The sequence below is a fragment of the Lepisosteus oculatus genome, chromosome 22 (assembly GCF_040954835.1).
Source record: "Lepisosteus oculatus isolate fLepOcu1 chromosome 22, fLepOcu1.hap2, whole genome shotgun sequence".
NCBI lineage: Eukaryota > Metazoa > Chordata > Actinopteri > Semionotiformes > Lepisosteidae > Lepisosteus > Lepisosteus oculatus.
The window spans coordinates 6521111-6809468 of NC_090717.1; the positions used below are offsets into that span (position 1 = coordinate 6521111).

General features: G+C 40.8%; 13 protein-coding genes and 1 non-coding gene across 32 annotated transcripts in view; 9 read left to right on the top strand and 5 right to left on the bottom strand.

The window, feature by feature from the left end:
• Positions 1-36432: 36432 nt before the first annotated feature.
• On the bottom strand, positions 36433-66919 carry LOC102696934 (sodium- and chloride-dependent GABA transporter ine). 7 transcript variants are annotated; one of them, XM_069181986.1, is made up of 15 exons: positions 65135-65158; positions 62643-62752; positions 55751-55885; positions 51640-51736; positions 47450-47660; positions 46797-46929; positions 45392-45526; positions 44752-44855; positions 43330-43454; positions 42817-42929; positions 41753-41893; positions 41201-41300; positions 40910-41010; positions 40298-40468; positions 36433-38838 (listed from the first exon to the last, which is right to left on the bottom strand). In XM_069181986.1, exons 5-15 carry the CDS (start codon positions 47599-47601, stop codon positions 38656-38658), a joined length of 1458 nt encoding a protein of 485 aa, XP_069038087.1. In that variant the 5' UTR covers positions 47602-47660; positions 51640-51736; positions 55751-55885; positions 62643-62752; positions 65135-65158; the 3' UTR covers positions 36433-38655. The 7 variants fall into 7 exon arrangements, with proteins under 7 accessions (XP_069038087.1, XP_069038086.1, XP_069038083.1 ...); XM_069181985.1 differs by having other exon boundaries at positions 51640-51760; XM_069181982.1 differs by lacking the exons at positions 51640-51736; positions 62643-62752 and adding an exon at positions 65800-66919 and having other exon boundaries at positions 65135-65419.
• A 2950-nt stretch (positions 66920-69869) lies between these two features.
• On the top strand, positions 69870-69978 carry trnal-caa (transfer RNA leucine (anticodon CAA)). Its single transcript has 2 exons — positions 69870-69907; positions 69933-69978. It is a non-coding gene; the product is annotated as a tRNA-Leu (tRNA).
• A 344-nt stretch (positions 69979-70322) lies between these two features.
• rnf185 (ring finger protein 185) lies at positions 70323-79299 on the top strand. 5 transcript variants are annotated; one of them, XM_069182116.1, is made up of 8 exons: positions 70323-70707; positions 71263-71361; positions 72282-72497; positions 73318-73336; positions 73997-74109; positions 74264-74318; positions 76037-76154; positions 76552-79299. In XM_069182116.1, exons 3-8 carry the CDS (start codon positions 72340-72342, stop codon positions 76647-76649), a joined length of 561 nt encoding a protein of 186 aa, XP_069038217.1. In that variant the 5' UTR covers positions 70323-70707; positions 71263-71361; positions 72282-72339; the 3' UTR covers positions 76650-79299. The 5 variants fall into 5 exon arrangements, with proteins under 5 accessions (XP_069038217.1, XP_015221866.1, XP_015221867.1 ...); XM_015366380.2 differs by lacking the exon at positions 71263-71361; XM_015366381.2 differs by lacking the exons at positions 70323-70707; positions 71263-71361 and adding an exon at positions 70735-70944.
• A 2848-nt stretch (positions 79300-82147) lies between these two features.
• Positions 82148-107936, top strand: limk2 (LIM domain kinase 2). The gene is made up of 16 exons (XM_006640348.3): positions 82148-82625; positions 83726-83822; positions 93272-93407; positions 96476-96585; positions 97440-97628; positions 98080-98185; positions 99258-99472; positions 100654-100840; positions 100936-101022; positions 101313-101444; positions 102249-102305; positions 103458-103523; positions 104438-104612; positions 104793-104848; positions 105487-105644; positions 106294-107936. Exons 1-16 carry the CDS (start codon positions 82610-82612, stop codon positions 106490-106492), a joined length of 1986 nt encoding a protein of 661 aa, XP_006640411.1. The 5' UTR covers positions 82148-82609; the 3' UTR covers positions 106493-107936.
• Positions 107937-110315: 2379 nt separating this feature from the next.
• On the bottom strand, positions 110316-120532 carry pik3ip1 (phosphoinositide-3-kinase interacting protein 1). The gene is made up of 6 exons (XM_006640349.3): positions 120167-120532; positions 119063-119191; positions 117826-117942; positions 115680-115856; positions 114821-114899; positions 110316-112487 (listed from the first exon to the last, which is right to left on the bottom strand). The coding sequence occupies exons 1-6, from the start codon at positions 120375-120377 to the stop codon at positions 112280-112282; spliced, it is 921 nt and encodes a 306-aa protein (XP_006640412.2). The 5' UTR covers positions 120378-120532; the 3' UTR covers positions 110316-112279.
• Positions 120533-125944: 5412 nt separating this feature from the next.
• On the bottom strand, positions 125945-151628 carry LOC107079791 (tRNA (32-2'-O)-methyltransferase regulator THADA). 3 transcript variants are annotated; one of them, XM_015366453.2, is made up of 31 exons: positions 151392-151628; positions 150696-150876; positions 150071-150157; positions 149869-149896; positions 149376-149524; positions 149073-149195; positions 148048-148168; positions 147533-147675; positions 146970-147054; positions 146559-146695; positions 145954-146151; positions 144969-145695; positions 143365-143517; positions 142915-143024; positions 142286-142446; positions 141722-141897; positions 141257-141442; positions 140448-140584; positions 140039-140182; positions 139769-139873; positions 139107-139307; positions 138619-138769; positions 137757-138003; positions 136871-137107; positions 136265-136469; positions 135563-135769; positions 133862-134100; positions 133393-133563; positions 132240-132518; positions 130694-130899; positions 125945-129764 (listed from the first exon to the last, which is right to left on the bottom strand). In XM_015366453.2, the coding sequence occupies exons 1-31, from the start codon at positions 151523-151525 to the stop codon at positions 129511-129513; spliced, it is 5682 nt and encodes a 1893-aa protein (XP_015221939.2). In that variant the 5' UTR covers positions 151526-151628; the 3' UTR covers positions 125945-129510. The 3 variants fall into 3 exon arrangements, with proteins under 3 accessions (XP_015221939.2, XP_015221940.2, XP_015221941.2); XM_015366454.2 differs by lacking the exons at positions 125945-129764; positions 130694-130899 and having other exon boundaries at positions 132385-132518; positions 133443-133563; XM_015366455.2 differs by lacking the exons at positions 125945-129764; positions 130694-130899; positions 132240-132518; positions 133393-133563 and having other exon boundaries at positions 133916-134155.
• A 4334-nt stretch (positions 151629-155962) lies between these two features.
• Positions 155963-157363, top strand: LOC102697519 (homeobox protein goosecoid-2; the record flags this gene model as incomplete). Its single annotated transcript, XM_015366002.2, has 2 exons — positions 155963-156124; positions 156943-157363. Coding segments are annotated over 2 exons (264 nt in total), but the record flags the coding sequence as incomplete, so codon positions are not given.
• A 755-nt stretch (positions 157364-158118) lies between these two features.
• ess2 (ess-2 splicing factor homolog) lies at positions 158119-163702 on the top strand. The gene is made up of 10 exons (XM_006640351.3): positions 158119-158507; positions 158708-158876; positions 159729-159827; positions 160153-160325; positions 160660-160777; positions 160995-161128; positions 161537-161639; positions 161918-162027; positions 162335-162450; positions 162850-163702. Exons 1-10 carry the CDS (start codon positions 158367-158369, stop codon positions 163130-163132), a joined length of 1446 nt encoding a protein of 481 aa, XP_006640414.2. The 5' UTR covers positions 158119-158366; the 3' UTR covers positions 163133-163702.
• Positions 163703-164287: 585 nt separating this feature from the next.
• LOC102697912 (testis-specific serine/threonine-protein kinase 2) lies at positions 164288-165548 on the bottom strand. The gene has a single exon (XM_006640352.3). It carries the CDS (start codon positions 165445-165447, stop codon positions 164323-164325), a length of 1125 nt encoding a protein of 374 aa, XP_006640415.1. The 5' UTR covers positions 165448-165548; the 3' UTR covers positions 164288-164322.
• Positions 165549-167018: 1470 nt separating this feature from the next.
• On the top strand, positions 167019-184871 carry dgcr2 (DiGeorge syndrome critical region gene 2). 3 transcript variants are annotated; one of them, XM_015366372.2, is made up of 11 exons: positions 167019-167449; positions 171602-171634; positions 173816-173938; positions 176973-177062; positions 177568-177778; positions 178033-178109; positions 178259-178453; positions 179250-179453; positions 180104-180256; positions 181192-181428; positions 181736-184871. In XM_015366372.2, exons 1-11 carry the CDS (start codon positions 167362-167364, stop codon positions 181969-181971), a joined length of 1647 nt encoding a protein of 548 aa, XP_015221858.1. In that variant the 5' UTR covers positions 167019-167361; the 3' UTR covers positions 181972-184871. The 3 variants fall into 3 exon arrangements, with proteins under 3 accessions (XP_015221858.1, XP_069038208.1, XP_006640416.1); XM_069182107.1 differs by having other exon boundaries at positions 181754-184871; XM_006640353.3 differs by having other exon boundaries at positions 178259-178441.
• Positions 184872-192945: 8074 nt separating this feature from the next.
• car15 (carbonic anhydrase 15) lies at positions 192946-200777 on the top strand. Its single transcript, XM_015365992.2, has 9 exons — positions 192946-193049; positions 194295-194451; positions 195198-195230; positions 195866-196036; positions 196873-197018; positions 197652-197744; positions 198224-198290; positions 199427-199593; positions 200221-200777. The coding sequence occupies exons 2-9, from the start codon at positions 194388-194390 to the stop codon at positions 200425-200427; spliced, it is 948 nt and encodes a 315-aa protein (XP_015221478.2). The 5' UTR covers positions 192946-193049; positions 194295-194387; the 3' UTR covers positions 200428-200777.
• Positions 200778-219432: 18655 nt separating this feature from the next.
• Positions 219433-239737, top strand: ggt5b (gamma-glutamyltransferase 5b). Its single transcript, XM_006640222.3, has 12 exons — positions 219433-219638; positions 227895-228022; positions 229043-229138; positions 231342-231531; positions 232022-232179; positions 232816-232962; positions 233217-233347; positions 234919-235100; positions 235543-235634; positions 236088-236200; positions 236331-236441; positions 236685-239737. Exons 1-12 carry the CDS (start codon positions 219475-219477, stop codon positions 236829-236831), a joined length of 1659 nt encoding a protein of 552 aa, XP_006640285.2. The 5' UTR covers positions 219433-219474; the 3' UTR covers positions 236832-239737.
• Positions 239738-240098: 361 nt separating this feature from the next.
• Positions 240099-288358, bottom strand: part of LOC102689952 (glutathione hydrolase 1 proenzyme) — a 68866-nt gene continuing 20606 nt past the window's right edge. Inside the window, exons 1-13 of one of the 5 annotated variants that reach the window (XM_015366166.2) lie at positions 259237-259311; positions 256089-256259; positions 254265-254395; positions 254082-254171; positions 253142-253334; positions 252022-252182; positions 251149-251298; positions 248771-248907; positions 246380-246567; positions 246141-246268; positions 245746-245858; positions 244865-244978; positions 240099-242895 (exon numbers count right to left, since the gene is read on the bottom strand). In XM_015366166.2, coding sequence (XP_015221652.1) covers positions 242749-242895; positions 244865-244978; positions 245746-245858; positions 246141-246268; positions 246380-246567; positions 248771-248907; positions 251149-251298; positions 252022-252182; positions 253142-253334; positions 254082-254171; positions 254265-254395; positions 256089-256255 — 1719 coding nt within the window. In that variant the 5' untranslated portion in view covers positions 256256-256259; positions 259237-259311 and the 3' untranslated portion in view covers positions 240099-242748. Of the gene's footprint in view, positions 242896-244864; positions 244979-245745; positions 245859-246140; positions 246269-246379; positions 246568-248770; positions 248908-251148; positions 251299-252021; positions 252183-253141; positions 253335-254081; positions 254172-254264; positions 254396-256088; positions 256260-256565; positions 256943-257019; positions 257103-258459; positions 258568-259236; positions 259312-288358 lie in introns of those variants that run through there. The other 4 variants (XM_006640223.3, XM_015366165.2, XM_015366167.2 and 1 more) reach the window with 4 other exon arrangements.
• Positions 264906-288358, top strand: part of lrrc75bb (leucine rich repeat containing 75Bb) — a 46828-nt gene continuing 23375 nt past the window's right edge. The window contains exons 1-4 of the mRNA XM_006640224.3: positions 264906-265229; positions 265327-265639; positions 275693-275821; positions 280869-280981. Coding sequence (XP_006640287.2) covers positions 265349-265639; positions 275693-275821; positions 280869-280981 — 533 coding nt within the window. The 5' untranslated portion in view covers positions 264906-265229; positions 265327-265348. The remainder of the gene's footprint in view (positions 265230-265326; positions 265640-275692; positions 275822-280868; positions 280982-288358) is intronic.

A 288358-nucleotide genomic window follows, 5' to 3' on the forward strand; every position in this document is an offset into this window, starting at 1 on the left:
TAATTGCCAATTATTTTTATGTTGTACCCATTCAATTTGGCATAACCAGTTGTGTTTTTATCATGTCTCAGCTATCAGCTACAAACCTCGTGACCACACACGGGCTAGAATTAGGAAGTGAAGAGTAGGCAGACTCTTCTAACATCTAACCCCAACCTTAAACCACCTTCAAGCACTTGTGACTTGTACTGTATGTCACGGCCAGCACAGCCTCATACCTGAAGTTCAGCGCCAGTTAGAGGAGAGGCACGTCCCAAACCAGCAACCCAAGTGAGCGCCAAGGACTACGTGGGTCTCTGTGTCACCCCGTCTCGCTCTGTCAGTTTTGCACCTCCATGTGGGGATCCCCAGTCACTGTCAGCTATTGACATGGCCCGGTCTCCAAACTGTTATCATTGAGCTTTACCAGTCCAGTCACTTATTGGCCCATGATTGCTTTTAAGTAAGCGATATCAAATGAAGCTTAAAAGTACTGTAAAGTTCATTTATACTGCAGGAAGGGAGTGCTCACTGCAGTTACAGTACTGGCAGACATCCACAAGCCCCAGTTGCTTCCTTCTTTGTTAGCTGGAGGGACAGTATACATAAAACATTTCTTATTCTGCAGTAGTCATTGGCAAGCAGCATACTGTAGGACAGAAATGTGGTAATGCAAATTAAGAGGGAATATTGTCAAAAGATTCTTTACAATGCTGACGCAACCAAAATATAACTCTAACACAGTACTTCAGCAATTTTCACTTGTCACCTCAAGATTTTGTAACATTCTGACACCTCGCCTAATCAGACATCTTACTGGCAATGTACAAAACAATGCCAAATGATGTCTCCTGACATAATAATTCTAAATATTGTAAATCCGTCTGTAACATGTCTCTTACAACAATAAACATGAAAGTTCAGTACCAACACCCAGTGAACCTTCAGCACCATTTGGAAATGCTGTTATAACATATTGTGATAATTTGCAAGACACCTCAGTTTTGCATCCTTTCACAGCACATTGTGTTTAATATGAAGAGCAGAGAGTGCCATGCAGTACAGCAGTGAAAATCTTAAAAAGAAATCGCTGGAGCAAATCACCCATTAACGTTGATGTCAGAAAGGGAAAAAACTGATGGCGCACATAGAGGTAATGTTCTTGATACAGGAGACAGATTCTAAACTTCAGCATTCTGAGCAAATTCCCCTCAAGGCATCAAGTTTTCTTATGTATTCCCTAATGTTGCACTGTGCCTCCTTTTAGAAGCGTTGTTGAACAGCAATGTTATGGCTTTGAGATCATAAAATAAAAATGCCTCAATCTATTACACACTGAAAGCCAAAAACATTACAGCTTTCTTTCTACAGCTTCATAACAGAGAAGTAGTAAGAAGTAATGTAGATAAAATTTCACTGATTTGGCTGATAAGTTATCTTTTATAGATAGCTGTCGTAATGTGTAATGATAGAATGGTATAACAAAAAAAAATCAGATATATTAATAAAGTTTCCCAAACATCTACTATACAAAGAAGAAAATAAAAAATGGCTCCAAGTGTGTCCTAGCTCACCTCGACTGTCTTTAAAGATTTATTGGGCCTGATTTATCAATGGCATTAAGCTGTAAAAAAAAAAACAGCTAAAACAAAGAAAAAAATCCTTTAATGTGAAATTTTTGAGTGAAAATCAGAGTAGAAACAGAGTAAAAAAATACGTTGTGGTATGTGCTTTTCCTTTTCAATATGAAATGCTGAAAGAACCGGATAATTCATGGCCTAAATATTAGAACATAAGAAAGATACAAATGAGAGTTGGCCATCTACGGTGTTTAGTTGCTAGTACTGATCCAAGGATCTCATCCAGCTGTTTCTTGAAAGAGGCCAAGGTCAGAGCTTCCACAACATGGCTCGGTAGCTTGTTCCAGACTCCCACAGCCCTTTGCATAAAAACCTGATTGCTGTTCTCAAATTCCACATGGGCTCCCCTGTAGATTTCATGTATCATGTTTCCTTGGTACTTCTGATGATATCGCCAAAAATCTAGATTAGTGATAGAAATAAGGAAGAGATCTGGACCTAACACAGGTCCATGTGATATTCCATGAATGACTGGACCCACGTTTGAGAAGCTGACAGTTAATTCAGCTCTGGTTCCCATCTTTTAAACAGGTCTTAGTCCAAACACATATAATACCTAAATGCCTACTGCCTCCTCCTCAAGAACTAATCTTTAATAAGAAAGTCTGATTACAAACCTTCTATAAATCTAAATATCATATGGCATGTTCTGTTTGTATCCATTACAGTTGATGCTTGCTCAAAGAACAAATTAGTTAGAAACCTACCTTTTTTATCTATGCTGACTATCCCCTGGAATTATGATAACATACAGATAATAACTCCATCTACCATTATCATTTCCATAACCTTACACAGAGCACAGAGTAAGACTTATCAGTCTATAATTACCTTTCCTGAATGAGTGGCAGAAGAATTGTTCTTATTTCCTTAAGTGCGAATTGTAGAATATCAATACCTTCAGGCCCAAGAGATTTGTTTATTTTAATTGCTTCTAATACCCATAACACTTCTGCCTCTTCTGTGCTAATGCAATTTAATACAGAACTTTGTTTTGCTCAGCCTTGAGCATGTTGTTAATTTCTTCCTCAGTAAACATCCGAGTGACATATTCATTGGATATACAGGTATCAGATCCCTCAATTTCATTGCCTAAATGTTGTCCATTATTATCTTCAATAATATTCCACAACATAATACCTATTTCTCTAATACAACTCACAGAAAATCCCTTGAAAGCCAAGTCATCGATAATGTCCAAGTGTAAGATTCTCCATAGAACCGTTTTCTCTGCATGCTGATCTTGTTTCTTGGATAGTTCCCTCAACTACCCTTACTCCAGTCTCCAACAGCTCTTGTTAATGGAGAGGGGACCCTTCAAGAGCCACTTGCTCTGCTGGCTTTTCATTTATTACTTTTCAGTCTTTCATCATTTTTTCTTTGCTGTCCAGATGATTTCACTTGGACAGCTGAAGCGATAGAACAGTGTGTTCCAAAGGACAAAGCTTCAGGCTCAGATACAGTACGCTGTCATTAGAGATGCATTATTGATCTGGCACTCTGTTTTTGGCAGTGGAGTGGGGGCTGTTCACCAAGTACGAGAAAGCCTGTAATAATGCTGCAATTATGTTTCATTACATATAAATGTATTTCACATTCAACCAGAAAACTTCTGATTATTGGTTTTTGTCTGGGCTGAGTTGATCTCAATATTTTATCAGAAGGTCTGACCAGAACTACAGGAACAAATTGAACAATCTTCAAAATGCCCCCTATTATCTGATCATAAAATACAGTATTTTATAGTATGTTTGCGTAAATACTACTCTTATCTCCAGTTTGGAGGACTACAAGTCTATTGCACTGTACAAATTAAGAGTGTGTTTTAGACCTGCAGAAGTAATGCTTTATAACACTAGTGCTAAACTCTAAGATAAAGGGCATACAAAAGCATAATGAACCATATAGCATGAGTGGAAAAGGAAATCATTCATTTCTCTCCAGGTATGCAAGAATCTTATGCATTCAAAAGATGATTTGCCCTCGATTACTCTTTCTCCTTTTTTTCCAACTAACCTTTGCAGACACTGAAAGATAGACACTGCTACTGTTCACACCTCCTACAGAGATCCCATCTCCTGAAAATGCCATTTTGAACCTGGCCCCGAATCTTGTTCAACAGGCAGAGCTCACCAGTAAGTGTTCACTTTTACATTTTTTTTTCTGATTGGAAGAAAGGAAGCTTTATGCAGAAGGCCTTAACCTCAAGCACTGTTCCAATCGAAACTGCATTGGTTTGTTCCTGAGCTGTGCTGGCTTTCGAATCCCAGGCCCAGATCAATCACTGTGCAGAGAGGAAGAGACATGCTGCGTCTTCATGAATGGAGCTCTATCTTGACATGATGGATGGCACAAGCTGCAGAGATGAGTACATCTCCTGTCTTCTCACAATGTGCACTCTCTCTCCTCAGGCACCAAGAGGCAAAGACAGTTTTGTTTTTGCCCATTCACCATCGCTGCAATTGCAGAATATTTTCCAGCATCGCTGCTGTGGCTCGTGAATGCCCTGTTTGTATTAAATATGCCTTGTTTATACACTTAAGAGCAGGGAGCAGCTTTTTCCCCCCTACGCAATGGAGACATTTTGTACCCACATCATTATGAAACTGGAAAACATGTTGACCTTCCACTAGATGTAAGTAAACAAATTACACACATATCCAAAAAACTCAAATGAGCAGGGAAGAGGCACTCTGATGTATATTAATTGCTAAAGGCTTTGGCAGTCTTTCAGAAGAGTTCATTTTTTTTTTAGTTTTAAATTCACTCTGCCCAAAATCCTGGAATATTTACAAAAAGTTTGTCTGTGTTGTCCATGAAGAGCAACTCTTTGCCACTGTTTTCGTGGCTACCCTCTTTTCAGCTGTAATCGAAACTGTCTGCAAAGCAAAAGGCACAGCACCAAAATATTCTAGATCTCCTTCTCCTTCCAGTTGCTATACCTCTTAGTACATCATTCCTGTAAAATGCCAGAAAGCTTATGTTTATGAGGCCAGTGAAAATAACATCACTCCTATTGGAGCTGTGAGACCTGCAGTGTGTAAAATTGGGACTGGCTCTGACAAGGCTTGTTTCAGAGGAACATGTGCTGGTGTGCCAGTAAAAACGTTGTGGGAAGCAAACGTTTTTATAAATACAAATTATAGAGTAGCACCGGAAAAATAATTGCTATTTCCAAATTTTAGGGGAAAAGATAATACAAAAAATTACAGACATCGCTCTCTAGATACCACGCACCCTAGTAGCTAAAGCATGGGAATATGTAAGAGTTTATTTTCTTTCTCAGGCATTCTCAGATGGTGCTACACTACAACTACAGTGGAGAATGTCATCAATCGTTTTTTCTGGAAATGAGATTTAATTAGAATTGTTTCTGTTATTCCCTGAGCATGGCAATGAAAATATCACTTGTCTCAACCAATTAACACAGAGCCCGTTAATAACAGGAACAGTATGTTCATATTCCAGAAAGGAGAATGCAGACAATCATTTACTATACAAAACCCATTTCAATTTAATATTCTCCGACATTGTGATAAATACTATCTATGACACAAAACAAGCAATTTATTTTTATGTTTGTATACTTTTGAGATATTACCTAGACATTTGAATTTCAGATTTCCATTTCTTCGTTTTAAAACAAACCTGTACAGTACATTGCCCAAATCGTCACTAACTCATCTTTCAATGAGCAGAATTCCCAAATATCTGAACCAGTGATTGATGAAACCATGATGCCGATCTGCTTGTTTGCATCACTACGGCTTCAGAAAATAAATAACACAAATGGTGGATTGGGAAAGGCAGAGCTCTAAGCTTGCAGGTTATGTTTTCATTTAATATGTGCTGTTTCCATCTAATGAAAACATTCCATCATTCCACTCAGTGAGATTTCTCACTGCAAACTCTGGGCTATCAGCAGTGTGAGACTGACAGGGATTATTTATAACAGCTCTTCTCTGGCTCTGGGGACAATTTCTTAATGGATTCTAAAAAGACAGGAGATTTGATGGTGCTGGCCCAGTCTTGATTTGGAAGAATGGAAATATAAAGTTGAAATTTGCCATCTCACAGTTGTCACCTCTTAGTGTGACTCTGTTTGAATCTGGGATGACTATGAAATACTCTGAACACTCACTCTGGTGTTATTTTGTGTAATCTGGAAGTAAAATAAAGATCAAGAGTAGGTTCAGGATGCTCCTAATCCAACTGTTTAGTTTCTGAAGGCCAGATAAATGCAAATATTTCTAAATCTATCATGTTAGCCTACACAGATGTTGGGCTCAGCTTCATTAGCAATAGGGTTACAGCTATGAGCCAGTGTTACATTCCTCATTGGAATTACTTTGACCCAAGTGCATTGATCCAGCACTATCAGATAACCATGAACATTAATTAAAATCCAGGCAATATTAAACTGGCATTTGCCCAGAGCTATTGTCTTACAGGACATACAGCCTATTATGATTGTACTCTAACACAAAGTCTGTCTGCCAGCGTGAAACAGATTTTATTCCTAATGCTGGCCACCAGCTACAATCAACCACAAACAATACTGATAATATTATTCCAGTGATCACCGTCTTCCTGAGCTTGGCTTTGTGGTGGCCTTTGATATTTAACACACCATTAAATGTGTCCATAATTTTTGTACTGAGGATATATCGTATAGGGTTCCTCTCTTTTTATATTAAGTGAGCAACATTGTAATACTTCTGCCCTTTTCATACTGACCTTTTGTCTCAGTTTTCTATTATGGATATCCATGGATTTCTTTAGATAAGACAAACTACACTGTATCTTTATCTTAAATGACTTAATATCCCTCCAACAGCAAACTGCCTGAATGTAATCATACAACTAACTCTGGATCCTACAATTACTGATTATCTTATACACAATTAAAGGGAACATTTGACTTTTTGTAATTGTTTAATACTAGTGTGTCTGAGACTATAGTCATATACACAATTAATTCACCATCTCTAACCATGAAAACACTTCAAGCTCTCATAGAGTTATGCTACTCAGTGATCTATTTAGATTCTGGCATGTAAAATCTGTCTTGCGCACAAGTAATTAGAAGGCCGTCTTATAGGAAACACTGCTGCTTGTTCCAAAGGTTCTCCCTCTGAGTAAGCTTTGTGCAAACCTTTTTTGGAATACACAGTGCCTGGCTGAGCCTCCTCTCATGACAAAACATCATATTTAACGTTTGAAAGAAGTGGGCAGCAAACCTAAATTTAGCCAGCCCTTGGAGAATGACAAAGGACAGAGCATCGGTTTACATCATAGATGGAGAATAGCCATGGAAACTGAGCTTGATAAGATAAAACAGTCCCACAGGGCTCAGGGATTTGCCTGCAGCCATCCTATTTTGGTTCCCGATCGTTTCAGATACCAGAAACTACACAAAGTTGGACATAACCTGTACTTGGAAGGTACATTTCATGCACATAGCGGCAGAGCCAGGAGTAGCTCTGTCAGAGTATAAGCTGTGATACAATTTGAAGTATTCTGCTTCTCTGCTCTCAAATTACAAAGCTAATACCTGGATGTATCCAATAGTCTTTAAGGTATACTGTAGGCATTGTTCGGCGGTTGTGCCTTATTGGTTTCGCTGGAATCAAAGCAAAAGCAAGACTCTTTTTTTCCCCTCTATGTTTTCAAATAAAAATAATCATCATGTACTATCGTTCCCACTTGAGAAAGTCAGTGTTTTACACTTGAGCTTTTGGTGAGGGGAAAAAGAACTCTTTCTGTACAATTCAAACATAGGAAAACTGAGAGAAAGTCTGGGGCATCCGGAGAATACGTCCATTGACAGCAGCACCTGGAGGCTTATGTCTTATATTTTTTCAATTATATTATATTTTTTCTCATTTTCAATTAAAACAAAATTCATAAAGGCTTCATAAGTCCTTTTTACGTCTATTTATTAACAGCTGGATGACAAAAATAAATTTCCTGTTCTGGAAAAGCAGTTGCTTGGTTCACCATCTTGAGATTAAAGTTTAACTCACCCTAATGACAAAGCCCAGAAATTATGTTGCCAGAGTTTCCACATCACCATCATTTCCAGCCTGCTTAATCTGTGTTGCTTTAGTAATCATGATTCATTCATTTATACATCACATCTGTGTTCTAGGCTATAGATGTACAACTCTCATTCCTTTCTTTGCACTTTGCAAAACATGATGAGTACACCTCGTTTATATGTAGTACAAAGTAATGACATTTGCACTGCCTTTATCGCTGTTCAATTTCCCAATACATAAACAGTGTGCTGTTTGACATCAATGCACTACTGTATGTTTATGTATCATGTAAAGTTGTGGCATGGCAGTTTTGTATTATTCTCGTTAATATTAGGATTCGTTTTTTTCTCACCATTTCCCTTGTTATTGGGTCAAAACCTCTGTAACATCAAGTTTGAGGTGAGAGTAATTATCTCTGTTAGATTGTTAAATGTAGACTCCCTGTGTTGTGGTTAAAATGTCACAGAAATCCAATAGAGAGATGTCAGATAGTCAGTTGAAAGCATTCTAAAAAGATAAGAGAGAGAAGGAATCTGGCCTTAAGAACCTCTGAATAATTGGCCAGAAATGGCCAAAACTCATAAAATTGGAACAGAAGCTTTCTCGATTATACCGTACATACAGAACCACACAGTATTATTTTTGGATTACTCCTTCTTGTTATTTTATTATCTATCTTCTGTCCTTAATGCGCAAAATAATTCAAACATTGCATTTCAGTTTTCTCTGCGATCTGAACCAAAAGCCATGCAGGCATGGCTCCTGGCTTTAATTTGATTCTGTGTGGATTAGCTCTGCTCAAGGCATTGCTATAGAGTCAAGCTTCTGGCTTCACGCGGTGCAGGTAAATAAAAATCAATCATACTAATTAAGCTAACCTTATCAGAAGGGGGTATGCTCACTTGAGCTACAGCTGAGTTAATGACTGTTAAGAGGAACTCCTAATGTCTGAGGACAATTAGTTATTTTGGGGTGTTATTTCGTCTCACACTGATCAAATATACTGTATTCTGCATTTACAGTATGCACTGCAATGCTATTCCTTTTTTTTATATATGAATAAAGTACAGTGACTATCAAAAATATTTACCTCCCATTGAACTTTGTCACATTTTATTGGTTTACAATATGGAATCATAATGTATTTAATTGGGATTTCAAATAGATATCAAATCCTGAATATCAAATAGATAAATATGTATTTCTTCAGTATTCAGTGTATTTATATAGTACTGTTGCCTATTGTTATTTAATATAAATTGGAAATATCTTGGACAGATAAAGGTACAGGGAGGCCATAAGAAATATTACAAATAAAAATGAGGAGACCATTTGCTGTAGTCTGTCCCATGCTTCCACAACATGGTATAAGGAAACATCACTCATTCTTAGTATTAGATTCACTTTCACATAGTTTCCATTTGTGTCCTTTTTTCTCATGGTTCAACATGTGAATCAATATCTGCTCAATCAAAAAAAGAGTCATGGTGCTCTTCTGGTTTCCTAAACCCTCCATATCAGCATGAAAACTCAATTTCAAGAGTACTTTAAATACACCCCCACTGCAATGTCATGGAATACTAGTTTCTGTGATTTTATTTTAATTAATATATTTTTCACCCTTAAAGTCATTATCACAGATTATCACAGATTCTATTGTTGTTTAAGTTTACTTCAAGTAGGAGTTACATGTTATGTAGCAATGGGTGTATTGTTAATTATCTGGCTGCAAAAGAGAAAATCATATATATTGGAATCACAGCAGAGCGCATATGTTCAAAATGCTTATTTTGGATTCTGGTCTTAATGTCTCTGGAGAGCAGTATTAGCTCTTTACTGTATATCTACAAATTGGAGTGTTGTTTTAAAATTTCTTCACACTGTACAGTATTCCTGGCAGCTCAAACACAAATTAGAATGTCTTTGAATATTTCCACATTGTTTCATTCTAGTTGCAAAACTGCATTTTAATAACTGGCGCAGGCTCTTGATTGTAAGGCCTTTTGAAAGCTGGGTTCTGTCTAACATAAAAAAGGTTTTCAGCAAGAGTCACTGCAAGGCCTGATTTCCAGGCATACTTTGAAAGGCATTTGAGGCAAATTTGCAAAATGACATTAAGCTTTCTCATCCTCACTTCCAGTTCGTTTGACAGCACGCAGGAGTGGTATCTAAACATAGAGTAAAATCGGCATTTGTGTCTTTATGGAATCGGTGAAACTTTTTCACTCACTGCTGATTCCCTTTTCCAGCACATTCCTTACTAACATTCCTATAGATCCTGATACCTTAGGTCTATATTCACTGAGTACTTACAGCCAAAGGCAACATCTAACCTTCGTCTTGTTATATACAGCGCCTGCTGTTTTCTTTTAATTCTCTGACAGTCCAATCTTGCCTTACCTATACGTGCTTTTGGAACACATATAGTCTTCCCTTTTAATATCTAAGTGCCTAGCTTTGGCTTGTCCCAAGGGAGCAATCATACTGTGTGTCCTGAAATGAATAAATAAAATAAGAAGCACTACAAAACAGACTGAAAGGAAAGCCTCCTGGTAGAGGGACAATCAGATCTTTCTGAGAAGGTTAACCTTGACAAGGCATTGTCACCCTGCCTGCACGTCGCCTTTAACTTTGCGCATGGGAATCCACATGAGACAGGTCCCGGCGAGCAACGCTGTGGTCTGCCTGGAGAGATGCTGCTTGACAGCAGCTGTCACTTTGTACAGCACTCTGCCCCGCGAGTCCAGTGGAATTCACAGCTAATGAAACAGAACTAAGAGAGGTGGAGCTGCAGCAGCATCTTCATCTGAAGGGCACGGGGGGAAAGGGCCCAGGCAACCGATACTGCCATCATATTGCGATCACACCAGCTTCGCACGCACGTGTGAGAAGGGAAATTGTGCTCAGATTGGAGCGAGGCTGAGGAATGAGTAGATCACAAGCAGGAAGAGATTGAAAATGAACTGCAGGTGAGAATGGGGAGAGGAATGACGGGACAGTTCAGAATTTGGCTCATCTGCACTTTTATTCAATCGAGTGAGATGGAGCCAGCGCTCAACATTTTTTGCGGCTTCAGCTTTTGAAATAACAATAATTTTGCAACAGGTACTTGAAGAAACGGATATGCCACGAGATTCTTCTTGAAACTTCTTTAAGGATTTTAAATTGCTTAAAGTTGTCTCACCAGAATTGTTTCTGTGAGTCACCCGTGTCTGAGAGCAATAAAGCTGCTTTTCAATCACATCTACTGAGTTCACTCTCTCTGCTCATTGAGATCCATTGGCAGGGCATGATCAGTGGAATATTTAGGTTATAAGGGATCAAGAGAACAGGAACGGTGACAAAAATTGGAGCCATCAGAGCAGTAAAGATTATTTTAAATTGCTCCTGTAGCTCTCAGTTGAAAATCGCAATGTCATGTCTATTGATTAGAGGGTGATTTATTGCATGTCTGGGGGACACAAGCCTCCAGGGACTCGATTTGTTTCTGTCAGGGAAACGTCCCGGACGACTGCTCAGCCCCGTTCTTTTCCTCCACTCCATACACTGTGAGCTCCAGCCTCTCTTGATCGATATCACGTTACACAATATTTTTTTATTGATGTCCTCTGCTACAGGGGAGGCATGCTAAGGCTGAGTGGCAACGTGCCACTGGAGATTAGCAGCCGGTGAGTCCACTTCCGGTTCTGTGTGCCAGCCCGACATTTATGGCCATATTTTGGGCTGCTGCGTGAGAAATGGCCTGGATATTCAGAGCATACACGGACTTAAAAAAGGAAATATACCCAAAGACAAAGAAAGCTTTCACTTCAATTGCTAGAATTCCATATTGAAATGGTAATGCTGTTAAAAAATAATAATAATGATCATCATCATTATCATCATCATCATCCTAACACATATGTAGGGTGTTCCTGAGCACTACAATCAAAGTGTTTTACAGGTAGTTGGGGACTCCCCTCCACCCCTCCTGGATGACACTCACCACATATCTGCTATCGGTGGGTAGAAATCACTGCACCTGTAGAAATCATTGCACCTGTGGAATTCACTGCACCAATAGAATTCATTGCACCTGTAGAATCCACTGCTCCTATAGAATCCACTTCACCTGTAGAATTCACTGCATCTATAGAACGCATTGCACCTGTAGAATTCACTGCACCTATACAATTCATTGCACCTGTGCTGGCCAACCAGGGAGCTAGTGACTGATGCAATCATGTTTTGTGAGGTAAATAATGTTTATTATTGGTTTTATCTGCATTGATGGCTATTGGAACTGAAGCCCATCATCACTGCAGAGAGGTGGAAGAAACAAGCCCAAGGCCTTATCGCACGTTTTCATGTTAATTGCTCTGTAGTGACCTTTAAGCTTTTTTGCCTACCCTGTGTCCAACTTCAGCTTGATTTTTTTCCATACATAAATTTGTCAAAACATGGGTGCCTCTGTTTTTCTTCTTCAAGCACCATTTAACCACCACTGAATCATAATGAAGTGGACCTCCTAAAAATAAAACAGTTTTTCCTTCCTCGTTCAGTGGCCTGAAATTCTTCTAAATGACGCAGTTCCCCCTCAAGAGGAAGCAGCATGGGCCAACAGCATAACATGCCCCTGTTTCGGTTCATTTTGAAAACAATAGCTTTAATGGACTGATAGCAAAAAGTCAAGTTAATGATTATATATATTATCCTGTTGTACAATACTTCAGAGTTTCTCAGACTGAGCTCTTAAATCCTGCTGACAGAAGTGAAAGTAAAGTTTTAAATTGAGCATTTCAAAATACACCACCAGGATGCATTTCAGTAAAACTGGAATTTTTTACTCATCGACTATATAGTTCTTTAACCCTGTGTCACTGAGAGTCTGGAAACACCAGAAACGGGCTCACACGTACTAAATAGAGAAGATATTCTTGTTTAATTATCTGATGTGGCATTCCTTCATGATTTATCAAGGAGAACACGCATTTCTAAACATTACATTAAACATCTTATTTAATCCGAGTGCTGTTCAGTGTAAATGCATTACCTCACAGACCATTTGCTGAAACCATTTGGATTAGGTCCAATACATCAGTCTTACCAAACTTCAAAGCCAGAGCTACTGTGTATATTACTGTGTATGTTGTGTCAACAAATCATTAACCAAGGTTATTATTTTTGTCAGTATTCTGAGTAAAGAAAGTATTACAGAGATCCCTTCCCAAAATTATTTTCTGTCTTTATGAACCATATAGTATGCATGAATTAAATAAATAAATTACAAAACATGTGCCCCGGAACAAAAATGAAAAGATTAAAAATTGGACCCACGGCTCTCTCGCTGCCTTACTGTACATCTTTGGCTTTATTTTTATGTGATATTCATTTTATGCAGACTTTTAAATTAAGGGGCTAGGGAATAAGGACAACCTTGGCAAAATGTTTGTTAAACATCAGTCTCCAGGAAGGTTTGTGAAAGAGTGCTGAAAAGCTCAACAGCCCAAGCAATGACCTTGCTCTTATGATTGACAGACTTGCACATAACTCCTAAAGGTGCACAGAGCACGCCGGAGCAAGCTCTGGTCTGGCAGCTCTCCCTCACGGCTGGCAATATTAGCTTCACAGCACACAGGAGTTTAAAGTCATTACTTCACTGTCTCGGGTACACAAATCCTAAAGCCGTTCGTTTCCGCTCCAACATGCATCTTCTTGGAATGGGCTTTTTAAGTTTTATTTCTCAAGAGCTTCATTAGAAATTGCAATTTCCCGGTCTCCAGCTCAGTATTATAAATCGCTATCATGAAAAGGATGACATTTTTAAAGTTGTTTACAGTGTACTTGCATGCCGTGTTCTTGCGTGTTTTTATAGGTTTATATATCCAGTATACAGAGTACACAGACCAATTCTTCTGGTTCAAAGGTGCCTGAGTGGTATGACGTGGCCAGCCAATGTTTGCCTGGAGTCCTGTCACTTCCTATCAGAGTGCAAGTTGTGCTGTAGTTGGGTTCTGCCTTGCAGGCCAGCATTAGAGACGGCAATATGACCTTTTGGTTCTGTCACTTAGGCTCATACATGGAAATTGTGATTTTCAAGTATTTTGCGGTGGTCTTCTTTCCTTAAAGTGAGGAAATAGACTTTGAAATAGCATTGCCAGATACAGTACGAAGGCTGGGCTTCTAATGCTCTGAGTCACATTAATGCTTATAATGTCAGGTGCAGCAAAAGTGAAGGTGAAAGGAGAAAAGCCCTAATTCAACTGATAAAAAAACAATAACTGAATTGTTTTTCAGCCACTGCATAAAATTACTTATTCTGTAAATTTCAAGACAGTTCTCATTTTCCTTTTTATTTTAAAAGTAACAGCTTTCTCTGTAGGGCTGTCTTTATTTGCCACTGCAAGAGATTTGTGCTAATTAATTAAGGAACTATATTCTCTTATATTGTAATACTGAAAATTAAAACATTTATTACTTCAAAAAAACTTTTAAACTTTGTATTACCATGATAATATGGTAGTAAAAAGTTAAAAGTGCAATGAGAGGAAATAACCAGGATTTTCTAGCAACAGAAATATGCTGTCTATGCCTTTTGAGAAGCCAGGTTTCATGAGAAAATTAAAAACAGGTATACTGAAATGTATGGTTTTATTGTCCATTGATTTTAACAAATAATCACAGGCTATGTACAACATTTAGAAAGGTTTCCATTATCTAATTATAAAAACATTTTCCTTTAACATTTATTTGCAAGTTTTGAAACTTTGGCTCTGAAAATCCAAAAGAAGTGACTTTTACTTTATTTCTTCCTCAGAGTTAGGGCAAAGAGTTTTGAGAAGCCCAAACTTGTCAGCTATTTTTGTAGTTTTGGTCTGGCCCGTTTTCAGGAGAAGACGACATTTCCAGGTGGGCAAAGAGAGCGCTGATGAGTTTGTTTCCTAGGTGACAAGGCTCAGCTGTTAATGGTTAGCTTGCCCCTCAGGGTATAAAAGGTGAATAGCAAACACCTGCCTCTGGTGGTTGTTTGGAAGATCTGGTTGATGGTGTGTTTCTGTAGATGGCATGAAGAGTGAAAGGAAGGAAATGCATAGCAAAGAAATTTTGTGAGAGAGCAAGATAGAGGTATAGTGTACTGTGCTAAAAAGTGAAAAACCAAAGACTTATCCAGGGTTCTAAAGATAGAGCTGTTTTGTTTAGATTTGAGTCTGGTATTAGTCTGGAACATGACACATGTGCTGGATGTGCATGGTAAAGTCAATCATAGAGAATCCATTCTTTTATTGGGGCTAGTTTTCCTGCCTTGCAGCTAAAAGAGTGGGAGATCAGAGGACTGTGCTGAAGCTGTTGTAGCACTGTTGATTCACCTACCTTTCACAGAAATTAAATGAACAAGTAAAGAGCCTCTTGTCCTTGCACTGATTTGCTTCATGTTGGTGCTTCCTCAGCTAAATTGAATTGCTAAAAATGTGCAAAAAGGGGAAATTGGTTTGTCAAATCCACTGCAGAGATGATAAAAAAAACCTAACTTAAAAATGAGTGAGAGAATTAAAATTTCAGCAATGGGGAGTAAAAAAAAAATATATGCCTGCCTGTGTGCTCTTAATAAGCTGCTGAGTCTACCTTGATGACAAGTCTACAGTGAAATTTGTGAAAGCTTGATGAGTCATCACAGCCTTTCTGCTGTGAGGCAAATAATTAAATCCCTCTTACAAAAATCCCTTTTCTTCCTTTCCCTAATACCACTGCTTTAACCAAACAGACGGAGAGGCTATTATTGAGACATGCTTAGGACTCGCAGAACACAGAGGTGCCTCAGACATTAAAGGGTTGTCCTAATTACTTGGTCATTAAAGATCCTGTGGCAATGTCGGTAAGAGCAGGGCATTAACCCAGGTGTCCAAGCTGAATTCCATTCTGGTTTGTTCAGTCAGGAATTTCCACCTTAATGCGAAAGTAATTTATTTTGTCTGCAATCTGGTTCTTTAGGGTGAAAAGTTCTATGCACAAATGCAAAGGATTATTACAGGTATTAATTATCATCATTATCATCCATCCATCCATCTATTCCATCATCCATTTTGCAGAGCCCTGTGGTTTCTCTTTTTGTATGAGTCCTGGGGATTCTGATGCTGAATATTAAAAAACAGATCTGAGAAACTCTGTATAGTAGATGTAATATGGATAAGTAAATGGTAGCATTGGATTTATCAGAAAATGAGATTCTTAATCATGTTGGAGGGAATAAAAAGGAGGATTCACCCTTCTTGTTTTTTTTCTACAAGTACTTCCAAACACAGATACTGATGCCTAACAAAGCCTGACCTAATAAATGAAGATGGTTAATGTTCTTATTGCTTTTAAACAGTCCAAACACATCTTTTAAGAGCAGCAAATGAAATGCATCAGAAATTCACACCCTTTTTTAAACATCTTGAGTTCTGCAATTAATCATTGCCTCTGACAGTGGCACTTGGTTGCTTTTCTGCATCTTCTGTGCATGTCCTGACAACTCTGATTAACATCCAAAGTAAAGCAAGATCAGAATTTAAAATTGTGTAGCATGACATCTCATTAAAGTGATTTAATCAACCTAATACATTTTATACTCTTCACTGTTCAGATTAGAGCTGTGAAAAAAATCACAGCCCAAGTGCCTCTCAGCAAAGCTAAAGGGAGAACTGAAAGTCAGATTTCTACAGTTGTACTGATTTGGGCTTGATTTGGAGGTTTTGGTAAATCCCACATTCATGGAGGTCTATACCCCTCGTCTTCACAGCAACGCAGAGAACTGATCCCAGATTGTCAACAGAAGAAAAATACTGCAGCCTTTCCTGACTGCCCATCTATGACATGTCATCACCAAACAGAACCTGGACACAGCCAAAATATGGAATATGGAAGCTCAAGACTCCAGTTCACAGCACAGCATCATCAGAGACAGTGAAGAACACACTACATGTAAATAATGGGCACTTTGAAACCACGGTATGTTCTGGACATATGAAATCATTAAACAAAGAGCCAGTGATTAGGAATGATTGTAGTGATTAGAATGAATCCTAGCAGAATGCAAAAAGATTAAAGGTGTGCCTTTCAGATTCTACAGTTTTTAATATTATACACCGACAACAATGGCTTCTTGAAAGCATTTTTCTGTTTTTTGTTTTTCCTGGATTGTGTAGAATTTTAACTGTTGACAGGGTCTCATGGAGATTATGGTGGATTACAGCCTAGTTTTACTCATCTGCAGTTTTTAGTGCCACACAATAGTATAATAAATAATGCATTATGATATCAACTCATTTTGTACAGGAAATCTGACCATCTGTGCATTCTGTTTTTTTCCAACAGTCATTTAGGACTTCTGTCAGTGGATAATTGTTTTTGTTTAATTTAGGTCGGGATATTCATGTGACTCTTTTAAAAACACCCTCTTGATGTGAAGTCAGAAAACGGTTTTATAGAATGAGCTGTTAGCGGCAGCAGACATGCTTTCTACTTCTCCTGCATCTTGATTTTGGTAAAGCTGAATTTGTATATATCATTTATAAAAAAACGAGAGCATTAAGGAGCGGGGGGAGCTCGATTCTTCATGTTACAAAGTTAAAGCTAGTTACTGTGATAAGCCCTGAGAGAAATTAAGAGCCTTAATATCTGAAAAATCAAAATGCCAGAATGAGAAGTCACAAATCAGTTCTGTTTCTCCTAGTTTTGCGATTGTAAATGATCAATTAATATTCATACCCGTAAGTCAGTGCATGAGCCTGCACTGTGTGTGCTGCATAGACTGCAAAGGAACAAGTTGAGTTTATTCCGTGCTGAAAAAAAGAGAAGAAAAGAAACACAACAGTTCGGCTGTGGAGCCTTCTTCTGGTGCAGTTTAGGGGTTGACTGCTATGAGAAATCATTACGTCGAGAGCCTACTGTTTTTTTTTTTTTGTCCGTGATCATCACCAGGGCAAGCTGTCTGAAACGGATGGATGTTTGTTCTTTTGAAAGGAAAACCCAAATCAGTTTTAATTCATGCAAAGTCTGTGACCCCACTGTAAATGGTCCTTGGCCCAGCAGAAGTACAACTTACAGTAGGTGAAATGAAGAGGAAGCAGAATAGGATGTGTATTCTGTTAAAAAACATTAACATTTAGGATGTCCAATCCCTGACCTTAATAACATGTGTTTGCCTTATTACTGTCTATTCCCTTGTGAAATTATTTTGTCCTTTTCTGCCTCAATGTCAAACAGATTGCTTCTTCTCTCGTGGTGTCTTTGCTGTCCCAGCCACGTTGCTGAAACCGATACTCTTTCAAGAAAGGACTGAATGATCAATTAGCTACTTCTAGCAAAGGAGCTACAGTATATGGGATAAATAGCCTCCTTTTTGTCTGTAACTGCTCCTTTGTTCTTATGAAAGTGGCCAGGGCCCCTGTGATCAGGATGCAGTCTGGCTCTGGAGTGGTCATCTTCCATCCATCCATTTTCTATCCGCTTCATCCAATTCAGGGTCATGGGGGAGCTGGAGCCTCTTCTGGCCAACACCAGGGTGCAGGGTCCACGCTGGGCAAGCCTCCATTGCAAGGCACACACACACTCACACCAGGGCCAATTGTCCCAGAAGCCGAACCTACCAGTTTGTCTGGACTGTGAGAGAAAACCCCAGCTCCCGGAGGAAACCTACAAGAACACAGGGAGAACATACGAACTCCACACAGATAGCACCCCAGGGCCCCAATGCTGTGCAATGCCAGCGCTGTGCCACTGTGCTGCCCATGCATTGTCATTTTGTCCCTTTAAACTTGACATGCAATTTCAGAGAGTGCAGTGCTACTGTCATTCTCACTTTCATTGACCCTCTCCTAGTCCTTCAGGTGGAAGCTGCCTGCTCAAAGTGTTTTTTTCCAATATGCAAGGCTCAAGCCAGCGAGGTACAGCTTATTGAAGTTCTAGCGCAAGTGAAAGAGCCTGTCCCATGCTCGAACCCAGAAATCACATATGACCTATATGCTATATGACCATTAAACATAGCACAAATATATCTAATTGTATTTCACACCCCTCAAAATAAAATCTTTGGCATAATAAAAGTTTGTGGCCAAGAAAATAGAAGGAGAAATCATTTCCAGACTCCAGTCTACTGAGCTACAGTAAAAGAAAGTACTGTGGGGACATTTGATCTGGTCTTTTTTCATGTGTGGGTGATAAATGAATTCTAAAATCTTCAGAAAAAGCACTTTGTTCTTGCAATGTGCTGTGTTAGAATATCAATTTTAAAATGTGGTTTAGATAAGAAGAATGAGGCTATATAAGAAAACAGGTTTACAAAAATCCTTTTGCAGGTTATGATGTTAAAAAGAGCTATATTTATTTAGCATTTATTAGCCTCAATGAAAGCTGTTTGGATATATAATTCATTGCCCTCACTCAGAGAGCTACAAAAATAAGCTATGAATTATAAAACGTGCATGCAGATTTAATTAGCAGGAAAATGAATTAATAATTAGATTATCTTAAATGCTTGACTGTTATCAGTACTAGGGTTTCACTGTTCAGAAGACAGGTTAGTACCCTTAATGGCTAAGCCAAAATGAAATGTAAATTAAAGTCAATGATTTCCAATCAGAAAATGACACTTTGCAGACTCAAATGGACATTACATCTTTTGACTTTCAATTGGATCATGGTGAAAGGACCTAATTACTATTGTGTAAGCTATCTGAACATGTTTCTTTACTCAACACGAATCTCTGACTTTAAAGTATTATGCTAAGTAACCTTTTTATTATTTCTTTTACTTTCCCTGCTGAAATTACCAGGCCATTCACAGAATAAAATGTTGCCATTCAAAGGTTAGCTTGCTTAAATCTAGCTTTGCATTCTGTTCTATTGAATATATGTTAATTAAATACCCATGATCACGGGTTGTATGTACTGGAAGTGGTTTAAGCCAGATACATCCTGTCATGTTCCCCTCTGATTTATGTATTTAATTGCAGACACTTTATCCCAATTGCATTACAGTTTCATGTATTTACAAAGTTTGGAATTTTATGAGACAATTTAGGTGACGTTACTTGCTTAGGGACACAACAGCAGTGTCTCACTTAACATCTGAACTCACAACTTTCCAATCACAAGTCCAGAATCCTAAACACTTGCTCCCTCCAAAAAATGGTTCATCATTTCAGAAAATATGTCAAACATTTAAAGCAAAATCATTTCATCTAACCCCGACAAAGAAATGTATTCATAAGTCCATCCATCCATTTTCCGACCACTTTATCCAATACAGGGTCACGGTGCTGCCAGAGCCATTTTTTAACAACAAATAAAGCTTACTCCATTGCTGACAAAGATAAACGATTTCTCATCATAAAAAGTAAGAACTGTTCTCTTCCCCCATCTATTCCGATATAAGCCTTCACCTCTCATCCATGTTGTAGTGAGGACTGGTTGAGTGTCGTGTATGATCTCTCCAGCAGCTGTAGCACTCAGTGTTCAACAAACTGCCACTTAATTAGATTGATTTTCAATCACCCTTGCGAGACATCAAAGAACAACAACACCGCCCCCCCCTTTCAGCACCATTGACTATTAACAAAGACTTGGACTTCACAATAAAGGCTTGACTGAACCAGCAACCGAAGTGCACTTCAGCCACCTGCGAGATGGACATTATAAAGCTATTTTATGCCAGTCCAAGGCACAAATAGGAACAGTCAGAAAGGGGGGCAGTGACTTTGTTCTGAATTAATCATCATCCTGCTCCTTCACTCTTTGCTGCTTTGAATAGTTAACAGGACAGTTCAATAACATGGAATTATATGCAAGTTAATACGTTTCCTAACATCATTTTTAATGTGCCTGCTGTTGTTGTTTTCATTGTTTTATCTACATTTACCACTTTCCCAAAGCTCATTTGGTGACCTGCTTTGAGATTTTCATTTATCCGTGTGGTTGCCTCTCTCTCCCTTTAATGAAACTCACTGGGCATTGTATTGATTTGTCTAGCAATATTTTGAATAAATAACTGTGGGAAATCAATAGTTTAGAGAGAAGCTCTTTTACTGTACGATATCCACATCTTGTGCCTTTTAATCATGAAATCGTAAGTTGTTTTAAAAAACCATTCCCCCTACCTCTGTTTCCTAATCACCATAAAGTTTCAATTGGCCTTTAGAAGGAATATTCATTCTCCTCAGAGACCACTCTAAGGCCTGACCTTTTCAAATCTAAGTAAATTCATGAACCTGCATTACTAACTGCTAACGCCCAGGAAGGAATATTATTGCTCACACAGAACATCAGCTTCCTGTCACGGAGTAGTCAGGATAGGAAGTTATTAATTATAGCCAAAGACTGCAAGCCAGAAAGCCAATTACAGTCCTTTCAGGAGCCTTGTTAAAAAGCAAGCCTTTCATCTGAGATTGCCATGCCACGCAGAACAATACAGTGGTACTGATGTTTTGCAAAAGTCTCCAAGGTTTAAAGAAAACTATCATAAAAAGACATAATGGAGTCAGATATGTCTTGTTCAATACAATTAATTAATTTTACTTAGCGTGACCATATTAGATTTGTTTATGTGTCTGAGACCAGTCCAAATAAACAAACATAAAAAAGAATTGAAATGAAACAACAAAAAATTGTTTCGGGTTAATATGGGCCATAGTGTGCATGAACACTTCCTGTTATAGTAATATACAGGAAAGAATTAATAATGCAGCAAATAAGTATTGGAATCAATTGCAGCTGTTATATTTTTAATGTCTCTCAGTATAAGTATACTGATCTGTTAAATGTGTGAATACACAGTAAAAACTGAAGCGTAGTTCAGGACCCTATGCAGACGGTATAACCCGGAAGTGGAGAAGGGCATCAGGGGAAGGTACGGCAGAATGGGATGGGTTGACAGACAGGGGGCGTGACGACGGTGGTCTGGTGCTCGGGGGGCGTGGAGCTGGCAACCAAGTTCAGACAGTCCAAAAGGGGGAATCCGGGGAGCAGTCCAAAGTCCAAAACCAGGGGATCCATCTAGACGATACAAACAAGGTTAAAATCCGGAACGAGATACGGAACAGGAACAGGGAATAAAACCAAGGTAACAAGGCCAGGAGCTCCAACCCCGGACTCAGATGGTTAGGACACCGGGTCTCTCCTGGACCCGCTGGTAGGCGGGCTTCCGGACGTCCATCTTCCAATGCTTAAGAGGAGGGATCCCAATCGTGACAGGGTCTTTCTCTCCTATTCATTAAACAGATTTAAGCTTGCCAGTTAACTTTGTGCCTCTCCTGTTGTTCTGTATTGTAACGTTCTCTTCCGATTCGTTTTTTGCCATTCGTAGGGTCTTAAAGGATTTTTTATAACCACCATGGACAACGATGAAATCTTCACATTTCTGCTTGTGCATGCCAGTATACATGTAGGCATGCGTAAGAGCAGTTTAAGTCAATAAAACAGAATAAGGAAACATCAATTCAAGCCAGAAGGATGGACAAGAGCAATAGGAAATGTCAAAAACAGAATACAGTACGTGCCCTAGTCTGATCCACTAATGATTAAAGAGCAGCTGTAAGTGTCAGTACTGCTGTCTTTTGCGAGCATTGGCTTGCTGATCATCTAATTAGGATCGCTTAATACAGGTTAATAAGCATAAAGAGGTTAAGAGGTCTTTGCAGGTCAGCCAAGGAATAGAGTGAGGAGACTGACTGTTCATAAGCTCATTAACACAATCCTGCTGGATCTGTTTCTCTGTTGTCAATTTCTTTTTAAAGAAATCAAAGAAGTAAAAGACTATTGGCAGCGTGAAATGGGCTACATTTTATGCTACTGGGAATGGCAGGAACACAGCACATTCTATGGCCTTAGCAAAATACTACAGGATTCTCTGTGCCTTCACAAAGTGCCTAGTGTGGGGCAGTGCATCAGGAGTTCATGTAGAGAAATCAACATTGCAACTCTAGCTTTGCATGAATGCTTGTCCTCATTTAGATTTTCCCTAAATGGATTTGCTCAGTCAAATACTACTGAGCACATACTACTTACCAGGATTGCTATCCCAGTAGGATCATTAGGAATGAACAAATGATTTAATTACCTACAACTAAATGAGAAAATACAGAAAACCATCTTATAAAAATTATAACTAAGCCATACAGTGTGATAATCTATTTAAGTCTCACATTACCCAAGGAGTGCCAACTGGAGCAGAGAAATGGCTACACAAAGAAATTTGTTGTTTTGCTTTTCAAAAATTCTTAAAAACAACAAAAAATGTTTTTCACTGACAGTTGTCAGTCACTTGGGTTCTGAGTTCTACTTTGAAGTGGGGGTCTTATTTTTCCCGTTATGAGCTGTATAAAATTAATAAAGAAGAGCTTTAAACTGAAAGAAAAGGACAGTTTATTTTAAACATTTATGTAGACAATTCAAATAGCAAAGTGTTCATATGGATTATTTTTTAGATTTATCTTTAGTTCAAGTGGCTGGGTCCCTGTTGAGTGATGCCGGAGGCCTGGGTTTGAGTCCTGATGGTGGGGGGCCATACCCACATGAATCTGAGAGTGCTACATTGGTGTCAGAGTGGGGTGGGATAGCCCTTTGCAGAGGATGGTGAATTAAGTGGGGGAGAGTGTAACACATATGGCCACCATTGGTTGTGAGAGCTGGCTTACCAGTGAGGTGATGTCACTATCCTTCCCTGTGAATAGCAGGGACCGCAGCTGATGGGACATTTCCCTTTAGCTCAACTGGCTGGGTCCCTGTTGAGTGACGCCGGAGACCTGGGTTCAAGTCCCCGACGGTGGGGGGGCGACCGGAGGCGGCAGAGGCGAGGGCGTATACCCTTGTGAACCCGAGAGCACTACAATATATTATCTGAGTTCATTCGAAAAGATCTCATCTATGATTAATGCCTTTTCAAATTAATGTAAAAATTTCCATATTTTAAATTCCACAGGGATTTCGTATAAGAATATATTAGTTCTGTCAAGTAATTTTAATAGATTTTATACTTTGCATTTTCTCACATAAGAATATGAACTCCCCAAACACATCAGAATGAAAATTTCAAAATGTTTTATTTAACCGGGCTGAACCCTTAATATTCAGAACCAGAGAAAGCTTGAGTCCTGTTCAATCCGAATGAATCTTTTTAAAGTGCAATTACACAAGCAGTACTCTTTAGTAATCCTAAGTTACTTACAGTCCCCATAAGCCTATATTCCAGTCATCTGAGGCAATCTTTGCACAGAAATCCAGCTTATTTGAAGCTTAGATAATTTGCTGTCATTGGCAAAGACCTGTGTCTTCTATTTCTTTTTCTGTCCCCATTCAGAACTTAGTAATAATCTAGAAACTCCTCTTTAAAAACACCTCAACTGTATTTGTTTTACTGGAAATTTATACTAAGAATATCTATCCATATAATGATACGCTTCCATTTGTGACTGTTTTCCAGACATTTGACGTGACCTGAATGGAAAATGATTTACTTCTTTTGAATTGTGCTTGATGGATTCATCTTGCTTCCAAACTAAAAATGCAGGTAACTCTTGAATCAGAATCAGGAAATCATTATTGTTGTTCCAGTCAATTCCTGTTAACACCAGGCTTGAGATTTTTTTTAAACTTCTGCTTCTAAATTCTCATTATTTTTGAATGCACCAATGCTGAATATACTTGAAATATTTGGTACAGGGACCCAGAACTGAGAACACATGACTGTATACAACATATTGCTCAGGCCTGTAGCTAAAACAATAACGATAAAGAAAAAAAACAAATAAATCAAAAGGGCCATTCTTGAAACATCAAACATTTTTGACATGATAAATGCTTCAAAGAAGGCTTCCGTATGTTTCTCATGTACCTTTTTAACATGCTACCATAACGCACTATAGTAGTTTTCACTATTATCATTTGTATTAAAAGTCTGCTAGGTATCATTTTCTGATTTACAAAAACGCTTGAATGAATTTCAGGAAACAGAAGTAAAAATATCTATCTTGACATAAACATTTGACTCATCTGAAACTAACTCCCTCTAAATGTTGAAAACTGATTGGAAAATGTTGAATTAATAAATGATAATTCATTCACCTGTTTGTGATTTGGGATCGTTGGACTGTATTACAATGGGTATTGAAGATGTACCATCTTCTTTTTCTTTGTTAATTTGGATGTCAAATGTCAAAATCACTTATGTTACACTGGCTTCCTGTTCTGTTTCACACAGATGTTATGGTATTATCCATGACTTTGAGGACAGTGAAAGGAATCACCCCCTTAATGATTTTATCAACATATGTTGAGAGCATACTGATATATTTTGTTTGATTCTTTTGTTCAGATTTTGTTTTCACTGTAAAGATCTTTGAGATAATGCATCATGAAAGGTGTAAATAAAATGTATTACTGAGCATTACTGACACGAGAGCATTCTGGCAAAAGGAAAGCCAGCTGTACCTCACTGTTGTTGTAGATCTTCTGATCACATTTGTATCTTTGAGTGAGATGACACTGAAGCAACGCTCCCAACTGGTGTGAATGATCATGTCAGATCAGAAGGTGGAGAAAGTGGCAGGAGAATTAAATAATCCAACAAAAGCAAAAAAGCATTACAGGTACATTGCCATTAATTAGTCTGTCAAACCGATAAAAAGATTACACGTCAATAACCAAAGCATTGATTGCTATTAAAAATGTAAATGTATTCTAGTGGGTGCTTTTGTGTTCATTGCATTAGTTCCAAAGTTAACAAGGCAATTTGTTAATTTAACAGCATGATGCATTACAGAGGGCCTAAATAGAAGTCACTGGGGAAACAACTAATCCGGCTTGTTATGGGTTGAAAAGGAGAAGGAGGAGGCACATGATAATACCCATCCAGTATTTATTTGATTCTACGTAAACTCATATTAGGATTACGAGATGTTATTTCATCCAAAGGCTGGAAAAAGACTTAGTTGGTAGCAGCAAGAGATAGTTAAATTTGCCATTCCGGTGTTTTTGGCATAATGTGCTTCAGAAATTAAGGTGGAATAATATCAACAAAGCAAACCACACGAAGGCCATCACACTTCATCCAGAATTATTGACGTCAGTCTTTCAATGACCTACCAATGAGAGAAGTGAGGTCAGAGTCTATTGAATGGACTGAGGGATCTGTATCTCAATATTAAAACCCTACTGCCTCTGTATTTCAGTATGATTAACCCTAGTGCCTTGAGGTATTAGTTTCAATCTAAACATTGTTAATTGTAGACTTTAACTGGAAGGCCACAGGGGGCAATGAGTTGGCTACAGGGCTGGAGTTGGATCATTGATTTAAAACAACAGCAGGTCCCTGTTGGAATTGTCTGTGCAGGCACTAGTCGGGTGTGCCCTCCTGTTGGCACGTGGATGCTGCTACTATGCTGGTACACACAGAGGAAAAAGGACACATAGATTATGAGCACACATGGCGCCAGTTTTGTGCGAACTATAAAAGGCCCAGGCTCAGTTCTTTTTTCCGCAATGAAAAAAACGACATCAAGACGATGCAAAGCCTGCCATTGCTTGTATAATTGTAGCTGCTAATGCATTCATTTCCTGAAGGCATATATGCATACAAGACAAATACATGTGTGAAATAATTGCTGAATGATAAAAATCAGACAACATAATCTCTAAGTTTCTTTACCTGATCAGGAAGCCAAAGGACTGCCTTGAAAAGATTAAAAAAATGGTGGAATTCTTTCACACCTCCAGCTATGTTCTAATTATCCACTAGAAATCTTGTTCAGCCTGTCTCACACCCTCTCTGTCAGTTCTTCCAAGACCCTGGTAAATTTGGGAAGGCCCCCTGTTGATCACCTCTCTCCACTGTCCTTGACACAAGCGAGCAATCTGATCCCAGTATTCCTCCAAAAAGGAAATGAACCCTCATTAATTTAAAAAAAATCGAAAAAGAAAGAGCACCGAGAACTGAGCTATCAAAAGCATACATCTACATATGAATAGATGTCTGCCCACCCTTATTAGCATTTTAATAGCAGTCTGAGAAAAAAAAAACAGCTGGGCTCGTCTCAAATGTGTAGGAGCGAGACATTTATATTTCATCTGATGGACCGCTTCAGTCTTTCTCAGATTGTTTGAAACTACCCACGGTAACGACGATGTAGACTGGTATCAAAAGTGCAGCATGCAGAAACACACAGAGACCCCTCTCTGCACACCTTAACCCTGGGGTTACTTTCTCTTAATGGAGTCTGAGAGTGCCAGTGCCTCAACTACATTGTGTTTAACATCTTGCACTGATTATGAAGATGAAGTATTGAATCGTGTTTTGTCAGCTTATCTTTCTGACACTTTAAAGCATTTCTGAAAGTATTATTAATGTAACCATACCCATATCCTTGTTATTTTTATTCTCTTTTATCACTACATGGCTTAGAGGTTAGAATGGTTGGGGACTGGAGATGATGCAAGTAACTGAGATGCACTTTAGTACTTTATTTATGAATAGAGTTTTTATTTCACATAACGTACCAAATATCCTATTTATATTTTACCAATGATTTTCAGAAGAGTATAAGTCTGCCTGCTACAAGATGTTTGCAAGAAAGACCTTGAGGGCCAATATCTGTATATAGGAACAAATGGAGGTTAATTCCAATTGTCATCTTTTCCTCAAACTTTTGAACATTGAATTAAATTGTACTTGTTCCTTTGCACTTTATGTCAACTCAGCTCTTCACATGAAGATATACAGTATATTCATTTTCTATTAATTATGGAATATATTAATATTAGCTGTGTCTCTTAATAGCTCTGACTGTATTCAAGAAAGAGTTGAACTGTCTAAAGAGTCTATAGAAGCTTCTGAATTACAGCATTTTATAACGAATGAGATGCTCTCACAGGACATGGTGGGATTATAGACTGCATTGGAATTGTAATAAATGAAAATGATCCAGTACTGTACTTTCAACAGATATTCTGTCAACAGATAAGAGCATGAGAAAAAGCTCTTTATTTCAACATCACTTTCCTAACGCTGTCCATTTCAAAACATTGGCCTGAGACCAGCGTGAACCTTAACAGCCTCCAATTAAAGCCATTCCAGAATGAATTAAGAGCCTGTATAAGATGACTAGCTGAATAATGTCCTTGCCAAAGAGTTATAAAAGCAGGTGTTTGAAAGCTGACTGCCTAGCCTTCCTATTACATGTGCGTATCTCCTGCAGGGAATCTGTTTTGAACAGTAAATACATACAGAAACCTATTGATTCCTGCCCTTGAACATCAGGTGTAAATGAAGCACAGATTCTAGGTGACAAACACATTAACAAAATGCCACATTTCAGTAGCTTGGATAAATCCTAATTCAAGCACAGCAGCGTCAGAACACATTAAACGTTTACTAGGCATGACTTGCCCAGTCTGAGGGAACGATAAGCCTCACTGGACTCCTCATCTCGTCACAAGGAATGAGCCAGGGAGCTGCTGCAGGAGTGAGGGTGGGATGAGGTGGGGTGGGGATATGGTCCAAAAAGAATCATGAAGGGGGTGTTCAGCAGGAGATATATTTATACAGAAGAGAGCAGAAAGGGTGATATTAGGAGTCTCAACATCTCCCAAACTTCTGTTTTTACATAAACATATTTGTAAAATGGGGGAAGGGCAGCATGCAAATCAAGTGCATCAAATTCATTACCACAGTAATTGGCTGGAAGACTTTATAAATAAAGAGTTCAATATCGTGCGGTTTCCATTCTCTAATTGCAATCTGTTCTAATTTGCCCAAATTCTGATTCAGTACACGGGAGGCAACCATAAAGTAAATTAAAAGCTTTGAGTGCTGAGAATTTGCCTCCAATCAAGATCAAGTGGGACAGAGGCGGTGTATAAAAACAGCTCCTTTACATTCATCAACAATCACCGTAAAAGGATTAATCAAGCTGAATTACACCAAGGATTATTAAAGAAAACATCTTAAGCAACTATAAATCCTTTAGGTATTTCGCCGTTCCTTGAGGAAGTCACAAGAGAAGCAATTCAGTTGCCATTAATGTTGTTAATGTTTTTTGTGCATTTGGTATATACAGTACCGTTAGTGATCGAGACCACGGGTCAAAAACAGCATGCGCATGGCTGACCGGAAGTTATTTTATTTTGTAGCATCCTAAAGCACTTAGCAAAATTGTATGCTGCGTTGTAGCAATTTGGTCTTTAGAATGCATTTTCATATCTCTCGCTTTGATTCATCTGTACTTTGTTTCTATGGAAGAATATTTGGGAAACTTAAAAAGCATTACGCTGTCTTTGTATCAGCTATTTTAGGAAACATGGCAAGCATCGCTGAGCTCTGTCGTACAGCTGTCGGTGGCTTTGATAAAATAGGGAATAAAAACTCTTTCTGCACTAGCTTGTCGAGAGGCTGCTGGTTTTTGGGTGACAGCCCAAGCACCTTTTGGTGAGCCATCCCAACAGCACAGCTCCTGGTCACCATTAAATTTGTGACACCGTCTTGAGAGCACTAAAAAAAAAAAAAAAAAAATTGGAGGAAAACTAAAACGGGATGGATTTCAATACACGACAACAAAAACGAGAAAAAACATTTCCAGGATCACAACAGATCAGAACGCCTAAAGACATGAAGTCCTAACAGAATCCTGGAGAAGTGCAGAGAGTAAAGATGATGCCTGATTGATTCACAGCCATTAATCTTTATCTGGGGATGACCTGCAAGATATAAGGGGCAATTCAGAGGAGCAGGAATGTGTGCAAAGTGTTTTAAAGGAAAAATGGGTCATACAGCCTTCTCCAGATAGATAGACCATGAGAATAAAAATATATATCCTATGGTAGGAGTCTCTAATTGCCATTAGCTGTATCCCAGAAAAACTAGTTCCTGTCAAATCAAGACAGATCCCAGAAATGTGCTCAGAAGGTGGAATGTCAGGTTACCAAGCTACAATGCTATGTATGGAAGCACTCCTGTGTTTTGACACCGCAGATATTGAAAGGCATTCTTTAACAAAAAAAGTTGTTGGATTCAAACCCTGAATCCAACAGGGGGGTAAATATCAGAGCCAGAAAACTGAGAAACCTGTTCCCTCATACATTCTTTACAGAAATTATTTCTTCAGAATTATTATATTTCATAAGTATGATTATTATATATTAAATTAATATTTTATATTATTATCATCATCTTTGCACTTATATAGAGCTTTAATGCATGCTCCACTCAAAGCCCTTTACAGTAATGGGGGCTCCCCTCCACCACCACCATTATATAGCCCTCACCTGTAAGATGTGATGGCAGCCTTAGAATACCAGTACACTCACATAACACCAGCTCTCAGTGGGGAGGAGATCAGAGTCGTGGAGTCAGTTCATGGTTGGGGATTACTAGGAGGCCATGATTAGTAAAGGCCGGGGGAAGTTGGGCCAGGACACCTGTTCTTTCAAGACACGCCCTGGAAGTCCATAGCATGACCACAGATAGTCAGGAACTCAAGTGTTTGACAAGGTTATGGGACCAACACTGATGTTTTATATGAAAATGTAATGTAGATTTGAGCAAGCACTATTTTACTCATGTTCCTGTTTCATGTCATTGCACCTGACTATCTTTGTAGAAATTGTGCTTGTTTTTTATGTGTACGTTTTGGCATTGTAACTTATCATTCTGTTGCACGTACACAGGTCTACATTTTGTGGATAAATTCCAAGAGGATAGGCTTTTTATTGTATTGCATAGATTTTGATCACACTGTAAGTATACATTTTGTTCTGTAAAATTACATCCATTTATTGAAATAACAGTGTTTCTTAAACTTCTTTTACTGAGTTTTTTTCTATCTTATCTCAGATTCCTTTTGTTTGGTTATTTTAGGACCTAATACTCAAAAGTGATTTTGAGAGTGTTTGTTTTAAAGATCTGTTTTCAGAGCAGGTTAGTTTAGCAGCCTTTAAGAGAGGAGCTCTCAAAGCCTGATAAGTTTAAATTAATTATGTGTTCAAAATGGTTGCTTAAGCCAGGTCTAGGGATTTTCTAAACACTATGTCGGTAAATGTTTCCGTGACTAAACTGCCTGACAGAAATTTCAGGGCTGTTCACAACAGTCGTACAAATATAGGCAGGACACAAAAATAATGTGTAAAACCAGTGGCTAGTTATTTTTTGTTCTTCTGCCAGGAAAAATAGAAGAAGACAAAACATGTAGCAAAAGTTACAAAATTGCAATTTCAAACAAACCAAGCTGTGTTGTAGCACATAGACCAGGTTACAGTCAAAGACTCACAATGCTTTGAATGCTCAGATACATACCCTACACTCCACCCCTGGCAATACTGTGGAGCCACAAAAGATAATTCTAAATAAAAAATAATAATAATCCGTGAAAATCATAAATACTTACACAATAACAATAAAGAAAATCCAAATATTGTATGTCCTTCCTCTACATATCCCGGAATGACAGTCAGGCAGAAACAGATAAGTGAATAGAGATTATGATCTCATGAGAGGTCAGGGTGTTCTATAGCCTTTCATTAACAGTTTCTCATTATCTTTATATATTTTGATTACCAGTCTATTCCTGTGTAAGTGTTCATGATTATTGAGCCAAATTTATTTCAATGTAATTTTTAAAGCTCTGCAGAATCACAAGGAACATTAAAAAACACTTAAATCTTGAGCTTAGGAAATTAGTTTGTAGATGTATGACAGCTTAACAATCAATTAACAATCAACTCAAGCAACTATGTGTTTCAGTTACCTTACTGTACCTCTGCTGATAACCGTGCAGCTAATCATTGGTGGAGACCAGTTATACTCTGTTGAGTGTGGTTTATGGTTAGAAAGATTTAATTTTCAGCTCCAGTTCTGAATTGTTACCAAAAACTAGTCACTCTTTTGCTGTTGACCTTCTTTGGAAAGTGACTTTGTACTCTGACCTGTAACTGTAGACTTCGCAATAGAAACTAGCTTTACTGTGCAGTAAACACCAGGATGTGTTCTTTGCAGCTCCTGGAGTTTAAAATTGATTTCCCAGCTCTTTTGTTCACTTTCCAAGTCCTTGGGCCTTAGCTTTGTCCACCCTAAAGAGTTGCGGTTTCTGTGTGCTGTTTTTAGACATGGCAAAACAGCTGATTACACTGGGGCTTCTGAAATGTCCATTCGGACAACAGCTGTGTTTCTCCATCGTTGCCTGAGTTGTGGAACTCAACCACAGTAAAAGATCAGATTGTTTCTTGGACGTTATTTCACGGCAAACTTGTTCAAATGGGGCATTTCACAGTGATGCGTGCAACTGGTCCCAACACATGTTCTGCGTTGTGTGCATAACCCTGTGGAAGAGTCTGTTGCATTGTATTAAAATGTTTTCTTCCTGCTGACATGACAGAATTCTAATTGGTTAAAGATAGGGAGGAAGTACACAATGAGCTTCATCCCTGAAATGACCTCCCTGTTTCCTTCATTGAGCACAAGGCAAGCGCTATTTCACTTGTCTGATTCCTTGCAGCGAACGACTGATTTAGCTGCCCGGTGTTAAACTCATCTGGGCCGTGCCCTGCAGCTTTTGTTTTTGTCTCCCTGTGCTGTTGATCTCCCATCCTTCATAAACGGCAAATCTCATCCGCAAAATAACAGAAGGAAAAAAAGGGAATTTGACTGGTATCAAAGACCACTTCTGAGGGATGTCAGCATCGGATGTAATAATAGAGGAAGCAAGTGGCTACTTGTAATTTCCTTGATATAACCTCTCCACCAACTGACTGTGTGTGCTTATTTAAAGCAACACTTGAGAGAGCAACAGCACCAGAGTGAATTCCAGAAGTCATTTGGAAACTACAGTACTTCCACCTCCCAAGTCATATAAACTGAATGGATGGGGAGATGACATCTCCCAGCATAATACATAACGGGTCATCATGGAAGCCACATCAAGGCAGTGTCATAAACCCCAGCTTTTCATCGGCACCCAAAGATTCTAATTGTACAAAGATGTGGTTGTTTGGGGCTGGCTGACATTGCACTGTAGCCACATGTTACAGCATCTTGATATTTACAACGCCAAGTGTCTTTCACTGTATTGTCCTATAGGTGGCTGGTCAATATCATGGAATTGTCCTCTGGGCACCCAGGAACAGGAGCTCTGAAGAACTGAATCACGGTCCCAGACTGCCCTGCACTGGCCCACTCGGTTCAAAAGCGGAAGGAATGCCAGAGATCTATACTTCAAAATGAATGGATCACATGCCATCCAAGCAGTATACTGGCTTAGGAATCAATTGAAATTGAGCTCCAGAACATAGAAAATGTAAAGGAATCACTGTATGTGAGAAAAACAAGGGAACTGAGGCATCATGAACGAAGTGTTTTGTGTTGTTGTAGTTGTTTTTAGTGGTGGCGAAAAAGCTATAAAACTTTAACATAATGCAGGTGGAGAAGACACCATGGGTTTTATTATTACGATAGTAAACATTTAGCTCGGCAGAGTTCAACTGTGTGACGTGCATAATCTAGTGTACAGTAACCTAAGGTTTTGCAGAAAGTGTTTTTCATTGTCTGGAATTTTAGAAGTCATTCTGTTGCTGTTTTATTGCTTTACCCTCAACAGCTGAGGCTCAGAGCAGAATGACACTGGCCAGCTCATTACAGAACATCACTGTCACTCCTTCAGCTGGAGCTCATCACAGAGGTCCCAGCCCCTTGTGTTCTCAGCTGACGTCTAACACAGATGAAAAGAAAGAGATGGTTTTTCATGGTGGCCTGTTCTGATTCTGCTTGTCTATGTTGTTTTACTGGCCTCACTGTGAAGAGTAAATCTCTATTGATTTTAAAGCAATGCTAGCTGTAAATTACTGCCCATGACACACTTTGTCATATTGGAACAGGGAAGTGTATTGATCTGAATACAGCCCTACTCGGGGGATCCAAAATCTAATTAGTGAACCAGGGGGGAAAAATCCATACAAAGCACAGGAGTAAAAAAGCAAAGACTATAGCTTAATACAAAGGGATTTTAACATTAGTAGGTTTATTTTTAGCATCTATTTCATTTCATTTTAGTATTTTACAATAAAACATTCCAGATAAAAAGTACAACATAAGTGGTATAGAAACTATAAAATAATCAGCAAGCTAGAAAAATAGATGAGAAGATTTAAAAAATGAATTAAGAACTCAACACTTTAATTCATAGGTAAAATGGACTTGATTGTGTGTTAATCACCATACTGTTGTGTAACCTGTGCATTTCAATGTTTTTGATAATGCAGTTGTTCTGAACAGACTAGCTCTTTTGAGAGCTCTGTCAATTTGAAAGCCTTTGCAACAGTGAGTCCATTTAAGCAGTGTCTCAGTCCCGAACATATAGCACTCAATCATTCTGTAATTGTATCATCTTATTATGTGCTGCACAGAATCATTATTGTGTGGTTAGTTAAATTATTGCTTGATGGATCGTCTGAATGGTACATTTTGTATCACACAACTGTTAATTGGCTGCAGTCCCCCGGGAATCACTCTGAATAAGAATGTAACGGGCTCTCTCATCGAGTGAGGTTATGAAATACTGAGTCACTGATATTTCACATGGCCAGAGACCACGTTGATAGAATTCACAAGACAGTGGCAGAGTCCTGTTATTCTTCATACTGTTATTTTTTCTTAAAACAGTTAAGGATCTCCAGTTATTATGGTATATATAGTATGATACTCCCTATCCGCATACATACCTCTGATAGTCTGGAATTGGTCATTGTAAAACAGTGCAGATTTCCTATTACAGTCCAGCTTGAGATGGATAATATCCATACCTACAGTACTTTCCTCTGAAACATGTACTGAGCCATCTCACGTTTATCTTATTGTAAGACCTTACACTCAAGAGAGGGTTCTCACTAACAGCATTGCCATCTCACTGGCAGGTTACAGGGCTCAGTGTTGAGCTAACACATCTGTCTGAATCAGGGGGTCTCCAATCCAGATAATCCTGTTATTCTTATAGGTCAAAATAAAGCTGTTTGTGTTCCTTCAAACTCATTTAAGCAATTGAACAATTAATCAATTAATCAAATTGGACACTGGTTTTTAAGGGCTGAAGGATATCTTCATTTTCATTCCAGCTGAAATCCTGAAAACCTAATTGAACCCACCACCTGTTCCTGTGATCAATCAAATTGTTCCAGGCTTTTAAATACTGATGATTATGAAGCCCGTCTGGACTATGGCCCCAAATGAAGTCCATTCAGCTCCATGGGTACTTCACCAGCTGTGCTCCATTCCTTAAGATATTGTAGGTCTTACTCAGGCACCACTGCAAGGTTACATTCCTGCACAGATTGTAATTGAACAGAAAACCAACTTCAGACACAAGATAGGACTGGAGGACCTTAGCATACCTCTTCCACAGCAAAGAAAAGTCTCAATGAGGGACCTCCAACCCCCTAGCAGGCCACGATATAGTTAATATTATAGGTTGCCTGAAATTACCTCTTAATGATTGTGAGCACCTGCAAGTTATTGTTCCATTAAACAAGTAATTTATTTAATCAAGAAAACTCTGGTTCTTGACGGAAGGAGAGTGATAAGGTTTTTGTTCTAAATAGTCTGTACGTACTTAATTTAACAAATCGCCTGCATAACTGGTCGAACACAAATAAATTGTTCCAAGTCTTAATTGATGATTCAAAGGCTTCCCATTAAATCTGCTGGATAAGAAGGCAGAGTTTTACGCTGCACGTCTGAAGGTTTTATTTTGCCCTCATTTTGCTGTAAAAGAGCAATTTTCTCTGAAGGTATGGGATTACATAGGGGGTATTATTTCAGAGTTCATATATACAAATTTTGCATGGGAAACCATGAATGAGGAGAGAGACAAAGGGACATGTAGCCATGTTTGCAGTATGGGGGGCTGGTGGCTTTAAGATCTGGGTTTTCTGTAGCAGTTCCTCTATGTAGCCCTGTCCCCCCGGATCACTATTTGGTGTGCTACACATGAAAAAGCAGCTTTCGGAATCCCACCGGTCTCATATTAATGAGCCTTCAATCTTAAACAGCTTTCTCAGCTGAAAGCTCCAAATTTAAATAATAAATCATCTGGGGCTGAGTGACCGGTGGAAAAGTGATTGTGACTCATTCTAAAGTCATTTCCTTCACATTAAAGCTGATGCTATTAAAATAAAAAGCCTATTTGCAGCCTTTGTAAGCATGAAGGTATATATTAAAAAACTAGCCTCTACACTTTGTCATTTAAAACATTCTGTAGAGATTTCGATGCATAAAGGCCTCTGTGTTTTTCAGTACTTCAACAGACAATACAGTGTTTTCTTGTTTGCTTTTGTTAGGCGCCTGGACTGGTAGAAACATATCCAATTCCAAATGTACTGTGTTATCTCTGAAGTCAGTTCAATTATATAATTTAAAGTGCAGCGCCTACCTTCTCCTAAATGTGTATTTGACTCTTAAGGTCTACCAGTGTAACAATGGTGAACCACTGCCCTCAAGTGTGAGAAACTGGTGTTGCATAGTTTGAGATACTACACATCTCATGCCTATTCAATCATTATAACTAAAGCATTACTACAAAAGTAGCTTTGTAGTCAGTCCACTTATGTTGACAAGCACTCCAAAAAGGTGTTCCAGATAAATAAACAATAAAAACAGTGTTTTATGGCCATCTACTATCTACCCACTTGAGATTTAATGCTAACCCAAAACAAAATATTAATAATAATTATTGAAAAAGAAAAAATATTCTCCTGGAAGACGTACAAAATATTCATTTTCAGATATATTTCAATAAAGGTATTTATTTTATTCCAGTTTCAATAAAACTATTTTATTATTGGAATGGAAAAAACAGATTAGAAAACGATTACAGATCTGAATATTAAATATAGCTAACTGAAGGGCAAAAGGAGATTAAAAATAGTTGGACTATTTTGAATATTTGCCATCTAACATTTCAGTGTAGGTGTGAAATATGAGTTTCAAACAAACTTTGCCAAGACTAAATACTAATTCATGGTGGTTCAGAGCTACTTTTGCTCTTGAAGAAAAAAGCTTAAAGCTATTCTGTCTTTATAAAGTTCGAAGCTATTGCTTGCCGCAGTCAACATAATGGTAGCTGTGGCCACGTAAAACTGTACTATTCTGTAAGATCATATTAAACTTTATTATCCATAATATTAATCTATAGGATTCTTTTCAGCATTGCTAAAATAGTCATTCTCATGAACTTACGTCTTGTTTTTCTGTGTTAAATTAAAGAATACAACACTGTCTAGAGGAGATCAATTTAAAGATAAACACCTAAAACATGCTGCACTTATTAATGACCTCTTCTTCCACTGTTTCCTACTTAATGCTGGGATATAACAAGGCTTTCAGGCAAATGTGACACTTAAAACGTATTACCTTATACTGTCTCTCCTAATCTTTTCCAACTGCATATTCGTTTGACCACAGCAATTTAGTTCACAGGTTTATTCTAGCTTGTCCCTTCCACAGCTCACCTTTGATCTGCAGACACCTTCATTTTAATGTTTGATGTATGATGAGTAAGATGTTTCTGTCTGGAACACCTGGTAGTGCGCTATGGACAAATATCAATGAGCGCTGAATTCTTCCAAAAAAACTAACAACATTGGACACTGGAAGCCCCAGAGTTATACGAACACTGCAACAGTCTACTACAACAATGAAATGCAGAATATAAGAGGAGTAATATCAAGCCATTATCAGAAAACAGCTTGTTACTAGAAAGGGTCACAGGAATACAGGGACTTTCCCCAGAACAAGGTGGAAATACATCCTGGATGGGATGCAAGTACACTCCACAAACACAGGCACAGTTTAGTATTAACTAACAACTGGCCAGCGTGTCTGTGGTACAGTAAGTAGGTGGGAGGACAAAGCACCAACTGAAAACCCACACAAAATATCCAAACTCCCAATGTAAATTACAACACACAAAACATCTGAACAACCAAAGCATATTATGTAGTACTATCTGAACATTTAATATGAAAGTATCAAATGTGGACACTTGATAATAAGGTTCAATAAGAAACACAAACTCACAGTTGATTAATGGTTGATATCATAGTGGTAAATATGTATACAAATAAGTGTTACTGACAAAACTGAGTGTATGTGAAATGTTACAGAGATTAGACAACAAAGCCGAGGGCTTGATGTTCAAGCACATCAATCCTAAAATAAACAGTGGTTAAATATGACAACATATGTTATATGAAGAGAACATGAGTAGATATTAATAACTACTCTACTGACAGTTAATATACTATGTATTCATTATGTACAAAGTTTTAATAAAGTATTAATAAATGGTTTATTATTGAACCTTATTATAAAGCAGAGAGTAGAAACTAATCTGATGATAACTAAACACAGTATGGACTAGTAAATGATAATCATTTAGAATGTAAAATTGAAATGTAGTTGTCTCCCTGTCAGCCTGACTAGTTCCTCTTTTATTTCTTTACTTTTGAAACTTGCACAGAAGATCATACAAGATCGTGCATCTCCAGATTCACCATGTAGAAACTCTGTAACTACTGCAGAGTTCCAGGTGTTCAAAATCACTGTCGGAAAATGGAATCACTGCAGTATATGGGTTATGTCTCCAAAAATGTTTCAATCCTGTACATAGATTCTGAAACAAAAATATCATTTTACAATAATCACTCACTGTTTTTACATAGTGTGGTCATTAAATAGTCATGACAACATATCCTTTCTTCTTTATAGAATTTGATGCTTTGGTTTCAGTCACGAAGTTCAAATATCTGAACATTGTATTAAATGTATAATTTTCAAGTGATGATTTAACCAACTTTTTGACCGGATTTGGTCAATGTCTATATTCCAAAACTTTATTCAAGGTAAAAGCTTTTCAAATAATTAAATCTTCAGGAAATGAGTAGCGGGTTTTGAATGCTATGCTTGCTTGAAGCAGCCTGTCATATTGTTTTCAGAAGTGAACCCTTCATAATCATAAGGCGAAATCATGCTTGTCCCTTTCTTGCTGATTAAAGGGTGTATTTTGCCCAGTGAGGGAAGCTTTTTCAGGAATCTTGGAAAGAGAGAGTGACTGAGTGGAACTGGGTTGGCTTTCTCCAGACAGGTCGTCCACTGTGGCCAGTTCATCACGTGGTAACAATGACGTCTTCAGCCGCTGAGAAAAGACAAGTTATGAGAAATTGTTACACCCTAAAATGACTCAAAAAATTACTCATCTCTTAACAGCTAGGCTCTATGATCAGCTAGTCTCTTGGAGTTTCTAAAATCCTTCTTGTTATTCATCATCATCCTTTAACCAACCACATGGAAATATTATTTATTATAGCACTTAAATACATATATATGCTAGACACTCCAGATGCTGAGGATCGATTTCAAAGCTGCTGTCAGATTTGAAATTTATCATGGCCCATTTGATGATGTACTGTAAGGTTGGGAAATTAACATTTGCACTTTGAAAGACAAGATGAACAGGATAAATACAAAATAGGTCATAAAGGCCTACAACTGAGCAAGGCAGTTGTATTGCAATGCTGTGTATTAAAGTTCTTATACTGAGCATCAGAAGAAATTTAGCACTAATACTATTTCATAAAGTTCTTCTCAAGATAATGTCAAAATCACCTGTAGGGGGTGCACTGACATTTTATGAAAGACATGGCATACAGTATGTAACTTTATTGCGCTGATTAGCGTTTCTTATTAAGATAAGCTCTGTGCTCCAGGTTGCAGATATTATCTTGTAGGATTCTCTTCCATTCCTATCAGAAACTCTGAACAAGCATGTGCCTGTTCACTAGTCTCTGAGCCCTGGGTGCAACACATTGCCCCAGCTCATCCCACAGATGTTCAATGGGGCTCAATACTGGCAAGTATGGCATAGTATGGCATTTTGTATCACAAGATAGCTGTAGTCACATGGGCAGTTTGTGGACATGCATTTTCCTGCTGGAATGTTGTCACGTCAGGATGAGCCTGCAGGAAAGACCTAATGTGAGTTACCAGGACTTAATGAAGAACCATGCAGTCAGGTAACCATCAATCACTACAAGAGGAGTTCTGTAGTGACTAGACACTCCTGCTCGAACCATCACACTTAGACCTCCCCTTCAATTGATTTGTTATTGTATCATTCTCTGCATTTGGGCTGCTCTTGCTGGCATCCATTGAAGTGATCCACCCAAAACCTTCATTTGTCTCAAAGGGGGACTTGGCTTCACTGGTGAGTTTTTCTCTTGGTAAGTGGGGAATATTGGTTCCTTGCTGCATTTTTTTTTCTTGATGTTCACCAGTATTGACATTCAACAGTTTAAATCAACTTGTCCCCTGTGACCACTCAGCTCTCTTGCTAATCAGGTAGATTAGTACTGACACCTCAGTCAAAATCGTTCGAGAGTAACGTGGTCGATTATGGATAATCAGTTAATCCAGATGACACCGAAACTATTGCAAAATCCATATACTTTATATTTCTAAAAATATACATGAATGAAAAAGAGTGCTAGGATTCTGCTGAGGCTCAGCATATGAAAGGGACATGTTATCCATTTCCACTCATTCTTGGATACTCTAGGCACTGCTGCTACATGTATTAATTGTGTTGCCTGTCGCACCTGTAGGAGTGTTCCCTCGCTGTAATAGATTGTGTGCAAAGCTCCAAGCGGAATCCACACAATGGAGATTAGAGAAATAAACCAGCCCAGAACTTCAGCCCACACGGGGTAGGTGTAGGTCTTCCCATAGCGAGCTGGAGTGTACTGGACAACACTGGAGATAAAAATACACTGCAAGGCAAAAAAGATCACGTCAGCAATGTTCAGCCACTTGTCTGTAAGCATGAGGCTGCAGAGGACTCCCAGAGAGATGAATTTCTGATCATTAATAGGAAAGAAAATATACTATACATCTGATAACATGAAAAATCAGAGAGGAGGCAAATACTTTTTCACAGCATTGTAGGCTGTATAAAATGAAAAACACAAACTAAATATACAGACCCAATGGTAGTGTATTTTAGGATCATTCATTTAATAACAGTTACAAAAGCAGAATGGGTGAATGATCCCTTTGTGAAATAATTTGTGACCTGCTTTCTGCATTTGCTTCAATTGGCAGTTCCCAACCCCGTCCCTAGGGGACTTCTCATGCTGAGTTCTTAACCTCCACCTCGTTTTCTAGCTAAGAAAAAAAGAATAACAAAATGCTTCAGAAGAGACGATACACACCATGACCAGCAAGGGAGAGAACACCAGCCAGCACACCTTGAAGAAGACACTGGGAGGCCTGCCTATCATTCTTGTCACCATCTTGGAAATTCTTCCTGCTCCTGCAATGCAGACCAACAAGTGTCAGGCCCCTACAGAGGAAGCAGTTAATTAGGCAAATGAGCGTAAGTTCAGGTGAAGAAGAGAACAGGCTGTTTAACCTGTCCAAGCTCTCAGCATAAAACAAAGTCCTAATGAACAAGTTAGTGAACAACACTATTTTTCTGAAGAGAGGATACGACCGCTATTTACCGAAGACCCAGCACACGGCCACCACCTCAAAGAAAGCCATGAACATGAGTGACACCACAGCAGTGTAGTGATCCATCAGCTGGAAGACGAATATTCCTCCCTGCAGAAAAACGGACAACGCTGTCAGCAGGCCAGGCCTCCAGAGCCTCCATTTCATCACACTGTCCTTGTTCAAATCAGAACTTAACCTCTTAGCACAGACACTGATTCAATCACTGATTATAAACACGGAGCCTGATGCTGAAGTTCTGGATTTCGGAAGATTCCAATTCAGCTGGCGGGTTAATGTTTTGATAGGCGTAATATTAGCCACAGATTAACACCAGGTACAATGTGTTAATATGCATTTGCATTCCATAAACAAACTTGTGTCATTTCTTAGAAGAAAAATAAGTATTCCATCAGATATGGTACTCAAGGAAGCAAATTAGTTGTAGTTTCTACAGGAGAACAGCTGAATTTGGGTAAGGCAGGTATGAGACTTGGATTAAAGGCAAACAACTTGATACAGTACCGTAGAAGAGGTTAAAGCTTTTAATCCTTCCAACTCACCTGAGTAATATTAGGAATTCCAACAATGAAGCCAACAGCACACACTGCTAATACAACAATTTCCTTTCTTTTCAAGTATTTGAGAAGCTTCAGGCCAAAACCATCCATAATGCATGTCACGATGACTTCCACCATCCCAAACTATAAAGAATGAAATGTGAATGAGTTTCACAAGGAATGAAACACTTCTGTTGGCATTTCTTGTTGAGGCCTGTACAGGCCCTCTAAGGGCCACGTCTCATTGTGTTAAATTTATGCTTTGTTGGATGTCTGCATTTGATATCTACATTAAGCTCTGTTTTCTTTGCATGGCCTCACGCCTCAGGTGTTTTCACAAGAAGACAGCGGCGTGTAAATGACTCCCATCCCCAAGCTCAGAGACCGAGCCACAGTCTGTGCAGCTGTGCAGCTTTCATACTGGATGGGGCAGCTCCTCAACACAGCATTCACTGAATTGACTGAGAATCTAATCTTGGTTTATTTCTCAGCTCACTTGATAAGTAATTATATGCTTCCTCTTCCTGACGGAAATATAATAAGATGATTATCGGTGTTGTTTTTTTACGTTTTCCCACAATCTTTGAAGCCGTAGTAAGATGTAAATTAGTCAAAGAGCCAAAATTCTGTTTAGGAGGAAGGGTGATCTTAAATCTTTCACTTTCTGTTGGTCACATTATGCTCAATTCAGAAATACAATCTAGTGCAATTAGTTATATTCATGTGTACCTATTAATTATGCTCAGAGTGAAAAAGAAACTAAGGCTGCATTAATTAAAATCCTGGAATATTGTTGCAAAGCCATCCACCATTCTAAAATGATGGAAATCTCCAACCTGATATAAAGAAATAATGCTGTTTGGAGTAAATGGTGCTTGGAACACTTCAATGAAGTTCATAGTCAGATGCTGTGTTTGAATCTTGTACAATGAACTGAATGTCCCCCTTCCAGACCAGTGAATGTATGGTAATTGAGCAGTGACTAATTAGTCTCATTCCCAAAGCCTTGCTGGTTTTTACAGTGGCGGAAACAAAGACCAGGCGCAACTCTAACTCCTTCCTCTTACCTGGCTGTCCAGACCCAGGCAGAGCAGCATGAGAAAAAACAGACAGGCCCACAGCTGAGCCACAGGCATGGTGGAGAGGATCTCTGGATACACAACAAACACTAAGCCAGGGCCTAGGACAGGAAGGACAATGGTACCACACACTCAGCACACCAGGAAAGATCCAGGATTGTTTCATACTCAAAATCTAAAAAAAAAACACACCAGCAGAATACTATCCCAACTGCTAAATGTATTTGAGAGCCCTCACTGAAAGTGCACCATTTAATATCTTTGCAAACAATAGCAGGAAAATAAAATGGCTGGGTAAACTTTAATTAGTATAGAATTATAAATCTAATAAAAACCACAGACCCAATTTCCTGTGACATATGAAAATCAATAAAGGGTGATCTGTGTGCAGAATCATATTAAATAAGTAATTTAAAAGCCTGGTGCTTCTTCCACTGCAAACTCCTGTTTGTGTCCACTGAAGAGTATTGTTCATTTCCCGCCTCACAGCAGTATAGTTACCATCTGTGGCTATGTCGTCCACAGGCAGGTTGTGTACATGAGCCATGTAGCCGATAGCTGAAAAAACCACAAACCCAGCAAAGATACTGGTAGCAGAATTGGCCATTGAGACAATTAACGTGTCCCTGAAATGGAGAAAATCAAAATAGGTTAAAGGGCAAGGCACAACAAATACGATTAGAAAGTAGTTTCTGGGAGAATTGTTGAAATGAAACATTTACAAGTCCACAAACATCAATACAGAATGTCTGCTAATGTATTTGTGTAGCTCTTGTATGTACATTACCCTAGATAAGGACATTGGTTAATAATTAATATATAAATTGTGAGAGAATAATACAGATTCATGTCGAAACTACTTGTGCTGTATCCTTACATAAGAGCATAAACTTTTCATCCATTAACCACTTCTTCCACTTCAGGGTCTTAGGGGGTGCAAGACAGGGTACCCCCTGGGCAGGACACCAGTCAGCCACAATGCAGACACAAAAACAGAGATGCACACACTGACACCAAGGCCAATTTTTCCAGAAGCCAATTTAACCTACCAGTATGTCTTTGGATAGTGGGAGGAAACCGGAGCACCTAGAGCAAACCCACACAAACACAGGGAAAACAAACACCACACAGATAGTACCCCCAGTGCAGAATTGAACCCAGGGCCACAGTTTTACAAGGCAGAAAATGCTAACCACCATGCACCCCACTTGTAGCTTTATTCCTGAAACAGCCATAAAAATCCAATCATATTTTATTATTATTTTTTATCATTATTTAGTTATTTTTTCTGGAATTCATAACTATGAAAAACAAAGGGCATTATCCTTCCAATTGCGATCCACTTTATCCAATACATGCTCAGAGGGTATTATGGTTTCAATTAAAACAAAATTGTTAGATTTTTCTGAATTGGTGATGTACAGTAATAACACATCCATACAGGACTACATGATAATCAGGTCACTGATGGCTTGGATGTACACACACTGTTTCAGAATCTACCAACTCTACAAAACGGTTGTGTAGAAGAAAGTCAAAACTAATTGAACAAGGCAAAAGAGGGCAACACAGAGATCATATAATCAATCAATAAAAACCATTATATCTCTGAAAGAGAGAATTTTCCATCAAGAGCACCCAAAAGCCCTTTATATATAAGTAAATATGTAGCTGGGAAAAGCAAAATTTTCTTTTTAGTAACATTTTTCCAGAATTATACCAATAAGTACTTTGAAACTAGATTTCATATACTGTTTTCACTGTAGAAATTGCTTTCTATGAGGAAAAAAGGTTTGTTTTTTTAATTAAAAGGGCAGAACGTATAGTAGCTGTTTTAAGACTGAACTACCACTGAGTATAATATGAATTAAACCCATTGGATATTCATTTGACATTCAGATCAGACTCAGAAGTCTATCTTACCTGAGAATGTTGTTGTTAAATTTGTTGTAGCTTGCCAAGGATATCATTGAACCGTAGCCAATGCCAATGGAGTTGAAGATCTGAGCTGCAGCATTCACCCACACCTGTGGAAAGGTCAATCAACACTGCTTGGTTCTGTAATCTACGCCAAGAGTAGGTATGACTGCCACGCTGCATCATGGAATACCAATGTTATTTTACTTTCTAATGTTACCACAATACCACACAAGGCCATTAAAGATCTTTTCTATTGGTTGCTAATGAAAAAATACTACTGCGAGACCAGACAGTTTTGTTTTCTACACACAAAAAACTGGTGCTTCTCCTCTAACAGCCAATAGGAATTTCAGGTGTTGTCACTTTATGCCCCCAAATGGAGAAAACAAAGTTTCATCAATATTATGGAAGCTTGCATTGGACGGTGTTTTCAAACCCGAAGTCATAGCGGGTCCTCTAACTAGCAAGTGCTCTCCCTTGCACAGGGGTAAATTCAAAATGACATCATGCAAATCTCAGGCTATTGCTTATGATGCCATATAATTCCTGTGCTTTTCCATTAATCATTAATCAGGATCTTTTCAGCCATTGTTATGACACATTGCCATTGTACTGTGTTTAACCTCACTGTCCTTATCCTCACCTGTACTTCCAGCAGCTTGCTCCAGACAGGAGTGACAAAGTACAGGATTCCAGTCTTGGCTCCAGGCAGCTGCACGTTGTTGATGAGTAAGGCCAAGAGTATGACATAAGGGAACGTGACAGTGAAGTACACCACCTGGAGAAAGAGACGAGCAAAAGAAAGCCATTTATTTATCCATCCGTAACTACATGTTTCAACCACAAGCTTAACCTCTGGCAGGGTGGAAAAAAAAAACAATGCCACTCGCATTCACACAGGACTGAGGCTTTGACAAGCTTTCCTGAGAGCAGAGTGCCACACCATCTCCAACACTGATTGGGGTTAAAAAAAAGATGTAATTTAGGTCCAACTGAATCACATAGCAATGCCGAATGTTTGATACAAACAAGGCTGGCTCTAACCCCTGTGAATGAGAGAACTGTAATGTGTTATGAAGTAATGTCATCCGTCTACATACAAAGCTCCATGCAGAAACCCTATTTGTTTTAGGTATTGACATAGTAATGTGCTATGCCATTTGCCATTAGTGAGCGTAACCATTCATAATGTTTAAAAATGGCACAGGCAGCATATCCATCCATATACCTTGACATTTAGAGAAAGTATATGACACAATACAATGTGTGCCTAGATGCCAAGTCCAGCTTTCAAATTTGAAGGGTTGTAGAAAGGTCATGATGTTTCACCTTAATGCTGTTTAAAATTTCTCAGCAAGGATGACTCCTCTAACAATACAATTAGCATGTGTTACATGTCCAGTTTAATATCTAACTCTACATTATTTTTCATATGTAGATAAAAAATAAAATCAAAGGTTAACTTGGTCTGTGCTGAATTTCAGATAAATCATTCTTCTTAGTCCTAACAAAGATAAGTTACTGTACTCTGTCAGTCTTCAAACGGCAAGAACTCATCTTGCATTTACAGTATAACCAACTTAACTATTTATGTTGCCAGTTTCCTGAAAGTGGAAAAAGTTATTATGCAACCTGTACACAAATATCAGATCACTTATATTTCAGCATGGATCCCCAAAGATACTTAAAAGTGTTTCTACAAAACCTACAAATGCTGTGAAAACAAATCTCAGCGTGTAGAGTGAGGGTGTTAAATGTTTCCCACAGGGGAATTTTTCTAGTATCATAAAAAAAATCTTTAAAAACAACAGATTGTCTTGAAATCTCACTGTCATCAAGAACTTCCAAAGCAATCAAACCTAATGCAGAAATACCAAGTGTTTTTCGGAAGAACAGCAAAAGAATACAGCTATTGTTTACATAGTTTTTTCCTGTTTTATTCTTGATCGAAGGAGGCGAAGCTGGGAAATGTTCCCTTTCTTTCCCACACCACTCCTCACAGCTCAAAGCAGGTCAAAGGTCACTGAAATGGACGCCCTTTTACTCACCTTCCCGGTGGATTTGACCCCTTTGAAGATGCACAGGTAAACTATGGCCCAGGCCAGAAGGAGGATGCCAAACAGCTCCCAGCGCATGTTCCCTGGCTTCTCAATGCCCCCAGTCTTCTCCAGTAGCCTGTAACTGAGAAGAGGCAGAGGAAAGATGAGAACTTCTCCAGCCTTGACAAACTGTGCTAAAAACGGGCAGAGTGTCTCCAGCAAGAGCTCTCCCTGGCTGGGCAGTGTACCAGTCTGCTGCTGCACCAGGGGCTCAAGTTACCTCCAGAAAAGATTGGGGTTCTGTTATTGGTTATTAAGAGTTTTGATTTTTCTTCTTCCATGTACATGCTTACACCTGTAATGAAGGTTGTGAGATAAAGAGGGCTAAAATTTTAGATTGACAAGACTTGTCCACAGCAATTTCATCACTGACCGTATCTTGCGTTTGTGTTTTTTTTTCCTGGACTATTTCACACTGAAGGGAAAAGGTGCTCAGTTCAACATTTCTCCATCAACATAGGAAGAATCTCGTGCAGCTGTTTCTTGAAGGAAACCAGGATATCCGCCTCAGCGACAAGACAGGATAGCTCATCCCAAACTCAATTCTGTCAATTCTGCTGCTGAGAAGCAAACCAGGCGCAGTGTGGAAGAGAAATACTCACTCAAAGAACTGCTGGCTGGCAGACTGGAGATGGGTAGCATTCCCTGGAAAGCCACAGGAGCAATTCTCCTGAATGTTCCAAGTATTGTTACAAGTCTGCCAAGGCAGAGGGGACTGGAAGGAGTTGAAGAGGTAATAGAGGGCCCAGGCCATGAGAACATTGTAGTAGGTGCAGAGCACAAAGGAGATGACAACTGTAGACAGTCCTACACCTGTAGAGTAACAAAGAAAAAATCAGAGACTGCTTTTTTATTATGTCTTTCCTGTGTTTTCTTCCTTCTGTTTCTAATTGTGGCTTCTGTTCAAGGACAACGATCCCTCTCTCCAATATACAAGGAGTAAAGGGCTTCCAATGTAATTTGACTTTATTTTCTGTTTTTCAGGTTTCTATAACGACTCCGAGTGATTAAATATGCCCTCCAAACTTAAAGTGGACACCTGTGGCAGCCTACTGAGATGTGAATGTGCCAGCACCTGGATAACTGTGCAGTGCCGAACATTTTCAGCAGCCCCCAAACAGAACAGAGAGCACAAAAAACAACATAATACTTGACATATGGCACAGCCCTGCAATATTCCTCACAACATTCAAAATTCCCATTGAAATAATAGGGTACTGTATCTCTTCATTGAGAATGGTAAAACAGAAACAAAGTACCTGCCTAACAAGGGGCAGCAATTATTTTATCCATAAGCTCATACCTTTATCAGAAATCAGAGAATGTGTTTTAAAGCATCAAATTTGTGAAGCTTCCAGCAACTATTTTTCAACACAAAGCCTCTTATGGGCCACTATGGAGTGACTTTGGGCTACAAAAGTCCTATGTGGGCCACATGGGAAAGATTCCTGACCTGTACTATACAAATTAATGAAAGCTAAACAGCTTCTGCAATTATTTTGTCCTACAGAAAGTCAAAGGACATTGTATCCATCACATCTTAACGTTGTACATTACCTTTGCGATATATAACAAAACCCAGAAGATCTGGATCTATATCTATATAGCTACACACATCAGCACAGGCTATAAACAACACAAACTCTGACTTAGCTAACAAAAACGTGTAGCTCCCAATAAGTCATCACAACTAAATATCAGAGACTAGTGGTCAAGTATGTGTCATAACTACAGCATTAAATTAGTAGCATGAAAAAATGACAAGCAGGAAGAACAAGTTATTTGGCAAAATCACTATGGCATTACAAAATGCCAATTAGCTGTGATTTAATAAGCGCATTTAGGAAGAACATAATGAGGTAGAAAACTAGTCTGCTTTTTACTCTTAAATATTTGTAGATGGGACTTCCAGAAATTAAAGGCAACAGTCATTTGGTCCTCAAAGTCCATTTGCTGAAATGAGACAGGCTTTTTGGACTCGCCCCTACATAAGTAGTTGTAAAGTAAGTCACTCAGGATGCAAAATGGGACTGCAGTCCAAATTGCAGCCTATACTTTAAGATTTATTCCTAGGAACACTGCGGCTTTGGGCATTTGGACTGAAAATGCCCATGATAATTCACTAACAGGACCTAGACCACAGGGTGAAGAGATATAGAACAAGCTGGCTATATTTAGATTCCTTTGTGCATTTCTGCCCAGGACCTTCATATAATGTTAGGAATGTGACAATCTTTCTACTCATAAAGCATCTGTGAGAAATGCAAATTGTAGCAAACACCCACAAACGTACATTAACATGAAGTCAGGATTGGATTTTCAGTTATTTGACATGCTTAAGCCCGATGGTTGTCCAGCAATGACAAAGCAGGACAGGACAATAAACACGTGGATTCCTTTACTTTTCTCCAGGAGTTTTCCCACTTTTATCATTGTATTTCTTAAAGACTGAAAGCTCTATTCCATTGTTTTATTCCCTCACATCATTCATAGTTCTACCGAGATGAGATTGTAATCTTAACTTTTCATAAGTTTTCCACAAAAGCAAAGACAGGGAATACAGAAAAAGATCTGGCTGTCAGTATCAAGGAATTTCCATATAATCTGAACTAAAGCATGAGTAATAGTACAAAGGCAAATCCGCAAACTAGTATCTGCTGCTATCCTTTTCTTGCTTCTTCTGTGTTTTCCATGAAGCTTGCCATTAAGAACTGGGACAGGGCTTTGTGCTTGCAAAACTGGGAGGAATAGGTAGGCTGAGGACACTGATGATATCCTGTCTGCTCCCAGGGATTCTTTCCACTCCCTGCGTGGGAGCAACAGAGTCCACTACATTAGACCGCCAATAAAAACAGTGGACTTATTTCTTTACAATCTGAACTGGTAACGGGGCTGCAAACACAGTGTATTTTAAAACAGTGACTGTGATGAATTGATAGACAGTAACTTCTAAATTGCATTTAGATGTTTTTAGCAAAGGGATATAAATGCCCTTGATAAATTACTGGATTCTTTTTTTTTTACCAGTTCCTGATGCACAAAGTTCTGACAGACGGCCAAGTGATTCTGTGGAATGAAGTGTGTGGTTCCAGCTCCCTTTATAAGCACAGGAGATAGACTCTGGGAAGTAGATTAGCAGATTAATAGAAGCTATGAGATGATTATTCATTAATGCAGAAAGGAAGAATTGGCTTTTTTGTTCAATTGTGTGTGGTAATCACCTAGCTCGGTAAAACACATCTCCATGGCATGCTGGCTGCATCTTTTGTCTTCCAGTTTTGCATGGTTTGCTACTTTGTTCACTTCATCAAATACAACAACATAGTGGCCTCACTTTGTTTACTCTGTGAACTCCATCCTTGCATTTCACTGTCACTATAAATTGCTGGTTTCGCACACTGATTGCTTGCACAATTCGAATCAAAATAAAAACACCGACTGAGCTCCAATCAGCTTTGCTGGACAGAACAGATAGCCTGTAATATAGCTGTGGAGGTGTTGAATGAATTACTGAAAATCAAAAAGAAATAGCTATCACTAGGGCATAGTTTCTCCTCTGGTTTCAGATTTGCTGGTACACCATTAATGGTGCAGAGTATAACCAAAGAATCATTAAGAACTTAATTAAGAACCTTAAGATTCTTAATTTTGGGTTTCTGTTTGTTTGGATTTAAAGAAAATCTATTTCAGACTGAATGTTCTGCTGAAATAACATAAAATAATAGATCTGCTTATAGCACTCCACTGTAGGAGTGTGGAATTGGCTGCCCAGCTGTGTACATCAGCTGAAGTCGATTCTTTGGCTTCATTCAAGAAATGGCTGGATGAGATCCTGGGATTAATTAACTACTAACCACCAAACTGACTAGATGGGCCAAATGGCTGCCTCTTGTTTGTAACATTATGTACATTTTTAGAACTTATTGTGGTTGTAAAAATGAATATAGTCATCAGTATGACATTTTGTGAATTTACTGTTGTAAATAGAGTAAAAAATAACCAGAGTGGTTTCTACAGAAATGATCGTAAGACAGTATTTCCTTTCGGAAGGGGGGAGCCGAATCTTTTGGCAAGGATACCTTGACATCAGTCCAGTTTTCTGTGTGTTTATCCTGATACGGGGTAGCAGCCATGCCATGCATCAAGACTGGTTTTAAAACATGAATAAAGAGTCCCTTGAAAACTCACTGACATGTGAATGCTGCCCATATATAAGCAATCAAATCCAGTTGAACAAATGAACAATAAACTTTCAAGACATTCTAGATTTTTCACTCTGGATGAAGACACAGTTTGGCCAAGAGTCTGTGCGTGACCAAGCTTTTTCGCAAGCTTTCTGCAAGCATTTTTGCAAGAGTATCTGCTATTTTTAGCCACGTGTCGAAAGCCCTCATTGTTTGACAGAATCTCAGCAGAACCAATTGGATTTTAAAATAACTTTCCAATTTCCAGTACTTTTCCTCTGTATTGCTTCTTAATACTTAAAACATCCCAGTGACTTGAGGATTAAGAAAAAGTCTTTACTGCTCAGTATAAAGCAGACTGGACATTTTATGGTTCCATTTCATCATATGAAACGTTTGTATGAATACACATATACAGTACTGTAGGTATACAGTATTTAGACATATGCATTAATATATTTATCAGAAAGTCAAGGCAGGAGAAACAGCTTTGGTAAATATAGGAGAGGTCTCAAGGGTTAGGGGCTGATGAGAACTATCATTGCAGAGATAGCAATGGCAAATATCATGTGACACAGTACATCAAAAGAATATACAGAAACAACTACCTGCTTCAGTCCCTCGCTTAGCACTGAGCCTTAATCAAGCTCAAACGAGTGTTAAATCAAGTGACGGACCCAAAAGTTTTGATCGGGTAGACTATCTCTGTCTCAGAGGAGATAAAAAAAACTAAGGAGAAAAGTCTTCAGGTTAGAACAGGTAACAGAGCACAACGCCTCAGCCCATGAAAGACAACTGGTGATGGCTGGCTTTCCAGTTTAAGACTTAATACAAGTGAAGATGTATCAGCTCTGTGAGTCACACTTAGTCCATTTATCATTGAAGTTCATTTATATTTGGATTTCATTTATCTCTCTGCTGCATCTGCTTTTGGAAACGTCTTGTTACATTCTGTACACCCACAATTCTGTGGAACTCGGATGTTTCTAAGAACACAGTATGCAAATGAACTCTGATGTTTGAGTGACAATGGCTGTGAAAGGACATTCATTTCTCCATCCCCATTTTTGAGCATTCCATTTTTTTTTACGTTTTAAGAAAACACCGGGTTCATCGACTGCATCAGGGCAAAAAAAGAAAAGCCCAGTGTAAAAATGGACAAACAGTGTCAGCTTGTGGCAGGGGGAGTGAAATGAAAAGCTGGGAAGAAGGTCAAAGTGGACACTTTATCACTTTATCGGGAATACAAACATCTGCAAGGGTTCAGAGTGCCCACTGAGTTTAGAAAATACACATTTTACTGCAATTATCTTACTGGACTGAATGCTTATAAGCAGCTTTTGGTTTTCATCTGGGAAAATGGCTCTTTGTGGTTAAATTATAGAAAATCATGGTACATGTACCTCTTTTAGAAAAATGATGCACTTTTATAGACCTGCTGGCCATTTCTACTAAACGTGCTTTTTGCTACAGGACCTTGCTTTAAAATGACTTTGCAACAGATGAGTAAGGTGGTTCTAAAATTACCCCTCCTTGTTACAAAGGTTATAGAGTAAGGATGCATGTATGTTTTCAAACTTAAAATATACAGATATTTTTTATATCAATTTAAGACTTTTGGCATCTTTCGTTTAATATATTATTCATGAATCACTTAGATCATCTAGTGGGTTTGATGCTTCAATACAAGTGAGATGATTTAAGATGCTGAATGTCAAGCTAAGCGAAAATCAAGACAAAAAGATGGGATGAATGTGCTGTGCTTGTCAAAACGACAATGCCTTTGTGGCATCATGTTGGAGCAACACCCCAGGCGAACGTGCCAGCAAGGGACCAGATGCTCTTACGCAATGAAGGAACGGTGAGTGTAGACAGCCCTGATGGCCAAGGCCCTGCCCCACCTCTTGTGGTTGATGGCATCCTGTCTGCACGCCACTTATTATTCAAGACCTGTGACATCACCTGCCACCTTTCCTGCAGGCTCATCCTGACATGACAGCATTCCTGGAGGACGGTATTATTCCTCATCCTGCTCTTGTAACAACAGCTAGCTTTCTTGCGAGATGAGAATGTGATAGCCTTGCTGTGGATCTCCTTCCCACCACACTTTGGGATAAACAGGCACAACCTGTGGCATATGGGGCACAGGAACCAGAGAGTACGAATAGGCACATCCTTGTCTGATTCCCACTAGACAGCATCCGCAACCTGGTGCAATGCGCTATGACAATAACATTTCAGTCAACCTTCTACAAAATGATTTTGTAAGTTTCCTGATAACTTTCTGCATTTGTTGCAGTTAAAAGTGACAAGTTTCTTTTGATTGGGAATAATGATTGCATGAGCACAGAGCAAATAGTGTTGTAGATGAATGCTATTTTTAACACAGCAGAATGAGACAGAAAAAGTGTGGGTTTCCATTGATTTATGAATTTGCGATGCCCAGAAATTATTCAGATGTTGAAAAATGGTAATGGAGGTTTGGTTTTGATTGAACTCTAGAAATCATTCCAATTATTTCAGATTATTTAATCAGATTTGTGATTATTTTACTTAATGAAAAAGAACATTAAATACATATTAATTAAAATGTTGTGGATGTACAGAATTTATAACATAATAGATCACTTAGGTGTTATTTTCTATTTTATTCAGAATATGAGGTTTAGAAGTATATCTCGAAAATAATTGATTCATTAATTTTGTAAAGTGAGTGAGTATAACTTTAATGTAATGATTAATTTTTATTTCATGTACACAGAAAAGTCTTCCAAAGCTGTTCTAAACAGTTTCACTGATAATATTATTTTGCTTACACATAATCTCTGACCTAAAACGTAAAAATTGCTTTAAAGTCTAAAATTGCATCAGAAAATGTCTAGAACATCTGTTGGAGACTGACAGAGCAGAGGGTAACTCTTTTCTGAAAACTGTCTTATTAAAATGTTTTTTTCCAAAGGCCAGCCATCAACAATTAATCAGAAATTGTTAGATCAAGTGTAAACGTGAAACCCATAATTAAATAAAATGCTAATAAACATCATACAAAATACACATTAAAACTACAGGCATGTCAATGGGAGAGCTTCAGTAAACACACATTTGGTGTTGACCATTGAAACCACAATCCAGCAAACTGGTAACAGGGTTTTACAGTTTTGTGGGGAACAAGCAACCTGAAATTTTAAAATGTCTACAAAACTTATAAAATACAAAAAAGCCAGTGATAAAGAGGAAAAAAGCAATCTTGTTTAAAAACAACATTTCTTCTTAATTAAGAAGTAACTTAATTTGTATTAAAGCCCCATCCAAAAGTGGAGAAACAATTTCATATTTTTATTTAAAAGATCCTTTATTTAACACATTTCAATGTTATTTATGTGCAGGGAATTGGGCTACATTTAAATTAATTAACAAAAGATGTAGAAAACCACTAAGGCTAAAGACTAAAGTACTGTTCCTTTAATAAAGGCAAGCGCAAGACACTGAAAAATGTTAAATGACATCCCTGCGGCTTCAGAGGACTGTTCCTAGAAAAACCTTTTGGTTTTGAAACATTTACAGTATGAATAAACCACATAGTTAAGAGAGAGTAGAGGAGGCCTCTTTTGGAAACATTTGGAAAAAACTATACTGAGAGTTAAATCTTATTTGTAGGATTTTAAGGGTAAGACATTATCTTGCTTGTTTTTGGAATTCAAGGCTTTTCTTCAGTTTCATGTGCCCTCTCTTTGAAGGACCAGAGATAACTAGCGCATTTTAACTAATACAGGTCTGCACATTTCTGTGTTATCTTTTTAAAAATAACTCAGCACTGGGCTCTTCCGTGTCCCACATTAGACACTACAGGCCATTGTTTGAAAATAAAGGTGATATTCTGAGGAAAGAATACCAAGAATTTTCCAAAACAAAATTCAAGATTGATTACGTTCTTTAACCAAGAACAAGGTCATTTGGGGTTTTTTCAAAGAAGGGCTTTTTAATGCTCTTTTTCTCCATGAAAAACCCAAAATATTTCAAATGCCTATTCCCAATGGCTTTGAAAATAAAGGGAATGGTGTACAACCTTTCCACCTCCCCCAGAATCACTGATATTGAACCTAATTTTCTCAAATCCACCCTTTAACCCAGGCTAGGATTCAACAAAACATGTTTTACATCTGTTCTCTATGAAGGTTTCTAAGTAGTACCAGTTCAAGTGTAATTGTGGTTTATAACACATTTGTATTTTTTAACCTTCTGAAATTGAATATTTTCATCCAGGCTGTTGACATAAGATGGTCTGATTACACAGATTTCTTTTAATACACTTTGACATTTGTCATTTCTATGTGAGGTCCAGCTATGCTATATTTAGTGAATTACTGAGTTAAAATATTGAAAATAACCCAAATCAACAGCACCAGTCCTAGCTAGTTTGTCTCAAGCAAATTGCGAAGGAAACACATATCAGTTAATATTGGCTCTTTGTACAATGTAGAGGAACAGCCACAATTCCTCAAATGTTTTAAAGTCAGTACCCTCTGATTATTAACATGCACATTGCACCTGACTGCACTGAAATAAAACGCCGTCACCTGTTTGCTGGGTTGTATCTAGATCTCAAGAGGATAAAAAACATGAGGTGAGAGTGTCAAGATGAAGCAGGACCCCTGTCTATTACACTGTGCAGTGCTCTTCCTCATCTTTTGCATACAGCACCTGTCAGAGGTCACTCACCTTTCAGTAGGGGGCAGACTTTTGCTAAGGCATGTACTGGCCCCAGGCGTGTATACTGCCCAATGGAAAACTCCATGAACAGCAGTGGAACACCACACAAAAACAGCATGGTAAAGTAAGGAATCATAAATGCCCCTAGGAAAAGAAATGGAACAGAATTAGCCAGGGGTGCATTATAAGAAATGTCATTAGTTTAGTCCCTAGGTTAACAAGATGGGTTTATTGTTCACAATCATAATCACAACCAGACCCTTAGAACTTCACTATTTACTTCAAAACTGCTTTATGGTTCTGAACATCTGATTTTCTGAAGAATAAGGCTAAAAATCTCCTCTTTTCTATTAGGCAACTCTAATTTCACTGTTGAGAGTGTCTTAGAATTACATAAAAAATGAAAATTGCAAGGCAATTGCAAGGTGTAAAAAAATACACCTACAAACATGAGGGGAATGTTAACTGTTCCAAGAAAACACAGCAATTTCCTGACCTTAAATGTTTGTTTATATGACTTATTTCCCATGTTGTTAATGCACAGTATAAAGTTTATATTTACATTGAGACTTGTGTGAATGTTTTGGGAGTTGTGTATCCCAATATTTCCCTGGATATGATTTCTCCCTAAGATGATTTTGTGGGAACAAGAACACAGTATGTAAACCAGGTCCAACAGGAGCTTTCTCACTGACCGGGAAGTCTGATCTGGATTGAAAAGAGATTTGTTATTACTGTTAAACAAGTGTTTTCTGAACTAAGAAATTATGTAAAAATTAACAAGGCTTTTTTAATCCTTGAACAGAAATCTGCTACTGCTTTGCTATTGTTAATTATTGTTGAAAACAACTTTGCAGTCGGTTCAGACACTTCATATTGTCACAGGCAATTGTTGAACAGCAAAAAAAAAACATATCGAGTGGTGTAAGACATAAGTAAGGCTGTGTTGACCATCTTCACTCATGTTTTGATTTTCTGCAAATGGCAAAAGATGATTACATGATTTAAAAAATATTTGATGAGGAAAACCTATCCAGGAAATGTCTTCCACAGGAAATCAAAACATTTTATGAAAGAGTCCTTGAATTTGGACTGAATAACCACCTGATTCTGAGTAACTGTACTGTACTGTGAAATAATGTTGTACAGTCAGCAGGCTAATATTTTTAAAACAGTAATTCTTTTGTCTTATGTGAAGCCTACTTTAAACATCATTGCAGCTCTGTGCTGTAGCAGGTGTGAAGCACTGTTGTGGCATGACACAGCAAAAGATGTTCCTTAGCAACGGACACTTTTCTTTGCCAATCAGACGTACTACATGAGAAGTGCTCTGTTTATACTTTTTCTTTTGGTAGATTAACACTGAATCACATTTACTTCTGCTTCCCATAATCTGAAAAGAACATTGCTTCATATTATAATTTTTAATATAAGATTAAAACAACAGATTTGAAGCCATAAATATTTCCACCTTTGGCTCTTAAGGCTGTGGTAGACAACACAAGGAAATAAGAGATGTAGTTATCATTTTTGTAATAAATATGTGCTGGATTAAGGTGGTTATTCAGGTCACTCTTTTTAGTTTTAAACAAGAGAAGAGTACGGGGTAATTCAAGTATTCAAAAGCCTCTGGGCTTCAAATGAATGTGTTCCTTCAGAATCACACAAACCAGAGTATGCAAATCATACATGAAATATAAACCTGAGGACAAAGGTGGAAACCTCAGGGAAGTGCATTTAAAAGTTAAAACAGGAGGCACATCTTTACGCAAAGGGTGGTGGGAGTGTGGAACAAGCTGCCCTGCCATGATGTTGAAGCTGACATCCTGGAGTCTTTCAAGATATGGCTGTGTGAGATCCTCCCATCACTTTGTTTTGCTAGAAACTAGACAAATTAGAAAGACCAAATGGGTTCCTCTCATTTTCAGTCTTTTTATGTTCTAAATATCTAAATATGTTTGTTACAATATCTAAAGTTTAGAGAATAGCAGAATTCAAAATTTAATTATCTTTTTTACAGTCCCTCCCCCCCACCCCATTTAGCACACTGAGGTATATAACCTGATTTTCAGAAGGATAATATTTATTCAATTTCTACCAGTTATTTGAAAACTAATAATTTTGTTTTTAAGGTCTTAGGTCTTACTCATTTCTAGATCTACAGTAGTTCGTATTTTGCTCGTTTTGAAAATCAGCCTGATGACCTTTTAACCAAAGAAACTAAAGATATTGCATGCTGAAAGGAAAAGAGAAAGACACAACATTTCAGCTCTGGAGCCTTCTTTAGCATTCGCATGACCGATTGTATACATTTACACTCAGTAACACAAAGCAAAGCTTCAAACAACTATTGGTATAATCAAGCATACAAACTAGACATGAATAATACGGAGGTATGCACTAAATCTTAATGCACTAAAACTATAATGACTCATTTTCTGAGGGAGAAATGGTACATCAAATTCTAACAATGAAAGGTTAAATGTTAAAGCATCTGTGTATTGTTTGTTTGCATGACCTGTTTCTCTGAACAGGACATCCATATGTTTACTGTCACATCATATTGACATTACTTCTACTTTAAGAATGGAAGCTGTGTATAAACTGTGTATCATGCTGGAAAATGTAGCGGGAAAGAAAACAGTATGGGACACTGACCAGTGATGAGGACTCTGAATTTGTAACTGAACGGTTTCAAATCTTAATAATGATCTTGAGTCATTGGCAAGAGGTTTTTTAAACCTTTAAACTGCTCAGTAAGCCATGAGGAATTTATCATATTATCTAAGATGATAGGTGTTAAGCCTTTTTACTGTTGCACACAGAATTTCAATAATCTACTAATCTAATTAAACTTTAATCCTGCGGAGAGACAGTCACAGGTCAGACATTTAAAGTGAATTGTTCTCAGTTCAGGGGTGTTTGGAGTTCCTTCCCCTCCCACACGGACCAGGAGGGAACCCTCAAAACCAAAGAGACACATTTCACCCCAAATCTAGTACAGTACAAAATTAAGACTCTCACAGAGGGTTTTGTTTTGCTTTTTTATAGAGTGACACCACACAGGCGAAGTGCCCCACCCTCGCAAGCTCTCTGGAAAATGGGGCCAGTCCCTCCTCATCAGAAACCTCAAGCATCCCCTTCCTCAGCTCCACACAGCCTTCTTGGCTGCTGCAGTCGGTTGCTTCGTGACCACAGTCATACTAAAATTGGACACCACGGGCAAGCACATCATCTGCTTCTCCTCCCTGGATCTTCATTGTAGATATTAAACCACCTTGATCGTGTCTGCAGAGCCTTCATTAGGTAAAGAAATGTGTGTGCAGCCCTCTCTGGAAGTCCTCATTTTCCTCCAGAAACCTTGGGATCACTCCTGTAGTCCTGGAAAAAGGAGATCCCAGCCCTCTGTCTCCAACCAGCCTGTTATCCTGATATTTCTTATCCATTCCAGTACGGTGACTTTCCTCTACTCTTCTGTTGCTATATCTCCTTCCCTCAGTTGCACTGATACTAGGGTGTGCTGTTCCCAAAACCACTACTCCCAGTACAATCTGCACAATATGTGACACTGTGTAGGCTGGGGTGGCCTCACAGGCTCTTTTATATAGACAGGGTCTCAAGAAGCAGACACAAAAAGGCAGCAAAACAGTGAAGAACTGAATTTTATTTACATAAAGCACAAAAAGATCAACTAAAATCAGAAATGAAAGCTTAGCTCTCTTGGACTTTAGATTCTTAGCTGTACTTCAGGCAACTAAATGCTTTTTTTCCCAAGTTCATTCAAAGTGCAGTCCAGGTCAAAAATCCATTACATTTATCCAGGTGCTCACTCCTTCCAGGACTGTTCTCATCAGCACAAAATACTTTGGGAGGATCCACCTTGTGTCCAGTAGCAGAATGTGAAAAGCTCCTCTCTTTCTTCTCTCACTTTTCTTTTCATCACCTGAGCAATCACTGACCGTGACCAGCAGTGGGCACGTGTGCCCAGAGGTTTCTGGGAAATGTAACAGGGCCAAAATCCACTTTCAGTGGTAGCTCCTCACTTTCAGAATACTCTTTCTGATCATATTAAAAACAGTCCTCTGCTGATGTTTTTAAGTCCCGCCTCAAAACTTACTTGTTCTCGATGGCCTTCAATGGCCTTAACCTAATTCTTTCTTTTAATTCCAAAATTATACGTATTTTTGTATTTCATTATTTTCTTGCTTGCTGTACATTTTAATATCTATTGTAGCACAATAATGTTAAAATGTTATATAAACCTGATGTAAGGTGCTTTTGAGTATGCTCTGAATTGAAAGGCACTATATAAAAATACAATTTACAATTTACAATTTACAGGCTGTTGAAAAAGGTTTAAAACGTCCTCACATGTATTTCATCAGACATCACCACCACCCTGCTGGACAGGTTTAGTTATATAATACCAGCAATTAAAGCAAACGTAATTCTGAAGACATACAGAAATGCACGGGAATTTAAATTCACTGGTTCAGCACAGACTTTGTGCTCACAATTAAAAGGGAGTTTTCTCTCAGAAACAGACAAAACCAGTTTTCTGGTTCTGTCAAGTAACCAGGTCATCTGAGTCCTTGAAATAAAAAAGCCTTAGGTCAGTTTACAATTTAGGTTTTAAGTTTAAAAAATGCATTGCTTTACACTGAGAAGTAACCCTTTATGTTCATTTGTATGAGAAGTGCAAAAAGTGTGTTTATAGAAAATTATTCCTTTTTCTGCGCTGTATACGTCTTGCCTTTTTAATTAAAAGGATTCAATAACTTCATCATTTCCTGTAATTGTAATAATTTCTGGGATAAAGTATAATGAAGCGTAAGCAAAGTAGACAAAGAAGAAGAAAACTATGAAACATTCACATTGAATTTGTATGTATCACCTGTGAGTGCCGACAGAAACCACTTGTAAGATGTACTGTCAAACATCATTATAAAGGATATCATTGAAGATTTTTTTTTTTTTTTTTTTTTAGATTTTATTTTCTAAATGAGTTTTAAACTCAACCCATTTTACAGTGAGAAGGTGTGTTTAAACAAAAATCAAATTGGGGTCCCATTACACAGTCACAGCCAGGTCACAGCCAGGCTACAAACAAAGCACCCTAGCGCTTTTATAGCTTTTTCAGGGGACTTTAACCACGTATCTATTTCCACCACTTTGCCTACTTTCCACCAGTTTGTTAAGTGCCTGACCAGAGAAAACAAAACACTGGACTTATTATATGCCAATGCTAAGGATGCATATAGTTCCACAGCCCTTCCCCCCCTTGGCAGATCAGATCACAACCTTGTCTTGCTTATACCACTATACATGCCTATTGTCCAGCGCCAACCCCCGACCATGAGGACTGTGAGGAGAATGGTCTCAGGAGCCTATGGAGGATCTACGTGGTGCTTTGGAGGCTACCAAATGGGATGTGCTGTGCAAACCACATGGGGCGACATAGACAGCATGGTGGACTGTGTCACTGACTACATTAACTTCTGCGTAGACAACACCATCCCCACCAAAGAGGTACACTGCTTTTCCAATAACAAACCCTGGATCACCAGCGACCTGAAGGCTCTGCTGAATGACAGGAAGAGAGTCTTTAGGAGGGGGGACAAGGAAGAGGTTAAGCGTGTACAGAGGGAACTTAAGCAGAGGTTAAGAGAGAGCAAGGACGCCTACAGGAGGAAGGTAGAGGACAAGCTGCAAAGGAATAGGGTGAGGGATGTATGGAGCTGCATGAGAGAGATCACTGGCTTCAAACAGGCTGGGGGTGCAACAGAGGGGAACCTGGAGATGACCAACGAGCTGAACCAGTTTTTTAACAGGTCTGATTCAGGGTCCTCTGTGGCTCAACACCCATCCCCCCACAGCCACACGCTCCCTAAGCCTTCACAGCTGCAACTGCCCAACACCTCCTCCATCCCCCCACAAACATGGCCACCTACAGCTACAACCCCCGACATCTACTCACACCCCATCTCCCACAGCTGCCACTCTCCAACACCTCCGCCATTAACACCTGCAGCACTGACAGCGCTATGAGCACCATCCCCCAGGCCAGGCTGACCATCACGGCTGACCAGGTGAAGAAGGAGCTCAAGAGGCTGCACCAGGGTAAGGCCACAGGACCAGACAGCGTCTGTCCCAGAGTTCTGAGGGCCTGTGCTGATCAGCTGAGCAGAGTTCTGCAGCGACTGTCCAACCTGAGCCTGCGCTTGGAGAGAGTCCCTGTGCTCTGGAAGACATCATGCCTGGTCCCGGTACCAAAGAAAGGACGCCCCTCTGTCCTCAACGACTACAGACCAGTTGCACTGACTTCTCACGTCATGAAGACACTGGAGAGGCTGGTCTTATCCCACCTGAGACCCCTGGTTAGCTCATCACTGGACACCCTATAGTTACCTATAGGTAGGGCCTACTCACACCTGGACAGGGCTGGCAACACTGTAAGGATCATGTTTTTCGACTTCTCCAGTGCCTTCAACACCATACAGCCCTTACTTCTAAGGAGGAAGCTGGAGGAGATGCAAGTCGATACCTCCAAGACCTCGTGGATCACTGACTACCTGACGGGCAGACCACAGTCTGTGAGACTTCAGAACTGTGTGTCTGAACAGGTAGTGAGTAACACAGGGGCTCCTCAGGGGACAGTTCTTTCTCCATTCCTCTTCACCCTCTATACTTCGGACTTTAAATACAACTCAAAGTCATGCCACCTGCAGAAGTTCTCAGATGACTCTACAATTGTGGGATGTATCAAGGGTGGGCAGGAGGAGGAGTACAGAGGACTGGTCAGCAGCTTTGTGGAGTGGTGCGGGGAGAACCACTTGGAACTGAATGTAACAAAGACAAATGAACTGGTGGTAGATTTCAGGAGGAAAAAGGTCAAACCTACTCCTTTCCTGTCTACATCCATGGGAGTGGCGTGGAGATGGTGGACTCGTACAAGTACCTGGGAGTCCACATCGACGATAGACTGGAATGGTCTAAGAACATCAAGGCCATCTATAAGAAGGGACAGAGCCAACTTTACTTCTTGAGGAGGCTCAGGTCCTTCAATGTATGTAGTAAGATGATACATATGTTCTATCAGTCGGTGGTAGCGAGCGCCATTTTCTATGCAGTGGTATACTGGGGCCCTGGGATTAGAGCAGTGGATTCTAAAAGGCTGAACAAGCTCATCAGGAGAGCAAGCTCTGTCATTGGGTCTGACCTGGACCCCTTGGAGGTAGTGGCTGAGAGGAGAATGGTGTCCAAACTAGAGGCCATCATGGACAACATCTCCCATCCCCTCTATGACAGGCTTGCAGAAATGAAGAGCACGTTCAGCAATAGACTGATTCATCGCCGGTGCGACAGGGAGCGCTAAAGGAGGTCATTCTTGCCTTCTGCCATAAGACTGTACAACGTATCCACCTTGCGTCTGGGCAGAGGCAACATTGACAGTGACCTGTTTCTGGACTGAACGCATCTATACACCTACTGCTACATCTGTTCTCTTTCTTTTCCCGTTTACAACCGTTTTTTGTGCAATATATGCCAGGGACCCATGCAATACATTTATATTTATATCTATATCTATATTTAAATCTATATTTATATTCATATGTGTGATACAATTTTTCTGTGTACTGTTCTGTTCTAGTTTGTTCTTTGTGTGTCCGGACTGTGAGTAACTCTTTTAGTGCACCCTCACTGTACTGATTGTATTGTATGTATTGTATTATTATTATTGTATCATTCGTTACACTGTGGATAATAAAGTATCTATCTATTACAAGTAATCTCCCTTTACTGGCCCTTCATTTTGGGGTGTTTATTTTTTTTGTCATGTTAGTACTACTGCATACTGTAGTATTGCAGTTTTTTCTCAGGTGCAAAGTCATCTTTACCGATACATTCACTAACAATGCCAAGAAAAAACTAAGCGGTGAGGATGACCCTCTTGAGTCACATGCGCAGTGAGAGGTCTGATGAGCCGGAGACAGTGGTTATTGAAATGCAGTATGAAGCAGTGCACATAAGTGGACATAAACTAAAGGATTCAAGCAGGAATCATGTAACATAAAACACTGCATAATCACAATGTACCACCAAATATTTAATGTGTTTTCATACATATGTTTTAATGACACAACTATTCTCTCAGTGTTTGGAAGGGTACGCAAACACTAATCAATGACTGTACCTTTGACCCCAACAGGACTGCATAACCCCTTAAGAGGAAATGAAACCAAACTCCGCAGCACACTCTTGGAAGTTAAATTAGTCTTTGACCTTTTTGTTCAGATTGGCCAGCACTTACTGTACGCAGATTTGTGCTGTGATGTAAACTAATGCAAATTCAGTGCTGGTTGAATCACACCAAGAACCTTTGATGTAAATGAGCATTTCCCAAAAGGAAAATGTTCAAAAATTATATGCCACCTGCCACTGCACCTTGTTTTTAAAATTGTCTTGATGCACTCTTGTAAAATGCCAACACACAGCTTCCTCAACTGCAATGAGAGTGAACTGTTCATTAGTGCATGCAGTAATCAGGATTAACGTTTGCAGTTAAGAGGATTGCAAAACATATTCATGATGCTGTCTTTGATCTCCTTTCTGATGTATTGTATTAATCAATGTACCCTATAAAAGTGTTGCTCAGATTGGAAAGAGCCCAGTGTTTCAAATTTGTACCCCACTGCGCTTACAAGAGGTGAATTAAAGTACTCAATCTATGCCAGAGTTGAAAGTTTGTCTAGAAAAGCTCCATTTTACCATACTGTATGTACACTTTGGCATGTTACGTACCCATCAACCACCACAGAAACTAGTCCATGTCAAATTCGTTGTTGCAGCAGTAATACAGATGGCAGCTGAAAGTTTGACTGTTATAGATGAGATATCCTCATGGCCACAAGCAACTAACCACTGCCATTAATGTGCCAGAGCAACAGCAATTCAACATCAGCACCATACCTCTCTGGCTTCACTAAGTATTCTGTATCTACTTCACATGTAGAAATCAAGTCATACGTGATTACATGAACTCAGAATGAGATTGTCTACAGCAGGCTGGCTTTCTAAACATCAAATTGCCTCATGTTGTGTTACCCTGATTCCAAGAGTGTATCATCCAAATATCAGTCGGGGTTCTTTACCTTTCAAGACAAACCTTAAAGGCTTGTCTGCAAAATCATGATAGTACAGTACAGGTTTGGAAACAAACTGAAAAGTTTCATTCCGTTCACTTTGCTGAGAAATCAGGACTATGGTGCTGATAGAAATGCACCTTGCTCCACCAATATTGACTTAACTGGCAGGCTGTTTGCCTTTTTCCATCCATCTGCAGCCCTTAACTTCCTCTTCATTCGTGTTTTCTACGTCCGGAAATGTGCTTACCTCCTCCGCTCCTGTAGCAAAGGTATGGAAACCGCCAGACGTTTCCCAGTCCTACCGCGTATCCCACGCTTGCCAGGACGAATTCGAGTCGACGGCTCCAGGTCCCCCTCTCGTCGGTTCTGACTGCTTGGTCCCTCATTTCAACCCCCTTCACCTCGATATATGTCCTCAGGGGTCTCTGCTCTTCTTCGTAGCTGTACCCGTTTTGTCCAAAGAGCGTGAAGTCTAAACCCCTGTTTTCTGTTCCTACTCCCATCTCGATCAATCGATTATTTTTAATGCCCACTATCAAAACAAAACCCAGTCTGATAAAAAAAAAAAGCAATCAAAGAAGGTTATCAGCACGGTTATATCAGAACTCGGGAAATAAACTAAATCTATCAAGCTTTCAATGGACAGACTGAGACAGGAAAAACGCTACGTGCTAAAAATCAAATGGAAAGCATCTAATACCTGCAATTATAGAAACTCCTAAAGAAACAAAATACAAACTGCAGGAAAACTGTGAACGTACAGGTAATGCAGTTTATTTTAACTAAGCTACATTAACGCTTAAAAAATAATCATTTACGTAATTTGCCCCTATAGCTACACAACAGGGCAAAAATGTATCACTATGTACTTAAAAAGCATTGAAACGGTCCCATTACATTGTGTAACCGCACCTGAATACGTATCCTTCAACTTGTATAACCCTGACGTTAGCTTTGTTGCTTCCTGTGTGACATATACCGCACTCTCTTTTTTTCATGAAAGCGGCATGGCCATACAGTTTAAGCCCATCCTCTTGCGACGGTAACGTGACTTGCAGTATATGGCAGCAGACTTGGAGTTTGGGGCTGCCAGACAGACTCCTGCTGAGTCATGGACCACGCTGTGCGGAAAGCAGAACATGAAAATGTCGGGAAACCGTTAAAGCATAAGTGCTGCAAACAACGATTCATCGTAATAATCCGGACAAGTGAAGAAGAGCCCCCTGCGTTTTGGAGAAATGTCCATGGCCAGACACTGAGACCCTTGTTGGGCACAGAAATCACTTCACTGTCAGCAACTGTAACAACTTTCCGTAACATTGTATTATTTCGTTTTATTCTGAAGGAGAGGAGGAAACAAAAAAGAAAAAATATAGAAAAGTAACATAATTTTCACAGATCTACTGCCCTAACAAGAACACGTGTTTCTAGATGGAAGAAAAACAACCCTATTACAAATCCCGTGACGTTTATGATATATTTAAAATCATTGTAAGGTGATACGAGAGTTTTTGTTAATACCGTACACTAATTTTAGTAACATAAATGAGTTTTTACATCTATTTTTTGCAGTCAATCTTAGTAACTGAGAACAGCTCCCTACTTTTCCCTTCAGTTCTCAGTCTGTTTTTTTTTTTAGTTTTGGACTGAAAAAAGAGTTTACAGTTCATCAGCACTGCGGCTCTTGCGTCCTAGTGAAAACGTTTTTAAAGCTTCAAAAAGTTCCAGGTCAAACAGGGAAAGGCAGGGGGAGCCATTGAGGCTAAATAATAGAATTATAGATCATTAGAATACTCTATAAATACAATTGGGACCCTAACTATATGGCTGGGGAAAATAAGCTAAAGTCTCTTTAAGCCAATGTAGTGCTCTCAGTGCTCTTGATGTCTGCAGTGTTATTTGCATAGAAACTAGGAATACTTCCAGTATGTCTTGATGGACTGCATTCTTGCGGCTTAATGCCAGAGGTGAGTGTATCCAAATGGACACTGCCCATGTTTTTTTACCATGATAAGCAAGAATAGGTCATTTACGTTAGTTCAACATTAAAAGCAGGGGTGCAAAAAAAAACATTTCTGGGGCAACAATACTGAAGAAGTGTTTTGGCTTTATATATTTAAACATATGTAAACTACAAAACCTAAGATCTCATTTTTCTCATGATTGGATGTTTCTAAAACCACAGGATACAGAAATAAAAGAAATGCAGGATCAGGATGGGAGTCCAAACAACAATTAACCATTGCTATTCTGCAAATATGTGACATAGATTGACACATTTTCCGCTATGGAAAAGGTGAATAATGAGCTACAGTAGGTTAGCCATTAACTCACTACACCCCTCTAAGGATAACATTTTTACTATAAATGGATGGATGATTTTCCAAACACAATCTGACATTTTGCAGCTTCCTATGCAGACAGGTTTTTGTAGCTCAGCATGCAGGTAAACAGGCCATTGTTATAAACGACTTCAAGGCTTCAATGGAACACAGTTACACCTCATTTGTAATCAAAAGAATAACCACCATTATATTAAACTCTTTTTTTATCAGAAAAATGTCAGAACGGTTTTTCACAAATATGAATTGGTGTTACTTCCAACACAGCTTGAAGCCATAGCCTTTACCAGGAATGCCGAGTCATTCTTGTGCTTCTAATAAGATATGTTTTCCTTTGAGAAAGTAAAACATGAGGGAAGGCAGGAGATACAGTTCCTTACCTGGTTTATTATGTGGTTTCTAACATAACCAACCCTGCATGGGCAGATAAGATAAGGGTCCTTTGAATTCTTTCTTTTGGTTGGGAAATGGAGCACCAAACAGAATCCGTAGTACCACCACAGCCAGACCAGTCCATTAATTCATTAAATAAAGTCACAATTATACTTAAATGTGATTATTTTATTTCCAGAAATCTCTAAAGTCCAGAACGTGATTTAAAACATTCCCCCGTATCATTGACACCCAAAAACTTTATGCAGGTTCTTGTTCATTTAATTTCAGACAGACTCCTGCTGAGTCATGGACCACGCTGTGCGGAATGCAGAACATGAAAATATCAGGAAACCGTTAAAACATAACTGCTGCAAACAATGATTAATAATAATCCAGACAAGTTAAAAAGAACGCCCCGCGTTTTGCAAAAATGAAGAGGACCCTGCAGATATAAAGAAAATAGGGGATCAAATTCATATATCAGGACAATATAAAGGAACATTGTTATAACGATGAAGGCTCCACAGCCGAAACGTTGTGTTTCCTTTCTTCTCTTTTCAGAATGTAATAAACTTTTACTTGTTCCTTTGCAGCCTATGCATGCTGACGCAGCCAGCTGCTGGAACTATATCAGGACAATGTGATCTTTTCATCCTTTTTGTGGGTACTTAGTACCCAGAATCTGGGACAAACCAGAAAAAAATTGGTTTTGTTCCTGATCTCCTTGGTTTCATAGGGGCATAAGCATGATAAATAAGTGAACATGTTTTAGACAGAAAGATGCTTTGATGGAAGGTTTCTGAGGCAGAAGACAACAGGTACCTGTCATGTCTGAATTCATGTGTCCATCAGAACATTATCAAGCCCACAAATGAGAGCAGGCCATTAAGCCCACTAAACTCATTTGGTTCTGTTTCTTCATAATCTCATATTAATAGTACTGACTGTAGAGGGACAAAATCGCAACCAACTCTAGTCTGAAGTCCCCTTTCAAATAATTATTTAGAGTAAAACCTAAAAATCTATTGTATTTGTTTGGGGGACCTGATAAAAACAGGGCACAGCAAGATCCATGAGCTGTATTAACCACCCTGACAGCCGTCAGGCCTGCACAGCTGTATAACATTCCTCACACCTCATTGTAGTGCAGGCACACATTGTTTTAGTCATGCCTGGCATCGAGACAGAAGGGGGAGGTGATGTTTGACTCCCGCCGATGTAAGGAGTATAAGGTGTATACGGTGTGAATGAACAATAGGATCGCCGTGGCTTGTCATAAGTTATTTACGTGCTGTATTGAAAATGGATCTAACCTTCTGAATACTGCATCCCGGACATTCGTCAACTAGCTCCCTTGATGAATAATGGAGGTGCGGAGGCTTGGCATGTGTTCGGGTCGGACCAGCAATTTCTCTGGGAAGGAGCAGAGCTTCTGTTTATCCGTTACATAATCGCCATGCTCCGGGAAGTCAACTGGACACTGCTTCACAGTAGGGTGAAAGTTAATTTTCCATTCCTGGATCATCAAAAGCTGTCAATGCAAAATGTGAGCAGGGGACGCACGGATGTTGCCATGAAATCCTTGTGCAAGACCGTGTAATAATTTACTGCGTTTATTTTTGCTTGTTTATTCATCTTCCTTTCCAGTTTAAATCGTGAAAGATGCATGGCCTCTTTTTGACCCATTCCACTCGATTATTATTATTATTATTATGGTGGTGGTTGTGGTGGTTCTGATTGTGTTCTCTGATCTGTCACAAGAAAGGATCACAAGAGCACTCTCTTGTGGTCATTTCTAAATAGTGAAATGTTGTGCCAGAACAACAAATTAAATTTTGTTGTTGTTGTTGTTGTTGTTATTTTTGGAGAAAATATGAATATTTGGATTTTTTATTTTAAATTAAAAATTAACTCCATAAGAAATGTTCTGCAACTATTACAAAAAATGATGGTTCTACCTGTACATCATTAACTTTCGTCCGTGCGTTGACACATTAATACTTGAATCGAGCTGTTAAAAATGAAAAATAACGAAAATTAACATTACAAAATGTAATGCATCCATTTTTTACGGGTTTAAGTAATTACTGCGTTACGTTTTAATGTCTCATTCTTTACCAGGCAAACAGCTGTCCTGCAACATGTAAATCGATTAATTTGCAGAAGTGAATGTAACGCATTGCGCGATTAATCGCAAATGAATGTACATTAATTTACAGGACAGATGGAAACATATAACCCTGTTTAGAGGCAGAGAGAGTCAGTGTCAGGATGGCCGAGTGGTCTAAGGCGCCAGACTCAAGGAGCGACTCCTTCCCCGGGCGGGTATTCTGGTCTCCGAATGGAGGCGTGGGTTCGAATCCCACTTCTGACATGACCTTTTTTGTCTCTTGTTTTCTCCCACCGTATAAAAACGGACGCGTCCCATTCTCTGTTATAAAAGTTCTGTATTTTAGATTGAGAATATTCCGCGTCCGTGAGGACAATCTAAAACGCGTGTTTAGCTTTTGCCCCTTCTTGTTACCACGACGTGCCCGCGTCTCCACTCTTCACCTGGCATCGGCTTCACCAGTAAAACCGCCGAGACACCGCCAGGGGGCACTGCTCTCGCCTTTTCAGACAAAACCCGAACCAACACGGGTCTTGGCCTCTCGTTTAACCATCAGACCCACAATACACGGTGTACCTGTACTTGCTTGGTAAAGACAGGGGTCTTACAAGCCTTAATATATGATGACGGATGTTTTTTTGGCAATAGTGGGCCCCGAAACAGGCTCGCCCAAGAAACGAAATGCATGCCGCGGCGTCTCTTAAAGTGGGCGGAAACAGAAATGCGGCGCCAGATAGTTCGGCTACACCTCAGACGTGTTTCGTTTGAGTCTGTCGGTTTTCTCTACGGCGGCCCTCCTTGCCAGGGACGCGATAAATAGATCGAGTCCGTCCCGGCGCGGCTCGCGGCTCTCGCTCGGGTCACGCTGTCGCGTTCCTGCGCGTGTGCTTCCGGGTGCTGTCGGAGTCGGGGCAGCAGGGGATCCAACCAGACAGACGGACCCAGGAGCAGGAGCAGCAGCAGCGAGAGGAAAACTCGAGAAACCGAGGAGAGGTCAGGCGGTGTGCCGTGACGGTTTTGTTGTTTTCGGGGCGATCGGCGCGGACGCCGAGCCGATCCGAGCCACGACAAGTAGTGAAAACACGGGGGGGGTGTCTTCCAAGACATTCCCCGAGTACCTCCGGCACTGCTTATAACCCGACGTCGTTGACGCATACAAGAATGAAACGGCCCTGACCCGTGTCCTAGCACAAGCCCACGACGGGGAGTTGGCTTTGACACCGGTTTCGTGTAAGAGTGCACTATTGTGTCGCCAGTCGTGCGTCTTTGCGTGAGTCAGTTTTGCGCCGGGGTTGCGTGAGGCCCTCCGGGACTCGTCTCCCTGCGCCTGTCGCCGTCTGTCGCTCCGGCTGGGGTCGCGCTCGGGTTGTCGACAAGGGCTTTACACCATGCTTCTGAGCTTCTGTGGGACACGATTTGCTGAGCTGTTCACCTGAAACACGGATCTAACTGTTGCAGTGAGGCGGCGGGGGGGTATTGCGGGTCTGTTGCAGCACCTGGGTCAGTGATAACCTGTCTCCTTGCCATTGGCCCCTGGTGCGGGGTCAGGGTTTTCCTTCAGACCCAGTCGGTGCGATCCTGTTCGTGACGGTGTCACCAGGCTGTTACTAAATCTGGACGGGTGGCTCTGGTCTAGATAATCGTCCAGTAAGTACTCGGGATTTGCGGAGCAAGCTGAGACTTGATATGCTTTGTTATGTTGAGAGACTTTTATTCTTGGTGTACACGATCACCTAACTCACCTTTTCACGAAGGGACCTCCGATTCTGAAAGGACAGCATTTTTCCACGGTTTCCACGAGAAATAACTACATCCGGCAGTCGTTGTCTGGAGTGTACTTGCTGAACTACTTTGTGGATTTGATCGATATAATAAACATAATTCGGATATAAGAATACTCCGAATTAAATAGCTAAGATCTCTACAATTACGGTATTTTTTTTTAAATACAATGTATGCTAACATGGCTGGAATTCAGAGATGAAGCATTAATATTTGACTAACTTTTCTTCCAGTTAAGGTTTCAGTGAAATCACAACTGTCTCCTGGTTTTCCTCGCTGTTATTAATTAATAGTATGATCTTTTTTTAAAGATGTCTTGGATTTTGTTTTGCACTTGTGACGGTGTCAGTATTCGGACGCGAACATGGTGTTTTGAAATAACCTGCCTATCTCTCTCCTAAGTGCAGAAGCCCTTCCTTGTAAAATGATTTGACATGGCTACGATTCGTCCTGGTATTGTAGTCATTTTCTGTCCACTGTTTAGTTGTTCAGCTACTGTATTAACCAGTTTTCTGACACTGCATCTTATATTTGTGCACTGTTCTTTGCAGTTCATTGTCCTGAATATTAGCCATCTTCCTCTGTGTTAATAAGCGCTTTGATGTACTTTATAATGAAAATTGCTATATAGATACAAGGAATTCTTATTAAGCTCTGTGGATAAATATACTAAAAGGCAATAAAGTGCAACAAATGAGTGTTGGAAGAAGCAGCATTTGTTGTGTTTTCAGTGCCTCGCGGTATACTTGTAACAGATCTCAAACGCTGTCCTGTGCTTTCTCTAGGAGCCAGCAACAGAGGGCTAGCTTTTCCTGTCCGCCGTTCCCTTGACTACAGCCGGAGATGGCCAGCGCGGGCCCTACGGCCTCTGGCTCCACGGACAGTGCCAGCACCGGCTGCACCACCGGAGAGGGGAGTAACCAGGACAGCACGTTTGAGTGCAACATCTGCCTGGACACAGCCAAGGACGCGGTCATCAGTCTCTGTGGACACCTGTTCTGGTGTGTGTGCGTGGATCCGTGTACCTGTTTCCCAGAATTCCATGTGCTAACGGGGGGGGGGGGGTGGGGCAGAGCCGCAGACAGGGGTGTCAGTGCGATGTGGGGGTGGGACAGGTGTGGTCCTGTGTCAATTTGTGAATGAAGAGGCACATTTAGAATTATTGGCATGGGCTATTCCGTTGTAAGCACAGGGTGAGCTACACGTTAGAAATTGTCGTGACAGCAGATTAGTTAGTTGTGGGCTTTCTTCTTTGCTGATAATGTCTAGAAGACAGCTTTCAAGGCATGATGGTCAAGATGGGCGGAGCCGTGGCTCTGTGGCTAAGGATCTGCGCCTGTGACTGGAAGGTTGCCGGTTCAAATCCCGTGGCCGGCAGAGGAATCCTACTCCTGCTACTCCTGAGCAAGGCCCTTCACCCCAACTGCTTCAGGGGCGCCGTACAATGGCTGACCCTGCGCTCTGACCCCAAGCTTCTCTCCCTGTCTGTGTGTCTGTGTCTCCTTGGAGAAAAGCTGGGGTATGCGAAAAGAAGATTTCCTAATGCAAGAAATTGAATGGGGCTAATAAAGAAACATTATTATTATTATTATTATTATTATTAAAAAGATCACTTCCAGAAACTCCCATCAACCATGTGGCTGTTGTATTTTAAGCATGTTTCTTTTGCTACTAATGGGTATCAGCAGGGAAGCAGTGACACTTGTATAAAGCGTCCATGTAATTCATTGTTTTGGTTGGAAATTGGTAGGAAATTAACTCGCTGTTTTTTTTCCCCCTTTACCTTACTGTTACTCTGCGCTCCCATGGGAATGCTCTCAGCTGGCCCTGCTTGCATCAGGTGAGAAATGCCTGTAGTTTTCATTCAGTTTCATCAGCTTTTCTTACATAAAGCCCCAGTGAGGGTTGGTGTTCAGCAAAGTGTTTGGAGTGTCAGACTTTTGCTTTAGGATTATCAATCTACATTTGCAAAAATGCAACATTTACAAGGAACTGTATCTTAGTAACTGCATGTCTGTTTCTCATCTCCTCTGCATGTTCATCTGAAGGAAGTATGTGCTTCATGTTCTTCCTGTTGCTTGCTCTAATAGTTTTACATGTTTTCTGGATGTTAGTGATACTCAGTTATGTGCATTAATTTAAAGTTGCAAAAATCAGTGTGACTAAATCTCTGTAAGTGAGAATTTATAGATCTGCTACCCTTTGCTTAAAGACTTGAATTTCTTTTTCTCAGATGAATTTTGAAGGCTAATTTTTGTACACATTATAAGCCCTCGCAAGTCAGCGTCTGTGTTTTTTTTAATCAAGTATTTAAAAAGATTATAGTTTTCAGCAAATCAGTTTCTTCTAAAACATTAAATAATTCTGCCTGGCTGTTTTAAACGAATTTTGACATTCAAATGAACCAACTGTGTGATCAGGTACTGACCTGACCAAACAAAAGTGGTACTTCAGGGAGTTTTTGTTAGCAATGTAATAGCTTTTTATTTCTCTCCTGCAGTGGTTAGAGACCAGGCCAAACAGGCAGGTGTGCCCGGTGTGCAAAGCAGGAATTAGCCGTGATAAAGTGATCCCACTGTATGGCAGAGGAAGCACAGGACAGCAGGACCCAAGGTATGCAAAATGGCGAGATGCAAAAACCCAAGGTTTATTTACACTGGTCTCCATCCTTTCAGAGTGTTTTCTTGTTCGAATGAGGAAAAAGGCCATATTGTTGTGATGTTTTACTTCTCACTTGCTTATTTGCGTTTCTGCTTTTGCCAAATAGAGAGAGGACCCCTCCAAGACCCCAAGGACAGAGACCTGAACCGGAAAATCGAGGAGTAAGTGGGGCACCGCCCTTGTCTCCCCTTCAGGAGCTCAGTCTGGTTGTGTGGAGATGTTGTCTCTAAAAGCATCTTCCACCAAGCGTCTCGCGGATTATAATGCACTCTTTATCTCATCTTGAAAAGCAACAATCTCGAAGCACTTCCCAATTCATAAAAAGCACATTTCACAATGGATCCAATTAAGATTACAAAGACGATAAACAAAGCATGTTCAAAAGAGAAAACAATCCTAAAAAGATTAGTCTTGATATCTGGCTCCAGTTGTCTATTAGTATGTGTGTAAATTGGCAAAGTATAAAGTAATTTTTTTTTTTTTTTTAGCTTGGTAATAGTGTGCTTATTTGTAATCAAGCCTCTTTATTGCACATGCTTCATCTGATGAAACAATTGCATGGATCAGAGTGCCTGCAAGAAAGTCACGCCACACATTATTCATTAAGAAAAGAGCTATCCAAGAGGGACTTATGAAACATATCTTATGGCCCCAGTGGAAGGGCCTTGTTTAGTGTCGCAGGAGAGAGCCTCCAGCATTCTTTCTCGTGTTGCATCATACGTATATTCTTTCCCCGTGGGCCATCAGTCAGTCTTCTTCATCCTATAATAAAAGATCTTGCTTTGTTCGGTATCTGGATTTGAAATTTCCCGTTATGACCATGAAAGCGAAAGGAGGGTTAGGAGAGGAGGACTAGCTTTTCGCCTGTTTGGTTGGTAGTAGCGATTGTGGATCTCATGTGGATCCAGTCATTTCTTGAAAGAACCCGAGATGTCGGCTTTAACAGTGTGGCTGGGGAGCTCGTTTCTATCTCTCAGTAACCTTTGTGTACAAAAACTACATCTGCCCATGCTTTAGACTTGTGTCCTCTGGATTGTTGCGATTTGACTTTTGCAGTGCCTTTGAGGATTTTGAATTGGGTCCCCGTGACGTTTTCTGTGTTAAAGAGGAGAGTCGTGCAGAACTTTATTCTGTCAGTGTAGGACATTCTGCTAAGCCCAGGAACACATACAGTTACTTCTCCCTGTACTGATTCCAGAGGAGCAATATCTGTTTCTGTAGTTTGACATCCCAAATGGTGCATGGCGTTCTTGGGGAGCTCTTACTAGTACATTATAGAATTCTAACATGATTTACCTTGATTTTAATTCTACCCCTTTAACTTTATATCCTAACAATCTTTTTGTCTTGAATATTTTATATTTCTTTCAATACAGGGAGAAAAAAATGCTCTTTATCTATGTAACAGTTGAAGAGCAAAAAGAGTTTAACCTAAGGTATTAATGTGCATTGTTTGTTTTACAAAATGAGTAAAATGACAAAATGAGTTGCTTAATTTAAGCCTGGGGGGATATCTTAAGATATCTTATCTTAGACAGTTTCTGTTCTTTATTTTAAAATCGTTAATAGGTGCCAACCCTGATCAGGAACATGTGGTTCATCAGAAATTCCCTTTTTATGTAATGGTTAGAAGACCTAATTCAAAGATTTTCATTGTGCTGTGATTCATGTTTTACTCTTAAACCATGAGAGCCTTCATTTCTAATGAATAGAAGGCGTATTGTGTATAAGTCTTTACTGGGGTTTAGATTACAGGTTCAGTTTATATTCATCTGTGCCATCTCTGTAATTTAATAGTGAGTCTGTTTGTCTTGGAGACTTGGAAATTATTTTACAATATTCTTTTTTTTCCTGAATGTTACTCCTGGTTGTTTCCTAGGGTTTCCAGGGGTTTGGGTTTGGAGATGGAGGATTTCAAATGTCTTTTGGGATCGGAGCCTTTCCGTTCGGTATTTTTGCAACAGCGTTTAACATCAACGACGGGAGACCACCACCAGGTAATCAGTTAACTCTGTACCCGTTCACTGTTGCCACATGCTGTGCTCTTGAGAGTAGCGAATAATTTTAATAAGTGCTAAAGATATGGGACAAGAAAACAATAATGCCTCTGAAATGTAATCCTTTTGCTGATGAATACTGTGGTAAACATTAAATGGAATAGAGCATATAAGCAGAGCAGTGTTTCCATTTTACTAATATATGAATATACCAGCAACAAAGTGCTTTGTTATATCTTTAAGATGTTTTTGTTTTTCAGTAAACCAGACAGCAGAACAACAGTTGCTTTTTGCAAGTTTTTGTATTGTCCTGTTTATCTTTGTATAATCGATTCTATATGGAATCGGTACCTCCCTGCTCTGCCTTGTAGTCTTATTTCTGTTTCTCCATGTCAAGCTGTCCCTGGGACGCCACAGTATATGGACGAGCAGTTCCTGTCCCGGCTCTTCCTGTTCGTGGCCCTGGTGATCATGTTCTGGCTGCTCATTGCGTAGGAGGGCCTGGAGATGTACGGACAAGGACTTTGCACGTAATGTGGACGTCTTTTCACTTTCCGGAAGCAAAACAAGGAAAAACTGTGAAAGAAAAAAACATTCTGTGGTCCTTTAAAAAAAAAAAAAAAAAAAATGGGGAGGGCATTTTAAATGAGATCCTGCACTACAAAAGGTAAATGTTGTACATTTAATGCAGTTATAACATTTGTAAAGGTTTATCTGTCCCTTTGTAATCTTTGAACCTTAGGCTTACATAAGTTATAAAGCAGTAATGGCACAAGACGTACAAGAATGGAATACAGTATATAAACATGGTTCTCAATTACAGCTTCTTTAATTTTGAGCCAGTCATTTTTTTTCATTTCCATTTCCGCTAACTGTTCCCATATGGAATTTGGAAATATGGTTCTAGAGCACTTCTGAGGTTATAAACACACTTTGAAGTGATTTATGCACTTAGGTTTATGTTGTCTGTGTCCTTTGTGCTGACAGCTCTTTCAGCAGGAGACAGGATGTGAATGTAATATTGGGAATACTTGCTTGCTTCCAGCACTAATGATCTTGCTTTGCTTGTGGTGTGAAGCTACTCACAGGTGGAATAATCTCATTGTTTTAAGATGCTTGATGTTAGAAAATGATGAAATGAAAGAGGTGACGTATTTGAGTTTGGTAGAGTGTGCTACCAGGTATCTCAAGTAGAGATCAGAATATGTGAGTTGAATCTGAAATAATGAAATGCCAGTGCATTTTAATTTTTAATCTCTAATATTAACAAATTATAAGCACACCCACCGGGGTGTTGAACATCCCAGTTTTATATTTTAGATAATTCTTAGGCAACCTGTTCCATGCTGTTGTGTACATATGACACTTTTCACTAACAATGATTTGGATGCATAACTGCAGATAGAGGTCAGTGTTGTCCTGTTTTTCACAGTTGTAGAGTCTGTGTGAAATGGCCTTTGGGATGAATCCAAAATTTCAAGAATCTGTCTTAATGACAGATTAAGCTCAGAATTCATTTAGTTACATTTGAGCCACTTCAAAGAGGAGTTTATTCTGTCCATCACTGTGTATTTTGGCATTAACTGCGGGGTTTCAAAATTCCAATTAGCATTGGGTGCCGACCTGTTCTCCAAATGCAAAATGGTTTCATGAATGACTTCCATCAGTGGAAGATGGGGGGAAAAAATGAAAACAAACCCATGAAAATAAGTTGTAGCTATGATACAAATTTGTTCTCGACAAATAAAGTGAGTCCTGCTTCATGGCTAGCAGACGAAATACAAAAAATGGAGGATCGCTGATGCAAACCCGCCTCTAGTGCTTTTGTGTACTTTAAGATCAGTCACGGCACACCTGGTTATACACCAAGCACATTGTAATGCCTCCCCTCTTTGTTTTCTTATATACAAGTTTGAATCTCTAAGTCTTGTTTGTGAAACGGTTTAATTTTCATCCGTTTATACCAAATACTCGTGTCGGCAATGGCACTGTCTGTGCTAAGGTAACAAGTGGGGCTCTTCCCAGCATGCACACTCTCTGCCACGCCAACAGACCAGTCCTCTGCTGTGACAGAGTTATCCACTGTCTGGATTTCAGAAGGGGAGGCAATATCACTTTTGTAACACGCTCAGTGCACTGAGCCTTGTTGCTCTGACACCTAGAACTTGTATGATCAACAGATTCATACCACCTAGATACAGAGCAGCTAACCACTGGGAAAGAATAACAGTATTTTCTCCATTTTAGTATCTATGCAATAATAGCACCTTTGTTTCTCCATTGTACAGAAGTGCATGTATTGTAAAATGTTTCGGTTTAGCAGTCTTCACCAATAGTGCAACCTTGCTGTCGGCCAAGGGTTTGTTTCTGTAGAATGGATTAAAGAAAACAACTGGTTGGGTTTGACAACTTCAGAAAGGTTAGAAATTTGGTCTGGTATGTTAGGAAACAAGCTTAAGCAATATAATGGAAAGATCTGTCCGTCTTGTAACACACCAGACTTATTCCACATTTAACAGGAAATTAATGAGTAAGGAAGTGTAAGCAGCTGTTCAATGTCTGCCTTCCTGAAGCCTACTTCTTAATTTCTCTCAGAAATAGCTGACACTCATTCTGACTCTGTCAAGGTGGGTGTGAGAGAATGATTTCAAAACTTTAGCCCTGCAACTTTTTATAAAACCAGTTCCAAAAGTTGTAAAGCAAATGTGGAAATGAGAGAGCTATGTGAAATTGTAGCTCAGTTCTGTTTAGAAATTAATGTTGAGGGAAAGATTTGAAGGTTGTCTCTCAAAAGTCTATATTACGGTTCACAAACGTTGTAGCTAATTGTTGCAACTCTTTGAAATATGAGCACAGTTCACCTGATTTAGATGAAGAAGTGCAATGTCTTCAGTTCTGTTATACTGTATGATTATTGGTTTGTTTGTTTTTTTAATGGATCTGGTAAATTATATTAACGAATGATGATTAATGCATAACATTGTGTAGTGTTACATTTGTTGCCAGCCACATAAATAGACTTGATTTTAGAAAAAATCAGAAGCATTCAGTTCAGTTTAATTATTCCATTTAGACTGTCTTAATTTTTACATCTCTTCTGTATGCCATATCTGAGATTCTAAATAAAGGTATTTTTGAAAATGTTCTTTCAATGTCTTTGTTTAAAATATGTAAAGCAAAAGGGTAGAAATTACAGTGATGCCTGTAATTAAAATTGAAGAGGGGAAGCAGAAAAATAACTTTAGATTTAAAGTTTGCTTAAGTACCCTTTTGGATTATTTGATTAAATAAACCCTCAAGAATCAATTCACAAGAGTTAATCTATTAACAATTTATGTTATTACTACAAATTATAAACTGTCCAAGTTAAGATTAACACTGAAACATTATTTGTCAATGAATTGACATTGACAAAGGTACCAGATATTTTTGGTACTTTAGTTTGTTTTCCCATTTCCATGTTGAAAATCCTATGTGAGAACCTTACTTCTGTTATGGAAAAACAAAACATTCATCCAAAACACCTTGTCTCAACAGTACCAAACAGGACCACGCTGTTTTTTAAAAACAAAATGGCTTTGTAAATAGTGCTTGTGGGCAGCACATATTTTAGATGTGCTCAAGGTGTACATATTACAGTGTCTGTACCATAATTTTTGAAACTGCTGTTTACGAATTATAGAATTATCTCTGGCTTACTTCAGCCTCATTGAATTTACCTGCATAGATGTTCTGAAAACAGTTCATAGCGTTTAGTCAGTAGAGGTAAGAAGAGATAGCACTGACAAAAACCTATTCTACTCATATCTATAATGCAATTTTTTTTGTTGAAACTTAAAAGCACTGTATCGGAGCTCGCTTAATACCCTTACCAGCAGGAAACTGAGAAAATCAGAGCAAACTGAATCAACTAAAACCAAGAGTGAAACTAAATTGCACATTGTGTACAGTGAAAAGAGAGGTTTTAAAGCACATTTTAAATATGCAGAGCTGCAAATTCCCTAATGGATTTGAGTAGGCAGGGCACTGCACACAAGAAGACCCTGTTGACCCTTGAGCAAAAAGAACTGAATCAGCAGACCACAGATTAAGAGTTTATCTGCTCTCGTGCAACAAGTTCTTAAGATAACCTAGATCCAGAACATTCAGTGTCTTATAAATATGTATACAAAAGACATTCAGCATGAGATCGATATTTTTTGTTTTGTGCTAGCAATGAATAACTCATCTGCCCCTTTTTTTTAAATGAAGAAGAAGCTGTAGTAAACAGTTCAATAATGAAATTTGCCCTTTCAATGTATTGAACTTAATACTTGTACCACTTAAATCCACAGAAATCACACATAAAGGAATTTTGTGATTGTGAAAGGGTTTACCTGCAAAATGTTGGCATAACCATCTTAAATATGATGGGGAATCTGAAGGTTTTTACTGAGCATCAACGAAGCTTCCCAAAAACAATTGTGCAATGATAGTATGTTATTTGAAAAATAAAAATATATGGATTTTGGATATTAAATGTCTTTGTTTCAATTTTTTTAATTGATCATTCGTGACTGACCACTAAATTTTCTTTGGTGCATCAACACTAAATCGTGTGCAAGCGATGAGGTGATTTAACCTGGTGAATGTCAGATCTATCTATAATGAAGACATTATCAAGAGAACAATGCCTTTATAGCTTGTGAATACCAAAGGCCAAACAAAGTCTGAGGTGTTCACAGGAACACTGGACTGCAGTTTCTAACCTAGTTAGACTTTATAGCCAAACTCGTTAAAGATGGACCATGATCTTGGAGACCATGAGTCGTAACACCTCACCATAATCAATGGGGTCCCAGTGTGATGGTCTGGGCAGGAGTGTCCTGTCGCTACACAACTGCAGTTTTAGTGAATGCCATTAACCAGAGTGCACAGTGCTGCTCGGATCTCGTCTTGGGACATCCCATTCTGTGACCTCTTCCAGAACATGACAACCGTCCGGCGCAACAACACCTACCCTCGTGCTGCTCGGGGAACAGCAGCTTTTTCTAAAAGGTAAGAGTGGGGCAGTTATGTGGCAGTGGATGCCCTACTGCCCGGTCTCGAGCTCCACTGCCAAGAGCTGGGATGACGTGTGGCATTTAGGGTAGACTGGCCCGTGAACAGGCACTTGTTTGTCCAAGCTGTAGGAGAGGAATCTGCCACAGAATCCCACAAGGCAGCATCTGCAGCCGATACAAAGCGTGAACCAGGACTGATTCACATGTGTTGCTAGCCTAAACTTTCACAGGAAAGCCCTGTTCATACGCGGGAGTTTCATAAACTAATGTCTTGTAATAAAATGTTGAGTGCACCCGCTGCAAAAAAAAAAAAAAGATTTCCATTTTTGTGATAAATTTGTGAATTTGTTGCAGGTACACAAGGCAGGCTTCTTTTCATGCTCAGCATAATTAAATTGTGAAATCAACTAGATGTCAGTGTTGCTCTAAGAAAGCAAAAGTGGGCCTCATTAATTTCAGTTAAGGCATCCAAATAATCTCCAAACGACGTTAAAATGATAAATGTATTATTTGACACTTCTACTCTGCTAAGATTGATCTAATTGCAGATATAGGTATAAATCTGACTTTTCTTTTCAGCTTTTTAGTTTTCTAATCAAGAGGACAACAAAACGAACTAAAAAGGCTTAAGAGAGATTTGTGCGCTGAGAGCTACTCAACGCGCATTAAATGATATCAAAGGACAACAGCAACGTCCTCGATGCACAGTTTTAGCATTAAGTATTGTTTTTAACAGATGTCTCGGGTGGGTAGATTTGATAGCGAGACGCACATAAATCACAAAGATAAGCCCTTTAATCTGCTTCACCTGTTTGACTTTCACCTGTACGGAATAAAACACCAACATACGCCACTATGGCATTTTAAAAATGCGTCCGTAAATATTTTCACATTCACATTTTTGGGGGGTGGGTAACGTAACTGCACATCACAGGCGAAGGGTGAGGGTTTCATGATCGGCGGGCACCTCGATAGGTTTTCCCACGCCAATGATGAACTAATGCGGACGGCATTAAAGAAGCTATTCCGATGTGCTGCTGCTTGCGTGTCCCTGTCGGCAGACGGGTCTGACTGCAGCCCATTGAGTGACTGGAGAGGACTTTTTTTTTTTGGCTAAACTCCTGCCCCAGGTGTTGCTGTTTGATCCCTACCGGTCTCCGTACTGGAATTTCAAGTGCATGACGTCACTCCCGCTGCCAACAAGAAAGTTCGCAAGTCCTGGGCAGAACTTTTTTTTTCCCTCCCTTAGAGAAAGAGGGGGGATTTAACTCCAAATTCGCGGTGTCTCAACTACGGCTAAATAAAGTCTTACGTAACGCTCTCCTGTGTGCCTTTTTCTAATGATAAGCGTACGGCCAGCCCCAGGGAACCATGGTAATATAGGCAAAAGCAAAGTCAACGAGCAAGGTTTAGATGGAGGATCGGCAAGGTAAGTAGCTCATTTGAACTCACTTAGCAAAAGGGTTTATGATGCGACAAAGTTTACATTCTTATCTTTGCGGCATTTGCCAGTAAATCCTAGTTAAATTCGCAATATATATATATAATCTTCACTGTTGCCCCGTTTATAGTGGAGTTAAAGTTAGGGGGGAGCATTTTCAAATTCCAGTATTAGCGAACCTGTTGTAACCTGAATACCAGCCTGCGAACACGCAACTTTCAGGTTTGGTGAGAGCTCCTCCGGTCGCAATTATTGTGTTTAGTTTGGGTTTCTTTCATGTTTTTAATCCAGCAGCCCGAGTGAGGCGATATGCTAAATGTGTTGAGCACCAAAGCTCGGGAAAGTGAAATGTGTGTGTGTACATATATATGTGTGAATTTCTTTCAATACACCGCTGAACCCTTTCCCCTTGAAGGTTTGTATTGATTCCAGTCAAAAGTTTAACACTTAAATGCACACTTCTGTGTCTAGGTTATGAACAGCTGGTGGTTCATTTTTTTAGGAAGGTGTGAAATATTCTGGAAGTGTTGGTGCGCACATTTTAAAAGGCGACGACTGCTTCTCCCCAGCCTGCGGGAAAAAGTCACAGCTCAGTCTGCAGTCGCTCAATTTTGATCCCTGTGCGTGTATAAATTAGCTGGTATTTCATAGCTTTTCTGTCTAAAAATAACTTGGACAAAAAAAGTCCCCCTAACTCAAACCATACTTCGGCTATGATCGTTTGGACACAGATCAATCCCGTAGGGTTACATAATGACACTTTAATGGCTCCTTTTAAAGCTGTTTTGCTTTTCTATTCAGACTGTTTTATCTAAATAAATACCTTTTAATTTTGTAAAAGTGCAAAAAAAACTGTTACAATTATTAAAAAATGCAGGGTTTTTTTTAAGGAGCTCCTTTTAAGTTCCAAAATCAAGTAGCGCAGTAAATCGCTGATTTATGCTGCGCTAAAAGGTCGGGGAGGACGGTTGCTTTTGTTACGAGTTCTTAAAGAAAACCAGTCGCTGCTGTGGTGCAAGTGGATGTTTGTGCCGTCCAAATGCGATGTTTTTTTTTTCTCACGCCTCACGACACTGTCTGGTCCTCAGGTGACGAGTCTTACCGTTGTGTGGGGTGTGGAAGCAGGATTCTGGACACTTTCTACATCAAAGTTCTCCAAGACGTTTGGCACAACTCCTGCTTTCAGTAAGTGCAAGAAGCTGCTGTGCGCAATTGTGACTGATGTTAAAATGCGCCTGGCTTAAAACTCACTGTTTGTCCTGTGCAACTGCAGTCTTCATTTGATTTCACTTTGACCAGTGGTTCAGAGATGCACCTTGACGTTTTGTTTTTGTTACATTATGAGCTGTAGCAAATAAAATAGTTTTTTTCCGATATCTACGGCTTTCGCAGTTTTTTTTTACTGATTTTTATTATTATTGTGGCAAACCTAGTCATTTTCTTTAGCCGGGCTAAAGCATGCACTGAGCTTTTTTTAGCGCTAGACAGCATATAAAGTCGAAATGTATTTGTACTTATTATATAGGTACAATATGTATTTAAACCGATACCTTTCTTCACACGCCTGTTTCAGTTTTTGAGTCTTTAGAGACTTCTCAGTGTCGTCTTACCGTCTCTTTCCTATGTTGACTTTAAAGCAGGTGAGCTGTCAGTGGTAATAATGAATAATAATTGCTTACACTTATATAGCGCTTTTCTGGACACTCCACTCAAAGCGCTTTACAGGTAATGGGGATCCCCTCCACCACCACCAATGTGCAGCATCCACCTGGATGATGCGACGGCAGCCATAGTGCAACAGTACGCTCACCACACATCAGCTATCAGTGGGGAGGAGAGCAGAGTAATGTAGCCAATTCATAGAAGGGGATTATTAGGAGGCCATGATTGGTAAAGGCCAATTGGAAATTTGGCCAGGACACCGGGGTTACACCCCTACTCTTTTCGAGAAACACCCTGGGATTTTTAATGACCACAGAGAGTCAGGACCTCGGTTTTACGTCTCATCCGAAGGACGGCACCTGTTTACAGTATAGTGTCCCCATCACTATACTGGGGCATTAGGACCCACATGGACCACAGTGTGAGCACCCCCTGCTGGCCCCACTAACACCTCTTCCAGCAGCAACCTTAGTTTTTCCCAGGAGGTCTCCCATCCAGGTACCGACCAGGCTCACACCTGCCTAGCTTCAGTGGGTTGCCAGTTGTGAGTTGCAGGGTGATATGGCTGCTGGCTGTATGCTGTAGTCATACATCTCCAGGGATTTGAATAGGAATTAACTTCTAGGATCTGTCAGTATTGTAGACAGGCATGTGATGCACGAATTTTAACTGTTCGTACTTCGGTGAATTCAGTGTTGTTAAGTCCTGGGATCTGTAGAGTGCATTTCATCACACAGGATACCAAAGCACTTCTAACTATAAGAGGGGATCTGCTTGAGTGATGTCTGGCACCAGAGTCCCCCATGCAATGAAGATCAGAAGGAGGAGGTAGTAAGTGTCCCACCAGCTGAATTATTGGGATATTTACTCAGATCGGATTGTGCTGTTGTAGAGTGGAATTTAGCCAGGACTACAGGTGATCAGTGCCATGGGATCTTAATTAATGACCCAGTCAGTTTGACATCTAAAGGGACACTGCTGTAGGAGCTGCTTTTACTTCACATCTCCTTACTGGGAGACTGATGTGGAAATTCGGATCCAGAGGGGAGTCACCCACTCTCATCCCGATACTGGCTGGACCCAGCCTCGCTCAGCTTCTGAGATCTGATGAGATCAGGCTACGAGGTGGTAACGCTGTTGCCTTTTATGAAACATTTCAGCAGTGTGACTTTATAAAATGAGAATTGTTGCGATCAGACGTTACACAAAGGGCTGTCACTATTGTGAGTGTGTTTTGCAGCGTCGAGTTCTTTGTGCTGACTAATTCTGAGCCTTCTTGTGTGCATGCCAGTATGGGTGGGGAGAAGCCTTTTGTTATAATTGAGTTTTATTTGAACAGCTCACAGATTGCATACTTAAGAAAATACTGTACATAGTTGTTACTGTAGCTGTAAAGAGTCACGTAAGCAGGTATCCCGTTCTTAAGATCCTATTGCACAGGGGAAGTGTTTTTTAATAAAATATACATTTTGCTTTGCATAAATCCTTCCAAAACTTTACTTACAATTTGTTTTCTTAGAAGAAAATCCATGGTGGTTTATAGTATAGAAGAATGACAATGTCTAAGTGCCAGGAACAATAGGGCAGTTGCAGTAACGTAATTTAATAAAACCGTATTGGGGCTGGAACACACTGCATGAGCAATCCAAGTTCCATGCAAACTTGATGAAATGATGTCAAAACAGTATGCAGGTAGTATGCATACAGGGTAATAATGTAAACACCCTGTAGGTATATATGCTTTGTTTGAAGTGAGTAATCGTAATTAGCAGGTTGCGGTACCAGTTTGGCCGTTCAAGACTTGAGTGCAGTCCAGTGGTGTTCAGGGAGAGCAGAGTGCTGCTTGAACAGGTGAGTCTCGAGCAGACTCTGAAAGGAGGTCAGGCCCTGGGCAGTTCTGCTCTCGGTTCATGGGATTACCTAGGAACAAGGGTGGAGAAGGAAGGAGCTCAGCAGGTAGGAGGGGAGTGGTGATACGGACAGGAGGAGTGGAGAGAGAGGGAGCAGGTATCGGCAGAGATAAGGGACTGAAGACAGGGCAGGAGCAGAATGGTTGATAGAGCTGAAAGTGAGAACTAATATTTGAATTGGTTGCCCACAGCAATAGAGAACCAGGGAAGGCACTGTTCCTATAAAGATCAGATATACGGAACTCAAAGCATGTCTTGCGTTTTTAAAGGAAAACATTTCTTGCTCTTCGTTTTCAATGAATTGTCATTGGAACTTATTTTTATTTAAGTCCATGTGGTTTCACATGTATCTTATATATATATATAGTGTACTTATCTATCTAGTAATCTGTGTGCATAATTGAAGCAGCCAGTGTAAAGGTCCAGTGGACCCTGTAGAACTGTTTCTGGAGCGATTATGGATTTTGCTGAGCAAAGGGGGTTTGTATCTGTGGTTTCCATGAAAGCTCCACCTTCTTTCATACAGCACATTCGAAATAAAAGATATACTGCATATGTAAATACATCAAATTAAAATAGATTGCACATGAGAGGAGTAAGCAGGTTCGAGTGTGCTTAAGGAGATAGCTAAGAAAGGGAGGATCTTATTGTAAATGTCTTTCTTACAGCTGTTCCTACTGCTTGTTTTCAAATACCCGATTCTGGTTAAACTTATGGAATTACTTCATTCAAACTCTCAAAAAAGGGGGAGTGGGGTACGCTGGTAAAAGTTAAGAACAAGTCGTCCCATTTATTACGGTGACCTCTTGTACACCCCAAGTCTGTTTTTTTCTGTTTTGGCAGAAACGTAACTAAGGGTTTGGCTTGGCTCTCTGGCCCCCTACAAACACCCCACACACACACAAAGAGGATTTTGCTATGCCTCGGGAATCTGTGTGGGAGAGGGCTACACTTTGTACTCCAGCAGCTGCGGAGATCTACAGGTTTAATCATTTGTCGAGCAAAACCACAGAAGCGCTGGAAGCCCGCGGGGTCAGCCTGATTCCCCCTGCAGTTTGCCTGGGGTTCCTGTAAAAAGCATTATTATAAATGAAGAGGCGCCCCTCCCTCAAGCGAGTGTTTTCCAGTAGATGGCAGATGCTGTAATGGGATTTCCTTAGAAAAAATAACAGGTTGCGTTTTTAGTTTTTCATTGGTCATCAGTGTGGATAGTTTTCACTTTGGTAACCATGCCAGCAGGACTTTTTGACCCTCATCGTGCCGGAACTGAGGACAGTGTCCGATGACCTGAGGCTTTTACAATGAAATTTGACTTCTGACAGATCAACCGTAATAAAAAATAATTTCCACATGTAGGAGTTAAAAGGAAACAGTGACCACTTGTCAGCCTGTTGATGAGCTGCTGTTCGTGGGGTGTCAAGTATTGAGAAACTTGGTCAGCCAATGAGACATCCATGGAAAAAAAGCTAATTCTTTCGGCTTTTGGACAACAGTATGTTGAGTAAGAAATAGTGTTTTGTGGGAGGTATAATTGCAAGAACACATGGTTCACTTATTTTATAGTTGTATTTTGTTGATAGCGTCTGATACTCTGCCATTAATTCACGATCTGCGTTTTTGAAATGCATATGTTTGATCAGAGTTTAACACCTCTAAATTTCGTCTTGATAAAATCTTTGTCTTCCTGCCAACACAAGTGTCCTTATGTGACATTTGTGATGGCTCTGTGCAGCTGTAGGCTTCTTCCAGTGCAATGTAAACTATCCTTCAAGCACTGTATACATCTATATGTCAGTCAGCTTTTAAAAAAATCTTTTCAGCCTCGCTACTGTAGTGACTTCTTGCTAAATGCAGCACGGCTCAGAGTTTGTCCATTAGGTGCTTTATGAAAAACAGGTTTTTCCTGAATAGGATAAGTAGCATTTCCATCAAAATCAGGCTCCTGGAGGGAGGGGGAAATAAAATCCTGCTGTTAGCAGAAAACAGTTTTGGAGAGAGATGGCAATACTAAATCTCTGATTCTGCAGTCAAAATTCTGAACAATATGAGATTTGTATGAGGCGGAGAGAGAGCCACAAATGTTTTATGGGCTCTAGTCTTTTGGGGTTTTGCTTTGTTTCATTCGTCATCTACCTTGACTACTTCATTGTTGTTTCTAAGCTAAATTCTAGAATGGTGACGCGATGCTTTTCCAGTTTGCTGATGCCTACCAGTGTGTAGTTCACAAGTACGCTCCACAGCCCTGCTGCATTCCCAGACACAGATTCAGTGTTGTGGGCCCACAGCCTTGTAGACAAGCATAGGCCTGTGTGCGCCTTCTCTGGAAGCCCGGTCCACAACATCACTCTTTGAACTACGTATCATTTTAATAAAATAATATAAATATTCTTGTAATTGTTGAATAGTTATAGAGCTCTCTCGAGCACTGCATATGTCAAATTTTGTAGGAGGACTAAACGGGGTCACGTACATTCCTTACATATCCATTACTTATACAAGATACATTTTCTGTGTTTCTTACAGCTTTGCAGATGCTGTGTAAAATGCAGTTCACTTACTGTACAAATCATAAGCTCATAAGTTAAGCAAGATATTGTGCAAATGCATTCACATGTAAAATACTGTGTAGCCCTCTCCTTCTGATCAGCTCTTAATGCATTTAGTATTTTCAGAGTAGTAGCCGTGTAAAAAAAAATAGAAAAACATCAGAGAAACTTGTATTATAGATTTTTTTTTATTCTAATGTGAAATGCTCCTCCCTGGCTGGGTTTCAGCTGTGGTCGTCATCTTAATTTTATCCTACAAACGAGGCTGTCAGCAATTAGCAATTTGGAGCAGCAGAGAGCCTGGCTGGTTGTTGGGGGTATTACTGCAAGTCCTGCATAGTCTACAGACGTGTGACTGGACCAGCCTGCACTTTCCTGCAGTGTGGCTGCTTGCTGTTCTTCAAGCTTGAATGGACTTCTTTACTAAGCAGCAACAATGCAGTTCTTATCCCGTTTGTTACTCACGCCGAGGATGGCAGGAATTTAATTTCAGCACCATCGCTCAACAGCATGAGGAGAGGTACAGCTGTGTAAGGGGAGGATGGGAAATCACGCGCCCTCTCGGTTGCTCTTCCGACGTAAAAGCGAGTTACGGTATGTCGACGCAGTTTTGTGCCAGTCTCTTCTAAGGGGTCTGTGTAAATCATGCGTCTGTTTTCTCACCTGCATTTCACTTCCCGTCATACGTTCACTTGTCTTTAGAATACAAAAGGCTAAGTGAAAGTACAGCTTGTAAAACCAACTCTGCTGCTCCTTTTATTGCTTGAGATGATGGCATTCCTAACTAACATGCATGCAGTTCAAAGCTGACTGAAATTTATTACCTGTTAACGGAAACTGAACAGATGTTAAGTCTGTGCTCACGAAACTCGGATGGCTCGCTGCAGCCAATTGTACTGTGAGGGCTCCCTCAGGTGTATCTTAGAAGCACCCAATGTGCTTTGTTGGGTGCTGTTTTATCTGTACAGGATTAAATTCATTATGCACTGTTAAAATCTGGCACCCCATTTGACAAGGACAAGGTCCTGATTGTCTTCACATTTTTGCCACACATCAAAGAAGCACATTTCCTGCAGTGGTACCTGGTGGTTTGCTTACTAGATTAAGTACTGAAGTCGCTATACTGACATTGCTTAGACTAAAGCCAAAAAACTTCACTTTTCCTACTCAGCCACAGAAATAACGAGCATTGATTATATACAGTATGAGCTCTGTTTTCGTCTTCTCATTCAGCAGTTGTCTCTGTAGTATTTGAACAGCTGTGTTGCCTAAAAACCAAGGAAGAAGACCTCTTTTAGTTGTTAATGTAATTTCTTTACAAGTATAATTCAGTTACAATCAAATTCATTTAGTTTAGAGCTAATTTGGCACGTCCCCGGCAGCTACTCTAATGTGACTTATCACCGGTTTCTCTCAAGTCTGCGGACCTCTTTCTTATCAATCTAAAATGAGCGGAAGTAACTTTCAATTGCTTTCACATGACTTGGTTAGAAACTTGGCATCATTCTGTATAAATGTGTTTGTGAACTGCAGTAACTTTTTTTTTTTAAATACATATGTACTTTTCAACCTTGGGCAGAAGGAATTTGTGGTATTGTTTTTTTATTATTATTTTTACGGGGATAAGTGGGTGCAGTAAAGTCCGATAGTCTTTCGGTGAATCATCGATTCAGTATGCTCTCTAAAGTGTAATATAATGGAATTGGCATATTTGTTTTGGCTGATTAGCTGGGGGATCAGCTGTTCTGTCGATGCAGATATATCTCTGTGATCCCCCAAGCTTTGCAACAGCATTGATGCTTGCCAGTAACCAGTGGGGTGACTCATATTGCTGATGACCGAAAACCGAGAGTCACGGTATTCAGAAAAAGGGCTCTCAAGCAAAATGATGACCCTCTTCAGCATCTGTAGTGAAGTGTGTCTGATGTCTCTTAGGCTCTCTGAATGTTTAGCACCTACTGTGGTGTGAAGGACAAAAAACTCAGTATGAAAGTATGGTCAAGCATTTTCCATCCGCTTAGAAAAGCAAGGGTTGTTTGTATGACAGACGGAGAGTTATTTGGCTTTGCCTACCCAGTTTAAATAGCCAAATAGTGTCATTCAGAGCAAGTTCTTAGGTGATCTATTTCTCTTTGGCATCCTGCAGAGATTTCAGCATTTTGTTTTAATCGCTTTAATCGTGCAGGTTGCAGCCATTAAATGCCATGCAATTTCCCAACCCTCGTTAAAATGAAGGGAGTGGACTCTGAGAACCTGTAATTACTCCATGTTCTGTACAATGCTGGATTACAGCCTGTGTTGTTTTGATTGGCTTTGTTTTTCCCATTAAAAAGTCAAGGATGTTAATAAGCACTGTATCACAAGCACAGCATAACAAGGGGACAATGGTTCTACTTCCTGATAGTGCCTGAAAAAGCATTAAAAGAGCGAGCTTTTGTTAATACCGTCTGGTGGTTATAACTCAAAATAAGCCAATGCAAAGATTTAGGAATGGTAACTGCAAATGCATTTTCCATCTTCAAAATAATGTCTAACAGAAGACCACTAGTGTTTAAATGACAGGAAATTAAAGTGATTATGATCATTATGGGAAACTGAAAAGAACAGAGCACAGTTCAGTCAGAGCCCTGTAGTTATGAGGCAGGCCTGTGTTCCATATTAGCAGTAGTGTCAAGACCATACCAAATTCTACAACAGCATACTGTAGACGGTAAAGAAAGATATTTTAAACTTTGCACTTAGTCTAATTATTCCTTTTACTTCTCCAGTCTGTCATAAACACTACAATTAGACAATACTGTATCTCTTTATTTGACAATATTGAGGGTCCGTGTAGTTTTGCAAATGAATAAAGCACTCACTTATAGTTTATGTTCTTTGTAATGTCTTGGCGGCAACAGTTAAGTCTGTCTTTGACACTTTGCAATCTGAGTTTTCTAAAGATTAAGAAAGTTCTTTAGCCTTCTTTCTTTTGCCATACTGCATTGATGTTTAATGCAAATTTTCATTCATTTCCCGGAATAGCACGTTCATTCTCACTGCATGGATTAATTTCTGGTATTTGTGTTGTTTCTTTAATCATTTATATAAAGGCAGTTTGACATCTAGACATGAACTCCAGTATTCTTTGTTTCCGTTGTAAGTATTTTCGAGTGTTACGGCCGTGCAGAGCCTGTGGTTGTGAATATGATGTTTCATTCCCTGATGGTGTTTGCTCTCCTGAAACCAGAGGGGATCTTGTTTGTGTAACATCAGGGGTTATTAATGCTGGTCTTGGAAGCCCACACAGCTGGTTTTTGTTCCTGCCCAGCTCTCAATTACACAATTGAACCCTTAATTAACATAATAACAGGATTCGTTTGAATTGTTTGAGCTGGTTTCAGCTCTTAAACATGCTGGAGCTTGCCTGCTAACTGTTCCGTGTGAAATACAACATCAAATTCCAAACTTGTAAGTAGAAAAATAACAAATATTCAAATATCGCACGTATTCCAATCAAACTATTTTAGTTCCATTAACGCATCAATTAAGTGATTACGTTAATCAGGAATGAAAACCAGTAGGTGTGTGGGCCTACAGGACCAACACAGTTGGTCTGTTTCCACTGATTCTAGGTCTGTACTCTATGAGGATTTAAAATCTTCTAAGACCTGGAGTGAAGGTCACTGATCTAGCTACAAGCCGGCATAATAAATCGATCTACTCTAGCTGCACTGAGGTTTGGGAACTGAGTGCTGCCTGTCCTTTTCTCATGAATGCCTCTGTTTTTGAAAACGTTCTGCTCCTGTGCATGCGCAAGCCTTGCATTATTGTTCTGTGCTTTGCAAATCTCCCAAGCTTACTGCTGGGATCAAGCAAGTTATAACATGTAGGAAGACTGCTGCTCCATTGTATTAAAACAGGTAGAGCACTGTTTTATACAGGCCAGGAGAGGCATTCCTTGAGATTTAAGGAGGTTCGTGCGCAGTATCTCTGAATTATCTCTAGTCTGCCTGGAGGTGTAAATATAGTATGTTCTGTTCTGGGAAAACAGCCTTTTGATTTTTGTTTTTGAAGTCGTGCTGTGACTATTAAATAAACCACCACCTTTGTCTGCACGTTTTTAGAAAACTCTCTTGTTTTGAGCTGGAACAAAACACGATGATAAACATGACCTCATAAAATGGTCACCTTCCTGCTGCTGTGAGCCTACAAAGTTAAATTAGGACTGGGGTTTCAATTGCCTGCTTCAGTTCCATTTAAAACCCACTGAAGACTTGCACCTCTCTGAATTTGTATTCTTGCCCTAACTCCACACCTGCTAGTGCTAGTAATCAGTAACGGGTTGTCAAGTGCGATATTCTGAATCCAAGATGAGGATGATTATGAGGCGTTCAACATCATTACCAGCCTACATGTAGAATCTGCTTCAATTTTTGTTTTATAAAAAATTTAATGGCCTGTTTAGTTTGGAATTTCTTGAAGAGAAGGGCTTCTGGTCTTTTTCTTCTCATTTGTTGTCTGGTTCTGTCCTCAGGTGTTCAGAGTGCTGCGACCACTTGACTAACTGGTACTACGAGAAAGATGGCAAGCTGTACTGCCGCAAGCATTACTGGGAGAACTTCGGAGAGTCCTGTCATGGCTGCTCTCTGCTCATGACTGGCCCAGTCATGGTGAGTTCTCGGGGACATTCCACCAAAGTTCACAGAATGTGAGGTGTGCAAGTATTGGATTGTTTTGCAGGTGCAGAGTTGTATACTGTGAGTTTTTAGGATTCATGAGAAATCACTTATCTTATGTTGATTTTTTTTTTAATTCTCCTCTCATCATGTATATATTATGCAGTTATCGGCACTACTAAGCTGAGTGTCCATAGCAGGTCACTCTGAGAGCTCAGCATGCAATTCCTTCCTTTGGCAGAGACAGCGCTCCTATCTGTTAGGATTGGAAGTAGAATATAGTATATCTTTCACCTTGCTATTCTAACCAGAGGACTCTTCTTCATCAGGAGCCTCATGAGTGATTGTCAAGTGCTTTTCAGCTCAGGAGCACATCAGACCAGTGTGGTTATCTGGCCTGGCTTCGCTAGCCAAGACCATGGTCGAAACGTACTGCAGTCAGTGCTCAAATTTCCAGTCTTCTCGCCACATGGCCCAGCTTTTATTTAAAGAGAAAAAAGAGGTTTGGATAGTTTCCTTTTCCAGGTCTGCAGAGTATGGAAATCATTTCCGCCGCATAGTAACAGGATTTTAGGCTCTTAGTGAAAAATGGCACGAGTGTCTGTTATTAAGGGTATATTAGGAGCCGGCACATTTTAGTTTGCTTGGTCAAATCGATATTTATTCTGCAACATCACATATGACCTCATAATAAAACAATTAATTGTATGGAAAGCGCAGCAACACAGGGATAGGCTGTGGTCTTTCTGTCACTGCAAGAGTATGCAGTAACATGAAGCTGCATTTTAATATGGGAGCTGTCAACATCAATGGCCAATAAAATAGTTTTTGGTCACCAAATAACTGGTATGTCAATCTGCCATTGGCTCGTTGACTTTTTTGTTTAGATCTTTCAAAGGCTTTTGTAAAAATACTGCAATGTCAATAAGAAAACTGAGTTATAAACCTCTCTATTTTTGGCTGCTCATGTGTGTAGTTTTGCCAGATATTTTTGGCAGATTTCTATCGTAATCCGTGACATTTTAAGTTAAGTGGATTTCAGGGAGATTGTATGGACTAGCTGCCTGAAGCTGTTGATAGTGCAGTCATTAAGCACAGTTATAAGACTTTTGTTTGTTTGCCTCATGAAAAGGCTGTTGCATACGCTGTATAAACATTCAGGTGAACAGTTTGTAGTGGCTTAACTAAATTCATTTGCAGGCTAGAAAAGATCCTTTTGGACATTTTTCTGGTGTTATATCACGAATGTGCGATGTACGAGTTCCTTTACCTTGATGATACAGACATCATGAGGCTAATATTGCTGCTCTCCCATTGTCAGATTGTCTCAGCTGTTCTGCAGTGCAGAGTTCCAGAAACTGGCCCTTCTGGATATCTTCTAAATTAGCACCTAATGAGAGAGACATTCGTCTAATACTTTATGCCTTTGAACATTTGCAGCACCGCATTAACGTTTATTATTGTGTTGCTAATAAGCACTTATTTGACAGCAGAATTTGAAATGGTAAATAGTAATTGTGGTGAATTAGTGCAAATGCCTGTTTCTCATTCCATAAAAAGATAGAGACTTGAAACCCCAGATTGACCCTGTGGAATGAGTTAGAAAGCTTTTTTTAGTCAGGAGGTGCTTTGAGAAACTAACCTGACTCAGATGGAAAGGTTAGGGTGATTCTGCTCTCAAAGTATTGATCACTGTTGTTTGAGTAGGTACAATAGATTCTCCAAATGTCTTTTCTGCTAGACATATGCAGAATTAACTTTTTCTGCTGTCTGTGCAGTTGTTGAAGAGTATTATGCTGAGTGCAGTCTGCATGCTCTCTTGTTTTGTGCACAAGAGTGGTTTATGGGGCCTGAGGTGTGATATACATTCCACAGGAATGATGGAAAATGGAAATGTTACAGGGGTACTGAACAAGTATGTGTTACATCAGAGCACATCTGCTGTGCGAGTAGAATTCATATGCAGGAGCACTGATTCACAGGTAATCTAGAAGAGCAGAGAAAACCCACTTCAAAGACTCAGAGACAGACATGAACAAATCTGGCCTCTTTCATTAAAGCCATTCATCAAGCAAGTTCAATTTGCTGAGGCCTTAGTTAAGATGAAACAAATTGCATTTGAGTGAAGACATTTTTTAGGACTTGCTTATTTCGATCAGTACTGCCAATTTAAAGTTTGATGAAATAAAAAAAATGTAGGTAAAACATGTCACTATTACAAGCTGTTGCTTTTAACAAACCTCTGAAATAGTGATGCTTACATTATGGAAAAACAATTGAAGTGGGGAGTATTGTCATTTCCATTATGTAATAATGAAATAATAAGGGGGATAGTGATTCAGTAGGAGTCCTAAAGTATATGTTTGTAGACATCTCATACACAAATCGTATTTCTGCTTTTCCAGTCAAGCTTGGCATCTCTTTAAGGCATGTTTCAAAAAGGTATCCTTAGCCTAAGAACCAGGCAGCTTTGCAGCTTGAGAATGTTAAAGAAAGGTTTTGCTGTTGTTGTCTGGTATGTTAAAGGAGTGTCTGTCTAGATATTGTCAGTAACCTATGCGTATTTTTGAAGCACCCCGCCGAGGTGAGATCATTTACATTTGCTTTTGTAGTCCTTGGCTGCAGACGTTATCGGGATAGAATTTTGTTTTCCTTCCACACTACCTTTGATATCTGGTTCTTCTTGGGTGGAAAACAGTAATTTTATCTTGAGGGTTTTGCCCACGTTCAGCACACAAAAAAAGACCTGGATCCCTCAGGAGATGAAGGGAGGTGCATGTGCCGTAATTTCCAGTCGGGTGAGCAATGAGATGACAGTATGAGAAAATGAAAGGCAGGGCAGGTCCCAGGAAGCAGGGGGGTGTTTTCCTGAGGCCTGATTACCCAAACAAGTGCAGTGCTCCTACCTGCGCAGGCTGTGGCTGCTCCTGTCGCACACAGTCTCCTGGGAAGGGCAGCTACGCAGTAGAATTGGGGTTTGAAATGTCTTCTCACGGAACCTTGCTCTGAAACCCTGTCCGACCCCCTCGACGCCTGTTTTTCTCTTTCCGCTGTGTGCTCAGGCGGCTGGAGAGTACAAATACCATCCCGAGTGCTTCGTCTGTTTGAGCTGCAAGGTGGTGATTGAGGAGCGAGACACGTACGCTCTTGTAGAGCGCTCCAAACTGTACTGGTAAGTGGACCCAAGGACTGGGGGGGGGGGGGGGGTCTGCTCGGAAACGTCTGCGGGCGGGGTAGGGGCGATTGTGCTTGTGGGGCAGTGCCAGCAGGAACGCGGGTGGTGGCTAGCGATAGCCCTTTGAAAGCAGCACCGCCGTTACATTGTTCAGAAGCATGCAAGAAAGGATACAGACGAGACAAGGCCATTCAGCCTGTGTGACCCGTTGGGTAGTTGACAGCTAATTGATCTGAGGACCTCCTCCAGCTGGTCCTTGAGAGAGCAGCTTCAGCTGATCTGCTGAGATGGTTTGGTAGCCTGGCCCATCCTCCCACCAGCCTTTGTTTAAAGCCATGATAGTATCCACTTCAAGAATGCGAAAGTGCTGTGGTCATATTCGGAAAATGGAATACCCAACTAGGCAGGGATTTTAGTCCTGGAGTCTTGTGCTTGAGAACTCCTGGCTGCGCCGATACTGATGACTGAAGGTTGACGACACCCTGCCATGTGTTCATTTTCAGCTACTGCCAGTATATGAAACCTATAATTCATGAACCTACTGTGTTAAATACAATACAGCGCAGACAGGATGTCAGAGCTGCATTGTGTGGGAGACCTTGGCAGTGTCCGTCCAGGATTGTAGTTTTGTATATGACTGTTAAGTAGCTCTGTGCACTGGGGACCTTACAAGTTCTCTGGCACCACCAGTGAATATTTTATTTCCTGGGGTGTGTGTGGACATTTACACATCAGCAGGTCCTGTCTGCAGCTGTTTTGCCAGCACTTCCTGTCTTTTGCATAATAAAGGCCTGTTTCGCACTCGGGCAGGGCGCCCCGTGACAGTTTCCCCCCTCTGTCCTCCTTCGCAGCGGGACGTGTCACCAGCAGATTGTTCTGACACCCGTGCTCGAGAAACGCTCCTCCGTCTTGGCCTGCGATTCGTTGCCTCACACCGTCACCCTGATCTCCGTGCCAGCGGCCACCAACGGGAAGAGGGGACTCTCTGTGTCCGTGATCGGAGACTGTTCAGGTGGCACCACCAGTGTACAAGTCAAAGAGTGAGTTTCCCTGAGGAGTGGACATGGGGAAAAACAACTGCACATAGACTAGGCTGCGGCAAAGTAGGATCCTTCTGTGTGTTTACATGATGACATCATAAGCTGTGTGCATTAACTTCCAGTTGATTCCTCAAGGCTATGTGCTGTTTACAGACTGTAGATTTTCTATAGTTTTAATAAAGCATTTAATAACAGTAAAACACGCTCACTGCATGTGCTGACAGAAATCCACATCTCTGTAGAACTTTTTGTTGAAAGCAATTTCAAAATACCAAAAAAACAAACATTGTTTTCATCATGTCTTAAAAATAAATCTCAGTGAGTTCAAGGGACTGTAATTGAGTGTTTCAGCCAGTAATACTAGTGTTAATTCAGCTGTTTAAAGGGATGCATGCTGACTCATATGCAGTAGATTTTCTGATTTCTTTACTGTTTCTTCAAACTGCTTCAGAGTTCTCGGAATGCACATTAGTCCAGAAGTTAGGAATGCCATCCACGCCGGTGACAGGATTTTGGAGATCAATGGAGTCCCAGTGGGAACGCTGATGGAAGAAGAGGTAAATTTCTGCAGGACAATCCAGAGAAAACATTTTCAAAAGGAAAATTTTTGCACATCAGTATTTAGCGGTGCAGATGTGAAAAGCACAAGGAAATGAGTTTCTAAACATTTTGTAATTGATTGCAGATCAACAGGTTACCCAGAGCTTTGGTTGGTTATAATCATAGCCAGTGTTGCCCCTTTGAACCCTCATGTCTGGTCCAATGTGTCACCATAAATTTTCACCACTGAACCCAAGAGACAGAAAAGGCTTTGTTAGGAGCTTGGCTGTTATGTATCTCAGAGTGGCAAATTAATTCCCGGATTTATTTATAATCGATCACGTTCGTCCATAAATTAGCTGTTACTGCTTAGAGGCCTGTATAGGAACCCTACAGCCTTTTTAATCACCTTCTGCAGTTTGGTACTGTGAGAGGAAAACTGTTTTTCCCCCTGAGCTTAAGTACATTTCCAAGAAAATTGAAGTGTTCACAGTTGAAGAAAGTACCTTGGTTGCTAAGCTTCATTGTAATGGACATTTAGTAGCTCGATGCTTGTTTTGTCCATTAACAAGACGTTCCTAAGGCTCTTAAGTGAAAGATGGGTGTGGTGTCCTGTGTTTTGTGAATATCTTGGTTACAAAGACATTCTTTTTGCATTCCATTTGAACTCGATAATAGCAACGAAAATTATGTCCAACCAGAGAGAGTGATGAGCTTCTTTTGAAGTATTGCTTTTTAAGATGCGGTTTTACCTGCATCAGTGCTGGCCTATAAAATCTACACCTGAACAGGTTTTCTGCATCTCTTTTAATACCTTATTTGTTAAAGACCTGGAAGGAGAATGCCCAAGCGATCAGTTAAGTCGGGAGTTGTGAAGTTGGCCTTACCAAGCTGCAGGTTGAAAGTGACTCTCGAACAGCCATTCCTCAAAACAAAAATCTCTTCTTCAATTGAAGTAACTCAGCAGCTGGAAGTCTGCAGTTAAAGAGTTAAAGGTCACTGGAAGGTCTGCAGCACTGTGGATCTTCTTGGCCTAACCTGCAGTCTTTTCAAGTTGCTCTTCTTGTGGTTTCTGGGGTGTGTGTGTAGGTGGAAGACCTAATTCAGAGGACGAACCAGACCCTCCAGCTCGTGATCGAGTATGATCCGGTCAGGCAGCGGCTCGACCGGCTCAGGCTGGGCTCTCCTCGTAGCCGTCTGAGAGTTCCCGGTGCTTCCCGACTGCGGCTGCCCTCCCCCGCGGATCCGGTGCTGGAGAGCAGGGAGACCCTGGAGGACAGCACACTGAAAAGGAGGTCCCTGAGGTACAGGAAAGGACAGGGTGGACTGTTTGTGATTGTGAGGGGTATAAAATTCCACTTAAATGAAACTTGGATTTGGACAGAAATAAAAACTCGCTGGGGAAAAATAGAACTATGTGGTTTGTGAGGTCAGTCGCAACACGGCAGCCTCAGATGTGTCATGTGGAGAGAATCTCCTGGTGAATTAAAAAAGGTTTTGCGAGAGATGTCAAGGTGTGTAATTCATTGACAATGGCACATTCCAGATTGGTTTAATCATGTTAGCCTTGAAAACAAAAACAAAGAACTAGCCTCAAAATTCTTGGGATTCCCCTGAGCATTGTCATTGATCTTCCCAAGGTGAAAGGTTTTACCCAGATAAAGGGCATTCTGGAGCCATAAAATACTTCAGTTTCAGTTTGACTTCTTTCCTTTACTGGCAGTTGTTTTTTGCCAACACTGACAGTTTCAGAATTGACAATTTTGTGTTTTATCCCATTAGTGTTCTCACACTATCCTAGGGGCATTCTGGGCACAGGTGACCCACACTCAAACCTCTGATGATCATCTTCCTTTGCCCGTTGAGGTTTTCAGGAGGCCCTAGTTAACATCCCATTAATGTTCACAATCAAGTAACTTGTCCCCGAGTATCAAGTACAGTTAAAAATACATGTGGGCTTCCTCCTAAAATAACTCATCGTTTCGAGTAACTGAATCTCGTATAGCAGGGGTTGGCAACCTTTTAGAGGGTACATGCCAAGAGGTAGCTCGTACACTTGTTTTAAATGATTTGCATGTTCTTGATATTTTTTTATGTCAATGATGGCTCAAGTTCAAACATTTTCAGCGAAAATTTACTGTGGCGTGGCCACCAAAAGCTTTCAGTGGGTAGCATGTTGTGCATGCTTTTTTTTAGACTTCGTGTTAGAACATCGTTCTGATCATTTGTTACTTAATTTCTTGGTGGCTTATTAGACTTTTTACTGCACATGCTGTTAAAGATCCCTCTGCAAGACAATAACGGCACACGTGCCTCAGCTTACCAGCCTCTATCTTAGAGATCTTAAGCTCCACAATTACAGGTGTCCAAGTAATTTCTTTAAGGGATCTTTTATAGACCAACGTAGTCATGCTTTTCATTCAATAATGGCTATTTCGTGCTTCACTCGGTATTCCATTTACAGCTGTTCTCCCACTTGTTCTAGGCGCAGTAACAGTATTTGTAAATCCCCTGGCCCTGCATCTCCCAAGGAGTACCCCGGTCTGTTTCGGGACATCAGCCGCTCCGAATCCCTGCGTTCCTCCACCAGCTGCTCCCACCGAATATTCCGGCCCTGCGACCTCATCCACGGCGAAGTGCTGGGAAAGGGCTTCTTCGGACAGGCCATCAAGGTCAGCTACAGCTGCAGCGTTCGCCATTTCCACATGGCATTTCCCTCCTCTCCGGCTAGTCCTGGTGGGTTAACCTGGCTGGTGTCTCCTTTCAGGTTACACATAAGGCAACCGGAGAGGTGATGGTAATGAAGGAGTTAATTCGTTGTGATGAGGAAACCCAGAAAACCTTCCTGAAGGAGGTGAGTTCTTCTGACCCTGCCAAGCCCAAGCAGGACTTTTTTAAATGTGGACTTTCTTCTGCCTTTAAGACCGAGGGTTCACAAGTAAAAAGTAGCCAGTATCTATAATAGGATTTTTAGACCTTGTGTTATTTTAGTAGTAAGTGTGCAAATCTTTAGGAGTCTTTTTTTTGCAAAAGTTTTTCTTCATTTGACTGAATAGATTGGATCTTGGCGTGTGTGGACAGACGATGTTCTAACAAACATGGAGGAACAAGCTTAGACAAATTCTCCTTTGTCTCTTCCCCCAGGTGAAAGTTATGCGGAGTTTGGAACACCCTAACGTCTTAAAGTTTATTGGAGTGCTATATAAGGACAAAAGATTGAATTTAATAACGGAGTTTATAGAGGGGGGGACGCTCAAGGATTTCATCAGAGACATGGTATGTACAGAAGATAATTTGTTGTCATGCTCCCTCTCACCAGAATAGTACCCTTTTTCACTTTCCAGGATAAATACAGTAGTTTTACAGTAAGGATAGTTTCTGCTTAGTAGGTCACCTCCAAAACATTCTGCATAAATTGGAGCTTAAGGGCTAGGGATTGTCTGTATACTCAATGGGAGAGGACACCTAACAAGACAATGCAGTAAAACCTGTTCCAATACAATACACAGTTTAGAAAGATCCTCCCCCAATCTATCAGATTGCTAATGTTTTGTGGATACCAATGCAGTGTCATGCAAATGTAGAACACTCATACAGTCCTACGTTATCTCAAGCAATCATTTGCACATTGTATAGCTGCGACTATTCTCCTCTTACCCTACATGTGTTTGTAAAATCTGTGAAATGTAAATGTAAAGAAAACATTGCCATTAACTGGACATTCAAGACAGGCTGGGTCATCTCTGCTCCTGGAGCTGAAATAACCGATCTTGTAGGTCTCGTTAAGTTTGTAAATTGGTCCAGTTAACCCAGTAATAAGTCAATTTGTTCTTAGCCGAGCTGGACAGAGAGCCTGTAGGCTCATTGTCCTCCAGGACAGGAGCTGGGCCACCCTTGTGTAGGCTGTTGTGAAATGACAGTAGTTGATAGCTGTGCCTGTGTCTGGAATTTTGTGTTTACGGGGGCTGAAGTAACACCCATTTCCTCCAGAGGTGGAGTTTATCTTGGGAAAGATTTGGAAGATGAAAGAAACCCCTTTCAATTCTCAAGTTTGTTTTTTCCCCCCCTTTAAAATGACAGGATCCGTTCCCATGGGAGCAGAGAGTTAGTTTCGCCAAAGGCATCGCTTCTGGGATGGTTAGTATTGTGCCTTTTTTTGTGTTGCACTTTGGACATCCTTTTTAAACTCATAACCTGACAGGATTGTAATGTTTTTTGTTATTCTGTAAGGGATTGACAGTGGAGCTACTAATATTGCAGTAGGTTGCACAGCATTTTTTTTTTTAAATTCACGACTTTAATAATGCCTAAAAATTTACAAAGAAATAATTGCTTTGCTGCACTCAACATAATATGAAGTTTTACATTAAATTAAGACTTCTAAGCCTCAGTGCCCAGTTTTAATTTGCTAGTCTGTTTTGGAATATTTGTAAAGTACTAGAAATTTCCTGTGTTTTTTTTTTACTTTACTCTCAAGTATCTCATCTTATTCGCACACCAAAGAGCCAGTGGAGTGTGAACACTGCAGCATGGCCTGGAAAGCTCTGCTGGTCTCCAAGGAAACACACTTCATCTTGATAGCCATGTTGTACTCGGTGTTTATTCATCTGTTGGGCTACACTGGCTGCTTTCAGCACAAGACGGGCACGGTCTTCATGTTGAAGTGCTTCGGCAGGAGCTACATGATGGACTTTCAGTGCAAAGGACAAATGTTTGCATTTCCAAACGGAAAACAGATTAGGGGTTTGATGTGTCACACCCCATCCCTCTGAACTGCTCCGTTATAAACCTTTGAGATGTCTTTTTCTCAGATGTGGTGCTGATGAAACTGCTCGCTTTCTCCTTTTGGTGTCATAGCTTCTGATGCAGACACTATCAGGTGAACTGTCATCCTGCTGCAACATAGCAGTGCTCCTGCAGTGTCCAGACATCCATTTACTACCCGCTTTGTCCAGTTCAGGGTCACAGGGGAGCCAGTCCCAGCAAGCAGCGGCACGAGGCGGGGTACATCCTGGAGGGGACACCTGTCCATCACAGGGCAGACACGGACACGCACACACTCACACCTAGGGTCAATTTCTCCAGGACAAGTCTTTGGACTGCGGGAGGAATCCGGAGCACTCGGAAGATACCCCCAGCAACCTGGGGAGGACATATAAATTCCATGCAGACAGTGACCATCCTGCAGTGTCACGGTTATTAAATTTCACCTGGCAGTAATTGGACCGAGAGAATGTTTTGGGATCGGGAAGCCTTTTTGTGTTCACTTGTTGTCATTGTTTGTTACAGGCTTATCTGCACTCAATGAGCATTATCCACAGAGACCTGAACTCGCACAACTGCCTGGTCAAGCTGGTAGGTCCCTCAGGGGCTTCCTGCCCTGTCTTGTGTTGGGGATTTCTGGGTGAAGGACAAGGAAATCCTTTATGGAATTTGCCACATGTTTTTAAAACGTTTTGTTTTTGAGGCACGAGGAAGTAAGGTAGTGAACATTTAGAATGCAAGATGCCAAAAAGATCCCGATACCGAAAGAGAACAGCCATAAGAATATGTAAATAGGATGAGCTGAAAAAAGAGAAGTGGTTTAAAACAGGATTCCCTTGCTGAGTGCCCATTGCACCATAGCATAGACAAACACACAGGAATCCCGGAAATGTATTTATGAACAGAAATGAAATTATTATTCCTCCTTTCGCTCATATAGCACTTTTCTGGACACTCCACTCAAAGTGCTTTACAGGTAATGGGGATCCCCTCCACCACCACCAGTGTGCAGCCCCACCTAGATGATGTGACGGCAGCCATAGTGCTCCAGTACGCTCACCACACACCAGCTCTCAGGGGGGAGGAGAGTAGAGTGATGAAGCCAGTTCAGAGATGGGGATTATTAGGAGGCCATAATTAGTAAAGGCCAATGGGAATTTGCCCTTTTTTTACAGTATAGTGTCCCCGTCACTATACTGGGGCACAAGGACCCACACAGACTGTAGGGTGAGCGCCCCCTATTGGTCCCACTATCACCACTTCCAGTAGTTATCTTAGCTTTCCCAGGAGGTCGCCCCTCCAGTTACTTCTGAGCTTCAGTAGGCTTCAGTTGTGAGTTGCAGAGAGATTTGGCAAATTAAATTGCTTCTACTGTTTTTTGTGTGATACTTTTTCCTCGATGTCTAGGCGTGTTTTTCAGCGCGACAATCCGCCGTCTCAGCAGGCGTGGTCCAAGTTCAAAAATCTCAATGACGGCCTCTTTTTTTTTTCGTCCTCCCGCTCAGGACAACACCGTGGTGGTGGCGGACTTCGGCCTTTCCCGTCTGATCGTGGAGGAAAAGAGCCGGGCTCCTCCGGAGAAGCAGTCGGCGAAGAAGCGGACGTTCAGGCGGATCGATCGCAAGAAGCGCTACACCGTGGTGGGGAACCCATACTGGATGGCGCCGGAGATGCTGAACGGTGAGCGGCAAGGCTTTCATTTCTCGCTCCGTCACGTTTGTTTGATGGCCGCGCTCTTCCTGGGTCGTCATAAAGGTTGGTTATGGACCAGCAGTCTTGGAATGGCCCAGTGTTTTCTTTTTCTCTGCCATCTTGGAACTTAACTTTGGACTTTTTTTTTCTCTTGACGCTGTTTTTCAGGTAAACGATATGACGAGAGGGTGGATATTTTCTCTTTTGGGATCGTGCTCTGCGAGGTATGACCCAGATTTCTACGTCTTATTTTGACTATAGGTCTTTCTCAGTTTAATGTTTGCAGCAGTGCAGTAGGCACTGGATCACAGTTTGAAACAGTGTCAGGAATTAATCCATTTCTTTAATAAATACAAGAGTTTTATTATGTTCAATAAATATTAAACCTGTGTGGTATTTGTCAAGGATGTCTTTTCAGCTTGTATTAAACTAACAAATCTTGTGCGTTCTACCAGGGATTACTTGTATATCTTGCACATTCCCATAAGTCTGAATGTGCTATATGTACACAGATTATTCCTCCCTTGGGATATTTTAAATTGTGTCCTACAGCTTTCAGAAAAATGTCTCACCCTAGCCCCACAGGTGCTTTGCGGATGGCTTTCGGATGAAACCGATGTACAACATGCTGAAGTGTTTCAGTAATTCCTGTCAGATGCCTTTGTGACCCCAAATGTGACCAGCAGTCCCCGTTGGTTTCATCACTACGAATATTTTCATTGCTGAGGGGCTATTAGCATCCACAGAGTGGCTGGCGGCTCAGTGCAACCATGACAGATTAATTCAAGAAACTCTTAACTCCAGAGCACGGAAGTTTCTAAATGTATGGAGGTAATGACACGCGCAAATATCCTGTTTTAAGATTATTGGGCAGGTGTATGCTGACCCAGAATGCCTGCCCAGAACTTTGGATTTTGGACTCAATGTGAGGAAGTTCCTGGAGAAGTTTCTTCCTGAGGATTGCCCCTCGGCCTTCTTCCCACTGGCTGTAGCTTGCTGTGATCTCGTGCCTGAAAACAGGTGGGTTTCTCTCTTCGTGGCGGAGTTATTTCTGCGTTGCACTCTTCCCTGTGTGGAGAGAAATACGGTCCTGAATGATTCTAGCTTCTTGCCAGCATGGCTCGGAACCGCAGGTTTAAAATCTAAATACTTTTCTCACAGGCAAAACAGTCACTTCTTCCCTTTATAGGCGATGTTTGTTATGGCTGCTGTCTTAACGTATTTAAGCCATAGCCTCTTCTTAATTTTCAGTAAGATCAAGGACTGATTATTCAGATGACACCGTTGTTCTTTTGCTGCCATTTATTGCCACTGATGTCTGGAGGAATATCTTAGCAGGATTGTGGGAACTGTAATGGAAGTGTGGAGGAGCTCTGTACACTGTGAGAGTGTGGGTTAAGGGCTTGGGCACATGCCTTGACAGCAAACCCCCAAGTGCTTAATGTGGGCAAAACCTAAAACCCTGGCCCACTGACACCAGCCATCTTCACTGCTCGATAAACCACAAATGTAGAGGAAAACGAACCAGAGGTCTTCTCCGGCTTTCCAGAGAGACGCGTGTGGAATCCAATTGCCTTCTCTCGCTCCCTGTTTTGTTTTGGACCCAAGCGCTGCTGATTACTTTTCCATGACCGAACCGTTGTGCTCCTCTGCCAACCCTCTCGCGCAGGCCCACCTTCGAGAAGCTGGTGGACTGCTTCGACGCGCTGGCCCTGAACCTGGAGCTGGGCATCCCCCTGCCAGCCGAGCTGGAGGTGCTGCACCACCACCTGTGTGGAGCGCACAGCCCCGTGGGAGCGGACCTGCCGGGGAGCGGGCCCCCGGTTCGGCACCCGGCCAGCGCCAGCCTGGGCGAGAACGGGTCCTAGCTGCCGCCCGCGCCTCTCGGGTTCCGCACGTCGGGGCGCACCGCCCTCCCTGTGAGAGGCCTGCGGAAAAAACGCCCGGCCCAGACTCCATACCAAGTGTCCGTAAGTCCGATGAAATCCCGAGTGTGATAGATTTCTTCAAATGTAGCGTTTTAACAAAAATGTGTAGCCGTTGAGCGATACTGGACTGTTGAAAACGCCGAGGCCAATGAGCATTTCAAGAGCGGCAAGCTGTCTTCTGCGTGATGTACGATTTAATGCACAAGCAGTGTCTCAAATAGCTGCATCTATTAGACAAAACTTAAACGGGACAAACAGTACACTACATTCCTCATTCTGGATTCTGATGCCAGAGAAAACAAATGATTTTCTCTTTAATTCCATCTGTGGGATATTTGACCTGACTTTCAAAGCTTTGATGTGTAAAAGCTTGATTTTTTTTTTCTTTGTGAAGATTTCAGTCTGTTTACTATGTGCCGGACATGCGCTGTCTTAGCTTAGCATAGTGTGATTCCTCCATCACCGTTCATCAGTCTGGTAAAATCTAACTGCTGTTAAGTGCTGCAGTCATGTACACAATATTAAACTTTAACTGAGTTTCCATTGACCATTTAGAAAGATGACCTATTAGAACAGAGCTCAGCAGCAATGGATAAGACTTTCAAGTCAGACAGCTACAGCAAAACAAATCTTTAGGGGAAAAAACTGTAAAAAATTACATTCAGTGCTAACGTAGTATATTACATAATATTATAAGACTACCTGAATGGCACTGTTAACTTATCACTTTTGTAAGATTTCCTTATTTTGAATCTGCTCAGCTTTTTCGGATTGTATTGTATTTCAAAGATGCATAGAATTCAGTCAGTGCTACCAATATTTGGGAGCACTAAGATGGACCGTAAATTTCATCCAGCCCCTGTCTTGGAAGCAGCAATCTGCTGAATCAAAAAAGGTACGATATCCCCCTTTCGGACACTACTTAGAACGAAGATTAGCACAAATGTGTTAACGAGACAGTTTCACGGTTGAAATTTTGAATGTATAGTGATTGTTTTTTTTTAATGAGACACTCTCATGCGTAACTTAAAATCACAGCCACAGTTCATTCCTAAAAATGATTTGTACAAAAAACTGGATTTATTTTTTTTAAGAGGACTGTAAAATAGAAATATATATATATATGAGTGTTTATATATTCTTTTTTTTGGCCAGGGAGCATGTTACTGATCTTTTTTTTAACGTGCTTTCAAGAAATAAAAACCATTAGACTGCAGAATGTGAAATAATGTGTAAGAGGTTGTGAAATCTGATTTTGATTTGTAATTTTTCTAAGGTACTGACTTGTAAAGAAAGTGTAACCACTACAATATGTAGGATGATAGTGTTGTCCTTGCTAAAGGAGGTGTTGCAATGGAATAAACAATGAAAGTGTTCTGAAACACATCTGAATCTGTGACCTCACTGGGGGATGTATTATTTGAAGGACTAACTAGGGTGCAAGTGAACTGTAGATTAAGTCTTGTAACTGGTCAAGTAGATTCTGACTTGATGAAGGGGTCACCTCTGACCAGGTATCCTGACGGCCTTGTGCTGTGCGAAGGTGGCATTTTCTGTTCCCTTTGAAACGAGCAATGTCTTGCTTGAGCAGAACTTCTAGCTTCTTCAGAAATGCCTTAGTGTGACTCAGCTCCTTACCACAAGGGGGGGCTCATGTTGCAGAGATTAACTACAGTGTGTATGTTGCTCAGCTAAAAAATCAAATGTTATTTGTTTTTCTTATAAAAACCTTTGAAAATAATTTTGGCAAATCAAAGATGGTCTTAACAAGACTTAAATAACAGTTTTTATGTTGTGCAATTGTTCTGTACCGATCATAGGAGATCCACATCACCTGGTTCATTTTGGATCAGAGCCTTGTTAGGGTCCAAGGAGGTAACGTACTGGTAATGATGCAAAAGAGGCAGATGACTATTTTTGAAACCTCTAACCAAGCTGTCTAATTTGATGAGAAAAATTGCCATAAGTAGACTACTTACCATGTTGTGGATCACCCAGTACAAAATGGGGTTCAAGTCTACTTAAAGTTGTTTTTGTTATAATTGAGTGTACTATACTTCTGGGAAGCATGAAACAAGCCACTGTTATAACTATGTCTGAGACTAAGCCTGGAGAAAAAAATGATTTGGTGTTAATTCTGTTTTTAATTAACCCCTCCAACTTCCATTCTTGAATTCTATTTTTCTTATTAAAAAATGTTCCAAAGTAAAGGTGTTGGCAGGAGATTGTGCTACTGTACCTGCCTTAGATCAATTACTCCTAATCTGAAAATAATGTGATGTGTCCATGATGCGTCTTGCAGACTGGCACAGCTCCATACTTGAACCTTACATCCATTTATTAATACTACACTTTCGCTGCCGCCATCGACAAACTGAAATTTGTACTTTTTTTGCCAAAAAGAAAATGCTTTAACAAGTTTTGGAAGCCCCCACTCAAGAACAGGATGCATGTGACCCGAGATGGCGGTGTGCCGTCATTGTGACATCAGGGCAGAAGCTTGGGAGCTCCCTGTGGAGATGTACCTGCTGCAGATCCTTCTGGCACAACCGGAAGCGGGCGTTTTTTATTCCGAAAGGCGGTGAGCATGGAAGTGCAGTAGTAACCTCCCAGGGAAAAAAAGGGTGATGCTGACCGTTGTATCACTCTTGCACAGCACTGTACACCGCCCAGCTTGTGTTTAAGTGAGAAAGTCTCTATACAATGAAATAGTTCAGGTGAGGAGCTGTGTCAGCATGCGTAGGCTGCAAAGGAACAAGCAATAGGTTTATTCCATGCTGAAAAGAGAAGAAAGACAACACAATGTTTCGGGTGGCCCGAAGAAGGCTCCACAGCCGAAACATTGTTTTTTCTTCCTTCTCTTTTCAGCATGGCATAAACCTTTAACTGGTTCCTTTGTATTGCTATACAATGTCAGAAATGGTGAGAGGAAAGCATCACAGTAAAGCTCAGAAGAAAAGATCACCTCCGTTAAAGCCGACGCAGTGAAACCTCAGTGTCTACCTCCGGAAGAGACCATTCTTCTCCTGAACAGTCCACATTTCATCCTTTTAAAGAAACTAAGGCCATGAGTCCTGCCACAAACAAATCGCGTTTAGGTCATCATCAGAATGCCAAGCTAACAGCTTCAGGAACTCTTCGCTCAGGTTTGTCGTCCTTCTTTTTCTCATACCAGCCCACTCTGATGTTGTTCGTGCTCTCCCGCGTTGAGTGAAAGCCTAGCATTTCCACTTTTCCAGCTAGAGCGGTCGTTCCCAATCCTGTTGGTTTTCATTTCAGCCAAGCCGCTGTTACACAATCAAACCCTTCACTGACCTCGTACTAACGAGATTAATTTGTTCTCAGCTCTTGAACGTGAAGCTTAAACCGTTCTATTCTCTAAGTGAAATAAAATTCCAAACTTGTGACTAGAAACAAAATATAAATATCCCAATTAAGTAGCCTCTTAATTTAAGTCTTAAATAATCTAATTAAAGGGATGGAATGAAAACCAACAGGTAGGTTGGGTCACCAGGACCAGACTGGATCTAGGTATTGCATTGAGCACTAAATTAAAACTCAATTTCAATTAAGTGTGCCTTGAATGTAAGTGTATTGCTGTTTCTCATTTAAATCGTATTCCTGTTTAGGGTAGGGAGGGTTGATTTGTTTCATGTGGCCCAGGACCAAAAATTGTCAGAAATGTCTTAAAATATCTGATCAGGAACGGGAACCAGGACTGAGATGAATGGAAGATTCCTTGAGAAAACAAGTCTGAAGGCAGTTTTTAATTTCTGCACATTTATTTTTTTTTTCTTAGCAGTAAAACACTGCCAAATATACAAATGCAAGTACTGAGGTATATTTTAAACATTAAACAAATAAGTGACAGTATGTACTGTACTAGCAGTACAGTAAAGGTTCAGTTTTTCCAGGACAGAATGAGGGGATAGTTGTAGATAGTTCAAGAAGCTTGCGCTTGTAAGATTCACAAAGAAAAAAAGTCCTTTTCCTGGTAAATAATAATCTCCACAGAAAACAGTCTGTGGTATAGTCTCTCTTACCGTACATGCCCTACAATAATGTGCAAAAAGAAAATCTTTGGATGATGAATATTAGACGAAGAAAATACACTTCCTGAAGAACATTGGGTTTATAAACAATGGGGGAATAAATCAAGGTATCGCATTTGGAAATTGCATTTAATTTTTATTAATTTAACTTCAGTTATAAAATATCTAGTAATAGTACCCCATGCTGATTGCATACAGCTGTTTCACAGAGCTAGGGTGGGAGATGTAGGTCACTTCAGTTTAAGCTACACATTTCACTTGACGTGACTTTTTTTTTTTAAATCTTCCCCCAAACTGTTTGCCCTGAGCTCCCCCATATAATCTTGTCCTTCTAATGTCATGTCATGCTCCAGTGGAACTGAGCATTAACTAAATTACAAAAGGCACAGCCTGGCTTGTTCTATTTTGTGGTGAGTATGGCCTCCCTGACCTCTTTTACTCTGCCCCACAGTTACTCTGTGCAGCCCTGTGGCAGATGGCCACGATTCTGAGCCGCAACGTTTATGTTGCTTTGTCAATTTCTCAAACTTTTCACAAAATGTCAGCTACACCACATCATAATGGACCAGTCCATTCTTCTGTGAACCAACAACCACTGCTTCCTCGCTGAAATGACTAGCATAAGTGGAAAGGTGAAGAAGGGCACTTTGTCAAGATACAAATAAAAAGATGGTTGCTCCATGAAACACATACATCCAGGTATCCAAAAACCTGGAACTATGCACAATGAGAATATAAAATACTGTAATTTCCTGGCTGCACTTGCTGCAGCTTTAAGAGTGTCTGCGGGCTGATTTTTAAATCTTTTTTTTGTTCCATTTTGAATTTAAAAAATCCCACTTTGTCAGAATTCCACCCCCAGAAAGCTAGTTTTTCTTCTCTTGTGCATGCATGTCATTTCCATTTTTATTTTGGAATACAATTATGTGCATTTTTGTTTTCTTATCCAAAGTTCAAAAATACAAAAGACTTTTCAGTGGGACTGTCAAACAGCTTATTCTGCAAATGAACAATCAGTCCCCATTTATCTCCTAGACCCCAGCAATGTGCGAGTGCTGCTACAGCCTCTGTTGCGTATTTTGGGACAGGACAGAGATCCGCCCCATTGCTCCTTTGGGGGAGAAGTAACTAAAATGTAACGTGTTAACATCACTTGGAGCACTTACACAAGAAAAACAATTCAGCTTGAACCTGTCTTTTACAAAGTAATACCATTTTGAACAGAACAAAAAGCAATTGTTGTCATTAAAACTGTATGAAACAACACTTTGATCCATTGTCTTTCTTGATTAAAACAACATTTGCTAAAACAAGAATTATACTTATTCTGCAGCTGAAAATAATCGAAGACCGTCACCGTCTTTTACAAAATGTCTTGCGTTAAGAATTTCATGCACACTGTTTACTACAGCCCCACTTCTGTAAGCTCCATCCGTGATGATTTCATGTTGAGAAGCCAGTCTGCTCCTTATGCTTTTTGTCTCTCTGTTTTTAAAAAGAGTAGAAAACTGTTCCAACTTCCAAATCATTTACATCAGAACATGTCTTAGTATGGCTTTCAGTCTTTGCCCTCTGAATTCAAGGCCTTAAGACAATGAAAAAAACAAGAAGCCAGGGGCTGCCTTTCTCAGGTGACCCGTGTTCCAAGCTCCCATGCCAGGGTGGAGCTACCGACTCAAGCCCCCGGAGTGCCGGCCTGGCCCATGAGGGGGTCGCTTCCCTCCACAACATCTTCCACCGGGGTCTGGTGTGTGCTGATGACGATGGTGTTCTCGTCTACAATCTCGCAGGTAGGGTTGGAGAAGGCGGATAGTGGGAGGGTTATCCTCTGCATCTCTCTCTCATACACCCGTTGATCATGTTGTTTCTTCAAGTCACGTCCCCTGGAAACACAGAAATAGTTCTCAATGTTTACCTCATATCCTTTAGTCCTCAGATTTGCCCTTCTAAAGCCACACACAGAACAGTAAGGCTTTAATGTTTCCTGCTAAGACTGCAATTTCGTTTAGATTTGCAGTCACCTTGAACGATTTGTTGAAATATAACTGCAGTACATTTATTTAATTTTTTGGAATTGTATTTTCATGGATTCTTTTGGGACAGCAGCATTTTCATCTTGTAATTTCATCACATCTCAAAAGCTAGTCAAGGCCAGGCCTGAGATGGAAGATGTCTGAGAAAAAAAAAACAGTTTATACTAACAGTTGGTAGACTAAGTGAAACTCTTCCCTCTCCACCAGAATTTCTTTATCCATGTCCCAGTAAGATGACCCAGGACACTGCCGTAGAAGGAGATGTCCTTCAGGTGAGCCATTGGTCATTAAAGATCTCATGGCACATTTTGAGTGGGAATGTTGTTACATGTGGTACCTTCGATTAATTATATTTTGGAATTGTACAATCCAGCCTACTTAAAAGTTCCCCTTTAATTCAGCTGGTGAAATCTTGCTTTTCCACTTGATTGGCAGTGTAGTGGGGCTACTGGTTCATACTGGTTACCACACATCACTCAGATAGGTGCTGCACTTTAGTGGTTTTTTTAAATGAACCTTCTGTATGTAACATGCTTTGGGATCAGTTGAGATGAAAGGTGCTATATAAAGGCAATTCATTATTAAAACATTGACAGAACCTGATCAACCTGATGTCGAAGTACTACTACATCATGCCAAAGTTTCCTCTCCACAAACATTTCAAACTCATAATACAATGCTGTATTCAAAACTGAACTTTAGTGAGTGTAACTATTTAAAACAAATTAACTTTTACTACTTGTGCAAATACAAATCCATTTTGCTAACATACGCATACAGTATCCAGTGTCTAGCCATGTTTATGCTGTTACTAGCCGACACTTGGAATTCAGCTCTTAGCACAAATGCTTGCCCTGCCTAGAGAAGATCTACTGCATGTGAAACATCCTTGGCAATGTCTGGATCTGAAAGAGGAACAAGCCATTTCCAAAGCACTGCCCTGCCAGGTTTGGATACGTTATGTAATGCTACAACATGAGATCTCCGCAGTGTGCTCTGCAGCCTGCCAGCAGTCCAAGAAAATCAACCTGATATGCCCATTCCTGGAACACTTCAGCTCCCCAGAGCTGTGCTGACAACAAGCACTGCAGAACCTTTTGCTAAAGGCGCACTGTTGCTCTTAAGTCCTGCTTGGAGCTGCTCTGTCATTTATAGAATCTCTGCTGATGCCACAAAACAGGACTGGAGATTAAGAGCTGAACAGCCAGCTTCTTGCAGCAAAGCAGCTTACCCATAAAGGCGTCACACACTGGTGACTGATACCATTGTCTCAAAGACATAAGCCACTTAATCATGTCATTATTTAGAAACACCGATACTTCAAACATAGCCATTAAACAGGTTTTCTATCCAAACTTAGATACCCATTTTTTTTCTAGGGACATCTGGTGCCCAGCGATAGTGATATCTTCTGCATATTCATCATTACTCAGTCAAACAGGCCTGTTTCCATACACAACTGCATATTGTGCCAGGATCCTAAAATCCCAGTTTTTGTAGGCTTTAAAGCTGTTCCCCAGAGTAATAGTGTACCCAATGCAACTCCATTTTAATTTTGAACTAAATACAGTCCCATACTAGCAGGATTACACAATTGACAGCAGATTCCCAGTCTCACAAGCATACCCTTGGATCTATCTCATCAGTGGGCTGATTTCAAAATCTGACTAGGAACCCAATTCACAGGAGACGACGACGCCCAATCAGAAAATGTGCAAAGAAAATGCTGAGGGCCAGGCACCTGGCCGAAGGACAAGGCAGTCTGGACCCCCATGCAAACTGATATCCACCAAGAGGCAGCTGCAAGGTGGAAATGGGCTGGAGGAGAGGTGCGAAAGAATCTGAATGTGAGGAAGAGAGGGGCTCATTGTGAAAGAAGAGCAGCTGAGGTGGAGGGGAATTTGGCCGCCATCATTCCTCCTGATCTTCTATTACCAACTTCATTCACGACTCAAACCGGCAAGGTGAACATTTATGTACTGAAGAGGGTAGCACAAGTCCGATTTACTGCTATTGAAAAACCACCAGCAGAAAATGGACAACCCATTAAAAGCCCCTTAAAAAAAAAACTTGCATTCAATTTTTTTCCCCTTGATAAGTACTGCTAGGTTCTGATTTGTATGTCCATGGTTATCAAAGGAGTTGACAAAGACAGAGAGGAGAATCAGACGAGGCTAACTAACCTCTTGTACAAATATCCCAGGGTTATTCCGACGCCCAGAATGATGATGACCGCCATCATGAGAATTCCCATCACATAGCCTGGAAGAAAATTCTCTGTCAAGACCAGCTCTCGAAACACATCAAACACAGTGAAGTACCACCCTACTAAAACAGGCAATGATTGATAAATTAACTGTTTTTAAATAGTAAATTATACAGATCGACAATCCTTCGTGCACGTTTACTATCAAGCTGTAGAAACGTCTTCTTGATCTGTAATCACTGCATTTATTTCAACACAACTACCACATAGTACAGTGAAAAAAGCAGATTCTAACACAGGAATACTCTGTCTTAAGCGGCTATAATAGCATTTTTGCATTCTTAGGTTCTAGTCAATATGCTTCCGCCTGTAACAGCTCGTGAACATACCACTAATCCACCTTGTGATTCATTTTATGACTATCCAGTGAACCTAAATGCCACTGTCAAGTGGAATTTACTCCAAAAGAGTACACTAGGGAACACCAAAACATGTATGTACGATACATGTGCACCCTGAACAGTTTAATTCAAGAACACATTTCGGTAATGCTAGGAACTTTAAATAAAATTATTTTGTTTCCAATACTTCAGGTACAGCATTAAATGCTCGGCAAATTACGCCCAGGCCTGTGCTGCTTTTTGCAACATACTTGTCATCTTGTTTTAATCCCCCAGATGTGGATTTATGAACACCATTCGCATGTTATTTCCATGCGTGCGTCTCCTCGAGAGAAACCTCCTCCCGACAGGGAGGTTGTCTGCAGGCCCGGAGACACCAGATCTAGGTGCTTTTCGAAGCCTTGCGAGAAGTCCGATGTTTTTCCGGATGCTTACCCAGAGTGCCCAGGTCTTTCTTCTGCTTGGGCCCAGACCGCTGGCTTATCCCGATGACCGGCTGTACGGCCGCACCCTCGCTCTGGGACGAGAGCGACTCGGCCGACTCAAAGATCCGCTGCTCACTGGAGGAGGAGGCTCGGAACCCCTCTGTCACTGCTGCTGGAGTGGCCTGATCTGCAAGACACCCAAGCGCAAACCTCAGCTTATCCTGCTGTCACCGTCCAACCTCCGCGGCACCATATTCTCTACATGCAAGTTCTCAGGTTTCCTATATTCTCCTTCCAGTTCTTCAGGTCACTAATACACACAGATCTTTTCAATTAAAAGCTGAAACACTTTAATGTTGGGTGCTGCTTTTCTGTCAACCTTACGTTTTTGGAATAGAAATTGTAACCATACCGTTTCGTCTGGAGTTGTAAACTACAGGTTTTGAGTGGAAAAACAACTGCATGCAAATGAGACTGGAATGACTGCAGCGCTGCACTGTCAGGGGCAGGAAGTCAATTTAGAGGTTATTAAATACCTCAACATCTGCTCTACTGCTGACAGAAGGGTCTGTTTAGCTCCCTCTCAGAAAAAAGTTGTTTACCCTGCCTGTCTCAGACTGATAAAATGAGATCATCGCTTGATGCCAGCCAATGGGACGCTGTCTCTGTGGGAAACGTCAGCCAATAGGGCTGCAGAAAGGGTGTGGTTTCAAATTCTCTGTGGCAGCTGCAGTGCTAGTTATTCATGTTTTGTTTCTTGGGAGCTCACTGGGTGCACAGAAGCAAAGGCTTTTGTTATTGTCTAATGGGGGTTATCTGCCTAACTCTTCCAAAAGACAAAGACTGCTTTACAAAGGCCTCCCTCAAACTGCACCAACCGGACCCCTGTCAAATACGAAACCAGAGCTCCTGTTTCCAGACCAACTGGCTGAAGAAAGAATCGTTTCCAAACCTGGCAAACTCTGTCTGCACAGACTGAGGATTCGTGTGAGGTTAATGACATCAAATAAAGTTGCAAGCAAATTGCAACAGGGTTTTCTTTTCAGGTTTTTGAGGGTTTGCAAAGTCTCTTGCTCCCACAATGTTCCAACTTATCAGATGGAACCTACCCTGTATTATGAGAATGATTTTAACAAATTATTTTGCTTGCTGTTGTTTAGCTTTCGTTCCCCTATGTCCTATTCCGTCCGATAACTTGCCTCCTTCTCCAAACACAGCCATCAGACACAGGAATAGATTCCTGGAACCTTCTGCTATGATAATAAATACACTGGATGTCAATGACCAAGCTCAGTTTTTTTCTTTGCCTCATCTCCCTTTTGTGAAAGCAGACTCTGTGGTCCTCTGGGTTAAATAAATTAGCGTGCCTCTCATCTTCGATTGCATCGGCCTCACAGACGGAGACGCCAAGCTCCCCAGCATGCACCACTAGAGCAGGTGGCTGCAGCCTTGCTAGCATGACCAGCTGTGAGGATAGACAGATGCCTTTAAGTTGGCGACACCCAGCAGTAACTATGGCAACAAACACCTTTAAAGTCCAGTAAGAGGCCTTTCAATCTGCTGTTTGCCTCATGTTAAAAGCCACGCAGGTGCTGTGTGATACAGTGACAAATGTAGCAATGTTTCCATGACATGTGGAGTTATATCAGAGGTTAGCAAAGGAACCAGAGCATTCATAATAATCCGATTTGAGTCCACCTTGTTGCAAACACTGCACAGTAGTGTTCTGAATTATGGGAACATAAATGATAACAGCATCCCTCTGTAATAATTCCTTACAGCAATGATCTGGACACTCTACTCAAAGCACTTTACACGTAATGGGGATCCCCTCCACCACCACCAATCCCACCTGGATGATGTGATGGCAGCCAAAGTGCACCAGTACGTTCACCACACACCAGCTCTCAGTGGGGAAGGCCACAGAGTGATGAAGCCAATTCATAGATGGACATTATAAGGTGGCCATGATTGGTAAAGGCCAGGGGGAAATTTGCCCAGGACACCGGGGTAACACCCCTAGTGTTTTCGGGGAAAATACCCTGGGAGTTTTAATAATCACTGACATTGCCGCAGTATTTCAGGACGTTACTGTATGTTCACAGTTGTGTAAGCCTATAGCCGTTTAATGGAGCTGATTTAAAAAAAAAGGATACCTTTACAGATTTCAAAGGCACAGAGCTGTCGCTTGACTTCACTGCTGTTACTCGTCACATAACACCAAGGCAAGGCAGAGCCATCAGGGTTGCGGCAGTAGCTGTGGTTCCCCACGCCTGAGGAACACAAAAACACGCAAGTGTAAGTACTTTCACTTTGTTCGAGGTTTGTTTTGCAGCTGCTGGTTCACCATGCCACCACGCCAACAAAATCACCTTCCCTTTTATCAGCTGCTGTTGTTCCCAAATTAGAGAGGGCTCTAAAATGTTTATGCACCACTGACGACTGATAACAGCAAATGAACTGCAAGAGCCACAGAAAATAGATGTTATGAAACCGTTCTGAAATATTGGCAAGAAGAAGGCAAACTGCACCACTTTTAACACTGATCAACAAAACACCTTTTAATCACCAGAGCTCTGAACAACAAAAAGGCTTTCTGTACTTATATAAGCCTATGTCCTAATTATATTGTTTTGTTTTTCTCTTTTGTAAATAGCGATCTTTTCTTCCCAGACAGCCACAACTCTAGCGAGTGTTGCTTTCTCTCTGAAAAGCTTCCCTTGTGTGTCTTTGTTGATGCTCCCGTTTGGTAGTTAATTAGGACATGGTCTGCCAGTGTCTGCTTTCTGGACAGCACATTGAGACAGGGCTCACTGTGAAGAGGGGCTTTGTGCAATAACTACAGACTGACTCTTCTTCACAACCGACCAGTATTTTCACATACGCACACATTAGAACCTGAACATCCTGAAACCAAAGCTTGCCCTGCACATCGGTCCAAACTGAAGTTTCAAATCGGGGGGCACCCCACAAAGCAGACAATGTTAATGTCCATCATATGTGTTGCAGTGCCGATAATGACAGGATCATGATCAGAAGATTGAAGGCCTTCATATGAGAGCCACAGGGCAAAACAGTAAGTCTTCGCAATGACCTTCAGCAAAACACCAGGGCAGAAAGGCTGTTCTTGCTTGATGCAAGACCACCACACTCTGTCAGACTTCAGTTTTGGTACTGATTACGCATTCAACAGTGGAGAATGTATAAAAAACAGAATTAATCTCAATGGTGAGCATCATACCACACATTTACTGTTCCAGCACATATAATCTTTCCAAGTGGTCACACTGAAACCTTTTTTGTATAGGCTTACACAATTTGCAAGGATTAGGCAAAGCAAAGATTGGAGTTTCTGCACATCTATGCTACCTTGATGGGTTTGGGCGTTCTTACCTGTTTCTGTGTCGGGATGGGCAGTTATGTTGTAGTCTCTGGTTACAAGTGTCCAGTTTAAACACTGATATCCAGAAGCTGTTGTCTGCTTCTCTCCCCGGTACTCAGTACCATTAGATCGGATACATTCTATGTAGAGAGGGACACAATGTGAAGACAATACCTCAGACCTTGTTAATGTACATAAAGTCATTAATATCACTCTTTTTTTTATAAATGGTGTTTCCCAGTCTTGTTTTAAAGAACTTCTGTGCCTTCTGGTTTTTGTTGAAAATGAGCTCCTATTGATTATTAATTAAGCTTATCGGGCCCTTAATTAACTGAATTTGATTTTTAATCATTTTCTACACTAATGCATTGCTTTCAGAAATCCACCCCTTATTCCAAGAAATGTTGAAATGTTGCCAGCAGAACTATTCCAACCTGGTTTAAAATAGCTGCTCTCCTATAGTTTTTGAAACAGCTAAATGGCTACTGATTAACTGTTGGGCTGTACAGACCATTTTCAAAGTTACGCTTTAAAACAGTAAACAGATTGAAGGAATCTGAAAGTTTCTGGCACAAGGGCTGTTGTGGACTTCCACCCCTCTCTAAGCATTCAACAGCTGGAACTAATCTGAATAAAATTAGTCAATTAGTTAAATTAAAGATTCAGTAGGCTTAATTAATCAAGAGTTCAATTGGAACAAAAACGAGATGATACTATGTCCATCACTAAGACCCTGACAAACTGGTGTTCATAACATCGAGATATTCAGAGATAATTTATTAATGCAAAACAAGAAACGTGTAAATTTCATATCGGTAACTGTAGAACACTATTTTTATGCAGTTTTAGTTTTTTTTTTAAATAATAACATCCCTAAAAGTTTTCTTTGTTGAAAAACACGAAACTAAATATGAAATTAAAAAATACATCTAAAAAATTTAAAGGGACGGTATCATCTACAAAAACGGAAATCAACGAGGGCTTTTAAATTAAGCATTGCAACTGCCGACGCATCATCGAAACGATCGCTCTGAGATGCAATGCGATTACCAACCAAAAAAGTTAAGGATAAACCACTGAAGAAACATATAGCACTTTTTCTGGTCTCTACCTACCTTGGATAACTGATGCGCCGTCCACAAACGCGATGTTTAGCAAAAGAAACGGGGCGATGAACAACATTTTGCGTGCCAATAAGAGCAAAATGTACCTGCAAACGAATAAAACAAGCAGTAGAAAGCTTCTAAAAAAAATGTGCACGATTTTTTTTTGTGTGTGTGAAGAGCCTGTGCTAAATTGTCCTAACACACTGCTGCTTCTCTTCATGCAGTCCAGCCCTTGTTTCGATGTGCGCTTTTCTTGGTAAACAGCCTCTCTCTGGGTTAAGGAACTCCCTCCCTGCTGCTGCAGAGCTGGGGCTTCAAACTTCAAGGTCCTAAGCACCTACAACTCCACTCGTCTCTACTTTCCTCAAATCAATGTGCACAAAGGAACCCATGTACAGTATATATGAAACTCCCTAGCCTAGCCCTGTACCAACCACTGCCACGTTAGTGTTTTCCTCTTAGCTAGCCCAAAGTCCTAAAAAAGGAGGGGGTTTGGGGACTAGTAAGTATTTGCCACAACCCTTTAGATATAAATTCCACTATACTGTATGTGCGGTGATTTTTTTTTATCAATTCAGCTTTGGTCACGAACAACGTTCACGCAACTACAGTAGTTGTTAATAATAAACGCTCTTAAAGTCCACTGAGATATTCCTACACGAATATGGAACTGGCTTTCTTCTGCACTGTGGGTCGACAACATTTGTTATAGACAAATTATTGCAGGTCATTTTTAATGATTGTAGTTAAATACTGCGTTGTGCTACAGTGTTTGTGAGTTTTGAGATTACAGTGAAAAATGTAAATAAGATCTTAAATCGAACTACAGTAAACACGTAGGTTTATCTTGTGTAACGGTAGAGAATTTTTTTTTTATTCCTTCAGGATTTGATTGTCGCAATTAATCACGGTCTCGGCCTTTCGGTTCTCTAGGTCAGAACTGTCATTCTGACAGCAGTTATCATCAGCGCACTTGACTGCACAGACTGCGACTCTCTGAAATACTGACCAAGGGAGAGAGCAGCCAGAGGCAGGTCTGCTACTGGTGTAACGGTGAAGTGTAGGCGTCGAGCATCAGGTCACTGCGTCAATATGCTGACAGATAAAAAGGTAATGGGACGCACAGGCCTGTGGGAGTTAATGGGACCATAGCCACATTGACTGCACAATGGGGCGTGAATTACAAGATTAGCAGAGGTGTGCTTTATCTGCAGCCCTGTTTGCACTAGCCTAAAGATTCAGTGAATAATAAACCTCATGTGTGTTTAGCTTTCGCTGGCAGTGCTGGACAGCAGGTCTCTCACTGGAATGTCAGCCCATTTCACCTGCTGTACTGCATCCTGCTAGTTGAGCAGTGTATCTCATGCTGCATATCCACAATAGTCTGTTATCACACATTCTCTGAAGGCTTGCTGAGGTTGGCCAGCCATGAGTCAGAAGGCTTGCTGAGGTTAGCCCATCGCTGGTTAACAGCACTGTTTTGTTCAATGAGACTATGATGGACCGACATCTAAAAGCTCCTTTGTCACATTATTGGTCCAAAATACAAAAATCATGACACAGCTATTTACCATTGTTAGTAAAATGATGGCCTGATGGTCACAGACCTGAACCGCAGCTGGGTCAATACTGTGCCACAGTGGATGCTATGTCCTCTCACTCACTGACTAAAACAGTGATTCAAGAACAGCAGATGAAACCAAGATAGGAAGTGATCTTGTGGCTTCTGATATTCGTGTTAATGTCAGTGAGCATCCGCAGTTACTACTGTGACTGAACCAGTAAAGAACATTCCCATATTGTTTTAATTCCAAGAAACTCTGGAGTCCTGAGCTTTCAGTGCCTTCTAGATGGAACATGAAAGTGTGGGGGATCCATCTTAAACATAACAGGGAATCATGGATCAACCTGTTGCTACAACACTGAGTGCAAAACAAATATCATGGAAGCACAATGTATCAAACAAAAGTGACAAACAGGGACTCTGTGCAGAGACAAGAAAGATAATACAGGGAGTACAGGGCATGGTACTTGACACTGATCCCTGCATGGATCTGAGGTACAGCCCTTCCACGCACCATATGGGATGAAAATGTTAAATGACCAGATGCCCAACGTAATTAAGATTGGGAAAGCAATTTCTAGTAAAAGGGCTTTCCGAATGTATCGTCCTATCTGTGGCTGGGCAGTGTGTTGCTGCCTGCTGTTTATAACCTCCAGAGAAATTAAAAACAAGGCGTGTGCCAACTAGGTTAAAGGGGCACACACAGGAGCACCACACTCGATAAACCGGTTCACCTGTGGAACGGTAAAGACACCTATTCATTTGAAAACAACAACCCACAAAGATATCAGCACAGAAATGAGTAGCTAACGTATTGCTTGCAGTTCTGTAACATTTAGTAGTGCTACAGTAAGGAATATTATTCTCAACACCACTAATGTAAAGTCATAACAAATACTTTCATATCTGCCTTCCCTTATGAGGATAACCTTAACCAAAGGCCAGTTCTTGTGTAGAGTTCCCTCCTAAGCCCCACTTGATTTTTCTTAGATTGCAATACAGTTTCATAAACAATTTCTAGGCTTCATTTCCATTTCTTTGAGCAAATTTGCTTATGCAGTTTTTTCCAAGGCCTCACTTGCCAAGGTAGCTGCGTCATGGAATCAATTCCGCACGGATGCGCCCCACTGTCCCATAGTCTTCCGCTGTCTTCAAGTAAGCACCAGAGCAGCTGAGACACTAACCAGAACCCACACTTCTGTATTTCTGTATTTAGCTACCCATCCCCCAAGCATATCCTCCTTGCTCTGAGCTCTGTGTATTCCAGCAGGCTGAGGCCTCTCCCATGTTTTCCTTCGGCAGACAAAGGCTGCATTGCTTCACCACTCAGAGACACAGCTTGGAAAGTCTTTTGTGCCCCAGTGCTCTGACCTTTTAGCCATTTCAGGCCCCTCTTTTGTATATTTGTTTGCCCAGGCACAGAGTAACCGTTGAACATGAAGTGCTTCCAGCGACTGTCTAAATTTCAAGGCATACTGAGCTGCAGTGTTGCAATCGCCCTTTAAAAGAGAGATGTACAGTACAGCTACCTCACTCTTTGTGCTTTGAGGATAACTTTGTGCTCTTACCCATGGGGGATACCACATAGAAATACCTATTGTTTTCAGAAACCTGCCCAGATTTTTTTTTCCTCTTTAGCTCTCCCCTGCTGTGGCAGTCCTATTGGAGCCTTCAATCTGCCCTTTCCGAGCCTTGCTCCAACGCCTAAGAGCATAAGAAAGGTTACAAATGAAAGGTGGCTTTTCGGCCATTCTAGTCCATTTGGTGTCTTGTGGCTAACAGTAGCTGGATCGCATCGATCCATTTCCTGAAAAGCACGGCATGAGCTTCTCCAACATGGCTGGGTAGCTCAGACATTTTGTTTTAAATCGAGATGAGTTTCATTATATACAGGAGCACAAACCGCACACAGAACTGTCACAGCTGTGACTATGACTTTTTTTTCCCCAATAAGGCAAAAACCAAGATAGCAAGGGTCTTGTGCTCTGTTCCACGGTCCTCTGTAGTGACTGTTGTCTGTCAGTGACCCGTAATGACAACGGCTGATGGCTTACTGACTGGTAATGCAGAGCAGGCTTTGTTCCACTCTGCTCAAAGAAAGGGTCGCTGCTCATTGCTGTCCTCAGACTGTTAACAGCTGGGCCTTCAAAAGACAACTTCCTTCACCGTTGTGCTTTTTTCTACGGAGCGAGGAGTGACAGCCCACTGTCGGCCAGTCAGTCCATTATATGACTCCATCACGCATTCTTTTTGGGCCTTCGTGGCTGCTTGGCAAATGGCTGTCAGGCTCCTGCTTTTGCTAAAAGCTCTGGCCTTGTTGCATTCACAAGCTGAGAAAAACAAGAGAACAGGTTTAGTTACTGTAACATTCGCCACAGGAATGAAAGCAACTGTCTGAAGCGCGCTTGAGAAAGCATCTTAATCCAGTCAACTGAACCGACCCCTCAAGCCATTATGTTTTACATATCCAGGCATGTTTTCTTCCTCGTCCTCTGTATCATGTTTCGGTCTGCCTTGTTTTCTTCAGAGACAGAGACAGTTTTGGCTGTTTGCAGTTGGAGAGGCATTATCAGTTGCTGGCAGGATATGGTCAGATAAACTGCACAACAACAAATGAAAGAACTAAAAAGAGTTAAAGAATGACTTAGCAAAAGTTTCTTGTGCTCTCTGTGAGCTCTTACAATTTTATCATTTTGAAGGCTACATGACAAAAGAAAAGGTTGGTTTTGGTTGTTCAAAGGCTACAATTTATCAAGCTGTTTATTTTTCTTCATACTTCCCTTCTGCAGTGAACACAGTTCTCAGGCTTTAGATCTGCTTTTATTTGATATAAATGTCTCTGAGATTATAACAAGGAAAAGATCACAAGGACACAAGGATATGCACACAGAAAAAGTGAAACTGTACAGTAAAACTGAAACTGTACATAGATACCATGTGAAGGATTTTGTGAAAGCCTGTTTTCCAGTAAAGCAGCCCAAGCACAAGGACTTTTTTTTTGCCTTGCCTAGGGAAACAGCTCTGATTATCCTTAAATAGGAATTAGATAGATTAGAGAAATTGGCATTATTTACTACACAACGTCCAAAGGCCAATGTAAAATGTAATCAAAATACAGAACTACTCATATTGAAAAACTGCGGTTAAGCAAAGGAAAAAACTTAAGGTTTTCATCACTTAACACATAGTATTTATAAAAATGGAAGAATTTATTACTCTGGGTGGAAAGTTGAAATAACACCCTCTTTAGTGAATTCTGGGTATCAAAATTAAATTTGGAGCCGGAGCCTATCCTGGCAAGCAATGGGCACAAACAGGGGTACACCCTTGATGGGAGGCCAGTACATCACAGGACAGAAAGACTCAAACACACATACCAGTGCTAATTTCCCAAGAAGCCAATAATCCTGCCAGTATGTAGAAAGAGGAAACCCACACAAACACAGGAAGACCACGCAGATTCCACATAGACAGCAGACCCGGTTCGGAACTGAACCCTGGACCCCACAGGTGCCAGTCAGCAGCACTAACCACTGCACCGGGCCAGCCCCTGCTCCAAACCAGTGCCACTGAAGTCTTCTGAAATAAAAGAATAAAGATTCCCATAGTCCCAGCATGCTCCTGAGCCAAAAACAGCTTGACATAATCTCCTTCAGTGGTCAATATCCACTGGTAAGCCTCAACAATTCCTGCTTAGAAAAGCATAATGGAGAAGGTGACCATGCTTAATGTACAAAACAAGCATGCAAAAAGCATTCATGATTTATGGAGAAACACTACATAAGCGTCCTGTTATATTAGTAAATCTAGGTAGTAAAAATGGCCAAACTGGATCTGCAAGCAAGTTTGCAATCCCGCAAAACTCAATAAGGGAATGCTGATTAAAGGTCTGCTTCAGTCTACAGTGTTTATGAGATTTGTAATATAGATTATTATGGGAAGAAACCCCACTGTTTTTAAGCCTGCATTAAAAAAAGCAATAAAATCTACCTTCTAAGATAAAAAAAAAACATTAATAAATTGTTTTTTCTTTCCTAGTTTCCGTGTTGTCCTGATTGCTATTCCAGACAGGACTGCGGGATTTATAACCATGCACTGTTAGCTTCAAGCAAGCAGGAGCAGGGCAAATTAGGTTTATGTAACAATCAATCAAATGTCACCTTTAGAACAACAAAGAAGGACAGAGATATTCTAGTGGTTCCTCCAGGATATGGCCAACTGTTAGAATTTCCATTTTCGAGCATCGTAGAGTTTACTAGACAGACTAGCAAGTCAAAACAGGAAATGATACAGTTTCAATCTCAGAGCTCAGAGAACGCAGGCAGTAGGAAGTTGGAAACTGGAGTCAAATGCGATATGTGATCTTGTAAACATTAAGCAATCTTAAATTGGCCGACTCTGTTCAAACACATATACCTCTCTTATTAAAGAGTACTGGGCCTAGAATTTAATGGTGGCCCAGAGATATTCAGAACACAAAATGTATATTTCACAGAAGGTAATGTCAGCAAAGATGTTAAACACAAGATGGAAGGAAACAAGTGTCAACAATTACAAGACTGGAGGTAGCTTTGTTCCTATTTTTACATTTTACAGTACAGGTATGCTTGGGCAGGCTAATGCAAGTCAACAAGACAACTATTTTATTTTTGGTGCTGCAGTATTCATATTTTTTGAAAGACAACAGAGCAAATCTGATGGTTGCAGTGTTTAACACAGCAAACTGTGTCAGAAGACAGGGTCTCAGTCAGGAGTTAGAAGTAAGATCCAACCACAGAACAAAGTAAAAAACATGAAATGTTTAAGTTCAGAGACACAGAGGTAGACACAAAATCATGTAAAAAGACTTGTGTTTCCTGCTTCGAGTTCTCCTGCAGGCAAGTTCAAAAACAAAAAGGTGATTATTACAACCTATGATTATTTTTACCGTAAGATTCCATTGTAGTGTTATAATGTTGCTAGTTTTACACAGTATTACCTATGGCAACTCACACAAAATCATTAAAACAATTAACACTGGCAGGCATGTATGAACTGAATGTTTCCCCCCCCATCTGATACAGTTTCCTTGTGACTTGGGTACACACTGTTCTCTTTAGAGGAGAGAGGCCTCGGAGAGGCGCAGGTGTGGGAGACTATGCCTAGAAGATTTCTCTGAAAGTGTGTTCACCATATGTCACATAGCCTTCCTTTCTGGTGAAAATCAACACAAAATTGACAAATAATGCTGTCAGACCACATTTGAGTAGTTTAATTAGGTTTCAAACTTTGACTTTAATTACTGAGACTGAAACCTAATGAAAATACATTTTTAACACAGGGTAGATGCTGTTGTCACAGAAGTTAAGGCATCTGTTCTAACAAATTTCCATGGATTAAAAATGTCCCTTCCCGTAGGTTTCCTGAAAAACACATTCCTAACTACTCTCCTTCTTGCAGACAGGCGAAACAGAATGGTCTCTGGCAGCCAGGCAAAACTGCACATTAATCAGGCCTTTCCTTGAGACTCGTCAACAGAGCAGAAGCTCAGAACACACCAAGGCCTCTTCGTAAGATCCAGGTGAGCCCTCTGCCCCTCTACTCCTGTGTTAACATGCTCAAGCTGAATAAACCATGCTCCAGACTCCAAATGAATGGAGATATGATTCAACAAAACCACATGGCAGCTTGGTAAAATCCTGTAAACAATGAAGATACACTATATCATGGGCCTTAAACATTCTGCAGTAAGGCCTCTCTGTTCCTGACATTTATGTATCTTTTCACATTACCGTGTGCTTGCTTTGATTTTAGCCATATTTGGTAGAAGGTGCAGTTAAAGGTAGGTAAGAAAATTCAGGTGTTTTGTTTATATCAGCAAAACCGACCATTTTTTTAAAAGGCACAACAAAAGGAAAGAATGTACACAGCAGATTACATCCTGGTTTGGGGGGAAAAAAAAACCAAAGTGCTTGGTTTACATTTAAAACCAATCCCTTAAAACTGCCAAAAGGTTTTATGTTCAAATAAAATGAGATCACTTTTTCCTGAAGAAATCACAATTCCAGATGGCCTGATTTAAAATGACAAAGTTTAAAATGATGGGAAAGAACTTTTATATATTTTTAGATCATGCAAAGTACGTTCATAAACTGGGTGGCCACGAAAGTTTCGCTGTTCAGTGTTCATTTTCCAAAAGTTAAAGGCCCAGGGAACAAGAATGGTCTTCAGCATACAGATCTGCTTCTCTAATGCAGCTCTTATAGGCTCTATACCTGATGTAGCTGAAAGCACTGCTGTCAAATCAATTCAGAGTGTTACAGATACATTAACAGAATGGACATTTGGAGAAGAGACGAGCCCTCTAATGGAATAGATGAAACCCACTGCGATAGCACTGAAGAGTCACCCTGCATCAGGGCTCTGAAGGCATTACATCACCGTTCCAGTTCTGCGCCACAAAACAGAAACCTCTGGAGAAAATACTAATGCACACAAATGCTCAGGAAAGTAGATGGGGAAAAGCTTTTTAATTATTCAAGAGTAAAATGAGATCCTAAGGGGGGGAACGCTTCCCCTACTGGTCGTTAGGGTGTAACTGCAGGGAAATATAGCTCCTTTGATGAGACAGATTTAGATCCCAAAAGCGGTTCTAACCGGTCAGGGGCAGAGCTGCTCTGTTGTAATAAAGAGCAGCAGGCTGGCAGCATCAGCTGCTACAGCCTGAAAAAATCCTTTTCTGCGCCGACATCTGACAATAGGAGATGAAAGAGGCTGCTTTTAGCTTTCGTGAATCCTCTGCATCCAATTTGATATACACTGTCCAACAACCAAATTCATCAGTCCACCCACTCTGCCCCTGAAAGTAGAATATCCATATATTCACAATTGTGAACAGAGACATTTTCCACATTAAATGGAAAATGGTACCCAAGCTGTACTTCCAGTCATTTTATACAGTACATCCCGCATTTCATTTTGTGAAAAAGCCCTCTTACTACCTGATTTTTCCGAAAGCCTTACAGAGGGCAGAAGGCAAAAGTAGATGCAAAAAGGCAAAACATCTTCAAGCAACGTTCCATGCACGGCATGAACTGAAGTCTCTTTCCACATTTTCTTGAGCTGATGTGCTCTTTTTTCAGCACCAGAAGGTGGTGCTTAAATTCTTCGAGTGCCTTGGTGGCTATATTCACACAACACTTAATGTTAAAACAAGAAATAACTCAAAAATATACATTCACAGGATGTTGCTGAAACATAAACGTTGTAGTATATTAAATAATGGATTAGCTGTGGAATTACATAATTCATATCTTGGCAAGCCGGCCGATGTACTTGTCTGTGTGATTTGCTGGAATTGAGAAGGAGACATTATTTCTCATTGCATTTCTTAACTAGGGTTTCATGTAATACCTGACTGACAGAGTGTTCACTTATTAAAGCCGTAGCTTTCTGTACTAATGCAGTACAGTGGTTTCAAATCTAACCTCAGGTTTTCTAAACAACTGCATAAAATTAAAAATTAAAAAACTAATAATGGCCACAGTTACTGATATACATGCACCTTATACATATTCACTACACATTCCTAGTGAAACGCGTTACACGTGATGAGAGGTGTAAAATACAAAACACTGCATGTGCCAGAAGATTATGTGGGGAATGGATTTTCACTTGAAATGCCAGAACTTTATAAAATCTACAACATGATTTCTACAATTCATGTAAACAAAAGCTGACATCACTGGATCAGCTGATACGAGACCCCATGGTCTTTGATATGCCACAGATTTTTACTGTTGGGGGGATGTCAGTGGGTTCCCACCCAATCAATACCCACTGACACAAGGACACCATGTTGAGAGAGAAGCCTCCGTGTTTCCTGCAGGTCAGCCCACAGTGCCTGGGGTGGACAGTGGAGCTCGGGAGCCAGAGGCTGGTGATCTTCTGAGGCCTCCAGCAGATGCAGCAGAAAACCCGCCCTTGCAAACAGGCCGGCTAGGTGACCATGGAAACAGGGCCCACACTGCCAACCCAGATGGCCAAGCGCCACTGCCTCATCTCCTGAAAAACAATAACCTGAATATTATTATTAATAATAATAATAATAACCATAATAATACTTACACTTACGTAGTGCTTTCCTGGTTACAGGTTATGGGGACTCCTAGCCTGGATTTTGCGACAGCAGCCGAAGTGCACCAGCTATCGTGGGGAGTGTTCCCTTCACTATACTGGGACATTAGGACACACACAGACCGCAGAGTGAGAACCCTCTACTGGCCCCACTAACACCTCTTCCAACAGCAACCTGAGCTTTCCCAGGAGGTCTCCCATCCAGGTACTAGCCAGGCTCATACCTGCAGTGTGATATAGCTGCTGGCTATTATTAGCTGTATTAGCTAATAATAGCTAATGGCTGTTTTTGAACACTGGCTCTTAAAACAAGAGCAAATTAGGCCTTCCACCAGCTTTTCATAAATCCGGTTTAATACTGGTATCAAAAGGTCCAAAGTGGTCATGATAATATATACAGGCATTCCCTGTTATACACCGGCGTTAGGAACCAGAAAGTAGCAACATACAGCAAAATCACACATAAAGGGGAATTCTTCCCCAGAAGAGCAGTGTATTGATGGAGGGTTCATATTAAACGATTCATAATCTAAGTCAAACGTAACCGCAGTGTCTTCAGGAAGAATGTTTTTGTTAGATTTTGCTCATCATAATATTGGTTTTTCATTTCCACAACAGAATAATCCATGAACCACCTGCGTTGCTGGCTTTTGGTGCCTTGAAAAACAAAGTGAAGGAAGGGAATTTTTACATCAAGTCCCACAGTTCATCAAAGACCTCAGTGCAGGGCAACTTAGAATGGGGACTGCCTATAAATAAAACAACACGTTTGGAGAATTCTGTGTATTGTGTTCTGTATCGGAACATTTCACTTTTTTTATGAGGAAACCAAGCTTGTATAACACCAGCTTCAGTACCTCTTCCGAACAGCTGCTTGCAGAAGTGGATGTTGTTCAAGATGCCTGCTGTGTTTTCTGCTGCCCAGACGGCCAGGCGGTTTTTGAGATGGGAGGGTTTGTCTGTCTTGTCAGCAAGCTGGATGAGGTAGGGGAGGAGGAGTTCCGACATCACGGAAGGCTCCTCAAACACGTTGGCATCGTCTTGTTCGTACAAGCTTGTGCACCTGCAACACGTAACGGATTAACTGTGCTGAGCTTCGGAGAGCAGGCAACAGTGCAGCATACATAACGCTGATCTCAGGTAAACCTGAAATGTCACTGTCATGTCAAAAGAATTACTGTCCAATGAAGCGAAAAGATATCCTAATGGCATGGGTGTTATCCAGATGTTTAAAGATCACATCTGGGCTTCACTGACCCCATTAAACAATTAGCTCTCCCCTTATCTTAACATCCAACACAATAGCCAAGGATCCAGGTGGCTGAACAATTCTACTAATTTTTAACAGTGATCAGATAGTTCCCAGTTCAATCATTAGGTCAGCTCTCTCAGAGCAGTCACTGGGAAGAGTAGCAGAGGAGAAAATGACAAACGAGGAAGAAAAGCAGGTGAGAGAGCAAATCCTTCAACAGACCAAGGGAACAGAATCTGCCCAGACACTCTGAACACTAAAAAAGACTGAACTCTAGAGACTAAGTACAGGACTGTTGTTTCATAGTTGTTGGAAATACTGACTTCCTATCCACCAGGCTAAAAGAAATGTCTCATTGTTATTCTGCATAGGGAAGCAGGTTTCCATCTGTTTACCATTCGTTTTGGAGAGAAAGTTAGTCCCACGTGGGACCTTTTATTGGATAAGACCAGTTCCTTCCCTCTTTTCTTATGCACTATTTGTGCCTCAGTTACAGAAAGATGTTTATGTTTTCTGTCTGACAAGCAAGACCCTGGTACTTGCAGAACTGAAAAACTTTAGAGCACTAAAGGTTGTCTGATGTGTATTTGTAGTATACTGTAAGAAATATTCATTTTTGAATTTGCTGGCTGCTTATTACTCTGTTACCACCCTCTCTTAGCCACAATCTGCCAGATGACAACTCTATTCGCTGATGATAACAGGGTATGACTGTTCATTTTTACAATTTGTGTGCATAGCAAGCTTGTGTCAGAGCCCGCTATTTGATTTGGCTGATACTTCTTATTTTATAATTTAGCTCCCTAGTTTGTAACCATCATGCATTCACTCAAAACAACAGCTTGTTTTCATTTAAAGGATACACTCCTTTCCAATGCCAATATTTCTCAGATGTGTCCACACAAAAGCACAAGTATTGCTTTATGAGGAAATGCTACAATAATCCATTAGCTCCCACATACTTATCTTCCTCAAACTGAGCCTGGTTGTGTTTATGCCAAGTGGTTCCTAGAAGAAAGCAGAAGAGCCTTTCCAGGAAAACACTGGAAATCAGTTTAATTTAGATGCTGCCCTACTGCAAGCTGTCCCGTGACGCCCAGTACCCCCCAGAAACCCCTGCAGATCAGCAGCTCCAGCAGAGGAGCACTCACTCTGCGTCTGCGTCCTGGGCACCCCTCAGTGCTTCCTTCAGGTCGCCGTCAGGGAGGTGCGACAGCAGAGCCCCTAGAGTGCCTGGGCTATCCCAGAATTCCTCCAGGAGGAGCTCCAGCAGGCCCAGCAGCCCCTGGTTAACTTGCATCTGAAAGCAAGGGCCCTGTCCCTCTGTCCCTCCCTTCCAGAGGCTGTGCAACATGGAGGCAAACTTTGCGGCCTCTGTCCTTATTTGCTGGCTCTCATCCTGCAGGAGGTGAATGGCAGTATTTATCAACCTACAAAAAAAAAAAAGCACACTCATCTCAGTTAGCATTCAAACCTATTGGTGGGTGTGAAGCAACTTGCAGTTATACACAGCAGTTACTGAACTTGCTTCTTCACACTGTCCAGTTATTTCTGATTATTGCTGGTTACCCCCCAGTGATCTGTACATAGAAAAGTATCTCCAATATCTTCTAATTAAAAACTGAACAAATAGCTGATTATGTAAGCCCAGTAACCATGGCAATGCTAATAGGATGTAGAATTATGTGTAGGTGGAGCATGCCTACTTTTAGCACCAACAATACAGAACAACACTGTTGGAAATACATAAGAAAAAGGGTCTTTTATCAAATGGACTTCATGAAACAGTCTTAATTGAGGCTACTTATTCTTTAAGGAAATGTGCCTGATAATCTACCCAACTAATGGCTATTCAAATCAATACATCCTTATATTTACAGGTGTTACATATATATATATCTTACTAGTACATCAAATCACCGGATTAGGCAATGGATTACAACTACAACAATATCAACTCACTAAATTAAATTAATTCCCCAGCTGAAATGTACATATAGCTCAGCATAGGTTGTAATGGCTTACTACTGTACCAACGGAAACCATATAATCAGGACATACTCTTCAGCTTTCGCACTTTAAGCAGAAACTGACAGAGCCTGTGATCACACTTATGAGATGGCTGCCGCCTAAATACCTGTAGTTTTTAAACCACCTCCTCTTGTCACAGCCTGTAAATGAAGTGTGCGTGTCGGAGGCAGGAGTGCTCAGTAAGTGCAGGGGGAGGAGTGGCTGTGTTTCAACAGAAGAGGACTGGAGGGTGCAGCACTCGGCACAGCTGTGAAACCCTAGGAGCCACAGTACCTCACGCTGAGAGCGGGCTTTGGGGCGACACCTCTCAGGGTCCTGCTCACCAGGGGCGTCCCAGCTTGCTGCAGGGCATGGGTGCAGGCCAGCCTCAGCGTCTCGGGCGTTTCGGGGGTCCGGTGTGTCTCCAGCAGCCGACACCAGCGTTCTGTCAGGGAGTCCTCACAGCTGGAAGGGAGACAGAGCTCGCCATGTTTGAGACTGAAAGCAGAGCCAGATATTCAAACGTGTAACAAAGCAAACCATTAACACTCTCAAACTTTGTGTTAGTTACTAAGCACATCAAAGGCGCCGTGATCAAACTGTGGCAAATTCAAAGCAAAAGTCATCACACAGACAGAGCTCTTGTGCAGGGCAGATCACAGGCCTAGGAGGTTTTTTGAGATGTTAATCAAGAGCAACCCAGCCTCTCCAGAACTCCTGCAACAGGGCAGTGAGCGATCTGCTGCCTGGGAAGGAGACCCACCTCTGAGAGAGCAGTAGGCCTGCGGCGCAGAGCGCCTGTGAGCGAAGCTCAGGGCCGCCATCCTGGCTCTCCAGAAGGGCCAGCAGCAGCGCGGTGCTGGCCAGCGAGGCCGTCCGGCGCGGAGGGAGAGCCTCAGGAGACGGGCTCTCAGCGCAGGAGGACATGACTGCGACGAAGGCCTCCAGGAAGGTCTTCTTGTACTCCGCGCTCCCCTTCATCAGCGTGGCCTGGAGGGCCTCCTGCACACAGAGCGACGACAGGCAGGTGATCCACAGGGACTGCACCTGACAGCGTCTGGACACACCCAGCCCCTTTTAATCCTTGTGTAATTCATGCGCACAAGATCTGATGAATCAAATATTCATGACCAGCACAGCCAACAGCTAGTTCACAAAGCACACATTGTATGACCAATTGATATGAGTGGAGCCATAATGATCAAGATAATAATAAAAATTGCTGACACTTATATAGCGCTTTTCTGGACACTCCGCTCAAATCACTTTACAGGTAATGGGGACTCTCCTCCACCATCACCAATGTGCAGCCTCACCTGGATGATGCAACGGCAGCCGTAGTGCACCAGTGCACTCACCACACATCAGCTATCAGTGGGGAGGAGAACAGAGTGATGAAGCCAATTTATAGAGGGGGATTATTAGGAGGCCATGATTGGTAAAGGCCAAAAGGAAATTTGGCCAGGACGCAGGGGTTACACTCCTACTCTTTTCGAGAAATGCCCTTGGATTCTTAATGACCACAGAGAGTCAGGACCTCGGTTTTAGGTCTCATCTGAAGGACGCCGCCTTTTTTTACAGTATAGCATCCCCGTCACTACGCTGGGGCATTAGGACCCACACAGGCTGCCGGGTAAGTGCCCCCCTGTTGTTCCCACTAACACCTCTTCCAGCAGCAACCTTAGTATTTTCCCAGGAGGTCTCCCATCCAGGTACTGACCAGGCTCACACCTGCTTCAGTGCGTTGCCAGTTGCAAGTTGCAGGGTGAGATGGCTGCTGGTAACAGATAAACCTGTTTTTTTATCATGTCTTGACTCCATGAGGAATAATTCTGCTTGTATCTGGGCGGTTTACAGGAAATGCTTTGGACAAGCCTCTTGTAATAGTACAGTGGAACATCATCAATTTCCCTTTGGGATCAAAAAAGTCTTATCTATCTATCATGCAATAAAATAAGGAAAAGGAGACCTTGTGTGTGGATTTTATTAGACCATTATACTGGCCTGATTCCACAGGGACTGGCTCATGCCTCAACAGTCATTTTACAAAAGGAAACCTTTTAATATTTTGCTCGATTGTTAAAATAATTTATATGCTTCAGAGTATTTTAACAGCTACTGCCTGCTTAAGTGTAGACAAATGATTTTTGGGGAAAACAAAAGCACATAAATACATTAACGTTTTGTTCTGAGTCAAATGCTCTCGGAAGTGGACATAATTTTTGAGAACTTATCTTGGTTTCCTCAAATTTCCTTACATTGTGTTTAAACTCGTTGTTTTCCCATACAGAGTGAACCCATTAGCAGACGCTCTATAAACATAACAACCTGTCACCTCAAATGACATTACATATATTTTCGTTACACTGCTGCCTCAATCAATTCAGAAGGAAAGAAAGAGCCACCCTGAGACTTCAAAGGTATATTCATTCCGTCTCCATGTTCAAAGTGATAATTATCTCACCCCCAGTGCTTCTGCCAACACAGGCTGGATATCAGTGTCCATCCAGCTTTGCCCATCTCTGGCCCAGCTGACCAAAGATAAGCCCACATCAGGGTCTTCCACCGAAAGCAGCTTCCAGGCCTGTGCTGCCCTCTGGTGGTCCCTGGATCTCACTGCCTCGTCGCAGAGGAGGTTCACAGCGTTCTGACAAAACACTGCAGAGCCCACCTGTGCAGACCACAGACACAGCTGAGAAATGCTTCCGGCTACAGTCTGCGAAAACCACACAGCTATGACTAGGCCAGGTCGTTGTATTTGTAAAGAGACACAAAACAACAAAACAAGAGAGGGGGTATATTCACCTGTACTGGTGGCAGTAAGATAAGATCACTTTATTAGCCATGTACAATTCCTCGCAGTAGGAATTTGTCTTTTCACTTACCCTAGCTTGCTCTCCATGAAACACACAGGCACACAGACAGGGAGAGAGAAGCTTGGGGTCAGAGCACAGGGTCAGACATTTATATGGCGCCCCTGGAGCAGCTGGGGTTAAGGGCCTTGCTCAGGTGCCCAACAGAGGATGATTTCTCTGCCAGCTGCGGGATTTGAACCGCAACCTTCCAGCCACGGGAGCAGATCCTTAGCCACAGTGCCACCGCTCCGGCATGCCAAAACAGCTGTTCTACAAAACAGTCACTCTCACCAGGTCTACCTGGTGCCTACCTGTAGCCTGTTCCTGGGGCTCTGGAGCTCTGTCACTAGGCTGGACTGAAGCCGCTCCACAAAGCTCTGCGTGAAGGATCCTGCCAGCTGCGCTGCGACACTCAGGTACGCAGAGCGGATCAGAGGGCACTCCTGGGCTGACGTCGCCAACCACAGCCCGGATTCCAGCTGCTGTGCCAGGCCACGCATGGCATCCGTCTGCGCTCTGCAAGGAGCAAGTCCCTGAGCCTGGCTTTTTCATGGCATCAGGAAAGAGGGACACCCTACTGCTGGCTCACGCTGAACAAAATACATTCATTTCAGATATCATGCCTTTAACAAGGTCAGTAATGACAGAATGAATTACCCAAAGCCCAATGTTATCTTGTCCCACCATCCTCCCCTTTTTAAATGAGTTCTGCACCTGTCCATTTTCCAAACAATTTAGCCCATGGAGGGTCGCAGAGATCCCAGAACCTGTCTTGCCAGGCAAAGTGCTCAAGGTAGGATACAACCTGGACAGGATGCCAGTCCTTCGCAAAATCTGTGTGGCTTTGGACACTAATGTTTCTGTAGGTGACTGCCAGCAGGGAGTCGGTGTGCCCATCCTTTTGGGAGGTCTCTTACCCGTCAGCTCTGAGAGCTCTGGCCAGCAGCGCCCCGATCTGCAGCAGCTGTCCGTGCAGGCTGTTGTGACAGCGGGGGGCGTGGGGCTGCGGTAACTGTCCAGCCAGCTGCAGCAAAGTGCTCATGTACTCAGAAGGGGGCGTCATGGCCGCCAATGCTTTGGAAGCCATAACTCTCACGGCGTAGATGGGACTGCTGGCTAGCTGGAGCAGAGGAGGCAGGAACGGGGCGAGAGAGCTAGGGGAAACGCAGGGCACAGTGAAGACATTTTAAGAGCCGAACTTACTCGCCACCTTTACCAAAAGTTAACAGATTTACTATTATCACAAATTCACCTGCAAGTACATATCGTGGCCAAATTTCCCATTGGCCCTTACCAGTCATTGCCTCCTAATAATCCCCCTCTATGAATTGGCTTCATTACTCTGCTCTCCTCCCCACTGATAGCTGATGTGTGGTGAGCGTTCTGGCACACTATGGCTGCCGTCGCATCATCCAGGTGGATGCTGCACATTGGTGGTGGTAGTGGGATTCCCCATTACCTGTAAAGCGCTTTGAGTGGAGTTTCCAGAAAAGCGCTATATAAGTGTAAGCAATTATATTATATCCGTGCCTTCGTAAGGTATAACATCAAAATATACAAAGCAATAACTTTGAATGACCACAGTGCATATCATAAATACTGGATTTTCACACAGTAAATCACTATTATGTCCATACAGAGCATTAAAAGTGCTGGATTCTAGCAAGCTGACCTAACTTCCAGAAAGATTTAAGGCACATGACCACGAAGTTCTATAATAACCCGTGTAAGTAAGCCACACTGAAAGATTCCCGACTTCACGAGCACAGCGCAGCGAGTATGTGTGGGTCCCAGACCCGGTACCGTGTCTCGTTGTGGGCTCCGGGCTGCAGCTTCGCCAGCAGGGTGAGGACGGAGTGCAGCGAGGGGTGGAGGTGCAGCCTCGCCTCCCCTCTCGCCCCCTGGGGCCCGGCGGCCCTCACGAGCTCTCCCAGGAGGAAGGGCTGGAGCGCGGGGTAGCGTGTGAAAAAGGCCGGGGGGGACATCCCGTGCTGGGGGCACCCGTCCTCCCCCCTCGATCGCTGTCCCAGCATCCGAGAACACAGCGCGCCTGGAAGCATGTGGCATGAGAAAAACACTTCAATCCTGCAGCTCCTGAACCCAGCCTCATCTTCACTCTTTTAATCTGCTGAATGGGGACACCCAGAGGAGAAAAGGTCTCACGGACTCTACGATTCTGCATTTCAAAATAATCCCTAGGTTTCCCCATAACAATTGACTACACTACAATAGGAGACAAAAGCAGTAAGAAACTCATTTTTTTAGGAGTGCAATGAAAAATGAATTTTGTTTGTTGTGCACATACAAATGCAAATGCAAAACAATTAGATTAAGGCTTACTGCAAGAGTCAACGAGGTTTTCAATGCATGTTACTCCTGTTTACTTTTTAAACTGTCAAATGTAGACTTTATAATCAATCAATTAAGTGGTTAAAAAGATAAAGAAGACGGCACTGGAAGAGATCAGAAGGATGCTTTTTGAGCTGAGGAGGGTGTGGTATTCTGGCTGTGAGGGGGTGTTGTGACTTCCTGTGCTGTTAATGTATGGATGTGGAATATGGCCTCACAGCCCTGTCATGAAGAATGCAGCTGTGCTATGCAGGTCTAAAAACAAAAAAATAGGGTGACAAGCACACAGAAGGTTCCGGACAAGAAAGGTTCTTACTGAAAAGCTGGATGGCAGCATTCCTCATTGCCCAGCAGGGGGAGCTCAGAGTATTCAGCGACAAGATGGTCATGGTTGGAGCAAACTGAAGCACAGCAACTCCCAGCCCCGCGCTTCGCACCAGAGCCTGCAGGGCATGGACAGCACACACCTGGGAAAAGAATATTTTTATAATTCCTTACACATGTATAGCGCTTTTCTGGACACTCCACTCAAAGCACTTTACAGGTAATAGGGAATCCCACTATCACCACCAATATGCAGCACCACCTGGTGATGTGACAGTAGCCATAGTGCACCAGTACACTCCTCACACACCAGCTATCAGTGGGGAGGAAAGCCAGGAAAACAAGGATATATACAACAGGATTTCAAGGGGTGCACAGGCTTTACACGGAACACTGACAAAACTTTAACCATGTCTCCTGGCAACAGTAGAGTTCCCACAGTGCAATGGGAGTGTTATGCCATCAACGCAGTTTCTGTACCTGCGGCAAGTCCAGGGTCTGGTCCCAGTCCTGCGGCAGAGGGGCGCTCGCTGTCTCCAGCAGGCCCGTCATGCTGAGTGCCAGGAGAGGCCGGGCTTTGCTGGCGTTCTCTGCTGCCACGATACTGACGATAAGCATGGGCAGGCCTGCTGCCCTCCGGGTGACTGAACTACTGCGGGGGGACTGCAGCACCGACAGCCCCTGGGGACGAAGAGGAGAACATCATGATTTCCCAAACATGCCAAAACAGAGTTGGAAAATGGAATTTCTAATTCCAGTTTGGGAGCATTCCCAACCTGGTCATGGACACCTGTCAAATCAAAACCTCGCCTATCAAGTTTGGGTTTGTCTAAGGTTGCTTGATCACTTCTGTCTGCCCCCCTGCTGCTTCCTGAGCAGGCCTGCGCAGATGTTTCATGGCAGTATCCAGGACACACACAGACACACAGCAATGGCCAACTGGGGAGGACAAGTACAGATCCGAGATCCAGAAATACTGTTCGATCCAGAACAAAGAAAGTGCTGCCTCAAGTTCTTTTTTAGCAAAGCCAAGAATTATCCCCTAATCCGTTTTTATTTAGACATAAATCTGAATTACTCAGTCCATGCTGGAGAGCTGGGCCGCAACTGAAAATCTTAAAATCTTTGCACTTAAAAGCTACCTGCTCCAGCATCTGTGCAGGGATTTCCTGGCAAACTGGATCTGGATGATTTAAAAGAACTGTACAAAATCTGGTAAAACCAACACAGCATCCCTCCACCGCTCCCTGGACAAAAGAAGCAGAAAAACAGGAATTAGTTTCTCTCCAGTCAAATGGAGAGCTCATGACGGCACAACATAAAAGCCTACCTCAAGGTAACTAATTGCCAGGCAACTTAATAAAGAAGAGTAAGATCACGTAGATAACATCCATCTTGGGTTTGCTTCTTACCCAGTGTCGACATTTGAGAAGAATATCCTTGAACACTTTGGCTATCCTCTTCAGATCCTCCATGGTGAAAAGGGACCCTGAAGCAGCAGTGGGTGCTGTTGAGAAGCCTTTCTCCACAAACCGGCCAAGAAAAATGCCAATTTCCTTTAAAAAGCAAAAATGGAGTATTTTAATTCTCCACATAACTTAAGTTTCCACAAGCCTAGAAGTTGGCAGCCATTATTAATGTGCATTATCAGAAAACAGTTTCAGATAGAGATAAGCCTTTTTAAGGAACAGACAGGCAAAAACCAGGAGAGCCAGGGTAAAGCAATGCGTTCATAAAGACAGTCAAGCGCACGGTGGTGGAGTGTCTTGTGTCTGGTCCTCATGGTGCTGCGGAGAGGAACGCTAGGCAGTCATCCCTCACCTTCAGGGAGACCCAGCAGCACGTGAGAACGAGGCTATGCTCCTCTGACAGCAGGACGCAGCCCTCCTCCTCCTCCTCGCCCCGGGCGATGACCGAGCGGATGGCTTTCCCCATGTCGCAGAACGAGGGGGGGGCATCTGGAAGACAGGGGGGCAGTGAGAACCGTTGCATGCTTCCGTCTCTTTCCCCACAAATAATTTGTTGGCTTCCACAAACATTCGATGACATGACAGCGCGTAACAGTAGAGTTTAAACCATTTTAAAAATAAAGGAAATGCCTGGACTCCGCCCAAAAAGTATTTTTAGGGAGATAAATATTTGGTGATGTTTAATTGTAGCAATAACCCCCCTAATTAGAGGAACACTTAATATCTTTTTTCTGTCACTTTTCCCAGCTGTTTCATTCAATATCTGGTGTAGCTATGTCTGCTCTTCATCGCTGACTGACGCCTGCCTCCATTCCTTGGGCCCTTGGTGGTGGTGGTGGAGGGGAGTCCCCATTACCTGTAAAGCGCTTTGAGTGGAGTGTCCAGAAAAGCGCTATATAAGTGTAAGCAATTAATATTATTATTATTATTATTATTATTATTATTATTATTATTATTATTATTATTATTATTATTCCTATGCCTCCTCCAGGAGCCCTGCTGCAGTGTGCTCCATTCCGGGCGCAGCCATTCGAGGTGCAAAAGTGCTTCACGGCCCTTGAAGTGTTTGTCTGTGCCTCGCTGCAGCCTGATCGTACAGCACAGGTCTCCTGACACAGGCCTTGAACCTTCTCCCATCACTCTCGGCTCCAGGGGCCTTACCTTGCTCCTCGGCAGCTCCAGCTGGGTCTCCGTACAGCACCCCCAGCAGGAACAGGCTTATCTTCTCCACCGTCTCCAGCAGCCTCGGGATCAGGTCTGGGCCCCCGGGGCTTACTTCAGCTTTCCGTATGGATGCGAAAGCATCAGGGGGCTCCAGCAGGCATCTCTGCAGCGCGATGAGAACCCCTTGGAAAGACGAGCAGGAGCTGCAGCACGATGGTGGTAGTAACAGACACAAATCGGACACGAAAGCAGCCGTCCTCAGCAGTCTTCCTACAAGTGACTTGGCTACCCCCTCTTGAAACTCAAAACCTTACACAGAAGGCTTGTATTCTAACTCCAAAACAAGCTTGGGAGTTTCACAGAGGCAGCTGGTATTCAGCTTGGAAAAGTTAGCTTCCCATCGGCGAAACCAGGCCTTATTATCGGACCTTAATTTGCTTGAATTATGCCACTGGAACCTACCATGTAGTGGGTTTGTTCTGGCAGCATGCAGCATGTCTCTTCTGGCGGCAAGGTGCTGCTGTTCCAGCTCCTGGAGCAGGTACAAGACCATAGACAGCACCTTTACCTCCTGCGTGGGAGCCCTCTCGTTCTCCCCCTTGCAGCCGGTCTTCAAGACCGATGAGAGCTCATCTGACCTTCAGAAGAAATCAAATACTATGGCTGCAGTGGGAATGGCAAAACCGATTTGATGTTTCAAACATCAAAATAACCTTACAAAATCACTTGTGTTTTTCACTTCCTGCCCTTGCTGTTCCATCCAGCTGGAGGTTTGCTCAGATGGTTTCAGCCTCTGTTGCAGATTTCAAAAGTCAAACAGTCCTTTAGAGATTTGGAATTGTACTCTATGGCCTCAGGCTCCTCAAGTTTTAAACTAAACTAAACGTTTACCTTTAAAGCAAAAAAGGTTTGGTTTTTACCGTCCCTCGCCCCTCCTGAAGTGCTGCATGCCCACAGTTCTAACCCCACTTTCTGTGCAAAGAGCCGATTAACGTGCATCATCGTTGTCAACTCCTCTCCACTTACTTCAGGAGGACTATCTTCATCGCGAGAGCCCCTGCTTGGGCGTCCTGCACCCGGGGGCTGCGCATGAGCTTCTGGGCACGCTCGAACAGGGGAGGGCTGAGGTCCCGCGGGAGAAGAGGGGGGAAGAACCTCAGGAGCAGCTCGGCGGTCAGCTCGCGGATCTAGAGAGGAAAACGGGACACTGCGACATCCGGTCTGCCTATATCCTCCCTTCGTTTCTGACTGACTGGCCCCTCTCCAGCTCAGCCAAGCCGGAAAATGATTTTAGAGGTGCATTATGTGGAAGTGCATTTAAAATGGAGACCAGGAGGCACTTCTTTACCCAGAGGGCTGTAGGAGAGTCTGGAATAAGCTGCCCAGCCATGCTCTTGAAGCCAATTCATTGGCTTCTTCCAAAAAAAAGCTGGATGAGATCCTTGGATCAATTAACTACTAACTACCAAACAAGCGAGCTGGGCCAAACAGTCTCCCATCGTCTGCGATTATTCTTATTTTCTTTTCTTATTCCGTACTGTACTCTTATCGTATACTGACACATACAGTATGTGGGTTTCAGGAACACCAAGCAAAAAAAAAAGACTCCCGTGAGCTGGGAGCTCCACTCTTTCAGGCTGCCCTGAGCACTCTACCTCATTGGTGCCGTCCTCCAGGCAACGAAGAAGGACCAGCAGGTTTGTCCTGCAGAAGAAGTCCCACTGCCCTCTCTGCCTCGTCCAGCGCAGCAGGGCCGACATGTCGACTGCACGAGCAAGGGCAGCACACGTAAGGAAGAATGAAAATACCATATTATGACGATACGCAAAAAAAAACGTTCAGAACGCGACACGTGCAACAGCTAAAACTCTGGGACATGTGAACAGGATACCTGAACGTCTGCACGCTACACAACAAGTACAGACCCTGGCCTGCAGGTGAATGGTTACTTTAGCTTTTTGAGTTTTAATGTAATTAAAAATGTTCAGAAACGTCTAAATTGCCAGATTTGGTTGAGCTAAACAATTGAAATTAAGAACTTTGGAAGAATGAAATGCAGAAGGGCCTGAAGGCTCTACCCACAGTACCTCCATGCTGCCACTGACCTGGAGGCTGACCTTTCTTCTTGTCTGGGCTCCAGCTGTCAGTGCAGGTTTCCAGCACAGCAGACAGCAGGAGCAGAACTGTCTTTTTCCTCTGGTAATTAAATCCAGGAGCCAGATAGCAGAAGCACAACTGTGTCAGCCAGTCCACAAAATCTAGAAGAAAGATGCACCGGCTGTCAGCACTTTTACAACCACTCCTTGCATATTCTCAGTGATTAGAAAACACGTCATCAGATAGCAATTACACCACCGACAGAAACATGTTTTAGCGAGGTATTTTAAGTGTGCAAAATACAATCATGTTTCAATTTCATTTTCAACAAACAAAAGAGTCAGTTTCCATAGATCACTCTGAACTACCACTTAACATTTTTTGCCATCTTAGGATATCAAGTAAGCAAATGCATGCTTGTTTTCAGGAGAAACCAACTCATGAGACAACTGTACTAACTTCAAAAGAACAAGAAAGGACAAAAAAAATTCCCTGTGGAGTTTTGGATGAAGCTGCTTATTTTAGTGCAAGAGGTCCAGATAATGGAAAAATAAAATGCATGCTGATTAATGAGTAAAAAAAAAAATACTGGGCTTTCTTTACGTTTAAACTTAATTAAGTTGAATTTCATACTGTTTTTTTCATTTCATTGTATGCATATGTGTATTGTAGCAAACAGATATCTGTTTTTTTTCTTACAGAATAAAAACTCCCATCGTGCAGCTAAAATTTTGCCCTGCCAGGGTCAAAAAGAGTTCACTTAATTGTGACCGTTCCTGAATGCTGATGAAAGGAGAGAGCTGGATATTTCCCCCGACGAAACAATGGCACTCCCTCTTTGAAAAACTTTGTCACAGTTGGCAAGACAAATTGAGCAGTGGCTGAACACTTGGCAAGCAAATCCACTTAACATTTGCTCGCGAAAACTTCACTGCTAAAAAAGGCCCAACAGGCAACCTGTTACAAGCACATTCCAACCAGAATTCCTATGGAATCCCAACAGATTAGTCTGAATTCCCAGCACAGGCGCAACAGGAGACAGGCAATGGACCCAAGAGTCTCCCATTCTGAGAGCAAGCCTCAGCACAAGCTGAAGGGAGAGAGATTATCTGTGCATCTTTTAGGGGATTTGCTCTGAAAGAACTGCCCTTCCTCCTTCAGAGTAAAGCTTATCTGCCAAGAAAGCGGAGTTTACTTTGGTATCGGACTGACAGACCTCTACGTAAGGAAACAAAACACCTTCATCTTAACCTGCAGGACTCTCTAGCAATAAACTAAAGCCCCCTAACAACTAAGCAACTTGACAGCAACGAAAAGTGGTGGGATATAATTAATGTGGCACAAGGAATTTCTCACCCAAAATGTGACACACACCAGAATTAGTGAATACGACCAGTTCTGAGAAGAACTGACCAAATCATTATTAAAAAAAATAGTGACTTTTCAAACATAAAGACGTTAAAACACTGCATTTGCATAATGATATTGAATAGTCATAAAAACAACAAAAGTATAGTGAATTTCTATACACTGTAACACTGCAGAGGTGAAGTCACTTGAGTGTTTCGGATATGGACCCACAAGTCCAAGTCCGTCCCCCTGCTTTTCTCACCTACACCCCGAGCAAGGACCAAGTCCTGCTGCCCCTCGTCTCCACCCCCTCTGGCCTCCCGCTCCTCCTTTCCCTGTAGGCCTCTGAGGCAGGCCAGGCCGCTGTCCCGGATTCGGACCAGGAGCCTCTTCACCCCGGCCTGGAAGTGCTGCCGAAAAGGGGAGGAGTCGCTGTTCAGGTTCAGGGGGACGAAGTCCCTCATCTCCGACAGCTCCAGCTCCGTTGGGGGCTGGCTGGTTTTGGGGCCGCAGCAGAGGAGGCTGACGGCGGCCAGGCGGACGCTGTCGTCCAGAGAGCCGAGGGCCAGGCGGAGAGTGGACAGCAGATCCCTGCTCAGGGGTGAAGAGCCCGTCACTGTCCTCTGGACGCTCAGCAGGCTGGCCCAGGCACGGAGGTGCCCCGAGCGCGTCAGGCTAATCCGCCCCTGCAGGATCTCGAAGGCGGCTGGGAAAACACGCAGAGTCCAGGGCAGGAGGTAACTGGATGCGTTGTTCTGCAGGAGGGTCAGGTCCGAGGTCAAGGCCTCCAGAAGTGTGGGGTACCAGCGCTCGGCCCAGTGCTCGGCCAAATCCTTTTCTGAGGGGGACGGGTGGTTATTCGCCACGCACAGCTCCTGCCTCTGATGTCGGATCAGCGATTTATAGACCTCGGAGGCGCAAGGAGACAAGTGATTGGTGGAGAGGCACTTTAAAAGCTGACGAGGGAGATCAGCGAAATATTCCAGTACCTGAAAAAAGACAAACGTACACTACAGTCCAGGATCGAAACAGGCATGTAACAGACAGGACTAGATATTGACTGATGACACTTATTTAGAGCATCTGCATTGCAATAACTCTTAGAATGCTGCCCTCGCTTTCAATAATCAGTCAAATTCTGTTAGGATTATGCAATTGCACAGAAAGCACTTAAATGAGTGTACAAATTATCTTTGTTTTTGACGGCATAGTACTCCTTTTGAGAACTAAGAAATGACTGTACCTACCCTGTTCGTACCAACATAAGGGAGCAGAGCGCAGAGAGGGAAGTATTTTGCTTTGGCCTCCCAAGGCAAGGAGGTGATTCGGTGTAGTAATGAGGTGTAAAGAGGCTTTCCTTCTTTAGTAAAGTGTTCACACTCCAGCTCATAAATCTCCAGCAGATGACGGAATGAGCTATGTACAAATTCAGAGATGCCTTCTACCTGGAGAGACAGGAGGTTAAGAAAAAGGAGATCCCATGCATATCCTGCATTGTACTGAGGACCAACATACAAAGTTAAACACTGTTGTAGACTTTCCTTGAATACAAGTAATGCTGGTGAAAACTGAAGAAAAATATTAATTTTATATTATAAACATTAATCTACATATCAGAGTCCAGTGGATTGTCATTGGAAAACAAAATCATAAATGCTTCTTCAATTTTATTTAGTTATTTATTTAACTCCTGGAAAATTTAGTTGCAGAGGAGAAATGTATCATGGATAGAAAAAAAATGAGAAACAAAAAAGTTCCCCACTTGAAGAAATCGGCCTTGAACAGGTATTGTTCAACATTTCAACATCTCAGTTTCTTTGTTTTCTGGACTGAAACAGATGAAAAGACTCACTGGGCTTTCTGCGTTGTTCCAGATGACTGTGCTGAGTTGTTGTTGCAGACGTGAGTTCTCAGATAACAGAGGAGTCCCTCTCACCACCCACACATCCTGCAGGCTCTCCTTCAGACTCCTCAGCCACATGGCAAAAACTGCAGACACCCACAGAAAAGCTCAAGTCAGGCTCCAGCACTCCATACCAATGTTAAAGGCATCTTAGCCATTACTGGCATTCATCTATGAATTACAAAGATTATTACAACACTTTCAACTTAACAACCCCCTGTAAAATGCTTTGTGTTCCTTTTACAGTATTGCATTTTTTAACATGTCTTATTCCCAAAAACTCGACTAGTGCAGAAAACAGTCTTAATCTCTAGCACCTTCACAGAGCAGATTCAGAGTCTTTGTTGTAGCCTCCTCTACCTTGGAAGATGTAATAATGACAGTCCAGATTCTCCTCACACAAACCAGAGATGACAGGAAACACCCCATCCAACAACAGGCAGGTCTGAACACAGAAATCAAGATGCACTCAGAGAAAAATAATTATACATAAAAACAGAACTCAGACAGTACTTCTTTAGCACTGGCATGAAACAATGCAGTAAGATCGGACAAAGGTACAGTGCAGCCAGTTTTGAACTATTCTTTGTTCATTATACAGTACCTTACTAAACATACAGGTGTTTGAACTGTTAACAGATGCCTTACTTTCATTAGAGACAAGAGCAGACTGACTGGGTTACTGAGAAGTCTAAAACGTGTGTAATTTTTATCTATGAGATGCTACAAAAATTAACAAATGTTTACTATTAAAAACTTAACGATCAGTTGAAGATCTAATTTCCAAGCTACGGTAATCTGGAATCAGCAAGATCAGAAAGATCTCACAGGAGCAAGTCCATCAAGCTTGCCCGTTTTACAGTAATGAAGGTTCACTGTAAACATGAAGGAGAATTAAACCCAGTGCACATTAACAGTTGTACCCCTTTGTTTTCCAATGGGCTCAACAAAATGTCCTTCCTGAAGCAAGTCAATAGGCCTCTTGTCACTGCCAGCCTGTCCACACCGTCTCGGCTCCGAGCCCGACAGGCCACAGTCAGGCTGCCCACACGCAGCATCTGGGAATCTGGAACAACAAGAGGGGACAGCAGATTTACACACAGACACAACACACCTTCCACTCAACTGAACTGAAGAGTTAAACATTTAGCACCAGTTTAAGGCCTGAAGACAAACATAAAAGCAATAGAACAATCATAACTTAATTAAAGGATCAATCAAGGATCGATCTTTTAAAAAAAAAATCTCCTGCACTGATTTTGATGGACAGACACCATCAGAACACTTCAATTCACCACCTCCCCCCATTAAAACACTTTCAAATCCAGGTCTTCGCGGGGATATAAAGGTGGGTTAACGAGGTTCTGCGCTACTCGCTAATGACTCATCAGGACACCAAGGCCTGCACGGACAGAGTTTTCCCAGCTCCAGCACTCACCTGTGCTGGCGAGCTGCAAGAGGCTCAGCACTGCTGCTCCTCCATCCTGGGCCTGCGGCGCAGTGTTCATCGCCATGGCAACGGCGGTCCCAGCCAGCAGCCGGGTGTCTCTGTTTGAGGACTGAGAAGGAGCACAATACGGTCCCACTTGAATACCAATCAACGGTAAAAACAGGGGAACAGGAGTCCAGCAATACAAAGAAGCCACAAGTTAGTATGAATGGTGATGTTTACAACTTCTGCTTTGACATGTTCAATTCAATTCAACTTTATTGTCATTAAACTTACACAGGTGCATAGTATAATGAAAAGTGTTTCTCATTCATTAGTCACTCAGGTGCAGTATATAAATAGGACAGAAGATAAGACAATAGACAGTAACACAATAGCAATAACAGTAACATGTAATAACATAACATAAATAACATGTAATCAAGTAATCAAAACTGTGCAAAATTCCGCAAACAGAGAAAATTTACAGGACAAAAACAGTGCAAGGTAATTCTTGGAACAGTGCAAAAAAAAACAGTATGGTTAAAAGTATTATGGTTAATTAATAAATATTGAATATTATTATGCCTCTTACAATTTTACTGGGCTATCGAGGGGACAGTACAATTTTGGCTTACGTGTGTGTGGTGCTGTAGGAGTACAGTGGTTGTGGGTACAGGAGGATGTTAGGAGAGATCATAATAAGGTGGAAGGGAGTGGGGGCGTCACCAACTTGACAGCTCTGGGGAAGAAGCTATTTTGGAGTCTAGTTGTGTGCGACTGGAGTGACCGGAACCTTCTGCCAGATGGTAGGGGAATAAACAAGTTATGACTGGGGTGAGTGGGGTCATGTTAAGGGACAACTTGATCATAAGGTCTTCTAAAATAAGGCCAGTTGCAAAAGAAGGGCAGTCAAACAGAAGTTCAGTTTGTCATTTGCTTCCTTGCATTTTGAGACCTGCAGTATTGGCAATATTGTTATTTTCTAAAGAGCTGATGCCTTCAAATTAAGGACAGATGAAAAAGAAAAATACCTCTCCCAAGACGATGTTTAACAGGTGTTTTAGAATTCTTTCTGCAACTGGATTCCACGGGTTCTCCTCCCAGATCAGTGGAGCCGTCTCTTCTGGCAACAGCTGGAACATCTGTAAGCAAACCTGGGAGTGGTGCAATGGTTAATTTCCCGCTGATGAAATGAGCACAGGTCATGATACAGCCTATGCAGTGCACACCAACTGGCAAACAATCTTCAGCCCAATTTACAGCCAAACGGACCGCAATACCGTGCAAAAAGAAGGAAAATAACGGGCACATTATGTGCGCCATGCTGTCACAACCTTCACTGCGAGGTAGCAGTGCTCTCCGTTTCTTGACGCCTCTAGCTCCAGGATCGCTGGAAAGGTCTCGGCTAGTTTCGACAGGAGAGGAAGACAGGATTTCCTCCAGACTTCACGGCCCGCGGAGCTGTCCTCCAGAAACAGGCACACTGCCCGAAACACAAGCCAAAACATTAGAGGGTGTACTCCACTGTGGATCACTTTCAGAGGACAAATGAGGAATGGTGAACCTGCCCTGCCCGTGACAAGATGTTCTACATGCGTGTCAACAACATTGCAATGACGTGGGCTTAACACCACATTTTACAATAACTCTCTGAAAATAGATCTGGCAGGAACACTTCTAATGGTATAATAAATACAATTTCCCTATTTAATACCGTGCTAAGTTTAAAACTGCAAATGCACTAAATGCTGTGAAAGGCACATGAAAAATGTCCCTTTTAATATATAAACAGAACACCTAAACAAAGCAAAAGTATCTGAGACTGACCTGTGTGGAAGTCACTGACAGATAAAATCTGAAATGAAGAAAAAGACGAAAGGAGAACGAGTGATCAAAAACCATCAACTTTCATACTTCTATTACACATCCTGACCTCGATTCAAGTTATATAGCCATAGCATTCAGCAAAGTAAAAAGATATTCTAGACGAATTACCTCACACAATCAGTAAGTTTTACATTAGCCTGACCTGAGTGAAGTCCACTGTGCTGCTTAAACATGTCTGTATCGCCTCAAAAACAAGCAGCTGATTGCCCTCTGAGAGTTTCACCATCATCTGCAAATCAAAAACACGCAACCATTTAAACTGTGCGTCTGAAAAACAGGATTTAAAGAATAAAACTGCAAATCCATAAAACACGAAGAACTGAAAGAGAAAAGAATATAGTTTATTACTGAAGACCTCCAGTTTGCAGCAGACTGGTGAAATAAAAAAGATGTCTATCTCTAGATCTGCATGCAACATGCCGAATAAATTACTCACCTCTCCTTTAGGACAGCGCTTTCGAGGCACTATAAAAATCTAAGCGGCTCGCTCTCAGTTATTCCACTTAAAGACTCACCATCAGCCTCAACAAACGTATTTATAAACCCCAACATTAAGAGTCTCTCACCCTAGTCTTTTGTCTTAGTCATGTCTGGTTCGTGCAAACCATGAAAGGCACCAGTCTTGTAACTGGCTGGTTCTGCACTGACAGGAATAGGAGCAAACTATCGAAATAAAAACAGTTCAAACTTAACAAAGAGACAACATTTGGTAAACCGGTAAACCACCCATATAAGAAAAACAGTACAGAGTCATGGGTCCTGCATACCTGGTCCAGCTTGCGGAAGGCAGTGGAGTTGTCGAGTGATTCCAGTTGAAAGGCAAGAACCAGCTGCACCAGAAGACCGAGGTGCTCGTTCTCCAGAGATGACAAGTCCTGACCAGTAAGCCTCTTCAGTTTCAGCAGAGCCTCCTCCAGGTTCCTCTCTCTTGAGCGTTTTACAGAACTCCTGCGTAGTTACAGCAAGCACCACTCGAGAGATTCTCATATATACAGTATATACACATACTGTACACATTTCCTTTTCCATAAACTGTTTCTCATAGGGTGTCCCTTTGCTTCCAGAATCAAGTCAGTCAAACCTATGTCATCCAATCGGCTCTTCAGAGTGACGCTACTCGCCACTGAATGGCTGTCAGTGTGCAATCTCTCAGGATACGCAGCTCCGGAATTTGTAAATGTAATACTGCACTTTTGGGGCAGCATAGTGGAAAAAGCCTGTATGTTGGTCTCATGGCGTTCTACGATTCTGTGCATAAGCATTATTGCACATTTATACATAAAAGGACATCTGCTATTATAAAATCGCGTTTTCTCATCAGAAGAGAAAGGGACAGGTTTCCAGGCAATAGTTATGCTCACGTGAAAAAGAAAGTGTGTCCTGTTTTGTTTGGCATGCTCGAAAAACCAAACCATTTTGCTAAAAAAATATATATATTTTTAACGATAAAATCAACAACTTACCTCGCACATTCTATGAGTTTTTCAAGGAAGGTAATAAGTTTATTCCTGACATCTACAGGTATTCTCGCGTCTGTGTTCTTAAAGAATAAAAGGCATGCTTCAGATTGTTTCTGCGACGATGCATCCTGAAACATGTTTTATAATCGCAGCTGAACTGTAAATATTAAAAATGTGTGCACAAATCACACACACGCGAAATTAAAATACACATGAGCAGGACTACAGTAGAATAATCAAGAGCAACATAAACCAAACGCGTAAGAATAGGGTTATGAAATTGTTCTTGCGCCTCCTGTCTGCGTGGCTGCCTTAGGGATACTTGACGCTGAGAAATCCCTAAACTAATGTTCCGATTTAATAAGGCTTTGGAAAATCACCGGTCTCATCATTCCACACGTTCTAAGGTATAAAAATAACATGTATTATTATTGAGATATCTTGGCACTCTATACATAAGAAAAAATATAAATATATATTGTTACAAATAGAACACAACATACATTGCGTTGTCTATATTTATGTTTTAGTTTGATCTTTTATTTAAGCATTACAATTTTTACGGATTTTAAGAGCAATCAATTTTATGATTCTGTGTGAACTGCATTTCATTATTGAAGATTTAAGTAAAAACATATTCACAAGAAGAGTATGTTTTTCAAAATGAAAAACACCAAAAGCCCCTACCTTGGCATTTGAAAATAGTTCATAGTTTCATTTGTGCTAAAATATTTGTGCAAAGAAGTCCAAATATAAATTATATATATATATCATTTTATATTAGAATATGGCATTTTAGAACGTGTTACTGTAGAAAAATAGAAAATGTCTGAATCAGAGATGATACACTGATTTTCCAAAGAACAATAAAAAGAACAGATTCTTTTTCTCTACCTCTTATTCTAGCGGAAGGATTGTATTTCTTTAGACCACAAATATGCTTTTGTTGGAAGCAGAGCCAAAGGAGATTAGTTGATATTAATCCCCTGTAATGGTTTTACCACTATTTGAACCAATACAGAAATGATAAGACGTTTGCCTTTATAAATCGCAAAGTGTGCAGATAGCATCAACCTAGTTTGAGTGACTATTACATCAGCAATCCGCTGGCTATTAAACTCTGGTGAATGGAATGAAAAGATGTTTATTGTTATCAGGTTTTGAACCCCCTTATCTCCAGAGCTTAGGGATAGATTTTCCAAATCCAATAATTCTTTGATAAAAAAGAGGTGTATTGCTTTATATGAAATAAAGGATTTCCAACTGAAAAAAACTACAATCCATGAAAGTTTGCCTGTTAGTACCATTATATTTTTTTTTGTCAGAAATCCCACTGAATAAGTATGTTCCATCTGTAAGGATAATACCTCACAACATAAGCTTGAAAAGTTCCCTTATATATAGCTGTTCTTTGATTCTGAAAAAGATACATGTTGAGGCATTCGTTCAGTTAAGAGAATCCTTTAATTTGTACAGCAATCAAAAATAAAATAAAAAGTAAAAGATGCCTAATGAAGACATTTCAGATCTGAAAAGCCTCCACACTTCTCAAGCAAATGATCTTTGTGCCAACAGGTGTGTGTGTGTGCATTTTAATTCTGTTCAGGCACACAGCTGCAAAGTCCAGCACAGTTATCAGTGAAAAGTGTAGTCATTGTGGATGCAGAGCATGTGAGCCTCAGATATAAATTCTAATAGTTTCTTGAAGCCGGGATCTGAAGTTTAAAGGGCAGTGAATTCAAACAGTGTGATTAATCCTCTGGCCAATACAAAGGGGGCTTTTAATCCCTTTAAGCACTAGACGCTTCTTGTGCTGTAGTGGGACAACTGCTTTGCAAATGAACAGTATTAAAAAAAGATGAGTTTCACAAGATCTAGTTGCAGACTGAAAAAAATATTTCTGGAGTGTGATAACAGTTGATAATTGTGGGGATGCAGACTGTGCAATTTCGATTCTAATTACATTGTTATTAAGGATATGCTACAGATGTTGTCAGCAACAGTTGCAATTTAAAAGCACGCTGTGTGAGTCTGGAGTGGAAATATATAAGTAAGGTTACTAATGAGAGGAGATCATTTGGAAGTTACTAGTTATTTCATCCAAGGATCACATCCAGCCATTTCCTGAAAGATACTGGGATCGACATGGCTGGGTAGCTACTTTTATACTTCCACACTCCTTAGGGCACAAAAAGTGTCTTCTGTTTCAGATTTAAATGCACTTTCACACAGTTTCCACATGTGCCCCGGAATATGTGTATCAGGTGCACTTGTAGTTTTCACTAAAAAGGTAATCTGGTTACAGTATCTTACATTTACACACCTTTAACAGCAGCAGCATATTGAAAACCTTTTCATCTGCATGCTGTTCTGTTTTGCACAGTGCTACATTTCGAAACAAAATTGCTGGAATTGCTCCTAAACCAATTTTTTCAAATACAAATGTTTATCGATATGGACAGATCATTTTTCTCCCTGAATCCTGATTGAAAGTACCCCCAGGGTATCCTTCGTAGACTAAGTGACATTGTGCTTCTGCTACCTCTCAGTTTTAATGTTAGTTTACCTCCATTATGAGATACAGAACCTACCACATGCATTGCAAATCTAGAAAACGAGATTAAAATGTGAGCATGCAAAGGTCAGTTTTTACCAGAAAGGCTTGCCAAACGGCACACAGCAGATGCAACTTGTGCGCTGAGCAGTGATACTCAGCATTGCAAAAGCTCTGTTGGGAAATCCTGCCATTTATGCTCATGCCACTTTCCCTTTATTTCACACACAGGGACAATTTAATGCATGCCCTCACTGGGTCACGGAAGACTTACTTCACTTTGTCTAAATAACACCTTGCAATATATGAAATGATAAGTGCCTTTCTAAAGAATATGTTACACAGATAAAAAAAAACAGCCTGTTTCTTAGGACTGGAATAGAATGTGAATCTAATGTCAGTTTAAAAAGAGAATCTCTACTCCCTCAATACCACTTCTACATTTAGATTAAAAAAAAGGTTTCATACAGTCTACACCTGTAAAATGAAAGGGTTAATCTTCTCAGCTGTTCCTACTAATTCCCATTTTTCAGTCTATTTCTCTCTCTTTCTAACACCACCACAATAAGGATCTTAGTAGTTCTCTATCCTAATTTAAGAGGGAGAAATCAGATTTCCTTTTGGAAAGCAATGGAGTAGGATTAGTGAAATCTCACATCCTCGCTAACCCCTTAACAAAACTGGCCAGATTAGCTGGAATTTATTTTCAACTGCCTTTTTTTTTTTTCCTGCAGGAGGATTATGATTTTTTTTCCTCCCTTTTTTCAAGTCAACTGCACTTATAAAGGCAGTGGGGATGCCTGTCGAGAGTGAAAAGACCACCGCAGAAAGGAGAAGGGACGGGGTTTTGTTTTTTTTTCACCTTACATTTCCCCTTTAAAGAGCAGGACTAAATGTGACCTGAAGTCCACAACTCTGTTTCACTTTAGGGGTGCAGAGCAACGGAGGTGACCCCTTTATGAAGTCACTGTCTCCTGAGCTGGCATGGAACCTGGGAAGACTGCAAAGAGGACGTTTTCGTTCTCCATCGAAGACATTCTAGCCAAGCTCCCAGACAATGATGGAGTCCGGGAGGACACTGGTGTTCCCCTGTCTGTCATCTGCATGTCTGCAGAACAGTCCAAGGAGGAAGTGGTGTTGAAGGTCATACCTGTCTCTCCTGCAGAACCTCAGGACCATTCCTGCTACTGCTGCTGCTGCTGCATCCAATGTGGTGAAACACCAGTTCCAGAATACCCACCTGCCACTAGTAAGTCTCTTTCCAAAACTGATGCTTGTGCAAAACAGTGCGTTGAGGCATCTGAGGTCAAACCAGATAGACTGACTAGTTTGTTGATTGTTGAACATCTAGAAAACTTGGGTAAAAATAAATTAAATGAGTAATGAAATAGGATTTGCTTCTTGAGGCAAATAATCTGTTAGCAATGCAAAATTACTGATTTCAAAACGAGCATGTCAATTAAAAGCAACATGTTTCCTAGAAAAGGGGAGGATAAAGCAGGATAAATATTAGAACTCAGTGTTTTCTTTTCCTAAAATAAGACAGTACAGAAGGTTTCTTCAAGTGATGACCTCTTTTCTTTCTGTTCTGTAACAATGAAAATTTATTTGATTTATGGAGTTTCAATGTATTACATTCAAGCTACTCTGTCATCACAGTTCTGTAACCTCAAGTCAAAGTAATAAGACTATTTTAAAACTCTTTAGCCTTCTTTATTTGGGTAATTGCACAGTTCTTCAACAGCATCTGAACAGCATTTGCTTAATAATTGCTCTGTAATTCAAATAACTAATGAGTGCTCTAGCAGGTAATGAACATGCCACTCACAGGAAACTGAGCCCAGTGGCTTTAAAATCTGCTTCACCTGCTGACATCTGTTCAGGCTTCTGCCAGCCTTCCACTCTCCATGCTTCACCAGAGCTGTGTGCTGCAGCTTGCCAGGTGCTGTGGGCCAGAAGGCTGTTCCCGGACTGTCCCCCGGCCGGGGACGCTCGCTCCCCCACCCGGCTCGAGGAATTCTTCTTCAGCCAGATCCAGAGACGGACTCGCCGCCACCGGACCATCTTCACGGAGGAGCAGCTGCAGGCGCTGGAGGAGCTGTTCCGGCAGAACCAGTACCCCGACGTGACCACCAGAGAGCAGCTGGCCGCACGCACCCACCTGCGAGAGGAAAGGGTGGAGGTGGGTACTCCTTAGGGCTCTGAGGGTGTGGGAGAGGGAACCTCCTTCCGCTTCCCCTGGTGTTCAAGATTTCAGGGAATCAGGAATTCTAAGACATCTCAGTCCCTTAAGCCTCATTTTCTGAAACTGTTTGCTTACAAGTTAGTTAGTTGTATGACCAGCATCTCCTTCACATTATTTCCAAAGTGCCCTCTAAACCGTGGTGAATGAGAGACCTGTTTCAAATAAAAGAATTGTACTGTTACACATTGCAGTATGTTGCTCGAGTGCTTCTCTTCCTCTCTGCTTTAATGCAGCGGTCAAAAATCCCCAGTGAATACAAGAAAGGACAATTCAGTATAGTCTGTCCACTAGAGGAAACAGTTTGTCTGAACTGATCCATTAGAAACTAGTGGCTGGCACTGCTGTCTTACAGAAGTTGGGCTCTGGGTTCAATTCTGGGCCCAGGGTTCTATCTGTGTGGAGTTTGCATGTTCTCCCCATGTCCGTGTGGGTTTCCTTTGGGTATGCTGGTTATCTCCCACGGTCCAAATACTGTAAGTTAGTTGGCTTCTGGGAAAACTCGCTCTGGTGTGCTTGTGTGTGTGCCCTGGGATGGACTGGAATCCACCTTGAACCCCACCTTGTGCCCGTTGCTTGCTGGGATAGACACTGACTCCCCGTGACCCTGAATTGAATCGGTGGATGATACAGTAGAATAAGCTTAGCATTTTTTATGTGTAAATTTAGGGTACTAGTTTTAAAAGAACTGAGAAGTTCAACAGTTGCAAAATTTCAGTGTGATATCAGTGTCATGACCTCTTTTTTACAAATTTCAGGTGTGGTTTAAGAACCGCAGGGCCAAGTGGAGAAGACAAAAACGCATGACTTTGGCTTCAGGCGACACAGACCATTGGAAAATCATCGAAAACACAGACTGAACATCAAGTTCTCCACACACTAGATTCCTGCAATGATTATTTATAGTGCAGGATCGGATCCTACACCCACCTGCACCTGTTTAAGTTTTTTTTGGTATGGAATACTGTGTTTCCCAATGTGTTGAGTCTGATATCTGAATTTCAATAGCTGACGGAGGTTTTATGCCTTACACAGATGCAAACACTTTGATAGTTTTAATAACACAAGCCAAAAATATGATGTTCCCCTCTGTCGAATTTTTTGCTTAATTAAAATGCTCCAAACAAAATTATTAAAGATATTCCAAAGACTTCAAAAGCAGCACCTATTAATTATATTAGACATACAGTAGATGTCTTCTGATCAAATGTAAAATAATCCTACATCATGCAATTTTATTGAGTTTATGTAAAATTGTCTTTGTTTCCTCCTGTGTCTGCTTTACATTCCCATTAATTTATGATCATGGATTGAAAACATAGCATTAAAAAATTAAAAACCAGTATGTGTTTGTGACTGTTTCATATACTATAATGTATTGATGACATAATATTTAAATCTCCATATGCTTTTTATCCCTTTAACTCATCACTATTCCCATAAAGTATATAATAAAACATGCTATACCATAGTTACTCTGAGATGTCAAAGTACATTATTTTAATATATAGCTTACACAAATGTTTCACTTAATGGCAGTGTTTCTAAGGACTGGTAATACTGGTAATGTATTAACAATATAATACATTTTCTATTGAAATATTTTTGTATTTAATATCGCAAAAACATTGAGACCGATATATTTGGTTTAGTTGCTGTAATCTACTCGATTTCTAATTACAAAGACTATGCTACACTCACAAGTAATTCATAAAAAGTGGATACTTTAATATAACTTAAATCGGTTTTACAACATAGAAAAATGTTGTTATTTCAAATATTAAAAAGCGCTCTTGACTCGTGTACGTACTTCTGAAAATCAGATCGCCAAAAAATCTCAAACAGAAACTACAACTGCCAGACAACCAGCCACATAAACACACAAACTACAATACCCAGAAGACCAGGCAAATCCCAAAGATCCGTACCCACGACTTCCGATTACGTCATTTGTAAGGTCAAAACAAAAGTGGCGATACGGTTTCGTGGTATATATTTTGTTGAAGAACAGAATGACCCCTTTTCTCTTTTAAGACTGTTGTTGTTGGGCGTTGCTGTCCAAGGAAAACAAACTCTGTCGCCGGTAACTAGACTGTCGGGTTAATCAGTTAAGACACAGGGTGAAAGCTAAAATCAGAACACGGACGGGCCTGGGTGTTTGTAGGAGCACCGCGCTCGAGTGATGGCAGCTCTCCACGAGAAAGGCCTGGTCGCCGGGCCGCTTGTCCCTGTGAGTTCCGAGACTACCCTCGCTGTCAGTGGACAACCCACAGAAGAGAATAAGTTGAAAAGGAACGTTCTCGATGAAGAAAATTACATTGAGGTATGTACTGGGAGCTATGTCTAGTGTCTTAGGTTTTAAACTTATTTAATGAGGTTATTTTTTCATCGATCTATTGAGAAAGATCAGTGAGACGCTAAAGGTTTTCATTTTGTCAGTGATTGACAACGAGGATGCGGGTTTGTTTTAGGAACGACTGTAGCTTGACATTTCGGCACGCGTCTTCTTATTGTTCGAAACAGAGCTTGGAGAAGATCATTCAGAGGGACTTCTTCCCAGATGTGGAGAAACTGCGGGCTCAGAAGGAGTATTTAGAGGCAGAAGAGAGCGGGGATCTCGAAAAGATGAGAGAAATCGCGATAAAATTCGGATCGTCTTTGACCAAATCAACCCCACGACATTCCGTGCCTTGTAAGTTGTTAATCGGTGTCAGACTGCAGTCTCGGAATGCAGAGAAGGTGTAGAAAACTCTTCCCAACCTTTTAGTTTAGTTTAGTTCTTTTTATGAGAGCCACTGTCACGTCTTGATTTTATGTCACGTTCAATTTGTCCTAATCTGTGTGGACCATAAAAAAAGACCATATTATCATTTACATCTTTGTTTCAGAATAACCTCACAAAACCGCAAAGTGGTGTTGTCACTGTCAGAAGTCATACTGCAGCAAATACCTAAAAAAGCAATTGCCTATCAATAAACTTATTATACATGTAATCCCTGCTATACTTTCTTTCTCTCTTCAACGCTTATTCTTAGATCCAAGAGCCATAAATGACTTTCTTGTGTGATACATGTTGGAACAAGCTTTGTTTTTACAGCATTTTTTGAAAGTATACAAGCATGACATTTCCTAGCTTGGTTTAACGAAAGAGTTGTATCTGATGGTATTGAAAGCAGACGCCTAATGACAATGCAGAACCTTGTCTATGATACAAAGAAAATAAAAGTTATTTTTAGGCCACGCAGAAGCTTGTGCGTATGTTTCGTTTTGAAGTGTAACGTGCATAATGTACCATCTGAATTCAACCAGCAAAATCAGTGTGTAAACCTTTAAGAACAATTGCATGACCTAATTTACAGTGGATAACAGCTAATACTTTTGTACATAAAGAAACCACATGGCTGAGGCCTAAAACTGGGACAAAATTTCAGTTTCGGATAGAAACTAAACTGCCAGATGAGTAAAATGGATTGAATGTGCAGCTTTTCTTGGGCTGTAACAGATTATGTAGTTCAATTAACTTTTGATGCCTTCTCTGCATTAGACATCACCCCAGCAACGTTTGAGACACCAGATGGCCGGCTGGGATCCCCCTCGTCGTTACAGAACAAATCGAGGTTTGGAACAAGAGCTACAGAAGAAGGTAAATACTACGCAATCCCAGATTTTCTTCTTTAAAGAAGCAAAGGCTAAACAACAGTTTTCAGACTGAGCAGAACAAGAGTCGAAAGACTGATATGTTTCAGTCTGAGGTCTGAGCATTTGTCGATATAAGTGCATGGCAGATTGAAAATGGGAGCAAGGTCATTTGTGAATTGTGTTCAGCCACGGACTTATTCATTTGTACCATCGAAAATGGAAAATTCCCTGGAACATAGGTGACACAATGAATTGTTTTCTGTAAACAAGTAGGCATGTTGCGCAACAATTTTAAATCCAGACATTTTTCACTTTACAATTCTTTTCAGGTGAAAAAGAAACAGACAAGCAAGAAGATAAAGAGCTGCCCACTTTAGATTCTTTTCTTGCGAAAAACACGAGTGAGGATAATGCCTCTTTTGAACAGATCATGGAGCTTGCAGAGGATAAGGAGAAACTCAGGCATGCATGGCTTTATGAAGCAGAGGTGGAATATAAACAGGTAAACTAATGCATGTACATAGTACTGTTTTATTCATAACACCTAGATTTTGTCAAATAAATTATATTTTACTGCAATATGTTGTCTTACTCACTACATGCATCGGTTTGTTTTTTTGTCCATTTTACAGATTTCCAAATTGTATGACAAAGTACATAGTGACTTATTACATATGTATTTGCAGATAACACTCTTTAAATATCTTTGTTCATATCATCTTATTTTTACAGATGTAGCACGCACTGTAATGCATCTTTGACATTCTGATTTTTTTTAAATTATGTGTTTAAAAATGAAGATGACTCAGAGCATAATGTACTGTTTTGTTATGCAGCGACTGCAGGAGAATCTGGCGTTACCGTCATCTGAAAAACAAGCTATTGAAGCTGGAAAAGCGGGAGTTGAAACGTGGGAATATAAAGCAAAGAATGCTTTAATGTATTATCCTGAAGGTGAGTTGAATGGGTAAAGTAATACTTGGACTGCAGAATTTAATACTTCTTTGTAACGTTGGAGTATAAGTAGTTGCAAAATGTGGTGCGGCACCCTACTTCACAGTACTGCAGTAAGCTATTGCCTAGACAGCCCTACACAGGAGTTTCCCCACATCTTGCTGGGTTTGGAGGTATTAGTATTTGTGATACATGAAACCCTGTTTCTTTTACATAGGTGTTAAAGATGAAGAGGGTCTCTTCAAGAAGCCAAGGGAAGTGGTTCATAAAAACACACGTTTCCTTGGAGACCCCTTTAGCAAAGCCCTGAACAAATCGCAGCTACAGCAAGCAGCAGCTCTCAATGCGCAGGTAGGTAGACTGACTGTAAAGGTCCTGTATTAAGTACTTGTGAGTTGTGGTAAGGCACCCTACTAAACAGTACTGTGGTGAACTAAGGCCTAGGCAGCCCTGAGTATCAATATTGTATTATAAGATGTATTGTTTTGTGCTTGTATATATTTCTATATTATGCATTTGAATTAATAAATACATATATAGAAAACTTTTGAGTTATCTACAAAAAACGTGCATTACCAAAGCCTTTTTAACAGTAGTTTTTAACTTCTTCGGCTGTGTTCTTTGTTTGCAGTTACAGAGGCAGATTTATACGAAATTAAATGAAATGATTACATGACATTAAGCAAATCTTATTTCACACGTACCTAAAATCTTTCACAGATGTTATTGCATTTCTGATTTTTTTTTTCTGTGTCTTAGTTTAAGCAGGGAAAAGTTGGTCCAGATGGAAAAGAATTAATCCCACAGGAATCCCCTAAAGTGAATGGCTATGGATTTGAGCCAACTCCATCTCCAGCACCTGGTAAGACATTGTGGAACACTGTTTGATGTTTTCTTTTTCCAATTGTACATTTGTTAAGAAATGTAATTTGTTTCAAAGATGAGATTGTCAGCATCTGAAGCAAGGATTATAATGGAAAGAAAAAAACAGAGAAGTGTATCTAAATATAGGCAGTATATAAATAAACCCTCCTTTGAAGACGTAGCGTGAACATTTACTGCTGTTTCCTGTTAGTACGTCTTTTGCAAAGCTCGTCTAAAAATGTAAGCCTTCAACGTACTATGTTGTTTCTCTTGCAGGGGTGACCGATTCTCCTTTCATGACCTGGGGTGAAATAGAAAGCACTCCATTCCGACTGGATGGCTCAGACACTCCATATGTGGAGAGAAACCATGGTCCATCTTTTAAGGTCAAGTATTTTAGCTTTGGGACTCAAGCTGCTTAGTGAAAAAATTATTTGATTAATCTTTTTTGGGGGTAAAATGTGTTGTGTGTGTGAGTATAAATACATATAATCTCAAAGTATAAATACTGCTTGTATTGTACCCATGCAGGAAAAAAAGGTGTTCCTGACTTTAATGTGTGTTTAATTGTGTCTGTTGTGCACAAGTCTCTGTCATTACATGTGTCATCCTAGTAGCATGCAACTGTGATGGTATTTTCAGCTGCATGGAAAATTAGTAGATCTCTCTGACTGAAGCTTGTGTGCCTTGTAGATTCCTGAACCAGGACGACGAGAGAGGCTGGGTTTGAAAATGGCAAACGAAGCTGCAGCTAAGAACAGAGCAAAGAAACAAGAAGCATTACGGAAGGTCACAGAAAACCTGGCGAGGTGAGGCACTCAAATGAGATGTACGATAAGAAAAGAAAACCAATAGGTTTCATGGTTGGTTTCTGAAAATCTTTTCTGTTCTCTGTCAGTTGCTATAATAGGAATACTTACATTAGATATCCCCAGCTCTGATCCTGGAGTGTTACAGCTAACTGACTCAGAGATACTCTGTAGCCACCGATGAAAGATCGTGTTAATCTAGACAAGCCATTAATTTGTTTATGTAATTTAGATCTTAATTGGAATGTGAGCAGTCTCTAGAATCTGGGGTTAGAGTCTGCTGCTGTAATATTCAACAGGTGAAAGGTTGGAAGGATGAAGAAAGGGTGTGATTAAAATCATACATAAATAGGACATATGATTCTCTCTGATTATAATAATTTCTATTGTTTTTTGCAGCCTTACGCCGAAAGGCTTAAGTCCAGCCTTGTCACCAGCTTTGCAGAGACTTGTGAACAGGACAGCCAGCAAGTACACCGATAAAGCCCTGAGGGCCAGCTACACCCCTTCACCTGCACACACTGGGACCACAGGCTGCAAAACGCCAGTGGGAGGCCTGCCAACACCAAAGGGCACCCCCACACCAAGTAATGCACGGACCCCCGCATCTCAGGACCCTGCCTCCATTACCGACGACCTCCTGCAGCTCCCGAAAAGAAGAAAGGCGTCCGATTTCTTTTGACTTATTAAAAGCACGCTAAATGGAACTATAGGAAGTAACACGCTGCCCGTCAATGAAAAGGCAGGGCTTAAATAATGGATTTCAAGAGAGGATGACTGGAATTACTGGACAGTTTTTTTTTCCCCTCAAACACAGAATCCTGTTACAGGTTGGAGTTCGGGCGGTTTTAGAATTCTAAGTGCACTGTGGACATGGTGCAATTAAAAATTCGGAACTGCGATCGGAAGAGACTAAACTAATGGTGGGTTGTTTGTCATTCTCCTTTATGTTCTACAAAAGTAGAAAATTGTTTTAATCAGGCATTAAAACATTTGTACAGTGAAAAAGAAATATTTTTATATTCACTCATTCTTTTTTCTGAATGTTTAAGAATTTAGTATTGTATTTTAGAATTGTCTTGTAATATATCAGAAGTAGTAGTGTTCAAAGATTCTCAGACTGTTGTGTTTGATGTATTGTGTCTCAGCTTTCACATCTCTCATTCAGATGGCCGGGCTGAAATAAAATCTTGGCTTTAAAGGTCTTAAAACATCCATGGTGAATAAAAAATTTTCTGCAGATGGTCAAAAAGACTTTAGTGCCCAATCTAAATGTCAGTTTTCCCAGTTGAAGTCGGTACGCTAACCTGCACTTGGAAAAAGAACTGTCATGCTAAGACTATATGTCATATAGTTATCTTGAAGAGCTTCTTGTTAAACACTTCACGCGTGTGTGTTTTCCGAGAGGTTTTTTTTTTTGGTGATATGGTTTACTACCTTCCTTCCCCTTTCCCAATAAATATTAAAATCACTGGCGGACAGACAAGGATAACACTCCAGGAGACCCAATTCACCGGACAGTAGTGTGGAGCTTGTCTGACTCCCAGATGTGAGGTAGACAGAAGATTCAGGATAAAATGACAATTGAGTACTCTCAAATAAAATACTTGAGACCCAAGCGTGAGATAGTACCAGTAAACGATTCTTTTTCCCTAAAATCATGTTTGATCCTTCCAGGGAAGAAAAACTTCCTGAATTTCTTCAAGCATTCGTACAAAGTACAGTATAATGAGGGAATCGCTTGTCTCAGAATAATGTGATGGGAACTCATTTTAAACTACTTAGTAAAGGCTTCTGTTGTGCAGGAGAAGCAATGATCTGTACATATTCAACGTACTTGAGAACATAATCATCTGCTTTGTTTTAATCGCTTTATCGATGGTGCTCCTCGTTGTGCATGTGGGCAGTTTGCTTGGCGTGGGCGGAGGACTTCCTCCGGTGGCATGGCGGTGGCTCGGGGTCAGTCGCGTCTCTCGGGGCTTTGCAAGCCCTCTTCCCTGGCGCGTCTGCCTCGCACTCCGCGCCCGCGTCCTCCGGCGCGTCGGGCTCCGCTTCCTTTTTGCCGAGGCTCGGGTTTTCCGCCCTGCTTTCGCCCCTGGCTCCGTTTCTCGAGTAGCCCCTCGAAGTGGAAGGGCCGTCGGCTTGTTTCCGAGCCGCCTCCTGCGTTTTAGGCCTCGGCCCCCTCAGCCAAGCGTGGTCCAGGATCTCGTCTATTTCGATGCGCCTGGAGACCTCGGGGTTCAGCATGCGATAGATGAGGTCTTTGCACTCCGGCGCCAGGTTTTTAGTCCTGGGGAAGTCCACTCGGTGCTCCTTCTGAATTTTAAGCATCTTCTTAATGTTTGAATCATCGTACGGCATGGACCCGCAGAGCATGATGTACAGCACTACCCCCATGCTCCAGATGTCATACACTTTGGGGTTGTACGGAATGCCTTGCAACACCTCCGGAGCCGCGTAAGCAGCCGACCCGCAGAAGGTTTTACTGAGAACAATGTTGGCATCCTCGAGGTGACACCTCCGGCAGAAGCCGAAATCCGACACCTTGATGTTAAAGTCTTTGTCCAGGAGCAGATTCTCGCATTTCAGGTCCCTGTGCACTATGTCCAGGTCGTGGATGTATTTGATCGCCAGCGCTAACTGGCGGAAGAGTTTTCGGCAGAAGTCCTCCGGCAGGGCACCTCTGAACTTGATGAACTCCAGGAGGTCCCCCTGAACGCCAAGCTCCATGATCATGTAGACCTTCCCATCGGAGGTCTCGAATATCTCGAAGGTCTTCACGACGTTTCGGTGGTTGAGCACGGCCAGGATCTCCATTTCCCGGGGCAGGAACTTTTCCAAGAAGTCTGCGGGCGCTTTTCTCCTGTTGATGATCTTGACCGCGACGTTGGTCTTGAGGCGGTCGGAGTAGGCGGATTTGACCTTGGCATAGGACCCTTCTCCTAAACTGATGCCCAGCGTGTAGCCTCGTTTCTTCAGCACCAGCGCGTCGTCCATAGCAAAGTATTTCCTCAAACGCCCGTCTGTGTTTTGTTGCACATTCTCATCATTCCCAGTTTTGAATCGTGAGTGCACATTGCAGCGCCGTGTGTAACTTTAACTTCAACGTTTTTATACATCGTACTGATTTCTTAGGGCATTAAGGTGACGTGACACGGCAATTATTTCGTTTTGATGACAGGAGCGACAATGTCATTGTTTCTTCACTTCGGCATTATCAACCCCCAAACCATCCCGTTGCTTTTTTTTGTGTTTTAAAAAGGAGTGTAAGTACCTATCAATCGCACGTTTAGAGTTGTCTTCATCGATTTTCAATCTTTTCGTTCAGCAGTGCAGAGATTAACTTAATGGGAAAGGAGAAAAACGGAAATTGGCCGTCGATCAGGCCCTGGGATACAACGGGTGTTTTTTCTTTTCAAATGTGATGGACAAAGGTGTCCAGCTTTCATCAGGGTTAACATAACTAAACAAGTCGTTTTTATATCGGACTCGCCGTGACTAAAAAGAAAAGTACGACATCAATTCTTAGAATGGAATAGCACCCTGTTAAGAGACTGTAAAGCAAAGCTTTAATTCTGTTCAAATGAATTCTGTCAGGGGAAAATAAAGTAGCGATACGTTTGCACTGACGCAAATGTCTGTAGGCCAAGGTGAATCTCATTACTCAATTGGATGAGTGCTTCAGGCAATGAATTATTTAGCTATCTGGAGTATTGCTTTCACTAAGCGATTATAATTCTTTGGAATAAGCCTTGGTTTTAACAATATAAACTATGATTTCAAGGAGGTTTGAATTTCACTAATTCTAAATACTTCACTGTGCGCTGTTACACTCCCGTAAGATTAATCACCACTTTTTTTTTAATTTATTGGTTTGTTTATTCACTACCCGAAATAACCTACATGAAGGTCGCGTCATATCTGGCTGTATTGTTGAAATCAAGTCCAAGAACTTCTTTATAATCACACAAATCTTGCACAAATAGCAAGCTATCGAGTAATCAAGCCCAGACATCGTGTTTCTCTTTCTGAGTCTCTTGTTCGGTCGAATCTCTCTTTATTGTTTATTTTCGTTATTTCGCTATCATATTGTAAATGATGGCTGAATTGTATTCACGGTGACCACACACACACGCAGTTATTCAACCTCTCCTGTCAGACAGAGGAAGCACTTTCAATAATAATAATAATAATAATAATAATAATAATAATAATAATAATAATAATAAATACACAATAATAATAAATACTACTACTAACAACAACAACAACAACAACAACAACAACATTCAAGAATCAAATCAACTGGTGATTTGTTGTTATGAATGACGCCACCCGTAATGATTATGAACCCTATTTAAAGAAACCGAACTGCTGGCCAACAAGTGCTGATGTTACACACGGTTCTCCCGTCCTTCTCACCCTGAATTTAGACCCCCTGGACTGCATTATCAGTACCGAGGGGATCAGAAAGAATAGCCCTCGCTAATACCCCCCTACAAATGCCCCTCCCCTCGACTCGGAGCTGATAGGCTGAGTGGCGTGTTTGGAATTGTTGTGAAGGGACGAGGAAGCCATCTTGTAATTTTTTTCCGAATCGGGAACACGGATTGGAGTGCGTGAGGAGTGTGGGGGGGATAAGGGACCCAGGATTGCCGTTTTGTGTTAAAAAGATATCGCTGCAAAACGCGAGTTTTTGTGCGTGTGCGAGCCTTCAAGCCCCTTGACGTCTTCTTTGAAAGCGATTCGAAACCTTCACGGGGGGGGCGGTGATGTGTGTGTGTGGTGGCGGTGGTGGTGGGGGGAGTTAGGAGGGGAAAAAAAAGTAAAAAAAAAAAAGCTCGGGGTTCAGAAATTCACGTCGGCGCGTGTTTCATTTCTGCGTGTGGGTCTATGATGAATGGAGGATAAATGTTGTTCAAGGCTGACAACAGCAGTTGCGCCCTCCTCCTCCTCTCTCTCCTCTTCGCCCTCACTCTGACAGACCCACCGCGAACAGGTAAGATGGGGGGTGCTGGCTGACCGGCTTGGTGGTGGTGGTGGTGGAGGGAGGAGGACTGAAAGCAATCCCGTCTCCGTCGAGCCGGAGAGGGCGGCTGGTGCCTGCTCGGGTCAGGGAGAGGGAAGCGGGAAGCGGGGTCGGTGTCTGCGGGGACTGACGGGAGCTGAAGACGGGGAAGCGGCGGGCCTTTTCCGGGCCTCGTCTGTCTGCGGATGAGATTATGTATCGCTATTATGTCTGTGCCCCTCCTTGGGGAGCGGGGGTTTGCGATAACCGTGTCCGGGGGGTGGTGTTGGAAGCAGTAGGGGGGTACTTTCCCTTTAACGCGAATGCGAAACGAATCCATTTTTATGACTGCGTTGGTGCCTAATGATGCAACTGGACTTGTACTCCAAAGTGTGTGGTGGTGGGGGGAGAGTTTTTTTTTTGTGTGTGTATCTGCGTCTGCAAGGATAGATGAGTTAGTGCACAGATCCCTTGGACGAGATGTGTAGGCATTTTCATTGCACAAACGCGTCTACTTAAAAAAAAAAAATCCCATTGCATTTTACAGTTCAGGTTTACGCGCGGACTGGACATCATTTCGGCGTCGGTGCCTCCGAGTCCAGCCGTTCATACGAACGATAGGAGGATGGTGAACATGCAAGCCGAGCCATGCCGAAAACTAATAGCCCTCATCGACATTTTGAACGCACACATCTGTGGGAAAAAAATGACTGTTGATCACCTTTACAGAATTCACGTAGAAACTAAACTCACACATGTGTAATTCTGGATATGTGGTGTACAGCGGTCTCTTCAGTCTCCTGCAACTGCTGTAGTTGTGATTTTCACATGTGAATTCGCTGATTTTATACTTAGACGGAGCCTGTAAGCCTTTTTAAAGCACGTCAGTTTAGCCTTGTCTGAAGATCTCTGGACAGACTTAAGCCAGCAGTGTCAGGGGGCAGGAGAATGTGCTTCATCATAATTAACGCCCCATGACTTGATGCAAACTCAGTCTAGTGCGTCTTGCGTGTCTGGATTGCGAAGGGTTTTATTTAAATGAGCTGTTGCGTGTGACAGAGGCAAATATTTATCCGAAACCAGCAATCCAGGGATTTATCCGTTTCTCTTAAGTGGCTTTGCGGGCGAGGGGATTTCTTCCTGCGTGGAGGAGGGGACCGCCGGCCAGCGGATTTCGGACACGCGTCAGGAACCAAGGCTGGCCGGTGGTCCCACCTGCTGTTTTCATTCTTACACTTAAACACACGCTCGGAGAAATACACGCCTCTCCTGGTATTTTTTTTTTTGAACGTCGAAAAGCAATGCATGCAGAAAGAGTCAAGTTGAAGGAGCTGCACTTTAAATGCACAGAAAGAATCGGAATGTGTTTCTTGATGTTTAAAAGCTTGGAGGCGTGCGTTTTGCCCCCAGCGCTGCCCTGTGCGTGTAGGAAGCTGCTTCTCTTGCAGTGCCGGAATTAAAAATGTCTGGCGAGGTGACAGGTGTTCCACTGTGGACAGGCTCCGGGCTCTAGCAGGTCTTGGTGATTACTGTCAGTAGTTGTTTGGAGAAAATTAATCTCCACCATTGCCAGGGTCTGGGGTGGCGGGGGTTGTTAGAAGAAGGAGTGGTAGCTGTCAGGATTCTTCCCCCACTTCATGTGCAATGCAAGGGACCAGCTCATGAGTGGTCTTTCCCATGCTTATTACTGGTGTACAGTGCCAGAGACCTGTTTGCTTGAATCAAAGGTATGTTTGAAGCATGTATCCCGAACCTTCTGCTCTCACCCTTCCTTTTCCTTATGAAGCAGATGGCCCTGTGGATGTGAGGAGTTTGTAAGGGCACCAACAAGGGAAAGTGGCCGAGGTGTCTTGGTGGATTGACATGATTTGCATCGGAAATATTTATCTTTAGGCTCGCCATTTCATTTTGCTGTTAAGTATCTAAAGCTGTTTCAAAGACTTGCAGTGCAGTGCTGCTCTGTAAATGTTGACATTGATTATGTCACTTGTTGCTTATGTAATTGAGCTGATTCCCCTGTCCTGAGCTGGCTCTGGCAGTAAGTGGTTGAGTTAATTCTGTGACGTGTCGTTCAAGAGCAGTTGGCACTTACAGTACATTTTGTAGGTCTCGGGTATACGAAGTCAAGTTTGCAGTAACGCTGCTGGGCTTGTTTCCTAGATAAACATTCAGGCCTCAGGCATCATGCCTCTGCCTCAGACACTTGACCTTTCCGCCACTTAGCTGCACAGCAGAACAGACCTTCATCAGTTGCCCAGCAGGTCTACCCTGCAGTGTGTGAGACCCCTAGTGTAGTTCTTTACCTTGGCTCGTATTCAGTGCTACAGGAGAGATGTCTTTTCCACCACATTTGTAGCATAATAGTCAGGCCCACTGTCCGTGTGTTTATTAAAATGTTTGAGTGCTGGAAGAAAACCTTATGGAAAAAAAAAGCTGTCATATCTGTAGGATAAAGAGGAATAAGGAGCATCATTCTTCAGTTATGACACTAAAAAGCAGTGTAATGCTTACTTTTCACTGTTTCTTGGTTATCTCTGGTTTCTCCGCGTAACCAGCAGAAACTGTTAAGATTTATGTTGTAGTTATGTGCATTCATGTGCAGGCTATCCATCATTATTAAAAGTGTTCAATAGGCAGCATTGCAGTGGGCTTGAGAGGATCAAGTCATTCAGATACTGCTCTGCCATTTCCTAGTGCTGTCAGTGCAGAGGGTTATGTAATGTTAAAGCTGTTTTATGCATTCTCTGTGCCTATACACACGTTAGACAATGGAAAACTGTTTCCACGAGTGCTGTTTTAACAGTGATTTATATATTCATTCATCATGTATACGTGCAGCGTTTTTCTGCTGACGTTGGCCGCTTGTACCTCATGGCGGGCTCTCCCAGCTCCCGGATTGAGCTCTTCGGGGGGCAGATGCTCCGCGCCCAGCCAGTGCTGTAGGTCCCTTGCTTGTGTTCCTCTTGCCAGAGGGAATTGTTAATGTGGTCGATGGGTGGCCACTGTCAGCTGAATCAGGAGGGTCGTTCTGTACAACTTTATATGGTGCGCATAGTGGATGTGTATAGTGCTGGCATTTGGTGTTCCGGTCTGTCCATAAGAAAGCTAATGAGGTGTGTGTGATGGGAGTGACTAGTCTGAGTACAGTCTTCGCTGTCTGCAGGTTTCAGTCTCCTTTCTTATTTCCTTTAAGACGGGGTTGTTTTGTGCCACACCACTTATTCTGTTTGCATTGCATTTTGAGCCAGCTTAGCACCTGAGCCAAGCGATTGCTCCAGAATTGCACAAGAAGATGTGACGGGGACACGTGGAATTAAATTAATATTGGGTGCTCAGTACTTCAGCAGTAGCAATGGTCTTATGCCCTGTTGACCTGAAATCACGCCTCTCTGCACTTCACTCTGAGAATATGGCGATGCCTGCTTCTTAAACCTCAGAGCCATTGTGAAAGTTGAGATCCACGTCAACAGTTCAAAGTATACATCGAATCCAGCATATTTAGCAGATACCAAATGCCTTTTGATGATCTTTGCAGTTTGCCACACCATTTGTGTGTGCACGTGAACAGCTGGGTTTTATGTGGTGAACCCCGATGTTAAAAAGGTGATTTTAGTGGATTTAGCAGGGCATTTGGGTAAATAAATCCTTTGACATTTAAAATGTGATCACTTCAGTTGACAACCTTTGTATGTAGAAATATGTAACTATTTCTTTCCCTGAATAATAAGCCTAATTTTCTTCTTTTGCTAAAAAGCTCTTAACAGTAGTCATCCAGTTTTTGCATTTTATAATGGTCATTAAATACCTTAATAGTTTCATTACATTTTTGGTTAATCTTTTTATGCTTCGTATTGGTTTCAGATGCTTTTTGTAGTGTTTAGACTGTTTTATTTTGGTAATCCAAATGTCATTAACTGAGCTGAATACATAATCTGTCATTTTAGGCTTGAAATATAATGGCATAAGGGAAGGGTTTCTTTAAAATGAATGCATTTTTTATAGGGTAAGGACAAGCATTTCTCCTGTATACATTTCGGTATTATAGTTTCCATACTGTTAGTCATAATTGGTAGTATTTAATGTTCTGTGCTTTTTGTTTTGTAGTGGGTGTTTTGACATTTGTTGCATTTTGCATTTTTTCAGGTCCGCGCCTGGCTCTGGCACGATTACTGTCAGGTAAGCAAAATTTTCCTGGCTGCATCTTGTGCAGAATTGCCTTTATAGGTATTCATAAACGCATCTTGAATATTTTCATATACATTTGGTTGTAGAATTCCTTTTCCTTATTCATCTGTCCATCCTTTAAAGAAATATGAACAAAAACAGCAAAACAAGTTGAATGTATAAATGCCTGATTCTAGCACAGCAAGTTTCAGGACACAGAGAAATAATAACTTAATAGGAAATAATAAATCAATCAATCTTATAAAATTAGCATAGTTACCACTGCTGATTTTGTTTAAACGTATCTCAGTGGAAAGTGTTACATGTTGAATTTCTCTGTGGTCAGAGGAAACGTTTCAGGAATACGTTTGTTTTGGTTATTTCGAAAATGATAGAAAGTTACCCCTGTAATAGAAGTGAATCTTTGCTGATCTCCACATGACACAATGCGTACTAGCCTTCTGCTGGAGAAATTGATCAGTTGAAAGAAGATCCTTTTGTTTGCCTGCATTGGCAAAAGAACATATTATTCACGGTCCTTTTCTATAGTGTTTTCTGTTCAAAGTGAAATAATGAAGTGCGTTTATTTGTTGTCTCTAATTTCTTGGACGTCTGTTTTAGAAATTGACTAACCAGATCTGTTTGGTTGTAAATTTGAATCATTCATAATTTATGAATCAGCTGCATTAGTAAGAAGCTTTTGCTTTTGGTGTATCAGCTGTTTATTTAATCATTTTCACATTCCTCATTACATACTTATTCATTTATTTCATCTTAATGAATTGTACTAAACAGCCATGAGCAGAGAGGTTTGGGAGTGCAGGCTGATAATCGGAGCAGAGTGCCCATGTTGCTTCTCTCAAGGGTAATCAAGCTTGCAGCAAGTCCTATGAAAGGCTGTTACATGATCTATTACAGGTTGTTTTTCCTCAAGCATTGAAAGGTGCACACATCAATCAACTGTTTATGGTTGTACAGTTTCATAAGTGTTCATAAACTGTTTTGAATGAGAGTAGATTGATCTTGGAGCAACATTCCAGAACAACTGACATCGCCGGTGACATAAATTCAACATTTACTAGGAGTGTTTCTCATGGCTTTAAATGGGAAGTACGAAGTTGCCTCAGGCTGAGTGCTGTAGGAAACATGTTGACTGTATGTGAAAGGAGTTCTTCTGATCTGTGAAAAATATTTGTAACCTTGGGTTAATGCTCAATGTTATTATTCACTCTCAGATTGTATACCTCATTATAGGGCTTCCAGCAGTCTAGGTTTTGTTTTTTATGAGTGTTGACTTTTGGTATTAGAGCTTAAGTTGATAATACTTTTGGTATGCTCCCTAGAAATAATATTTAAAATCAATTTTTGTCACACCAGAAATGACATTTTTTTTGTAAGGGCACCTGCATCTGTTCTAGAAACAAGCTGTGCTTCTCAAGTCAGTGTTCACTTAGATATCCTTCTAAATGTGCATGCATTAGCCTTGTAAAAAGCATTTGTGTTTTGCTCATTGGTAATGCATATCATGCCAGACCGATACTGATGGCTCCCTAATGGAACTGCTTATTTATGATGATAAAACGTTTTATGCATCAGTGTTTTATATTGGGGACTAAAGAGCTGCTGTTTATTTGCAACATTAGAAAAGACTTTTGATAGTATATTAATAGCCTGCTAGTCTATATTGTTGCACACTGTACATGGATGCCAGCATAAAGCAGATTTTAAAGGATCCTCTTTGTATTTTTTGGGTTTTACCTTGGTCATTAAGTGCATTCAGGTAATGGCTGTTTCTATCAACTATTTTGGCGATTTGATAAAAGAATGGGTAAATTGTAAAGCATTATGCAAGTACTCGTCACTGACGACGGCACTTTTGCTCTGTGTCCCAGAGAGGCAGATTGTCTGTGGGCCTTGTAGAGCTGAGTGGGAGTATTGTCATGGGTCTGCAGTCTAGTGCATCACGGGCAGGTGGAACAAGCTCAACAAGCACCAAACGAAACGTTTGCACCTTCAGAAAAAAAAATCCCCAGATCCATTTTCTTTTTGCGTTCCGCGCGATCGCTCGTCGGCCTGCCGCGTTTGGCCCCCGAGACGTGCTCGGTTTCTCCGCGCGGCGCGGGGCCGCGTTCCGGCTGGGGTGGCGGCGGCGTGCTCGCGATGGTCACGCCGGTGTGTGTGTGTGTGTTTCAGAGCTGCGGTGCAGCCCTGGCCAGTTCGCCTGTCGCAGCGGGAAGATGCAGTGTATCCCCCTGGCCTGGCAGTGTGACGGATGGACAGCCTGCGAGGACAAGAGCGATGAGATGGACTGCCCCAGTAAGTCACCGTCGGGGGCCGCACCAGCCTTTCCAAACACTATTGCTAAAGCCCTGACTGCGTCCGAATTGTTATACCTCGAGAACTGAGTGAGTTAGCTGATGCGTTGTAGGGCACATTTACACATTACAGCAACAGTTGTCCATTATCTCAATAAAGCAGACTTGAAAAAAAAAAATAATAATTTGACAGGTATGGTGATGTGAAAGTGATCGAGAAAGGGTAATAATCTGGGAACCAGATTTTTTAAACTTGGCACAATTTCCGTTCCAATATGTGGTTGATGGCAACATTTCTATGAAGTGTTTTCAGTGATAAAAAAGGCCGATGTTTGAAGTTCAGAAATCTTTTTTTTTATTTTTTATTTATTGCTGTTTGTTTTCGTTCTGTTGAACTTGGGCGACTTGCGGAGATCAGGCTTACCATTTCATGTCGCAATTGTAGATCTTGCAAGGAAAGTTTAGCCAATCTTGCTTTTGGAAAATCCCATTGTTGCTGTTTCTTAAATCCTAAAAGAGATGGAATGATCCCCAGGTGCACAGCAGGAATTATTGAAAAGGTTTACAAAACATGTGCTTTCCACATCTCAGTTTACCAGTTGAGCCAATGCTGTAAATCCATATTTTGTGTGATAATCTGAAGCCAAGGAATGGACTAGTATTATTTGATACTGTTTCCAGAGCGAAAAAATCCAGATTATAGATGCAAAAGTTAGGTTTTCGAAATAGAAATTCATATTTTAACTTTAACCTGTGGGCTGGGTTTATTGTGCTAGTGTACTGTTTGGTCTTTAATATGTAATCCTGTAAATTGTTTGTTTGTTCTCTTACAAAATGGTTATTGTGTAGCTTCTTCATGAACGTTGTGGTTCAACAAAAAAAAAAGCATGGTAATTTAAAGGCTTCTGTCACAACTTGCTGATTTCTGCAGTTTGTTCTTATAGATTTCTGCCATGTTTTTATAGATTATGGGATAGGCATGCTGGACAGGAGAGTTTCGTCTGAATACCATTTCCGCATATCTCTCGGAGACGTGTGAATGTTCGTTTTCCCAGCATGTCATGGTCGCATCTCCTGGCCCATAATGTTCATTTCTGAGATTCAAGTAATTTAAATCTGGTAGTTTTATCTAGAGGGAGGGTGGTCATATCAGAGCTCTGTAATGCAGAGCCGTGATCAACATGTCGCTTTCAGGACTATCGGTTATCTACACCAGTCTATGTCTAATGAATAATGTAGCCACGGTTTTACTCTTTATATTTGATTTAATAAAATGCAATATTTCCTTTATATTCAAAATACCTTAATATCAACTCCTGTTGTACCGACATGCTCTGAAAAGAACTGTTCTTAAAACTGTAAATTTAGTAAAAGAGAAGCTAGTTTTGCACAAAGGCAAAAAAGGCACAAAGGCAAAGAGATGTCTGGTACCTTGGCGTAACATTTTTAATCATAAAATCTGTTTTAATATTTCAAGGGTTATCAAACACAAGTTATAAATGGCAGGGTGTGAGCTCTTTTGGTTTTGTGAATATATCTATAGGGTTGTTCATTGTGCTGGTCTGTTTGCTTGTAAAAGCCAATAGCAATATTTTCAAAAAGCAGTTTTATTTTTTGTAACTAAAGTCTTGTATTTTTTTTTCTTGGTTGTAATAACTCTTCCTCTAGTGCCATTTCTCCTTGAAACCCGTCTGATCAGTTCTCTCTGTGCTTCGTTTGTGTATTTTTGGCAACAGCACTTGTGAGCCAGCCTTGAATTCCAGAAATGATGGATGAGGTTTTTAGATCTTGTCGTTGGGGCTTTGAATTTAAGTAGGCACAGCAACAGCACAACAGTTCTCTATTGGAGCAAATCAGATGTTTACTACAGCAACAATTTAGTAACCTGTCCTATGAAGCCCTTTGGGCAAACTCCTTTTCCGTTCTGTGTTATTTGTGGTAGCTGCACTTAAATCGGCCTAAACATGTAGTTAAAGAGAAAATCGTCTTCATAAAAAAAAAACAAACATTCATTTTAATCATCACGCTACTTTAAATAGTAGAAGATCTCTGGTTTTATTTTCACTTTTCAACATGTTCAATTTATTCTGCCTTGATTTATCCTGAAATTGATTCTGCTGTGTCGCAATAAGGCCAGGCTTGATGTAGACAGATTTCTAAGCACATCTGATTTGACGTGTACAGACGTGGTTTAGACACTTGACAGGGAATTGAGTCAGTCTGTGTAAACGCCCAACTGATGCACTAGGATTCAGCTGTGTTCCTATAAAAAGTGTAGGCTCGGAGGCAGACATGCACTATTTCATTCTTTTTCTCTGTTCGTCATTCGAATCCCCCCCTCATCTTGATGTAATCGTAAAAGTTCTTGTCTGTGCTTGTAATTGGTGCTCTGACCTCTCTGATTAAAACATACCACACTTAGGTGTGTTTTCCTGCACGGACTTTGTATAACGCTTTATGTGCTAGCAGTACGTAGAAATACCAGCCACGAGACAGCATATACAGTACCGCCTCTTACAGATTCCTGCCGCTTAGAAATGTAAATTTGGTGCAAAAAAGGGTTAAACAGCCACGTGAATTTTTTCACATGAAATACCCTAGCATCTGTCATAGCCAAACAAGTCTGTAATTACAGCAAAAGGGTAAAGACAAGGTAGCTTGTCTGTTTTTAATAGATAACAAAAGCAAATTGAAATTCTGGTTGACTTGTGTAGGGTTTTGTAATACTGATCCTGCTACAAAAAAGAATATCTCTTGTTAAGGATTAATTTGAGTGACTTTTCTAGAACTTACCTGACAAATCTTTCTGCTTTCATACTAATGGCATTAATCAATACATAACCTTTGTTTTCCTAAGGTAGCTCTAGGACAACTACAGTGTTATAGCTGAGTACTAATGATATTCTGCCCGCTGATTTCTAGGAAGCAGGCTCTATGTAAAAATAGAATCTGCACAGTACATGAAATTCAGCTCTCAGCTTTAATATCTAAACAGGTTTATCTGACAATTTTGATTTTTTCTGATATCTGCACAGCTGTGAAAAAGGATGAGAGGTTCTCCTACAGCAATGGGTACGACAACGAAGAAGGCATCATCAGTGTGGCTCAACCTGTGCGCTTCAACAGTAAGATGTGCTGATCTTTTTTTACCCTTTTTCAGCCTGTATTGTCTGGGAAACGGTCCTTTCTTTCGCCAAGCAGACCACTAGAGGGAGCTCTGTGCAATGCAAATGCTCTGAAACACCCATGCCTGTTGGAACTGTTTCAGGGTTTTTGATCGCTGAATCAGAGATACGGTCTGTGTCTTTTGTCTGTCTCTTCAATTCAAATTCTCAAACACTGTAATAAATGAAGCATGCTGCTTCCAAGCCAGGGAATAATGTTAAAGATTTCTAGAGAAAGTGGAGAAAGGTGAATACACAGATGGTTTCATAGTGACATTGAGCAAAGCCAGTGTATAGATTCTAAAAAGATCCATCAAACCTGTTGTATTGATAAGCAGCAAGATAACAGTCTTAGAACTGCGGATTCAAACTTGTCAACACTCAGACTGCTTACATAGAGAAATCTGGTCAGTACTTTATGTGCCTGATCAGAATTTAAATGTCATTTACTTCCTGTTTTCTCCAGAGAAGTGCCCCAACGGCTGGCATCACTATGAGAAAACGGCCAGCTGCTACAAGGTTTACCTGAACAGCGAGAACTACTGGCAGGCGGTGGAGACCTGCCAGAGGGTCAACGGGTCCTTGGCCACCTTCGGCACCAACGAGGAGCTGCAGTTCATTCTGAGGATAGAGGTGGATTTCGACGAGAAAGTGTGTGAGCACAAGGACCAGTGCAAGTAAGAGCACAGCAGGGGAGGGCTCTCGTGACGTGGCCTGTTTCTAGTTTGGGAGACGATTCCCGAACGTCTGAACTAGCAGACTGTCTGTCAAATACATTTTGCTGGATTGATGTAATGGGAGGAGAAATCCTTAGGTGTCTTCAAGAGAAAGCTCTTGTTCTAACAGAGTGATAATATTACCTTTTTTTTAAGTCACCTAGAAATTCTAAACAAAACGAGGCCTTTTTTAATCCATAGTTTTTTTCCCGCAGGTTCTGGGTTGGTTACCAGTATGTTATCACTAATCGCAATCATTCTCTTGAAGGCCACTGGGAAGTGGCTTATAAAGGTCAGTAACACTTCACGGTAAGACTTATTAGTGTGATACCGTAAAAGACTAGAACGTAATGGTGAATCATTCATTTCTGAGATTTTTTTTTTTTCCAGATTACTCCAAAAGGCACTATAGTATCTTTCCATTTCTGTTGTGTCACGCAGGCTCCATGCAGGTGTTTTTACCCCCTGAAGGACTGACTAACTCTGGGGAGGCGATGCCGAATCAGGAGAATGTGTTTTGCGCTCAGCTGCAGCGTTTCCAAATCAAGACGATGAATGAACGAGGCCTACACAGCTGGCGTGCCGAAAACTGCTACAAGAAATTTCCTTTTCTCTGTAAAAGAAGTAGGTTGAAAGGTATTAGTTTAATTCTTAGGATTGTTTTCAGATCTAGTCGCTGTTACTGCAGTTGCTTTTCTGAATTTGCATGCATGCATGTTGTTTTATCCAGTCATTTAGGTGTTTACCACCTTTACTGCTTCTGACCTTTTCTTTGCTCAGTTCCATGATCTAATTGTGTGTATATGAAATTCAGTGTTTTTTCTGATGGTGGTGTTACCGTCTCATTGCCTGTTCTTATCAGATCTCAGAAGCTAAGCAAGCTTAGCCTGGTACTGGGCTTGATCAGAACTTGGGTTGTAGATTTCCAATAAAAACCAGGTTGCTGCTGTAATTGTTGGTGGTGGATCTCTTCCTCTTAAGTTGGTGGCATTTTCTTTTTTATCTGGACCTCAGTTTCATATCTGATGCCCCCATTGTGGTGACAAGGGACATTGAGTTCCTGACCGCTTGGTCTAAACCTGGTCATTGAATATCCCCAACAAAATTTGTAAGACTAGGGGTGTTGACCTTGGCTAAATTACACTTGGAGCTTCCACGAACTGGCCTACCTGTATTTCCCTCTTAATTCAGTGGAAGTAGCTCCTGATTTCTTGACCGTATTCTGTTGTGGGGCTGCCCAGGTGGGCACTGCTCTTCAGTGGAGGATGACCCTCCTATATTTGACACACTTTGGGGTCTTTTAAAATGAAGAGTGCCGTACGACTGCCGACAATCCCGGTTTGTTTCCCGTCTTCCCGATGGATCGCCGAAGATCGTTGCTGCTGCTGCCGCCGCCGTGATACACACCCCTCTGCCCCGGTTTGTGTTCTAGGACAGACGTGTGTAGACATCAAGGACAACGTGGTAAATGAAGGCTACTACTTCACTCCCAAGGGCGATGACCCCTGCCTGAGCTGCACGTGTCACGACGGCGAGCCGGAGATGTGCGTGGCGGCGCTCTGTGAGAGGCCGCAGGGCTGCACTCACTTCAGGAAGGACCCCAAGGAGTGCTGCAAGTTCACCTGCCTTGACCCAGGTGAGCTTCGCATCCACGTCTGCAGGGGATGTTCACGGCCCCTACTGGAACCACAGAGGAGACTGCTGTAACTCGCTGGTTGTGTTCTCGCTGGTTCTCCCTCTCCTCGGTTTGCAGAAATTGATTCTTCACAGGGTTGGGAGCTATTTGCTCCAGTAGGTGGTGCTGTGCACCCAGTTCTGACATCTTAAATGGGAGCACCCGAATTAAATCATAACTTCAAAACATCCAACAGTTGCAAAATCGCACGTCCTGTGCTTGGTGGGACGGCAGTTTTCCATTGCGTACCTACAGGGATTCTCAAGTCCAAGACTTGTGCATAGGGTTATCCAGACTGTAAAATTCACACAGTGGACAGCACGTGACACTGTTTTTAACACTTCAGAGTAAAGGAAACTTGAGTTCTTAATGGCCTCTAACAGTGGCTTTCTCCTACATTTAATTTGAGTGTCTAAGGGAGCAACAGTCTTATTTGTTCATTGTAATGTGTTATTTTTAATTGGAAATCCATTTTGGTTAATAGAAAATGTTCAATCCTTTCTAGAAGGGAAAATGTTAGTGTAGAGGTGGCACGTTTGGCTCTAGCAGCGCAGCATGGTCACAGAGGGGAAGTGGGGCATCAACCCTTTCTGTTTACCTGCACCCTACAGATGGGAACAGCCTGTTCGACTCCATGGCCAGCGGGATGCGACTGATTGTGAGCTGCATCTCCTCCTTCCTCATCCTCTCTCTGCTGCTCTTCATGGTGCACCGGCTTCGGCAGAGGCGCAGGGAGCGCATCGAGACGCTTATCGGAGGAAACTGTAAGCACCCTCCCGCCGAGCCACGGCAGCGTGACGGGTTTCAGTGAATCCCACACGTCGTCTTTTTTACCCATTGTTTCGAGCACTGTACCACTTCCTGCTGCAGAGTGCAAACGTAAGAAACCCGTCTGTGAAACTGGTAACTGGTGAAGGTTAAGTCCACCCAGTGTAGAAAAAGGAAGCTGAAACTTTCCTCTTTACGGCATGGAGTTAACATTCACTCGGTCCTTTGCAGCTGACGTGGTTTCCCACTGTAATCTGAAAAAATCGGTGGCTTTCTGCTTGGATAGCATTTGTGATTAACATAATCACTTCTGAGTTTCACCTTGAAGGGGAACTGTTGTCCCAATTTTAAATCTCAGTCACAAATCAATTGACAGTATAGCAAAATTTCACGAAATTCAGGAATTAAGTCCAAAATCATCTTGTCGAGAGTTTGCACTAATTGTGATGTGAAGCGGCCCTTCCTGCTCTCTAGTCACTGTAACGAATAATGTTCTGTACCAGCAAACAAGTACAGGTGGTGCAGCAGACATTTCACTGCAGAAATCTTCCAGTGTGATCTGCATGCAGAGCTAACAGGTCAGTTGTATTTGTTGGCAAAACTGCCTCGAAGTCGAGAACACTATTTCTATTGGAATAAAAGAGATGTGTTCACTTGCCTGCTTGTTCACAAGGTAAAAGAGCAGCTTCACGTCACTGGGAGATTTGTTGCCTTGTTCTGAACTGCAGCCAATGATGGCACTAAGGCGCGGCGCATAACTGGAAATATGGTCTATTTTGTGATGTAAATTGGAAGTTTTACCTTTTTTCCCCACTGTCTTGCGATGTCCATTTGACTTTCATTGTGTAATATGCACCCACTAATGCCAATTTTAATTGCCATTATTTTGATTGTTTAACCTTCAAGAAAGACCTTTCCCTGGTATCCGCAGTGCACCACTTCAACCTGGGCCGCAGGGTTCCTGGCTTCGACTACGGCCCCGATGCCTTCGGGACAGGCCTGACTCCGCTGCACCTGTCAGACGATGGCGAGGGAGGGGCCTTTCATTTCCATGAGCCCCCACCCCCGTACGCCGCCTTCAAATACCCCGACATACAGCACCCCGATGACCCCCCGCCCCCCTACGAAGCATCCATCAATCCAGACACTATCCTCTACGTTGATCTGGGTACGCTTCGAACCGCAGACTTAACAGTCAAGCATTTAATAAAACGTCACACGGTTTCGAATAAGATTCTGTCTAGGGCTTGTTGCGATGCCTCCCGGCCAGAGTGCTGTTTCCTTTTTCCTGATTGGCCGTGATTCTTAAAAATGGGATAACCATTAAGGTGCAGGTGCTTATTTTTGCAAATATCAGAGGTGTCTTGTTTAAATGAAAGGCCTCTTGCTATGGAAAGGATTAAATAATTTTGAAAATGTAGCTAAAAAAGGTTTTGTTTTCTTCCCCCCTCCCCCCCCCCTTCCCCCTTTTGAAGGACAAAATAATTCCCCAGCCAATGAAACCAGCCACCCGCCTTTAGAAGCCGGCAGTCTCCAGCAGGAAGTGACAGAGGAGGTCTCTGCGTTAGAGCAGTCTTCAGAAGAACATGACGATTCCATTGACAGCAGCACACTGCTGGTACCCCCAGACTCGCCTAATGATGAAACCATCACAACAGAGACTGCAGTTGCGTACTGCACCAGCAACTCTTCACTAAGCACTGTTGTCTAAGACGGGGAGCAAGGTCATTCTTTTACCGTCAAACAAAATGTTTAGGGGAGCTGTTTGCACACTGCTGTACGGATACGAGTTGTTACTCTAGGCAGTTGTCTACAGAGGCTTCTAGTTTCATTTCCATGCTCTTGCTATTATGCCACAGGTTAGTATCACTTTTATGTTATCTTTTAAATTCAGATTGCGCTATCCTGCCGTTTCCATGGAGGATGCTACGAAAGGGGTTCGTGATCAAATTGGGGAAAAAAGTCAGGCAGCTTTTTTTTTTAAATAAAGATTCTTTGGATCAATGGAAATTGGAACTGAAGGACTGCACAGCGGAGCACGGGTGATTTTGCATACGTGATGTGTACCGTCTGCTACGTTAGAATGGAGGTTCTAGAAAGTTAAAACTCTTCTTTCGAAATGTCTGAAAGGTGTAAAGTTTGTTACAAAATGAGAATATAGTTTTCTCATTGTAAATATGGGTCTCCGGACTCCACTCCTTGCAAACAGGAGGGGTAAATGACACTGATGTGCAAATTTTTAGAATTTCTGTCTTCCAAATATACTGTATCAAACGGGAAGAATACATGAAAATTGTGACATCTATTCATGAAAATCCTGCATAGCCCTTTGCAGTCATTTGGCATCGTGCAGGCAGTCGTGCGACTGTTTGATGGGCAAGAGACGTGTCCTGCAAAAAAGAGGAATGGTTAAATGAAATATTCTCTGTATTTTTGATTAAATGTTTTTAATAAATTAAAACACTAGCAAAACTCTAAATGAGTCGCATAAGAAAATGCAATGTCCAGATGTCTTATTTTGAGAATTGAGCACTATTGGCAATTTTTAGGTTATTTTATAGTGAGGTAGACTATAAATTCATGTTTGTAAGTCTTGAGAACCTATGCATTGAGATGTCAGAAGTACTGTACATTGTAATACAGTTCCAGATTTACTTATACATTATACCCCAAATAAAATTTTCAACTTTTTCAATTAGAAATGTACAGTACTCACTTTTTCTAAATTAATTTTGAAAGTCCATTATTAGTTTTGTACAATCCTTTTTAATGCACAGTATGTTTTGGGAAATATAGTTCCTATGGGTCTTTTCAATAGGAGATGTGGTTCGTAGGTTTCGGGTGTTTTTGTCAAGAAGGTGGCTTTGTGAAAAGTTGATGTTCAGACTTCCTGAAATCAATTCCTGAGGTCTGTTTTTTTTCACGGCAGACATTAGAAATTCAATGTTTTGCACATCACTGTTTTGTGAAGCGGGTTCTGTGCATTTCTGGTTGATTAAAAATATATATATAGAACATTCTAAACTTTATTGAAGTACCAAACACATCATAACTTTTATATTTTGTAACATTTCAGAGTTATTGTACATTTTTCTTTTTTTGTGGACTGGTGGGATTATATTTTGGTTGGTTGAAGAATAGTTCTACCATTGCAGTGTTTTTTTTTCTCCTGTTTTCTTTGTACAAAAGTTTGGAGTATAAAGGTAATCTCAGATGATGGGCCCAGTCTGCGTGGCTTGTAAATTCCACATGAATGAGTTCAGCCTCCTGAGTGTCAAGTCAATAAGAAGCTTAACCTAATGGCTTAAGTCAGCAGACTCTTTTGAATAAACATGCAGATAATTCAAGCTTGATTCAGCCATGGAGTTCAAAGATTTTAAATAAAGGCATATACATTTGCTGGGATGATGAAAGTCAACCTTCTCTACCCAGTCCTTGTGGGATATATAGGATAACATGCTATTGTGAACTGAATGCTGTAGATCAGCCATTAAAAAAAAACTGCAATATCAGTAGTTCCTTCATTCCACAAAGCGGGTTCTTATTTTGAGACAAGGGGATATAGTAACTCTTTGACGTTTTCTTCAAAATGCAAGGAAGTTTGAATTGTAATTCTTACATTGTCAATGAAGCATCCAGTCCTTGTAGTTGAGCCTACATTTTTATTTTGCAGCATAGACAATCTACTTTAGTGTGTTAATCTCCATGTTCTTATTAATATTTTTTTTGTCATACAGTATTGTTGTGAAAAGTCTTTTTTTTTTTTTTTATCTGTGTGTGATCCAAGTGCAGCTCTAACCTATTTGAGGACCTAAGTTGGTAATGCATGTTCAATTTCAGTAGGCCTGCAGACACTGACTTCGCGGGACATCTCCCTTCCTTTCATCAAGACGTTATGTAATCGCGTCCACTTCGGCGTAACTGACTGACCTCTCATCACGTGACTACCGTAACTAGCTTTCTTTGTACAGTCCCACTTTCTAATGAGCTTTAATGAATGATTAAATTAATTACTGGATTATTGTTTTTCTCCCCACAACAGTTGACTTACAAAAAAAAATTGTAAGTAGTTAATTTGTGAAAAAAATAATTAGTTGGTATATAAAGAAACCAGATTTTGATATTAAATGAAGTTCTTTGTAGACAATACAATTTGATACTTTGGATTCTCTCCCTGTGAGTTTATTTTAGATTTTTTTTATTACTTTTTGAAGCAGCACTTAAGAATAAAGTTGTTTTTTTTTTCTGAAGTAGCTGTTACATTTCATCCAAATGCCAAATAAATTGTTCCATGAAGGAGAAAAACTGTTCTGAGTCTGATTCAGTTTTTGTTTTTAAAGGTAGTTGTCAGGAAACTGATTACAACTTTCTGACAATATTAACGTAACCATTACAGTTGGTTCATGAATCTAGTTCAGAGACTAAACCTATTGTACAAGACTTGTTTGCATTGCTTAGATTGTTTGAAGGGAAGAGATTTAGTAAGACAGTGCTACACAGAAGTTATGCAAACTGCTTTTTTTAAGTTGTAAGGTTTTGCTTTGTTACACAACGAAATGTTTTCAGACTCCCACATGTAGCAGATGCAATAAAAAAGGCCTTCTGTCTTGAGTCAGATGTCCTGCATGACCTCTTTATGTTTGCAACAGGTTATTGGAATCTTTAAACAACCTCTTTTGAAACCCTGGATGCACTTAGGGGTGCCACACCTGCTGTCAGTATTTAGATTCATTGGCATCATTGCTCTTTGTTGACACAAGAGAATTCTTGAATTCTGGAAAGGTTCTGGTCCAGAGAATCTGTGTGACCAACGTGCGTGTTACATCGGGTTTAAGGATCTGCTGAAGGACCTCAGAGCCAGGAGAACTCCGATCCTGTATGGACAACAGCCCCGGCACATTTTGGAGGTCAGTTTTAAATTTCTGCCTGCAGGAACAAATTAAGTTGGCTAAACTAAGGTATAAGCGTAACGTTGAGTGTGAGATGAGTAAAGGTAATTCACACTCTCCATGCTAGAGTATCAAGTCAAGGGTGAGACTGCATAAGAAAGGGGGCAGGAGCATTAGCACAAGTGGACAAACAGATCCTGACTTTGCTGATGAATTTTGAATCAATTTTATGTTTGGTTTAACGTTTGACCTGCATGATGTTAAGGCTTATAAATCATTAGGTTGTGTTAAGGGGAGAAAAATCCAGGTTGGGGGTAGAGTAGTGCAAATGTGTGTTAGACAACTGTGACATTTGTTTTCCCTTTCTTTTCCAATTGTCATTAAAGCAGCAAAAGGTTCCTAGGTTCTGGAAAGAATCAGTTGTCGTCCCAGTGGCCAAAGTCAAATTTCCTGACCTCGCTGGTTAAGAAAACGTTTGTATAGATTGTGAAAAGGATCAGTTTGACCCACTTCAGTTTTCTTATAGGGCAGGTAGGGATGTGGAAGGTGCTGCAATATGCCTTCTTAACTTTGTCCTCCAGCATCTTGAGGAAAATTAAACTCATGCTGGCTTGCTATTTGTGGAGTTTGTTTTCTTCAGCATTTAATTGTATTCAACTGCATTTACTGGCAACTATACTATTGTCTAACTTTGACATTGATCTGAATCTTGCCAGCTGGTTTACTGATTTCCTTATTACAGACACAAGTCAGAGGGTAAGAGTCAGTAATGCTTTGTCTAACAAGCTGTTTTCTTCTACTGGCTCTCCCCAAGGATGTGTGCTGTCTCTCCTCTTTGTCCTGAATACAGATTATTGTAAAAGCCATCACCACTCAAGAAGCATAATTAAATTTGCAGGTGACTCTTAGTTTGCCGCACACAGATGAGGGGACCATGGGCCGGTTGTAAATGAGCCAGATGTTTGCTTGACTTGGTGTGAGCAAAGCTGTTTGATGTCTCTAAACCCAAAGGCTTGGCAATTGTTTCCAGGAAGAAACCCTTAGACCCTCACTCAAACCTGCATCATGGTTGAATAGGTGGCCATGGTTGGGTCAATAGGAGTATTTCGGGGCTGTTCTCGACTGCAAGTACGATTCTGAGGCAAACGTCTAATGTGTTTTTTTTTAAAAAAGGGCAAAAGCGCTTATTTTTCTTAAGAGAGCTGAAGCATTTTAAGGTTGACAATTTGCTGTTGATCAAGGTTTAATCAGTCTTTTATTTAATGTGCTGCAACGTCTGCCCTGACCTGTGTGTTTGGTCAAACCATGCCAGAAAAGTCATTGGTGCTGATCTTTTGGCCTTACCCCAAGTCTTAGTTACAAGTACAGTTACAAGTTGAATGTCTCTGGTCTTCTTTCCACCCGAGCCCTTAATCTCCTAATTGAACTCATTATTTGAAGTCATCAGAGTGAAAGATAAACAGAGAGTTAAACAGGCTAGATGGACATTCCCTAGTCAGTAACCATGCTCGTGTTGACCAAGCTTGAATATCCACTTTGTATGTGTATGGTACATCATTTTATATATTATTTTTAAAAACAGAAATATTTTAAAGTTTAATATTTCATAAAGCTTTGGGTTTGTTCCTTTGTTTTGGAGACAATTGAGAAGGAAAGAGAAGGAGGTTACGTCCTCTGCTTGGGGAGGGGAGAATGCTTTTGACTTGAACTGAAAGCTGGGGCAGCCGAAGACTCTCGAGCTTTACTGCATCACCGCTCAGGCTGCTTTCCAATCAAATACCAGAACAGCTCCCTCTTGTTAACAAGTCAACCGAGAAGACGGTTTGCTTTTTTTCATTACTGAACGGTCATCACACTTCCTAAGCCATAAAACACATTTTCCCTAGCCTCTTCCGACAATTAAATATAATTCACTCTTAATTTTCTGCATTTTAGTTTTGGAACAGTGCTACCGTTGTGCTAGCAAACCTCTTCCCTGTGTATCAGACTACAGTGTCTTTCTGTGAAAGAATGTACATTGTTGTTGAATATGGTTTCAAAAGCTTGGTTTCTAACTTAATGTTATATACAATATTTGTACTACGTTTGACGTGATTGGAAATCTCCACGCACTTCTTGTTTATGTAGTGTCTTGTCACTGATAGCAGTATTGTATCCGCCTAGTGTTTTTAATGGTGCAGAGGTAATAATGAAGATGTACAGTACCTGGCAAGCTTTGATTCCTGTCAATGTGGAGATATAAACTCCTAAGAGAAGCTTTGACCAGTTTGTGATTTAGGTTTAGACGTTCATTACAGAAATTAAGAAAACTAAGCATGTAAGATAAAGAATGAAATGTAATTATATAGGTGTGAAAGTGCCATTTTTGCTGCTCATTAATAACAAGCTTCAACAGACAATGGGATGGGACTGTGTCCGGCTGTTAGCGGAATCTCTCTGTTCACATGGTCAGATTCTTCCAGGGAGACTGAAACAGAATGGTAGGGTCTCTTTATCTAGCATCCTCTTGGCTCACCCACCACGGCTTTTGTGAGTCAGGTCTGTGCACGGCGATGCTAATAAAGGTGTGAATGCTAAGTCAGTCCTGCCCTGGCTTACTCTCTCTTACCAGCATCAATGCTGGTCTTTGTTCAGTGGTGGGGGAGCTGCCCCTGTCGGGGCACAGAAACAATAAGGAAGGTTTCGAAAGAAAGCCTGCCTTTCAGCTCTCCTGGAAATTCTTCCGCAAAATGTAAGCACTGTGCGAACGTCATTTCGATTCAGATTATGCTTTTAAAAGTGGGCTGGATTTTCCCTCGATCGGCTTTGCAACAGTGGTATTTTGCCACTGGCTGTCGGTATGTATCCAGCTCAAATGCCAGTGTTGGCGTTAGGTTTTAGGTCCATCTCCTGACAGCTAGAGGCACTGCATCATGCTTGTTTCACGGCAAGCCCTTGTTATCTAAGAAGAGTAGAAGCTTGTCTTCACTCCACAGGCTCGAAATGTTAATGTTTTGTTCTCTTTTCAGAGAAGATGACTTTGCAGCTGACATTTTAGCTTGGCGTTTTTTTTTCTTTTCAAGAGCAATACTTGAACTATAAGCTATAAAGAGGTGAAGGAAATGCAGTATCTGATTTCGTTCAGTCAATCAAGGAAAAGGTACCTCCAGTGAAATCCTGAGTGCCCAGTACTGGCAAAACGCTAAAAAATGAAAGTGGGAAAACACTGCACACCCACATTTCTCTATGAACCAATTTCTTCTGTATTGCCGGTTAATTTTAGCTGCAGTGTTGCCAGGTGATGTACAGGTAACAGCACATATTGTGAAATGCAATCATTGCATGTTGATATGAGTCATTAGATATCTCGTTTTTTTATCTTAAAAAAACATGAGAAAGTAAACAGTGCAGAGGAAACACAGCAGTGTCGAAAACGTCTTAGGGAGTGAGGTGCGTTATCAAGCCTTACAATGAAAGCAGTGTCTTATGTCTGACAGGTGTACTGAGTGGGATACAGATCCCTGCATGATGTGTTTCTGAGAAAATGTCAGGTGAAATACAGGTAAGAGGCTGAACACAGCTCACAGCTTTGGGTAGGGCTGACCTTGGAGATTAAAATATGGTGAGGGATGTCTTGAATTTTATCATCGCTTAAGCCTTTAAATGAAAATAAATACATAGTTTACTTACATACTTTAAAAAATACCTAATGACTTTACTTTTGCTTAGGAATGATTAAATCGGAGAACAGAAGAGGCGTCCTGGTGCTGAGCGCTCCTTGTTCACTGTTCCTGCGCTGCCAGCTCGTATTCCTGCTACTAGATTAAAAAAAGGATTTTCCCACTCTGTTTGCGTCACACCCCAAATGTCAGGGGGGTGTGCGGCTCTAAGTGGGCAGGATTTGTGTCTCCCCCCCCGCCTTGATCATGAGGGAAGCCCTGTGTCTCGCCAGAAAGCGCTCTGCTCCAGCGAGCCCAAAACACGACGGTTTGTCCACTTGGCTGGTCCCAGCATGGGCTCCAAGTAACTTGAGCACTTTCAGAGCAAGGAGGAAAGTCCCCTGTTTCGGGACTGAAGTGTAATTGGATATCGAGCGGAAATCACAACTGCAAAGGCCTGTGTGGGCTCACAAAGGCTTAGGAAGTCGGAGAAAGTCCATGAATCAATATCTGCGTATACATTTTAATTCTGCGTCAGTGGGGCTCTATTTTTAACATTTTGGATCTTCTGTTGTTGACCAGTCTTTACAGAGCTCATAAGACATTTAGTGTAGACAGGCAATCTTGTTTAACTCTTGATTTAAACTAGTCGATTTAAGATTATGCAGTTTGACACAGATTTGGTGACTACAGTTCTTAACACTACCTGACTGAATGCTCTGGGGCGTTGCCATCCCCCTCCAGCACGTTTTATAGACCACCGTTCGATCATCAGGTGATTTGTTTTTAAATTAAGAAAATGTAGAGACCCTTTGGCCCTCAAGGACTAGAGTTTTCTCAATTAAATTACGTAATTTATCAACATATCGGATACCTAAAAGTAGTATACAGTATATATATACATCTCCAATCGTCTCTCGTAAAAAACGATAAATAAAAAATAACAATAAAAATACTTTTTTGGCACAATTCAAAAGATCAGCACCATGGAAAGCTCTTGTAATTGACAAAATCCACCTCTAGGGGGTGGTATTAACTCTTTCAAACTGAGGAATCATAGCACAACTGGCAACCAACTTTGGGAACCAGTTGTCAGTTCACTGGTTCCTTATGATCCAGCCCTTTTCCATGTAACAGATGGACTGGCAAACCAACGTCTGCCAGACATACAGTTGTACAAAAATGGAAATAATGCCTCACTAAGACAGACCTAAAATAGTGGTCAAAACATTTGATCGGAATGATTAATTGTAATCCTGAGCTACACTTAAAGTGGGATGTCAGGGTTGACAGTCTCTAGCTTAGTAGCTCAGGTGGGTAGCTGCATCAGCATGCGTAGGCTGCAAAGGAACAAGTAATAGGTTTATTCCATGCTGAAAAAAAGAGAAGAGAGAAAACACAACGTTTCGGCCGTGGAGCCTTCTTCAGGTGTCACTCTGATTCTTGGAGTATTTAACAGTCCAGCAAGAAAAAAAGTTTAGCTAGTGTTTCCATTCAATTCTGCATTAAATACAAATGTTAAAAGTACATTTGATTTGTACAAATGTGCAATTTCTTCATGGATTATAAAAGGAAAGTAACAAAGTATATTATACTGTGCCATCATAACCTGATCTGTATCAGGCGACAGGTGACACCTGAAGAAGGGTCCACGGCCAAAACGTGTTTTCTTTCTTCCTTTTTTCAGCATGGAATAAACCTATTATTTGTTCCTTTGCAGCCTCTAGCTTAGTTTAGCCTGTTGAACCCCATAAGAGGAGAGCCCCTGTCATGCTCGGTAAATCTGTCGCTCTCTACCTTGAACATGTAATATTTATGATTTGAGATTTGCTATCAGATTGAGTTTGTTTAACATTTTTGTTTGATTAGAGTTGTGTTGATCTAAGCCTCTGTTTTCTAGGTAATTTTTTGCCCCATCTGCCATCCAGAAAAACGTTTATACCCTTGTATGTTCCTTTTGGTGACCAACATCCGTAGTTTACCGGGACAGTCTGTAGCGCCTGACGTGTGTTGTGGTGGTGCAGAAGCCCACAGGCTGCATGTCCTCCTCGTGGTGACATGGGGTTTGTCTGGGTGCACCAGGAGCCCAGAAACGTGCCGTCTGTGTTCATTGGCGTCCCACAATTGTGTGTGAGCCCTGCGATGAACTGGTAACCAGCCCAGGGTGTATCATTATCTCATTGTGTGACAGGTTAGGCTATGGCTCACTGTGGGAGATCCTGTATTAAACTCAACAATCATTAAAAGTGGATGGATTTTTTGGTTTTTAATTTGATACCTGGCAGTGTTAAAAAATAATTATATGTAGTATTGTCCCTTTAGTATCTGCCCTTCTCAGAACCTTTGTTATTGATGAGACGGTCTGAAATAAAAGACACTTCCCAGAGAGAAAAAACAAATTACTGGCAAAGATTTTCACCAGGTACAATTTGACACTGACATCTTCGTGACATTTTAACTTCCTGAAAATTCTCCACTTTCCGCAATGATGATACGCAGATAAAGACTTTTTTCTGTAAACCGAAACATGAAAAGACGTCAGTGAGAGGCTAAATGTTTCCTTTTCCCAATACTGTGGTTAGAAAGAAAGCTCGATAGAATAAATACCCTTTATAGTGTCTCAGTTAAAATTTAAAATACTTAAAATCTAATTGACTTAAACCTAAAACCTGATTGATTCTACACCAAAGGTACTATATGTGTTGTGTACCTTCAAAAGAAAACAACAATATAATTTGATTATCATTAAACAAGTCTCCGTGTAGATTTTACGACAAACTGTGCTCTCTAAATTCAATGCAAGCTAATGCATAATGAACTGCCTGGTAACTGCTTACCTGTTGTAGTTTATTTCTGTATACAAACCAATGGCATACCATTACTTTGAGATTCTGTTTCTTCAACAATGCTATAGTTTGTTTAAAATCTGTACACAATCAAGCACAGTCATCACCAAGAAAAACAAAGACAAGATCAGAAGGCCGCTAAATGAACAATACTAGATGGGTTCTCCTCACTAGGTAAATGAACTTGAATGTACACGTGTGTGGCTATCTAGCTTTGAAAAGACTGGCATGCCCATAACACTGCAACTGCATTGTAATTGAATAGGTGTTCAGTGATTACTTTCACAGGTAATAACATATTTTCAGAAACAATAACCGTACAAATTGTTTATCAAATTCTTTACTTTCACTGACTATCTTTTTGTTCACACAACAATAGCTAGAGATGATACAGATCAGGTTATAATAGCACAGTATAATATACTTTGTTATTTTCCTTTTATAATCCATGAAGAAATTGTACATTTGTACAAATCAAATGAACATTCGTATTTAATGCAGAATTGAATGGAAACACTAGCTAAACTATCAGTATATCATAACTCATATATATGAGTAAATAACAGTATGTGGATACTGCAAATTTAAAAGGCAGACGCTCAGCTATATTGATTGTGTAAATGATACCCAGCGTTATTTTTTTCTTGCTGGACTGTTACATTTTCAAAGAAGCAGAGTTGAATCCAACTGCGAAAAATTACTTGTAATGTTTTAGGGTTTGGTTACACACTTTAGAGTTAGAATTAAGGAAACACATACACTGTATTAACATATACTCCTGTCTTGGGAAAAAGTAATTCCTTCACTTCTATGCAAAAGAGAGTGTTTTTATTTAAAAGGTCTTCTTTCAGCTTAAGTGCGAGTATACTGGTTATAGAAATAGAATAAATTACTGAGACCTCCAGTGTGTATTGGAATTTTGTCAGATGTATAGTGATTTTGAAAACTAGCATATTAATATGTACATTTTGGGAACTATTGGTTACATAGTATTTATATACGTTTTTTTTGGGCTGCATTACCAAACTGTCTCTCCCGTTAACAGCAAGTAAAGGCCTTGGGCGAATTGATATTTCATAATGGCCACACTCGATTCTGGTATGGGCCAAGTACATGGCCTATGAAAATTTTATAAAATGCAGTAAAAGGCCTTCGATATAGTTTCGCCTGTCGAGACATAACGTTTAAAAGAAAACGGTCTCGCTTTTCGTCCTTTTTAAACGGAACAGCATCGATCTCTCGCCCTCCACGCTCATCAGAAATTAACGGCCGTTAGGTAACGGCGGATGTGAAAGGATACCAACCAATCACCAGCGTCCGTTCTACGCTCTGACCAATCACGGCGCAGACAAATTTAAAAAAAACATCGTCGTCGAAGTCTTAACGATCTGTCGCTCCAGCCCGGCGAAGACGAAGGTGGGTAACCGCTCATTTAACATTGCTCGCATGTAGAAACCTTTTGCAAAACGTAAACACTTATTTAAAAATGCATCGAATCTATGATGTTATTTTTTTCAAAGTTTTTGTTTTTCGCAAAATGTCCATATACGATCCATGGATTTCATGTTTCACGGCTGTTTTGGTGCAGTTTAAAATTATTTTTAGCGCCTTATTTGCTTACCATTATTTTAAATTATTATCTGTAAATCGGTATAGGTGATTGAGAATACAGTACATCACTGGGGGGTAAGAAAAATCCAAGACTGGGGACCGGATTAAATAAAAAAAAAATTCTCTGCCCACACTACAGAAATACGCAAATCTTCCACTCGCAAATTTCTCAAGTGTAATTTCTCATGTTTGGCCCTTTGGCGTTGACATTTGTATTTATGCAGGAACTGGGTCAGGATGAGGCTGAATAAATTCTCTGAATCGCGTTTTTTTTCACCAGAGATATGTGCCTTTTATATTATTCATACACATTGGATGCATTTTATTCTTTTGTGGATTATGCTGATCAGATCAATATAGCTGACCTCGGTTCGTGGGAAACTGAGGCGGGCTGGTATAATAACAATGTGCTTTACAAGGAAATTAATCAGCCACGGTTGATGGTGAAATTGCATGATTTAGATCCCTGGTCCTTTATTTTAATTTCACCTACCCAAATATAAATATTGTACTAAAGATGGAACACACGGTCAGTTTGTCACAAGTCATCTGCATTAAACTTTTTCTTTATTGTTGTTATTGCGATTATATTTGCCTCAGACTGGATCGCACCATTAAGTAGCCTGTCAATCCCGAATGCGAAATTGGAAGACATAAAAAAAAGAAAAGAGTACTGTACTGTAAGTATTTCTCCCAGTCAGGCAGGCTGGCACTTCACACTGAAGTGGCTGAATACATGCCGCATATACTCAAACCAAAATTTAACTGTAGTTTACCAACCGGTCCAACATGTGAGATCTGTTGCGTGGGATTATTTAATACATCTGGGGGGCGGCTTAATTTGAATAGCCGGGCTAAATAAACCGATTGTAATGAATATTTAGTGGGAAGCATCGTCAGCTTTTGCGTTGACTTGCTGGTTGTTTGGGAGGGAAAAAAAAGACGGGGACAGCTTCTCGGGGATTTAACGGGACAGGGGAGACATCCGATGACTGAACGGGAGCTCAAAAGTGTATAAATCTCATCCGGTCGGTGCTGCGCGTTTTGCAGAGGAGGGGTCAGTTGAGGAAAGATTCTGGGAGAGGGTCCTGCCTGGACTGTTTGTTCCAGAGAAGGACACGCTGCCCATCTCCACAGGGCGCAATGGCATTGCGGGGCTCTCTGGTTCTCCTGGTGGTGTGTCTGGCGACGGGAATTGCAAGTGAAGGTAAGAGACAGGTGGTGAAACTCTTTTCACCTGCCTCCGTGTTAGTGCACGGGCAAAGCTTAGTTTAGCAACCTGTTCAAATTTGCATGCATTTGAATAAAACCCAAACCCGGTTTCTCGCTTTTCAGTTCATTTTTCATCTATTTTTAGGAAATGGAATTCTAGAACTTGTGAACTAGCCCCCTTTCCCCCTTCTTTTCTCAGTATATTGATTTCATTGTGTTATTTTGTTAAACACCTAGGCAAGAGAAGTGTCTAAATGCGGGCTTAAAGTGTAATTCATGGTCTAAATTTAGTCTGCCGCTTGAACACCTACACAAGAGCTGGTTTATCAGTCTACTGTGTCTACATGTAAATGAACTGCCTGCTTTATGATTTCTGACGAACACCTTACCATTTTTAAGGTGTCAGGGAAAAGGAGTCCCGTTTTAGTCAGGATTCTGCTATCTCTCTTTAGACTTGTGAAGATAAATTTGTACAGCTCCTGTTAAGTTTTGTTTGACAAAAAAAAAACGTTGGGAAGCAAGCCAAATGAAAGTCTGAAAGGTTTGTCTGCATTGCTTTATTATCATTCTGCAACATACAATACAGCTGTATACAAATACACCTACAGGCAATTTGTTAAATTCTAGCAAAATCACAAATGTAGAATTGTGTTTACTCCTCAAATGATTTTTGGTATTGTAAAAAAGACGGATTAAATGTATTCTTCTATTGACAGTGTTTCCTTTCTTGCTTCTGTTCAGGGGAATTCTGCTATGATGTTACTTCTGCCTGTGGTAAGTTAGTTCAATTCAGATTATTCTCAGTCTTAATTTTCAGTATTTTCACACCACATCCATCTCCCCTGCTCCTTCCTGCCTCCCCATGTATTATATTATTAAATAAATGATTTAGTTACAATTATAGGAAGGTTAGTATTAAGTATTACACAGGTTAAGCATTACAAAGGCAGAAGTTCTGCAGGTATTAGAAATATATGTATAAACAAGTCTCTTGGTATTCCAGTAAAGTGCTAGACCAGTAGGGCTTGCTTTCAGTATGTGTAAATATATTAAGGGGATAGTTAACATGGATGTAGAAATAGTAAAGGTTTTGCTTAACTAGCATGTTACAGTTCTTTGGACAAGCAAAAGAGTAATGGACACTCATAGCACACTTTCAGAAGACTCTGGATAAAGCTCCTCATAAAAGAGTAAGTCTCAAAAGCCAAATACTGCTGGCAGCAGGGATTTAAGGTCATGCTTGGGTTTGGATTAAGAACTGGTTAATGGTCAGGAAACAGGATATAGAAATGTCATAAATGTTCTCATTAGAGTGGTGTAATTAGCGGAGCTCTTTCAGTGATACGCTTGCAATAACTAGAAATGCAGTCATTCATCTGAGCCAACATGTCCTCCTCTTTTGAATTCAGGTCCGAGTCATTGGCCAGATTTGGATTCTACATGTGGGGGGAAAGAACAGTCCCCAATCAATGTGGACCGTAAAGGATTAATGAGAAACAGCTCTTTGAATCAGATTGATTTCCAGGGCTATGACACAGCTCCAGAAGCAACATGGACAATCTCAAACAATGGCCATGCGAGTAAGTCATTTGATGAGATGGTTCATTTTGTAAACTAGATGGATAAATAGGAAGGAACAGCACATATAGAAATATGAAGGTTTTCAGCTACTGTTTTCTCTTAATTTGGAATAGTTTTAATTTTGAGCTAGCACAGAAGATGTGCAGACTGTGCATTTAACCACCAAGATATGCACTGTGGTGCAAACAATTTGCCTGCTCTGTTAAAGAGCCTTTATTAGTTGATATTGGTTGAACCCCTCAGGATCCTCTCCTTTAGGTTCCTTTTATGTATTAATGATCCCAAATTTTAGGAGATTAGAATTGTATGCTATTTAGTGTATATTAGAAGCCTTTCCAGATAAAAAAACAGACATGCCAATTCAGTCTTGCATTACATCACTGTTCGATTATGACTAGGATTCCCCAGGCTGTAGAGCCCAAGTGGCAGAGCGCCAGTGAGGTAGGATGATGGTTAGTTATCAAGGGTCGTCTTGACTCTTGGCCCTCTGAATTGCTGGGTGCCTGCCAGCTTGCAGTGACATCAGTGAAAGACACACTGCTCCTCCAGTTGGCAGTAACCCTCCTGTAAGGCACTATGGAGCTTACAGCTTGTCCAAAGACGAGTGGCCCTGACTCGTGGGCATGACGGAGGCATACACAACAGTGTACAAAAGTCTCCTGCTCTACAGGAGTCATTTTTGTGAGCTGACTCCCTAAAACAATTGGGAGCTCTATGTTGCAGGGTGAGTAGTGAAAAGTAATTTGCAGTTTCAATGCTTTTAAAAAAAAATGTCTTCTGCACTCTGTATTGTTGCCACTGCGTGCTGTTAAACTTGCCATTTACAATTTTGAAGTTGTAGTAACCGTAGGAGGTGAGATGCAGATGAGCGGAGGAGGTTTGCCTACGACATACAAACCGTTACAGTTCCATTTCCACTGGGGCAGTCCTGCTTCAAAGGGCTCAGAACACACTCTCGATAAGAAGCAATATTATATGGAGGTACTGTATACTTTTTCTGATTTTGTGGTAATCAAAATCACAGAAGTTAATTGCCTGGAGCATAACATTTAAAAAGCAATGTCATAAGAAATTTGTAAACTGTTTAATTCAGGCTTGCTCTTGACAAGCTCAGTTTATGTAATTCTGGGGCGACCACTGCATCAAGCTAGCATCAGCACATGCAGTAGTATTAGTCATTAGAGTCAATTTGTCATTGGATTTGTTAACCATTATTGATTTTTCCTTTCAAACACTTCCTAACACTTTCTGTTTTTTTCATTTATTAAATTACCTGACTTGATTACTTTGTCTTTGAACATTAAGAATACCAACTTTAAGTAACTGTTCTAGGTACTGTACTTTTAAATATACAATGTACAATTAAGTACCTATAATCTTGCTACTGTATCAGTCAGTTCCTTGTAACTCCAGCACTTCAGCTACTGGGCATTGAATCCTCTGTATCTATTTAGGGGAATGATAAGGCAAGGTTATTTAGAGGTCAGACAATTTTTAATCTTTTGTAATGCTAATGTTATACCACTTTGGTCATTTTTGCTTTCCCACTACAAAAATATTATGTACAGCATAGGAAAAGAAGAACCTTAAATATGTTTTTGTTTTCTTTTGCAGTTGCACATTGTGCACATTAAGTCAGAGTACGAGGACATAGCTAGTGCCTTAAGTGATCGAAGAGGTGTAGCTGTTTTGGGAGTCTTTTTGGATGTAAGTTCACAGCCTTTTAATATATTTCTGCCACTTTTTAAATTAATAGATATTCTATGTTTCAGTTGCATTTAATCTCATTCTGTGGCAAAGCTTTCTTACTGAATTTCCAGTTAGTATTATGGGTTAAAGATAAATGTTCACAGTAACTTTGGTTACAGAGGGTTAGTCACTTTTAGAAAACCATAAGCAAATTTTGTTCTGAAGCAAAGGGGATTAAAACTATTGGTTTTGGCAGAATATCAACTTTTTTCATGTACTAAACATATTTTAGATAACTAACGTGTCTTTACTTTGTTATAAGGTTATACAAATTTGATGGTTGGAAAAATGACCTGCAGTACCTGTTATTAACACATTACAAAGATAAATCCTATCTTCTAGAATTGATGTTCGGAAGAAGAAAATGGATTAGATAGCAAATGTGTTAAACCTTAAACAATAAATTTATTTCTGATTTTTTTTATTTTTATTTGCAGGTGACTGACACTGATAACGGTAACCTCAGTACTATCACCGATGCACTACCAGATGTTATCTACAAAGGTTAGTGCCTGTCTTTACCCTGTTTCAGTATACAGCCTTTGTTTGTGACATTTTCATGAGTGTCAATTTGAAAATTGTCTGGAATATAATTAACCAAATTCAAGTAATTTATTCCCAGAAACCCTTTCGCATAGTGAAAATTTGTAAAAAGAAAACCATTTTCCATTCTATCTTATGGGGAACAATTACAATCCATTACAGACCCCAGAAACTCCACCACTACTTTTACTTTTTTCACCCAGAAATGACCAAAGAAACTAATTCTTAACATTCATTCTGTGGTTTGTGTTTTTAGTAATAAAAACACTGCTTACCTAGTTACTTCATTAATCATACTTTAGGACAGTACTGTATAGTAACCCGTTCATTTGCTTTTTGTGAAATTACACACACACTCACAATTTTTCCAGCTTCTTAACACCTTTAGGGTCCATGATCAAGTCTAAATCACAGTTTTTGTTCCACGAAAAGTAAGACTGCACAGCGAACACCGAACAATGCAGGAAGCACGACGCGGTGAACTGTATCACACATCTCTCCTGCTTCTCCGCAGGCCTTAGCTGGCTCTTACCCATGCTAGTTAGGGGAATGTGTTGCGCATACTCAATATGAAATGGGTCGTATGACACCCTCCTCTTCACTCTTTACATTTGGCGGAGGTTTTGAAATGTTTCTTCGTATTGCTTCTTCCTAGTTTCGAAGTTAGCTTTCGTTATTCGAAGGGTGCGTAACAATTCACATGCTTCATAAAATACAGTAGTATAGAATTTTCATAAAAATAAGTTTCGTAAAAAGAGGTAAGGGTGTACTGGAGAAAATAAACAAGGTCTACATACTGAGACTTAGGCTTAATGAGTTCGTCCCCACTGAGAGCTGGTGTGTGGTGAGTGTACTGGCGCACTATGGCTGCCGTCGCATCATCCTGGTGGTGCTGCACACTGGTGCTGGTGGAGGGGATCCCCATTACCTGTAAAGTGCTTTGAGTGGAGTGTCCAGAAAAGCGCTATATAAGTGTAAGCAATTATTATTATTATTATTATTATTATTAATGATAAAATGTATGGTTTATAGCATACAACATGGTCCACATGCAGCGTATTGGTTTATCCCAACCTTTATCCTCATTTTTTTGGTAGGTTCTTCAAAGGATTTGCCTGCTACATTTCCGCTGGGTAACCTTCTCCCTCCAAAACAAAATCTGACCAGATACTACAGATATGATGGTTCCCTTACAACTCCTGGCTGTAATGAGGCTGTCATCTGGACAGTGTTTGAATCACCCATCAAGATTGGCCTGGAACAGGCAAGTTTAATTCTACAAACATTCATACTTTATTTATATAACATACTTAAGGCTCCATCTTGATTTTTAACAGCACAGTGAATTTCTAATTCATATGGAGCACAATTAAAAATAATAAGCAATAAGTGGATGACATAATCCTTACTATTAATCATCATTAGTGATAAAAATGTATATAGAGATTAATTCTGTGAGTAGTCTCCATGTAAATAGAAGTGAAAGTATATAAGCTACACCTTTAATATATTGCGGCATTCATAAGCATCTGTGCATGAAGGTTTCTTGTCAGAATGCCGTGAATTCCTCCTCTTCGCTAATTACAACTATAAGAGAAGAAGTGATTTGGCATAATGAACATCTGAAATTAAACTGAAATGACACTGGGGAGCTGCATTTCTCCCACTTATGATAAAAGTTAAATAATTATCAGGTTGTCATTAAAACATCTTTACAATAACTATTATAATAAATAAAGATATTAATAACTTTATTATTTTGGTACATTGCAAGACTTTGATGTTGTTGATGAATGTGTATGTTTCAGATACTTGCAAATTGGATTTTTACTTCAAGCCAGATGTGTTTGGATATGTTCTCACCTCACTTTTGTTTTTTGCGCTCTTTTAGTACAAATTGTTCGCCGACACCATTCTTTCTACGGCAGATGGGGATTCATCCACTGAGAAGCTGATAAACAATTTTCGTTCTGTTCAAGAATTAAACAGTCGCACTGTTTATGCTTCCAGGGATGCTACTGTTCTCAGTTGTGGCAACATTCCACTGTTGAGCTTTGTCTTATCAGTCCTTCCATTCCTAGCTATGAGGCTGACTTAAATGTGTAATGTTCTTTTAAAATGTTTTTTAAAAATGAGTTCCCGTTGACAATACATGAGTTCTACAGTTGGGCAGGACAAAGAAAGTGTGCAAAGTTTACACATCTACAAATAGAGAATCTGTTTTTGAATCTTAAAAAAAGGTTGTATAGAAACACTACATACAGACCATTCAGGGTTTTTTATTAAAAAAAATATTTCAATATGTTTGCCAAGTCTAATTCTCAATGAATTAATATGTAATGATTACATTTAATGTTGTATTGAATTTAGTTTTTTTAAACTATTTTTAATGGATGCGATGTTTCCAATATGTGGAAATCTGAAATTAAAAGTTTGATTTCACTTTCATTGTTTGATTATCTTTGCTCAGCAGTCTTAACTTTAATCATATTACTTAAAGTTAAGTAATATTATAATTAAGATTGTCTTTGTGTTCCTAGTTTCTAGTACTGCCGCTCTTACAAGTGTGGATAGTAAAATACCGTAATTCTTTGTGTTTTGAATTGAAATCCCTTAAAGTCGGCAAACAAAGATGTTTTGTTTAAAACAGTGCTTTTAATTGTTTTCTTCTTTCGCGAGGATGTACTTACGTGTAGAAAATGGATAATTACATTGGATCCTAGCTGGGAATTGTATTTTAATTTCCTGACATTTGTGGCATTTCTGCTGGTGTTAGTCTTGTGCTGCAGTAGTGCCTCATTCAGCCACAGGAGAGATCTGTTCGTCTGTATGAAATAGATATCTGTGTTTAATCTCTTCTTTTACTTGTTTTTTCTCCTCCTTTTCACTTTAAAACATTCACCAAACTCATGCTTGATCTTGGTCTGATCAAAACACATCCCCTTTCCTACTGTATGTCATGTCTCCACCACGTCCATATAAAATGTTATTTTTGCTTGGAATATGACTAAAAAGGAAAACCTTCAAAATGAAAAATGAATATTTGAGATGATCTATGATCTATTATTTTATTTTTTGTCCGTTAATTGGAAAGTTCTAAGAAATGCATACTTGATACTATTTTGGGGGTATGTTTTTTGTCTGCTGGAGTACTGTGATTCTCTAGAAATGAATGCAACATCCTGGTAAGCAGCAAAAAATGAAATCTTTGCCACTCAAGTTCGAATTACCTTTTTAATGAACATCAGTGAAATGGAGCAAGCCAGTGAAAGGAATTATTGTGTAACGGTGGCATGAATGATCGTTTTTTCTTTTCATTTAGAGATTAGCAAGATTTCCAATGGTTTAGATTTAGATTACAAAATTAATTTGTGTAACTAACGTGAGATTGTCATTGTGTGAGAGGAGAAATACAACTCAGAAGGCTGTAATTACATACAGAATGTGTTGTACTGTTAGGCCTGAGTAATAAACAGCATTTTTATTACAAACTGGGATAAAAAAAAGCTGTTTTCATATACTGCTTAAACGTTTGCTGGTAGTTAATGTTAGTCTTTTAAGCTAATAAAATTTTGTTTTCTTTAGTAGAAAACATTTTTCCATTTCATGGGTAAACTGGAGACTATCCCAGCAAGCAACAGTCCATCACCAGTCCATTGCTTGGGCATACACAGACACAGACACCCACACACTCACACCAGTTTTCCTAGAAGTCATTTAACCTGCCAGTTTGTCTTTGGAATGAGGAAGGAAACCATTCAAATAGAACCCCAGGAACTGAACCCAGGGTCCCAGTGATACAAGGTAGAAGTGCTAACCACTGCACAATCATGCAGGGAAAACCATCTCGTACTAAATTGAGAGAACCTTCCCAAGATGTTTTTATTCTGTATTTCATGTATTGTAGAATATATAAAGTGAAAAGGTTAATATTTTGGGGGTACTACTGAGTGACATTAATATAAAGTGGCACCTGCATATCTTTCCTGAAGTAGGCATGGTATTCTTTTTTGTCTTTCTTTTTAAATGAAAGCTTTTTGTTTTTTAGTTTTTAGGAATTACACACAAGCTTTTTGTTTTTTAGTTTTTAGGAATTACCCACACTCAATTATATGGTTTACGTATATCAGACATTCTGATTTTCTTGAACTGTTGTATGAAACATGATAATAGTAAACTAATCATCATCATTTGCTACTGGTGTTAATCCTCAAGACCGTAAACAGTCTTATTAAGAGAAAACTGAACTGTATTCCAATATCATCGACTATTAATATTTACCATTTAAATATTGAAACCACATATCGTTCAACTACCATCAATACTCTTGCAATAAAGCACAGCTGACAAGAATTCTGAGGAATGTTGCTTTCTGTGTTAAACATCCCTTCTGACGCAGATAATGCAATACAAATAAAAGGACATGGTAAAAAAAATGTATTATGCAAGTCCCTTTTCTTTCCCTTTGACCAAAATGCACTGTATTTAGCTCATTGTCTGGTGATGCAGTTTGTTCTGGCCGGCCTTCTGTCTGACCTCTGACCTGCACAATTTCTGTGTGCGCCCCATCTTTTGCCTTTTCCATCTGGAGTTCAAAGCCCCTTTGTGGGAAAATGCTACAAGGCCTTTTAGAAAAAAAAACCCAGAAACGTAGAGACTCTGGATTGTACTGAATCAGCGTGACGAGCGGTAGTCAAAGATATCACAACTGTTTTTTCTTTGGCTCATCTTAATCCCCTCAGGAAATACTCTGGCTAACAGGCTGTGTTTTGTAGCTGACTCCAGAAGCAAACGTCTTGTGCTTTTAAATGCCACTTTCTTTGTGGATGTGTTGAGCTGTACCTAAAAGCAAAAATATACAGTACAGTTTGCTTCTTGTTTTCAGCTTCTTTGCAAGAAATGAACTCTGGGCTTTGCCTTTTCTGGGCATTATGTTTACCTTGGAAAGGAAGTGGAAGTGTCTGTCTGGCTAAATTGGCTGCACTTCCACATTGTGTGTCCACTGTCTGCATCTGTCTCTTAGAAGTTTCAGATCAACAAATTATTCCCCCTTCCCCTCATTTTTTGTGCCTACCACCACAATCCTGTTCTCGAGAAAACAGGTCAGTTCAACAGGTTTCTGTTTTTTCTCCTTTGCACATCTTTGCATTCCTATGAATGCCTAAAACTACTGTGTAATGCGTAATGGCCTGTGTAATGTGCGCTGTTCTACCAAAAGCAGCTTCCATGAGGTGTTTGATTGTAGAAAATTTGAACTTGTTGAGTTCACTGCCTGGATCAAACTTAATAACTTTCTTCTCCGGTCTTACTTGTAAGATCCAATCCAAATTTCCTTTTGGCAGGGTTGGTTGCATTATTAACATGGAGTGCTGCCAATATATCCATAGGCAGTTTCTTAGAATGACTTTTAGGAGAGAGATTTATGTTTTACGGGAGTAGAGCAAACACTTGTATTTTGTGAATTCAAGGCCAATCCTATCTACCATACCAGTATGCACTCAGCTGTTCTGCTAAAAGAACCTGAGGTCACCCCCTGGGCTTTGTAACCAATCTCATGAGAGATCAGTGCTCAACTTTATCTTTTCAGACTCTAATGTTCTATTAAAGAGATAAAAAAGTAAGCTCTGTCCATTTTCCCAGCAAGTCAATCAGCAGCAATTGAACTCACAGTCCCTTAGCACCGTTTCCCTTTACTAACTCTAAATAAATGAACCTTACTGAACCGCAAGCAATCAGGGAGAGGAAAGAAATTAAGGCTCAAGTTAAATGTTTTATGGGGCTTTTAAATCAACCACTGAAAGCACAATAATTACAGGAAAAAAAACATCTCGCACTTATCAACAATCAGTCATTACCAGTTTACAACAGAGTACGCCAAAAATTCGTATGTTTTCAAAGCAGTAATTTTTAAGGCTCTATAGAACGTATATTATGTGGAAAAATAATAAATACCTGACAAAAATGTCAAGTGTCAGCAATTTATTGTTTTGGGAAATAATTACATTTGTAACACAATTTAAAAGAGAAGAAAACTACACTGTACAATATGCTGATATTTCTAAACTCAGCTTGGTATAAAGGAAACAACGAACAAAATGTAAACCAGGTTTGCCGATGGTCACTGAGACTGACAGCAGAATGAGTCACTTAACGCCTAATGCTGTACCTCCTATCTGATCCAGCATCCCCTCTGTCAGCTTTCAAAGTCGGATTGCAATTAAGGGTATTTAGTGATGGAGCTCCCCAGCCGGGCCTTATTTCTAATCAGCTTCACTGTGTTTCCAATGTTAGGTGGACATGCAGAGGGCAGGCCTGTGGCCTTGGACAATTTTGTGCTATGAGAAGCCAGAACATGAAAGTCCGGGGATTCAAGCAGGAGAAGGCTGCTGTACTTCTCTTTGGTTGACCCCAAAGTGTCTGATTTGGACCGGGGACCCAGGGTGGCCATGAGGGCTGTTTGAGGGGTTATGGTAGTCATGGTGCGGTTGAGAACTCGGTTCCGGCCAGGAACCAGTGACGGCACAGAGAGGGACTTGTGCTTGTTCTCCAGACTTCTCCCGCTGGGATGGGGGTGCTCTCCTGGATGGTTAATCTTCTGCAGCATGGTCTTCCAGGGGTCTGTACTTCTGGTTGTGACTAGGAGTTTGGACTCCAGGGTTTTCATGGCATTGTCGCAGTAGGCCTGCATCTCTGTGCGCAACTGAGCTATTTCCAATTTAAATTCCTTCCTCAGCAACTCTGCGCTGGCCTGCAGTTCCTCTCTCAAAGCAGCTACTTCTGCTCCTTCCTCACAGTCCTGTTGACTGCTGCTGCAGTCGTCTTCCTCCATTACTCCACTCACAGCCTGGTTTGTCTCCTCTAGCCCTCCGTCCCCGCCTTTGTCCAGCTCTCCCCGGGCGACCCTCTGAATGACATCTAAAATCCCTCCCCTGTGGAAGTCCACACCAACCTGAGCTCGTATCTGCTTCCGTACCTGAGCTAAGAGCGATTGCATTCTCACCTGCTTCATCCCCTGAGCAGGATCGCAGTCCTCGTTGCTCTCCTCTTCGGCGCAAGGCGTTGCCGGTTTGTTTGCCTCGTAACCGGACTCTGCCTTGGAGGAGGAAAGTTGCTCTGGCTCCTCAGGGCCGGTGAGCTGGTCTCCTCCAGTTTCTGCTCCAGCCTGCTCATCCGTTTCCTCTTTCAGTTGCTTTTCTGCGTTTGTCTGAAGCTCTTTTTCATTATTGTCTGAGGCCATGCTTTCAATACAGTGAATCTAACAACCCTGAACTTGTTTCCTTCTGAAAGGCTAGTCAGTGATCTGCCTGTAAAGACTTCAGGTGCATCTCCAGTCCCAGAAGGGCTTCCCTGTGTCATCCAATACAGATAAGCTCTGGGCCACAGTGACTCTACCTCTGGTTTGCTTAACAAACACACCTGTGGTTTGAAGAGGCTGGCTTTACATTGCCTGGGGCATATTTTTGCACAATCACCTTTACTAATGAGAACTCCCGGCTTGCAAAGGCAAGAGGATCTGGTATTTACTTTACTGAGGTGAAGTAATATTTATATTACTCTCCACAAACAGATAAGTATTTTCTTTGTGCTACAACCTTAGGACTGTCCCTATGCTCAGACTACACCCTAAGTATTAGGAATGTTTAATTCGTTCAGTGGTAATTTGTCAAGGCATTAGTAGTTTATTGGCATTAAATAAAAGAATATTTTAGCAGGAATATATCCCCTAACTGGTGAGATGCACCTTAAATAAACTAGAAGACATTTGAGCAAATTATTAATAGTAGTTAAGTTTTGGGGAGCTTCACAAACACATCAGATCAGTTTTGTAACCTGAGTGAAATCCATGGATGAAGGCTGACATTTTAACATGGAAAAGATTACACGTTGTTTTCTGTGCTCCTGCGTTCCTCTGCTTGTGGCTCAAGTAAACAGGATGTACGGTCAGTCCAAGTTCAATGAAAAAATGTGTGAAGTACAAAATTTACAATTGCACTGTTTGAAAAAGATTGATTTGTTTTTCAAAATCCCAAGGTGATTCATAAATGAAAAACAAAAGATCTGCAAAACATTTGAAGTGATTTTTTCATATCCAGCCAAATAACTGTACTTTAATTTAATGCAATGTTGAATTTTCAAAAAATGCAGCTAATTATCCTTAAAGCGGACAGTTTTTTCTTAAGCTAATGCCATCATTACATGTCTTAATTAATTCTCTTGATACCTCACACATAACAAGAAATCTCTAGGCAGTGTTACAGAAAACAACCCCCCTCAGAATTGATTCTAAAGGGAGCGTTTTCTCAAGGAACATTGTAAATGAACGTGTAAATTTCCACAGGCCTTAGTTTCTGTTTAGGTTTTTAGCATGACAAGATGTTTGGGACACATTTCTGTAAGGGATGATGTCCCTTGCCAAACTTTATAACCTCTTTTCTTGGCACAGCGTACACAATCATGTAAATATGAGAAAACAACGTGGAGTGTTGTTGGTTTGTTGTATTTCATTTTCATTTTGAGGTATAGTTTCAAATGTACCCACATAATTACACTTAAAATATGTGTTATCATACAGTATGTGACCAAAACCTGCATGTTTATTGTTCAGGGATAAACTCTCCATAATATTATTTAAGGCTCTAATCACATATACCTAAAAATGCTAAAAACCCTTGTGTTTCACTATGGCTTCCAGTAGCTTCAGGACTGACCTGTTATAGAATATATCTACAGCCCAGAAGTATATTTGAGACACTAACCAGTTTGGGGTCTTAGTATTTAGTTGAGATTCTACATCAACCCCTGTATAAGATTGTCTATCATCTGTTCATATTCTTTATTCCTCAGTAAGCACTTCAGAAATTGACGGCAAGAGGGATAATAAAAAAACAAACATGGCAAAATGATTAAGTATTTAATGGCACTATAACTAGGATTTTAACAATAATATCATTGCTTAACATGGGTTTTCACAAGATTCGTCTCCATCTACCAGTTATGTGTCCGAAACGGATTTTTTTAAATGAAAATGGAGTAACGGCTCTGATGTGGATTTAATCAGAAAGGAACAGTGTGTTAGAGTCTACGTGTGCTAACTGCTTGTCCTGTAATTGTGATTATACTGCACAAGCATAGCAACATTAAAAGACTGCCTCACATCTTAAAGTCCAGTTCTGAATGACCTTGAACAGCCCTCCCTGACAATTCCATCTCAGCTGCTCTGTGTCTCTGCAGCATAGCCAGTATGAAACAGTGTAAAAACTCCACTGCAGATGATGTGATATTTCATATTTTGTGCTGCCACTTCATTTCTATGGTATCATGTTTTGTTGCCTGAACACAAAGCCTATTCATTGCAGAAGCTGGGAGGACTCTGGCCAAGGGCTGCTCTGTAACTTTCCATGCAGGCCAGGCTGACAGGGCACAGTCTCTTAAGGCTGGAGTGACAGCACAAGACAGTCTGATCGGAATAGCAATCAGTTACCTTTGCTGACAGCAGGCACAAGATGCAGAGGGCCTAGCCAAGACACACAGACCTGACAAAATTCCCACAGGCCTCCTCATGTGATGTATTCAGCCTTGTCTTTATCTCTTGTCAAGAGACTTTAGGTTCGGTGTGACGAAGTGGCTAAAGGCAAACTAGTTTTTTCAAAAAGCCTGGTTGTTTGTTCGCTTTTGCCTGACCTTAGGCTGAAAGGGGTTGTTTAGTTTTTTAAATTGTTTAGTTAAATTGTTCTCTTGTAGCTCAAATGGGCCCATAAGGGGACTAGAAATCAGGACCATAACTCATGGGCGCATGCGTCTTGTGGCAATCCAACATCATCCTTTCCAACTGCCAGACCCCAGCTCTAAGAAAACACCGTCTGAAAAAGCTCCTGATCAGCTTAACGGTTAAAGGCGTGTGGTTCGAGCACAGGGGGAGGTCCAGGAGTCACAGGTCTGAGCCTGGGCCGTGTCACTAGCTGCCTACAAGTGGGAAAGCCCTAGCAGAGGAGCGCAGTGGAGACAGTGGTCCAGGGTCCCCTGCATTTCCACGATTCACTGACCCCTGCAGCCCCCGGGGCCCCTGGCGCTGGGCTGTGTGCCTGCGACAAGTTAAACGACAAGGGGATCGAAGGTCAGTGACGATCGCCTGAACTCCCTCACTCTCAGCGTGTGCAGTGATCGGGTTCGCATCTGTGACTGGTGATGCCCAAAATGGGCGGGTACAACAAAAAATGGTTATTCTAATTTTCAAAAAGGCTTCCAAAAACTGTGGAAATGCTCTGTGCTAAGGCAGCAGTTTTTAATATTAACATATAGGTATCCCCATGGAGTGAACAGAGCAGAAGTCTTTATTGTAGTATAAAGTCTGATGTGCGTCCAAGAGAGTGTCACAAGTAAGATAGAAGACTCTCTGTGTCCTTTCTTCAAGAAAAGATCTGAGCTCTGGAACAGCTGGGCTGGAAGGGGTGACATCTCTTCCCAGCCCTGGGAGAATGGGAGCACAGGAGAGTGGGATGAGCTCATATTTGCCTTGCTGTGACCCCTGTGACAGCTGAGCAGGTCACTTACAGCTCTCCCCACAGTCTCCAGAAGTCAGTGTAGTGGACTGAAAGGGCAAAGTGGTCTTGTCATTTTGGGGGGCTCCTGCTGGCTTTCATTCTTGGAAGATTCCTCCTATCCAACGACCCACGTGATTCTTGTCCTCGTCTGTTTTGACTCAGTCCTGACCTTTCACATGTGACAGCTTCAGGCACGGAGGGGCATTCGTCTTTATAGTCTAATAGCTCGGCTCAAAAAACATCTAAAACAAGAAAGAACTAATAAACTGACTGAAAACCAAAACAAAAACATCAGCCTTGGTCACAGAACAATGAAGAGCGCAGAAGAGTGCGGAGCAGCTCAGCTGTCATTGGCCGAGCGCCTGCTGGCCTGCACAGCAGAAACAAGAGCTGGATCTGACCTCCAGATGATTCAGTCACTAGAAGCACAGAGTGAAAGGAGCTGCAAAGTGGGGTGATGGCAGGCAGGCGCTGGACAGCAGCTATAAATAGAGACAGAAAACACTTCACTGTGCCAAAGTGTAGGGAAAGCTGAGCATATTGTAGCAGAGGAAAAATGACCTGATGTCCATTACTTTGAAAAAGAAGGGACAGCTGCTGTGCTGTACTGTGGAGTTGCAATTAAAACAAATATTTCTAAAGTAATCATATGTAGCCTCATTAAGAACATAATGTTTGTCGACAAGAGGAAGCCACTCTGTCTAACCTGTTTGATTTTTAAGTAATTGATCTGAGGGTCTCATCCTTATTGCTTGAAGGAAGCAATGATGTCACTTTTGGGAACAGGGCTAGACAGCTTGTTCTAGTCTCCCATAAATCTTCGTGTGAAGTAGTGCCTCCTGTTCTTCATTCTTTATTTTAAATCCACTTCTCTTTAGACTTTGTGTCATCAGGCTCATTTTTTGCAAAAGACTTGCAATATTCTTTTTTGTCTCTCAGCCATTTGATCTGTTTGTTGACATGTGCTTGCAGCTCATTAAGCCCTCTTCCTGTAGCTGCATCCTGTTCTTTTTTAATAATTTTATACGTCTTTCTCTCTCTTCATATTTTTCCAGTTTAACTTATCATTGATTCATCAAGCCATTGAAACCACTGCTTCCCAACCTTCGAGTGACATATTCTTGGGATGAATCTGCTCTGTGCTTCAAGCAGATTGTCTGCTGGTTCCACATCTGTCTCAAATTCTCAAATTCTGGCTCTAAGTTCTGCTTTTCTACAGTTGAAAGCTTTTGTTTAGGAGTCCACCTGTACAGTCTGCAAAGCACACCATTTTCTGATCATGGTTCTGTCATCTTTGTTCTCTTCACCCTGTCTTGAATGTTTGAAAAGACAAGATCAATACAAGCATTTCCTCTGAGACAAGAAAACATTCAATGGTCTTAGCACCTGCTGACCTGTATAGTTTTCCCCATTCTATCTGAGGAAAATTAAAATCTTTAATGATAATATTTTCATCCTTTACACATGTTTCAGACTTCTATGGAATTGCATTATAATTGAATAATTTCTATTGGAATTTGCTAATGTGTAGTATAAATGTCTTTTTGTAAGTCTGACCAATGTACAGTAGATTCTGAGATGCTGTGCCTGACTGCTCTTTCCAATGTACAGTATAGTGCTACATCTCCACCTCTTCCATGTTTCCTGCCTCTCCTGAGTGCTGCTAGCGCTGTAAGGTACTCTCCAGTGCTCTGTAGTAAAATCTGACGTCAAGCACATTTGCATTTGCGTTGCTGTCCGAAATCATCTCACGCGCTCGCTGTACCGAGCCCAGGAGAGAGGTGTCCTTTAACGTGCTCTCAGTTACACAGCTCACACTGACTGCCCCTTCTGTGCTGGCTCTGTTTCCCACTGAGTTATTCTTGGCCAGGACACACTCTTTAAAAGGTCAAGGAAATTGTCACACAATTCTGACCTTCATTCCTCAGATTGCTGCTGGCGCTGGGCTTTGAGGAATGTTTAAACCTGAGCTCAGCGCACTGATAAAAGAGGACTGTTATCTCACACCGGGGTCAACCCATTCCTCTTGTTCGAACTGGATTTCTTCTGTGAATCTTGCCCTTCTTTCACACTCATTTGGTTTAAACTAAGCTCACAAGTATGAATTGTACTAAAAGGCTGAGGAGTGTCAAAGCATTTGGTTCCTGTGCAAACTGGGACCATGTTTTTCCTGATGTGTACCAGCTGAAATGTCAACAATTTTTCTTATACAGCACATTGTCTTTAAACTTCCCCAAGTCAGGAAGAACGTTTTTTTTAATCTGAATTAAACATTATTTTAAAGGATGGAACCTAATGGATCGTTGTGCTATGAGGAAACCAGATACAACTTTAAGCTTTGCAGCGATACAAGATTAGACTTTCTTTGGAAGTCTCAGTTGAAGCATCCACATAAAAAGCCCCAAAAAACTGCAAATTCATCTGAGATGCAGCTCATCACCCTGTGACCATCAACTGATTAAGCAAAGCTTGCCACCTGAAAGGGGAAGAATGCACAGCCACATGACCTGAGCATGATGAACGGATCTAATGGGCAAGAATATCACAGTTGTCTTTCAGACAAGCCCTCCCAAGAACCTCCGGCTTTTCTCAGCACTGCTGAGTGCTGTTCCAATAACCTGAACATTACACCAGACTGCTTTACCTCATTTGGAGGTTGTTATTAAAAAACGGAACAGCCCAGTTCTTTCTGTTCTCCACATGGCCCTGGACAGACTCAGGCAGTCTGTCTCCCTTTCTCAAAAAGGCTCTCATCTTCATTCCCTGGGGAATACAGTGTTTTGTACAGTCTTGGGGCACAAGCTTTACAGTGATGCTGAATGTACATCTAATCAAATAGTGGAAATCTAATACATCGATACATCTTGTAAAATAGTGGAAAGACGAATTTAGGAGTCCATCGATGGGCAAGACACCAATGAATTAATTTAAGATCTGTGCTTGTCAACATTATATCTGACATGACTCTCCTTCCTGCGATGGAATGGTGTCCCGTCCAGTGTGTATCTGTACCTGGATAGTATTTGTGCTGAGAAAGGCTCTGGCACCACAGAATGAAACAGTTACAACAATGATGGATGCATTATTTTCCACCCAGAAGTCCATACAATTGTACAGTGCTTTGCACTTCAGGTTAGCTGGAGACGGGTTGATTAGTGAACAAAATTCAGAGATAAGTTATTTTTGTGCATTATAACACCACCCACTTATTCAATAGTGTGCTAGTACACTCACCACACATCAGCTCTCATTGGGGAGGAGAACAGAGTGATGAAGCCAATTCATAGATGGGGATTATTAGGAGGCCATGACTGGTAAAGGCCAATGGGAAATTTGGCCAGGATGCTGGGGTTATACCCCTACTCTTTTCAAGAAAAGCCCTGGGATTTCTGCTGACCACGGACAGTCAGGACCTCAGTTTTATGTCTCATCCGAGGGACGGTTCCTTTTTATGGTATAATGTCCCCATCACTATACTGGGGCATTAGGACCCACACAGACTGCAGGGAGAGTGACCCCATAGATGGGAACACTATGGTCCCATCATTATCAGTCTTACCATTTGGCTGTGTTTTTACAATTGATGTTGCTCTCTGAAAGTACGCATTTACCTCCCCCTGCTGGTAACATATGCTCTATTCCTGAGATCTCAAATCCAGCTCCTGTCTCTTCTGGTTCCTGCTCCACCTGAGCTCTCAGTAACTGAGTTGGCATAATTATTTAATTAACTGCTCAACTAGTTCTAACCAATCTCCAAATTATTTTATAGGTAGTTGAATCTTAATGAAGTGGATGTTTTGAGTATTTGACTGTAAATGGCAAATGAAGAAAATAAGTTAAATGTTTAACTGACTGCACAGTCAAAAGACCCTGGGCACAGGCTTCGCCCTTCTAACAGATGTCAGCCTGCTTTTTCTGGGTTTCTTATTACGTTTTTTCTTAATTATAAAACCATTGTTGTGGGCCTGGATAAGGGTATCTGCCAAGCTAATAATAATTGCCAGTCCATCTCAGTGCACACACACACATGAACTAATATCCTATCCTTAAACATGTTTTGGCCACCAACTACCCAGAACCTCTTAGCATGGGTACAGCAGGTGGATAGTTTGTATATTTTTTGCCACACCAGATCATTGGGCCAGAGCTCTTCCTGGTTTTCTGTGGCTTTAAGAGAACTAAAGAGCACGTCTACCCCCTAGATGGGATGTTGATCCTTTGCAGGAATCACCCCCCAGCAAACCTGGTCTCCACCTATACAGCAGAGTTAACCTGAGGAACTGGGCTCAAGTACCTGGTTCAAGGCACAACAGTGTACACGCCCTACTTGTTGGGGTTTCTAAATCCACACTGAGCAGACGTAAATGTCCAGAATGCGGCAGCCAGAATCCTGACCTGGCTGTGCGCAAGTGATCACGTTACTCCCATCCTGGAGTCTTTGCACTGGCTTCCAGTCGGATTTTGTGTCGACTTGAAATCTCACGTTCTTTACAAGGCTGCGCATGGCTTGGTACCTCAGTGCTGCTCTGACTTCCTACTTTCCACCTCGCAATTGTCAGAATCTGGTCTCCTCTCTGTCTCCCAAGCCCATCTACACTCTGTGGATGGCAGGGTCTTCTCCTGCTGCGGCCCAGAGCTCTGGGAGTCTATCCTCAAGGATATCAGAGAGCCACCTTCCTTCAGCACTTTCAAATCGAGGCTTTAAACTTTCTTCTTTGGAAGGGTTTTTATTAAACTGGTTCAGAGTCTGCCCCTTTACACTCCTACTGCATTCCAAATCATTGTTGAAATTCTGTTAATCCTGCTGTTTCCTCTCCTTGTGTGTGTTTTATTTTGTTACTGTAAAGTTCTTTGAGAAGCCACTTTTTAAAGACGCTATATAAATAAAGCTATTTTATTATTATAACCTCAGTATCTGCAGTAGAAACTTAAACCCACAACCTGTCAGTCATGAGTCCAAAGACTTACCCAGTGTGCTAAACAGCCCCTTTGAATAGAACACACAATTATATAACTACATATATTATATAACTTATATAAGTCCATCACCAGAAAACGACTTCTGCCAAAGCCTATCTCAGAAGACCAGGATGTACTACAGTTTATTATTTTATTTTTATTTCTTGTTTAATTCTTATTATTGTTATAGCAATAATCGTATTATTTACAATTAGTAGTGGTGGTGATTCTTGATACAGTAAAAGACCGATAATAAGCAGGCATCTGGGAAAACGAGTCTAAACATGCAGTGCACACTGTTATTTTTTTCTCATTACTGCCACTAGATGTCAGCTCTCTCACGTATAAGGCTTGCTTTGTAAAATCCAGTTGACACTTCTGTTGCCCTTGAAAAAGCAGCTTAATCGGTGTTGTCAGTATTTAGAAGTACTGTACTTTTTTACTTTACAGTCATGACCACTTTTTTGTCTTCAACATTTACACACACAGTTGATAGATTGGCATTTTGTAATGACTGATATATTTTTTTCTGTCTTTGAGATGATATCCTTGGGTGGCGATGGTGAAAGATCGACAGTAAGACATCTTCAAAGGTAACCATTACTCAGCCCAGATCCATCAGTAGCATGCCACTATCATTTGAATGGTTTGCTGTATTTTGAAGCCATCAGCTTGAAATGGTTTCTTGTTAGTAGTAAGAAGAAAACTAATTAGTCGGGCAGTAAGCCATTCATTTGGTGATGAAAATTAAAATTAAGAGTACTGTGCTGTTTAAGAAAACAAAAGTAGTTTTATTCACAAAACACAGGATTGAAGAATATAATAAAATTATTTTCGTGTTTACTAGACTCCCTATAGCTTTTTGACAACACCTCAAATGCAAGGACACAGCATTAATTTGAATTTTCAGCATTGCATTTAAGAGACATTACCTGTACTGATCTGGTGTGCTCTTTTAAAAAATATCAGTGACACATCTGACTTTCCCCAAAGTACCAAACGGCTTTTTTGTCAAACAACATCTTTTCGTGACTTCACTCAATTTTCTGTTTACTGACTTAATCTCACTATAAACATCTCCTTGATAAGATTGGCTGCAGCTTTTTTTTTGTGACAGCATGTTCATATTTTGTGTAATATTTCTGTAAAGTGGTGTTTTAAAAACTGAGCTAAAGTCTAAAATTAAAAAACTGAAACCCCAGCCGACTTATTTTAAAATATCATAAATAAACCTGCACTTGCACTTTGAACTGACATTGATAATGGAACGATAGTGTTCCAGTAAATCCTGGCATTTTCCTACTTCATCACTTTCACAAGATAAAAGACTGTGATGAGATCTTATCTTGAAAAGATAAACACTAAGTTTTGGTTTTGTTCATCAAGCTTGTTATTGGAAAAGGGTTTACTTCCAATCACCTGCAACTCAAAGATCAAAGCAGGGACATATATACATGTAAGCACAGTATATCTCCCCCTGATCTGGATGCTAGTGGCTGTTGCTACTTATTCAGTCTGTACCAGCAATAAGGTGATAATAATAATTCCTTCTATAGCACTTTTCTGGACACTCCACTCAAAGCACTTTACAGGAAATGGGGCTGTCCTCCATCACCACCAGTGTGCAGCCCCACCTGGATGATGTGACGGCAGCCATAGTGCACCAGTACGCTCCCCACACGCCAGCTCTCAGTGGGGAGAAGAGTAGAGATTGCAGAATTCTGTCACACTTGAAAAAAAGAGGTCCACCATCCTCTTCTGTCCTTTAAATATTTTCTGAAAAAAAAAAACAGGATATTCTGGCCTGCACTGTCACATTTCTTTCATCCGTGAAAGGATGGAAATTCTAGCATGTATAGAGTGATCCTTTGTGGTTTTCTCAGGGAGTTCTCATTTTAATTCATCTAGTGATGCTTCTTCAATTACAACATTAGCATCCAACATGATTTATTAACAGACCAGCACTCGTCCTATCTTGGTTGATTGGTGGTTTTCTTGGCCTTCCATGACTGTATTTCAGAAATAAAAAAAAAGAGTTCTGAGAAAATGCTGAGCACGTATGTGCTAAAAAAAACAATATTGAGTGGGAGTTGAAAAAGAATCATACAGATTATGAGAGATTAGTGCTTTAAAAGAGCTGTGAATTTCAGCCATTGCTTGAAACGCGAAATTCATTTAGTCTCTTCCATCTCATTTTCAAATGCCCTGACTAAGCTAGGGCACATTTCCACATCTATTCATTAAACAAACCCGCACTGTGACTGAAAGTGTTGTGAAATTAATTTCCCAGAGATTAATGGCACAAATGCTAGACCCTCATTTTGTGGGGTCTGGTGTGTGTTTACTGTATGTGTGGAATGAGATGGGTCCGTGTGTGTGTGGGACTTTACAAAGATTGAACAACAGAGGAAAAATACCAGGGAAATAACACAACGGATACATAAAATTAATCAACAGTCCCTCAGGGCAGTGACTTGTTTTTGTATTTCTTTTACTACATCAGTGTAGTACAGTAATTGTGCAATGCAGTGCAGTAATACCCCTGCAGAATTGGTATCAGTTTTGTTTGCTTTCTTCTAAAACACGTGGTCTGTCCAGTGTCCTTATGATTTTCCTTAATCAAATTTTATTTTCAGGCTGTGAGTCTTGATGCTCAAACCTTTATTCTGTATGAAATGCAGCATATGATGACGCATCTTGCAGAGATTCTTTTGAGGAGACTGTTCTGCTACCACCATTCACACAGCTTATGTGAACTCTCAGCTTTCTTGCCATTAACTTTTTTAACTAGTAACTATTCCTGCCACTACTGTCACATTCTTTAAAAAATTATGCAAGCTTTATCTTTCCGATGCTGCTTTTTTACTATATTGTTAGGTGTAATGTTCTTTTGCCTGTAAATATCGGATTCAACCCAAACTAGTCAGTGCATGTTTAAAGTTTTATTTGCTGTGACCCACGGGCATAAACTGAGGCATAAAAAGTTCTCCGTAGATTTGTGTGTCTGTGAGAGAAGAGGGTAATGCATTTTAATTACAAATTAAATCACGGGGTTTTCTGAATCTGGTATTTTGTGGTATTATGCATGCTATGGTTGACCTTGATTTGCAAATTCCTGGACAAAGATCTGAATGTGTATTTTTGTTCAAAAAAGTCTGCTTTGGAAGTTGTTTTCAATGCTAGGTTAAAATATGTTGAAAATGCTATGCTCCAGCTTAATGGAAAGACTTGAATTCGACAGCTTTGGGGAAACTTAATTTTTCAGGAACATACTATTTATTCTTCTTACTATCTCTTCTTAAACACGTCTGCAGAGCTTGCAGTTCTACTTGATAGTCACCCTGCAGAGTTGTCCTTACTGGGTATTTGGATCACTAGATTTCAAGACACCAAAGGTGGGTCTTTTTTAAATATTAATTTTCCTGCAAAAGCAATGAGAAAAAAAATGATAAAAAATGAAGCGCTTTCACATGAAAATGTAAAATTAACATGATATGAACCACATATCGAACCTTAATAACTGCTAAAAAAGAACATAGCACAGTGAATGCACACTGTAAGGAAGTTGAAACTGATAATCATCAATTTTCAAGTGAATTAACTTTTAAGCAAATTCTAGGTATTTAGTGGTACCTCTTTTCACTATGGTAAAAGGTCTACTCATTGCCAGTAAGTAAGAAATAGATATTTTTCTGTCTTATAAAATATACTACAGGCAAAACAATAAACCTGAATTTAACATGGGCTGGTCAATGCAGGACTGACCACAAAGCAAGTTTTGAAGCCCACAAATAAACCAAACATTCTTTCTGCTGTTGGCTGTCACCCTCTGTGATTTTCAGTGGAATACTGTAATGATTGCAATCTAAGCACATAGAAAATGTTAATCGTTATCTTGCTTATCCTTGCAACATGCGAGTATCCCTGGGTTGGGATTCGTCTGGTAACTCCATTTTCTTCTATAACGACATGGAGCACAGCATTTTTTGGAGTAATTTTCTAAAGGCTTTTCTACGATGACCCGTCAGATGTTCTGCATGACTGACTATAATATATAGTATAATATAGCCTAGTTCTGGACTCATAAGTCAAAGCCTCTCAAGGTCCTAATTTTCCTTCTCCAAGAAAGTGGGTTGAAATGGGTTGTTGTGGAGGTTCTAGGAAGTTTTTAGCAGCAGTGTTTTCGCAACACATGCACTGTAATAAAAATTGTCAAGAGACAATTGGGCAGACATGTGTTTCCTATCTGCTAAAAGACTACTCTGACATCTTGGAATTAACACAAGAGAATCTGAGAAGGCTCTTTAGTTCACTGAACTCAATATAGGAGCATTTTTCGTACGAGCTTAAGTGGTTCAAAGCAATCATTTTATTAATACAAATATCAAGGCAGCACATGAGTTGAGGTTGTGAAACGTGATCAACCCTGAGAGCTGCAACGCTTAGTGGTTTTGTACGCAGTGACGTCCTCAGCCATAACATAATATTAGAGAAATAATTTTAAGACTTCTCTACTCCTGAGAATAGTTTATTGATATCCTTCCTTGAAATGAGTGCGTCTGAAAACCATCAGCTTTAAAAGACTGTGGTAAATGCTAAATATGTTACATTGTGGCAATTATTACATCACTTAAATCAATTTCAAAGTCAAAAACAAAAAAAACAAACCTGTATCTTTTATGTCTGAACAGAGAATACTATATACTGTAGGGGACTGCTAGGGGCACTGATTAAAGTATTCAAAAGTCTCAAAAGCCAACTCAGCATGCTGCTTCAGAATCCAGATAGAAACACAGACCAGAAGACACAAGTGGAAATGAAGTGGTAGTGTATTTAAAACTAAAAACAAGTGTCCCACAGCCCCCAGTTACCATAACAAATGCCCCCCAAACAGTGCAGTTGTTGGTTGTTCTTAAAAAATAAAGTGTCCCTGGTGCTCGAGTCAAGTCTGCTCCCGGGTCTCCCTGCAAACTCCATTCTTCTCCAAAGCCCTGAGTCCTCCGACTTTAACCAGATTTCTTACGTCCTTTTTCGGCTGGCTAGCCCCACTGAGTGTCTCACTCGGGAGCAGGTGTGTCATGTTCATTACAGGAGGAAGCCTGGGAAAACAATATGGGTCATCCGAGACCTGTCTGCGGCCAGTGGTGCCCTAGAACTCGTTTCGTTCCCTGCCCTCCTCTACCCAAGGTCTGGTCCAAACTGGCACAGCACCAACAGACGTTTCCACTTTAGATTTTGGAAACTGACCAGACCTTGTGTTCCTCCATCCTTATCAATTGCCTCCTACCCCACCTTTTCCATTCTTCATTGTTGGCACTCTGTGGCACGTGTACGGGAAATCCCAAACATATCGTAAACTTCCAAAGCTATATAAAGCTCTCGCAACACGGTGTTAAATTGAGCACAAGAAAACTTGTGCATGATTTCGTAGAACAGGAATCGAAGATTTCATATCCTATAGCTATAGTTTTTTTTGAATGCCTCTGAAAATGTGTGTCCTGTAGATAATGCTTTAAATGCATTGCCGAGAAGGGGAGGAGTGTGTTTTTCTCCTCCTCTTTCCCTGACTGGACAGAAAATCCCCTCTAACGACTCGTATGCTTAATCAAACCTTCAAAGCAGGAGACTCCTCTCTCCCTTAAACTATGTCTAAGTCAAAGAAGCGAGTGCGCTGCTGCGTGTGTTTCGCCCTTATTTGTGTCATATTGATTTCCATTTTACTCATTATTTTGTTAGTGAAGAGCAACAGATGTGAATACACGCAGGCTGCTGTAGCTGCAGATTCAGAGATTTGCTCTGACGTCGGCAGGTAAAACCATACTTAACATTGCCCTGAAACAAGTTGTGATTGTAACGTAGATTGATAATACGAGCATCCTATTGTTTTGTGAATAACATTAACGATGTTAAAGTATATATAGCACAACACTTTTAAAGTATGTTGTTCTTGAACGAAGTTTATTAGAGGTATTTCATTTGTTTTAGCTTGTAAGATTTAATGATGCACTCTAGAATGTGGAATGTTGTTCTTGAACGTAGCTTATTAGAGTTATTTCATTAGTTTTAGCTTGTAAGATTTAATGATGCACTCTACAATTAATTTACAGATAAAAACAATATTCGACCTGTTAATTGCAGCAGCAGGTCTGCAGAACTCTGCATTGCGTAGCAGAATCCACGTCGAGTTTCACGTTCACCTCACACACCGTAGTCAACAACGATACTGAAAAAGCAGTTTTTAAGAGTTGAGCCATTTAGCCGAGTCAGGAGGCTATCGTGCCTGTGCAGTAGTTAGGATTCCTAGAAGTATAGTTTATATGTGCAGACAGTACTTTGCATTTAAACTGAACTTAAGAACTGTACGTTATTTGCATTTTTGGGAGAATGAATGCAAACAGTGTTCTGTTTCATCGCTCGCCGCGGTTGTTGCAAGCTGCAGCCTTTACATTACCTTGAAGATACACAATGACAAAGAAAATGATTTGTACAGTAGATGCTGTGGTAGACCCGCATAGGGTCCAGACGTACACATTATACACGAGCTCTTTTACTGTAATAGGAAGGAGATTATGTCGTTTTCCTTTGCGATCTGTTCTGGGTGCAGCTCTTCCTATGGTTTGTGTCTAAGAATTATTCCTATGACTAGCTGTAGGTATCGGTAGAAAAAGCCGTGTTCATTTTTTTTGGCACATGTTGTCTGTACAACGTACCGTATGCACGCATTAAAGTATACCGCTACATTATGTTAAATCTGTTCCAGCATGATTTTTGAAAATGGGATACGGGCGAATACGTTTGCCATACTATCCTGGAAATCCCCATCCATTAATGTTACTTTGTAACAATTCTCTTTGGTCCATAATGTGTAGTGGGTATTCGCAGTTAAAATAACTTTAAGCCTTCCCGTCTTCAACATGCACTTAATGTAATGTATTGTGAACTTTACTGGAGGTTCAAATCTTAAGAGCTGCGTCTTGGCGAGGGGGTTGAGTACAATTACTAGAGAATTTACAGAATTACAGAGAATGAGAGCGTTGTGAACTTCGGATATCTCTGCAACAACACTGTGCCTGAAGACCGCAAGAGACAGTAATTTATCGCACGAAGAAAACTTGTACTAATGCCAGAATGACCAGGAAGAGAAATACTTAAAGCAGTTAAACAAATGTTTTGATATTGACTGTTGAGTCCTAAATACAGTACAGGACCTTCTTGAAAACCGAAGCATAAATATAACTTTTTTCCAGTTGGCTACTTTATACAAGTATATAATCTATTGCAAAGGAATCTTGTATCTGTGTCAAGAAAATAAATGAATGTAGTTTTATATAGTTGTATACAGGTAAATACGGTATATAATATTGTAAGGAACTACTGTGCTGTGATATATGAAATAAATATATTTAAAAGACAAATCATTATTTAATTTCAGAGTTATATTAGCTCTTATTGTAACTATTTTAAACAGTCCCGGATGATTATTCATCTGTTCCACATCCCAGGAAAGTTTACAAAAGCCCTGCAAAACATGATCTTAAATATTTTCACTTTTCACAGTAAAATGAAAAAAAAAAACAAAACTCCCCTAAGTTTGTACATGACTGTACTGACTTGTACTTCAGTATGTTCAGGTTTTTCAGTTGCCTATAGTAAAGACACCTGTTTGCTAGTCTTTTGCTGAGTAGGTTAAAGGCTGACTGGGCAAACATGCACAGTGGCACAGATCCAACCAGGAAAGAAACCAGGAAGGTTTCTTGACTGGACTGGTTTCTAGGCTCCCATGCCCTGGAGAATTAATTTGAATATCTGTGTGTATCATTGTACTTTCCGGGTTAAATGAATGAAACAATAGTTATTGAATTTGTGACAAATTGTGAACTGCCAAGTATCATGTATTGTTCATGCCATGATAGCTTTATGGTCCAATTGATTTGGAAATTACAAGGCGGTGTATAAATTTAACAGTCCTTGTTTTTTTTTTATCAGGTTTGGACAGAGATGTTACCTAATCCCAGAGAATGGATGTGTCAGTTTGCAGCTCAGTATTTATCACATTCTGTTCTCCCTGTCCTGATGGCTTGACTTCCAGTTTACATTCCTGTTGGCATCTTAGTGATTCCTCACCCATTGCATTTTAGACAAATGTTTTCTCATATGATTGCATAGACCAGGAGTAATCAAATACTGAACACTTCAGCCCATTCCTCTGGGAGACTGGGGGAAAAAAAGGTATTTATTTGTTTGATCTTGTGCCTAAAAGGTCAGCTGGAATGGATTAGAAGGCCTTGATCACCCTGAAGAACAGAATGGGTCTGACACCGTGTCCTCAGATAAGATTTTAAGATGAATGGCTTGGGGGATAGTGTGGGCACTTTGGGATGTCTAGTGTTACACAAATACAAACACTAAAAATGATTTATTTCTCCCCCATGATTTGTTAGTCAGGTTATTCCTGTTCTGTTTTCACTTGAAACTTGTTTGAATTACCAACACCTGAAAGCCTACTCTGTGGCAAGAAATCCTCTTATCCCAAAGAGGAGCTGAGTTACTGTACTCAGAGTACAGTATCTCAGAGGCCTCTGTAGAGAGTGCTCACTTCTCACTACAGTGAGCCACCATTACCCTGTATGAATAGATGAAAGAACAGCTCTCTACCTGCGTTCTTTGTATCCCATCATGTCCCTGTTTCAGACAGCCAATCACCAGCTGCACCACACAGAGCATTGCCGAAGCATGCTCTTCTTGTGTGCTCAAATCTCAACTGTGACAGCCATTGCTCGGGCGAATACTACACAAGGCTAGATGACTAGTTTAAAAGTTCAAATACAGGAGAAAAAGAGGAGAAAACTTAGCTGAATGACAATGTTATCAGAAAAGAAGAGCAAGATATGGTACATCTAGGTTTCCAAGTGCGCTGTCTTACACAGAAAAGTGATTGTTCAACCAAGGCCATGGTTGATAACGGAATATATTAAGTTTCACCACTTAATGTAAATGGACAGAGTCCTGTTTAATCAGTAGAGTCCCAGTACAGCCCTTCAGTTTTAAGAGCCTCAGTCAGTGGTATCCTCATGTCCGAAACCCTATGTGAATCTTCGTAGCGTGAATGTTAAGCTTGCAGGTGCTGTATTGCAGGCCCTCCTTGCAGAAAGCATGTGCATATTTCAGATACAGTGCAGCCTAGGTTCTCCACTGGCAGTATGGGCACTGGTTATTTCCTTGTCTCCTTTACCAGTTGTTTTTGCTTTTACAGTAGTTCATTGTGTGATGTACTCGTGCGAGCGGAGTGGCTGCAGGCATGTGCGAGTGGATTGTGAACAGATACATTTCATGCACAAAATGAACTCTGCCGTACTCGATTTCATTCCTGTTTAGTTTTGCCTTTTGGGTTCAGACAATATTGCAGATTCTTATCATTCTCCTTTTACAGTGAGATGGCCCGAAACCAGCCTAGTCCCCACTGTGTCTTACCTGCTCCCTACTCTTGCACACTCCCACCCTGTTGTCATTTTTCTTTAACCTCGGATTGCTTGAGGGGAACATTCTAGAATAGAAAAGTGGCAGAAAAGATCAGGCTTAGAAGGAGAGGTTTTGTCTGAAAAGCGTCTCGAATGACCAGTAAAGTCCAAATAAAGGAGAAAAGCTCCAGTGAACTGGAAGACTGACTGGTATTCCAGGCAGAAAGAGTTGTGTTATTCGTCCTGACAGAGGTCGCTTCCCGAGCCAGTTCATGTTGGAAGGCTACTCCGGGTTTTCCAAAACAATATCGTTTTAATTTACTGCTTCTCTTTTTCTTTCCGTGTTCGCATGTGCGTTAAAAGTCACGCTGGTGCATTGAGAATGGTATTTTTTTTTTAAAACCTAAACTGAAAATCACTTCTCTTGCCAGCCATACTGATGTTCTTGGTTCATCGTGTGAGCTGTTGGAGCAGGGGTGAGGGGCAGGTGGCAGCAGTGAAAAGAAAGATCTGACCACTGGTCATTTCCTGTTATGCTGGATAAGGTTTCAATAAGGTATTCATTTTGGAACTTGCATCTTCCAGGGCCTGTGTTTTCTTGTGAGCATGCTTCAGTTACCTTCCAGTGTGGTAATGTGGTAATAGGGTTGTTTGCACATAGTGTGCCAAAAAAGAACAATGCCCACAATTTCTGATTAAATCCTTTTTCAAGCAGTTAAAACAAACAAGCTTATGAAAACAACTTTATAGTACGTTGTTCTACTGGCTTCCTCTGATTCTGTGAAAATGTTCTTCCATCGGGTTTTCTGGACATTTTCCTGCAACAATAGAAAAACTTGTCTTGGTAATTGGCCCCAAGCAAGACAGATATATGACAGATTAATTCCAATAAAACGATCTGTTCATTCCACAAAGAATTCTCAAATTGAGCAGCACAAGGGAGTCATGTAATCATCAGACTTCCGTTCTGTATTCAGATGTTTTCCCCACACAATTCTCACTTACAGGTAATTCAATTATTACCTGATAGCACCCTGTATTTTCAGATCTTGATTTTGGAATTGTCTTTTGGATTGCCTTTCTGGTTTTTGGACTTTATACTTTTTCCTTTGACTACAGCTCCTGGCTTCCTGATATTCGGCTGCCTTGTCATCTCGTCACCCGCATAGGGTCATAGCATCATAGCGTGACACGGGGGATCTGGGTAGCTTGTTTCAGTGTCCTACAGCCCTAAAAAAATTGTGACGTGCTTCTTGCCCAGTGTTGCTTCCTTCACACTGTATGAAAATGGCAGACATGTTTGGGTACTCGACACATGCCTCATCTGTTCCCAGTTTGTCTTTGGGACTGAAAGAGAGAAAGACGCACACTGTGGATGCAGTCTTGTTGACTCTTCACTGAGTGTCAGTCCCCACCTTGAGCGATTGAGGCCTGCCCTCACCCAGTTTGCCTACTTGATTAGAAATAAGTCATTCCAAGGATTAACTTCCAGTATTCACCAACACCAGAGCCAATATCAGGATTCCTCTTGACTCTGATTTCACTTTGCTCCCTGAATTAGGAGCTTATTCAATTCCTTTCTATAAGCAATCCATAGGGACTTTACCCAGGGCTGTACTGTATATACTTTCCCAAGAGCATCTCTCTTCATGTAGCTGAAATGACTATAGAATGTTGAGGTGTTTATTTTCTGCTTGTGATTAACGTTCAGATGCCTGTGTTTTTTTTACCATGTATGGCTGAGATCTTCTTGTTACTGCTCTAGATGGAATAAAAGCTACCGACCCTTAATGGGGGTTCATGAGTAAAGTTTGCGAGGGATAAACAACAGACAAGGCAGTCTCACCCAGCTGTCTGACATCTCAGTCACTACCAGATGACGCTATAGAAGTAACTGTTGCACAGCCTCTTCTTGCATTTTTTGCAGTCATCCCGCCTCCAAGGATTGGTTATCTCCTCTCTCTGAAGGGGGAGTTGAGCCTCCTCTCCCATGGCCAGGAGGCAACCAAGAGGGTTAAGCCAAAACGTATTATACTTACAGAAAGCATGTGATTCTTGGATGTTGGCATTCATCATGAAATTAAATTTAAAAACGTTTTTTTTTCTGCACTTTTTAGCCACAGGGGTTGGATTTCCTACAGATCTGAACTTCAGAATGGATAGATAGTCCCAACACCTCTGCGTAGTACTGCAAGCACACAGTTAGTTTTAAACAAGTGGCTTTTGGTCAATGTGGAGGTAATTGAAGCATACCTGTGTGTATTTGCAGTCTAACCACATATTATCCGGCAATTGCAGTATATCTGCCTGGCATATTCTGTAGCAATGCACGAAGGTGTGTATTATTGTAAGAGCACGGTGTGGTTAAGAAATAGAACAGATTCAAGTGTTTATAAACCTTCATAAGCATGACATCTAGATGGGATGCCACAACTTGTTTCTGTTATGCTTCACTTGTTGGGGAAAAGTGCGTTGCTTTCTGAAGAATCTCTGCTCATCTTTAATCAGTTTCTCCCCCTTTCATCCTTTTCTTCTATTACCGAATATGAAATAAGATACAGAGGGTAGGCTTGGTAATAATGGCACTTATTAGGGAAATTAAAGTTTTAGTATGTTTTTATGTAGACAGAAAGTTCCTAGAGGAGGAATGTGAATTTCAAATTGAAGTGTTGCGGAGTAAAACAACAGGAGTTCATTTGGCTCATCTAGCCTGTTTGCCAGAAAGAGAATATCAGCTTCAACAGCATTAATGCGTAACTTGTTCAAGACTCCCCAATTTCAGTTTCTGAAATTTCAGTATCTGCTGTCCTTAGAGTTAAACTCAACATACACCTTTTCCTGTATTTTTGAGGCTACAAATATTCCACTTAAATTATTAATAATAATAATTTCTGGACACTCCACTCAAAGCACTTTAGAGGTAATGGGAACTCCCCTCCACCACCAGTGTGCAGCCCCACCTGAATGATTTAAAAAATCATCCAAAACCACTTATTTAAAAAAAAAAGCTGTTGTCTTGCTTCACTTCATCCACAAGTTAAGCTCTGACTAATTTGGTGCTATTTTTTTTAAAGATGATTTATTTTTTATTTCTGGCCTTTTTCGTCCGGGCTATAGCTGAAAAAAACAACTGTGGCAGTGACACATAGTGCCCTGTTTTGCTCTAGGATAGATGTAAAAGACTTCAAACTGAAAGCCAATTTTTCTGTGTGAACGTTAAGCAGTCACATTGATGTAACGTTTGGACCTGACTTGCTGTCTGGCTCTGCTCCTGCTTCAGAGTGCTGCAGGATTGTATTTTTTCCTGAACTCCTTCCTCCTTCCCCTGGGTGGAACTTGCTGGGTTTGTGGTTATAGCCTTTGTTTACATTTGACTGCAGAAAGCTGGCATTTGAAAAGGGGCGATGAATGAAATGTTCTTGCAACATACAGAAGCATGTCTCTTACAACAGTGAAAGTATGAAACCATACCTGTGACTCTACATCTTATCCCAGCGAGATTTTCTGCCTGGCACTGGTCTGCACTGTCATTTAACCTAATATAAAAACATTATAAAGTCTCATGGCCACTGACAAGGCCAAGCACACTTGTGATAGGAGTGGACCCTTGCACAATGGACAGGCAACTCTAAACTTCATATTAAATGAGCACAACAGATGTCATAGAGAGATAACGGACTGATACATCCTAGACCACCTTATCTGTGGTCATCTGTAGTGCTTACTCATGGGGGTGTGCCTTAATATTTTTTTAATGCATACAGGAAGCATTAAAATGTGCTGCATAACCTATGCTATTAGGGACTCAATTTTAACTGGCTTGCCACTAGAAGCCACTGCTTAGGGCATAGGCGTTTGTAATGTAGTTCATTTGGGTGTAAATCCCAGATGGGTTAATTGGTTAGATGTAACTCACATTCTCACATGGGGTTCAGGTATGTAAGGGTGTGTCACTGAGAGTTGGGAGTTAAGGTTTGAGCTGGGGCATTAGTAAGAGTGTGTGCATGTGTGTATTTGAGTGAATTTCCTAGTAAAGATTCCTTCACTGTACCTTTGGAGTTTTGTAATGTGGTCAGATCCCTTGAGCTTCCTTATAATAGGTTGCGGGGGTCTCACAAGTCCAATTTCTGATTTAGAAGAAAACTGGACTGTAAATGTGTGACATTGATGTCGGTATTAAGAGAGTAGTTAAGAAGTTAATCCTTTCATATTCCCTTGTATTTGTATGGGGGGTTGGGAATACTATGGAACAAGGTCTAAATTCTGTGTTCTTTAATTAAGCAGTTAATTAAGGTCAGTGGTTCCCAGTCCTGGTCCAGGAGCTTCTTAGATCAAGCAAGGCTTAAATTATCTAATGAAGGTGGGGTGGAATGAAAACCAGTAAATGTGTGAGGAACCAGGGCCACCAGGATGGGGAACCACTAATTCAGGCATTTCAGGGTCAGGTCCTCGTTTTATGACCTTTTTAATCAAAGGTTGTTTATGTCAAGTGTTGTGTCTCTACTGTCTAACTGTACACCTTTCCAGTTGCTGTGCAGTTCAATATAAACATTTGTATCCTGCAGAGGAACAGATGTCTGGAATACGTTTCTTTTATCTTCTTTCAGGAACATACTGCAGGAGGGAGGCTCAGCAGTAGATGGCGCCATTGCAGCACTGCTGTGCACATCATTGGTCAACCCACAGAGCATGGGGCTTGGTGGCGGTGCAATATTCACTGTTTTTGAAAATCCAGGTAAAGACGCAGTCAGTGCTTAAGCAAGTATATTTGTCTTGTCAAGGGCTGGAAGTACCCATTTAGATTTAACTTTAACCAAAAAATGTTTTCTGGAACTTCAAATAAAAGATGATACCTACTTGACTGTGTGACATAGTTATGCATGTCTGTAATGGCGTGCTGTGTTTTTAATGAATGAAGAACCTTATCGGTATTATTAGCACATATCATTTTTCATGCATGTAGGACAGCACAGGGAAGGCTGGTTCTAACATATATTGTCGTGAAATTAAGTGGTGAAATAGAATAAGCAGAAGAGACTCATTGATGTATGAATATTCTAATGGACAGCCAGCTGCCATATCACCCTGCAGCTCACAACTGGCAACCCACTGCAGCTCAGCAGGTGTGAGCCTGGTCTGTACCTGGATGGGAGACCTCCTGGGAAAACTAAGGTTGCTGCTGGAAGAGGGGTTAGTGGGGCCAGCAGGGGGTGCTCACCTGATGCCCCAGTATAGTGATGGGACACTACACTGTTGCAACACTCCATGGATAGTGAAGGGCATGACAAGGCACAGAAAGGTGTCATGGCCATCCACTGCAACCAAGGAAGTCTCCAGTCGTGACGACGTCTCGTACCGCTGGACCCAGACTTCTGAGGTCGAGAGAGTGGGACTGCCCCAGTGCCACAGCTTTCCCACTTCAAAAAGCTTTCCTGCACTGGTTTCTTCATGCAGCTCATCCTTCAGACAGATCAATCTGGACAACCGTCAACCATTCTGATGCACAATGGTGAAGAAAAAGAGTTTTAAATTCCAGTAATAAGTAAAACCGCATGCTGTTTCTGCCTGACTGTGGACACGATGAGGAATGTTTCAGGGTGGGGAGTGGCAGTCTGAAGAGAGATTGGCCTGCACTGCTCGTGAGATGAGCACAAGAACACGCAGTTGCAGCACCTGCAGCACAAAAGAGTCTGGGAATCGGACCTTGCACCTCGCGGGCTCTCTAATGTTTCTGCTCTGTTTCACTCTTCTTCAGACCACGTCAAAGTTATCAACGGCAGAGAGAGGGTCCCCAAGGTGTTTAAACGGGATTTGCTGAATGACTGCCCTCAAAATACCGCACTTCTTCCAGGTACAGAGATGGCCTTCCCTTTTCACATCAGCAGATTTCACTGCTTTCAACTGATAAGATTAATACCAGTAGTGAAAGAAATGGGTCCCATTCAATATGGAAAGCACTTTGGGATGAAAGGTGCTATATAAATTAATTTTGAATAGTGAGCAAGTAGATTTGAGTAGTGTTATTCTTTATTCTTTCTTATTCTTCTCAGACATACACCAGATGTTCAGAGTTTTATATGTTAAAAATCTGTGTAAATATCCATTCAAAAAGCACTGTTAATAGTAGAGGTGAAAGTTGAAAGATGACCATGCCCTTTTTCAGTAATGAACATCACCTGGTTGCTAATGGCATGATCCAAAGCAGTCTATGAGAAAGTCGTTCAAAGAACAAAGATGTGACTCAATCATCGGCAGGCTGGTTTAGAGAAATCGGAGAACCCCCTCTTTGAGGGACAGGTCACGTCTGTAGAGGGGTAACTAAACTGTCCCAGAACTCTCACATCCATGTTCCGTATTTGCCAGCAGCTATATCACCCTTCAGCTCACAACTGGAAACCCACTGAAGCTTTGCAGGTACGAGCCTGGCCAGTACCTGGATGGGAGACCTCCTGGGAAAGCTAAGGTTGCTGCAGGAAGAGGTGTTAGTGGGACCAGTAGGGGATGCTCCCCGTGCGGCCTAATGCCCCAATATATCAATGGGGACACTATATTGCAAAACAGGTGCCAGCCTTCAGATGAGATGTAAAACCAAGGTCCTGACCCTCTGAGGTCATTAAAAATCCCAGGACGTTTCTCGAAAAGAATAGGGGTGATAAGCCCACATCCTGGCCAAATTTCCCGTTGGTCTTTACCAATCTTGGCCTTCCAATAAGCCCCATGTATGAACTGGTTTAATCACTCCGATAGCTGGTGTGTGGGGAGCATACTGACGCATTTTGGCAGCCTTTGCTTCATCCAGTGGGGTGGTGGTGGAGGGGAGTCCCCATTACCCGTAAAGCAGTTAGAGTGGACTGTCAGGAAAAGTGTCCTACAAGTGTAAGGAATTATTATTATCATCCGCATAATTGTTTTAATAATTCCCAGGCTGTACTGGCATTAAACCTGGAAGTTCCAGGAGGGAAATAACCTGATGAGCTAATCATTCTGCAGATTCTCCACCTGCTTGGAGGCTGTTCAGGGCTTACATGCTGAGAGATGAGCGTGCCATCTTCTGTTGGCCAGAGAACGCCTGCAGTGGCAGCAGAGACAAGGGTGGAGGATTTAATTCACAGATGAATGCTCTTTTGGCACTGCAAGAACGGTGTGTGGGGATGTTGTGTCAAGCGCAGTGTTTAACCTTGTGTTGGGTCTGAACAACCAGTCTTTGCCCACTGACTAGCGCTGAACCAGAAGACTGGCAGAACACCTGTTTGCCCAGAGGCTGGCTGGGTCTGTACAGCCAGGAATGTGCTATTGCCCATGGAGGTCATACCCAGAGCTCATTTTGTAATGTTTTCATTTTGACCCCTACACCTTTTATACAGAGAATGAGCCGTTTAAAAATTGTACATAAAATCTTTTGTGTTGCGTTTCTACTGTGCACCAGCTCGTATTGATTATTATTGATTGTTGGCATGTATCCCAGTATCCCTTCTTAAGCCCTTCTGGTCGAATTTCTTTTCTTTTTTCTCTGAGATTGAGTGGTCTCAAGTAAAATTTGGATGTTTGAATTAATTCAGCCTTTTTCCCTTTATTGTGGAGTACCATTCATTAAAAAAAAAATTATACAGTATATACGTTTGGAGACTTCAAATTTATGTCGGTGCTAACTAATCGAGTGATATACTCTGTTACCATCCTAGTCGGGTGTTTTTACTGTGATATTATGGTAATACTGGTAGATCAAGATGGTGGCATAGTGGTACAGTGGTTAGCATTGCTGAGGCCCAGGGTTCGATTCCGGAACTGGGGTGCTGTCAGGGGTCTGTATGTTCTCTGCTGCTGCCTTGCACCTCTAGTTTGGTGGGGACAGGCTCCTGCTCCCTCATGTCCCTGAACTGGAGTAAGTGGTTAGGAAACGGAAGGATGGAGGGTAGGAAAAGTGATTTGAGCCTCCCCCCTTAGAATTATGAGTTGTAATGGGCTCCTCATTTTATGCTTAATTCCTCTTCATGTCCAATGGTAATTGTTTCTTTAAATCCTGTATTTTCTTTGCTTTCCTGTTCCTTCCCAAGGTAGCCAATGGATAGGTGTACCAGGCGAGATTCAAGCCTACAAGAAAGCACATGACGTGTATGGCAAATTGCCCTGGAAGACACTCTTCAAGCCTGCAATTAAACTGGCCAGAGAAGGGTTCCCACTCCCCTCCGTTCTGGAAAAATACCTTTTCTTCTTTCAAAAAGCTATGGTAAACTCATCGCTATGGTAAGTGATAACTGTGTGTTGACCACAATGTAATACCAAAGCCTTTTTTTATCTTTAACCTCTCTCATACAAATAAAAGAAAATGCTTTCACAGTGTGACAGTATGCTCTTTTGTTTCAGGACTATTCTATACCCATATAACACTAGCGAGAATCTGATTTGACTGATTTTCTTTTATTTTCCTTTTTTGAGTTAAATAGTATACAAAGGCTCAATTAAAAAGAAAGAAACAGAATCCCATCAGTCGAAGGGTAGTGACACAATTTGTGACTGTGCTTCCAGCTGTCATTGTAAACAAGCTTTCTGACTGCATTTATGTAGCAATTAAAAGAGTCTACATCTACCTCAGCCACACAGAGGCTTTAAACTGTACGACCATAGGGTTTGATGCTTGTTTTATAAGAGGTTTGTTACATCTCCAAATTAAATGAAAGTGTTTCTTCTCTTGTGTATATTTAAGCATTCATTTTTTTCCTGTTTTCTTTAATAGTTCAGTGTTTTGTAAAGATAATAAGGTGTTAAAAAAAGGGGATATGCTCCAGTACCCAGAACTGGCCAAAACCATGGAGATCATAGCAGACAAAGGGCCTGATGCCTTTTATGAGGGAAAACTGGCTGAAGATTTAATCCAGGACATAAAAAGTGCAGGTACTGAACTGGCTCTCTGATCTTGTCTCATGTCTAAGTTTGATTAACTTTCACCTTACCCTGAGCGAAGCCAGCTTCACTATTACTGGGGATTCATTTGTTTACCAGTAGAATAGATCAGTGCTTAGGGCAGATTTTGCTTTGGCACAAGTCAGGCTTATGTTTATTTGGATGAGGTCTTTATGTGGAAGACGCTGTCCCTAAGCCATCATTGAACTTGTGTACACTTAACAGTGTAAACTGAGGCAACTCAATCTGCAGCTCAATCCATGCCTTAATTGCCACCATTTTTAATTGATTGATAATTGGCAATCAAGGAGCTGGTTGCACCAAGGTAATGCATTGGAGCTGATCGGAAAAAAGGCTCCAAGACCAGTAGCCTGAACACAAACATATTTCCTAAAACTTCAAAATTTTACTTGTAGTGACTTGTAGTACACAGTATTGCCACATTCAGCTCTCTTTAAGCTATGTGCTATTCAGCAGCATCATTTATTGCTTTGGTCAGGTTTCTTATTAATATCTGACATCCAAGATTTAAAATCTATCTTGCATGTGGTGTGTATCTGTAATCTTTAGGAATTTAGAACACTTCCTGGGTTTTCCATAGGCAATGGTCTTTCTTTTGGGTTGCAGGTGGAAGTTTGTCTCTTGAAGATTTGAGATCTATGCAGGCTGAGGTGAAAGATGCGTTGCCTGTTCAATTGGGTGACTACACCATGTATATACCCCCCCTGCCAGCTTCCGGTTCACTTCTCACCTTTATACTCAACGTCATGAAAGGTCAGGGCTTTTCAGATATTCTGTTCCACTGTCCAGTAAATGACCTTTTGGAAAGACGGCACTCTTTTACACTGTTTAATAATCTTGTTCTGTCGAACCCTACAAATCAGATCTCAGTGTGTGCAATCGAGTACATGTCCGTGATTGTGTCAGAAATTGTACTGCTGAGCAGAACTGGGCTTGTGATGGGTTTAAATGGAAACCTGATGATACGGCTCACGCTTACCATATGTGATCTTTTTTCTTCTGCTTAGGTTACAGTTTGCGTCCCGAGTCCATGAAAGGAGAAGAAGAAATTTGGACCTACCATCACATTATAGAGACTCTAAAATTTGCAAACGGGCTGAAGAAATATGTCAAAGACCCAGCCTTCAGTGATGGGAATGTGAGTGACATTTAATGCAAGAGTAGTTCAAACTGGGGTTGATCTCTCCCTGCCAGTAGTGAGTAGGGAAGAAGGCAGCAGGGTCTCCTTTAGACTTTTAGAAGGAACTGTATGGTGGCTTGTGAGTGCTTCTCTAGTGGCTAATAGAAGATATATTAGTATGTCTGTTGCTAACAGTATTTCTTTTTGCAATGATAACATATCTATTTTGGGACCTGGTGATCATTCAGTCTCCTTTAATACAAAGTTAGAAAAACCAAATGAGCTGTAGCGCCACTTAAAAAGGGGGCATTCAAATGCCTTTGGAGTAGTCTCTTCGTGCTCAGTACTGGCAGTGATGATGGGGTGCCAGACGTTTTCAGAGCTTCAGTCGGCGTCGTAACAAGTGGGCTGTAATTGATGTGATGTACTGCACGATTCAAGGGTGTGAGGATTCATCCTGACTTAATGAAAGCCGGCATGGATATTTATCTTGACTTCATGAAAACATTCGCGCTAATTTATTGTGGCATATAACTTAGCATGCATTGGATGTACGACGTGCTGTAACGCTTTTATAATGAAAATGGCATTGAGAAGTAAATTGTGTCACTTACCATGCAGGTTCAATCTATTAGAATTCAGTGCTGATAGTCTGCGATACTCTGACCAAACCTTGCAGGAACGCAACAATAATATTTTGATTCCCTCAGTACTTAAGGACGCAACTCTTGTCAGCCCACTTTCTGTTTAATGTTATTTGTCTCCCACGCAAAGCCATTAGGTTCTCTGAAACTTTATGTCTGGTCCCAGGTTGAATAAAATTAATGCTATCACTTAAAGCAAGCTTCATTAGTTTTGTATTATGTGCCACTGAGTAACGCACAAACTGCTGCTGAGCGGAATGCCATTTTAATAACTGCTTTCAGCACAAATGAGGTCATCAGCGATATACTTGGAAATACATTTGTCCTTTGTGGTGTTGCATATTCATCAGCGTTGCACAAACACCATGGGAATTTAAGTGTTTCATGAGCTGAGGAAATTGGGTTTCATTAATTAAATCTTAAGGCTTTGGTTTAAGGGGTGATGAGTTTAAATAAGTTTATTTTTTCTAACTTGAGAAACTGCTGAAAATCTGCTCTGATTTGTTTATGAGAAACAATGAAGACTTGAAAGGAAAACCATAATAACTGAGCCCCTTAGAAGCTGCAGGGCTCCTAGTTCTAGTTTTGTAAGTATGTTCAGTGAGGTGTGACGTACAATAATGCAGTGGTTGTGAGTGCTTTTCATTTTGAGTTAAGCCTGAATTAAGGTTAGGTCTAGGTTTAGGATAAGTCTAGGCATGGGATTAACATTAGTTCGTGTTGTTATATTCATAATGAACATAAAGAAATACATGAGTGAGACATACAGTAGAACCTCCATGATCCTATATTGGATGCTATTCACTTTGACTCTCATCCTATACCTGTGAAGTTTGTAATGACATTTTTATGTTGAAATTTGTTTCAGTGGTGTTCACTTAGAAGAATTAAGGATTTTTCTCCCATCGTTGCCCACCATTTTGTAAATTGATTTTTGTTTTAAAGGACACATCCCATTTGGTTAGTTTGGATTTTGCTGACAAAGTCAGAGCCATGATCAAGGATGAGCCCCAGCCACTCCAGTACTACAACGTGATGCCTTCTGCGGACAGCATGGGCACCTCCCACCTGTCAGTCATAGACAAAGATGGAATGGCCGTTTCTGTGACCAGCACCATCAATCAAATGTAAGTGGATACAGCAGTCCTCGCTGCATATGTTTGGTGTGCTTTACAACACGCAGTTGCATCTAGTTTTTATTTTCTGTGCATACAAAATCAGATCACTGTACCCAAAGATCCTGGAAGATTGATGATACATTTGATAAATGATTTAACAATGACTGTAAAATTTGCAACTACATGACTTTAAAATAGTTGTAAAAAAAAGATCTCTTGGACACCACTGAGGAAAAATGTGGCTCTTTTTGGAGGTTTGATGTACAGTAGGTCATCTTCTTAAACTAATTGTAATCATGAATTATTTTTGTAAGTACCAGAGGATTGCATTCCACTGTGCTCAGTTGTAGATGAAGCTGACTCAGCTGGACAGTGGAGTTATTGGTAAAAAGAGCTTGAACATCTTAGTCTAGTTAATTTCACACACACAATTTATTTTTTCTTTTCCTAGGTTTGGTTCAACAGTGTACTCCCCCAGAACTGGAGTGATACTCAATAATGAGCTAGCAGATTTCTGTGGGAGAGCAACTAAAATCTCTGCAGGTACTACAAAATCGATATTTTCCTTTTCTTTTCAAACAAATTTTTCTGATTTCTGAGCTGATGGTCTGACCTGGGGAAGTTGCATGTGACTAATGGCTCTGCTATACAAAAAGAGTATCAGATGACAGGAGGCTCAGCCCATCTAGTCAGTTTGGGAGTTTGGTTGCTACTGTACAGTAGTTAAAGATTTTGACTAGCCATTTTCCTGATCGAAAAAGAAGGAAGGATACTGTTTGTGTTGCACCTTGTGCAGCATGACTGGATAGCTGTCTCCAGACTCAGACAATCCTTTGTGTAAGGAAATGCCTACTATTCTCAGCAGTTTCTGCTTGTGTCCTGTGGTTCATGATTCCTTGTTGTTCTTGTCTACTGGGTTGCTTTTATCAATATCTTTGAAGATCCTGAATATCTGAATCTAGTTTTCTGGTATCTGGCTGTGTCTTTGTTATTCAGGGGAGCAACCTCCTTCATCAATGGTTCCAACAGTGCTGTACTCTAAACCACAGAAAACGGTGCTGGTGGTAGGGGGTGCTGGAGGAAGCATGATTGTCAGTAGTGTTGCATTGGTAAGTTCCCAAATCGTCCCCTGAAGTCTCAACCAGAGACGGGCGCCTCTCACATTCTCACCAATATGCCCGACACCTTTGGCACTCTGCCTTACTGAAAGGTGGTTTCTGTCTGTCGTCCTTCTTGCAGGCCATCATGAATCATATTTGGATGGGAAAAGACTTGAAAGATGCAATAAGTGCTCCCGTGGTGTTTGTAGACTCCTCTAATGGAGTGAACTTTGAGAAGACTTTTGACCAGGTAAATCCCCACAGACTAGAGCCTGTCCTGCTTGCTCAATGGCAGGGAAGCAGTGCTACTGGTACATTGCAATCCATACGACCTCCTGCATGGTCATAATTCATTTCTAGCATAATTGGCTTGCTTGCTTGTTCTTATAAAAATGACATGTTTCCTGAAAGATTCAGTACTGTGTATTGCTTGTTGAATTTACAGTGTATGTTCAAGTATATGATGCCAGGCGGATGTTCCTTCTTTCTTTAGGCTGTGAAGGAGAAGTTGAAAGCCATGGGTCACAAGGAGGGAAAGTTACAACATTTCTTCAATGTGGTGAATGCTATATCCAAACAAGGGAGCTGCATCACAGCGGTGTCAGATGCCAGGAAGGAGGGGAAAGCAGCAGGATATTGAGACATTGCCTGCAAGAGCTGTGGTTTTTGAAAATGAGCTGTGGCTATGATGTGGCCACATTGCCATCATGTTATCATTTCTGTACTGGAACAACAGTGGAGGTTGGATTTCCCCCAAAAACCACTTGAGTGTTCAGTAATGAACTTGACACTTTGGCTAGTATGTAGTAGCGGGCTCCACATTGCTCATTTGCCACCATGATCTTCATCGTGAGTTGGCCTTACAACCTGCCCTAGTTTGTGGCGTATCCCACCTTTAAAGATCTGGATGCTCCAGCTGAGCCTTTCGTTCTGTTTTAATATCTGAGTTTTATGTACAAAGCTGCAGGGCGCAGTCGTCTTCTCTTTTTTTTTTTGTCTGGGCTACGTATCCACATTGCAGTGTTGGTTCAGTGCAGAAGTGATCTGTGCAAGACAAGCTGGAGGCGTTTTCCTGTCTTGCGTGAGACGGGGGGTGTGGTGGCCGTACCGCCACCTGTTTGCTGACTTGGTATCCATTGCCTGCACCATGCCTGCTCCTCCTTCACTTCAGTCTCCATCGGTGCTCCTGCTGAACATTGCATATCCCCATCTACCGGGTCAAACAAAGCTCTCCCCTTGGTGAGTTAGACACACTTGTCTTTCTCTCTGTACTACGGCACACATTCTCGGATGAGTTCCTGCAAATCTTTGTAGACAACCTTGCCTGCTTCTACAGCCTCATGCTCACAGAAATCTGCATCAGCGCTTTGGGGATCCTTGGGGGGGTTGTGACCTCCCTTTGGCCAACACTATTATTTCTACAGCCAGCCATGTTCATTCAAAGTGTTAAATACACTATCCCATTATATATATATATCAGCATTTTGCCAGATTGTAGAATTCGGCTGAACTACTGAAACTTATCTAGAGCTGTCATTAAATACACGAATAGAGTGAATCCATTCCTCCTTAGCTTTTTTTAAAATTGTGCTTTTTTTTGTTGCGCCAGTATGAGTCTGGATTAGCCAGTTGTGTGTTTTTCATATCTTTGGCTCTCCACTGATTTCCCCGTGATCACAGAAGGGGGAGAAGGAGGAAGTGTGGGCAGACTCCTCCAACTCCTTTCCTCTCGAGCCCCTCGAGTCTTTTAACCCATCGCAGGCAGCAAAGCCCCAGCTGATTGGAGCAGGACTGCGTACCTCACTCGTAGTACCTTATAGAGGTCACTGTGAGCCAAGGTAGCCATGACCTACTGTTCCCACCTTATAGCCAATTGTGCTGTGTGACATGGGGAGTTCCAGTCTGTCAGCTAGAAACCTAACCCAGGCTCAAACCCACAATCACAGAGCTTGACCTGCACTCATCTTCACTGGTTGAGCCAGTTAGGTTTTTATATGATTCTTTAAATTCTTTAATTGATCGAGTGAATATACAGCCTCTAAGGCAATGCAATAGCAATGCTCCCTACAGTCAATCTTCCCATCTGTGGAGGCTTTTGCTAGAACATCAGTATCTCAAAGTTTACATTATTGCTGTAGCATTCTGCACAGCTGGTAACTGCCTTCAGTAGTTTTATTCCTGCAGTTGTTTATACAGTAGTTTCATCTTGAAAAGATCTGCTTTAGTTTTGTACTCTTGCGTGTAGCCAGGCAACATTTCACCCTGCAGTTGTTTTACAGTACCTCTCACCTGCTGGAGCTGCACAAAGAAAGTGAACTGCCATTTACTGGAGAGGAATGGTACAGTATATTCAGTCTTGGGTTGTGTCAGGGAATTTGAAGTTTAGCCATTGTAGGGAAGTGTTGATACCTGGTATCCATTTCTGTGCAGCATGAACATTAGTCTAAAACGTGTCAGTTGTGTGGTGTGTTGATTGAGCAGTGTGTGAAAAGGTTTCATTCTGAACATTATGGATGGGTATTTTTATGTCTGCCACTTGTGAAATATTTGATTGTGTAAGCCACTCCCTGCATGTCTGTTGGTCTGGACCAATTAATTTGTCTTTTTGTTGTGTGTGCAAATTTATAGAATGTGAACTAATTCCGCCACTTTTAGCAAGCTGTTGCAAAGCTCTACATCTGTGATTTTTATGCTTTAGAGTTGGAATCTAAAGAGCTCATCAGAACGGGTCGGATCTTCTGCTTGTGTATACTGTAGTTCTTTAATTCGTGTAGTTTTTATTTTTTTACATTTACGGTAGTTTCATGTGAATTAACTTTTTTCATAGAACAATGACATTTTATTCTCCAATGTTTTATTTCTGTTTTTTACATGTTTTAAGCTTCGGGTTTTTTAGCCTGTACATGTATTTTTTTTTACTATAAACACATTTCTTTTCAGTCATTATTCTTCATCAATAAGTAGTTACTCCAAGATTGCCACAAGCTATTGTAATGACACAGTAAGAATTTCTTCATGCCAGTACAGTATCTCTGTGTGGATGGAGATGGATATATATATTTTGGAGATCTAAATATGTTAATTACCCGCACAGTCTGTCACACCTTTGGTATAAAATAACCTTCCAGTCTTTACACATTTTCATTTTACAGCCTTTACATCAAATTATGAAATGAAGAACATTTACAGTACCATTTCATGTTACAGAGAGTAACTATGGTGGACAATTCACAACTCCAAGAAATATGAATAATTTACGATTGACATTTGGACATAGTCAGGCTGATCAATACCATGCTTATTTTATTTTTAAACTCTTAGAATATATCCAGATATAGAAATAAAAAATACAAATTCCCATTATCTCAGAAACCAATAATTTGCTCTCCTTCTTTCAAAGCATTGATTTGTTATCCCGGTCTTCTTGTCCAATGGAATGTTTTTCCATCTGAATGTAATGCAGTTCCATCCACATTTACAATTTTCAACATACTGTATGCCTTGGAGAAATAAAACTTTTTTAAAAAATAAAATGTGATTTATTGCGTATTGGCATGTGTGGGCAGGTTCATTTTTCTCAATACTGTTTTTCTACCCACACACACAACTGAAAATCACAATATCTAAATTGAAAAGGAACAATTAAGGGTTTATTCAATGCTGTGGAATAAACCACAGTGTTTCGGCTGTAGAGACACCAGAAGAAGGTTCCACAGCCAAAACATTGTGTTTCTTTTCTTCTCTTTTCAGCATGGAATAAACCCTTACTGTTCCTTTGCAGCCTAAGCATGCTGATGCAGCTACCTACTTGAACTATATCTAAATTGGATCTGTTGAAATACTCTTCTAAATGTGGTCATACTGTATGTCTGGAGAGAGCAGAGATAGACAAGGCCACAGTCATGTCTGGAACATTTCAATTCAAGCTTTATTGTCCAATTTTGGTAAATTTGTTTTACAGCACACTCTCAACACAACAACACAATGACAGACAAACTGTGCCAACCAATAGTACAGTGAGGTAGAGGGCATCACTAAGACAATGAAAGAAAAAAGTTTATTTCTCTCTAATTATGAATGCATAGTGAAAGAAGCTTAATAATGTGAAGAGTCTGCCTTTTTGACTGAATCCTTCACATCCCTATATTCAAATTAATTCTCATAATCGGGACCACAGCAGTTAACAGGCAGGAAAAATACAAGAAGTTAAAATGGTTTAAGTGGAGAGCAAGGGGCCAAAGATACTGCTATTCGGTTCAGATGTTTTTATTTTTTATCCAGATGCGGAGGTAGTTGTCTGTGTGAAACCACTACACCTCTGTAGAAAACAGTGTTGGTTTGTGTGAAACATTTCCCACTCTGTGTAATTCTAAAAGGTGTGAATATGTCGCCTCCTGATGACATTTCCTCTGTTTGTTACCATTCCCAGAAGGATGCAGGTCTCAGCCTAGATAGGCTTTGAGTGCAGGAGGATGCTTCACACCATTAAAGGGTCCAAACAACGTTCCAGTTTTTACTTCAGAGCTGTGCCGTAAGAGTACCTTCTTCTTAAGCTTGCAGAGGTTAAATCGAGGTTATTCCATTGAAGCACATACATTTTTAAACATGCACATTATTTATAGCTGAACTGTATGGTATACTGAGCACCAAAATAAATATCCCCCTATGCATATATGTATTTTGCCGACATGTATGGATTGTGGATTATTGATTAATTGAGAATACCAGACAGACCATGATGCACTCGTGTCCGCTGGTGAGGTGATTGAACTTGTTGAGTGTTGAAGCCTGGTGAAAATCAAGGAGGAGAAACAGAAAACAACTGACTTTCTGTGGCGGACTGGCCAGCTGTATAGCCAAGTCCTGTCTAGGGATGAACCAGGGAATTCCGATGTTTTATAAAACAGTCCAATCAATGGGCAATGCCAGTGTTCCGTTAAAGGAAGACATTGTATGTCCTCATATTATTTGAGAACGTGACAGTTGTGGTGTAGTCCTCCTGGCAGCTTCCCAAAAGGAGAGTGCAAACTCCTGGGAAATAACCTTCAGCAACTTACAAAATTAAACTGTTGATTTACAAAATGGGTCAGAATTGTGAGTTTATTCAAGCCTTGGATGCCAATACATTCAAACTACTGTATATTTACCTTTAACAAAACAGCACTGTTCCCAACGGATCCCATTGATCCTGAGAATTGTTATAACTTACAAAAACGTAAGTATGGATTGATGAAGTATGTAAAAAATATGTTGAAATCTTTTTAATACTGTTAATGCATCTGTTAAATAGTTTGATGATAAAGATTAGGGTTTAAATATGAACAAAATACCTCCTCTATACTGTATGTGATTCAATAAACATGGTAGCAAAGGTATGGAAAGGGTTTAAATTCTCCCAATAAGAGCTGTTGGGAAGAGAAGAGAAATGCAACACAGGACCTTTATTTGGAAATTAAAACAATGCTAAAATCTCAAGGAAAGGCTAGGAATTGAGCTTGATTACAAATTTGAGGTATGAATTAACCATTCAGACAGTTCTGTAAAAAAATATGACACTGGAAAGCTCTGATTCAGAAGACAAGAATTATGAAACATTATTGATCAAGTATGATTATGTGTATCATTAAATATACTGTACTGTATAAATGGCTGTTTTAAAAACTTTATTTACATATATATAGTTTTTATAAATGTCTATTTGTAAATAAAGAGAAAATAGCACACATGTAAAGTACACTTTATACACAGAGCCCTGATTTTTGCACTACTTTAGAAACCTTTGCAAAAATGCAGCTGTATGGTTTAAATGCACACTGTACTATAAAAGATTAAAAGCCTGACTAAAAAATAGGACAGTACCCAGAAAACACTAGCGAGACATCATTGCTCAATATTAAGGTCTGTTTCCCTCATTTGAGGACGTTTGTCTGCTTCAAGATGTAGCAAATTTCAATGGTTGATACTTAAAAATGCATAAGGCACTCAGTTCTGAAACTGAACAAAACACTTGATAAGAGCTAGAAAAGTACCAAGAGACCTGATCCAGGTAGATCTTATCAGCCTCTCAGGTACATATGGATGGACAGGTCCGTTTTCTTCTCAGGAAGAAAAGGCTGGCTCAAGCAGCTCAGTAAGAGACTCAGCCTGTGGTCTATAACCTGTAACTTTTACTGTAACCTGTAAAATTCTATTCTTAATTGCAGAGTGGCGTTTAGCTTTACTAGGAAGGTGGTATATTCTGAGGCAGCTGCTGATGGGGTACAGTAATGTCATGTTAGACGGCGAAGACATTACCGTGGCTACGTTTGGGCGTTCAGACGTAGGGTCTAAGCATAAATCACAACGCTACTCAGGAGTCACTGTCTTTAAAATCAAAAGCAAAAATAAATATTGAAGAATTCCCTTATACAGAAATATGTTGGATTGTTACAGATCAGAGTGTGGGAGCTTCTTAAAAGTTCTGCTTGCTCACGTTGGGAGCCAAGTTCAGACGTCCTACACAGAGGATGACTGGAATCCAGTCAGTGCGGGAGCTTGGTATGACCTTTGAGATTTTTTCAGTACCCTGCAGGAGAGCCTCCTTTTCTGTAGTCTGATTCTGCATACAGCTTTTCTCCTTGGCGCACAATGGCCTGGACCACTGCCCCTCTGGACTTCTGCAGCTCCACCTCATGGTTCTTCTGCTCCAGTCCAGCCTGGATACTCTGGGCAAATGGAGGAATGAAAGCGATTTAATACCGTTTGGTACTGATTTTTTTATATTCTGTTTTACACTTCCCTGCTAGTCTTGAATGAAAAGCTTTCCTGGCAAGGGATAGAAGGTGTAAAAGAAACCTGAGAGTGTGTTCAGATAGCAGACATCACTGTGTGAAAGCAGGGAGCAAGATGGTATTTTGTAATACAAGTGCTAATGAGTAAGAGCTGACATGTAGGTCCTATTGTGAGAATTAAGGCACGTTTTATGTATGTGCAGACATATATTTAGCTTTCTGTTTTCTATCATGAACAACTCAACATTTGAGTAAACATTATGAAAGCATCCCAGTTACTGTATATAGTTATTCCTACTATTTTTACTAGATTATCAGATAGCTCAATTAAAACAGAATAGATTGAGATTTTCCAAGTTTTTTTTAATGTAAATGTCTTTGCATAAGGAAGAATTTGCTTAAAACATTTTCATCAACTTTCAACACTTAGGTGACTTAGTACTGTTACTTTCAGTGCCTCACATTAACAAATGCTTACAACAGTCTATAGGATCTGTTAAATTATTTGATCTAAGAGTCTTAAAAACAGAGGTCAGACAAAAATCACTTGAATGTGGTTTTAAAAAAGCATTCAGTTTATTCCATAGAAATAAACATGGATTGAAGTACTTTTTTTATTTGTATTATTTATTTATTTATCAAGTGTATAGTTTAATAAAAAATAAGAGAATACCGAAACAAAAGAACTTGAGCGTTTTAACTAGTGTATTTACTGTACAACCTCGACAATAAATGTCTAAATTGTTTTGAATATGGCCCTAGATTTCTAGCAAATAGAAAATGTATCAACAATTCAAATTATTTATAAGCTTTTCTAAGCGCCATTAATTGGTTTTATGTTCTTTATATTAATTTATACTATTTATGTGGTTGTGGAAGTTGTTCCAATAAATCTCATGGTTCTAACAGAGATGTTCTAAAATTTAAGGGGACTTTTTGCTGTAACATCATCATCTCAAGAGCACACGAGAGAATGTTGCCTGGCCAAGGTAATCCCATGGGCCAGTTGAAAGAGGGTGGGACTTGAGCAGACATGGTGAAACACTGAGATGATTCAGTGCAGCGTTATTCAGTTTCTGCGTGCAAAGGGCAGAGCACTAGCTGAAATCCCTGGAGCCTACAGTATATCACGGCCCAGAAACTGGTGCGCGTGGGGTGCATGTGGGCCTCGGCGCTGTGGATGGTCAAGACCAGTAGGCCCAAAAGCCTCCTACACAGATGAGAGGGCTTTCTGCATTGAAAGAGTGATCAGAGCGGGCAAAAGCACAAACCTGGCTGGGAATCTCAACCTTTCCTTGGGTACAGAACCTGGGTATGATCCGTGAGCAGCTGAGGTACTGCAAAGCGTGCACACCTACTGGGTCACTACTGTAAATGCTGAACAGCTCAGACAAGCAAACTCACAACTCGGCCTCAGTGAGGCTCGCTGTCTCAGAAGAATCTCGGAATTGTACTTGTTACAGTGCAGAAGTGCACAGTGCACAGTGCACTTCCCAGCCATGCAGCATGAACCACGCAGCAACCTGAACTGCCTGACTTCCGTCTCTTCAGTCCCTTGGGAAAGCGCCTGTCCTGCAGACAGTGTGCCTCCTATGGCAAAATGCAGCATGCAGTAAATTCCTGGCTGCAGGATCATCATATAGAAATTGTGCTTTGCTACAGTAGGTTCAATGCATTGGTGCTACCGTGGGACGTATATCTTACTAGGCACATCCTGTATAATAACATCTTTATACTGTATATGTGAGTAGAGCACTACTGCTGTACTTCTTAAAAGCTGGTGAAATTGCTCCAGTAAAATGCCTGGTTTATAAATAGGTACAAAAGCAAGTCACTTTGGATAAAAGCATCAGTCAAATGAATAATGGAAGAAAAAAAGCTTTTTTTTCTCTTTGAGGATCACCTTTTCAAAGTCCTTCTCCACTTCCGTTACATTAGGCCATAGCTGGTTGTGTGCCCTGGGCTCAGTGACTGCCTTCTTCACATCGTAGTTAAAAAACAAGGAGTTGAGGATCACCTGCACAAGAAATTAATTTCTCTCATTACTGCACGCCAAGAGTGAAATACACACAAAAACAGATTTCTGTTTTTATTCCCTAAAATACAAACCAGTAGCTGTGCCGCTTACTTTACAGAAAGTTTCAATGATTAGGTTGCTTGTATCTGTGAAGGAAGCCTCATCATTCTTCATTTAATTGAGTGAAAAGTCTACAACTCCTATTGACGTTTTTTCTTTAGTTCTGTGCAAGATGTACTGTAGACTCCACATTGCTTTATACAGTACACAACGCGCACAAAAATCTGGATTATGTGATTTCCTGGTTTCTAATTTTCATATACTGGATATTGTATTCTTTTTCAGCTAAAAGTATCAATTAAAAAGGAGGAGGTATAGGATAAAACTCACATCCAGGGTATATTTTTCAAAATTACTATCTACTGTACTTGCAGGCTTATCTACATTTAAACACAGGATTCTGAGTGAGTTGAAACTGGTGTATATTCAATGCTTTTAGCCACTAAAGCTTCCTTTTTAACAAATGTACTGTAGCTGGCAACTTGAGTATAAAAGGTATAAAAATTGCCATCAATCCCCTTCCTAAATCAGTTAATGGCATGGCTGGGAAGTGGTTGGTGAAAAATGGGGTCATGTCAGAAATATCTGTGATTAGGAAGAACCTCAGAACAAACTGACACTCCAAGTCTTTTTTCCATGTTGCAGTATTCAGGGGCGGCGGCCTGCCTGTTTTTGTCTCACAACGCTCCAGGAGTAAACAAACTCACCAGTGCGGTTGCGGTGGTGATTTTTGTGCCCCCAGACGCACCCACCACCATTTTGACTTTGTTGTTTTGGTCAAACAGAATAGCGGGACACATGGACGACAAAGGCCGTTTACCTGTGGAAATATTTTTTTATGAGACCCGAGCTTTTTGGGGGGCAAATTTCCATATTAATTACAAAAGGAAAGTCAACCGTTTAATCTGAAAGCCTGTTGCCTTCATTTAATTTGTTGGGAGTTCAATTTCTAAACTTTTAGAAATTTTGTCTTTTGAAAAAACACGGCTAAAAAAACACCTCAGCTGAAATAGAAAACCACATCTATTTAATTTATTATTACAATAGGTATCACATGGTGTTAATACAATACAATTATATTAATAGTAAGGTGCTCACTTACCTGGTCGAATGAAGTTATTTGGTGAAGGAGGAACCCCAAAGCCATTAATTATAAATGGAGAGCTGAAGTCATCCATCTCATTATTGAAGATTATGCCAGTGGACAGAGAACGAACCTTCGACCCAAAGCTATTGGAACCAAATGTAAGAAAAGCAAATTAGAAGGCTGTGTGCTACTTGTCTCTCTGTCATTGTCCAATGCCACACGAGTTGTAGAGAAAAGGAGACCTGGATCCTCACTATTGGTTAATGGTGCTGGTTGCAGACACTGCACTTCCATCTTCGGCAATAACAGAGAGATGTGCCGTGCCGTGGTCGTCGGGATTGTAATATTCAGGTTCGTAATAGGGGACAGGGTGAGTGGTGTTGTCTGTTATCTTTTTCCTGATTGCTGTGGCAGTGTAATCAGAGGTCATGTTCTGGATGAGCTGCAGATAAAGAAAAGAGAGACTGGTTACAGTTAAAAGCAATCTTCAGACGTTTACACAAAATGTCTCTCTCTGACAAGCAGGGAGAAGACAATCAAGTGACAATATTATCCTTATCTGCTCTACTGAACTATCTGATTCTGCATGGGACTGCGGACATCTTGAGGCCATCAATGTCTAAGGGGGTCTATAAGCCTAATGGATGTTTACTAGGTACCACAGTACCTGTCAAGTTTCCTCATTTGCCATCATGCTCAAACAACTTTGTTTTTCCAATTGCTTTAGCACTGGGCCACAATCTCAAATGATTCCTGGCCCTTTAGGAATCTCCAGAGAAGCTAACAACACACAGTGCTCTCCAAAGTTATCCATATCCCCGATAAAAGGGGAATAATAAACATCAGATTTACAGATAGCGGGATGACAAAAGATTTACAGATTAGGTCATGTTTCTTGCTTAAAACTAAACGTATAATCATAATCTTAATAGTTGTATTTGTTATAATTAAGTTAAGAAAACATGAGGGTCACATTTAATTCGCTCCCCCTGTAGTATTTTGTAAATCTTCCTCTGGCAGGGATCGCACTGAGCAGACGCCTCCTATGGTGCACTGTGAGGATCCTCTACTTCAGAGGGAAATGTTGTTAACCATCCTCCACGTAAAATTGCTTCAACACCTCAGTCTGTTTAGTTTTCGTGGGGTGAACAGCTATCTTGAGTTAAATCACAAATACGCAATTTGATTGAGGTCTGGAGATTGAGACGGCCAGGGGAGAACATCTCTTGTGTGCGCTCTTAACCAGTTCTGTGTTGATTTTGTTGACGTGCTTGAATGACAATTTTCATCCAGCGTCTTGGAACGAAGAGCTACTGTAGGTGTGATGCTAAAATGTCTTGGAATATTGGAGTTAGTCATCCCCCATGTTAACAATGGCTTCTGGGCCACAAATGCAAAACAACCGCAAATCACAGACTCCCCACCATATTGTACAGTGGGCAAGAGTGTTTTCTCGTTTCTTACAGTATAAAATTAGAATTAAGTGAAACATCCAATCCATAACTCATTCTGTTATATGATGTTTCTGTGTCTATTGCATCGGGGGATATGAATAAATTTGGTTGGCACTATATTTTGCCTTAAAATGTTTTTTTTTTCTCTCATTGTCCATGTGGTACTGTATATCAGTTGCACACTGTTGCAGATCAGATTAATCTTAATGGCAGTCCTTTCTACTAGCTATACAGCACCCATACTTTCATTTCTTAGTTAAAGGCTAGGCCTTTAATGGCTTATAATTCTTATCTTTAAATTATCTCTAAACAGGCACTATCAGGATGTTGCAGTAAAGTGGATGTTTTTTGGTTAAAGCAGTGCGTAATGTGTTATATGTGTAATGTTCTCGAGCAATCCCTAAAGAGACAGTACAGAGAAGCATGTCAAAGGTGATAAAACCAATGTGTTTTGTAGAACAAGTTAGGACAAGATGTACAACATCACCTTCACCGATCTCTCCCTGCCTCTCAGATTACATAATGCTGAGATGGTGTCATAAGAAGCAAAAATATGCAGTCACACTAACAATATTTGTAGAGGTTTTTAAGGCTTATAAAAAAATACAGAAGATAAGTGATGGTAGCCCAACCGTGGCAAAAACAACAGTGATGCTGAGTTTGCAGGTTATCATAAAAACAACACGCACACCATTACAAGCAAAAGGTGAGCCCATCTGCCCTGTTTTGTTGTTAGTAACTAACTGATCCAATGAAGTCATCCAACCACTTTTTGAAGCAACCCAGGATATTGGCTTCAACAACAAGTCTGAGTAGCTTATTTTTAGTTTTAAATGCACTTTAATACATGTAGTTTCCACTTATGTACTTTGCTTTAATTGTTACTGTCAGTTCTGAAGAAGTCCACTCTATGGACTTCGTCAATATCTTTGAAAACAGTAAATACTTACAGTAGTCCCCTCATTCAAAAGTCATTCAGTCCTTTCAGCCTGTCAGTGTGGAGATTCCCTAAAGTCTAGTTACACTTCCCTGGACTGATCCTAGAGCAGCAATATCTTCTCTATAACACGGCAACCACAATTGTACGCAATATTCTAAACAAGCCATTGACTAGTGCCTTATGCCATTGTAATATAATATCTCTTGATTTCAATTTAACTTTAACTTTTGGGAAGAGGGCTGTGTTCTTACGTCGGAAATATTGAGGTAGCGGGGATCTCCCAGTCGGCTCCTCTTGGCGTAGGCAAACCGGAAGGCTTCTAAAATGCGATGATATGTGAGAGTTTTCGTCTCTGAGGTAGAAACACTTGCACTGGTGAAGTTGTACCCTGCAAACACACAGTTACATGTTTAATTAATGTACTGTATATATATATATTTCTATTGGGAACTTTAAGACAGCTGAATTGTTTTTTAAACGTTGGACAAAATGTTAGATGCTACTCAGAGTAGTGTTGTAGAGAACAGCCACCTCTGTAGTACTAGGTTCTATTTGCCCTCTTGTAGTTACAACTACTTTGTTCTTCCCAAACAAATATCTTCAAGTTCTGTTAAAAGAAATAGAGGATATTTAGTCTCTATTTAACCTAACAGCACCTTTGGCTATTTAGAACTATCTCAAATCATTTCATTGCATTTCTTTAATACTTTTCAAACCAAAAGACCCTAAAGAGCTTTACTTGTAGGAGCAGACCCACTTCAATCACCTGGGTGATGTGTGGCAGCTGGTATTAGCCAGGAGATGAGGTTAAAAAAGGTGAGCCAGAGTGAAAATGTGCCAGCACACCAGGGTTAATACAGCTCCTTCTTATGAGAAGCGGAACAGGATATTTAATCACAAAGCAGGACCTCAGTTTTTAATGTCTCATTTGAAGAATACAATCATATACAATCCTGGTCACAATACAATCGGTCTTTGGTTTAGAAATTATAGTCCAGAGTGAAAAGCACCACTGCCTGATCCACTAACACTACTAACAGAGGCAACACGGTCGTCTCCAGCTCATCCATTCCAGTACAGTGCTGATCAGGTCCAGGCTTGCTCACATTCAGAGATCTGGTAAGACTGGATTTAGCCTAGATTAAATCTTAAACTAAATAAAATGGGTTTCCTTCACAAAATACATCACTCATACACCAGAGTTTCCAGCTAATTCTCATTTTGTGGCGCTGATATTAAATACTGCACAGTTTCACTGCAGCAAGACACTGTCATTTGTTTTGCTCTGTGTTTTAATATTTGCTCAGTGTTTTAATATTAGAAGTGTGCATTAAAAAAAACATGTGCCCAGCTCTTTCCTATTAGTACATCTGAATATGCAGCACTCAGAAATGGATTAGAAAAGATGTTCCAGTGATTAATTTCTTAGACTTTGGTTCTGCCTGAACCTCATGATGTCAGTCCCTGGATGTGAAGCCATGACAGGAGGTGGGGGGACTTGCCAATTAGTGCAAAAATCAAACCGTTCGAGCTGCAAAAGCTTCATTAGTGATGTCTTTTACAGCCGGTCTCTTCGTAAACAGCAAATTAGGAGGATTAAGCTTTTGTGTCTGAGATGTGAGGAAGGGCTGAGTGGGAGGCAGCCAAGGGAGGTCAATTAATCATTTCCAAAGGGATTCGTTTAATCCTCAGCGCCAGACATCTTGCTTCAGGGAAGACGAATGAAAGAGTTAAGCTTTAGACGCCCCACAGCTGGCATTCCCTGCTAAATAACAGGATGCTGTGACATATGTACAGTATTGCCAGAGAAAATCAAGAACGCTTGGGAAAATACCTCATTTCCAGATCATGACTGCTCGTCCAACTAAAAGCACACGTAAACATTGGATTTCTGATAATAAACTCAGTTGGTGTTACAAAGTGGAGATCAACAATTTAGGCTAAGCTAGGCCATGAATCCCATCTTTCGTGGAAACTAGTATGAAGCATGATTTTCCCAACAAACTATCCAAGTCAATGACACCAGATCCTACTGCAGATGGATTTTTGATCATGCTGACAGTGCTGACTGGAAGATCTGGAAACAATTTACAACAATTAGGTTTGGACTGGATTCCGACCGCCTGCAATTGAAGTAGACCAGGACTGAATTAAAAGAATGGATTCCTTTTTGTTCTTGCACCTTAATGAGTGAAATACATTAAGGACAGTGACAGTCACAGTTAGGTCACAGTTTCACTGCAGCACGACACTGTCGTTTTGTTGTGTCATGATGCAAAAGACCTGTTTGGTGGCCACTGAATGAATTGATCAGTACAACAGACCAACAGACCAAAAAAATTATAGTAAAGGTGCCAGGGCAGACACTTTTTTCAGAGTCGTCTCAGCTCATTTTTTTTTCAAAATGCAAAGTATAAATTGAGGTTTATATGGGCTTCCCATTGGAAATAACGGTTTTTAATTGTTGTGATCAAACAGCAGCCCAGGGAAGGAGAAGAAAGCTCTTGTATCTGAGAAAGAAGAGTGAAATGAAAGACTGTAAAGGCTCTAAGTGACAAAGGAGTATGTTTTAAAGAAGGCTGGTTAGATACAGACAGCTCTATCTTGTCACATGGAGGTTCGTATGTACCTTCAAGTATGTTTAGTATGAGCCCTAGAACCGGGCCACTGGAGGGAGCATTCGGGACATACATGGTGTATTCTCCCACTTTGATCTTCAGCGGTTCGAGGTTCAGCTCAGGCTTGTAATTCCGGAGATCCTCCAGAGTAATGATTCCCCCTGTAACACAGCCAGGAAAACCAAGGAGCTGAATAGGATTTATGTCTGGCAGTGAGATTCCAGCTGCATGTCAGTCTCCCTAAGACAGCCCCGGTCCAAGCAGCCAGGTCTGCAATTTGCACTCGTAATAGTAGCTTATAAAATGGCCAGTTAAACAGTTGTACATTTTGATTTTGTGTGCTCTGTGCTCGTTTGTGTGTGTTTTTGCTTGTTTTGATTGGCTGTTCTGAATTGTTCCCTCCCGTGGTGGAGGGACTCATCCCACAGGGCTCTCAAGAGACAGAACAAAATACAAAAAAGACTTCTTATTTGTGACCTTTCTCATGTCTTGACGAACTAAAAGGGGACAGATGTTTTAACTAAGCTGTATCTTTTTTTTCGGGCCCAAAGCCATGTGTTCCAAATGATTTTATCACAACATGTTGATTTTAAGTCTTTTTCATTTCTGGTTCATAAACGTGCCTAGATTTGTTCATGCACACATAAAAATGTGAATGACCACCCCATTTTTATTACTGAAGGTATTAAACATTCTCTAGTTGTGAGAGATGTCTTTGTATGTGTTAGAGGAAAAAAATTAAAACTAGTTTTTAAAACTGAGCTAAAGGAATCATAAAATCCAGTTTATTTCCCATCGTCTGCCATCAGACCAGTTTCTTACTGTGTGGGATCCTCACCACCATTTCAGTTTTCTTCCAGAAAATGAGGAGATATTTACTGTACCCGCTGATTGGATGTCCTTTACAATGTCCTGTGCCAGGGATCCATTGTAAAAAACATCAGGTCCTTCATCGGCTATTTTCTGGTAGGTGTCAGCTAATCTGGGAAATTTAATGGTGTCATTTTCCTTCAGGATGCTTTTCTCCGAGTTGCAAAATACCTCGCTGCAGGAAAAAAAGGAAAATAATAAAAGTCATCTTCGCAACATGCAAGACTTCCTTCTATTCTGGGAACTGCAAAGCCACTCTCCTCTGCATTTAAATAAGCATTGTACATAAAGCCATAATGCCATGTGAAAGGGAGATGCATATCGAAATCACAGCAATTCTGAAGGCTTCAAGGTTACGAGAAATTTTCAAAAGGGCAGTAAGAGGTCATCAGATTTCCCAAGGTACCTGTTACATAAGGAGGAATAAAGACGCAATTAATGTGCTTCCAATTCTGGCATCAAATTCAAAAACACCAGAAGATGTGGTGAAACCTGGACATGCTGAGATAATTGCGTAGTCTGTCCAGTAGACTTGTTAGGTTGAGATTAAAGAGAGTTACAAGAAGCATTAAAATTTTAACTTGAACAGAGGGTGGCACAGGGTTGAAGCAGTGAGCTTTGCTGCCTCGCAGTGCTGGGGCCCTGGGTTCAATTCCTGGGGTGCTACCTCTGTGGAGTTTGTATGTTCTCCCTGTGTTAGTGTGGGTTTCCTCCAGGTGCTCCTGTTTCCTCCCACAGTCCAAAGACGCACTGGTAGGTTCATTGGCTTCTGGGACAATTGGCCCTGGTGTGAATGTGTGTGTGTTTCAGTCTGTGTCTGTGGGTGCCCTGTGATGGACTGTCTTCTTGTCCAGGGTGTATCCTGTCTTGCACCCATTCCTTGCCAGGATAGGCTCTGGCTCCCCTGTATTGGATAAAATGATTAGTAAAATGGATGGATCGAACATGAATAGAATGATTTTTTTCCCGCTGGTGGAAATGAGAGGAAGCATCAAGATCAAACACTGGCCTGGCTGAAAGCGCAGGTGAATTCTGTTCCATTTCGGAGAGTCCTGTTGCTCTCCTTCTCCGTACGGCGCTGGTGACCAGAGAAAGCCCATGAGCGGAGCACGAGAGGACGCGGCGTTCACCCACCACAGCGCCGGGTCTCCTTCGATCGTCTGCCTGTTCTCGTTGATGGCGGCAGCCAGAGCCCTGCCCACCGGGAACCCACTGCGTGCCAGGGCAATGCTGGGCTCGAACAGCTCTTTCCATTTCAACCTGCCATGGCGCATGTGTGCCAGTTCGTACCCCCGGATTTCACTCGGAATAGCTATGGACAGCCCACCTGCCGGAGCAAATGGGTAAAGAAAATGGTGATTATTATTATTAATAATAATAATAAAAATAATGGAGATCCACACCACCACCACCACCACCATCTGGATGATGTGATGGCAGGCAAAGTGCTCCAGTACACTCTCCACAAACCAGCTTTCAGTGGGGAGGAGAGCAGAGTGATGAAGCCAGTTCAGAGAAGTTATTATTAGCAGGCCATGATTGGTAAAGGCCAGGGGGGAATTTGGCCTGGGCCCTGGGGTAACACCCCTACTCTTTTCGAGAAATGCCCTGGGATTTGTAATGACATCAGAGAATCAGGACCTCAGTTTTACATCTTATCCGAAGTACGGCACTGCTTTTATAGTATAGCGTCCCCATTTCTTTACACTTTTGGGAGGTTATTTCCAAGTAAACTACAGGCAGGCATTACAGTAGGTGCATCGTGTCTCTTCAGGACCATTTAACAGCTTTAGACTTGCCTGTATACATTGAGAGGGTGAGTGGTCTGAGACGCAGATGAGCTTGGCTGAGGGAGCTCAATTCAAAATACTTTAGCCATTCCTAGGGGGGCAATTTAATTTAATGACAGTCTGCCCATGGGGTTCATCAGTTAGGGACAGGGGATCCCAGCGGTGTGAACCGGTGAAATGTGGGTAAGAAGAGTTCTTAATCTTCAGTTCCGAGCTCCAGTGAATGTACAAGCACTTGCCAGGTACCCAGATGTTAGTGTCTAGTGAAAAAGAGGATACATTACCTTTCTGGGACAGTTGTGTGTTATTGCCAAACATGTTTTCTGTTGCATTCCTTGGTGCGGTCTCCCTGGCATCGATAACCTCTACTTGTCCTGAAAAAGTAAACGATTCTCATCGAGGATCTGCACTGTACGGAATTAATACAGACTTTTCCTGATCCCTCTCTCTTGAACTGCAGACTCTACCTGTGGAGGCATCATATATTGTGAGGAAGAGCCCTCCTCCTATGCCCATGCTGTGAGCGTTCATGAGTCCCACGCACAGTAAAGCTGCAATCGAGGCGTCCACTGCAGAGCCTTTCCTCTTCAGGATGTCTCTGAAACAGACATGGGAAAAGTAATATATGACAGGGGGACCTTATTTGGTGGGGAGTAGCTGATTGACCCGAGAATGTTGTTCTTTTGCAAGTAGCAAGTGTAGCAGTTTCAGCAGCGTGAGTGGGTAGTGCGGTCAGATTCCCACAACCCCGTGTAAAGATGTAAAAGCAGGACATTTTCTGTTCTTAGTCTTAGTTTTCTTGTGTTCTCCGGATTGTGTTTCACTTTTTATTTTGAAGAAATCAACAGGGTTGTGCTTTGACAGATTCTGAAAGATTGAATCAAGTCCCATCGTGTTGTTTTGCGTTCAATCCTTACAATATTCAGTTCTTTTGAACTGTCTGACTGTCGCATTGCTCTAAATCTGGGAATACTAGTCTAGTCTACTGAGGACCAGAGCAGCCAAAGTGGCACACTGGATTCTCAACGATACGTTACACAAAAGATCATAAATGTGTTAACCTAGAATCACTTCACTATAACCAATTTACAGGAGTTATCCATAACTACATCCTTATATTTTGTAACTGCTTTATCCAATACCAGCGTCCCGGGGCAGCCAGAGCCTATCCCAGCAAGCAATGGGCTCAAAGGAGGATACACCCTGGATGGGCAAGTGGATCACAGGGCAGATGCAGACACAAACACTCAGCTCAAGGCCACTTGTCCCAAAAGCCAATCTACCTTCCAGTACGTGTACGGACTATGGGACCAAACATGAGCACCCAGAGAGAATTCACAAGAATATGGGGAGAACATTCAAATTCCGCACAGATAGCACACTGGGAATTAATCCCAGGGCCTCAGTGCTGCAAGGTAACATTGCTAAACACTGTGTTACTGCTCTGCCCTCCATAATTACACTGAAGAACAATCTAGATTATCTTTAAGATGCCATCTGAACAATTGACTCCACTTCTTACAGTAGTCTATGCTTACTGCCCAAATTATTTGCTTTGCATATCCCATTCTCAAGATGTTATTATTAGATTTTAGCAGTGCATACCAAAGAAGTTTCAATTACTCTTTTGACAAAGGCTAGAGTGAATAAGAAATGAATGTGCAGTCTTTTTCCAACGTTGGCAAGGCAGACCTTAATAGGGGTTTTGGGAAACCCTCAGGATTCTTTAGAAAATCTGGATCATTTTTTTTCCTGTACAGGAAATTACATTCAGAGAGTGAGTCACAGAAATAATTAAAATTCATCTGACTGTCCTGTGGATTTTTAAATATGTTTTTAGCCGGTGGCACAGTTACAGATACATTTTTAATCTAGAAAAAAAGAATATTCACCTGTGAGACTAAAAGCTCTGCCCGTTATATTAAACATGTTATTAGACATATTAAAATCAAACTAAATCATCTTTAATGAAGAATGCTTCCATTGTTCTTTTCTTATTTTATACTGGCCTTCCCCAACACTGGTCCTAGAAAGTAGCATGGTAACCAGGTAACTCAATTAATTATGCACTTAACAGTTCTTTTTTGTTCCCAGGCATCTCGTGATTTTACAGTGTCTCTCTATACCTGCTTGGTTGTGGCCCTTCCAGCCATCGATTAGACCAGAACAACTTTTACAGAGAAGGACAATTAATGGATGTGGTCGTTGTAAAAGGGTCCCGATAACAGGTAATGCAGCCGGTTCTACAGTGCCCTGGGGCATCAGTGGCACACAGAACACAAGAAACTCACCGCCCGATCTCGGAGCATTTGCCTGCATCTGCAGCCACAGCAGCACGGGTGTAGTAGCCTTCTTTTGGTGGGGCTCTTGAGTCCAGCCCATAGAAGATGCCCAGGAAGATACAGAGCACAGCCAGCAACAGCACCACCACACCGACAACGACAGACTTTCTTTTCATTTTTCTGCAGACGTAAGGTGACAGACATGTTTGTGTGAGGTAGAACTGTGAGGAAAGAAGGAACATTATCAACCCCACCACCACCCACCCTCCCCTGGAACAACAGACATACTGAACGACATGCACTAACACTAAGAACACTAATAGAGCGCAGTCCTTGTTTCACTATGAAACTAGAAAAAGCTGTGGAGTTTCAACAATAACTGTTGTGATAGACTTGACATTTTATTTCTATAATCATCTATTGAATCCCTTTAAGCTGTTCCTTAAGAAAGCAGTATCCAGTCTCAGGTGAGTTGTGCAGACTTACCTGGGAAACAGATTCTTCAGTCAGAGTTTGTTCACTGATTAGTAAGTGTTGAATGACCTGGTTCTGCCACTTATACCTTCCATTTGAGGAAACATTGTGCCTTAATGGGTCACGTTGACCACAAAGCAATAATTTGCTTGTCCAGATTTTGAAAAGACAGATAGCTTTGGCTCCTGTGGATCTGCTGTATTTCTGGCTTCAGTTTTTCATTTTTCCTGTGTATCTTGTATCCAGGGAACAAGCTCGACTAAAGTTTTGTCACTCACGAATATGCCGAAAGTCTTCAATTCCCATCTAAACATCTTAAAGAAGATTCATTCTTAAAGAAGATTCAATGTGCAACCTTGAGCCTAAGCTGGACATTATCTCTGTATGTCGTGCGACATGACGATGCATTGCATGATCCCCAAAAAAATCCAGCCCCCATATAATTAAAAAATGAAGTCATTCTGACCTGCTTGTGAGTTTGGTACAGTAGCAAACGTTGCTAAGGACCAAGGGTAGGTGCAACACATCCACAGAGTTCAGGACGATGAAGGGTGCCAAGGTAATTACACGCTTTCCATTGATCTCTCTCCACTTAACTGTACAGTCAAGTAAAGTTTGTTCACCACGAAAAAGAGGCTGCCAGCTTCTGCCCAGACTTGTCTGAAGCTAGTGATGTCATAATTGCTGTCAGCACTGACACTGTCTGGCCCTCATTCCCAACCCAGTTTACCTGCAGCAAGTACCATTCTTAACAGGAGTGAAAAGGCGGCGTGTCTGTGCTTGTGATTTCATACAGTAACATTGAGAGCTTACGGGCAAATCATTGATTGTCACAAGTAAGCATGGGAAAGATATGCCAAATATTGCAAACTCTTAATTATGACAGCTAAAATCATTACCCAACCATTTCCTTTAAGCTAAATCTTTGTCTGTTATTCAGTTGGGTGCAAACATCTGCATCATTTGTCCCTTTGGCGCATTTTTGCAGCTGTCTTGACTATAACTTAATTATGGCACTCAAAAACTGTTTTTGCAAAACACAATTTCTCTGATTTGAAACTTTCCCAAAAACAAATTCAAGGGAATTCCTCTAGCCTTGTCATTCTGTATACCAAGGTCAATTCTTTAAGAAAAAAATGTATTTTGCACTTTTTAATATACAGTATAGCGTGTGAGCCCTAGTGCCAAAGGTGAAATGTTGTGTGTCTAATATGTACTTTATGTTTAAATCTAGAACACAAAGCATTGTTTAACAGTCATGCCTTCTTATTCTTAAAATCATTCATATAAAAGAATCAATAGTCTGCAATCACTATTCCTATTTATTAAAGATTTTTAAAGTAGGCAGCAGCACATCAAGAAATTATTTTTAACTAGCATTTTTCAGAATCAGTCTGGTTGGAGGTGTCATCATAGTCCAAGTATCATTCTATCACAATTCACTGTTGCCAATACTTCTTACACAAGAGAGTACCTCACTGTACTTCCTGAAAAACAGCTTCTCTCTTAGAGTAATGGTGAATTGGCTCATTAACAACGCCTGCACTGCCTTCGAGCAGGCAGTAAAATCAGCTACAATAAAAGCAAGTACTAAAGTACAGAGTCCTTTAAATGACAAAACTGTCAAATAGTCATATTTCTGTATGTCTTACTGATTCCGACCGTCCTTGTTAAAACTCAACCAACACTTTTCCAGCTGACAATAAATCCTGTGCTAGCTCAATAACTTTTACATTATGCAGAAATACAAGATAAAACAACTCTGACTTCAGATGATTTGAGTAGCTTCCGTTTTATAACTGACATCATAATAGAGTGTGGCTTTTACAGGCTTGACAAGTTAAGATAAAATACACTGACTTCAGACAGTAATTTAATTTCAATATATAAATATTCTGTTTCATACCTTATTATGGTAGACTCCTTTTGTTAAGCGACGGTTCTGTTACTGATCTGTGTCCCACCTCTTTCTCACAGTCCTTTAGACTGTACGGAGGGTTGGGCTTCAAAGTGCATCTGCCACAATTCCATTCAACTTTCACCTTATCGATATAAAAATAACCTTTGGCTATTACCTGGAACCTATAGTGTTTCAGAGGCAAAAAAAGTGATAATGTCGCTTGGTTGCAAACACCAGAAGAAAATTCGAAATAAAAGTAATTCACTTTTTTTGTGTGAAAATCGAATAACCTAAAAATTGAAGGTTTACCCTCGCTCTCCTTTTCCCTCATTCTAAATTATTACTTTTCAGATTACTTCACAGCTTTTTAGTTTCAGAAAAAGTACCAATAACACTTTGGAATAATACACTAATGCAACTGCAACTATTTGCCATTTTCAATACCATTTTAAATGTGCTCTTTAGACCTCTCACTGTACACAGATAATGCTGATAACATACTGTATATATTGTAAAGCTGGGATTATGTTTTATTGCACAGCCTAAGGAAATAGATCTTTGCCAATATCCAGCAAATTGAGAAAAAGAGAAGATTTGTTGGCTGTTTATATATATAGTACTTAGCAATATATTTGCAATTGATTGTGTCCAAATTTGTAATCAATGTATACCGTATGCAAATATGATTATATAAAATAAGATGTGGTATCGGTCCTTCATTTTTAAATGTAGACAAAAGTCATGGAAATGCAGTTTTCTTCATTGAGGGCAAAATCCTGTTACCTTAGATCATGGCCTCTTAGGATGTCTCTCTGTCCTTTCCTTGTAGACTAAAGGTCTTGCTCATTGGTTGAGCGTTTGGGTCAACATGTGCAACAATTAACTGAGAGCACTCTGCTCCTGGCCCTCTCTTCACTGGCTGAAGGTAATTAACCTTCTCAAATACACTGAACTCTGAATTCTTTGAAAGTTAAATAATAACTGGATTACTGTAGGTTAGTTGGGAATAACTACCTTGTCAATTCCATACTTAAAATCAGGAAGCGAAAGATTCCAGCAAACTCCTCGGATTCTCCCCTGCTATAAACCAGGGTTAAAATACTGCACTTATTTTAGCATGACGAAGTAGAAAGTGAAGGGACATAATATAATTGTGACCTTTCACGTAAACTACCTGAAATGGTTTCCCCCTTAGTTTAAGATTATTCTTTTTCTCTTTGAGGTCGATACCACAGGTAAGAAAAAAAGTCTTAGGACTAAAGGCATTTCACGTTTACAAGATTTGCAGAATCCACTCCTGCACTTGAAAAACACACCACCTGTTTCTCCAGCTCCTTGTCACGCACTGGCCAAGGGTTAACTGGATTCCCTCTTTGTAACCAAAGAAAAATACATCTGCAACACAGGAATAAAAGGGGAAAAAAAAGCCAAGATTGTTTTTCCTTTACAGCTGCAAATCCCTGGCATTAGTTTCATTATTAACCATAGGAGGAGAGCCCACAAACCAGCAGCCCAATTTTATAAAGCAAATACATGTCGGACTGCAGCCTTTCCCCAATCACACCAAAGCAATGCAATGCCACCAAAATACAGTAATTAGTCCAGTCCTGTCAGTCAACACACAGCACACACTTCTCAGGTTAATGAAAAGTGCCTTTTGCTTGTTAATGAAAACTCATAAGACTGTTAAAGTGATATAAAAGACCAGCTTTCACAGAATGGTAAAGGGGACTTCAGTACTGCACTTTTGTTAAATTACAGGATGTTTTTAAGGAGTCATTTTCAGTTTTCTGTTCTTTTACAAAGGTACTCTATTTTGGGAGATTGAATTCTTTTTCCAGCCTTCTGTATAATGGCCTATTTTGGAAGTAGTAGGATTAGAGCTGTTCCAACCATACGTTGTAAAGAAAACATGATGTTTTTTTCTTTTGGTACATTTTGTACTAGCAAGTTCAAAGGTCTTAGGACATTTCCTGTACTCAACAACGGATATATTGTTTCTCACTATATATAATTCTACCCACCAAAAAAGAACAGGGCCCTTTAACTGCTCTTATAAATGTTTACCTAAATGTGTATAGTATTTTCACATTTGTCTATGTTTTTACAATGTTTCTTATATTATTGTTATACAGTATATACAGAAGTAACCACAGGTTACATATTGTACAGTAAATAGTGTACTGTGAGTCAGTCTTGTTTGGAAATCGCTTTAAAAGGATTTGCCTCAGCAATTAACACACATATATATATATAATGATTTATCAGAAAATACACTGATAGTATCAGAAGGATGATAAAACTAACTAGAACGAAGTTGTTAGATTTTATAGTGCTTACATGCTGTATTTTCATGATTGCCATAATACTTTCTCTCCCTGAAGAATATTTTTATTTGTGTTTTATTGGAGTTACTAATGATGGAGGCATCAACAACAGTGACAGATCAGTTCATCAGTGTTTTGTCTCCACTGTGGGTGATGTGCTCACCCTTAGTGGAGTTCTCTGCGCTCAGGTAAACCAAAGCTTGATCTGTTTTCACACAGAGCCGGGGCTTAACTCTCTATGAGGGGCTGAAAAAGACAGAACATAACAGCAGTAGAGAGGTACTGTTGTAAATGCAGGGAGGCAGGGCCAATGAGCAAACTGGCCGGCTGACTCAATTTAAAGGCCACGAATAAGCAAGGAAAACTGGCTCTGGAAAGAAAAAGCAAAGTTCTTTAATACGTTATTCGGTGTAGTGCATCCATTATTTCATGGCGCTTCTACCTGAGTGCACTTACTTTCCCCATTAAACACCAGTTAGCTAGCGGAGGACCTGTACAGAAAACAGGCTGTGTGCCCCCATGGAATCCTCTGACAACATCTTGTAAGCTGCTCAGTGAGGCATAGAATATTAGAACATACCAAGCACAATACTGAGTACCCAGAGAGTTACGGTTCAATCTCACTGGTTTCTAAAAGAGTTCTTTCTCTCCCATTTACTGTGAAGCACAGGAAAAACAGAGGAAAGGGAAACAGTAAAGCATGGTGAAGCACAGAGAGACAAGGTAAACCAGGACACAAGCAGTGAGAAACCGTGGTACAGTAAAGTAAGTGCTCTGTAAAACTAAAATGACTGTGCACATTTACTGTTGCAATGTAGAATTAAGTGTATTCTTTCTTGCTTTCTTTTTGTCCTCTTGTTTCATTTCTGGTGCAGGCTTGTGCTTTAAAGCATTTGCGATTGAGCTGGATTTACTGCTCATTGGGAACACATTGCTTCTGTAACATCCAAAAGTCTTCTCTCAGCTGTGTGTGTCGGGAGCTTGGCTTGATTCCGATGTGTTGGGACAGGAGCATGAGGATTGTTAACCCTCTCCATGTTCTCTTCTGATGAACACAGGACACAAACTCAAATGTAGATGCAACCTATGCCACAACCATGCTGGGGAAGAGATGCAGAACGTTCCCATATATACTGGCAGTGTCCAAGAACTCAGTCTTACTGGGAAGAAGTGTGGTCTCAGATTCAAGATCTATTATGTTGAGAAATTCCAGAGTCTTGTCCGGTTCTGGATCTGGGTAATCTGCCTGACGAGGTTGTGGGAGGAGATAAATACTTGCCGAAAGTATTTTTGGCAGCAAGCAAGAAAACTATAACACGTAAACAGTAATAAAGAGACCCCCCCCAACCAAAGAAAACTGGACTGTTATTGTTTCAGACATGTATGAAACGGAAAAACTAACCTTTCCGTTAAGACTCCAGAAGGAGGTTTTTGAGAGATATTGGGAGAGGCGGATTATTTATATAACCTAATGATAATGATTTTATGTTTTTGGAAGTTTGTACTTTTTTTCTTCACCTGCCTTTCTCCCTCCATAGAAAAGCAAAAGAATGATAAATCACAGACTTTGTACTCATTTCTATATGTAATACTTGCGGTTCTGAGATGATCGGCAATCTTTTTTTTTCTTTTTGTCTTCTGATTGCCTTTGTAGATTCATAAATAAAAAAAAACAGAAGTACCAAAAGAGACGATGCAAACTAAAGCCTATGTGAAGGGAGAGAGAGGGCGTGTGTGGGCGCTCGATCCTAAGTCAGATTCGGAGTGGCACAGACAGATGCCTGGACTCCAGACCCGCACCCTCATGTGAAGCTAGTCTCCAGTGCCCTGGCCTGCTGAGTCAGCATGCTGACAGCGTGGATAATGAAATACAGGCAGCTTCCCAGGGAGCCCCAGTGATTCCTAGGCTCCTCATTTCTATTCAACCTGAGGCTACAGCTTTAAAATCAGGGCTCCTCTCCCTTGCAGCCTTTCATATCCTGCTTGTGTGCAACACAATCCATCACCATTCTTATATAACCGACGAGGCATGTGGCGTAACCTATAAACATGCTTATGATGCGCCTTTGTTAAAGTCTAATCCACCTAATTACAAGCCTTAAGCACAAGCTCCATCGTTTTGAAGTGTCACAGATATGAACGTTTTTCTTCATGCACACCCTGGCTTCTGTGCAACTCCCTGTGCACACACACACACACTACAAAGGGCTTTGAAATCTGGTTTTGCTTAGAAGTGCAATTTTTTCCCTATGCAAAGTCAAGTCAAAAGCAGTAGCTTGGAGTTAAGAAGAGATTAGGTGGTTACCAATAAATAAGCCTTCTTGCCTTGAGTGAAAAGGAACAATATTTAGTATTCATGAAGACACTTGTTTCCTTGTTTTTGCACCATCTGTCAGCACTGCAGAGCTTTCCACTGTACCAGAATCTCTCTAATGTCACTGTAATGAAAATAAGCAGGCCCCACATGTCATAAATTGTATGACATGCAATTATATTAAAAGGGAAATGCTGGGTGTTCTTTGGTACCACCCTATTATTAAGTCCTACATTTTTTATCACAGATTGTAAAGATCAAGAGGTAATAAAACTGACTATATAGTATTTACTGGACAGCAATGCCTAATGCATCCTGTTCTATACAAAAAGTGTAGGATTTCCTGGTGTAGTGAGAGTCTAATTCTATGTATGTCTTCCTGTAGTATACCTTAGGATCCGAAAGTCTGCTTTTCCATATTAAGAGGAGCAAATAGAAAAGAGAGAAGTTTCTACTCATAAGACAGTCCTGTGATATAGTGCACAAATTGCATGATGTAATTTGCAAAGCAGGTAGGGACAAGCTTAATTAACTGATGTACATAAGTAATCCCAGAACCCTACACATAGGGCACGTCTGATGAAGATTGTGCCTCATGCTATTTATTTATCCAATATCAGAGAGGCGGGAGGACATGTGCAGGCTACCTCAGAGGTACAGCTGAAGGACTGAAAGCACACAACTGATCCCGACACCTCCCCACTGGAGAACCCCGAGAAAACTTACGTACAGTACATGACCACAGGGAGAACATGCAAACTATAGACAGACTGGCTTTCGATAATAACGTCTTGACTTCCCGTCTTAACTTTTTGTCTTACTTTCTCTTCCAAAAGATGTGATTTTGCAAAAGCCTTTTTGTACTTCTTAAGGGAGCTCGATCGTATTTTATTCCTCTCTACATTCAAATGATCTGCTACACTTCATGATATTGTAAGGCTTGTTCACTGTTTACAACCTACAGTACCTGCAAAAGTCTCGGAAAAAAAACAGGACAGGGGGAAAAGGGTATCGTGTCCTGTCATTTATACAATTTATAACCCTGCGAACACACGTGTCTGAAAATCAAAGACAGAAACGGATAATACTGCTCCGTTTTTCATACAGTGGCCTACCATTTCATTTAATGAACAACCCGCTTCAAGTGATCACTTTAGCTTTGAGACAATGTTTCACATCAAACGGAAGACACCTGCAGCATTCCAGTCGGTGTATTTTATAACAAGAGACATTGTTTTTCACAAACAGATCGCACGGAGGGGGGTGTGGGATACATTAAAGGTAGTGCACATACACAGTTGCTCAAACACGAAATGGTATCCATCCGTGTCTTGAACGAGGATGCCTCCTAGATAGATTGATTGCATCAAGGCGAGTCGGCAGTCCGGGTTAGTATCAGAGCACCCAGGGAAAATGTTTTTCACAATTCTAAAGAGTAAACCTATGCAGCTTTCTGGCATGTTGAGACCGGTTTAAAACGCTGAAATCACTGTAGAAAATGAGAATACGGTGCTCTGAATTGAAGCCCTGATTTCACTCTCACGTCTCTCAGCCTCATTACCTACCAACACGCCGGGTTTTCAGTTACCAGACGACACAGCGACTCAGTGCAATTGAACTTAATTACCTGAAGGCTTTCATGTATTCTGAATGCAGCACACGAAACGAAATGCTACAAGAAGACAATACGTGTATGCATATTGGTAGGGCCACTAAGATGATCAAAAACACCAGAATACTAGGAAGGAAAGCAGGCAGGCAGCGCGGGGCATTCCTTTATAAACAGACACGCAGGCAGAACCCGGTCTGATTGGACAGGCGCTACTAGACTCGTGTGGTGCGTGCTGTCAGACACAAACAGTGTTGTAAAGGGACATCTACGGAATACAGTAGCAGTGCACATCCACTCGGGAGAAGCAACAAAACCGAGAGCGGACCACTGAAAATGTTTGCAGGCTGGAAGGCAGCGATGTCTTGAATGCTTAAGAAGCCTGTTCTTTTCCGTGCATGCTCCTTAAACAACGTTTTTTCGAGTTCATACAATTAAATGTCATGCACTGCAAAAGAATAAAGGACGTGTGAGGCTGTCAAGTTTTCCTCTCTCTGGTTGGGTTGCACAGGAATATTCAGTAAAGGTCTCTGGTTGAATTTGTATCCTACATATTCTGTCATACAAAGAGAGCTCGCTGTTAAACTCACTTTAATGATTATTTTTTTTCTATTTTCTGGCAGTCAATACCGTAGCTGGGAAAGGATGGGTTCTAGACTAAGCAGACAGAGTAGTCTGGACGAGGACACGAAATTCTCCAAGAGGAGACGCCAGCAGCGCGATACGCCCGGGGAAGCCGGCAGGAGTGGACGCCGAGCCAGGGGAGACATTCTGTTTACATCCCTGATCCTGAAAACCGACAAACTGCCGGGGATGCTGAGGAAGACGAACCCGAGCCCGTATATGAGGAGGGTGGGATGGATCCGCGACATTCAGGCGCTTCTTCGGGAATACAAGGTGGAGCAGGCGGGCGACGTCCTAAAATTACTGAGAAAGGTAAAAAAAAAGCCGGCGTAGTGTTAACATGCTTTCCCAAGGACTCTTATCTTCACGTAATGACAATAGGAAACACGTTGTTATCTCTATAACCTCTCATCTCATCGCTCTTCTCAGTCGTTGCGAGTTTGACATATTTCTGCACGTACAGTAATACCCGTGCAAAGCTTCAACGGGACATCTTTATCTTTAAAACAAACATGATTTCGATTCAGCCTTGCACTTTAACCGAAAACCTCCGGTCTTTATGTCTAGCCGGCAGCCGGTGCAAATTAAACCGACATATTGCTGTTTTCTCTGTCCGTGAACGCGTATCTCTCATTTGTTAAAAGTCCTTACTTTTCGGGCTTGCGGCTCGCTGACCACAGGTTGTTTTGCTGTGGAAGCAGCAGTGCAAATTGAACTTTGAAAACAAGACATTCTTAAAACGAATTAAAACCGTCAGCTTAACCCAAAAATGAATTTAATTGCTTAAGTCTAACGAGAGCACACTCATTCACAATGAGAAGCCGTGCAACACACTGGCGCCGCGTCGACGGTATACAAGAAGACAAGAGGAGCATCACAAAAGTTATAAAACCTGGACTTCAGAACCCAGCAAATTAACTCTATTATAAAAACTCCAATTATAGCTCACGTATTTGGCAATTCCATGCGGTTTCTATATATAGGGAAAATATGAGCCAGTCACCGTACTTGAAAAGAATATCATATTTCTCATTGGATTGCAGAAGTGTGTCTTAAGAATGTACATGTGGTTGCAGTTTCTTTTAAGTCAGCAACGTTTATGCAGACAAGTTTTCAAGCGTCATGTAAAAAAAAACCTTCTTACAATACAAATACTACGTAGTGATTGAGGAGGGGAAAGACGAGGGTTTGTAAATTAATCTGAATACATCGAACACAGCACTGTATGCGTATTCTGATTGTTTCCTGGCAAAGAACTCGTGCAACTCTGTTCTGGGGTGTGACAGACTAAAATGAGCATTGTTGTCATCTCATGCAGCTATGAAAATGACTACAAGTCGTAACAACAGCCTGCTATGCATCTCTCCTAGTTGTTTCAAAGCTTTCCACTCATGTTATTTTACAGATCCTCAGTTTGGCCACAACCAGTGCACTGTAAAAAGAGCCACACACAAGGAGAGTAATAAGAGTGCTCTGAGCTGTACTGCAGTAGGGATTCTGCGCTGCGCTCCAACATGGAGCACATTCTAGAAATCACACTGTTTACAACGGGGGACCTGTTGTGACGGAATATGGCACCAGCTACCAGGCAGAGGGACAGAAGCTCGCTGATCTTGGCAGTAAAGCAAGGAGAGCCGTTGTTAGGCTCAAGGTCCGATATCTTACCCCCCAAGCAGTGATATTAATATCACAGACACTTATACAGTACACGCAGTGGTGCCTTTTCATTTCTCGTGGAAGTGAAATAAAACTAGGTTATCCAGCGGAGACCCAAACCAGCTGATGTGCTCTGGGATGAGTCAGAGACAATGGATAGGAAGTGTCTCGGCGCTGTTTGCAAACAGAGAGTGCTGAAGCAGCGCGGTGCTCCAGGGTTCTGTTTTTTCCTTTCAGAAAAGTACTGTAGGAGCTGGCCCATCCAGAGTCGGTTTCCACGGCAGCGCTTTAACCTTTAACAGGTGCTTCTGTGTTTCGGACCACTTACCTTAGAATTGGTTTTCCCTTTGGGGTGGTTTTGAGCTGAGTGTTTTCCACTGACATTGTGGCAGAGTGGGTATACGCAACAGGGGAGGTGGATGGAAAACCAGTCGGTATTGCTGAATTTCGGCATCCACATTCACCTCTTGTGTGGCAGTACAGTATGGAACAGGCCTGTACTGTGCCATACTTAACTTGAAGACTCTTTGCTCAGTCAAAATTCCCGTGAGAAACAGCAGTACTGTATCTTCAAAGTGCTGTTTGCTCTTAGGGAGTATCAGAGTTTGAGATTTATGCAACAGCTTTTATTAATGAGTTGCTGCAAGGGATTCCTACTGATCCCAAATGTGGAGATTAATGCACACCACATTTTTAATGGGGGGATTTGACCTTGAAATAATACACAGAGTTACAGATGCACTTGTTGATTAGGAAACTTTTCCTATCCTCAGAGGCTGTCATCAGAAGATTTGCACAAATTCTTTTTCTACAGAACTTGTGTTCTGTGCAAATTGACCAACTTTAATTTACATGTTTCAATGCACAGCATCCCCTAACCTGTTACTGACAGTGCACCGAAAGGTAATGGCGCAGATGTTTCTATCAATTTATTTCTCCAAATATTTCCATGATAATTTGAGTCTCAACACAATTTCATTTCGTTCAGTTTTTCAGTAAATTTCCATTTTCAGTTTTTTTTAATTTCAGTTCTTTTGTTTTCATTTGCCCGGGAGAAGTGTTACTCTGTCTCAGTCCAAAAAACAGTGTAAGCACAATGTGCTGACTTGCCTGCCAGTTATTAACTGTCAATTAAATTGTTGATAAAACTTAACATGCATAAAGGGTATAATTGTGCTGCCCTTTCTGTATAATTAATAGAGGAAATGAAGGTAAATTAGGAACCTGGCACGGATAATTTTTAGCTTGATACAGCTCTGCCATTAATATCTTCTACAAATCTTCTTTCAAAGTGCTGTAGTACTGTAAGAGGGTGTCACAAAGGGCTCGTACTCTCACCCCTGTATCCTCAGCAAATGGGGAGAAACTGGAACCTGACACATCTCCAGCTCACTCTGCCTAATGCATTTATTACAGCTTGGCCTCTCTGTTAGTCCCCTGATGCTACTCAGACTCACTCCTGCTTAATGGGGTTCTTGTGTAATACCAGAGGGACTGGAGGAGAAGACTGGAAAGAAGAAACCCGATGGTCACTGACACTGCCACAATTATCATTATTATTATCATTATTAATAATAATAAGGTAGAATTTGACCTGGAAATAACAGATGTGGGCATTTTGAAAATGATTTGAAATGATTGATTAAATGTTAATCTGAATAATTATTGGTTATTATATCAGATTATATTAAGGTTTGAAGAATACCTATTACTTAAAATGGAACATAATATTAAATTAATTAAATTCTTCACTTGCAGCATTCCTTCAAAGATGCATGCGGCTAAACCAACACAGTTAGGTTATCAACATAATTCACGTATTTCATGACCAATATGCTGTGAGACAGAACATGCCTAGCATATTGATAATTCTGATACATTTGAAGATTGCTACTGGGCGCCCCTTATGTAATTACTCCTATGTCATGAACTGTTCATCCCCAATTCTGTTGACTATACACAGAAAAATTGCTATAATGAATGCAACTTTGATTTTGTCAAAAAAATGCTCTTGGTATTTCTGCAGGCAGCACCAAATGATAGTTCATAGCACAGCTCAAGTTAGTGATCTTTTAGTGCAGAATTTAATGGCTTCTCACATGCAGCTCAATTTTATGAGCCAAACCTCCAGCTGTCCTATCCAGTACCTGTTGATATGTGAAATGATCCCCAATTTCTAATGACTGAACACTTCTCGAAAATATTTTGCTTTAGACAACCCTGTAAAAAAAGAGTTTTAGGCACATCATATCTATCGCATTCTTATTGAAGGTTAGTAAGGTTTCATTCTAAAGTAACAGGTGGGTACAGAAATCTAGAGCAATTGTTTAACATTCTGTGTAATTCTGTATAAAAAGGTTAAGAAAAGTACTGTATATAGTAAGTAGCTTTGGGGATCAAGCAAGTTAATAGTAGATAAAGAGAAAAATGAGATGTACTGAAAATTAATAATATGTTTACATACACATTGATTTTAATTGTGCTTTCAGTTTTAATTATTTATATTTATGATTTTTAATAAAAGTCTATCTGGCAGATGTAGTACACAGTCGTGATAGGCAGTTTACCAGCATCCTGACCTGTATATTATACAGTAACAATGACTGCTGAGCTGCAAGTATGTGTTGCTTAACCTCGGAAGACAGAAAAGAAAAAAGCTGCACATGACTGATAAAAAGAGATTCTTTCTAGAAGCAACCTTGTTTCCTTGGATGTAAAACCACCCAAGGACTGAAGCATCTGTGCTTTTCGTACACTGTGTTGCAGTGCTTGAGGCTTCTGCTCAGAAACTGGACTAGGATTTTTCCCACAAAGTAACTTTATACGACATTCTAGAAACCCCACCAAATATGCTGGAACTGTGCATTTCAAATAGGATATAGAGGGTGGGTGGAGTCCTATTAATGCCTTTAATACATTTTATGCCTTCTCAGTCCTAGTTTTTGCCTGCTTTACCAACAATGGCCAAGGGCACTGTGACCACAGCCCCTTAATGCAACAGGATAGAAGTTTGTACAGGACATCACTGTAATAAAAGAGCAGCTTCACAGCTGCTGTTGGTGTCCCCAGGCTTCTGCATAAATATTCGACAGTGCACTGGCAACACAGGGTGATCGAGAGGAGCCAGTCACTTGTCTTAGTCACCTTGTGCTTCGCAAGCAAAAACAGACACAGAATTGCTTCTCCACACCTTGAGCAGCAGTAACTGTGATGCAGCTGGCAGAGCAATTAGTAATTACCCCATTGGTTAATACCGTACATATCGTTTCTCTCGGCCTATTTGTGAGGTGTTGACCATTCCAGAAAAAAACAATAGGGATCCTGTAGGTTTCTTCCAGTGGCATCACAGTGGGAGACAGGAGACTGAAACCAGAGTGCTTTGTTTGTACTCCTTTGTTTGTACTCTTAGAAAATAAGAGCGAACGCCCTGAAGATGAAAGACCAGAATGGTTCTTAAATAGGGTGATTGCATTAACATGAAAATTAAGACGTTAATGAAGATTAATGTGCAGTATCTTAGAAATCTTCAGTTTATCCAAGAAAATGATTCCAGACGAGACTGTCTGCTTTTCTTACTCTCTTTCACCCCCTATAAACCTTACTCCCTCCTGCTGAGCACTGCTGTAATGGATCGAATATGTGTGCGGTGCCAGCAATGAAATGCAACAAAACAAATGACTTTTTCCATCAGAGCACTTAGGTTACAAGGTCCATATCTTAATGGAGGATATCAGATTTTATTTTAATGACAAAACAGAACAGCGTTTCTGTCAGTGTACATGCAAAACAGTGTTCAGGATGGTGGTTACTGGAGTTGGAAATTCAAGGCATGTTGTGTGGGTTTCCATTCTTAAAAGCTTTTTGCTTTGTGTATCCATCTGCCCTAACGAGTGTGTACAATTATCTGAATGCTTAGTGGGTTCGTTACAGCTGACGTGTAAGTGGAGTTAAGGACAGGAGTTCTGCCAGACTTTGGAATTGTTATAAGCTGCCTGTTTACTTTGACAGCCGGGTTTCTCCTGAATTTTGTTGGCTAGTCTAGTTGCGAAGCGTTTTTTGGATAACAATGGATTTGCTGTTAGTTTCAGCAAAGAAATGGCAGGACACACTGCTGTCGGAATATCGATAAGCACAGGGCACCCAACGGCTCATTTGCGGTGGGATTTAAATGAAGTGGTTCCCTGCTTCACTCGTCTTTATTGACTTTGCTTGATTAAGTCACAGGTTTATATTTTCACGTCAGCTAATACAGACAATCATGCCGTTTGTTACTGAAGCCTTTGGCTTGCTTTGGCTAGCAATATCCACCCAAGGAAAAAAATTGCATATGACACACAGTATGTGCCTGATTGTTCTGCTGTGGGTTAAAAAAAAAAAAACATAAAACAGACAATACTACAAGAACTACATGCACAGATGTTTTAACATTAGCATTCATTGGAACAAAATGAGAAGGTTAGAACATTAGAACGGAGATGTGTTACTGTATGTATACGGTATGTACTGCAAAATGTAGTTGTCTAAATGACAGCAGCAAATGTAAAGCTCGTTTTTTTATTTCAAGAATAGATGCTAGATGAGATGGTGTAAGAAAAAGGTTTATTCCTTTCCTTAAAACATTAATCATTTTTTAAAAATTGAATTTAATTATATATAGTAAAGGAGGATCGCGGTGTACAAACAATGTTTTTAATGGATTCAGTAATGGCAATATTCATTTGATCAGATGAATTCAAACATCTAAATATAATCTCAGTCTGGTGACAGAGTTATTTTAGCCTTTTAAAGTGACCACTTAGTATTGGCTGAAGCGAAGCATGATGAACCTGTCATTGTACAAAGGCCCTAATCCAACAGCACATGGAACCAAAATACAAGCCAGGGACTTTGAATTCTCTGATTACTTCACCGGACTTAATTTGGGTTGCTGAAGTACACAAAACAAAGCCAGTGATTTATTTTTATATCCCTGTAGAATGGCCAGCGTTGGAGGCTTCTAAAAAAGGAATGCTTGACTTTCTTCTTCTATTTTTACCCTTGTTCTTTGAAGAAGCGAGACAGGAATCTAGGACCTCTGCCTTCATAACGAAGTCGTGCATTGTAATTATCCAACTCTGGTGTCCAACTGCTCTGATCTCTAATGATCCCTGGGCCTCATTACAAAGCCATACAGGCCTGCCTCTTCAGACAGGCAGAGCCACATTTTAATGAAGCTCTTCTTAGAAGGGGGTTAGTTTAGGGGCTGCCAGTCACTACAGAAAGCGAGAAACAACATTCAGAATGATCTCCACGTTTATTCCAGGAAATCTGATAGAAAGCGTACGAAGCCAATTTAGAAAGGAGTGATTGCAGTGGTCATGAACTGACATTAATCATGATGGTTAGGAATAATTGTTGAAATGTTCCAAGAAGTCACTTCCTTTTGATATATGTATTTTTTTTGCCTTAAAGAAGTATGTTTTACTGTCTTTAGATAAATGTTGTATATGTTCAAACTGATATTGTTTATCAGGTCACTCAGCTGTAGATGAAAGATTTCTTTTGTTTGTGGATGATGGGTGGACGCACCACTTTTTGGAAAGGTGAATTTCTTAAACTTATCATTTTAAATGCAGCATAACAGGACAAGAGCTGCATGGAATCTACAAGGACTATTTAAAAAGAAAGATCAATGTTCAGATGCCTATTAAGTGGTTTTCATGCTGTGGAGCATTAGCCCCGTGATGAGAGATTTCGTGAATGCTGTGTTAATAGGTATTGAAAACTATAGAACACCTTCATGCAAAGACTATTACTGAGAGTATTACAGAGAAAATACTGCGGTATGAGAAACTGTCTTTAATCTATTAAATTATATAGTGGGCAGACAACAGCAGGGTCCTGGGTTCGAATCTCACAATGAGAGGTCTGTATGATCTCCCAATGTTTTCTCCGGCTGTTCTGATTTCCTCCCACATTCCAATGATATGGCGAGGTTAATTGGTATCTCCGTTTGCCCCCTCATACACAGTACATACAGAATGTGAATGTGTTACCTGTGATGTACTGGCATCCCGGCCAGAATGCAGTCCTGCCTGGCACCACTTACCAGTGGAGATAAGGCTGTAACTGCAAGAGGGTAGAGCCCAACCTGACAATTTCACTGCGTGAGGCCTGTCAAATCTCAATTAACAGGCCGAGTCAATTAATACTGTATAAAGGGGTAACGTGCTTAAGATTTTACTGTTGGGGGTTTACTTGCCTTGGCCATAAGGAATGAACCAGGGAGACTCCTGCATGGGTGAAGATGAGATGGAAGGAGTGCTGTGAGAAAAGATGTGCTATATCAGCCTCAGCAGAAGAAATAATTAGATTAGAAGAAGAAGAGTCAGACACAGTAACAATTTGACCTTTGTTTAACATTTTCGTTTGTGGGAACCTCTGTTACCCCCATAAACTAGTAATAACAAATTTTAAACTATTGAAAACAAAATAAACAATTGAGTTCCAGCTCAAGTTAAAATGCAAACAGGCAAATTTTCACATTCTCATTACGTGCCTTGAAAGAAGACAGGCTACATATTATTGCATTGATTTGTCCTTAAATAACCTTTGCCCCAGTACGAAGCTCGTTTGATTGATTAAATTATTGTGCTGTGTGGTGTAGTGTTTCCAAAGATTGCTGCTGATAAAAACACATGCTCGCAGCATTGTGGAGAGGGACATGAAGACAACATTATCCAGACCAGCTGAAACGAAATGGAAGTACATTCTCTGTTGATGAAAGAATGAACTTTTTATAACCACGAGCATGAGGACGGCATACAAGCTAAATAAACCAGGTCATGCTCTAAGAATGGGTTTTCTGATGCTACCCAGTCATGCTCACGAAGACTGAATTATCCCTATTGGCATTTAAACATGAGGTACAGAGGCCTCTACCTTTTGAAAAGGATGTAGGTTGACAGTAAATGATTTTTACAGGACTGCAAAACTCTGCTTGTCTCCCTTGTGCTGTCGTTCTGATTTGTGAAAAACATGGTCCTCTCCAGGGCAAGGTGGTGTTGGTCGTGATGGCTATGGATTTATATGTCAAGTTTGGGGCCTGGAAAAAAATATTGACAATCTTGTTCACTGACAAATTACAGCACCTGACTGCATCTGCCAAAATGAAGAACGTAATACCGTATAACATTTTAGGTGATACAAACTCTGCACAGTATTATTCCTTGCATACTGAGCATTGAAATAATATGATCATTCATAACTGGAGCATATTCTTAAAGGTCCTGTCAGGAAACTGACGAAATTAATTGTGCTATAATATTCTATGCAATTCAGGATAGCATAATCAGGATGCTCATTGACATTTGTCATCAGCAGTGTTGATCAGCATGGGTTGTGCTGTATAAGTAGGAGTACAGACTGGTATGGTCACGATTGGAACCAATACAAACTATAATCTATGCTTTGACCCATTTTGGAATGCTTTCCAATTCCTCTTATAATGCCTGGGCATGCTTGCATGTGTCTTTACTGTTCTGTAGAGCCTAGATGTCACATGGTATCCCAGCTCATCCCTCAGATCTTCAATAGGGCTCAAGTCTAGCGAGTCCAGGCGTACTGTATCTGTCCTGTTTGCATATTGCATAAGCAACAAAAGAGTGTGTGTTGTCCTGCTGATATGTGGTCATGCCATAGATGTTCCTAATAATAGATTAATTCTTAGATTGTGAGCTGTAGACATTTGAGGTAATATGTGTACTTCATTAAGAATTGCTTAATGGACAAAAATGGATAAAGGGTAAATTGTCTGATGTAATAAGCGGAGTACCTCAGGAATCTGTTTTAGGACCACTGGTCTTCTTAATTGTATCACTTGCAGGCAGCAGAAATATTAATTGCAATTATAATAAGTGAAACACCAAGACTGTAGAGGCTTACATGTGAGAAAAACTGTGGTGTTTACATAAGCACAATCACTTTAAACTTTTACACACTGGGGGGGATACAAAATGTGAACAGAATATTAGGATAATTAGTTAAAAGCATAGTATTTAAATCTAAGAAATGTGATATTAAAATTGTTGAATGCTCTAGTAAAACGTTATTTGGTCACCAAGATACACAAAATATTTCCATTCTTAAATCAATCTAGCAAACAGCAGCTAGGTACATTCTTGGAGTTTCCAGGTTTTTCTTACACTGACAGGCAAAACAAATTGCACCTTTTAAGTCTTGAATGGGGAAGGCTACGATTGAACCCGATTCAAGCATTCAAAGGCAGTGCCTTTAGAGGCTTTAACAAGGTCATTTAGCAATATTTAATTCGCATTGATCAAATTCTTCAAAAACCTGGTCATAACAACCCAATGTGAGCTGTGCAAGAGCTGTCAGTATGAAGTCTTATAGTAGCTAATGCATCATGTTTATCAACCTGTTACAATTGGCACATTGTCAGATGTGCCATGTCATTAACATTATTTGCTCCTCTCTAAATATCCATAAGCTAAAAAAATGCTTGCACTACAACTTGAGGATCTACTGTATCAAGATTAACTTGCACTAGCTCAAAATGAAAAGCTTGCCATTTCATTAGAGGACTGCCACAGAATTGTGCTCCTGCAGAGAGAAGGAAAAACACTGAACGAAGAGAGGACAGTACTGTATGTGTTTTTATTAAAACTAGCTAAGTTGTCAGGCAATAAAATTCCTTTTTCTGTCTTTCAGGACTTGGGGTTAGAAGGCACATCTCTAAATGATATCCTCTACAAGAATGCTGCCTTTCTTAATCTGGTTGACCCTATTTCTCACGAGTTGTTACTGAGCCTCGCTCGCGATATACAGTGCCCTAAGAAGGTAAGTCTGTAATGAAGAAGAAACATCATTACGTGCTTCTCATAAGCTATAAGCGGATGGAATTATTCTGTAGTTATCAGAGCTCTGTATAGACTAGAGCAGATTTGATACACCAGTACAATTAAGTGATACCATAAAACTGAAAAACAGCCATTTTAAGTCTGATTTAAGTCTTTAAAGACCTCACTGGAGTGGATATTGGAATTGCATATTAGAATCATATTTCTATCCAAGTACATTCCCAGTGCCCCCAGTGCGGATTCTCATTTAACACTGCCTTTATTGCCAGACAAAACCGCAATTTTTCAACACCGTCTTACAGTCAGGGATTCATTAAATGATACACTAATTAAAGCCTGTGAGATGTTTCCACCCTGTTGCTGTTAAAAAAAAATCATCTATATCCACCCAGCCTGACAGGTTCATGCCTTGACAAAACACATCCCACTGTCACTTTCAAGGCCAAGTTAATTCCCAGAATGCCAAAAACCCACTGCCTTCCAAAGCTCTTGGTGACAGCTTATCTATTTTTAACTAGTGATGGCCCATTGCTGAAAGGGTCACTCTGAGTCAACTGCTCCTGTCCACTTGTGGATTTGACAACACTTAGTGTATCGTGCCTGTTTATTGAAACAGTATGACACGTGTTTTCCTATCCACTGTGGAGGAGTCCTTTGTTAACCCTTCACTGTGCCCCTGTCATCAACACACGAGGTCTGGTCCCAGAGAATTTGGGGATGGCCCCATTTGAAAGAAGTAAAATCCACAGCAAGAAAAAAAGGCAAAGTCCATTGGATTAGTTGATTTTTAGTTTTAGTGACATATGAAAGTGCTGAGTGCATTTCCCATAGTGGTGTGCTGCCACAAGAAGAAAGGCAATGCAATTCTGGTCCTTTCATTCTGAAAACATAAGTAGAATTGCACACAGGTAGAGGCTTATTGACCCATCTTTTTTGTTTGGGTGTCAGTAGGTCATCCATCTCTGCCATTTCTTGACTCATCCCAAATATGCACATTTTGCGAAGGTTTTCATTGGCTGAGCAGAAACTCAAAGTGACTTTCCGAGCCGGCATGACACCCTTTCTAATGTTCGGCTCGGCTCCGGCATCAATGGCACGTTGCGGTCACTCCGAAGAGCGGCTTGCTGGATTAAATGGCACACCAGGGGAACTCCAGCTGCAGCTCGCTGACTCGGGGTCTGGGCTGGTGCCACGTGCCATGGCCTGCAGTCACCTCTCACAGCCTGGCAGCAAGTCAGGAACTCTGATACCGTTGCTGATCTAGATCTCCAGAGCTCTTGAATTGCTGGTTACATTACTCTGAACACTTGCAGGGATCAGTTTTAAGAGAATAGCTAGAAGACCTTAGAATGTGGATTGGATTCTAGATGTGCACTTCTTTAGATAACCCATGGCCACCATGATCTGCTGAGCACTAGCACAGTGGTGTAGTCTGTTACATTATTTTTATTATTCATGCATTTTGGCCTTCAAGCCAGCACTATCTTGTGTGGAGTTTGCATTTTGATGTATTTTTCTTGTTTCTTTTCACATCCCAGAGCCATGCGACCCATATTAATTGACTAAATTTCTGAGTTCAATATTGCAAGGTGCAGGCCCTTTGCTGCCAGATTAGGCTTTTAACCACCTACTGACCTCTAAGGATACAGTTATATAAAATAGTTGCATGGATTGATGGATTGCTCAGTCTAAAAAAACACTTTTTTCAAAGGTGTGCAGTCTTCAAAAATCCTTATAAACAGCTCAGGAGCTCAGATGAAAAGCTCCTGCTTAGGCTAGTTAAGTGGTTTTCAAGTAGAACCAGCTTTTAAGACTCACATGGTGAAGCACAACACATCAGGCCACCATGAGAATCCCTGGGCTTCCATTGTATACTTTTCTAAATGAGCTCTCCCCCCAGCTCCCTGTTCCCTGCTCAAGCCTGCTGTACCGTCCTGTGCAGTGCCTCCCTGTCTAAGCCTAAGCCTTATTTATCTAATTAGCTGCCTCGTGAAGAATTGTCGTTCCGTCTCGGGGAGACAGTTGTGTAACGGAGAGAGGCTTGTGCTCGCAGGCCTGTGAGTGGGTGGTTAATGCTAATGTAATGGCAGTTCTCCTCTGCTTTGACAATCAAACCACTGAAGCAGCAACAGAGAGACATTAGCATATTTTTTTCATTTCTGAAGTCGGAACACGATAGCTGACTGACATGTAAATAAGAGCACTGGAGGAAGAAGATCAACGCATTCATTTGTGTGACAAGATACCCCAGCTCTAGGGGGCAGGTCTGGCTTTTATTAATGAGTTAATACTCTCAGTCCCTTCTGTTAGAACCCTTTTGGAAAAGGTCTTTAAAACTGGGTTTGGCTTACTGAAATGCAGTAATACAGTATATATAAAAAAGTCTCACTTAAAGGGTAAAAAACTTGTTTTTCGAAACACTGGGTCGCTTTTGTTAATTTTCTTTTGATCAATTTTCATATGTTCATCGATCACAATAAATATGTTCCTCTTGTAGGAGTGGTTTATCCCCAGATTGCACAGTAGGAAGGAACATTAATCATTATCAGTATCTGAAGTTTTACCGTATTGTGTTTTGTGTGTTTAAATGTCCGTTTGTAATATAAATATAAATATTATTTATTGAGAATGCCTAAGAAATGAAAATAACCAATAAAAAAAAATATAAAAAGTAATTTTATTTTAAATACAGAAGCCTCTATTGTGCATTATTTAATATAAATAAGATTAAAGAATCTGCAAAGTTAATGTCTGTAATGTATATTCTGAGCATCATTTGAAATTTATGTTTCAGGATATTAATATTGGATATTAAGTGTTTTTGGGCCATTTGGATTAACTGATAATTTATATGTGACTGATATAATTAATTTTTTTTAAGTGTTGCATGAGCACTAAATCGTGTCATTGGTGCGAGGGTTGATAAACCACAAGTGATGAGGTGATTTAGCCTGTTCAGTGTCAGGCATGGTGAAAATCAAGTAACAAAGCACAGAGAGGAAATGATGTGCCCCGCTTGTCAAGAGCATGCCTTTGTGCTGATACAGGGCACTGACACTTGCAGTGTTGGGCGTTCAAACCCAGCAGCTTCTAATCTGGCAAAATGTTATAGTCACACACAGTCTGTGAAAGATAGCCCATGATCTGGGAGACCATAAATCACAACATCTCCCATTATTTATCCCAGTGGGAATAGTCTGGGCAGGAGTGTCTAGTTGCCACAGAACTTCACATGAAGTGATTGAAGGCAACTAGACTGCACAGCAACTAATAGATCAAGAACCAGGTACTAACTTGTTGCCCCTCTTGTGGGTTCACTCTCGTGTGACAACCTTCCAGCAGAGCAACGCATGTATTCAAGCTGCTTATGTGAGATGAACAGCCCTTTTGTGAGATGAGAATGTGACAACAGTGCTGAGGAAACACTGCTCAATTGACCTGAAACCCACTGAGCTTTAGTGAGATAAGATGGGATGATAAGTGGCATCTAAGGCTTAGAGTTCAGGGAACAGGCACATGGTTATCCAACCTACAAGAGATCCCACAAAACAGCATCTGTAATCCGGTGTAAAGCAAGATTAAGAAATGTTAATCTGTGTAATGAGTTTACCTTATCTGTTCAATAAAATGTCAGTTCATCTGCTACAAAAAATATGTTGCCATTTTCCTCACAATATCCTGGTGTGTTTGTTGCACATTTCATTTTATGACCAATGTGTATATACTGTATAAACACAAGCAAAGGGCTGAAACTGTTCAGATTTTAAGGTATCGGGGGAACCGAGCATGAATGGTTAATTGTTACGATGTACTGGTAGTTTTATTTAATTGCCTTGGTTGGGTTGTGTTGTTCATGGTAATTCGATTTAGTTTGCTTGGCTAAATTCAATCCCTTTAAAGAATGCGACAGATAGGAAGAAGGCTAAATTGTATTTTATTGTGTTGTGTAGTAATTGCTTTTAGGCTACAGAGTTCTATAAAAAAGAAAAGGGCTAGAGAAAACACATCTTTTCATTGATCATATTCAAGCCTCTTTCCTGTTTGTTTTGAAGAGAATAAGTTAGAGCTTTGGACAGGAATTAATTATGGTGGCGTCTTCAGCTCGACAGACATTATGAAAAGAGGACCATGACATTTAAAAGTGTAGCCAAAAACGTGGGAAAGGACATGATTTATTCAAAGCTAGGGTGCAATCTGAAGGCCACTACATATTTGTGATCCAGTGTGTTGTTCCATAACTAAAGCAAAGGGTCACTTTCCTGAGCACTACAGGCAATAATGGCAAGAAACCAGCTCTTTAATAAGATCTTTTGTTTGCAATAAGAGTTTTGGGCATGCAGTATAAGTGCAATACTGTATATTAATGAATGTAATAATTTATAACAAGGCTCAATTGGTATCTCTAATGAAAATAAACTTTTGATCACAATAGTTAACTTTGAAAACTCCTAGGTTTGTGTCTGCGTACTTATGTTCTGAATTATATCTTAAACGGATTTCTATTTTTAATGAAATTGTAAACGGGTAGGCATGGTGGCACAGTTGTTAGCATTGCTGCCTCTCAGAGCTGGGGCCCTGGGTTCAATTCTGGACCTAGAGTGCTATCTGTATGGAGTTTGTACGTTCTCCCAACATTTGCATGGGTTTCCTCCTACAGTCGAAAGACGTGCTGGTGGGAAAATTGCCCCTGCTGTGAGTTGATGTGTCTGTGTGTGCCCTGTGATGGGCCGGCGTCCCGTCCATGTTGTGTTTTGCCTTGTGGCTGTTGCTTGCTGGGATAGGCTCCAGTTCCCCTGCAACCCTGAATTAGAAGAAGAAATGTATAAAAGTAGTAATAATAATAATAATAATAATTAATTGGTTACACTTATATAGCGCTTTTCTGGACACTCCACTCAAAGCGCTTTACAGGTAATGGGAAATCCCCTCCACCACCACCAGTGTGCAGCATCCACCTGGATGGATGAGCAAAACCACGAACAATAGTTTTTTTTTTATCTAACCACTGGTCTCGGCTTTTCTTGCAGGAGCTGGACCCCTCGAAGTCCTCCGATAAGATATGCCGACAGCTGATTTACCATCTGACCCCTCACTCCAAGTGGCTCCGTCAGAGCATGCCGCGCAGGAAGTCACAAGCCTGGTGAGCGCATAATCCCTTCTTTTATTAGACCATCCCCCCGTGAGTCAAGACTACTCGCCAAAAGAATAACCAGGAGGTGTGCTTATTTATAGAACCTCTGTCTGAGTCCAAAACTTGTTTCTCCATCTCGCCTAAAGAGCAGATTGCAGTGCAGGTGGGTGATGCCGATCTTAATGACTTTTGACGCAAGGTGCTTTACATAGAATCATGCCCTGCGTTAGTCCAAGCGGGGTTAAAGAAAGGATAAGTTAAATACTTGGCAGCAAATGTAGTAAACAATTTCTGTGACAATGTTTATTAACAGTACCAGCAAGCCATCTCAGTGACAAAGTGTTGTGAGTTGGCGTCTGAGACATTTTTTTCCAGTACAGGAAAGAAAACTAAACTAAACATAACTAAAGGTATGTTTTTTTAACTGTTTTTAAATTTAAGGGAAAATTTAAAGGAAGGTATAATATGTATACATGTCTCTCAGTTATAGACTCTATAAGTTTTGTGTGTAGTTCCTCCAGTGTACTGCATATTACTGCTGGCAAGACAACTCTAGGTAGAATATCACAAAGCATGCTCAATTTTCTTTGGGTTTTGTGCTCTAAGCAGTCTTACATTGAAAGAAGTCTTTATACCAGTGTAAGAATATACTTAGCTGGGTTTAGTATTTTTAGTTAAAAATCAGTTTCTCCCTCAAGTGATAATACTTCAAGAGTACACTTACATCGTCAATTATAATATCTCATCGATTTTATGGATGTGCATTAATCCTCATACAAAGAAAAGAGGTTTACTTGGTAATTTCAGAATACATCCAGAGAACTTTAGCATAGAAACTACAAAAGAGCTGAGTTTAATCATTTCTTTAAAGATAATAAGGTAGGTGTAATCGCTGTTGGTTACAGTCTAATAAATGCATTGGAGAGCATTTGTAGATAAACAATGACTATTACCTGCAGAGGCTTCCTCTCTGAATCTGCCAGCTTATTATGATTTTAATTCTGTGATTGTACAAGCATTTTCAGTGTTGAAGTTGCTGGCTAAATCAGCCAATATAAATGTGGACTCTTCTCTCTTGTAAGTTAATAACTTGTTGATCCTTTTTGCTTTATGGGTCCCTAGATACAAGGGTTGGCGAGCACTGCCTGAATATAGTTATAAATATAAGACAAACATGCCACACTCTGACATTATTCCCTCTACATTATGACTCTCATTTTCTCTCAAAACGACAGAAGTCCAGTACCACTACAGTAGAGAAATAAAATTGAAGGACAGTAACTGCTCCTTGTATGAGCTTCATTTGCTCCTCAAAAACTGCTTGTAGGCTGAAAACGCGTGAAACGGAAATTGGATTTCCGTTATTTTCCACATTGCAAACTCTGTGTGGTTCCAGAACTCAAAAATGTTCTTTCAATCACCAGCGCTCACCTTAATATAGCACAGAACAGTACCTAAGTGTGAAAGCAATAACATCCCTGGCTAATTATCTGACTAACATGCTTAAAGTCGTTGGCTGATGCACAAACGACAGGCAGGGAAACAGTAACACTCCAACTCATTTAGGGTACAGTACAGCAGTAACTTCATGGCAGTTCTTAGCAAATGCATAAACATTAGGTACTGTCCTGTACTATACGCACTTAACACAGTCAAGCCTTTATTATAAATAATAAAAATAAAATGCAAAAAATTCCTCACCCAAGAAGATGTGAGAAAAATAGAATCTCAACAATGCTTTGTTAGAGCCCAGCTTGTAAGAGTGAAAATCTGCTTTTTAAATGAAAACAATAGGCAGGAATTACTGTATTATTTCTCATATAAATGAAAACTCATGTAGCAAGCGATTACCGTACAAATGTTTACAAAGGACGTCTTGTTAAATTTACCTTGAGACTAGCAGTTAGCAGGGAAAATGACTTTGAGTGTTTGAGGGACTAAGGAACATAGTGTCCTGTCTTCTTGTGAACAGTGCTGTGTGTGAAAGTTGCCATCATATAATTCAGTCAAGTAAAGGGGATTACAGAATTCATAAGCGGGTTTCAGAACCAGGAGATTGAGGAAGGGGAGAAAGTAGATGAAGGGCATCTGATGGCTCTGATGTTTCTGAATATCAGTTTTCCTGTGTTACTGTTTCCAACATGTTTACATACTTTGATGGAAAAGTGACACCCGAGTTCCTCCAGTTAAATAAGTGTAACAGTGTGTAATTATCTAGTGTTCCTACACAGTTGTATGAGTGGGAATATTGTCAACCTTCTATGTGAACTTCTGTTAGGTCATGAGTGAAGCTCAAGGCCAGGCTGTCTTTATGTCAGTTGTATTTCGTGACTTGCTTTGTTTCACCTGCAGAGATTTTCTCGGTGTCACGACAGTTCATTTTAATTTGGTAGGCTTCTGTCAGGGTTTTTTTTTTGCATGTCTTTCACATTAGCTGTCTTGTTGAGCGTATATAGTGAGCTTCAGGAAAGACTACAGGAATGGACTGTGCGTACTTGTCCACAGTGAGATCTAGAGCTTACTGGATTCAGGTTTGTTCTGTGCAAACACAAGGCACCGTCTAATTAGAATTCTTTCAATGGAAATGGAGAACTGAACTGGAGGTCAATTCATGTTACTGTGGAATTCTAGTCCGTGTTTCTTTGATCTCTCTGGTACAGAGGCTTATTTGAAAATAAAAAGTGAAATGCAGAGAGGCCTGTTGCATTAACTAATGTGTTGCCATTGGTTACTGCAGCAGACAGACTAAAGATTCTGGATCTTTCTCCTATGAAGTTTGAATGTACAGTTGAGGGGTTAGGGGTGGAGGCGGGGGGGTGCAGTTGGCCCTGGAAACGGTAAATTATTCAGCTGGAGTGACTGCAGCTTTGAACTGCAGAACGATTCAGTCTTACGATAACACGTTTAATCATTATTAAAACCTTATTAATCCACAGAATTCTTGTGTTTTCCTTATTTCACCGCAGGCGTGCAGGAAGCAGGAGAAGAGATGTATTCAGAGAGAAAATGACTCTGTCTTATTCGTTTTGTCTTCTGTCAGACAGTAAAACATGGCTTCCATGGTCTGGTTTCTTTCACATGCAAGCAGGAGCTCCCTTCTCTCTGCTCCTGTTTTTTTTCCTTTCAAAACCACCAGTAGAACAGCCTCCTGTTTGAGGGCCCAAGTCAATGTAGTGATTAATATCTTGCAGACATTCTTCCAGTTGCTACATGGCTCGTGGAACTACTGCAGTAATTACAGGAACACGCAATGTATCATTTATCATTGCAATGCGATGCACATGGCACTCTGTCCTCACACTGAACTGAAAGCTTTTGGCATCAGTTCAACAGCGCAGTCTCATCAAACCTTGGCTGTCACGAATAAAAGAATAACCTTTTTTCACTGGCTATCATGTATGTGAGATCTAGGGATTTTCTTTAGATCTAGAAATTCTCCCTGGGAGGAAAACAAATATAGAAATCAATAAACTGGTGCACACCATGCATTTCTTAGAAGCCTAGATGCAGCTTTCAAAGGAGAAAGAAGCTGACTACTTCTTTTGTCTTGGTTCATCACAAATAGGCTCTTCAAATAGACACTATTTAGAGTACAAAGCTACCCATAAGTTAAGAAATTGATATAGTTGGAAATAATCATATTTGAATAAAGAACGACTCGCATAAAACCATCAGTTATTAAGAAAATCTAACAAAAGAACAAGAAAATGTATAAAAGAATTTAGATCCACTTTTCACTTATAAGACACAAAAATGAATTGACCACTAATAAAAAAAAATACAGTGCGAGTCTGAAGCTTGTGGCGCAAAGATTGAAAATGCCATAATTTTTAAGAACGGCTCTCCGTGAAATGCATAGAAAAATAAGAAGTGGACGAGTTATACTGTATAATATTGCGCTGGAAAGACTGAATTAAAAAAAATTGATCTGAAAGAATGAAATCAGTCAAGTCTCGCTATTAATTCCGAGCCAGTTTAATGGTAAAATGTAGTTCAGTTTAATGCCACAATCAATTCAGTTCAAAATTATAGCTTGACTTTTGTATCAGTCTGGAGCTAGAAATTACATACTAGTGGACATCATATATGGAAGAACAAGAATCACAAAATTAGCTATGCTCACACAACTGAAAATTACAGTCTGACGAGCTCAGGGTGGTTGTAATCAAAAAGGAGAGCTTAGATCTACCCTACCACCTAGCAAGGAGACATTTTAACAACTGTCTTTGCGCCTTGTTCTGTATCCAAAAGGATATTTGACTGTCAGTAATGCCAGAGCAGTACTGAGAAATTTGTCTGTGTTCCTGGAGATATTCAGAGAAATCTGTTCAGTCACATACACTGCTATTGGGTATCCCATTAATAATATTCAATTACACAGAGACAGATGTATTGCCAGACTCTGGTCTGACTGACACTTGGTAAAGTGGCAGTCTTGAAACCTTCCCTGGCAGACATGAACACAAGAATCAGGAAATATAGCTGTCTAAATCTATGGATATTAACTTTTCCTGAAAATTGTGGTTTCCCTCACTCCAAAGTTGTTATAGTGAGCAGGAAACTTAGCAAACCCTTCATTTGGCTTAAATGTTTACAGACTTAAAATCTCAGAATATATATTACATTTCAAGAAATTGTAACTGAGGAAAATAGTATGTTTATTATATATCTGCTCGTGCTATTTGCTTTTCCTTTAAAATCTAGAATAGGTCATTAACACATTATGATAACATGGTACACAACCACTATGCAGCAGCTGAATTGCTTTACTTAAGATGATAAGACAGAAAAGATGTTTCCAGGTAACGGTTAAATGTGGGCACCCTATGACTTTTGAAATACTACATTCTGTTGTGTACATCTGCCCTCTCCCTTTTGGCAGTTGTTAGTTTTTACTTTGTTGCTGGGTGACACTAGCAAAAACAACAACAGATAAACAGAACAAGCATAAATATATACTCTAACTATACTGTAGCTGGCCATTTCTTATCTACTGCTATTAATAATAAACTTTTATTTTTCATAGCACCTTGACGTGTTAAAAACAAATCCATAAGAAATAAGAATAATTTAGTACTTCCTATATTTAATAGCCCATTGAGTATCCCCTGGATACTCCTGGCATCTCATAGCTCTAAAGATATTTTAAACCAAACCCAAATCTAGTGACATGGTAACAGAAGCACAGATTGCAGGATTTGTGTTTACCTACAGTAGGTGCGCTGCAATTAGATTGCCAGGGTCTTAAGAATTTGGAGGCTGCAGTCCAGTTTTGTGCATTAAGGACTGAGACACCCCTGGAAGCTGTGTACAGTGGCGTTGAGACTACATGAGTACTTTGTACTTGAAATGACCTGAAGTCTGCTGCGGCACTGAAGTTATGTGTTGCATTATGAAGTTTACGGACCAGCTTGAATTGTAGGTTTCACTCCATCTCAAATTCTGCTTTCCATACACGGTGTAACACAATTTAGTTTTTTTTTTCCCCCCATGGCTTACATGAATAAACTGAAGAGTGCACATTCCGAACACATCACTGGTTCTGCTGAGCACCTGAAATGAATACAAGCCTAAGCCAGGTTTGGGAAATGGAATAGTGTCTTCTTCTAAGGTCTTCTTGCTGTGTGTGTGCTTTCCAGCTCATCCCTTTTACAGTCTTTACATGACCTTTTACTGTCCTGCAGTCCTCGCCTTGCTTGGTTTTGATATGTGAATTTGGCCTGGCAACAGACTATCGTATTATCAGGCGGCAAAAAGCCTGACCTACATTCGTCGTACTTTTAATTCAGGCTGGCTGGCCAGCCGCAGGATGCATTAGGTTGCTTTTTTTCCCCTCTCATGCATGTGTTTGCTGAAGACCACATCCCGTGACTCCTATGTCTCCTTACCAGAAGAGAGCCGATTCAGACCCGAGAGACCGACGGCGTTCAGTAGGCCAGGTTAGGTTTCATCTAATGCAGCATGTCAGCTCCCCTGTCTCCTTGTGACATTTCGCTCTGACTCAGTATGTGAAATCAGTTCAAGTGTCCTGAAGAAAAATCTGGGAAGTGCTATTCCCAGTTTAAGCAAGCATCTTGCTTTGGGCAGCAGTATTTTGCTCTGAAAGTGTTTAAAATGAAACGGACTTCCTTGTAAAACAGTGTTACAATCCAAATTCTTTCAGACACGCTTTTATTCTTTTACTGTCTATTTAGTAGCACAGTTACTAAGTAAAGCACAAATTCAAAGACCACTTACTTAAAAAGAGCTTCTTAAATACCAGATTTAATTGCCTGGTATAGGCTGATGGCATATCTCATATCCAGTGCTGCAAAATCTATAGTAGTTACTGCAATGTAAAAAGATCACGTGCAATTGATATAAAAAGGACATAGCTGGACTGTACCTTTCTGAACAGAAATTCTTATTAGGTCTTATTAGTCTCATTCATTGACTTTTCATTATATGCAAGAAGGGATTCCTATTGTAGCTGCCATTATCATCTTTCACACTTCAGTTCTTTAAAGTCTTATCTTCTAGAAAACCAGCTCTCCTGCACCTTTTACCAACCATCTTACCAACAATCAAATAAAAGACGTAAGTCATGTATGTTGGAAACAGTAACTGTATGGTCTTCTTGTTATTCAGTTGGTTCATTATTTTCCAATAATCAGCATGTCTGTAGTCTGGAGTGTCTGTAAATACTCACATTTGAACGTTCCTGATTCAGTTAAAAACTTAAGTTTGTCTGTTAAGTGCATTTTCTCTCTTTTTGGGGTGCAGGCATCTTTATGTGATGACTTTCAATGGATGAACTCTTCGCTTTTCCTATATTATACGGTTTTGACCCTGAAGCCAGCATGCTTTTTATCATTATTTAGTGAGACTGAGACAGACACATCTTACTGTTACAGTACTACAAAAAGGTGATTATTATTAAATCAAATACTCATGTGTTCTTAATATATTTAATTTTCTAGAGTGTTAATCTATTGCAGCTGCCCTATTAGCTATAGCAGTCTAAAAGCAAAACTCTAAATTGCTAGGCACTCAGATGCATGGGACAGTTGACAAGTTTAAGTGAGCAATTTCATAGAACCACTTAAGATTAAAAGGTTATTGTTTTAGTCTAGTAATTTGATTCTAGTAACAATTATCTAAAATAGTACAGATTAAAAAAGAAATGGGAAAGCCGGATTATGAAAAAAGGAACTGCGTTTCAGTTGCAGAAATGTGACATTTGTCTTGACATTTTGTGGATGAACGCCTCTTTTCAAGGGGGAAGCACTTTGGAAATTTAGAGTCACCACTTTTTTTCCCGTTACTCCGACCTGGTTTTGGAACAGCCAGTTGTGTGTTTGGTCTCACCTCGCAAGCTCGCGTGGGAGAGAGCGAGGAGAGCTCATT

Bases quoted from the DNA above. Each gene is read 5' to 3' on its own strand.
- LOC102696934 (XM_069181980.1), bottom strand. From the start codon at position 65,885: ATGAAAAAAAGAGAGTGCGGTATATGTCACACAGGAAGCAACAAAGCT. The intron at 44,856-45,391 runs GTGAGGATAAGG...ACCTTTCCACAG, and splicing joins GCAAGCTGCTGGAAGTACAG to GTGTGGGTGAATGCTGCAGC. The intron at 41,011-41,200 runs GTAAATAGCGGT...TCTGCATTGCAG, and splicing joins GGCCGTGTGCTGGGTCTTCG to GAGCAGGAAGAATTTCCAAG.
- rnf185 (XM_069182116.1), top strand. From the start codon at position 72,340: ATGGCCAGCGCGGGCCCTACGGCCTCTGGCTCCACGGACAGTGCCAGC. The intron at 74,110-74,263 runs GTATGCAAAATG...TTTGCCAAATAG, and splicing joins ACAGGACAGCAGGACCCAAG to AGAGAGGACCCCTCCAAGAC. The intron at 74,319-76,036 runs GTAAGTGGGGCA...GTTGTTTCCTAG, and splicing joins CTGAACCGGAAAATCGAGGA to GGTTTCCAGGGGTTTGGGTT.
- limk2 (XM_006640348.3), top strand. The intron at 101,023-101,312 runs GTGAGTTCTTCT...CTCTTCCCCCAG, and splicing joins AGAAAACCTTCCTGAAGGAG to GTGAAAGTTATGCGGAGTTT. The intron at 102,306-103,457 runs GTTAGTATTGTG...TGTTTGTTACAG, and splicing joins AAGGCATCGCTTCTGGGATG to GCTTATCTGCACTCAATGAG.
- pik3ip1 (XM_006640349.3), bottom strand. From the start codon at position 120,377: ATGAAGAGAAGCAGCAGTGTGTTAGGACAATTTAGCACAGGCTCTTCA. The intron at 117,943-119,062 runs GTAAGAACGCCC...TGTGTTCCTCAG, and splicing joins CCATCCCGACACAGAAACAG to GCGTGGGGAACCACAGCTAC. The intron at 115,857-117,825 runs GTATCCTTTTTT...GGTGTCTTGCAG, and splicing joins TGCCTTTGAAATCTGTAAAG to ATCAGGCCACTCCAGCAGCA.
- LOC107079791 (XM_015366453.2), bottom strand. From the start codon at position 151,525: ATGTTTCAGGATGCATCGTCGCAGAAACAATCTGAAGCATGCCTTTTA. The intron at 140,585-141,256 runs GTAAGGCCCCTG...CCTGTCTTCCAG, and splicing joins TGGAGCTGCCGAGGAGCAAG to ATGCCCCCCCCTCGTTCTGC. The intron at 130,900-132,239 runs GTGAGTGCTCCT...TACGTGTTGCAG, and splicing joins GCCCAGGACGCAGACGCAGA to GTGCACAAGCTTGTACGAAC.
- ess2 (XM_006640351.3), top strand. From the start codon at position 158,367: ATGGCAGCTCTCCACGAGAAAGGCCTGGTCGCCGGGCCGCTTGTCCCT. The intron at 159,828-160,152 runs GTAAATACTACG...AATTCTTTTCAG, and splicing joins AACAAGAGCTACAGAAGAAG to GTGAAAAAGAAACAGACAAG. The intron at 161,640-161,917 runs GTAAGACATTGT...TTTCTCTTGCAG, and splicing joins AACTCCATCTCCAGCACCTG to GGGTGACCGATTCTCCTTTC.
- LOC102697912 (XM_006640352.3), bottom strand. From the start codon at position 165,447: ATGGACGACGCGCTGGTGCTGAAGAAACGAGGCTACACGCTGGGCATC.
- dgcr2 (XM_015366372.2), top strand. From the start codon at position 167,362: ATGTTGTTCAAGGCTGACAACAGCAGTTGCGCCCTCCTCCTCCTCTCT. The intron at 171,635-173,815 runs GTAAGCAAAATT...TGTGTGTTTCAG, and splicing joins TCTGGCACGATTACTGTCAG to AGCTGCGGTGCAGCCCTGGC. The intron at 178,454-179,249 runs GTATTAGTTTAA...TTTGTGTTCTAG, and splicing joins TAAAAGAAGTAGGTTGAAAG to GACAGACGTGTGTAGACATC.
- car15 (XM_015365992.2), top strand. From the start codon at position 194,388: ATGGCATTGCGGGGCTCTCTGGTTCTCCTGGTGGTGTGTCTGGCGACG. The intron at 194,452-195,197 runs GTAAGAGACAGG...GCTTCTGTTCAG, and splicing joins GACGGGAATTGCAAGTGAAG to GGGAATTCTGCTATGATGTT. The intron at 197,745-198,223 runs GTAAGTTCACAG...TTTTATTTGCAG, and splicing joins TTTTGGGAGTCTTTTTGGAT to GTGACTGACACTGATAACGG.
- ggt5b (XM_006640222.3), top strand. From the start codon at position 219,475: ATGTCTAAGTCAAAGAAGCGAGTGCGCTGCTGCGTGTGTTTCGCCCTT. The intron at 232,180-232,815 runs GTACTGAACTGG...TTTGGGTTGCAG, and splicing joins CCAGGACATAAAAAGTGCAG to GTGGAAGTTTGTCTCTTGAA. The intron at 232,963-233,216 runs GTCAGGGCTTTT...TCTTCTGCTTAG, and splicing joins TATACTCAACGTCATGAAAG to GTTACAGTTTGCGTCCCGAG.